The following is a 288,358-nucleotide window of genomic DNA, read 5'->3' as shown; positions in this document are numbered from 1 at the left end:
CCATCTCCGAGATGTCATCAACTGCTCCCTTAACTCCGCCACATTCCCAGAAAGCTGGAAACACACCGAACTCAGCGCCCTTCTGAAGAAACCCACAGCTGACCCCACCGAACTCAAAAACTACCGTCCCATCTCGCTCCTCCCATTCCCTGCCAAAGTCATTGAGAAAGCCATTAACAATCAGCTCGCCGCCTTCCTCGAAACGAACAAATCACTCGACTCCTCACAGTCTGGCTTCCGAGCCAAACACAGCACGAGACCGCCCTCATCGCAGCAACAGACGACATTCGAACACTACTGGACAACGGAGACACAGTCGCCCTTATCCTCCTTGACCTCTCTGCAGCCTTCGACACAGTCTGCCATAGCACCCTGATACAATGCCTCAGAAACATAGGAATTCAGGGAAAAGCATCGGACTGGATCATTTCGTTCCTCGCTGGAAGAACTCAGAGAGTCCGCCTCCCCCCTTTTAAGTCAGAGGCCACCGATGTCATCTGCGGCGTCCCGCAAGGATCATCTCTCAGCCCCACCCTCTTCAACGTCTACATGAGCCCCCTCGCAACGATTGCACGTCAACACAACCTCAATATCATCTCCTACGCTGATGACACTCAGTTGATCCTCTCACTCACCAAAGACCCAACAACCGCCAAAACCAACCTACAAGAAGGGATGAAAGAAGTAGCCGAGTGGATGAAGCACAGCCGTCTGAAACTGAACTCGGACAAAACGGAAGTCCTCATCTTAGGCTCATCCCCTTCTGCCTGGGACGACTCTTGGTGGCCAACGGCCCTAGGAAAAGCCCCCATACCGACGGACCATGCACGGAACCTGGGCATCATCCTGGACTCTTCACTCTTGATGACTAGACAAGCCAACGCCGTCTCATCTTCATGCTTCAACATCCTACGCATGCTCAAAAAAACATTTCACTGGATCCCCACCAAAACAAGAAAAACGGTCACTCACGCACTGGTTACAAGCCGTCTGGACTACGGAAACACCCTTTACGCCGGTACCACCGAGAAACTACAAAAAAAACTCCAACGCATCCAAAATGCTTCAGCCAGACTCATACTAGACATCCCCCGCACAGACCACATCTCCGCTCACCTGAAAGACCTTCACTGGCTCCCCGTCAACAAGAGAATAACGTTCCGTCTCCTCACCCACGCACACAAAGCCCTATACAAACTTGGACCTGATTGTCTCAACACGCGCCTTTCCTTTTACACCCCCACCCGCGAGCTGCGTTCGTCCAACCAAGCCCTCGCCGCTGTTCCGCGCATCCACAAAGCCACCATGGGAGGAAGATCCTTCTCCTACTTAGCAGCCAAGACCTGGAATTCCCTTCCCATCCACCTCCGCCTTACTCAGGATCACCTAGCCTTCAGAAAACAACTTAAAACATGGATATTCGATAAGTAAACCTCCCCCCCCTTCCTCAAGCGCCTTGAGACCCCATGGGTATGTAGTGCGCTATATAAATTCTGACTTGACTTGACTTGATTAAGTATCTGCAGGCAAATCACCCCCATGTGCTGAGACGTAGGTCGCCACGGGGTCAGCAGGTCGAAAAGGACCCCCCCTCGGATGCGGAATAAGTGACTACCTTACCTGGGAATATATCCTTATTTTGAGGCTGATACTGTGGAGAGGCTGCGGATAGCCTGTTGAATGTTTCTATGTATCCTTTACAAAATGTCTTTATTCATTAATGTATCTGACCATGCCAGCGAGGAAGAGGATCGTATAATATGTTCACATGTTTGTATAGTGCGGTACAGAATCCTGAACTGAACACTCCGGCTTATGCACTATAATACCCTATTAATATTTGCTCGCGCTGTTGCGAGTGTGGCTTGATCCCCCGGCATCTAGGTGCTGAGGTTTATGGCGGGCGGCTACCGGCCCCCCCTGTGTGATCCACGCTATTTGCCCTTTTTGAGGGACCCATGTATGGAAAGACTGTAACTATGTGGGTACTCACCTGTATTTTTCTTAGTTCTGGGCAGAAGATTTGGGGATTAGGCTTTGTCATGTTTGGGATGGCGAAGTGGGTGGGGGTTGGGGGTTGAGGTTTTGTTGTGGTTAGAACAGTCACTGCACGTTGTTGTCATATTACTACTTATGGATCCAGAAGCTTATGTAAACATTTGAAATGCACAAAGTATTTATATTTCGCATGGTGGATGTTTGGTGGCGATGGGTAAGCACTTGAAGTTAATGACATGGAAAGTTAGGGGACTCAACAGTCCCAAGAAAATCCATCAGGTCTTTGCATATTTAGATAGGCACCCTATAGACCTGGCGCTTCTGCAGGAAACACACTTGCTCCCTAGTAAAGCTAAAATACTTGGGTACAGATGGGCTGAACATTCCATATCGGCCACATACTCCTCCTATGCCCATGGGCTATCGATCCTTATACGTAAAGGGGTTCAGTTTCGGCTGGATCATACGGACATGGACCCGCAGGGCAGGTTCATTATCATCACAGGCACACTACGAGGTACCAGAGTAGGTGTTGTTAATGCGTATGGACCTAATGTGGATGAACCAGATTTTTACATGTCTCTATTTACTAAATTACGGGACCAACCACCAGTAGAATGGATCTGGGGTGGGGACCTGAATGTTGCCCTAAACCCCACTCTGGACCGATCCCATGATACTATTGAACACCACAAGCAAGCAGCGGACACCCTTCTTACTGGCATTGATGAATTTAACCTTCACGATGTCTGGAGGGAACGGCACCCCACCCTACGAGAAAGCACACACTCATCCACGGCACAAAACAGCTGGTCGAGGCTTGACTATTGGTTATTGACTGATCGGACATCCACTTGGGCTACTGACGTACTGCATCTCCCAAAAACGTTATCAGACCATAAACCAGTTGTTTTACCATTAGCTATCCCCACATATATACCACCTCCCTTTATGTGGCGCTTTAATGCTGCGGCGCTGATAGACCCTGTGTATAAAGAAACGCTACATACTGCCATAGAGGATTTTTTTGCTACTAACAGTAAATCTGTAGATAGCGCAGGCACTCTCTGGGAGGCCTTCAAAGCAACAATACGAGGAGTCTGTATTGGCACTACCACAGGGATATTGAAAGACATAAGTACGCAATTACAGAACTGTGAAAATGACATCCAAATGTTAGAGGCAGATTATGAATCCACACATGATGCAGCCAAATTGGGGGCAATATAAGAGGCGGTTACACGATTTTACGACCTAGCGGAGGAGGAAATGCGGTACACGTCCAAGCGTCACAGGGCGCGCAGACTGGGAGAGGGTGGTCGTCCAGGTCGCATATTGGCGCAGAAAATACGTACACACCACAGGACACACATAGTTACACAGATAGAGGATGATGAGGGGCAAATACATTATGACACCCCTGGGATTCTGGCTGCATTTGTTAAAACATATGGCGACTTTTACAACACACAGCCTCGGAACCTGAAATCTTACAATTTATTGAGGACATAGCGCTAGTATGGCTCTCAGATGCCCATCGCGAATACATGGCAATGCCCATAACGGAGGAGGAAATGCTTGCGGCCATTAAAGCCTTACCAAATGGGAAGGTGCCAGGACCCGATGGGTTCACTGGAGAATTCTACAAGGCCTGTGCAGAAGATATCATCCCCCATCTCCTCGAAATGTATGAAGAAGCCCACAATAACGGCACTCTCCCGCAAACATTAAGAGAGGCACTTATAGTGGCAATTCTAAAACCTGATAAGGATTCATCTAAGGCAGAGTCATACCGGCCCTTGTCATTAATCAACACGGACGTTAAAATATTGGCAAAAATCATCGCCACAAGATTACAGCCACTTATGTCCACGATTATTCTACCCGACCAATCGGGCTTCATTCCTGACAGGTCTACCGCGCATAATTTGCGCACGATCTTTGCCTTATTATACCAATTAAACCCAGATCTTAGAGCTGTGGCGGTGCTGTTAGACGCGGCCAAAGCCTTTAATTCGGTGGAGTGGCCCTACATGTTTGCAGTCTTAAGACGGATCGGTCTCCCCCTGCGAATGTTAACATGGATCAACCTCCTATACACGAATCCCAAAGCCCGCATTAAAGTAAATGGCTACATATCTGAGTCGATGCCCATTCAGTGGGGCACGCGACAGGGATGCCCGCTCTCTCCCTTACTCTTCTCGATAGCACTAGAACCACTTGCCTGTAAAATACGCCAAAAATACACCCATACCGCGCTTAGATTCCAACTACGGCCCATCAGTATTTCACTCTATGCTGACGACATGGTCCTATACATCCGGGACCCTGAGAATAACCTCTCCCCTGTGCTCCGCGAATACGTGAAATTTATTAGGCAGTCAGGTCTACATATAAACTAGAGTAAATCAGCTGTGATTCCCTTAACTGACAGCACTAGAGCTCCACAACTAGACTTTCCTCTTCTGTGGTAAGATGACCCAATTAAATATTTGGGGATATGGGTACATAGGGACGCAGAACTAGTAATCAGACCAAAATTATGGGACAGCAATTGACCGCATAGAAGCGCAGATACAGAGGTGGATAACACTCCCTTTGTCCCTTGCTGATCGTATCTCCTTGCTAAAAATGGTGATACTTCCGTAGTTATTGTATTCATTCATCAACATACCTATTACTCCCCCTGCGTCAGTCTTTGCCAGACTTCGTAAGGGGTTTGTAAAATTAATTTGGGCAGGGAAGCAAGCTAGGATCAGTCTTCGAACACTCACCCTACCTTATAGTGCAGGTGGATTCACGGTCCCAGATGCCTATCTCTACTATCTGTGCGCGCAAGCACATTTAGCATGCTACTGGCACCACCCAGTGTTGTATTTACCACACCTAGCGGTTGAAGATGGAGATGCTAATCCGATACCACTCACAAGCATCATGTCACATACTAGGCCTCACCTTACATTGCAGGAGATAAACACTGTACGCACCACGACCCAAACGTGGGAGCGGCTCAGTCAACTAGCACACAAGAACCCTATCTATGCTCCGAAACTCCCGTTAGCCTTTCACTCTAGTCTATCGGTCACGATGGAAAAGAATAATATGGCACTTCTGGAACAGGTAGGCATGTCAAAGCTCGGGGACCTATATCCGAATGGCACATTTATTACACATGATGATTTATCTATATAAGTAACCAAACGTTGCTCTTCCGCTTCCTATACCATAGAATAAGAGCTGCTGCCCGAGAGCTATACCCCTCCTTTCCCGATGAACCCCCTACCCTACACTCACTGCAATGACTGCTAACTTCACCTAATCATGCACACATCATATCCAAACTATACAGGCAGGTGCAAGAAGAGATAGGAGCTGACACAGTTCAGGCGCGAGACAAATGGTCCGCAATGCTGGAAGTGCCCCTCACAGAGGAAGATTGGACAGCTAGTTGCACACTGATCACGCTTCTTACTCCAAATGGGAACCTGCGTATTATTCATTATAAGTATATCCATCAAGTATATCACACTCCCCTCAAATTGTTCAAAATCAGACTACGAGATGATGCAAGGTGTAAGCGATGTGGGACAGATCGAGCAGACTTTGCGCATCTTGCTTAGTGTTGTGAAGGAGTGCAGCAGTACTGGATAGAAATCACCGCCCATCTGGCGAAAATGATGTCTTGTAACATCTCATGCACTCCTAGAGTGTGCTTGATTGGCCTTGATGTACCACTGAGGGCAAAAGGAAAGAAACTCATTTCCATACTACTATTGCTAGCGAAACGTAGACTTTCCATGCACTGGGATAGCAGACGTGCTCCAGCGCTTAAGGATTGGTTGGTTGACGCTGCTTATAGAGATAACTTTCTGATATATGCCAAGGAGCTGCCAACTATCTCTAAACCCTCAGACATATGGGAACCGCTATCTGAGTAATTACGTGGCAACCCGGATCTGACTAAAACGGTCTCTGACACCATGCTCTAACCCTAGATTTTAACATCTGTTATTATCGCCTGTTAAGATTTGATTCTTTTGTACTGTACATGCGATGCATTTATGATAATGTGCTAAGTCTGTGATTTGCATTTTGGATCTTACAGTGGAACTCTAGAATTTGTATGTTTAGTGCTTATGACTGATGTATGACCTGTTCTTCTTGATATTATGAGATAAAATTGATAAATAAAAAAAATTTAAAAAAAGAATTGGCTCTTCCCCTCATAACTACCATATGCAAACACATCAAAATATACAGCACATATCTCTGTATATAAGCATTTATCTGTTCTAAAGGTATGTAACTATATATGTGTATTGCTTTATATAAACTTGTAGAATACTTATGGTAATTCTTTTTATATATAGATATTCATTAGTTCTGCTCAATAAATGTACATATTACTGATAGTTACATTATTCTATGTTTTTAACATGTATATAAGTGACTGCATAAATAAGTACATATTTTTTCATAACTATGTATCTACAGTTACTTCACTATTGATCAAAAAAATATATTTAAATAAATAAAACTAATTTAAAATATAACAACACTTGAAAACCAGAGTTATTTTAATGCATCTTTAATCTACATATACTACATTTCTTTATGCATCTATATACCTTCCTTGTACCTATGGATCTATATCTTTATTACTTTTGGATCTATATATTTATTACTTTCACATATTTATTACTTTTCTTCTAATTCAGCATAACCAATGCACTACCCTATATTTCATCCTATACCGCTTTCAATATATCCTCTAGCTCAACTCTCTGACTCATCTCAAACTTCTTTCTTCTACTGTTTCCAATGCACTAGCCTATTTCTCACCTTATACCTTAAATCCATTACCTCCACTCTCTCATTCATCCCAAACCCCATACCACTACTATGATCCCCAAAATAACCCATCAAGATTCTTCCGTACTCCACCTCTCCTTGCATTATCTCATACCTCTTTTTACTATTCCGATCCCCCAAAACAAGCCTTTTTAAATCCTTCCTCTGACTCCTTCCCCTCCACCTCCCTTTTACTCATCCCCCTCCACCTCCCTTTTACTCATCCCAAGGATCCTCTTACTACTCTGAGCTCCAAAACCTTCAACAAAAAGAAACATTCTAAATCATTCCCTTATATCCTTCCACTATCCTTTTCAATCCAAACAACTGACTAACATGTCCCCCACTCAAATAATTTCATATTTCACTATACTAATTCACCACTAATCATTTATGGGTTCTGAAGTAGTGTGCTACTCTCCAAAAGAGCACTTCAACACCTCATCAGGGGTAGCAAGCGCTATATAATAGCAAACCTTTTACCTTTCTCTATCCCTCCACTATCCTTCTCAATCCAAATAACTGACTAACACATCCACCACTAAAATTACTTTCATATTTTCACTATACTAATTTACCACTAATCGTTTAAGGATTCCGGTTTAGTGTGACAAATTGATTGAATGGGACATCTTCAAGGTGACCATCAAAGGGCATTGCTTGGGGTTGAACTGCAATATCCGCATACAGCTGGATGGCGACATCACATATATTGAGGACAAGCTTCTGCAAATTGAGACATGCTCGGTAACTGATCCTGCAAATATCCATTGGTTAGCAGAGGTACGCCACAAACGTACCTCACTGCTGGAGTGGCTGTGATGTTTGAATTACACTGCACACTCATCTCGCACCCATGCAACTTCAGACCACACAATCCGACTACTGGCATTGCTGATACAGTAGGAGCAGCCTATTTAGCCGATACTTTTGCTGCATTCCTCTGTGGGGCACCTTCTCTACACTCAGCACAAAATACATGTGGAATTGAAAAATCACTACAAGTCACTCTATAAAACGATTATGGGTGCTGGTCAAAACAATCTGTCCCCTGCACCTGTCCACAATCTCATCTGAGCAGCAGGTGGACCTCAACGAGCCCTTTAGGCCCTTTGAGGGGCCATCAGGGCTCTAGCGACAGGTAAGACCCTAGGATCAGATGGCCTGCTGCAACTTCCTGCCTTCGTGTGTCCTTGCATGAGGCCTTGCTCATCTCCTTACCTAAACCTAACAGGGATCCCCCTGCTCTGGTTTCCTATCTACCCATGTCCTTGCTCAACACCGACAATAAAACACTGGCCAAAATCCTCGTGGACCACCTGGCGCCTTTTGCCCTGTATCTGGTCCACTCTTATGAGAACAGGTTTGTACTGGCCCATAATGCCTCATTAAATTTGTAATGCTTCTAGCGAGTGTCAACATATTCTGGACTTTGATGGCCACTTTCTGGGTGTCTGGTACTAGACCTCGAGTAGGTCTTCGATTCCTTAGAATGAGATTTCCTGTTTGCCACCTTGCCTCACTACGTTATTGGGTGTTTTTGTTATGCCTGATCCAACTCATTTATACTGTGAAGATGGCTAGAGTGAAGATAGGATCCTATATACCCAATCCCAACATGCAGAGGTGCCCTCCAAGGATGCCTGCAAAGCCTGTTACTCATTTCCTTAACCATAGAACCACTACCCGCGGCTATCTGGGCACATAGTGCAGACTGGGATATTCTGCTGGGTGACGAAACCGACTCAATTTCTCTGTACGCAGACAACCTTCTCCTGTTTATTTGCGGAATAAGCTCAGATCCTGACATATTGGCAGAGGGGCTCAACAACTTTCCTGCCCTCTCTAGTCTGTGGGTTAACTGGGCCAAATCGTGTTTGTTTCCATTTTGCCCTGCATGCCCCAAGCCCACCTTTGTCCTTAGTGGCGTTTTTGCTGCTTAGGGGTCAAACTATATCATGAGCAAGCTGACCTGTTAGAGGATAACTTCCGAAGGGCGACAACCGCCACCAGATTCCAGATGTCCTTCTGGCTCCCATTCCGACTGTCTGTCATGGGTCGCATAGTTCTTAACATGGTGGTCCTACCTTGGCTACTCTATTGTTTCACCAACTTGCCTCTGTATGTTACACCTCCCTTCTGCTCTTTTGAAGGTACCATGTAAGAGTTCATCTGGAACAACTCCCGCTGTAGGGTGGCACTAATGCAACTTTATTTACCCACAGACTGGGGCGGGCATGCAGTACCAAATATGGAACAAAATGATCTGGTGGCCAAATGGACGCCAGGATTAAAGTTATCAGACACTGCCATGCTAGCACTAGCCTGGTCACTCTCAGCTCTGCTCTGACTATTTCATCCTTGCACTCGCGGAAAGCCATCGGAGTCACTGCTTCTTGGAGTTGTGTATTGGTGCTACCACAGAATCCTGTACCTCACACGTTCCATGGTCCAATTTGCGGTGGTGTAACCCTTCTTGCACACCTAGAGGTTGTACCACCTCCCGGTCTGTGGAGATCTCCATCCGGCTAGGGTCTGGCCTGCACACCCTAGGGGACCTCTAATGCAATGGTACCATAATACCTTATGACAAGTTAGTAAAAGAAGAAGGTCTTCCTCTGGGCCAATTTCTATGGCATACTTCACTACTTACAGCACTAGGTGGCAAATGGGGAGACATGTCAAGGGGTATCTGACACACCTTACTGTCCAATATCTACATGTTATGGGGACAGATGGGCATCTCACAAGATAGTTTGCAGCCTCACTGCGCCAGCATATTGCGACACCGATCTTATCTCCGAGGTGACACTGGGAGGGAAATGTGGCCCGCACCTGCACAGATAAAGAATGGACTGCCATGCCAGAGAGCTCAAACTGAGTCCCTCGCAGCGCTTGCTTTTGTCTCATACAGTACTACATTGTCCAGAGGGCTTATCAGACCCCCAATAAGATAAACCGATACTTTCACCATACCGACTCCAACTGCGAGACACTGACCTCTTTCACATGTTATGGACCTGTCCACTTTTTGTCACTTACTGGCGAGGCATTATAATGCAATTGTATGACTGCGCGAGGCACACCGTGACACACACATGGGAAACGTGCATCTTAGGTCTCTTACGTAGAAGTAAAAGAGAAAGGGTCACATCCCGCTTTCTTGATCTGGGTATGCTGGTAGCTAAAACTCTAGGGCTGCGTAAGATCCCTATAGCTGCAAACTGGGAAACTGTAATACATGACTTTTAAAACAAGCCACAACCAGAGTCGTGTCACAAAAACACCACAGCGGGAGTAGGGGTAGTACATGTAGAGACCCGACCTCCCACAGCGTAACAAACGCGCAAGACGATTATCAATAGTTTCATGCTCACCTCACAATTAAGGTTTGTTGTGTTCGTTGATTGGGGATGTGTGTATGGTTAATACATTTGATGTACCAGAGGGGATGGGAAGAGCTAGGGAGACCTAAGTTGGGCCAGTTTGTTCCATTAGCTCCTTTTTTCCCCTTTTTGTTTTTCCCACTGTATTTTCTCCTTGCCTTGATGCCTTCCATTGTTGACGATCTTGAAAAGAGACTTCGCTTCTGCCAATGCTGCATGCTGCTGGCCCTGCAGTAGGACGTCCATGAGCGCTCAGGAGTGATCCCCATGCACTGAGACAGTCATGCCAACTGTCCTTTAGTTACGAACAAGGGCCTGCTCATTGTTACATGTGAAGCTACTGAGTACTACATATTTTAGGATATGATAATGCTTCCATGTGTTTTACATATGATGTTGATGTACACTTTGCATTGCAACTTGTCTGGACATGTGGACTCACTAACCCTGTTTATAATAGAACCATAATAAAACAAATTAAAGTAAAAAAAGGCAGTAGCCATGTTGAACTATGAGTAGGAAACTTCATCTCCTGACACCTATTTTACAGCTGTACATCTCTTAGAAGTCTTGTTTTATTGATAGCTGCACTATGGCAGATTTTTTGTTACTAGCATTGTGAAACCACACATTTCTAAGGTAGATTTCTGAGACAACCATATGGTATCTTTAAAGTCTCACCTATTTCAAAGGCATAACTACATATATGTAATAGACCTCAGACACCGCCAGCTCAGTACACTTGTAGACTTGTGGATACTCTGAAAGGAAGAAGGACTGCTGTGATGTTTTTAGGACGGCTACTCTGCTGGGCTCCTGCTCTGCTGACCTCCTGACCTCTTGCCTGGGATTAAGAAGGACTTGACCAGCATCTCTCCAACCCAGAACCAAAATGACTCAAAAGGCTTGTCTGCTTACCTCCTGTTCTGAAGTCTCGGGGACATCAAAGATTTCCAAACACCCTGCTACAGCTTGCACTCTGCCATCTTGGAGTCTTGCAATGCCAAGTGTTTATAATCCAGTCCTGGGCCCATGGAAGTGGGTAAACAATACTGCTCCAGTAGAAATCCATGCATTGATGTTGTTTTGCCCCTTGAAACCGGTGCATCTCCATAGACACCGACGCATCGCTGCGGCTCTGAGGAACGAGGACATCTCATCGCTCTTGGTGCGGCGCATCGCCTTATTCGGGGGCACATCTCCGACTTTGCACATCTCACAGCCGACAGATTGCCTACATCCCAAGGATTGACACCGTAGCATTGCCTCCTTTGCTTCTCGAATTTTGATGTTGAAGCAACAGGGTAATGTTTCAGCGGGCCAAGTCTGGTCCCTGTATCCGACCCATGCTCCACTACAGTTGGACTGAACTTTTGGATTTATCCCAGTCTAGTGCGACCAGTTTGCCCCAGTTGTCTCTTTATGCTGTTAAGCACCATACTTCAGTTTATTCTTTAGAAATTCACAACTCTGGTCCTACTTATTGGATTTTTGTTGTTTTGGTCCTGTTTTGTTCATTAAATTAAGCTCTGTTGTTCTAACCAGATGTGGTGTTTTTGTGTTGTGTCTTTGCTGTATTACTGTTTGAAGTGTTGCACACATTCTTTAAACATTGCCTCTTAAGTTACGCCTAAATGATCTGTGCAAAGCTACCAGAGGGTGAGCACAGCTTAATTTAGGGTGTGGTTCTCACTTAGCCAGGCTAGTATTGTGGTTCCTACTTGGTTAGGGTGCATACCTCTACCAACGAGAACTCAATTTACAACAATAGTTATGAAATCAAAAGTGGTACATCCTCTTCACCGTGTCAGAGCAGTACACCCTGAAAAACAAGCCCTTACGTGGAACAATAACAAGTTTAAACAAGTTTCCTTCACTCAATGCAGGCACATTAAAACAGGCGCACGGCTGTGCTCTGAAGCAACACATCCCTTCATGATATAGTCCAGGGATAATTATATTGCTTAGCACAACTCTCAATTCTGAGTGACTTAGTAACTTCCTCATACAGAATTCTGACTCTGAGCACACTGTAAGAGAACTACAGAGAGCTGGGCTAAAGGCTCATCAATATAGACAAGGGTGACAAGGGCCTGTGTCACCCTTACCCCTGCCATGAGGCAGGCATAAGGTTTTGATGCATTGGTGTCCTAGAAGTTGCTCAGCGAAATCTCATAGATCTCACTGCTTCATTCCTACGACCCTTTCTTGCTTGGGAACCCCCACCCTGCATACATTATATTATACCTAACGCAGGTATAATGTAGCGCAGGGATTTACAAAGTGACGCTTTGCCTAGATGCGTCACTTCATAATTATGACTCAACATGGCGCATTATTTACGCCGCCGCTGCATCACCAAAAGTGATGCAAAGGCGGAGCAAAAGTGACAAAGGCCTTCGTAAATAAGGCCCCTTGTATTTTTAATTAATGGATTCGATGGTTTTACATGACAATAATATGTATTTAATAAAAAATGAATACAAGAAGAAATGTCTTCCTTCATTTTCCAATTTTCTTCTAAAAGTTTAAGAAAGAAGTTAAATTCCTCAGTAACCACATCACAATTTACAGCCACGTTTTACTGTGCTATGCTGCCATCTACTGCTTTTATGTGGCCATGGCTGTCATTACCTTTAATTTTTCAAATTCAATTAGTTTTTTTTTTCTCCAAAATCGAGAATCCTCTGTTCAGAAATACTCTACGACAGAAGTGAGTGAGAGATCTGACAAATCTCAAGACCAATGTTCCTCCTAGGTAAAAATCACATACATTTTAACTCTATATAATATATTAACTTAATTAAAGTTGTGGGGGCATATTATCAAGACCAGCGTTAGAATCATCGCCACTTTAGCGGCAGGAAACTGCATGCAGTAAGTTATAGGCCCATCTGACAAGATTTGCCAGGGCTCTTGTAAATGTGCTCACTACCCCTGATTCCAGTTGTAGAGTGTAAACGGGTGTAGCTTGACTTTTAGTAGTAAGCATAAATAGGAGTTTTCTCTCTTTAAGGTTTAAAAAGCCTATCTTTTTATAGGAATGTATTCTAAGCCATATGTTAATATAGGGGTAATCTTTGTTCAATAAAAATGTCTCCTCCCAGTTAATAAATAAAACTTTTTGATAGCTCTAAAGTGGGCTACTATTTTTAATTCAGTCCACTGAAAATGCAAAACAGTGCCTGTAGATAAAAGGCTCAAACAAAATTGATGTTTTGGCCCTGCTAGGGCCTGCCCTGTCATCATTGGCAGTGTGTGCCAGTGGAGATGTCCCGGTGCTGCTAACATGCAAGGCTGCTGTCGGGAGGGGGAGTTCTGCAGACAGAGGGGGCTCTGCAGCCAGCCGGGGCTATATGTGAACTGCTACTAAAGTTACTGCACACTCACCTCTCCCACATTGGTCTGAAGTTACAGCACACAGATCTACAGTCTCTGAGTGGAGCTGTGCAGCCTGCCAGAGCTTTGTGTATATGGGCTGCATCACAAATTATCACACACTGACCTCCACGCTGAGGGCTGTAATTATTGCACCAGTCCTCCAGGGACCTATCTAAAGTTACCTCACAGAGAGCCTTATTTTAGACTGATTTGTAGAACTAGTGAAGATTTCCCAATATTCGAGGAAATGAATTGGTGGCAATTAACAAATAATATAGATATGGTTTCTTTGATGCCAACTTGTAAGTGGTTCAGAGGAATGATGTATGTGTGGACGAGTACATTTTTAGAGCGATTCAATTACAAATGGTATATATTCTGAGATAATTAAACTGCCTACAAAGCCTTCCAGTGTTTACCCTCTCATGTTCCAAGCAGACATTTTTATCTTTGTTTCAAATGTCTTCTGTTAATGGCTGCTGTTAGACTTGGCATCTTTTGGTGTGTTTCCCCTGACTTTTTGCTTTCTGGCCTCCCGGTTTTTACTCAGTTTTTGCTGGTTTAGTGTCTCTGCTCACTTACTCACTGCTGTTCAGTGTTAAAGGGCCAGTGCTCCTGTTGTAAATTGTTACTACGGATTGGTGTTTCCATGATTGGCTGGCTTGATTTACTAGTCAGTCCCTAGTACAGTGCACTGTGTGTGCCCAGGGCATGTAAATCAAATGCTGCTAGTGGACTTGCAAAAACAACAGTTGATGGACAGAATGCAGAACAACGTCATACATTCACCCCAGTACAGAGATCTGGGCCTAAATCCATCTTTTTTTGCACTCCACACCACCCCAGTTCAGACATGGCCATATGCAAATCAGCCTTGACCCTGTGCCTCATGGGAACAGTCCACCCGAACTGCCAAGCCATGTCTTTCCTGGACCGGAATCAAGCATCCTAGGACCAGTTTCTGGCTATCAGCTGTCTTCAGCCAGGATAGCTTGACTCCAGTGGTGTGGAGAGCATGGGACTCACGTCTGAGCATACCCATCCCACTCGGGGTGACAAATGCAAAAACAACAGTTGATGGACAGAATGCAGAACAATGTCATACATTCACCCCAGTACAGAGATCTGGGCCTAAATCCATCATTTTTTTGCACTCCACACCACCCCAGTTCAGACATGGCCATATGCAAATCAGCCGTGACCCTGTGCCTCATGGGAACAGTCCAGCCCGAACTGCCAAACCATGTCTTTCCTGGACCGGAATCAAGCATTCTAGGACCGGTTTCTGGCTATCAGCCGTCTTCAGCCAGGATAGCTTGACTCCAGGGGTGTGGAGAGCATGGGACTCACGTCTGAGCATACCCATCCCACTCGGGGTGACAAATGCAAAAACAACAGTTGATGGACAGAATGCAGAATAATGTCATACATTCACCCAGTACAGACATGTGGGCCTAAATCCATCGTTTTTTTGCACTCCACACCACCCCAGTTCAGACATGGCCATATGCAAATCAGCCTTGACCCTGTGCCTCATGGGAACAGTCCAGCCCGAACTGCCAAGCCATGTCTTCCCTGCACCGGAATCAAGCATCCTAGGACCGGTTTCTGGCTATCAGCCGTCTTCAGCCAGGATAGCTTGACTCCAGTGGCGGGGAGAGCACGGGACTCACGTCTGAGCATACCCATCCCACTCGGGGTGACAAATGCAAAAACAACAGGCCCAGATCTCTGTACTGGGCAGTTCGTCTGGACTGGTCCCATGAGGCACAGGGTCAAGACTGATTTGCATATGGCCATGTCTGAACTGGGGTGGCTTGGTGAGCAAAATAACGATGGTTTAAACCCAGATCTGTGACTGGGGGTGAATGTTTTGCCATTGTGCAACATTCTGTCCATTATCTTGCGTGTTTTGCTAGTGGACTTGCAGCACAGATTGTGCCACCCACACAAGTAGCCTGGAAATGTAACTCTGGCCTGACATTGCAGAGCCTGTGTGCAGTCTGGGACTGCCATGTCGACTTGGCAAGTGCTCCCACTTGCCAGGCACTAATCTTCCCTTTTCTTACATGTCACACCCCCCCTAAGTTAGGCCCAAGGTACCCCTGTCGGCAGGGTGCAGTGTATGGGAAAGGTAGGACATGCCGTGGTGTGTGTGGCATGTCCTGATAGTGAAATACTGACAATTTCTTTTTTCACTACTGCAAGGCTACCTGTTCCCATAGGACAGAATGGGGAGTTTGTTTATAATATCTTATAAACATAACTGGCCATGGGAACAAGGCAGAGAAATAAAGTTTAGTATGCGTGAACTCAGAATCTAAAGATGCATTTTTTAGTAAGGTGACTTTTACATTCTGTGTTTGAAAATACTACTTTTAGAAAGTAGGTATTTTCTCGCTCAGCCATCCAGTGTGCCTCTGCTAAGTTTGTGGATTGACTGTCTTGCTTTGGCATGACGGTGTGGTATCTTGCTTTCGTCCCTGTTGAGTCCTTTCTCTGTGTTCTATACTCTGCTGCTCAGCCAGTGTAAGTGGAGGGGAAGAGCAGTGACTCCAGAGAGTCTATATGGGTCAGGGATGGACTGAATACACCTGGGCTGCATTTAGAGTTGCGGGAGGAGATTTCCTTTCACTTGAATGGCCTGGTCTGCCTCTGACAATGCTGTCTCCACCTCCTGCCAGGAAGCTGCACATGAGAGGACAGAACTGGTTCTGGCTGGGCACAGACACTCTCTGCCTGAGAGGACAAATGATTGTAGGCTATAAAAACAGCGGCCCCAAACCCCTAAATTTTAGAACTCTTTTGGAACCAAGAAGACTGCCAAGAAAACGAGCTGCAGAAGCTGTGAGGAGGGACTACCACTTTGCTGTGTGCTTTGCTGTGTTGGCTTGCAGTAGCTGCTTCTGTCTCGGCAGTGAAAGGACTGGACTTGAACTTTCTGCAACTATCATTTTGTGAGTTTCTCCAAGGGCTTGAGGTAGAGCTTGCCCCTTGTTCGAGAATTCTCAGGAACAGCAAAGACTTCAAGTTCTTCTGCCCTCAGCACTGGGGACTGTGTGTTTTGTGCTGCAACAGAAGAAAAAGCAACCTGACACCATCTACTATGTTGCTGCCAACTTTGTGTCCTGAGGGCACCATCACAATGCTGCACTGCAACCCTTGTCTCACCGCCGATGCCACCATATGCTGCCACTGAGACCCTATTTGCACCCTGACCTGTGGGCACCGCACTCCGCACCACCTTGCTTCATGCCGTCTCGCTGGTATCTCCGGCGATGGTGCTTCATGCTGATATTGACACAGCTGCTTGCACCGTGGTTCGAGGGCACGGCTTGTAAGTTACACGATCCACCGCCTCGTCCCACATTGCAGTCTTGGCCTACCAACGCCGTCGCCATCGACTCCAGTTTGTCAGCCAATGAAAGCGCATCAGCAACGATGGCACCGCTGCTTGCACCATGACCTGACAGCACAGCGATGAGCACTGCTGCACTTCGCACCGCAGCATCCGACGCTTGCTGACGCCAGCGCCCCTGACTTTAACCGCGAGGAGTTCGATCTGCAACGTGTGTGACTTCAAGGACCTGACAACTCCTGCACCGACCTCCGGAACCGATCCCTGCGGACACGGTGCTTTCGGAGCTCAACATGAGGTCGCCGACGCCCTGCATTTCAAAAGTTACTGTTTTTCTGTTCTTTCCAATACTGTGACTTGCCCGCGACGCTGCGTCAGCCAGAACTGTTTGGAATTTGTTGTTCATGGTGCAGTGATAGCCTCAGATGGAGCTATCGATTTCAAGGAATTTTATTTCAAGTTCATTTTGATAACTGAACATTTCTAAGTCCTGTATTGTGGATTTTTATCGTTTTTAGTCTTGTCTTAAGGATATAAAAATATTGGCTATTTTTCTTAACTGTTGCGGTCTCCTTTTGTAGAGCTTACACTGTGTTACTGTTGGTTATGTGCAAATGCTTTACACACTGCCTTTAGATAAGCCTGACTGCTCGTGCCAAGCTACCAAGGGGGTGAGCAGGGGTTATTTTAGGAGTGTAACTCCCTTATCCTGACTAGAAGGAAGGGTCCCTACGTGGACACGGTACAAACCATTGCCAACTAGAGACGCCCATTTCTAACAGCTGCCTTGATGTGGCATCTACTTTTGATGTGTCTGTGTGCTAGAAGGAGGTCAGCTTTTCCTTGTAGACGTGATACTTCAAAGAGCAAATGCCTCACACCGAGACATGAAAGTGAGCACTGGCCTTGAGAGTGAGACTCTTATTGGTGACCAGGAAGGGAGCTGAATAGCTGCCCCTTATCGCTCACTTTTGGTGCCTGGTTTTGTGTTTGCACAATTGAATGCTCACAGACAGTGGCATTTAGTGTTTGCTCCCAGGGCAGCTCCACTTAGTTCGGTCTACCACTTTCAAATGTCACTAGCCGCCACTGGTAATTCATAGATTACACAGTTACAGTGAAACAGTATAATATCAGGATATATTTTTATGACATTCCGATTTGAACTAGTGCTTGTGGATGACATCAGTAAGGGTCCACTTCCAAGGCCCTCATTTATAGGGATTTGGCATTGGGAAGCACTGTAAGTCAGCTTGCTGCACTGTCCTACGCCAAAGTGAAAGGGCAGAAATGCACCATATTCAAGCAATACAATGCATTCCTATCCTTTCCCCCTGCGCTGGTGCTGTTTCAGCAGCCTAGCGCCAACACAGGCACCCTTTCACCATGGTGCAAGAGTACCTGTGTTATTGCCAAGATTTTTTCTGTGCATGAAGGGGCACCTTCTTGCACAGAAACAATCCTAAGAGGCATCTTCCACTTTCTTTGTGTGCTGCAGAATAGAGCAAAAATGAGAAAAAAATGAGAAGCAAAACAAATATTTCCCCTCGTTACACCTCACCTTGGGAGGCGTAAGGATATGACACTTCCCCAGGAAAACCCACTGCAACGCCCATGCAATAACTCTTGAGAGCAGAGTAATGCAGCTCAGTGATTTGTGCAGCCATTCCTTGACCCATATCTACGAGGCCATTCAAAACCATGCATAGTTGCTTTGCGTGGCCTCATACATATGATTTGGTAATCTGCGCTGCTGGAGTCTCACTTTTTGTAATGCTCAGGTGGCGCAGAGGGCTCATAAATAAAGCCCCCTAGATTCTGCCACAAAACCCTGGGGATTCTAAATTATTTTTACTTCACTACAAGAAATAAGATCAAAATGAAAAATACTGCTCCCCAAATTGAAAACACACATTGCTGACTATATCAGGAAGCCTAGAAGCATAGTAACCAAAGCAGACAATTTGAGCATTTCAAAAATACGAAATTCAAAGTTAGATTGTTTATTGTTTAAATTTAACTAAGGGCTTGAATGGATTTATAGAACCATATGCACAAACTTAAATTCAAGTAATAAACAATCTTATTTAAATATTTTTTCATTATCTGATTTTGCGTACTTTCATAATGTCAGTTTACCATAGTACACAACAGCCATATTTCTTGGTTTATACTGCCACCTACTGTACTTACATTCAAATAGCCAACTTTTTCCAGCAATCTTACTATTAGCACAGTGTTTTCCAACCTTGTCTCAAACAAGAGCATATAATGCTCACTGAAAATCATCCCGAGCTACTAATATTACTAGTGATGTACACATCTGACAAAATTACATTAGTTGCCTCCCTATGCAAGACTACCAGCCATGATTACCTCAGTGCAGGATTGCCAGAATTAATGTAAAAAGGGCTTAGTCAATTTGGAATGCCTCTACAATGGAAATAGATAAAATACACAGCAGCAATGTCCCCTGGTACCAAGGTATTAATATTAGTAATGTGTCCCAATGATGCATGATTTATCATCACATCTCTCCTTGAAATATATTTTGGAAACGATGGGTTTTGAAAATACACAGATTTTTTTTTGTATACATATATTAAATCTACCAAACAAAAGTTTCTGTTTTAGTAGGCTGAACTGCACACAGTTATAGCTACTTACGAGCTACTCGTTGGAGAAGCCTGCTTCAAAAGGTGTGTATCTTCTCACCAATGTTTACAGTTAATGTTGTTGGCAAGCATATATTTTCGTTAAAATTAAGATTGCAGCTTTCCAAGTTATTCAGTTATTCATTTTTCAGTATTCAGTGTGAAAACGGCCGCTAAAGCGGCGATAATTGCCTATCGCCCTGCTTGGTCATATGCCCCTACGTGTTATAAAAATGGCAGGTTTCTCATTCAAGCGGCCAATAAAGATCTGGAACGCTTCGACGAAATGTTCGAGGAGTAGACAGGGACAAAAACATACAACTAGCAATTTAGAGTCTTGTGAATATCTAGGCATGACCTTAAGATCAGCAGATAACCAGAACTGTAACTCCATGCACTATACCATCCCCTGGGTACTAAGACCAAATTCATCGACCAGTTGATAGAAATCATTACTACTAACTCTAATCTGCAGGGTGAACAGACATAATATCGACCTCAAAAATATCGACTGGACATAATATCGAGGTAAAAATATAGACTAGACAAAATATCGACCAGACATAATATAGACTACAAAAATATCGATTACTATCGATATTAATAGCCAAAATATCGAATCAAAAATATAGACTAGACATAATATCGACTAGATAGAATATAGACAACAAAAATATCGAAAATAAGGTAAGTGTTTTATAATTTGTAATAATTGTGTAATATAAATCTGTAGCGGGTTGTGGGTTTATAGGGGAATAGGGTGGGAAGTAATTTAAATATAATTAATTAAATCTGTAATATAATAGTAATTGTTAATTAATTATTAATTGTTAATTAATTAAAATATAATTGGTAATTAATAATAATTGATTAATTGATCAATAATTACATTTTCGTAAAATATTTTCTGTAGCGGGTTGTGGGTTTATAGGGGAATAGGGTGGCAAGTAATTTAAATATAATTAATTAAATCTGTAATATAATAGTAATTGTTAATTAATTATTAATTGTTAATTAATTAAAATATAATTGGTAATTAATAATAATTGATTAATTGATCAATAATTACATTTTCGTAAAATATTTTCTGTAGCGGGTTGTGGGTTTATAGGGGAATAGGGTGGGAAGTAATTTAAATATAATTAATTAAATCTGTAATATAATAGTAATTGTTATTTAATTATTAATTGTTAATTAATTAAAATATAATTGGTAATTAATAATAATTGATTAATTGATCAATAATTACATTTTCGTAAAATATTTTCTGTAGCGGGTTGTGGGTTTATAGGGGAATAGGGTGGGAAGTAATTTAAATTTAATTAATTAAATATGTAAATTAATAATAATTGTTAATTAATTATTATTTGGTAAATAATTAAAATATAATTGGTAATTATAAATATTTAAAGAATAAATAAATAATAATTAGTAAATTAATTTCTGTAGTGGGTTGTGAGTTTATAGGGGGATAGGGTGGGGAGTAATTTAATAATAACTAATTAAATATGTTAATTAATTAAATTTGTTAATTGATTAATAACTGACCATTAAATAAAAATTACTTTGTAAATAAAAGTAATTGGTTTTGGAAATTAAATTTAAGTTTTGGGTTTTTGGGTAAAGGGGTATTTTTAGGGTTCAGGGTCAGTTTTGGGTTTTTGGGTAAAGGGGTATTTTTAGGGTTCAGGGTCAGTTTTCAGTTTTTGGGGTAAAGGGGTATTTTTAGGGTTCAGGGTCAGTTTTCAGTTTTTGGGTAAAGGGTAATTTTTAGGGTTCAGGGTCAGTTTTCAGTTTTTGGGTAAAGGGGTATTTTTAGGGTTCAGGGTCAGTTTTCAGTTTTTGGGGTAAAGGGGTATTTTTAGGGTTCAGGGTCAGTTTTCAGTTTTTGAGTAAAGGGTTCAGGGTCAGTTTTCAGTTTTTGGGTAAAGGGGTATTTTTAGGGTTCAGGGTCAGTTTTCAGTTTTTGGGGTAAAGGGGTATTTTTAGGGTTCAGGGTCAGTTTTCAGTTTTTGGGTAAAGGGGTATTTTTAGGGTTCAGGGTCAGTTTTCAGTTTTTGGGGTAAAGGGGTATTTTTAGGGTTCAGGGTCAGTTTTCAGTTTTTGAGTAAAGGGGTATTTTTAGGGTTCAGGGTCAGTTTTCAGTTTTTGGGTAAAGGGGTATTTTTAGGGTTCAGGGTCAGTTTTCAGTTTTTGGGGTAAAGGGGTATTTTGAGGGTTCAGGGTCAGTTTTCAGTTTTTGGGTAAAGGGGTATTTTTAGGGTTCAGGGTCAGTTTTCAGTTTTTGGGTAAAGGGGTATTTTTAGGGTTCAGGGTCAGTTTTGGGTTTTTGGGGTACAGGGGTACTTTGTAAAAATAAAGTAAAATAAAGTAAAATTACATTTAAATTAAATTAATTAAATAAAATTAAATAAAATTAAATTATATTATAATAATTTTCATTAATTATATTAAAAAAATTATTATATACTTACCAATACTTACGTTGTAATGGTATGCGTTGTAAAGGTATACGCTAAAAATGTTATATATGTTTATTTAATAATATGTTTTTATATATATATATATGTTTTCTTTTTGGTGATATAATTTTTTGAATTATATTAATTATTTATTAATACTACATTTATTTAATAATTATTTCTAAGTTTATATTAAATATATTTATTACTATATTAGTTTTAACTTAATTTTAAAACATTTAAAAAAATCGATATTTTGACTGTCTATATTTTTGTAAGTCGATATTTTGGAGTCGATATTTTGGTACTTACCTGTTTGAAGATAGGGAGTCGATATTTTGTCTCTCGATATTTTTGACTCGATATTTTTGTATCTCGATTTTTGTGAGGTCGATATTATGTCAGTGATCCAATCTGCAGACAAGCGATATTTTTTTTAGGAGACTTCAACATTCATTGGGAGGATCATGATGACAATCAAATCACCCTGTTGAAAACCTTCCTGGATGGTCAATCCATAGTCCAAGGATGCCATCTCCCCACCCACAATAAAGTGTCCTTAACTAGATTGGATCATAGCTAAAGAGAAATCAATTAAGAACATTGTAATCACACCCTGCGACTGGTCGGACCACAACATAATTACATTCGAAATTCCTCTCAGAAAATCTAAATCGTCTACACAAGCTATTAAACCCAAAAAGTGGACTAGGGACACTAGAGGAATTAATATGGAAAACAGCTACAAGCTGCGAAATTGATCTGCAGCCACCCAAGAACATGATTGACGTCAACGACCTCACGCTGAATTATAACAAAACAATGTCCAGCATTATTGAGGACATAGCCCCGCTAAAACTGAAAAGGATCTCGGAGAAAGACAAAAATCCATGGTTCAATGGTGCCCTAAATGAAGAAAGAAGGTCACTGAGACTAGCAGAACGTAAATGGCGACAACACCCCTCTTCACCCCATCTAACCTTACTGAGAAAATCCAGGAAAGCGTATAATAAAAGCATTATTAAATCAAAAAAGAATTCTTCAGGAAAGAATTGGATAACGCAGTAAGTATACCTAGGAAACTCTTCGATCTACTTAAAGATCAACCAAACAAGGCGGCCAAAATGGCTCCAGTCATTTCCAAAACTAACTTAAATAGCAAAGATTTCTCGGTCTTCTTTTCAGACAAAGCTAACTCATTGAAGAGGGAACTCAAAAAAAGCTGCGGATGACATAGAAATGGAGAAGGGCTTGGGAGATAAGGTGCTGGATGAACAAGAATCACCCAAACCCAAAAAGAATGCCAGATGGTCAGATTTTATACAGGTCTGTGAATTAGACATTTCAAAGATCATGGTGACCTCGAAACCAAACAACCACTGTAACGATCCGTTACTGGCGAAATGCTGGTCCTCCATAAATCACCTGCTAATCCCATCTTGGACTAAGGTCATCAATGCCTCTTTGTCACAAGGTCAAATACCGGCATGTTTGAAAACAGGGAAAGTCATCCCTCTCCTAAAAAAACTGACTGAGAACCCCTTAGATCTGAACAATTTCAGACCGGTAACCAATATTCACATGTTGGCCAAAATTCTGGAAAAATGTGTCCAACAACAACTGAGCCTACACATCTCTGATTTCAAGCTTCTAAACGATTGCCAATCCGGTTTCCGCCCAAACCACAGTACGGAAACTGCGATTCTGCACATAGTTGATGACGCCTTACTGGCTCTTGACCAGAACAAAACATGCCTCCTAATCTTGCAGGACCTGTCGTCAGCTTTCGACACGGTGAACCATGCCTATATACTCGATCGACTAAAAAGCAGGATGGGATTTGAGGGTACAGTGCTAACCTGGTTCAGCTCCTTTCTGGAGAATAGATCGCAAAAAGTAATTGTCAACCAAACCCTTTCAAGCGCAAGGGTTAACACTATCTCCGGCACTTTTCAATCTTTATGTAGAACCTCTTATGGAAATACTACAAAAAGATAACATTGCGTTCCATATGTATGCTGATGACACTCAGCTGTACATCAAGGGCGCGTCGACTGATGATATAAAGACAATGAACCTAGCTCTAACGAGAACACTTCTATGGCTAACCAAGAACCACCTAAAGCTAAATCCTCAGTAAACTGAATTCCTACTGATTACTCCACAGAAAAGTAAAATAATGATTGCAGAATGATCCAACCTCATCACTGCTCTAAAGTGCACTCCGAAGATTGTTGAGTCAACTAAATCACTGGGTATCATTCTGGACAAAAACCTGAACATGTCAGCACATATCAACACAATGGCAAAAAACGCCAGGTTCCACTTAAGCTACTTACGAAAACTAAAACCTTTTAGAAATAAAGCAGACCTCAAAACAGCAGTCCAGGCATTGGTCATTTCAAGGATTGAAGATGGTTGTGCAACCTTAGCAGGACTCCCTAAGATCTCAACAGTCCCATTGAAAGCATGTCTTAATGCAGCCACAAGACTTATAGCGGGATCCAAAAAAATTCGACCAAATCTCCCCTCACTTGAAAGCTCTCAACTGGCTACCTTTTGAAGCACGAATCCAGTTCAAGCTGGCATGCATCACCCATAAAGCAATACACAACAAATCTCCAGTCTATCTCGCCCAGAAACTCACGCTTTCAGGAGGGACACGTTCCTCCAGGAGCAAAGCGGATCTACTACTGAAACCGGCACTTTTCCGTAGGAAAATAACTTATTACCGAGCATTCTCAGGGACAGCACCGAGAATTTGGAACGCCCTCCCCCCGATATGAGAAGAATTCCATCCATTGCAACACTCAAAAAGGAAGCAAAATTGTTTTATATGAGGACATTTCTTCCCTAATACCCTACAGATGAACTATTTATATGTCATGCTGCCTTGCTTTTCGAATGTTCACACAAGCAGCTCACTGTAGAATTTTTGACTTGTATATTCGTGTTTGCCTTATTGTGTTGTATAGTTCTAGAGGCTTTATGGTAATCTATCTGTTGAACACTATATATGTGGTTATACCTAAGCATGGGCGGATTTTGCGGATCCACGATTCACGAATTTGCGGATTCACGGATCGTGGATCCGCAAAATCCGCGGATTTTGCGGATCAGCGGATTTGGGGGCGGGGCTTCCTAGAGTGTGTGGGCGGGGACAAACGGACGGGGCTTCCATGCGAGCGCACATGCCTCTTGTGTGTATAAAAGGTCAGAGACCGATCAGAGCGGCAGATTAAGAGACAGAAGCTCCTGGTCACAGGAACAGCACGGGGATTGCGCTCGTGAAAGTCAAAGATGCAAATGCCTCTGGCCTGCATCACAGCGGATTTTCGATGGTATATTTGGGAAGAAGGCACACCTGCCCAGCCTCCACAACGCTCACGATTGATTTTGGGCTGATGAATGATTCACTGAATTTAAGCTTCAACAAGGGCACATGCTTTATTGATATCTGCAAGTGTTTCCTGTTGAGGTTTATTTTTTGTGCCAGGACCGTCGTGCCAGAATGAACCCTGCCCTTCATATTTATTCAAGAAGACACCACCGCCACATAATTTACGATGGTGCCGGCAAGCTGCCAGCGCCATCCTGCAAAAGGTTACTTAATTAGCTTCAACAGGAAGCTCCAACAGATAAAATAAAGCAGGCGCTCGAGCCCCTGCTGTATCTTATCTATTAGAGCTTCCTGTTGAAGCTAATTAAGTAACTATTTGAGGATGGCGCTGGCAGCTTGCCGGCGCCATCGTAAATTATGCTTTGAACTTTTGACCGCGGAATCCGCCGCTCGCGGATTGCGGATTTTCGGTAAATTCGCGAGAGTTCGCGGACCGCGAATTTACCGAAAATCCGCAAAATCCGCGATCGGAGCGGATTTTGCGCTCATGCTTAGTTATACCTTACGTAATTGTAAATGTCGCAAACCAGTAATGGCTCGTAATATGTAAGGGTCGGGTGTTTAAATGCTCCTGTAAAGTGCTCTGATACCCTGTACAGGGTCATGATCATGCTATAGAAAACACTATAAATAAATAAATAAATAAAATAAACATGTGGTGAAACCAGAAAAGCAGCGGCTGTGTGAGCCACACTGACTAAGCAAGTGACACCGCATGACCGACAGCAAGGCCGCAGCCAAAATACATGACATTGTGTACGAATCGGCATGGAGGTGGCCCAGTGTGGATCACATTCATAAAGGAGCAGGTCACATTCTGACACATCCATGTGCACCTACAACCCATGCCGTCCAATACAAACAGCAGACAAACAATGCACAAGACCACAAAATCTGTGCAAGAGCACAAATGCCCAAGTTGAAAACATCCGAGCCCCTGAAAAGCACGTGATTCAAAGGTACACCACCTCAAAGGGACAAAGGTCCACGAAATCAGAGCTGCAGGGTCAACTCCCTCACAATGCAGCACACATACATAGCAACCACAGAACATCACCAATGACGGCAATGTGGGACAAAGTGCAACACCTACACCACAGGATAGAGGACACAACAGGTTCCGCTTGTGCATAGTAATTGGCCACTCACATCTGGCATTGCCTGACACTGTGTGATGAAAATGTACGGGTACTGCTACACATCCGTCATACACTCGGAAAACCCACTGTCTGCTATAAAATAGAAAGCTCCACCAAAACAATGTGCATTGTCATGCAGTCTGCATGTAAACATCTGCAAAGCGACAACATGCATGGGAACCTCTGTTAACAGCTTTTCCACTTAACATTGCAGGGGGACAAACAACACTGACTGCAGAGCAGACCACAAATCCCATCAGTGATGATGAAGAACACAACCTGCAAATCTGTTCAGACACCCTCCAATGGCTAATGGACAGCCTCCGCACCCCACCCCCAGGAGCAGGGTTGCCCAGATGCCTTGAGGTGACTCCACCACTTGCAGAGACCACACAGCAGGAAACACACACCCCAACAGCTGTGTCCCAGGACCCCCACGAACACACTTGGAATTCCAACGCCGTGTGTTGGGTTGCCAGGTGGAGTTGGCTGATCAGCTGCTATGGGTTTCAAGCTCGTGGCAGCCAAACTCGATGCCATACATGGGTGTCTGAGTCCCATCAGAGACCACTTACAGTCCCTAACAGACACACATTGTCCGCAGCATGCTCCATGACAATCCTTGGCTGACATCGCTGGGGCCATCTCTCGGATACAAGAACTGTCTAGTCAGACAGGCACCAGCAATGACAGCATAGAGTTGGCACAGATGCGCAGGACAATTGAGACCATGGATCAGATGCAGGCTGGAAGTATGGCTGCCACGGCTGAACACCAGCGACAAGTAGCTGGGATATTCCATGCCTTGCAGTTCATCATCATACCATTGCTGCCACTGAGCCGGTCCCAGATGGCTGCAGGTGGAGCTGCGACACACTCCTCTCCGACCCCTGAACTGCCTGTGTCAGACAGTGATGTAGCCCTGTCACCATCGCACCCTAATGTGTCAGTGGCACCCAGTGATGCAGCCCTATTACCATCGCACCCTGATGTGTCAGTGGCACCCAGTGATACAGTCATTACCCAGCCACACACACAGGACACACCGGACACTGAGGAAGTATCATAGGACTGAGATGTGGATGGTAATCACTATGTGAGGAAGGAAGCAGTAGCATCCATCACCGCCATATGACCTGTCCCTGCCTGGTCCTGCCCTATGCATTATGCCCTGGGATAACACCTTCCACTAACTCCCAGAACACTCTGCGCCATACACCTGGACTCCGACATAGACTGGCATATCTTCACTGGTTGACAATAACACAGCAATCCTGTGAGCAATCCTGCAGCGGACTGCACTCTCCCACTTCCAAATCACTTACCAATCCCGAGAGGACTCTGGTTGGCCCACCACTAGGCTCCCATGTAATGTGGGCTTGGCATGACCATATACAGCTCCAGCTCCGGAATACAGCAGAATGTGAATAAAACATTTGAAATCACACAGATGTGTCATGACTATGTTCAGTCAAGTGTGAAAGTATGTATGTATGTATGGACAATGATTGCACAAGAAGGTGCACCCTTGTAAATGACATTAATGTGCATGTTGAACCCTGAGCCAGTAGGATGTCTGTGAAGGTGAGTACTAGCTGTGGCCTAGTTGCACACTAACAACAATCTCGCTACCCCCCAATGTAGGCACACGTCCATGTATTGAATAGGGCTGTGTGTAGGAATGACCAAATAGGTAGCAGGCCAGAAGTGGTGTCCTACATCACATGTGACAAAAGAAGTTCACTTCGCATACCTACTCACACACATCTGTGTGGACACATTCTGTTGTGATTCATAGCATTGCTCCACATGGTCAGAGGTTGGACACCATACTCACATTGCTGGAGACACGTAAGTGGACAGGCCTGCCAGCAACTATCCCAAACACATTGTTTGGCTCACAGAGGTGGAGCAGTCAAAAGGGACCCACCCCCATTGTATAGGTGTCACTCAGTCCCTCCCTGTGTAGGGACGATGCTCATTGTGGCACACGATTCGTACATCTAATCAACACTCATCACAGTTGGACAATAGTGAAGTTTTGGAGACTTTATTGGCATGTGCGTGTCTGTAGGGACAATGCAAGGGCCACAACATGCAGGGACATGCTTGAGACACTAACACGCGGCACAGGAACATGTTGTGGTACAAGACATGGCGGTGCAAAAATGTACACAAATCATTACAAATGGCAACGGTCTCAGCCCACCTTGCCTTGCTGGATGAATCATGTGACGTTTGGCATCTGCCCATTGCCCGTGTGAGGGGACACGTATCACAGCCCATGGGTCTGCATAGTGCTGTGCCACCGGACTGCGTTGACAGTCTGCTCTGCCGACAATGATCAAGTGGAAGGGTCCGACAAGGTCACATGTCGTGCTACATTGCCATGTGTGTACTCCCCCCAGCAGTATGTCCGATTTGGGAATGTTGCCAAAAGACGCTGTGCTGCTCCGACCATGGAAGTGCCTCACCTTGCACAGGTATGTGTACACACGCGTAGTTCCACGCACATGCATTCAGAGTCCAGACGAAGGCAGACATGTCCACTGTTGTGGTGGGATATGTGAGCATTCCCCACAATGCAACAAGGTGTTGGGACCTGTGCTGTGGATGACAATCCGATTTGGCTGCAGGAACATAGTTACTCATCCATGAATGCCAGCGCAGCTTCGTGAGCAATATGTTCCAATAGTACGTTGTTGTCTGGTTCAAGGAACACCAGTGTGACCCAATCGATTAACTGGTCCAGGCAGACGTACTAAGTCCATGCTATTTACCCAATCCGCAACACAGCCCAATAAGGTAGCGCCTTGATGGGGTCACTGCAAAGAGGAGTTGTGCAATCTCCTGTGCACAACTGCCAGCACATACGCCAAAGATTAGTGCATCCCATGCACGGGTATCCCGGTGACACTCCTGTTCGTGGGCCAACAGGGGGAGCACTGTCAGGTCATAATCCAATTCATCTACCGTTGCGTTGGATAGCAGACCTCCATGGGCCACTCGAAAGTGCTTGATCGACAGTGGAACCAGGGCTGGATGCAGGTGACATGGGCAAGACGGAAACTCAGACGGTAACTGATGCGCAACACTACTATTGGCAGTGATCCCAACAGATGCAGCATTTGTGCACTTTACAGTTCCACGTGTCAGAGGTTGTGCATGTGCCCAGGAATGCCTCCCATTGCGTTTGTTGGTCTTGTAGCACCGGCACTCCTCAGACCGGCGCCAGGTCTGTGGACGATATGCTGCAGCTCAGGGCAATGAGTCGTATGTGTGTGCAACGTTTGAACGTATGGATAGTTTTTGACCAATGTGTCAAGGGCATCCCTTGCAGGTGTAGGTCGTGCAGGGACAAGTGGGTTTGGGCACGTTGGTTTTTCATAAGCGCAGTTCGTGGTGTGGGAGTCGTCAGAGGCTGGTTTGATATCTCATGCAGGGTGTGCCAGACGCATTTAGGACCAAGGTCAGAGGGTCGGTTCACCTGACCTATCAAGGTGAGGCGTAATGAGTAGAAATATCTTTATTTCTTCTCTTTACTTCCTCTTTCTATAGAAATATGCCTCAAATAATAGTTTTTGTGCAGGAAGGTGCCCCAAACTGCACAAAACAATCCTACATACAACAACATCGGCACCCTTGCACCATGGTGCAAGGGGGCCTACATTGGCACTAGGCAGCACATTGTGCGCAAGCGCTGGGAAAGTATCATAGCTACGCTCCCCTTAGTCAGGACCAAACCAGTTGAATTCCGGGAAGCCCAAACCATCAGTATTTCAAATCTGTGCGTGAAACATGGATCGGATGAGCCGTGCCGCTCAAAAAGGGATGTTCTTTTTACATAATTTGTATTTAATAGAATTAGGAAGCAGGAGAACAGTCTCACAGTTGAGATAGGGATTCACACACACTGGCGACCACTTTTGAATTGGCCTTAAAACCATTCAAAGATGGCTGCAGCTTCTACGTGGGATGCGGTGGGCTAAGTGGCAGCCGGAGCCTGATAGCACTGCTTGTCCTTTAAAAAAAAAGAACAAGTATTGGCATAGCCAATAAGTCTTGCATTTGGGACCTTATAAGTGTTTAGTTATGCAGCACAATATCCTTAAATTCACCTTGGCAGAAGTTGGGGCAGCTATTGCCAGACTTGCTGCAGAAAAAGCCCCAGGGTTGGACAAACTCCCTGGTGACTTATTCACAAATGAACCCACTGTCTGGGCTTCCTACCTACAGGTTTTATTTAATGCAATTCTAGGAGGGATGCTGGTGCCTATTACTTGGCTGGGGGCGGAGATTGTTCCCATCTTTAAGAGGGGTTCACCCCTGCTCCCAGTCAACTATAGGCCCATCAGCTTAATTGACGTCCCCCAAAAGATTTTTGCTAGGCTGATCTTGGATCGCCTACTGGAATGGATGCTAGACCACTCAGTCCTGAGCCCTTATCAAGCTGGGTTCAGGAATAAAGTATCCACTATAGATCATGTATTTCGTCTTGCCATCTTATTTTGGAAAACCGTACAGTTGGAGGGTGGCAGCCTCTACACTGTATTCGTTGACCTACGAGCGGCTTTTGATCTTGTACCTCGTAGGAAACTTTGGTCCGTGCTTTCTGGCCTGGGGGTCCCGCAACATCTTCTGAGCATGGTTGTAAGATTACACACTGATAACTATGCTCAGGTCAGATGTGGCAGGGAGGGAACATTGTCCAATAGATTCCCAGTTGGCAGGGGGTAAGACAGGGCTGTGTGCTTGCACCGACCCTGTTTTGCCTCTACGTCAATGGGGTAATTGCCCACCTGAATGGGGTTGAAAACAACGATACCCCCAAACTTGGAGGCAGCAGGGTGCCGGCGATTATGTTCGCAGACGACACCCTGCTGCTGTCCAAGTCGCCAATGGGGATTCAGCGAGTTCTCAATGGTTTCGAGGCATTTTGTAAAGACCATGGCCTCGAGATCAATGCACTGAAGACAAAATATATGGTCTTCAACCCACCTTCTAAAACTCGCCCTAATCCGTATATTGGTGCTAACAGACTAGAGAGGGTTCGAACCTTTGAGTACTTGGGGATTACCCTAAATGAAAAGATGTCCTGGGTGCACCAACGGGAGAAATCACAATTAAAGCTGGCCCAAATAGCAGGCGGAATTATTAAGCTTGTTACTAAAAATAAATATCCTTCTAAGCCGGTCGGTCCCCCATTAGAGATCTACAGAGCACAGGCTAGGGGTGCGGTCATGTATGGAAGTGAACTCTGGGGCTACATGTGTAATCGCGATTTAGTAGCAATAGAGAATACATTTATTAGACAGCTTTTATCACTTCCCCTCAGCACCCCCCTGTTGCCAATGAGACCTGACTTGGGCTTGAGACCCCTCGATGAAGATATGAGACTACGGCCTTTAATATTCTGGCGCAGGATATGGTCGGTACCAGAGCTAGCTAACTATAGGCTAGAACTGCAGGAAATTCTTACTCTTCCAAATGTTGGGAAAATTCCCTGACTAAATTACATAAAGAAAGAACTAGGGGAATTAGGGTTATCCACCTTATGGTCTGACCCATTGTCATCATGCTCCAGGGTCACACGGAGGCAGCTTATCACTCAGTATCAGGAAAGCAAACTAGCCACAAACTTACAAAGAACAGGCCTAGGCACTCTAACGGTATCATTTTTAATAACTAAGGATATTTATAGGTTTGAAACTGTTTTAGATGTCATATTCCCAACTACTATCAGGAAACTGTATCTCCAATGGAGGTATGGCAGTTTGCCGATACGGGCCCATACTAGCAAATGGGCCGATTCTTCCCCGACCCATTGCCCAGGGTGTAAATTCGAACAGGCGAGGAGGAAATGGATTGCCCCAGTGTGTAAAAATCTGGGGTTCTCTCACTGCTTGCAAGCATATAGGGTTCTTAAGACCGACCTATCTGGGCATATAGTCTTTGCACTAGCTAAATATTTGGGGACAGTTTGGCATAAGAGAAGATATCTTTTAGTTGGGGATGTATGACAACTGTCAAATTATAAATTTATTATATCGACAATATTTGTATGTTTAAGGCTGGCTTCTATTTTTGTACATTGGTTTTATATGTTTTAATATTTTAATGTCTTATCACTAGCTGTTTCTGATGCAATGTTCTGTGTACCTTTTATGGCATATGTTGCCGAAATAAAGATCATGATGATGATAATATCCTTGGTGCAACAACATCAACTGTTGCATGGCTAAGCACTTATAAGGTCCCAAAAGCGACACCTAGTGGTTATGCCAAAGCTTGTTTCTCTGCTTGTGTATTTCAGGATGTTTCCTGTGTTTGCCTCACCCTTATAGTTCAGTTCTTATAGTTCAGGTGACAGCTACTTCCTGTCAGGCCACCATATTGGGTGGAGACTTTTTTTTATGGGTGAATGATGTGCCTGGAACACGGGGTACTCCTTGGTGACTGTGACAAGGAAGACAATGACTCGGAGTAATGAACATCACCCATAAGTAATAGAGTCATCATTATGTTATGCAAAATAGTGTTGCCATTTTTCTCTTAAATGTAGCCTGAACAGTCCTTTGAAGTACAATGTAAAAAGCAAACAAAAAAAAGCTTGCTCATCATGACAGGAGACCACATGCTTTGTGTGCTGCGGTGAGAGAAAGGAGGCGCTAGATGGCAGTAGACCCCATCTTTCAAAGAGAAAAACCCACTGCCTCACTTGCATTGTTGTATCGTGGAAGCTGGCAATGGATGCCGGTGTTCTGCTTTCCATACGGATAACATGGCAAATAAATTTCGACCAACGCTGCTCTGCTTTGCCGTGATAGTCTTTGTCTACTTCCCATATGCGGGTGAGTAATCTGAGTTTTTGAGCACCAAATTGAAGGAAGGTGCAACGTAATGCCAGGCTTTCCGCTGCCAATGCTTTTCTGTTTTTTTTTCTGGATGCCTAAAGGAGGGCGTGACGTCATATGCTTGTTTGTTAAGCTTACAAGGCGAGGATACTCTGTCCTCTGTATTATTTTCAAAGCAGGTGTTCACGTACGATATACCGTAAGAAATCCACTACTTGCGCCATGAAACACGTATTCAGACGCGCGCGTATGGTGGTTGCGTAGCCTTCGTGTTTTTTTAGATGAATTGTATTTAAACCGTTTACTGCCCCTTACGAGGCGTTGTTCTGCACTTTAGCAGGTTGCTTCGAAATACGTTGGCAATAAATTAAGGGACGCGCTTTCAGCTGAGAAAATATAATCAACTGTCTAATGTTTCAGGTACCTTTCAGCGATATGACATATACCTATCTATTGGTTCGAGCGGAAATCGGGATTTGTAAAAATGACTTAAACTCCTCATTTATTAACCCCTTAGAAGAAACACTAACATTGTAGACCTGCTTAGCAAAGGCACGGAAGCTCCTGTCCGCTATTTATGTTTCATAAATACAAAAATTGCCAAATGTACATTTACCTGAGAAATTAAGGGTCTCCACAGTTTCCTTCATTTTACCTGGGGCTATATGTGGGTATTAGTGTGTGCGTTACTTAAAGACTGGCCAGATCTGGAGCACGGACTTTTTGTGCAATGACGTCTTACCTGGAGAAAATCTCAACTGAAAGTTTGAAAATCTTTTCTACGTGAGTTATATGGTTTGTTGAACAATATGATCCAGATTTACTAATAGTTTGTGCTGACGCTCGTGAGAAAAACAGCCTTGATAAACGTTTGCATGCAATAGCTGTTTTGCACTGAAAGTTAGTGATTATGTAGTGCCAAGGCTGCTTTGCGCCAACCATTTTCAATTTGTGCAAAGGGGTGTGGCATAGCGGAACAGAGCAACTTCATGGGTTTTGGTGCAAAGCCGGATGTACTAAATTGGTGTGATCTGGTTTTGCTCCAAATCCTAATTTCTAGTGAATTCAGGTTCATGTGAGGGGTTAAGCTGTATATTGCCTGATTTACCTATGGGTGACACGTGTGTGTTGCACTAAAGCACATATCGTACACTTCTGACCCCTCTGCAGTTGTCTACACATTGAAATTTGTTAAGGAAACTAGTAGACCTATTCTATCTTTTGTTTACAAATTCTGGCTATTGCATATACCTTTGCATAGAGATACACAATTAATTTCTCTGGTATGGTCCCATGTTTCTTATCTAAAGATGAGTACTCCAGACATGAAGAATCAAGAGTCTGCTTTTCTGCTAATTGATTTAACAATTAATTGTTAATTGTTTGCACAATGTATTGGATAGAAACATGCAGAAGTCCTTTACCATTCTGGACAGTACAGGCATGGTGGATAGATTCACTGCTGAACCCCTGCACTTGTGGCATTCTTAGCTCTTTATGATGTCCACCAATTATAATACATGCAATGGAGAAGCCTCTGATGTTATAATCTATATCTCCAGCTCATAGAGGACTAAACCGTCTGTGAGGAAGAGACCGCCCCCACCCCTCCCCCCGCTCGCCATCAGTAAAGCCATTAAACCTGCAATAAATAGCCATCATCTATGAACTATACACCTAAATACTTCCGGGAAGAGCTCAATTATAGAGACTCGAAGGCCTCTCCTGAATTGAGAAGTACTGCCACACCCTGTTATTTCAGGATGAAGTTGGTGTATCACTCCAGTGATGGAACAAAGATTGGAGGTGCTTGCTCTGATAGAATATCGCATGCTTCCTCTTATCCCACCATTCCCGCCATTAAGGAGTTAAGTTGTTCATGATAGCTCAAGTTATAATTTTGCTCTCAATGTTATGAGAAAAAGGGGCCAGTAGAAAGACACAGCTTCCTGTCTTTTCCTGGTTTTAAAATGATCAAGGCTATTGCTTCCTGGTTGTTGGTTACAAAACACCATCATTGATGAACTCTTCAAAAATAGCTACCCGATCGGATATGATCAGACCTTTTAACTCTTTAGAGAATTATGGTATGAATCCATCAAACTTCAGAGACATTGCCCATGCCGGACTTTCTATTGCAGTGTGACTTCCTCCAATATAATGGGCTCTCCTAGTGACTGGTTACTGGTGTCAGCTATCAGTGCTGGGGTAAAACAATTTTAATATTGGATGAGCTATGTCATCAAAACCGTGTATGTAGATGTACAGAAATTAGTATAGTACTCGGCAGTTGCTTTTATAACTCTTCACCCATGTTGTGATGCCAGTCTGAGCACTGGAATGTTGGAAGAGCAAGGCCATTGTCTTTACTTGCAACTCAGCCTCCCCAAATCCGATTGCCCTGGCCTGACCAAGTAGTTTAGATTCCATATTCACAAGTTCTCAAAAAAATCTCCAATTTGATTGTGTTTTTCAGTTTTGCTATCTTTCTCTCTAGCTGATGTGGCTGAGCTACCTACCTGCTAAACATTTGTGGCTGTTTTTTAATCAAATACTATGTATGTAGATCTTGAAAGTCTACCATATCATGATCTTCTTCTACATCGATCCCTCAAAATTTCCCAATGGATCTGCACACCTTAGTCCTAAAGACTAAGTGCATCAAAGCCACAGTGGAAATCACCAGAATGTACCATGAAGGGAGCTCAAGTGTAGTTGAATCCAGGGCTGAGGGAAAGCTCTGAAAGTATCTTAGGAAGTGTATCAGCTTTGGCAACACTTGTAAAACACTTCTAGAAAGGAGTTAGTAGTTGGTGTGTGGCATAGTGACCTGAAACAAAAAATAATGAATCATAAGTCCTATTTGAAGTATGAATCCTGCCTATACCTCAATTCTGTACATAAAAGATCAGGGTAGTAGTGGCACAAAAGGGGCATTTATCACACCTCTTAATACTACAATAACTAGAGATATTCTTAAAATGTGGGAATCATAACACAACTATGCCCAATGTAAACAAGAAAACAGAAGTGCTACTACATTTCCGGCACCCTACTACCCAAGGTTGCAACGTTTATGTGTCCAACCATAAAGAGTAAATGAACTAAAAAGGCACTCAACAAGAGAGTCACAACACCCAACACAGTAGTGAATAATGGTTCACAAAACAAAACACATTATATAATTCTTGTAAGTTTTCAGTTGCAGAAAAACAATTTTTGCTCTTTTATCCAAAAGACATGGATAATTCCATATATGAATCTGTTTCCACAATTAACACAGTCCTCTTTTCATTTTAAATTGGTTTATTTTTGGAAAAAAACACAGCCTCCAGAAAGAACTCAGCCAACACGTGTTTAGTCAATCTTGACTTTTAAAAAGGCAAGTAAGTAGAAACGCAATCGATGTGATGTAGATTTTTCCAAAGCGTCGTCACACTAGAACCATTAGTAAAAAGGGTAGAGTTTCAAATGTGTATCGACTGTCATGGGAGCAAAATCGGGCTGCCTCTTGGGCGTTCTTAGCATTCTTGGGATCAGGTGGCATGGGTGCTTGTCATGGACTCATTTTCTGAAGCCTAAATTGGTGCCAGGTTGATTACACATGCCAAGTGCTGCTTATGGATACCGCTGTTCTTTGACTTCGAGTGTTGGTTTCCTGAGGGGCACCACAAATAGATACTGATCCTGAGATGACACACGGAGTGATTGTGTCTTAACGTAGAATGTGGAGTGCCCCGGGTGTACAACAGTGGATACACATTTGAAACTCTAGGAATCTTATGGATGGTTCTAGTGTGACGACCCTTTGGAAAAATCTACATCACATCAATTGCGTTTCTACCTACCTGCCTTGAAAAATATGTGGAAAAGGATTCATATCTAGATTTATCCATGTCATTTGGGTGATAGAGCAAAAATTGGTTTTCAGCAACTAAATTGGACGATACGGGTCTTTGGAATATATTGACACCTGAAGAATTAAAGCTTAAAAGAATGATATAATGTATTTTGTTTTGTAAACCATTATCCACTACTGTGTTGGGTGTTGTGACTTTGCATGTTCCCATAATTGTTTGGGTGTCCAAGAACTTTCCCATAAGTATTAAAAATCTGCCCTCTGCATCAACATGAATGTCTACAATGTTGTGGATTAAAACAGCAACTCCACTCGAGTGCATATGATAGGATGCAATTTACTGGTTAGAACCATACTTTGCTGTGAAAGTTTGATTATCTTAAAGAGACAGATGCATATCTTGCAGGTTGGCAACAGTCTCCCTATGTCATTTGAGGAATGTCAGACCATTCCTAATTTTCTTTTTATGTCAGTCCACTTACGTTCCAAATCATGATTTTCATTTCATTGGCCCTGATATCATTAGCCATTCACAATGCTAAATTTGATTGTACTACTGAACTGAATATTGAGGCCATGAATATTGTCGTACAAGAATATCGTGGATAAATTATCAAAACCCAAAATACCATACGGTAAGTGCATATAGAGGAAATCTAAATTTGCAATTCCTTGCTCCACATTAACATATGGTGAAGATAGAAATCTTCAAGGCAAATATACAGTGGCAACTGGTGATATCTGAAAGTGGTGGGGAGTAAAAGTTTGGTGTGACTTTCATGTATTGAGAGACGCGAACAAGCTTAATGGAAAAAATGTGGAGTCCAGGTTAGGTCCTCCTCTAGAGAAAACATTGAAAAAAGATAGGCAAATTGTGCATTTCAAACAAATCAATTTAGTGATAAAGCAAGGCTTATTAAGCAGTGGGAATGTATAGTTTTGAAATAGTAAACACATTAACAACTCCCCTATATCGTACTACATTAATATATTCAACTGTTACAGTAATATGAAAATTGTAAAACACGATAACTTCAGGCTTTTAAAGTGTGTGTTTGCCCTGTGTCTTCTATTGCATGCTGCATCAACTTTGTTAGAAAATGTTCTAACCAGGCTTCGGGAGGGACCCACAGCTGCTGAATGCAATCAGTTCTATAGAAATATGTGAAGTCAGGTCTTTAAGTGGGATGACAAATGTGTGGGCTCTCTAAAAGGGAACATGTAAAAGCAGTTTCTGTAATTCCCATAGTGTGCTACAGACAGGTATTTTGGTTCTCTCCGAGATGTAATGTCATCTAGCTATATAACACAACTACTGACCTACACCTAAAACCTGTCAGTATGATTAGCTTTGTCAATGGATGTTAGTTGTTTAGGATAAATGAGTAACAACAAGGATTTGTTATAAATATTTAACCTTGAACATTTTTCACTTCTGAAATTTCAATGGTATTGAGGCATGTGGAAGGAGTTTTGATCTTCAGTTATGTGGTCTTTATGTTAGATTTGTATGCCCTTTTTCTCTGCACATCTCGTCCATCTGCACATCCTTAACCACCTCTCTTTCCTCAATTGCACCGCCTTTTCACGCTTCCCTGAAAGGTCGTTCTCACATCTTCCTCACTTCACAACTTCCAAACATACACTGCACTCAGTCACATTTAAGCAATTTATTTCCTTTTGCTTTTGCCCTGTAAATATTGTGGCTTCTGTGCATCCTATTCACACACATTTCCACAGAATTGCAATTACGACTGGAAAACATGACCATCGTTCTCTATGCTTGTCAGAGAAGCCAACACACTGACATGCACTTTGCTTTGTCTTCAACGTTAGCCTTACAGCTCTCAATCAAAGCCCCTCATAAACACCTGGCATGGCTCAAAGTATGCACTGAAAGAAAACACAGTACAACAACATGATTAAATAGCTAACTCTTGAGGAAGGCAAGATTAAGTAAAATGTAAAATAAGAGAGGAACTAAATCACTGACATGCATTGCAATAATGTTTTTGTTTTAAAAAAATCTTTTTATTAACATTTTCTGTTATAAACATTGCTGCATTAACATTTGTATTCAGTTTTGTATACATTATACGGTAGGACAATAGGTGAACCATGTTTTTTAGTAGTTTAACCTGTACATTCTTTGGGTTTTCTTTTGCACCCTCAACATTGTTCATGTTGGTTTCTATTAGAATAGTATATATTTACCTTTGCATTAGTTAGTCACTTTCTTCTGACAGCGATTCCTCCCGTGGGGGGCAACAAATATTGCCCTGATAAGTATTCAATTTTCCCCACACCCGGGTCCATGTTTTTAGGGCCTCTCCTATGTAAGTATGCAGATTTTTCCGTTATCATTACATCTTACAGATCGTGCCACCACCTTCCAGTGGTGGGGGTCTGTCTGGCTACCCCCAATTGTACTATGTTTCTTTTCGCTGTTGCCATTCCTAGCACCACCTAAGCTTGAGCTGCGTGATTCAAGTCCGTTAGTTCCCAGATGTTAAGCAGACATCTTTTTGGTTCCGGTGTAATCGTTATCCCTGTTACCTGTGAAATTGCGTGATTGCTTTCCAGTATGTGGTCATTTCTACACATTGCCAGATTGTGTGCCAGAACGTGCCTGGTGCTCCGCACTGTCGGAGACAGAGTGGTGTATCTGTCTTGTCTAATTTGTGCAATAGTGTTCTAGTGTAGTACGTGCAGTGTAGGACCTTCAGTTGTATTAATTTCAATCTAGAGGGGATCGGTACTTCCTTGGTGGATGCCAGTGCTTCCTGCCATTCCGTCTCGTCTAGTTCCCCTAGATCAGTCTCCCATCTGATTTTGAGGACAGCTGTCGGGTCAGGCTGGTTGTTTATTATTTTTTATATGTTAGTGAAATAGCCCGTTCTGCCATCTGTTCAGTTGGCAGCCTATCTTCTAAGGGTGATGACTCTGGCAGTGTTGTGCCCTGTGGGATTAGTGTCACAAGTGCATGTCTAATCTATATATATCGGTAGGCTTCCGTCTTTGCAAGGCCATAGGTATTTTGTAACTGTGCGAACAAGATGACCTCGCCTTTCTTCCACAGGTCCCCCACTTTCGAGATGCCTACCAGGTCCTATTGCCTGAAACCATTAGTATTTGGTAGTTTGCCTAACTTTTTTGTGTCCCATAGCGGTGTTGCCTGCGTCGTGACTCCTTCCCATACCAATGCCTGTTGCTCTTCATGCCATATTTTAACTGTATGTGCTGTTGGTCCTGTCAGATTCTTTGTTCTAGCGTTAGTGTATAATTCTCTCATCATTCCATCCACTCCCAGGAGATGTCTATCCATGCGGTAGGCTGGTTCTTCCTGTGCTGCGTGTAACCATTGATTTAGCACCACTAATTGGGATGCCCAATAGTATGTTGTGATATGTGGGAGGGCAATGCCTCAATCATACCATCTTTTTACCAATTTATGCATATCGATACGGGTAGCCTTGCCGTCCCATAGTAACTTGTTCAGCTCATTGTTAATTGCTATGTAAGATGTCTGGGGAACCGGAAATGGAGTGTTTTGTAGAACATAGAGGAATCTTGGGAGCGCCATCATTTTAAAGAGGGTTGATCTGCCTAGTAGTGTGAGTGGTAGGGATTGCCAGTGTAGGACATCTCGGCAAAAGCGTGCCAGGGGTTGCATAAGATTTTCTTCTGTAAAGTGTGTATCCTGGTATGTTATATAGATTCTGAGATATTTGAACCATTTTTCAGCTATTTGTATGTCGTAATTGCGTGGGAGTCGCGGGGGATTGCCATTAAGTATAAAAATGAGTGACTTCTCCAAATTTATAGTGTAACCTAACACTCGTCTGTATGCCACACAAATATCTAGGAGGCAGTTCAGTGAACAGGAGGGCAAAGTCAAATATAGCAGCACATCATCAGCATCCAGCGAGATGCGATCTTCCTTCCCATAGCCCATTTGAGTCCACGGATTACTGGATCCTGTCTTATCCATGCCGCTAGAGGTTTTAGTACTATTGCAAATAGGAGCGGCGACAGCGGGCATCCTTGCCTTGTTCCCTTACCCAGAAGGAAGTTAGCAGAGATGCTGCCATTTGCTACCACCTGTGCCATGGGTTTTGTTAGGGGTGGGCGGAATTTGTGTAATCACGTTACGCAAATTTCCGCGAAATGGTAAAAAATCTCCGCGAACACGCAGAAATTCCGCGAACACGCAGAATTGCTTGTTTGTGATGCTTTTTTACTGTTCACAATCACTGTTTGCGTGCTCGGGGGGAAATATCTCGCGAACACGCATTTGAGAATGCGAACAAGCAAAAAATTTCGCGAAATTGCTGAATGCAAAATTTTGTGCAATTTCGCGTTCTCCGCGGACCGCAAAATTACCCAAATTCCGCGAGCGGAGCGGAATTTCCCTCCCAGGCCTAGTGTCATGTATTGCAGTTTAACAAAATTTAGGGCCGAAACCTAAATGGTGGTGAACAGCAAAAAGAAAGGGCCACTCGACCTTGTCGAATGCCATTTGTGCATCTAGAGACAGAATGATTGCGTCCTCCTCTATAGTTGATCTACGTGCCATAACATTATGTACCCTTCTCAGATTCAATGCTGTGTTGCGATGTTGCATAGATCCCATTTGATCCGGGTGAATCACCTTTTCTAAATATGGTTGCAGTCGCATTGCCAGCACTTTTGCCAATATCTTTGCTTCCGCATTTATGAGAGATATTGGTCTGCATGACATGCAGTGTTGGTTTACCCGGTTTATGTATTACAACTATCGTTGCCAGGCGCTGATCCATAGGAAGTTCTCCCTTCTCCAAACTATCCTCGTACATGTTAAGTAGGTGTGGCACAAGAACAGTAGCCGTTTGTTTATAGAATTGTACGGGAATTCTGTTAGGTCCTAGTGTTTTACCAGTATGTATGGCATGTATCACTTGTATCAGCTTCTCTTGTGTCAGATCTGCTTCTAATGATTAGGTTGCTGCTTGGCCAAGTGTTGGCCTTTTTATATCTTTTAAAAAGGTTACATTTTCTTCAACCGTAGTTGTGGCTAGTGGTGTGTATATATGCTCATAATGGGTCGCCAATGTATCTACTATTTGCTGGGGGTCCGAGGCCATGACGCCCTGCTGTGTTTGCAGTTGTGCTATCCACCTATTCGCCCTTTCCCTTTTATCTAGCCACGCTAGGAGTTTTCCTGCCTTATCACCCTGATTGTAAATCTTATGTCGCATGGCCGTAAGTCTGGATTTTGTCTCCTCCCATGTGAAGGTCTTATATTCCTGTTGAGCCAGATGGAGCCTATGTGTGGTATCCTCAGTAATATCTGTGGCGTGATCTGCCTCTGCCCTTGCTATCTGTTGCTCTAGCGTCTGATTCTGTTTTTGCTGCTGTTGTTTGTGATTCGTCACCAATGAGATGGCCTGGCCATGCAGAACCCTTTTGTATGCCTCCCATAGCGTTGTTGTTGTAGATACAGAGTGCTTGTTTTCTGCAAAATATTGCCTTGTAGTTGATGTCAGGCTTTCCCTGATCGTCTCTATTTAAAAAAAAAACTAGGGTACAGTGGGAAAATTCTGCGTCTCCCTAGGATGAAGGATGCATAGGTGATTAGTACTGTTGAGTGGTCTGATATACCCCTATGCAAATGTGTTATGTCTATTCCTCTCTCCATCCCCACTGCTAGTGAAAATATATAGTCTATTCTAGACAAACTATTGTGTGCCCCGGAATGAAAGGTATATTGACATTCTTGCGGGTATCTGGCCCTCCACATGTCTGTCAGTCCAATCACATTAACTAAATCCTTTAATTTGGGATTGGAGCTGCTGGAATCTCTGGGGCACTGTCTATCTATGGAAGCATCAATTGTAGTGTTAAACTTTTCTCCTATAATGAGTTCTCCCTGCGGAAGTGAGAGTAGGAATTTTCCTGGATCAGGGAGGGTTGAGTGGTGTAGGGCAGGTGGGACATGAACTGAGATTATATTATAAGGTTTCCCTTCCCATTGGCATGCAATCGCAGCAAACCTTCCCTGGTCGTCTGTCCAGGACATCTCTATTAGTAAGGGGCAATGTTTCTGTATCAAGATTCCAACTCCTCTGGCCCCTGAAGTGAATTCCGAGTGCACTACCATTTTGTAGCCCCATCTATTTAGAGCCTTACAAGTGGAGCCCATCAAGTGTGATTCTTGTATCAATGCTACTGCTGGTCCCTTTCTCTTGATATACTGAAGAACTAGACCACTTAATCTTGTCCCCCAACTCGTTTACATTTCATGACATCACCGCAAGGTGTGCGGATCGCCCCTTAGCATCTGGGGTTTCTGAGTCCTCGACTGTCATATATATCGTAGTCTTTAACGTTCAAGATAGCTATGTTATTGAGGGTGCAGATGTTGTGGAGTGTGTATGTCTTGTTTCTCATTCGTGTGTTTTCCTTTGCCTTGATGTGCGTCTGCACAAAACTAAACAAAAACCCCTTAAACTGTTTCCAGACCCCCTCCCCCCTCCCAGCTTCCCTGCCCGGCTGACTCCGAATTACCCACCACCCCAACTGAGCAGAGTGCTTAGTCCCCAGAGCTTTGCACTTGTGTAAGGGGGGGAGAGCCATGTACGATCATTCCTGACCACTCCCGTAATTCTGTATTATACCCACGGCTTTACATGTAATGTTCAGTGACTTTGTTACCTGTGTCTATTGCTATCTGCGTTATCAGTGCACCTGTTCTGCATGTTTGCTTCTTCTTTGTTTTTTTACCACTACCAATGGCGCTTTCAGTATCAGAGTCAATCTCTTCTATGGGGAGTGCTCCTTGTCTTGTTACATTGGCCTGATCGATTCAGTTTTAATCCGAGTCTCCAGTCGTGTTTCGTGTTGGTACTTTTGAACAGATTATGTTTTGCCACCCATTGTGACATGGTTGATTTTAATTGCTGAAGTAGGGACAACTTTGGTTGTCACCAGCTGAGAATATATGTAACTAGATTATTTGAGATAGGAATTTTTATGAGAAGTGTTTAAGAACTGTGTCCTTTTGTCATTTTTAATTATTGTGATGTTATCTTTTTTTGTGCTATATGTATGTTTATTAATTCCCCTCCTCTCTCTCTTTTTAAAAAAATTTTTATTAAAAATTGAGCAAACGAAGTAGATCTGTTTCTATTTTATTTTGATTATATATGATGTTTATGAATTTTTGTATTTTATGAATTTCCCTAGCCAGCTGTCCTATTTCAATTGTCTGTTTATACAAAGTCGTGTTGGTACTCTGCCAGTCACTCCTCTTTCTGATTTTTCCGATCCTATCGACCTCTTGGGGGATTGTCTATATCTCTGCCCTGATTTCCTGGGTCCTGTGGCCTTACGCCATACTTCTAACCAGTTTGTGGCTTCCTGCGATAATGTAAAGAACCAAGTCTTTCCTTCCGCCTCCACTCTCAGTTTTGCAGGAAAGAGAATTGCGTACTTAAGTTCTCTTTTTTGCAGTTCTTTTTTCACATCCATGAAATCACGTCTTTGCTTCGTTACTATCGCTGTTTAGTCTGGGTACATTATTATCTTGCTATTGTCCTCCTGTATGGGGGTTGGGATACTAGCTGCTTGTAGAATTGCGTCATGATCATGGAAATTGAATATCCGTGCCAGTATAGGCCTTGGTGGTGCTCCAGGCCAGGATCTCCCACCAGGCACTCTATGGGCGCGTTCCACCGAGAAGAATCTGGACAGTCCTCATGGTTGCAATTCGGTTTTAATGAGTTCTTCTACAAAGAGGTCGAGTGCTGGCCCCTTTACACTCTCGGGCAGTCCTACTAGGCGAATATTGTTGCGTCGAGAGCACCCTTCTTGATCGTCGAGTTTTGCCTCCATTTGTTTATGTGCTCTTTCCAGATTTTGACTTGTTGTTGTAAGGTCACTGTACCAGTGGATAGCTTTGCTGTCGTGGATTCCACCTCTGTTATTCTGGTACTGATGTTAGGAACGTCCTCTCGCAGCAAAGTGATGTCCGTTGATTTCGTGCCAATTGACATTTGCATCTGATTCAGGGAGAGCATTATATCCTGCAGGGTTATTTCTTTAGATTGTGTGGACTGAGATCCTTCTTTCCCCCCATTTGTGTCTCATGGGTAGGCGTTTTATCTCCTCGATATGCATATTTCTCTAATTTATTTAATTGCGTTGCAAGCAATAATGTTTTTAACACTCATTGTACATAAATCAATCCATGTTTTTGGTCTTAATGTTGTTAAGGGCATGAAGACAGGGCTAGTTTAATTATCATACCGCAGATAACTGTCTGCTTTAAGCACATATCTCTTGATTTGTGCTTGACTCTGTTATTTGGATCAACTTCACGAGGGAACAAAAACACTGACCTGCTTGTCTTTTGGATCAATTTAGCAGGGAAACAAATACAGCAGCTCCACTTGTAATGGGGCCAGCGACGTGCATCCAGGTCCTGAAATGTCTAAGTGGCGGAGATTAGCATGGCGAGGCATCTCAACACAATATACATATCAGAGGATTAGCATTCTAACACTTACCATTAGCAAGAAGAAGGCACCAAAATACGCACGCTTGCATACACTCCTATGTGTGATGAATTGGAAAGGGTGGGATCTATGCCTGTGAATGATGGACGGCTGTCCTCACACAGGGCTGGAGACTCCAATGCCCCAAACAATGATGCTGAGAGCGTCTTTTACCTATAGCGGAAACTGCCATTCACAACAATGGCAATGAAGGACTTTAGAACAGTAAGCCGTGCGTCATGTGTCACAGTTCAGAAAGTTGATTTACTGCCTGGCTTCTGTCTCCTGCTTCAGAGTGAGGTGGGACAGGCAGCCTAAAACAGACAGCCCAGACTCAAAAACATTGATTTGTTTAGAGATGTGATCCTTTCTCTAAATAAATTGATTTATTTAATATTTGTAAAGGAATGTATCGGAATTTCATGGGGGTGCAGTCCCAGAGCCCTAATGGAGAAATCGTCCCTGCATATATGGGGGTATGGAAAATCTATACATACCTTTAAATATTTTTGATTCGATATTTTGTCCTTGACATTCGCCTCCCTCAATATTTGGGCTTTGATAATAAGGGTGCACATCCTAAATTTAAGACAAAGGGCCTCCATCACAAACCTGATAGATATCGTGCCCACCTTATTGGATGTGCCAGAGTGTATAGTGCACTTGTAATAAAGCAGATGGCATATTTGTCATGTTTGTGACAAAGTAACACATTTGCCAAACCTTTAAATCAGACCCATATTCCTGTATACCAGAGGCCTTTTACACCCTCCTGCGGCCTCATATAAATCTTGATCCCTGGTATTAGCATTCTGTGTACAACTGTGCTGTGAAGTCAGGGAGTGTTTCTAACCACGTCTGACATTGATTCATATAATCATATAGTTCAAAGACAGGTGGCAGCGCTGTGCCCAGTGATATTGACTCCCAACCCAGGCATTTTAATTAATATAACAATAATCAATAATCAAAGTAGCAAGGCGGTGCTCAACGTAACCAGAGGTGCTATCCTACCTGAAGGCTCTGGGTGAGTCTCCTTCAAATTTCTATCATGTCATTCAGTGTTGCTTATGTTACGATTTTTTAGGTAGTCTCAACTTTATCCCCTGCCTAAGCTTTTCATTTGCCTTCACTACCTCCATGGACACGTGAGTTTATAAATTAGGGGCCTAATTTACAATAAATTGGCATAGAGCAGCGCTGTATGTCTTTTTGCTGCGCTGCCCTTCGTCAATTCGTAAGGGCAGGAATGCACCATATTTACAATATACTGTGCATTCCTGTCCTTTCTGTCTGCACCAGCACACAATTTAGTGCCTAGCCCCAACGCAGGCACCCTTGCATCACGGTGCAAGGGTGTCTGCATTGTTAGAAGGATTGTTTTTGCGCAGGAAGGGACACCTTCCTGCACAAAAACAATTAATTGAGACTTTTTTCTCTTTCTATGTGTGCTGCAAAATTCAGAGGAAGAGGAAAAAAGAGGAGGAATAAAGCTATTTATCCTTGTTATGCCTCCACTGTGGAGGTGTACAGTTTGGACGCATTCCCACATTTACAGATGGGGAATGTGCCAAAACCCATGGGCGTTGAATGGGGAAATCCTCCACAATGCCCATGGAATGTCCCCCCCAGATTCAGTCTAAGGTAACTCAGTTACTTGTGCTGCTTTGCCTTACACCATATCTACAAGGCCAGAAAAGCCACACAAAGTGGCTTTGAGTGGGCTTTATAGTTAAGAGTCTGCACTCTGGCATCAAAGACCAAATTGAAATCGCCCCCCAAAATAACAGGCATGTTTAGGTCAGAGAGACTAGATTTAAGACTTATCAGAAATTCTGGGAAGTCTTGGTTTGCCCGTAATATACTGCGCAGGCCAGTCGAGATCTATCTAAGACTAGGGATGCGGTCAACCATCTGCCCGAACAGTCAGTCTCATACTTCTCTACTCTAATCCCACTATTGGCTCAATTTATCATCGCCACTCCTCTAGTATTTCCCTTTTGGTTGGAGCAAAGAAGATCTTGAATCCATTTTTGATTTTTAAAAGCTAGCTTACAATCTTGCTACTCAAGATGAGTTTCTTCCAATAGACAGATATTGGCCTTAGTTTTACGTATCTATCATTGTCCTTACAAAAAAAAAATGCTTCATAATCTTATTGACCTTCATGGCTGTATGAGGAATCATTTTTTCTTTTATCACCCTCACCCCCCTCCACCTCCCATCACCTCCCATAGGAAACCCCCCCCTTAAGAGCTTTGGCGATCTTATTCGCACCTCTAGGGCCACGTTTATCCCTCCACATAAATCAAAAACGGAGCTCAAAAATATCATGAAAGACCATAATCTATTAGATGTATGGAGGATTAAAAATGGCAAAAGAAGGGACTATTCTTTTTTTAGTCATAGATATAGACACCACTCACGAATAGACTTCTTTTTGGTAGAGCAGAATCTACTTTCAGCGGTCGATTCCATATTATACATCCCAGCCCCGCTATCAGACCACTCAATGGTAGAAATAACGATTAAGCTTATACAGGGGGAGCAAGGAAGAAGATGGACCCTTGATAGAACAATACTCCAAAGAGATGATGTAAAAGATGATCTGGTCAAGCTGGTGGCTGAATACTTTGGGTTCAATAGTGGTACTGCACCCGACCAAATTGTTTGGGAGGCCTTTAAGACCTACCTGAGGGGGCTCCTAACCACCTTTACGATAAAGAGAAATAAGGCCAACAGAAAAGCTGATGAAGACTCTCTCCTTTCAATAAAACAAAAAGAACAGGAGTTACAGAGAGCCTCATTGAATCAGCAGACTAACTTGGCTAATATACAGAGGGAGATAGGTGGCCTAAAAGCCAAGTACCAGGTGAATTTAGACAAAGTAATTAAAGACAGGTGGGACGCTAGTAAATTACAAAACTTCTCCTACGGAGAAAAATGTGGACGCCTTCTTGCTTGGAAGACTAGGTCAGATAGAGTCAGAAATCAAATAAAAGGATTAAATCTACATGCTACGGGGGCCCTATTGTATGACAACGCTCAGATCTCTGAGGAATCTAAACTCTTTATGCAAGATCGCTATACAGAGAATAATGATTCCTCGTCTCAAGAAGCTCCAGACTGGCTTAAGCAGCTGGAGGTACCTCAGCTATCAGAGACAGATAGTGCCTTTTTGAGCTCAGCTATTAAAGAGGGAGAGGTATACAACCAGATAAAAAAGGAAAAGCAGCCGCCTTGATGGGCTCCCGGTTGAAATATATCAACTAGGTACCGACATAGTTGTTCCTATTCTTACGACTCTATTTAATAAAGTACACCTGACAGGAGAGATTACTCCACACACCTGGTCAGAAGCTACAGTCACCCTGATTTTGAAGCCCAATAAGGACCCTCTGGTCATCGAATCTTACAGGCCGATCTCGCTGCTAAATACAGATTATAAAATCTTTGTGGGGGTTTTGGTAGCGAGATTGGCCAGGGTTATTAAAACTGTGGTGCATGAGGATCAGAGGAGCTTCATGCCGGGTAGGCAATTGAACGAACTGACCTTTTAGGCCATCGCTGCTATAGATGTTGCTACCGACAAGAAACTCCCCCTGACTATTGTAGCCATTGATGCCGCTAAGGCATTTGACCAAGTTAATTGGTCTTATTTATGGGAGGCACTATCCAGATTTGGTATCCCCATACATTTTATAACATCAATTAAAGCACTCTACTCTAATCCCAAGGCAAACATTCTTGTCAATGGTCTCCTCACAGATTGGGTGAAAATATCACGTGGCACCAGGCAGGGTTGTCCTCTCTCTCTGTTATTGTTTAATTTGTACATTGAACCCTTTGTTATTCGGCTAAGATCAGATAGTCTGATTAAACCCTTTAATATTGCAGAATTGTCTTTAAATTTTGCTTTATATGCAGACGATCTTTTAATGTTTACTTCTAACCCAGATGAGGCAATCCCCCGACTTTTTGACCAGGCAGAAGCTTTTGGGGCTATTTCGGGCTATAAAATAAATAAAGAAAAGACGGAGATCATGCAGTGGAATCAGGAGGTGGTGCTTCCGGAGGTAAAATCACGCATGAGATATCTCGGAATATATCTGGTTCAAGACATCACAGAGTTATCTAAAATAAACTTAGATAGAATCTATACGGAGATATGTGGCCTCTTACAACGTTGGTCAGGTCTCCAGTTGAATATTTTTGGGAGAGTAAATTTAATCAAGACGCTCATCTTGCCCAAAATTACCTTTCTGTTCAACTCGATTCCACTAATGTTTAGCCCGAAAGATATAGCGAAAATACAGGGGAAAATTGGTTCCTTCATCTGGAATTCGAAGTGATCGAGAATATCCTGAAAGAAGTTGAGAAGAAAATTAAAATCAGGAGGCTTAGTTTTGCCAGATATACTTATTTATTGCCATTCCTTTCATTTTAAAAACTTTAGATTATTGGCAGATAGGGCTGACACATCATCTTTAGGCCGATTGTTTCAGGCATTATTGCATGGCATTCCGCAGGGGCATGAATACTTTTTTATTTAAGTTTGGCGACCCTAGGTTCTACAAGAAAGTGAGATTAAAGATCCTGGGTACGGCTCTAAAAAACTGGATATTTCTTAGAAGAAAGTTGGGAATTCCTTACTATACGTCCCAAGCTCCGATATGGGATTCTCCGGGAACACCCGAGTGCCTTAAAGATCAGTTATCACGTCCCCTCAGATGAGCAGGTATAATGTATTGGCGAGACGAGATCTACAAAACAACTCACAGCTTAATGACTGGGAATCCCTCTCTAGATTAACAGGGGGAACACTTACCAGGTTTAAATATTATCAGCTTTCAGCCTGGTGGGCCACTATACCATGGGTTTCCAATACTTCAAATCCAAAGTTCGATCTAGTAAATAGAAAGGGGGGATGGAAAAAAGAGATATCTTATTGGTACTGGGCTATGTTGGAGGCAGAGGGAGTGACAGAGTTAGAAATTCAAAAGTTGTGGTGTGGTGTTGTGGGCTTGGATCATAACCTGAAAGACCTGTGGGCAGACTCCTTTGTAATGTTAAACTCTGTAGTTAAGTCCGCCCCCCTCAAAAGGAATCACCTCTTTACTCTATACAGAGTATACCTATCACCGAAAAAACTATTCAAACTTAAGAGCCTAGAATATGCTTGCCCAAGATGCAAATTTCCTGCCGCTGATGATCTTCATATGTTCGCAGAATGCCCAATGCTCATAGAATACTGGTCTAAAATAGAAGAGTTCTTGGCTGAGGTACTGGGAATACGAATTGTGGTTACCCCAAGGACAATTCTGTTTGGGCTAGTCGCAGAATACCATCCGAATGACATGGTGGCTAAATTTATTTTTTATGTGATGATCTTAGCAAGACGGGAAATATGCAGATCCTGGAAGGACGTAAACCTCCCAACTTTTTCAGATTGCCTGAAATATGTCATCTATATCAGCGAATCGGATATGGCCTGCGATAGCACTAGCTATGATAAGATCTGGGCGGCCCTTGTGACATGGCGGAATAGATGAGGATATTCCAATGATTTCACCTGGGTACTGTTGGGTCTTTTTCTCCAATCCAATAAAGTGCTCCTCGGTTAAAGAGGATTGGAGTTGATTAAGCAAACAGTATAAGCTAGAGGGGTTTCCCCTTTCTCTCTCTCCTTAGGGCTGGGTACCGAAGGCGGAACATCTTAAATACAGGAGAGAGGGGGGGGGGATTCCCTATCTAGAATAACCATCTTTGGTGTATGAGGAATACAAAAAAAAAGAGTCTGCCCTCTGGGTTGCTGAAGCATCATAAAAAGCCATGCACCAGTGGTCCAAGAGACTTGTAAATAAGCCCCATAGTCACCAGTGCTTGACCACAACTGCTGGAGCTTTCACTTGTTCACTCAAATGAAAACAAAAGTAATGTGTTTCAGGAAACATAATAAACAAAAAATATGGAAAATTGGCTTGGCACAAATTGACAAAGTAGGAACCTATGAGCATATTGGTGTGAACATAGATTATAAAACAGCGCTTGCAAATTCAATCAAAGTGACAAAAAGCTGGAGTAGTAATCAACTCCATCAAAAGGTGGAGGAAAGGCAACTATTCAGACAATCAAAGTGTTCAACACAAAAATAACTTCATCACTGCTGTACGGATCACAATTTTTTATTTAAAAACTATTTTGGGCATGAACACCACATACATGCAAGCAATACAATCCTTGTTTAATCTTCGGTAGGCAACCTTTCATAGCATGCTATGTCTCAAACTTGATATTCCATCACTACACGCACTCCATATGGTTGTAATAAATAATGATGTCTGTGACTGCAGCAGGGCCAATGCAGACTCCATCAAGAAACTCATTTTGATCAAATAAATACTAACAAAGATACAAGGGGAAGTCTGAACCTTTTGACGTTAAAGGACTCAATGGAGGCACACATTCTACCCCTGCTAGTTACACTTGATGGTATGGCTAAGGATATTCAAAAGAAACAAATAAAGGACTCTCTATTGGCCAGCAGCGGTAAGGAATACTTTCTAGCATCACTGAAATACAGAGATGTAGATTTCGTTTTCAGATTCCTATGTCACTGTAAGATAACCATATATTACATCAATTTTGGAACTTGATGTAAAATAAAAAATGTAAGGTTTAGATTAATGTATATTTTATTTGACCAATTTGAAGGATCTTGGAGTATTTCCTGCCCTGGTTTATTGCGATATAGGCTGTGTGGATGTAAGCATGAGTCAATAGGATAATTAATTTATCTATGCCCTAAGCTCTTGGCCATTCAGGAGAAGTATTTAGGGGACTATTTTAGAGAATTTAACTTGATGACAATCGAAGAGGCTGTCAATCTTTGTTTTAATGCTCAAAGTAATTCCTATATCCGCAATCTTATGAAATTTCACAATCAATCTTATTTTTTATTTTAAACAATTTAGATACTGTTGATGTAAACAACTGTTTGGTCTTTATCATTAACTTACACTTGAATTTTTACAACAATGGGTGTTTTTTATAAAGGGAGTATTCGATCTTTTTACTTTCAGGATTTATTGCAATCAATGATTTATACATTGAGGTTATTACTCACAACTGCTGGATCAGTGAAGAAGTGTGTTTTCCATTTAGAATCCACTTTCTGCCTTGCATAGCATAACATAGTTTATGTAACTTCATGTTGTAATATTTCAGTATTCACCTATGTAAATAATATCTTAAAGTCCTGGACCAAAGCATTGATGACTGGGTAGATAGCTATGTTTGGCCCTCCCTTCAGCCTCCCTAAATTAAATAAAAAGACAAACTTTTTGTGTGTATTATTAATTGATGACTTTTTTTGGATTATAGATTCTGAAATGAAACATGTTCTGGAAATACACGCCGATGATCCAATTACAACTGGAGCACAGGCCACAGTTACTGCCACAGTAAGGGTTCTTGGTGGCAACTCTATTTCCATGGAGGGCCACAGGCCATATCACTTCCACTGGATTCATACACCCTTGGTTCTAACAGCAGAATATGAAAATACATCTAGCTCAGAGATTAAATTGCTTGCTAAATCTCCAGGAAACTACTCCATTTCAGTTTGGGTGACTCGCACAGGGTGCCATTCTTGCCCTCCCATTGCAAAAAACTTCACCCAAATACAGATAACAGGTAAGGCATTCATAAAATACATTATACTATTTGAAAGTGTGAGCTGTCATAGCATGCCATGTTTAATATGTCATTCTGATTGTAGATTTAGAGACAATTTTATAGTTTAGTAGGCCAGAGCTCCCATTCAACTAAATCTACATTTCTGATCCCTTACTTAGTTTGAGCTTATACAGGGATTCTGATGTCAGAGCTTCAACCTGCTCCACTGTCAGAAACCCTTGACACCACAGTGCTGCAATCTCTGGTTATCTCTGCCAAGTTGAAAACGAGGGAGGGAAAACAAACAATGGTCATCATGCACAGGAAGAAACCTGCCTTTTAGTCAAGGTCATTGCAAACGTCCACATTAGGAGTTATCTGTGGAAAATAAAACAATGCAAAGCAGGAAGAAAAGCAGAGAAGTGAAAGCGGCCCTGCAGGGAGGAGCTCAATATAATAACCAGGGGTGGCTCCTCTGCTAAAATGATAATAACTCGAGGTTATTATCATTTTATTTTTCCTTCCTGAGGTAGTTTTGTGGAGCTGGGCAGGGCTGGGCTGGGCAGCTCAGGGGGGAGGAGTGGTGGCACTCTTTAAGTGCCCATGACTGTTTGGCTAGCCATCTAGGGCCGGTCAAACAGTCATGCACACTGTGCATGTTCTCCACCCAGGCTGCATTACAGCCTGGTTAGAGAACATGCCCAGGCTCCCATTCCCTATCTCACATCGATCTTTGGCGCTCAGACCAATCACAACGCTGCATTGCACGGTTGTGATTGATTCAGTTGAGCCTGGGTGCCTCCTGCTCACACAAAAGCCAGAAAGAGGACGAGAGGATGGAGGAGAGGAGGTAGCCAGTCAGCCGGCCAGCCCCGGCCGACAGTTAAGTGTTTATTTTTTTGTGTGCGTTTTAAACCACCCTACCCCCTTCCCCCTCGCTACCTCACTGCTGCTTCATAGCAGCAGCTGCTACTGATAATAACAGTGTCCAGGCGGCCCAAGGAAGGAAAGCTGTAATGTGAGAGTGGGCGCATACAATTTAAGCTTCCCAACGGCTCAGAAGGAGAAAGCTGCATTCACTTCTCCTTGGTTTTCTTCGCCCATCGGGATGCTCCTTATGTACCACACCCGTTTTGGGATTTTCTTATTAAGTGCTTGACCCCATACTCCTGCAATTAGAACCCTGCTTCACTAAGAGGAGGAGTACCATTTCTGGGTTTTTGGTCCATCGCATATTTCTTCAGGTTCATCTCATATTCCTTCAGTACATACATAAGACCTGCTGTCGTTATGAATATCGGGATCATTTGTACATAACGGAGTCCTGATGATGAAACAGTCATTCGATAGGGAATGTAATGTCAACATGACTTATACACCCTTTCTTATATTACAGACTTATTGATAATGGGCAGTGCTATTCTTGCTTTTTAGATACTGACCTTTGATCATTGTTTGTCACATGTGTATATCACTGATGTTGAGAGAGCACCAAGCATGTTTGTTTCACCTACTTCATGGATGGATACTGGTTTTTATATTTGCTCTTATGAATAAATGACCATTTGGTTGACAATATTGTTGATAATTGTATGTTCAGGGGCCACTGTTATGAAATGCTCTTTTAACTGAAGATGAAGGTTTACTAGCCAAATTATATTACAATTACAATAGACTGTGTGCAAGGAATTGCAATAGACTGTGTAGCAGAATAATCAGATGCTGAAGTCCTCAGTGGTCAATGTTTTGGTAGCAAACAATGTGCTGTTTTAGATTGCCCCCGTCTTTTGGCTCGCAGCAATTTACTTTTTGATGCATCATATGGATTTTGCCTACGTTTTCCTGTTGCCAAAGAAAAATGGGACTACCTTCTCATATTTACTGATACCTCTGTGCTCTAGATGAACTTCTGAGCAATCCCTACCTTGTACTGCACCACTGACAAAAGTATGTGTGATTGGACTCTGGGACAAATTTATCATCAAGCCACACAGCACAGAAGCCACCTTTCTGCGCTGCATGACAGAGAAAGGGCAGGAATGTGACATATTTAACATATTACAGCACATTCCTGTGTTTTTCTAGTACTGACGCACAATGTGCTGCCTAGCGCCAATGTGGGTTCTGTGTAGGGTTACTGAGTATGCAGGAAAAAATGGCGCCTGGGCTGGTTGCGGTGTTTAGATAATAACAGAGATTCTAATAGTACGGTGGTGCTACAGGTCAGTGGAGACCCCTAAACCTCTGCAGGGAGTGACAAGAGCTCACCCAAAGAAATGAACAAAAGTCATGTGCACACGTTAGGTATAAAGTATGGACAAGACATTCATAGTAAGTGAACAAAAGCAGATAATGAGACAAGTTGGACAAGTCTGAGAAGTTTCTTTCAAGTGAAATGTATTTTAACCATCCTGATAGGAAGGAATGGTAACATCAAGGCAAACAACCAGCCGACACGTGTTTCGTCATGCGGGTGCTGTACCCGTGACTCTTCAGGGCTGGGGGTAAAAGAAATGTAGAAAACATGGTATAATATGGAATAATACACATGGCAATGATTCGTTGTAAGGTGATGATGCGCAGGGAAAAACACCTCAAGTGAGTGGTAACCCTATAATGTGGAAAGGAAACTAAAAAACACAGTAATAGTGACATCATACAAAATATGAGAGAAAAAAAACCCTAGTGAAGGATATTACACTAATGACTTGAAAAACCGAGAAAATGCCAGCAGTGGAGCTCTTGGCAGTACACTATAAATAGAAGCAGTCATCTTCTTTCTTGAATGAACGTACATTACGTAAATCAAAGGACAGATCAAATTGTGCGGTGACGCATGAGTGAAGTTAAACATCATAAATAACAGTCAGACATATTTGAACCATAATAAGGACGAAATGTGTACATACGTAAATACGGAAATTTTGGAAAATGACATTTCATGCGAGCGGATCATGACATTACTAGATTTCAAAGGTTTCAAATCCACCAAACTAAGGGGCACATTACGATCGCGGTTTTCCCGCATCCTCCGGGCCGGCGGAAGCCACCGCCGTCCCGGAGGATGTGGGAAAACCGCTGGGGAGGCACAAAAGACCCACCGCCAAATTAGGATGGCGGTGGGTCTCAAAATCGGTCCGCAGCTTTTCCGCCGCGGTCGCCTTCCGACCGCGGCGGAAAAGCTCTAACATGGCTGGCGGTGTCTATCAGACACCGCCAGCCATATTAGGATGGCGGAAAACAGATGCCTTTCTGCGGCGGATTCTCCTCCGTGGAAAGACATACGGTGATTTCTTTGGGGGCCCGTTGCGGGCCCCCAGGGTGATGGGGGGGGTGGGGGGTGCACATGGGGGGTACCTATGGTACCACCCTGCATTTGCGTGCACGAAGCGGCAGGCACCGCGCGGTGCCTGCCGCTTTGTGCATGCAAATGCTAAGCATGCATATTTAACCTTGCGGCGGGTGCTGCTTCAAGCAGCACCTGCCGCAATGTTAAATATTGAGGATGTGACCGCCAGGCTGGCGGTCACATCCTAATTGTACTGGAGGGACCGCCGCTGCCCCTGCGGACGGTCCCTCCTCCTCTAGGGTGGCGGACGGACGCAGGGTCGTCCGCCATCCTAATGAGCCCCTAAGTCTAAATCAATTTCTCAAACATACCACCTGAAAAAACGGTGTTCCCTGAGACAGGGCCAGATCTGTCATCTTTAAAACAGGGACACATGAAGCCACATATTTGGGCTCTAGAGGAATAGTCTATTGTTCGATGTCTCACCACATGCTGTATAAACAAGTCAAGTCAAGTCAAAGAAGTCTTTATTCGACATTTCATCATAAAAGACATGCTACACAACCAATAGTATATCATATTTACAGATAAAAGAATGTGAGCAATGCGTTAAAACGATAAATTAATATACATTTAAGAACAAGCTAAGAGTAGTATTAAATCACATACAACAAGACTTCATTAACACAATATAAATCCAATTGTATAAAACAGTTCCAAAAAAGACCATATCATTCAATGGCACAATAAACTACTGTTCTAGCTAGCAGTTTACGGGGCAATCGAAAGAGACTTGATCAGCCTTGCCCGTAGAATCCATGCCCAGCTCAGGAATTTTGCAACCCCAATTACAACCAGTGACGATGTATCTGTTTTTAAAATTCTACTGGCTGTTTTCGCTGAACGTGTGCCCAGTGTTCTACATACTGGGCGTAACCACTTTTGTCTTGGTGCGTGGTACAAAGGGCAGACAAAAAGAAAATGATCAACTGTTTCACCCAACCCTAAACACAGTGGTCAGTGACCAAACCCACCATGGCCCCAGGACTTAGTTAGGCCCCTGAGCGGCAGTGACCCTACTCTAAATTGATGGAATAACTTGCGGTCCATAGGTCTAGTAATAACATCCCAATAATTTTCCAGCTGGCAGGCATCCTTCACTAGCACAAAGGATGCCGTAAGAGAACCATCTGTCATTAGGGAATGCCTTTTACATACAATCCACTCCCAATAAAAGTTTCTCAACACTTTTTTGGGGGGAAAAGTAGCTGTGTCTGGATTAGACCACAGTTCCCCAACCCCATTTCATATAGGGTAGTTCTTAGGTCTCTCAACCAGCCAATCTTGTGGGAGCCCTGAAGATCCTTAACTTCCAAACACACTTTCGCATAAAGCGAAAGTTCTGGCATAATCCACAGGCGCCGCCAGAAGGCTATGGGTCTATATCTTGCTATATCCTCCACTGGTTGACACCCTAAATCATAAAGAAGGGGAATACGTGGTGTGGATTGCGGTAGTCCTACAGCCGCCCTGAGAAATTTATTTTGGGCCATTTTTAATGGGTCTAAATTGCTAAAGCCCCATAGCTCTGCACCATACAGTACTGAAGGTAAAATTTTTGAGCCATAAATCTTCATAAGTGGAGACATAGGCCTTGTATAGGAGCTTTAATATTCTTTAAGTAGGGCTCCACCAATTTGAGCATGTTTTAGGGCTAGAAGATCAATCTGCAGGATCCAGATAAGATTCTCTCTAAAGGTTACGCCGAGGTATGTAAATAGCGAGGTCTGTTCAAGGGTGGTTCCACCCATTGTTACCCTGGCTGTGATAGGGTTCTTCCAACGTAAAACCATAAACTTGGTTTTAGATACATTTACCTCTAACTCATGCTCGCGACAAAACAATTCAAACCTAGACAGGGCCAACTGTAGACCCTGTCTCGTCTTCAATATTAACAGCGTGTCGTCCGCGAACATGGGAATGGTATTTTCATCTCAGCCAGGGTGGGGGCGTCTGTAGGGTGATTAGAGAAGTCGTTTGTGACCCCATTAATAAATAAAGAAAAAAGGGTGGGGGCCAATACACACCCTTGTCTTACACCTTTTGCCACTGCAAATCTATCGGTCACCTCACCAGGTTTGCCCCAGCGTACTTGTGCGAATGTTTGGGCATGGAGATTCACCAGAAGCCTCACCAGTTCAGCTGGCATACCCAATTTCAATAAACATTCCCACAGCTTTGCCCTCGGGACGAGGTCGAAAGCGGACCTAAGATCCACGAAGGCCGCATATAATTTGCCCCCACCCAATAAGAATTGACTTCCAATAAAGCAACACAAACCGGAATGCTTGGTCAAGGGTGCCCACGTGGCTACGGAATCCCGCCTGCAGTGGTGTCAGAATATCAAATTCAGTAATCCATAACTGGATACATCCCAATACTAGGCGGGTAGTTATTTTTTGCACCACATCTATTAGGCTGATCGGCCGATAGTTGGACGGGACAGAACGATCGCCCTTCTTGTAAATCGGTAACATTTCTGCCCCGTACCAAGAATCGGGGACCTGCGCACCAGATGCTAGGGCATTAGCCAGAGTAGTAATATAAGGCACCCAGAGGTCCTGCTCCTGCAGAAAAAGGTCAGCAGGAATACAATCAGGGCCTGGTGCTTTCCCACTCGGAATGGATTTCATAATGTACTTTACCTCTGAGTGGGTAAAAATAAGCGGTTCATCAGATTTTGGGGGGGTAAAACTACCTCAGAATCATTATTTATCCTAAACTGTTTTTCAAAAAAGCTTACCCATTGCTGTTGGTCCACAAAAGAGGAACTTGGGCGATCATCTTGGCATTTGCCCCATTTAAGGAGGTGCCAGAACTGTTGCATATTTCTACCACCACATGCCTCTGTCAGGGCATTCCAGCGTTCTTCACCCCATTTTATTTTTGCATTTTTTTGTGCTTCTTTATAAGCAGCTGTACAGATTCAAATTAGACCGTGAGCTTTTGATTTAATTGCTAAAAACAATTCTCCTTGGGACTGCCTACACTTCTCATCATACCAGGTAGCAGTTCGCGGTGTGCTTTTCCTACCCCTATTAGAAATGTTCTTAGTGAACAACTTTTTAAGCCCTTGAAACAGCTCGCTATGTACACTGGGATTTTTGGTGTTAATCAAGTCCTGTGACCCACAATTCTTTAGTACTTCCAGAGTATGAGGAACTAGAAGTCTTATCTCTGTTCTGGCTACCTCGTCAACAGCGACCTTGGGCCACCTAACCCTTCTCAAATCGTTTTGTAAAAGTACCTGAGCTTGAACAGCATTAGAGTCATCACACGGGCCCCCAGGAAACTGTGATCCAATAGGGACAACACTAGCGGGTTGTGATCGCTTTCAGGTCTGGCCATAACTTCCATATCAACAACGGCGGACCACAGCTTCACGTCGATCAAAATGTAATCAATACGGCTACTGTGTCTGCCGTTGTTGAAGGTATGCCTACCCATCCTGTCAGATTTCACCCTGCCATTTGCTGCCCTTAACCCAAGGTTTAGGCACATTCCTTTGATGTGCATGGCAGATTGTGACCACTTTCTTATGGGTAACAATTCTAACTGGGGAATTCCCCACAACATATCTTCCGCCTCAGTAAGTATGCCGTCCTCATTACCCAGTGGCTCGAAACAAGTGTTGAGATCCCCCACCACAACCGTATACCCCTCATCCGATACTTTAGAAAGGAAGTCATCCAAAAGTATTAAGGTTGGGGGGCTTTGCCACCCTGGAGGCCCCTAGCATGAATATTAACAAGCAAAAAGTTAAGACCCTTGGTCGACCGAATCCTAATAATCAGTACATCTGGGCTATCTATTGTAATTTCCTCAACCATTACGCCTTCATACTGGCGGACCCATGTTGTCAGACCACCCACTGGGCGCCCTCTATGGCCTTTTAATGCTGGTTTATAAAAATGTAGGAAACCCGCACGAAATACAGGTGCAGTCGCCCAGGTTTCCTGAAAGGACCAGACATTGCCTTTATCTATAAATTCCACCCAATCGGGTATACACAGTCTGGACTCCAGCCCCGCTATATTCCAGCCTGCAATCTTAGTATAAACCATGGCCGGCGAGTGTTCATTTATAGTCGTTATCGGGCTGGATGATTTGACCGATGAGATGGAGCATATGTTAGCTACAGGGGGATACAAGTGGGAGTCGACAATAGACCCTGGGCTATAGGAAGGTGACAAGGACACTAAACCTTTCGCATCTATCATGTAACCCCTGTCAACCCCTGGCATAGATAAATTTCTAACAACACGATGTCAATCATTTTCATCGAGTGGAGACAGTGAAGCATATCTGCCATAAGTTATCAACAGTTGAATATTAAGCCAAGTGGCAGGACCCGGGGGCAGTGTACTATTAGTCCTAGTTCTCACATGTTGGATGGGTCGTACTTTGGGGTAAAAATCAGATAGTTCCCATGTTACTATGCAACCGTCACCAATTTGTGGTTGCCAACTTCTTAAAAATGGGATCACCCTGGTACTCTTAAAATCGACAATGACCAAATCTCCCGGTATATCCTTAGGCATGTGTCCAAGCCACCCAACCCTTCTAACATTTAAAATTCGCCCGTCAATGTTGGGGGGGAGTGGTCTGTTTTTACTAAGCCAAAAGGCAACTTTATTCTTTAGTTCTTGTTGGGTTTCTATTTTCCCGTAACTTAACTCTGGAACCCCAGAGAGGACGCACACAAAGGGGGCAGCCTCCGGGGGTAAATCAATTCTGGTATTGATTCTATTACTTTGCCCTTTATCAGGAATTTCTGGCTTTTTAGGGATAATGGGCATGATCTTTACGGGAGTAGTGTTTAATAGAGGAGTCAAACCCTTGAAATGGTTTGGATATTGTTCCTTTGGGTGATAGGTCTAGTAACCACAGATTGACTTGAATTGGGGTGTTTAACCACATTAGTTTTAGGCAAACTAGGTGATATATGGTCATCAATACAACTATTTTTGATCAATTTCTTAATTTCCACATTACTGGCATCAGTTACGTCCCTAATTTGTCCCACCATATCATTTAGTCTCTTGAGTCTTTCAACCACCGGCAAAATTAGGGACCTAACTAAGTCTTCAATCTGGAACAAAAGGGGGGATCGAGAAATAGAATAAGGCACATGCGGGCTTTGAATAATCCTCTCTGATCTCGGAGGCTTAGTAGGAACCTTGGGGGGGCTGAGATGCAATTTGGCTTGCTTAGCCAGCCTCCCCCTATGCTTGGCACCCTTGCGCTTCCTTTTTATAGCTGGGATCTGCTCGGCTGCTATGGAGTTAATATTACTATCATTAGGGGTGGAGCCTAATGTTCCAGGGAAACTTTCCTCAGGGGGATTTGGCATATCTAAAATAACAATTGAGTCCCCCTTGGTAGAGTTGGGGCTATCCATAGTGTTGGTAGAGGTCTGACCCAAATCCCCAGTGTTCCCAATGTCAGTAGTAGAGACATTAAGCTCATTAGCCTCCTGTGATGATGACATTCGCATAGAGTCAGAACGGCTTAATGATAGGCACTTATTGGGTAGAGCTTCTAATGATAACTCCTGTTCTGCTCTAGCAATTTCACGTTCTATGGCAGATGAAGCCCGGGTTAAATAATGGTCAATTGTCCCCTTTGGAGTCACAGTTTTGGAGATAACATTTTTGGGACCCCCTTCGCTGGCATATTGACAAAAATTACAAACGATGTTCCAGAAAAAGGTTAGTGCATTTGCTATATAGTAACAATAAACAATACCCCCCACAACAGTAGTAGCTACATAAAAAAAAACATATAATGCTTAGTCCTAAAGGAACACCAGCTCTGCCTACTCACTATAGAGCCCCAGTCTTTGTAAGCAGATGAAAGGGGGGTGCCCCAGCCCAGCCTCCTCCGGCCTCAGAGGGCCACAGAGGGCCCGCCCTTTGCCTGGCGCACTCCTGCGCGCTCCCGCGCAGCGCGAGCAGGTTGTTGATATAGGCGATGGAGAGTAGGCGGGGCCAGTCGTTGAAGATATCCTAGGTGTGCAGGCTCGCGCAGGGACTCCTGGAGGACTGAGTCGCCACGATGTTCCAGCAGCCTGCACACTCGCCCTCACAGTCCCGGGCTCAGCGGCCCCAAAAGTTATCACCGGCACCCACAACAGACCCCAGACGCGATGGGGCACCCGCGAAGCGGGTGCAGCGAGCTGCAGCGTCGGAGTCAACACAGGTAGGCACACAGGCAGGGTATCGTCTCTTCAGCAGTCAAAGCCCCAGCAGAAGCAAGCGGTGACCCAAGCAACGGTACACCGCAGATGAATTTATGCGCGTAGTGGAGAGTAGGCGGGCCAGTCGTTAAAGATATCCCAGGTGTGCAGGCTCGCGCAGGGACTCCTGGATGACTGAGTCCCCGCGATGTTCCAGCAGCCTGCACACTCGCCCTCATGGTCCCGGGCTCAGCGGCCCCAACAGCGATCACCGGCACCCACAAAAGACCCCAGATGCAACGCGGCACCCGCAAAGCGGGTGCGGCGAGCTGCAGCGTCGGAGTCAACACAGGTAGGCACACAGGCAGGGTATCGTCTCTTCAGCAGTCAAAGCCCCAGTAGAAGCAAGCGGTGACCCCAATTATCATTGGTATCAAGGATACTACACATGTGATATACGTAATCTGGATAGTATCAAACAATGCTACATTCACTATTCTCTCAATGTTTCATTTATATAGTCTAGCACTCTAAAATCGGCCTAGACCCATGCGGTAAAAAATATTACATACTAACACGTTTACTCTCATTGTAGCCTAATAGCGCATTCTAATAGCGGTCAACACAGTGTTGAGCCCCATAGTAACAGAATTATCAATCTATAGCATAAATGTGTGTAGGCTCCATTTTAAGTAAAAAGACAACAAGAATAGGAAAGAGAGACGGAATCAGAAGCGAGAAAAAGGGTTTAAGTGTAAAAATGTGACGCGGCGCAGTAAGGAAAAGGTACCTGTCAGTTGAATGAAAACAAGGGTTCTGTGGAGTGAGAGAGACATATAACAGAAGCAGTTAATCTATGACCACGGGCAAGTAGGGCTCTGACTCATCAAAGTGCACAAACCTAGCGCCAATGCAGGCACCCTTACACCATGGTTTTAGGGTGCCTACATTGTTAGCAGGAGTGTTTTTGTGCGTGAAGGACACCTTTTTGCACAAAACCAATCCCCTGAGGTATTTCCCTCTTTCTATGAGTGCTGCAGAATGCATCACACATAGAAAGAGGAAAACATTGTTACGCCCCCCTGGGAATGTTTGGCAGTTTTGACATATTTCGATTTCCACACCTCTTCGAGTTGATGAATCTTTGCCACAGTATAAGAATGGAGCACAACCCAACACATCTCTAAATAAACATTGTTTTCAACATTAGATGTTCAGTGAATAATGAGAGGTTTGGTGAAATTTTAAAAGTTACTTTTCTCTTTAAGACATTAGTCTGTATTGTTGTCTTTTTATTCAGATTGGTCAAATAAACTAATTTACAGAAATTTCGAGAATTTTTTTTTTCAAACAAGCAAACAATATAACAGTTTGTTCGATAAAGAATTAGTCCTTATCCTATTCTAAAAGACCTAATCTATCCTCAAAATAACCCATAAAGAGTTCCTTTTGGTAAAGAGCAAGTACAAAAACTATGAAAAAGTTCCAACTCCCCATAAAGAGTAGTTCTGGAAATGCAACTGAGTTCCCTAACAGCTGCAGTAGCAACTGTTAAAACAGGTAAAGGAATTAATCACACCAGTAGCTAATATCGGCATAAGATTGAAAGTCTCCTCATAAATCATAAGGAAAACAAAGAAATCACCGTTCACAGTAGCTTATGGCAATACAGGTTAGCACAGTAAAGTACTTAGAGACACGGTAGGGGTGCATAGAATGCCTTAACTCTCTAACTAGGAAGAGATAATATAAAGAAAACACAAAACATGGTGCAAAAACATTTCGTTATGTCATCTACAGCCAAGGAGGAAGGATGTTCTGATGGTCCATTGCCTTCTTCGATTCACACAGTAAGTGTCCATCTTGATATGAGGTTATTTGAAAGTGGCTAGAGCATATTACAAAAAGATACATCTAGGAAGTTTCTTGAGTACCTTTTGCAAGCCTACTCTGTTATCTGTTCAGTTTCTTTTTGTAACAATGGTCAGTTCTATGAAATGAAACATTAATGTCTATCAAGTCGTGGTTAGATCATGGAATTTAAACTTACAACAAGCATTTCTTTCATTAATATACTTGTTTATTATAAGCATATGGAGAGGAAACAATCTAGATATAATGAAGTCATATGGTGTGAGGATGGAAACAAATACATTTTACAGCAAACAGCACGTCACAAAGATGTCAAGTTCTACAGTTCAGGTATACCAGTAAATCATAATTTTTCAAAATGCCATTTATTTCTTAGGGAGAGGAAAGAAGGAAGAACTATTGAGGCCTAGCAGCCAAAGGAAGATAGAAATGGGAGCTTTCTGCAGAAATAAGCAGCATTTTAACTTTTTGCCCATTTAATAAAAGCACATTTTCTAGCCCTGTTTTGATAGGCCTTTTCTATGTTACTGTGAGAAACATTTCAGTTATTATAAGGTTACATTTGTGTAAAAATGTTCTACTTGCACAGAACGCAGAGAAACGCAACGCAGTGATTTGCAATTCTTTGCGTTGCTCTGGATTTATCAAGCCACTCAGGGACACGCAGGGTGGCCTGGCGTGACTTGACTAAAACAGCAATATCTTGTTATTCCTCCTATTTCCCCTAATGAAGACAGGACTTTTTGTCTTTTAAAATCTGCATAGTCCTAGTCAGATCTATGCAATATGGGCTTTATTAGGTTTGTCTCTGTGTTTGCCACACAGCACACAGCTACTGGTGTTTTTTTACACATGGGGAGAATAACCTTGATGATGGAGGGATAAGAAACCTGTGTGACTCACAGTAATTGAGGGAAAGATTCTCTCAGTCCAACCAGGCAACTAAATGTTGGGGCACCACAAAAACAACAGGGAGGGTTAAAGAACAAAAACAGCAAATGGCAGCAGTGAGAAAACACTCTTGCCAGGCAAATCCACCACTGTGGTGATCTTCATTTGAAGCAATTGATGTCTTGGTTAGCCCTTTCTTGCTCTCATGAAAAGGGTAGTTGAACATTTGTCTGTCTGTGGCTTTCTATACATGCAGGATTAGCAGACATAGCAGCACAGGCCAACAGAGCTTCAATAGGACCTTTAGACTTAGTCCTGTGTAGGAGGAAACTAAGAGCACTCAGTTACACCTTCTGGAAGCACCAGCAGTTGCAAGATCTTTGCAGCTCTTGATACAAGAGGTGTTCAAAAAGCAAGAGGGAATCCCCAGCGTCTGTATCCAAATTTAGACTATTGAGCAAGTCTCACAGTCATTCAGAGCCAGTGTCAATTTCACATTCAAAGGGTTTAGATGATCATGCTGGGTCTTAATTTACCACCTCAAAAAGGATGTTGCAAAGGTCCTTTCAGAATGCAGAGCTGGTTTTACTTTCCATGTTCAGATGAACACCATACATTGCCGGGGCTGCTCTGGTGGAGAATTTTTGGGTTTCATCCAAACATCACTTGAAAACAAAGAACAACAGTGGAAGATGAATTGGAGGCTAGGGTTGTTCTCTGTGTACTTCGTTCGTCTTCCATCTAGCAACCATCAATTTGACAAATGCAAATTTACTGAATAGCATCCATGAGAATCAGTCACTCCACATGTGATGCTAATAATGCTTGCAAACACATAATACATGCAAACAATAATACTAGATAGTGGGACTCTCATTTGTGCCAAGCTTCTGGACTTCATTTACAAGTGGAGTTGTATACTTATCTCACCTAGGTATGGATGTCTACCCAAAAACTGTCAAAATGCTGCAGCCAATCATGAACTGTGCAGAGAGGATTACATTGGAATGCCCATGTAGAATATAGCGTACAGAGACCATCTTATGGCCTCTTCCCTTAGAGTACAAGAAATGGTGTCTATGTGGAGCACCACCTTTGCAGTTTAAAGAACAATGCAAACTGTTGCCAAAAAGGAAAAATACAGGGTGACATTCAGATACAAAATGAAAATGCTACAGGTGGTACTGCAAAATTTTCCTTGACGCTTTTTATTACAATTGTTTGAGTAAACCGTACCTAAAATGCTTCTCACGCCATTTTTATACTCACCAGTTCCCGAGCCAAACCATGTCTCAGTGTTTTATTTAGGAGAGGATGGCATCTTTTGATTTGAGCAAAATACGCAGTGCTGGGCAAAATTGAAATTTCACAGAGAAAATGAGCAAACTTGCAGAATTTCACATTACATCTTCTGCATTCACAATCTACAGCACAGGTGTACCAACGGATGTGTTAAGAGAAGATAGGAGTACAATTATTCTTTTAACATCCGTAATACTTCGTTCTAGAAGAGTGAGAAGGCACAAGGGTCGCCTATTCTAAATGGTGGTTGGACCTTTAGAAAAAATGGATGCAAGAGCCGGACAACAGGGGAAATCACCCCCAGAACCTCACTTTTAGTGACGTTCTGAATGACGTTCTGGTGACGGTATCCCCTTCTCCTTATTTAGAAAGCATTGTTAAGCCACTTAACATGGCTTAACGCCGTCTTGTAAATAAGGACCCTTTTCACACTTCACTTAGTGTAAAAAAAAGGCTGCAATGAGTGTTGCAGTTGGTGTTCCACTGCAACACCCTTTGAGTTTTGACGCTGCCCTATATTTACAAGGCTGGGGCAGTGCCAAAACTAAGACCAGGGAATACCTGGTCTTAGACTGGCGCTACAAGGAGAAATCCTCGTATTTTGCTCTTTCTATGTATGCTGAATTCTGAAATCACCTTTAAAGTTTGTTTATGTGCAGGAAGGTGTTACTTCCTGAACATAAACTACCGCTTTTGCAGCGCAGACACCTATGCAACATGGCGCAAGTTTGCCTGGGCTGGCTCTAGGCAGCTTTATTAGCGCCAGCGCTAGGGGAAACACAGGGGTGTGTTGTATTGTTTGTATACAGGATAATTTGAGCACACTGTTTTATTTATAAGTATGCATCAATAACATATTTATTAAAATAATTCTCATTGCAGTATGTTTACAAATGTGTTGCATGTATCATACAAGAATATATAGTTATGCACAGTATTTGGCACGCTCTATTTCAGTTTTCTCCACATCAATGTCGATATAATTTTGTCTGCAGACTCTTTATTGGGGGAACTCAAAATCATACAAGAAAAGAATGTATTCACCCGGCACAGATTCCACCTAGCTACAGGAAAGCTGATTCAGATAGCATTCCTTCTTTATGACCCCAGCAGTTACCTGAAGTCTGCTTCCTTCTCTTATGGCTGGGACTTTGGAGATGGGTATGTAGTTCATCACTTCTTCCAAAAGGATGAGATTTCATGGTAATATTTGTTACTCTGTAAACAAGAATAATAGCAGTGTGTGGAATTTAATGTACACCAGATTGTTGTGCGAATCTGACATCATTTCCACTTTTTGACTGTAAAATGTATTTTTGTTCACAAAAATTACATTAGCATTGGCATGTGACCAGATACAGGGTCTGTTTATAAAAAACTAAGAAAGTCGAATTGAACTTCATTAAAATCATAACAAAATGTCATTATGAAAGGATAATAATCAAGGGAATAAAAGGACATTACCAATCCCTCGTAGAAGCAAATGTAAATGGATGTATGACATTACAATGCATGGAATTACTATGCATGCCTTTACCATGCATTTTTTGCAACACATGCCTTTATCACACATATGCCTTTACCTTGCATATCCATTTACCATGAAGATAAATATAGTTAAGGTAAGGCAATATATATAACTTCAAAATCGCTCCTTCTGACCAATACGGACCCGAGGGAGGTGACGCACACTGTGGCGGAGCACGCCGATAATCAAATCCAAAGTACCAACTCAGAGTGGGCGTAAAATCCGTTTCGCGGGCGAATTTGTGGATTTTTGACAATTTCGTGGTCCGCGAATCGCGCGAATTTGCCCAAAAATCCGCAAGTTGCGAATTATTTTGCTTGGTCGCGCTTGAAAAATACAATATCGCTCGCGCGGCGTTGACTTACCGTTATTCTGAGTCCGCCGAGTTGTTTTTCTCCCGGTTTGCGTGTGCTGCGCCATTTTAGATCTTGCTGCGTGATCGCGCGTGAGTTTTTCGACCGCAATTACGTCATCGCGGTTTGCCATCTTGCACGGCAAGAGTTTGACAACGCGAGTACGTCATAAGGGCCCGCGATCACGCATCACAGGAGTAAACAATGGCGAACACGTAGATGCGGCGCGCAGCTGACTTCCAGCGGGAGATTTGAACAGCTCGCGTTCCCGAAATTGCAAAAATTGCAATTCTGCACAAGAAATCCACCGCAGGCAGCATAAACCTTCTGAAAATGTTGATTTTGATCAGAATAACTCATCAGATTGACATTTGGCTGCACTTTTTGGTGCAAGGAGTCCATTTTGGGGGGGGGGGGAGGAAGGAAGTGCCCCAGAGTCTCCAACTTCCTGTTCCTGTCCAGCAGGCTCCTCTCAGTGCTTTTTCCATCTCCTGGTCACTTTTCATTTGGATCTGGAACTGGAAGGATTACTTTTTGTGGCTGCTGCTGGATATTTGTATTTGAGGACTGTTTGGACTTCACTTTTGGATTTGAGATTTTACAAGTAAGTTGGTGTTGTTTGTTTGGGGCAATGCAGTTGCTGCAACTACAATTTTAAAACTTTTTCACAACTGTAAAAAACCGATATTGTGGCCTGTGGGTAGCCACAGTATCCAGTAGGCCCAGGGTTAGTCACGGGTGCATGATACAACTGTTTCTGTGATTTTATTTTAACTTAATTCTCATTTATGTCATGGAATTTTAGCTGTTATATGTTGATTTTTTAAAAATTTTGGGGTGCCTGTAAAGCCTCACTATCCAGTAGGCCCAGGTGTAGTGAGTGGTGCATGGACCTAGTCTTTCTGGGGGGTGTCTTGAATTTAAACATCCTTGAGGGCATGGATGGCATTGGATTGTGGTGATGATTTTTGTGTGTTTTTCTAAATTTTGGGGTGTTGTTGGGGCCTGGCATGTGGGTGGGGGCCTTGAGGCCTGGTCCAGGCAGGGCCTGGCCATGTTGTGGGGGTCAAGGGGCCATTTTGAAGCCAGGCAGTGTGCTCAGGCCTGCACCCAGTTTGCTTCGCTTTCATCCATTTTATGCCCAGGGGTACTGAGTGGTGCATGGACCAAGTCTTTCTGTGGGGTGTCTTGAATTTAAACATCCTTGAGGGCATGGATGGCATTGGATTGTGGTGATTTTTGTGTGTTTTTCGACTTTTTGGGGTGTTGTTGGGGCCTGGCCATGTGGGTGGGGGCCTTGAGGCCTGGTCCAGGCAGGGCCTGGCAATGTGTTGGGGGTCAAGGGGCCATTTTGAAGCCAGACAGTGAGCTCAGGCCTGCACCCAGTTTGCTTTGCTTTCATCCATTTTATGCCCAGGGGTACTGAGTGGTGCATGGACCAAGTCTTTCTGTGGGTTGTCTTGAATTTAAACATCCTTGAGGGCATGGATGGCATTGGATTGTGGTGATTCTTGTGTGTTTTTCGACTTTTTGGGGTGTTGTTGGGGCCTGGCCATGTGGGTGGGGGCCTTGTGGCCTGGTCCAGGCAGGGCCTGGCCATGTGATGGGGGTCAAGGGGCCATTTTGAAGCCAGGCAGTGTTGTCAGGCCTTTACCTAGGTTGCTTTGCTTTCATCCATTTAATGCCCAGAAGTACTGAGTGGTGCATGGACCAAGTCTTCCTGTGTGGTGTCTTGAATTTAAACATCCTTGAGGGCATGGATGGCATTGGATTGTGGTGATTTTTGTGTGTTTTTTGACTTTTTGGGGTGTTGTTGGGGCCTGGCCATGTGGGTGGGGGCCTTGAGGCCTGGTCCAGGCAGGGCCTGGCCATGTGGTGGAGGTCAAGGGGCCATTTTGAAGCCAGGCAGTGAGCTCAGGCCTGCACCCAGTTTGCTTTGCTTTCATCCATTTTATGCCCAGGGGTAATGAGTGTTGCATGGAACAAGTCTTTCTGTGGGGTGTCTTGATTTTAAACACGATTGAGGGCATGGATGGCATTGGATTGTGGTGATTTTTGGTTTTTTTCCGACTTTTTGGGGTGTTGTTGGGGCCTGGCCATGTGGGTGGGGGCCTTGAGGCTGGTCCAGGCAGGACCTGGCCATATGGTGGGGGTCAAGGGGTCATTTTGAAGCCAGGCAGTGTGCTCAGGCCTGCACCCAGTTTGCTTTGCTTTCATGCATTTTATGCCCAGGGGTACTCAGTGGTGCATGGACCAAGTCTTTCTGTGGGGTGTCTTGAAATTAAACATCCTTGAGGGCACGGATGGCATTGGATTGTGGTGATTTTTGTGTTTTTTTCGACTTTTTGGGGTGTTGTTGGGGCCAGGCCATGTGGGTGGGGGCCTTGAGGCCTGGTCCAGGCAGGGCCTGGCCATGTGGTGGGGGTCAAGGGGCCATTTTGAAGCCAGGCAGTGTGCTCAGGCCTGCACCCAGTTTGCTTTGCTTTCATCCGTTTTATGCCCAGGGGTACTGAGTGGTGCATGGACCAAGTCTTTTTGTGGGGTGTCTTGAATTTAGACATCCTTGAGGGCATGGATGGCATTGTATTTTGGTGATTTTTGTGTGTTTTTTTACTTTTTGGGGTGTTGTTTTGGCCTGGCCATGTGGGTGGGGGCCTTGAGGCCTGGTCCAGGCAGGGCCTGACCATGTGGTGGGGGTCAAGGGGCCCATTTTGAAGCCAGGCAGTGAGCTCTGGCCTGCACCCAGTTTGCTTTGCTTTCATCTATTTTATGCCCAGGGGTAATGAGTGGTGCATGGACCAAGTCTTTCTGTGGGGTGTCTTGATTTTAAACACGATTGAGGGCATGGATGGCATTGGATTGTGGTGATTTTTGGGGTTTTTCCGACTTTTTGGGGTGTTGTTGGGGCCTGGCCATGTGGGTGGGGGCCATTTTGAGGCCTGGTTCAGGCAGGGCCTGGCCATGTGGTGGGGGTCAAGGGGCCATTTTGAAGCCAGGCAGTGGGCTCAGGCCTGCACCCAGTTTGCTTTGCTTTCATCCATTTTATGCCCAGGGGTACTGAGTGGTGCATGGACCAAGTCTTTCTGTGGGGTGTCTTGAATTTAGACATCCTTGAGGGCATGGATGGCATTGGATTGTGGTGATTTTTGTGTGTTTTTCAACTTCTTGGGGTGTTGTTGGGGCCTGGCCATGTGGGTGGGGGCCATTTTGAGGCCTGGTCCAGGCAGAGCCTGGCCATGTGGTGGGGGTCAAGGGGCCATTTTGAATCCAGGTAGTGTGCTCAGGCCAGCACCCAATTTGCTTTGCTTTCATCCATTTTATGCCCAGGGGTACTGAGTGGTGCATGGACCAAGTCTTTCTGTGGGGTGTCTTGAATTTAAACATCCTTGAGGGCATGGATGGCATTGGATTGTGGTGATTTGTGTTTGTTTTTTTACTTTTTGGGGTGTTGTTGGGGCCTGGCCATGTGGGTGGGGGCCTTGAGGCCTGGTCCAGGCAGGGCCTGGCCATGTGGTGGGGGTCAAGGGGCCATTTTGAAGCCAGGCAGTGTGCTCAGGCCTGCACCCAGTTTGCTTTGCTTTCATCCATGTTATGCCTAGGGGTACTCAGTGGTGCATGGACAGAGTCTTTCTGTGGGGTGTCTTGAATATAAACATCCTTGAGGGCACGGATGGCATTGGATTGTGGTGATTTTTGTGTGTTTGTCGACTTTTTGGGGTGTTGTTGGGCCTGGCCATGTGGATGGGGGCCTTGAGGCCTGGTCCAGGCATGGCCTGGCCATGTGGTGGGGGTCAAGGGGCCATTTTGAAGCCAGGCAGTGTGCTCAAGCCTGCACCCAGTTTGCTTTGCTTTCATCCGTTTTATGCCCAGGGGTACTGAGTGGTGCATGGACCAAGTCTTTTTGTGGGGTGTCTTGAATTTAGACATGCTTGAGGGCATGGATGGCATTGTATTTTGGTGATTTTTGTGTGTTTTTTTACTTTTTGGGGTGTTGTTGGGGCCTGGCCATGTGGGCGGGGGCCTTGAGGCCTGCTCCAGGCAGGGCCTGACCATGTGGTGGGGGTCAAGGGGCCATTTTGAAGCCTGGCAGTGAGCTCTGGCCTGCACCCAGTTTGCTTTGCTTTCATCTATTTTATGCCCAGGGGTAATGAGTGGTGCATGGACCAAGTCTTTCTGTGGGGTGTCTTGATTTTAAACACGATTGAGGGCATGGATGGCATTGGATTGTGGTGATTTTTGGGGTTTTTCCGACTTTTTGGGGTGTTGTTGGGGCCTGGCCATGTGGGTGGGGGCCATTTTGAGGCCTGGTTCAGGCAGGGCCTGGCCATGTGGTGGGGGTCAAGGGGGCATTTTGAAGCCAGGCAGTGGGCTCAGGCCTGCACCCAGTTTGCTTTGCTTTCATCCATTTTATGCCCAGGGGTACTGAGTGGTGCATGGACCAAGTCTTTCTGTGGGGTGTCTTGAATTTAGACATCCTTGAGGGCATGGATGGCATTGGATTGTGGTGATTTTTGTGTGTTTTTCAACTTCTTGGGGTGTTGTTGGGGCCTGGCCATGTGGGTGGGGGCCATTTTGAGGCCTGGTCCAGGCAGAGCCTGGCCATGTGGTGGGGGTCAAGGGGGCATTTTGAATCCAGGTAGTGTGCTCAGGCCAGCACCCAATTTGCTTTGCTTTCATCCATTTTATGCCCAGGGGTACTGAGTGGTGCATGGACCAAGTCTTTCTGTGGGGTGTCTTGAATTTAAACATCCTTGAGGGCATGGATGGCATTGGATTGTGGTGATTTGTGTTTGTTTTTTTACTTTTTGGGGTGTTGTTGGGGCCTGGCCATGTGGGTGGGGGCCTTGAGGCCTGGTCCAGGCAGGGCCTGGCCATGTGGTGGGGGTCAAGGGGCCATTTTGAAGCCAGGCAGTGTGCTCAGGCCTGCACCCAGTTTGCTTTGCTTTCATCCATTTTATGCCCAGGGGTACTGAGTGGTGCAAGGACCAAGTCTTTCTGTGGGGTGTCTTGATTTTAAACACCATTGAGGGCATGGATGGCATTGGATTGGGGTGATCTTTGTGTGTTTTTCGACTTTTTGGGGTGTTTAACTGATGTTCCTCTGGCTTCCATTGCTTTTAGGTGCACAAGAGAACCACCAGTGCCAGGAAGAAGTCCTGCAGCAGTGTGTGTAGCACGAGGTCACGTGACATCACGTGTGCCACAGACAAGACCACTCTGCAACTCTTGCAACTGCGGCCTGCTGTTCTGACATCTGAAGAAGATGGCCCCAAAGAAAGGTGGACATAGCGCCTCAGCGAAAAAAGGTGCCAGGGCCACTGCCAGTAAGAAGGAGCAGAAGAAGCAAGTGGCACCACTTACCAAGGAGACTGGTGTGCCCACCGACACCTTTTTGGGGAAAAAAAACTGCGCCTGCAGCAGCAGCGGTGTCCGCCGGGGACCAAGCTGGAAGCAGCACCTCCGCTTCATTGGGCTCAGTGCCACCACGCCAAGTTAGGCCCAAGCCCATGAGTGCCGCAAAGGCAGCCACTTTGGTTGTTCAATCATCATCGACCAGTGAAGTTGGCTCATCACAAGAAAGTACCATCCAATCAACGCCGGGTGTAACTCAGCTGACGAGTGTTCAACAACCACAGCCGCAACGATAACCACAAGTGCAACTAGTACAAGCGCAAGTACATGGGCAAGGAGAGGCGCAAGTACATGGGCAAGGAGAGGCGCAAGTACATGGGCAAGGAGAGGCGCAAATACATGGGCAAGGAGAGGCGCAAGTACATGGGCAAGGAGAGGTGCAAGTACATGGGCAAGGAGAGGCGCAAGTACATGGGCAAGGAGAGGCGCAAGTACATGGGCAAGGAGAGGCGCAAGTACATGGGCAAGGAGAGGCGCAAGTACATGGGCAAGGAGAGGCGCAAGTACATGCACAAGGAGAGGCGCAAGTAGAGGCGCATGGAGAGGCGCAACTAGAGGTGCATGGAGAGGTGCAACTAGAGGTTCATGGAGCAGCACAACTGCCTACAACGCTTGTTCCTCCAGAAGTAGGGGCACATCAGGAAATTGATATTCAAGTGGAGGTATCATCCGAGGAAGCCACTCCTCCTGAGGATGATCCATTGTCTTCCAGATCCCCAGCAAGTTAAAGGTCAAGGAGGGGTGCTACTTCTACTACTACAAGTTCTTCTTCAAGCCCCCTTCATTCTGATGACCTTGATCGTGATTGGAATCCAGCAATGCAGTCTGACAGTGAGGCACACCATGAGCCAACAAAGGTAGATAAGCCTAAATGGAAGGTTCCAGCAAGGCTTCGACTTATGGTTGATGACGATGAACAAGAAGTGGTGTCTTCTGCTGTGGATGAACAGTCTGACGATGACCCAGTCATCACAGACATCACTCCAGCCACAGCGGGCATGCAGCAGACAAACATTTTCACCCTATCTCGAATGGATGCTGAACGGGATGTGGGCGGTGTGGCACTGGTACCGCCACCAGCGCAGGTAACTACAACACCAAAACGACCTACAGCTTCCATATTTTCTCTTCAGAAGGGCCGTCAGGGACCTCCATCCAGCTCGACCTCCATTACCTCAAGTAGTGGTGCTGTAAGTGAACAACAGAAACAAATTCAGCCACGCCCATCCTCCACTTCATCTGGCATTGCAAGTCAAAGTAGCACCTCCACCACCAGCAGACATTTCCAGTCCCCAGTTTGGGACTTCTTTACTGTTAGCCAAAAGGCGGAAACCATGGTCATTTGTTCGATTTGTAAAGTATCAGTTAGTCGGTGTAAGCTTGGTACCAACTATGGTACCGGAGGCCAGAGAGGTCATCTCCAAAAACACCACACTATCCGGTGGGAGGCGCACCTAAGGAAGATCCGGGAAACCCAAAGTAGAACTGATCCAAATGTATCCATTGATATTGCATCTTATGCTGACGAGGGGCTGATTGTGCAGGAGGGAAGTCAAGAACCGACAGACATTTTTTCTGGTACACCCAGTACCTCTGGCAGCAGCACTGCAGTGGTAGCGCCCACACCCTCTACCCCTGCAACATGTATGAGGCACACTAAGAGTCTGGGACAGACACCAATGCAAAAAACTAAATCAATGAGCCTAACTGGTTTGAAGTCTGCATCATCATCATTATCATCACGTAAAACCGTCCAGCCCACCATTAGCAGCATGTTTTGGTTGGATGCGCCATTTGAACGCAACCACCCAACGGTACGTCTGTATAATGCAAAGCTGGCTAAAATGCTAGCGCTGGACCTTCTCCCTTTCTCTTTCGTGGAAGGGGTGGGTTTTCTTGAATTGGTGGCAACAGTCTGCCCTAAATGGAAGGTTCCTAGCCGGTGCTATTTTGCCAGGGTTGCTGTTCCAGCACTACATCAAGATGTGCTCGAGGTGATTGGCGCAGCTATTCTGAAGAGTGCTATTCACACTATCCACATGACAACAGACATGTGGACCAGTTGCCAAGCCCTTGATTACATGTGCATCACTGCACACTGGGTCTCTTTTGCAGGGGTCGCACAACAGTTAAAACCAGCAAGTGTTGACACGGAGAAAGTTTTTCAAGCTGCTCACAAACATGCAACAGTAGGCATGTTTGCCATGGAGCAATCTCACACTGCACGTAACCTTTTGGAGGAGTTTAACAGGAAGGTCTATGAATGGCTGCATCCAAGAAATTGCATAGTTGGTTATGTTTCCACGGATAATGGCAGTAATATAGTTAGGGCCATGACTGATGGTGGATATTTCAGAGTGCCGTGTTTGGCGCACAGTATTAACATCGTGGTGCAAGAATTCTTGAAAAAAGAAGAGTCAGTCATCAAATTACTGACCATCTGCCGAAGAATCTGCACACATTTCAGCCATTCTTTTAAGGCCCGGAAGCAGCTGAGGAGAATTCAACATGAACGTAAACTGCCAGTCAAAGGACTAATCCAGGAGGTGGCAACATGTTGGAACTCAACCTTTTACATGCTTGAGCGTCTGTCTGAGCAGTGGGGGGTAATAAATGAGTATGTCTATAAACTGGGTTGTACTCACAAAGAAATGAGGCTAGAGTTGGAGGAATGGAAGCTAATTGCAAGCCTGACAGACATGCTTCGTCCTTTTGAGGTCTTCACCCGTGAAGTCAGCAGGGAGGACTGTTCTTTGGGCAAAGCTATCCCATTGTTGGTCATGCTAGAGCACCAACTGAAGGTGTCTTCAACGTTCAGAGATCATGCTGAAAAGCAAGAAGCATATGGTTTGGCGGAGAAGTTATTAAGGCGCCTACTTCACAATGAAAGGCTTCAAAACATAAATACAGAACAACATTACATTTGTGCCACTATTCTGGACCCACGGTACAAAAAGGCAGTGGCCAGCAAAGCATTCATTCCTTTTGATGAAGCAGATGTTTCAAAGTACAAACATTGGCTCACTGTGTCAGCCACTCGGTTAGAAAAAGAGCGGATGAAATTGCACGGAGACAGCACAAGTATAACTGAATCAGCAGGCCATCCGGCGTCAAGTTCCACTTCTGAATCCGTGGCCGAAGGGAGTCACTTTCCCTCACAGCCGTTAACGACACCAGCAACCATGCCATCATCATCCTCACCTGCACCAGGCCCCAAAAAAATATTGTCGGAAGCGGATTAGCTAACTCAGCATGGGTTTTCTCGGTCCACTGCTGCAAAGGCCACAGATTTTACGCAAAGTGGAGCAACCCTGGAGAACCTTGAGTCGGTGGTGCAGGCCTATCTGGATGACCCAACAGAGGTCTGTCTTAATGAGAACCCATTGGTGTATTGGTATAGGAAAAGGTCTGGATGGCGACTGATCAGCAACCTGGCTCTAAATTATTTGTCTTGCACACTGGAGTGATTTTGGAATGAGGCCTAAATATTTCTAAGTGCCCGTTTTTGTATTTTTGCTTTTTGCCTGTTTGGGGGTCTTTGACTTTTTTCCGCCTGGGTCGACGGGTCTAGGGGCATTGCTGGAAAGGTCTAATACTGGATGAAAGTGGTTTGGACTAAATCCATGGTAAAAAAGTTTTTCCGTTTTTGCTCACTTGCCTGTATTTGGGGTGCTGTTTGGGGGGGTTCCTGGTGTTTGAGGGTGGGTTTTGGGGTCTGGGAGCACTGCTGACACAGTCTAATTTTGATTGCATTTGTTTTTCTGGAAATCCATGGTGGAAAAGGGGAGTTATGGCCTAGCTGCAGAGAGCGTTTGGACAGAATTGACAGAAGGCCGAAAATATTTGAAGTATGAGATTTTCCATTTTTGCTTTTTGACTCTTTGGGGGGGTTCTGCTTTTTTGCAGGTGGGTTGGCGGGTCCTGGGGCATTGCTGGGAAGGTCTAATACCGGAATCAAGTGGTTTGGACAAAATCCATGGTGACAGTTTTTTTCTGTTTTTGCTCACTTTCGTGTTTTCGGGGGCCTGCTTGGGGGGGTTCCTGGTGTTTGGGGGGGGGTTGGGGGGTCTTGGAGCAGCTCTGGGTATGGATAGTTTTGATTGCAAGAAAATCCATTTTGGCAAAGGGGAATTAGGGCCTAGCTGCAGAGCTCGCATGGAGTGATTTTGGAATGAGGCCAAAATAATTCAAAGTGCTCGTTTTTGTATTTTTGCTTTTTGCCTTTTTGGGGGTCTTCGACTTTTTTTCGCCTGGGTTGACGGGTCTGGGGGCATTACTGGGAAGGTCTAATACCGGATAACAGTGTTTTGGAGACAATCCATGCTGAAAAAGTTTTTCACTTTTCAGAGTTTTTGCTCACTTTCCTGTTTTCGGGGGCCTGCTTGGGGGGTTCCTGGTGTTTGGGGGGGTTGGGAGGTCTTGGAGCAACGCTGGGTATGGATAGTTTTGATTGCAAGTGGTTTGAAGAAAATCCATGGTGGCAAAGGGGAGTTAGGGCCTAGCTGCAGAGCTCGCATGGAGTGATTTTGGAATGAGGCCTAAATATTTCTAAGTGCTTGTTTTTGTAATTTTGCTTTTTGCCTGTTTGGGGGTCTTCGACTTTTTTTCGCCTGGGTTGACTGGTCTGGGGGCATTGCCGGGAAGGTCTAATACCGGATAAAAGTGTTTTGGAGACAATCCATGGTGAAACAGTTTTTCAGTTTTTGCTCACTTGCCTGTTTTTGGGGTGCTGTTTGGGGGGGTTCCTGGTGTTTGGAGGTGGGTTTTGGGGTCTGGGAGCACTACTGGCACAGTCTAATTTTGATTGCATTTGTTTTTCAGGAAATCCATGGTGGAAAAGGGGAGTTATGGCCTAGCTGCAGAGCGCGTTTGGACAGAATTGAAAGAAGGGCGAAAATATTAGAAGTATGAGATTTTCCTTTTTTGCTTTTTGCCTGGTTGGGGGGATCTGCATTTTTGCGGATGGGTTGGTGGGCCTTGGGGCATTGCTGGGAAGGTCTAATATCGGAATCAAGTGGTTTGGACAAAATCCATGGTGAAAAAGGGGGGTTAGGGCCTAGGGTTAGAGTTAGGGTTAGGATTAGGGTTCTGAAATCGCTGTTTCCACTTTACACATAGCTTGAGGGGAAAGATCTGCAAATTTCGCCCACACTTATTTATCCTTGAAAAGGAGACTCTGAGTACGCACTTTTGAAATGATGCTTGTATGTTTTGTAATACTGTCGACTCTGAAACTGAAAGTGTTATTTTTGCACTACACAGCGTACCTTATATTTTTTTCTCCGTGGTGTTTAAATTTCACTTCCTGTTTTCACATCAACAATTACAGGCCGGCTTTTACCCTGTGCAATGACAAAAAGGATGACCTCAGGCTTAGCGACCCGCAATTCAGCATCCACCAGGCAGTCAGTGGACAAGGTGTCTTCTAGTCCCCAACATTGATCGGCGGAGCGTCAGATGGAATGGAGGAGTACCGCAAAAGAGGAATGGCTGGATGCATGCAACTTCCCAAATTCAACAGGACAACTACAACAACATACAGTTACAGTATCCATCTTCATTTCAACTTATCTTTTAAATAATGTTATTGCTGTGAACTACTGTGAGTGTGACACTATGCATTTGTTTGCTTTCTGCTTTAATTCATCCCTCCAGCCATTGTATAATTTTTTCTTTGCTAATTTAATGTGCAAAGTGGTTCTTCTCTCTGAGGGCAGATAGGCAAGTGAAATTACGTAATTACTGCCGCCCTGTACTGTCACATTGTTGTTTCTTCATAGTACATTGAAGAAACTACTAGTTTACAAAAACCTATCCATTTAGAAAACAACTTCATGCATGCAGTAGTGCATGCACTTCCTTTATGTCCCTTAAAAGATTTATGAATAGCTTTGTATCCAAAGATTTGTTTATCTTCATTTGTTGTTTGTCCATGCTGTGTTTTTTTTTTCCTCTCTCCACAAAACTTTACCCACAACCCCCATTCCCATCCAAGTTTCAAACCCTAACTCTCTTCCCCCGAGCTGTTTGGTTTTCATTGAGGTGTGAGCAAATTACAACAATAATTCCACACACTTGCTGGGGAGGATAAGGTGCAGGCAACCTCCTCAACTCAATTTTAAGGCAGCTAGATGAATCCTAGGATATTGTAATTCTGGGTAAAAAAACAACGAGTATTGTAAAATAAATTCTAAATTTCATGCCCACCATCGATTGGATCCATCATCAACTTCATCCTCCTACATGTCAAGAAGACATGTTGTGTTACGCTGCTGTGTCACTGTTCTTGTTGTAGCCATAATCATCCCTGCAATTCTGTTTTCCCCATGCTTATCTTCAGCATTGCTTAGACTACTGTTCCTTCTAATACTCCTCTCATGCCACTCAATGTCTAAGTTTTTTTACTTTGTTTTTCATACGCTGCTACTGCTAGTGTGGTACCACTCCTTTTACTAACACCACAACAACGGAATTTCGGTCCGGGGTGGTGTAATCGCCATTTGCCATGCAGCCAGCGCTGTGCCTAGCTCTGTTCTCAAACACGAATCACAGGTAAGATAAGCATTTTGGGGAGGTAGAAAGATGGGCTAGGATGAGGAGGAGAGACTGATAGTAGTACAAGTAAAGTACTAGTAGGCAAATTGAATTCACTAACTCTGTTAGTGGCATTTTTGGAAGTTTTAGATAATTCATGCTGGTAATTTTGAAGAAAACCAAACGTGCCGTAACTCCCGCCCACCACCCCACAAAAGAAGATCAAAGCATACACTATGTTGAAGTATGTTAAATGAATAATGTATTTCCCCTAACAAAAATAAACTAGTCCCACCCCTCCCTAACCAAAACAATTGTCCATTTGAAGTAGTCCAAAAATAAATAATCCCCAACTCCCGATTCCCACCCCCCCAACTGTCTTTAAAAAAGGGGCAAGGGACACAGTCACTTCCGGCGGTGTTTGGGCAGGCGGTCCTTGCGAAGGTCCCGGAGCTGATTTTCAAGGTTGTCCACCTTGCGCTCTAGGTAGTCCACTCTCAAGCTTAGGCGGCGCATGCGTGCCTTCCAGGCTCTGAGGCGGCCAGCTGCTGATGGTCTTGCAGCTGAGCGGCGGCGGGGGCTGTCCGAGCCCTGCGGTGGGATGGAGGCTGCTGGCTGGACACGGTGGCAGTGCTGGAGGAGGTTGGTGACGTTCCCTTCTCGTTCTCCCGAGCCCACAGCCGGCAATATTCCACTTGAATGACCTCCATCTTCCGGGCCCTGGCCCGGACAGCCATCTCCCCTCTGGTGAGCTTTTTGTGATCATCTATATGAAGAAAGAAAGAAAAATAATGTAACCATTACTCTTTAACAATAACACAAAATAATTCAACAGAAAGTTGTCTCACAGTAACACTAGCAATTTGCAAGCACAGTATAACATTTTGGCATGTATCTCTCCGCCGTCTTTGTAGGCCAGTAACAGTGGGAGTTTCAGGAATTCTACCACCAGGCAGCTCTATGGACTCAATACATAGTCAGAGAGTACACCTGTTTTCTTCTTTTTTTGCTCTACTTTTGTGAAAGAAATTAATTACTTGTACGTGAACTTGTGGTAGCCAGCATAATGCCAGCTCAGTCAGCTTACACCCAAGAAAAAGAGACACAAGCCACGATGACACAGACTTGCATGCATTACTTTAAGCAGTATATGCAGGTGGGGATGGGAAGCTCTTACTTTTGTATAGGGGTGGCACTGGCCATACTCGGTTACATCAAGGGCTACTGCTCAATGTAATTTATATTTCGCACTGCCCCCCCAGGGCCTTCAGTACTACAAACAAAAATGAAGATTATTAATTTCTGATCATGTCTCCAGCCGATCACATGATCTTTTTGCTTATGTGATGCATGACTTTAGGTGCTTTATTCTGATAGATTGAGTGAACAACAGCGATAGTCCACCCATGATTAACACAGCAGAAAGAAAATTATGAACATAGGGAGTGAGTGTGGTAATCATAATTGCCGGAGGAAGGGACTTGATATAATTGTCAACTATACAATACATACACAATATATCCTGTGCTTGCAAAGTAAACTACTATACTGTTACTTTAGGCAAGGTAGAGTTTCAGAACAATCACAACTTGTAGTATTTGGATTTCCTCTGCTTTGCTATTCTGGCACGGACATACTGTTCGAACAAAGTAACACTCTTCATGCACTGAGCGTCTGCTCTACATACACCTCTGCTATGTATGAGGAAGAAGATACCATCCAGGCTTCCAAAGTAAATGTCTATCATTTTTCTTAATGTCTCAACTGTAACAACTTTACTTTTTCTCAACAACCAAATAACACCCTTTTCATTTCATTTGGTAAACCACCGTCTTCCTGACTTGCATTTGAGTTTCACCCAAATGATATATTGCAATGCACACCACACATGAATTTTCTGATTGACCCACACAGGCAGTCATTTTTTCTTTCTCCTCCAACCATCCTTGCTTCAAGCAGCCATGCATCTGATTCCTTCCTATCAGCCACCTCTGCCTGCATTCAAAAACACGTATCATTCTTTAGTCATAAATGTTACGACTCGCTAGTCCTTCCAGTGACCCTAAGTTCTTTCCCTTTTCCTTCATCACATCCCTCAAGTTCATCTGATATGACTTGGCTTCACGATAAAAGTTTCCCAGCTGATTTTAAGTCAAATAGAGGGGGCCATTGCTCACTCGAGAACTACCACTACTGTCTGACCGTACCATTGATTTAATTTTTGCGATTTAAATTTTAAGAATGTATTATATTGCCTGCAATGAGCTGTTATATGTATTTTTACATTTTCATTCTTGCACTATTTGAACACATGAATTTCCCGCTTTTGCCTTTATGATGACAATGTTACTTTATGTAAGGATTTACCCTTTCAAGATGGCCACCACAGGAATTTGCAACTTTGTGTGTGTATATAGTCCTTTTTCCATGTTGCGGCACGTGATTTTCAACAATGCTTTATTAATGTTCTCTTTTGTGCATTTTCATTTACGTGAACAAGGCTTCGCCTGTAAGCAGAAATGCATTGTAAATAAACACCCTTGAAACCTGTGGATTTTTCTTGTGTGGATTGTGTTGGTACTTTGGAAATATATATATATATATATATATATATATATATATATATATACATACATACATATATATGTATATTACCTACTGGCGGTCGCCAGTAGGTATATATAGTTAGGATTTTTTCTCTATGGGATTTTTGAAAATTCTATGTCTAATAACTTTGGCGTTTGTGGACGGAATTGGCTGAAATTTTCAGGAAAATGGCACATTTTGTTTCTGAGCAGCCCCTGAAAATTTGGGGGGGTTCGTCTAGGGGGGGTCGAGAAAAAAGGGGGTCCCAAAACGTGTTTTTAACATTGAGTTTTCCATAGGGCGGTTGGCCTCACTTTTAGCCCGAACGGCTGAATGGATTTGCACGAAACTTGGCAAAATTGTAGGGACTGGTAGCCTGATGTGCCTTTTGTAGGTCTCAATATATGTGCTACAGTGGATTTTGAGAAATTAACGTTTAAAAAAAGATATATATCTGTAACAGCGGACCGGGCAGCGCTCCAGTACGCGTACTTTTCGCGCAACGGAGCTTTGTGAAGCGAAGCTGATTGGTTCTCCGGCGTCTGTAAACATTCCAAACAGTCCGTAGCGGCCGCCATCTTGTCTCTCGGTAGGATCGAGAGACAAGAGGAGGCCAAAGCAAAGGGGCAAATGACCATAAGGGGGCATAGTAGATCCTCGCTGACCCCCTAGGTTTGATGTGGAGGTTTTAAAAGGGCCCCGTGGGGCAAAAAAAAAAATAATAATAATAATCGAACGGCTGAATGGATTTGCACGAAACTTGGTAAAATATTAGGGACTGGTAGCCCGATGTGCCTTTGCTAGGTCTCAATATGTGTGCTCCAGTGGATTTTGAGAAATTAACGTTCAAAAAAAGATATATATCTGTAACAGCGCTCCGCTTCGCGTATTTTTCGCGTTACGGAGCTTTGCGAAGCTGATTGGTTCTCCGGCGTCTGTCAACATTCCAAACAGTCCGTAGCGGCCGCCATCTTGTCTCTCGGTAGGATTGAGAGACAAGAGGAGGCCAAAGCGAAGGTGGAAATGACCATAAGGGGGCATAGTAGATCCTTCCTGACCTCTTAGGTTTGATGTACCATTTTGCCAAGTTTGGTGTAATTCCGTTCAGCCATTCAGGCTGTAGACGTATGTAAATGTCCTATGGAAAATTGCATGGGGAAAACACATTTGAAAGTGTTGAAATTTAGAACCAATTACAATGTTACTTTGGTTTTGTATTTGTGTGTGATGAAAGTTAATTGGTTATGTATATATGTCAAATGAGAGGAAACCACAGCCATTTTGTGATACTACTGTCTGAGGTACATTTGTGAGGAATTTTTGGTGGTGAATTTCTGGTGTTTGATTTACACAGTACTAACACTTCTCCTACTTTTAAAAAGGTGAGTTGTTAATTTGTAAGGGGAACTATGTTGTACACTTGAAGATAATTTGAAAAATGTTTTCTGTTATTTATTTGCAGTCCTTCTGTTATACTAAATACTTGATAAAGTTAGTTTTATATTATGTATTACTAAAAACGATAAATGAAAGTGATTATTTTTTTCTGCAATTTACAGCAAGCAATTTCAAAATAAAATGGCTCACAATGAAGAGACCGTGGCAATTTCTTTTGAATTGTCCACTACATTGATTGAAATTGAGAGCACCAATAATGAAATATTGTCACAAGGAGGAGATGACTTGTATGATTCCATTAGATTGATTGAAATGGACAGCACCAATAATGAAATATTGTCACAAGGAGATGACTTGAATGATTCCACTACATTGATTGAAATTGAGAGCACCAATAATGAAATATTGTCACAAGGAGGAGATGGCTTGTATGATTCCATTAGATTGATTGAAATGGACAGCACCAATAATGAAATATTGTCACAAGGAGGAGATGACTTGAATGATTCCACTACATTGATTGAAATTGAGAGCACCAATAATGAAATATTGTCACGAGGAGATGACTTGAATGATTCCACTACATTGATTGAAATTGACAGCACCAATAATGAAATATTGTCACAAGGAGGAGATGACTTGAATGATTTTTTTGATCAATCTGTTGATGGCGAATTTATCGAATGTTTGGAGACCATAGAGTTACAAGAATCATCATTGCAGACTTTTCATGAGGAAATTGCTGATGAGGACATGTTACTAGTTCTTTCAAATTTAGAAAATTCTGAAGAATAAATTTATATTTAGAAATCAAAAATTGTTTGAGACATTATTCATTTTTATTTTTAATTTATGAGGTTGTAGCGAAGTGATTGTAGTATAAAATGAGACTTATAGTATAGAGTGCAACATTTTTATGTTACATGGTAAGTTTACTCATATTTACTTCCCTTCTGCCACTATATTATCTCCAATGTGTATTTGACATCTCTTCTTCATCTCCGGCCTCCTTTCTCTCACTGTGTGTCTCCGATGCATCTTATCGCTGCTATTTTGTGTAATTACAGAAGAGAGTAAAATAAAATAGTTCGGAACGTGAAAAGGGGGCAAAGTAGAGTACCCCTCACCCCCTAGGCCTTTTTAGGCGGTCCCAAAAGGATCAGTTTCTGCTTTCCTGAGAGATTATGGTATGAGTTCCATATACCACAATAATTTGCATTACAACATGCAAGATATCTATCTCCTATTACCAACTTTGAGATATTCGCGCTAAGCGCGAATATCTCCAAAAAGTAACACCTGCCCTGAGCAGTTCTTAGCCATGTTATCCAATGGGAGGTGGATAACATGGCTAAGAGCATTAGCTCGGTAATGCATGAATATCGCTGACTTTTTAGCGATATTCATGCATTGCGGCCGTTTATTATCGCATTTGCGATAAACCTTGATAATAGCAAGGTTTATCTTCGATAATTTCTGACGATGCTTAGCGGTAAAAAATTCGTTGGTAAGCATCGTTAGCGATAAATATCGCTTAACTTTGGTAATATGCACCAACGTCTGTTAACGTTCGATTCGAAGGAAATGAGGAAGTGTTGAAAAACATTGTCTGCGCCATCTTGCCTTTTTTGAAATGCCACACTTTTGTCGTGCACGGCAGCCATTTTAGATGCCTTGACCAGACCCACTCTCTGCACGCTGTCGATTCGTAGCATGGCTCCCCACCCTCGCAAGCATCTTCCCCAGGCACTGGTCACCCCCGCTCTCTGTCTTATGCATCGGCAATAAACCTCCCCCCATCTGCGCTGCTCTTCCCTGAAAATCACACTCTGTGCCCGCCCGACACCTCCCTTTCGCCCTATTCACTACCGCACCCTCTGACACTCCTCTTCCTCTGTGTCCGATTGTCCAGGCTATCACCTAGCCCTGCAGATGTAGTTTATGGCCCCAGCTGTAAAGAATCACCCCTCTTCAAAGGAGTTATAGTAGATCAAGGCCCACACCCGATGAGATCCGTCACACCACACGTGTTCCTACTATCTGAAAACCATCCTGTATTGTGATTGGGGAGGGGACCGAGCCTGAAGCGGAAGATTCCAGGAATGACTCTTTGTACATCAAAGTTTTTACAATTATGTGTCACATTAAAAATATATAGCACTCCAACAAAGTAGTAGGAATATAAAACTTTAATAACATATAAATATATACAACAAAACAAAAACAGTAAAAACATTTAAACAACGAAGAGACCGTGGCAATTTCTTTTGAATTCCTGATGAGGACATGTTACTAGTTCTTTCAAATTATGAAAATTCAGAAGATGTTGCCTGGGGGTGGGTCGTCAGTAGCAGTCTGTTGTGCGAATAGTTCCAAGGCAGCAGAACGCGCTGAAATCTAGATGGCACGAAAGTGATGTCTAGTAAGTTGCCGCCCAGCAAATAACGGCGTGGGGCGCCGCTGGGGTGAGTGAGTCCAGTAGGCACCACAGCTATTCTTACCGGCATTGCAGAATTACTGCTGGGGACAATGCCTGTGCTGTAGCAGGGTCACAGCAGAAACAAAAAGGATTCTGTTGAAGATGTTGTTGGTTTTCAATTTGAATACAGTTCTGGTGTCAACTGCTATGCTAATGTAGTGGTTAATGTTTTGTTTTCTCTAGAAAATGTAAAAGAGGGGGAGGCAGTCCAAAGTTCCGTTAAAAGGGCAAAGGAAAGGATCGGTGGTTTGAACTATCAGTCAAAAAGGGGAGGGGGTGCAACAATTTTTCCTACCGGGTCACACTGTGCTTTCACCGGAACTGAGGTCTGCAGGATTCTAGTAATTCAAAGTGAGGCTGGCGCCAGCATGGGAGTGCCGACGTCCCGCGGATACAGTTTCGTCACTCCACGGGCGATCATGGCAGTCATTCCCCATCGGGGGTCGGAGACTCCCGCGGCTCCTCTAGAATCTTCAAGGTCGTGGAGGACTACGGTGGTGGAGTCAACCAGTGACCGGGCCATTTCTTTATGCTGGGCCCGCTCTTGCCAGGTCGACCGCCATTTTGAGAGTTCGGTAGCTACTGGCGATCGCGGGGTCAAATGAGCGGACGGGCTCCACCCTGCGGGGCGAGACGTTGCAGCATGGCCACAGTGGAAGAACCCTTTTCCGGGCGCCTGGAGCGCTGAGGGTGCAGCTGGGAAGCCTCCACCTGGGGAGGCGGGAGAGGCCTGTTCGCACCGTCTCTCCCTCCCAGTGCACCCCACGGCGTCTCGCTTGAGATTTGTTATGGCCGGACCAGGCGATGAGGACGAGGGGGGGGGGGGTCGGAGGCATGTGCAAGACATCCCCCCCCCAGTGTTGTCGCAGCCATTATTCAAGAAAGAAGAAGTGTCCCGTCCGTCTTCGGGCCGGGCTTCCGGTAGATGTCGGCCGGACGCCCCTGGCTCTGGCCCCATGAACGGGTTTCTTGGTTTATCGGCTGCAGCCGGATCCCGTCGGCCTCGGCCCCCCGACCGTTGGTGGCCGGACCGGAAGAGCATGTGGCGGGACTACCTGAAACTGTCAAGGGCCACCGCGGCCGGACTGGGAGAGAGAGGGGAGGGTCGAGGAGACATTCCCCCCCCCTGCAACTGTTCAGCGTTGTAAAGGCAATCCCCTGGCCGGGTCCCGCTGGCCTCGGCCTCTCCTCCGGCTACACCCTACGTTAGGATCTCCTGGCCGAGGCGTGGCAGCAGGACCCGCCTTATATGGGCTGCTCCCGGCTGGGCGTAGCCGCAACCCTGCCCCACCTTGGAAGTTTCCAGAGTGGGGGCGGATGTTCTACTGACTTGCATTTTCCCTAGTCTATCGATTTTTTGGGCGTGGCAGGCGGTGGGACAGCGAGGGGTGATTTGGTTTCTCTTACTGTTTTTCTGGTCTCTCACCACTGGCATATTTTAACGTTTTCTTGTTTCTAGGACATTAATAGGTTTTATCGTTACGTTATGTTATCGTTTCTTTGTTCGTTGTTTAATAAAAGTTCATGTTCATCAGTGGCCTACTGATTTTCGTTTTCCTATTCTTTTCTTTCCAGGTTGTTTCATGCTAAAGTTTCTGTTAACAGGATACAGTGATCACTTCGTTATTATTGCATATGTCCTTTTCACTAGGGGTGCTCTCTGGTCGGGCCAGATGACGTATCTCTAGTAAATGGTCCGGGTGAAACAGGTGCATCAATCAGTGGGGAGCAGATAGGCATGACAGATTACAATGGGGGAGAAAGGTCCGCATTACGTACCCTTTCACTATTTGCAAAGATTTTCCTACGTATATTTGCAAACAGGGAATACCTCCAAAAAGAACCAATTCCCAAACAGTCAATGTTTGGGGAAACAATCAATCAATGAGGAACGAAATAGGCACGACGTGTTAAAGTTTTGCGTTACCTACCCTTCACTATCTGCAAAGGGAGAGAGAATATTCCTATTCTTCCTCGTTTGCAGGCAGAGAAGATTCTTAAGAGAATCAACTTCGAACAATTCAATGCTCGATTCAAACAATCAACAAGGGGTACTGTGAACACAAATGAACGCCGCTTATGTACATACACATTGGTATTATCAACAGGTTGTTCCTAATGTTTCTATTTTAGGGAGGTCAAAAAGAGATCCCATTAGTGGCCTACTGATTTTGCTCGATTCCTTTTGTTTTTTTACACGATTTTTCGCTATCTGCAAAGACTAAACAGAGTATTGCGACTCTGTGCTTGTTTGTAAATAGAGAATGAACCAAAGAGAACAATCAATCAAATGGAGAGAGAAGCAGGCACGACGGATTACAACGGGGGCAAAGGCCTGCGTTAACTACCCTTCACTATCTGCAAAGAGAGAGTACTCCTAATAGAAATGAGGGGTGGGGGGGCAGCATTCAAAGCAGATCAGTGTGCATAAACACGAAAATGTTTTTACTTACCACGTACTTGACATTCGACAGCTTATGATATTTGCTATTAAAAAACCATTGAAATTCACTGAAAAAACCATAGGTTATAGACCATATATAGTTAGGAATTAGCATTTAAAAAACCTTATTTTACTCACACAAAACCATTGAAATTCCATATATAGTTAGTTGCACTAACTATATATCGCGCACCCGCAATCCACTGCTGATCATGTCACATATTACATCATTCATGACATGGTCAGTGACATCACTGATGACATCACTGATGACATCTCAAATGACATCACTGATGACATCACTGATGACATCTCATTTGACATCATTCTTGTGCTAATACGATAAACCTCTTCAGACTCTAATATAACCTTAGATACACTCAGTGTATACAGACACTCACACACTGCCACTCATCCATGGAGTTACTCACACACCCAGTCAGTCATGCAAAGAAACAATCTCACCTCCATTTCTTCAACTATACAGTTAAACACACCTTACTTATTGAAACATATACTAACACATATTTACTCTCTTATACAATCCCTGATACAAGTTCACAATGATCGATACAACCACTCACTCATTCAGTGGCTCTCATGCACAGTTATTTATATATGCCAACTCTCACATGTACTGTGTTTAACATATGTACTTACTATGACATGTAGCATTGAGATATCCATTCACTCATCAATACACTCATGCACACAGTCAACTGCCCATGTAGCTGTTTCCACATGCAGTCTTGAACTCATACACCTAGTGAATAAACTGCTCACACATCTATGCATAGAGTCACACACCTTCCAGCCACCCCCACACAAACTCAATCTCCCATAGAAATACTTGGGCAACCAATTAATAACACATATAGCCTCTCGTATAGCTAATGATCAACACATGCAGCAGTTTACATCACAACAGACATAATGATGCACAAATTAAGACAGTTTAGTCACTAACCCATGCATTCAGTGAGACACATTTAATCACTCACTCATACAGTCAGTCACGCACCTACTAAATCCTTCATCCAGACACTTATACATCCACTCATTCTTCAATATGTAAGACATATTTTAACTTTACAGAAACATACAGTCACTGGATGTTGTCATCAGTGATGTCATCAGTGATGTCATTTGAGATGTCATCAGTGATGTCATCAGTGATGTCACTGACCATGTCATGAATGATGTAATATGTGACATGATCAGCAGTGGATTGCGGGTGCGCGATATATAGTTAGTGCAACTAACTATATATGGAATTTCAATGGTTTTGTGTGAGTAAAATAAGGTTTTTTAAATGCTAATTCCTAACTATATATGGTCTATAACCTATGGTTTTTTCAGTGAATATATATATATATATATATATATATATATATATATATATATCTGCGCTTGCATTACAAGCCCAAGAGGAAGTAGCGGACAGCTTTGAGACGTGTAGGCTGAGGGGCAGAATCACGAGCCAAATGCAATGTTCATCGTGGCAATAAAGTGGTTTCACTTACCTGGGTGCGGAGTGCTCTTTTAAGCAGCAGGAGCGTTTTTTGGAGGATGTTGGTGCACGGATGCTTCTGGCCTTGGAAAGAGCACCACCCACATAAGGCGGATGCCCAAATCATGGAGACTGTGAAAGCATGCACTGTCCTGCTTCTATCGGTGCAACAGGGGCCAACTACTATATGAAGATTTCATTTTGTTCGGGGCGCAATGAAGTGCCTTAATTCAGGGGTATCGTACCGAACCTCGGAACCCCCCTTTTAAACATTGGTGCATTGCAGAACCCACTGCGGGTAAAAGTCATGGCAGAGAAAATCTACGAATCCCGAGATACTTACATGCTACTTTAGCCTTCATTAACTGCTACTAAGCGCTATGAATTATGGGATATGACTCAAAAACTGCCGTTTCTGTGCTGCATTACAAGCCCAAGAGGAAGAAGCGGACAGCTTTGAAACGCGTAGGCTGAGGGCCAGAATCACGAGCCAAATGCAATGTTCATCGTGGCAATAAAGTGGTTTCACTTACCCGGGTGCGGAGTGCTCTTTTAAGCAGCTGGAGCGTTTTTTGGAGGATACATATATATATATATATACTAGCGGTTTGAAAGCGATTGAACATTTCCTGAGCAAACGAGTTGTTGAATACAATCAACACAACAAAGTAATTATCAGTCTTATTGAATGGTGTCTTTACAATAACTTTTTTCTCTTTGGTAAAGATGTGTGGAAACAACTAAGGGGCGTGGTGATGGGATCCTGTTTCTCCCCCAGCTATGCGTGTTTACAAGTAGGTTGGTGGGAGGAACAGGTCCTCAACATCAAACATCGAGCATGGGTCAATGAAAAGGTTGTGAAATATTGACATTATATTGATGACGTCTTCATTCTTTGGCAAGGGGATGAGGAGGAAGCATTGACATTCTTGAAAGAGATAAATGACAACTCCCTCAACTTCACTTCTCACATCAGCAAACATGAGATAGAGTTTTTGGATGTAAAGGTGTATGTCACAAATGCCAGATTAGAAACAACACTCTTCAGAAAACCTACTGCTGGAAACACAACATTGCACGCCACTAGCCTTCACCTCAAACATACTATCAGTAGCATTCCCTATAGTGAGATCCTACGACTCAAAAGAATATGCAGTTCCACTAGCAATTTTGAGGAATGTGTAAAAGAGATGAAGGCTACACTCTAGGTTCGTGGATACTCGGATGCAATGTTGCATCAGGCCCTAACTAATCCAATTCACGACCAAGAGAAAGTCTTTTTCCGTTGAACCCTTCTAGCAATGATGAGACAGATACCAATTTGGCACCCCTCATTGAGGATAATGTTTGCCCTAGGTTAATTACTGCTTTCAGTAATGAGGAAAGTAAAATTAGGACCATCATCAAGAAGAATTGGTCAAATGCAGTATTAGGTTCTCAACTACCTAGCATGCCGCAGGTCACTTTTCGAAGAGCCAAAAGCATGGGGTCAGTCCTAGACAGAAGCAGCCCAGAGATGAGACAGAAAACTATGTGGCTGCAACTTGCGTCAGAGTTCCGGAAATGCTCTACATGTAGGGCTTGTAAATTTGGTACTAATAAATCTCACTATCAGATTCCTTTCGGTTCTACTGAAATTCCGATCACTGGTAGTTACAATTGCAAGACTGAATTTGCAGTTTATGTCCTGACGTGTACCTGTGGCCTTAATTACATAGGCTTTACAAAACTACAGGTACACGTCAGGATTTTGCAACATCTCAGAGCCATCCTGCATAGCGACCCTGCCTATCCGGTAGCACGGCACTTCAAAAAGAAACACAACAATGACGTAGCTTGCCTAACCTATTTTGTGGCTGGGTCCATTCCTAAATTGCGCAGAGGTGGCAATAGAGAGCAGCGGTTGAGGCAACTTAAGACAACTATGATCTTAGAATTCGACAGTAAATGGCCAAATGGTCTCAACAATACAGAGGACCTGTATAATTTTCTGTGAGTATTATGTCCCAGTTGCCGCCCTATATTGATTTTGACTTAAATCTTCGCTCTTTAATAGATGTATCCGACAGGAGTCTCAGTTTGTTCCTTTCCCTTATAGGTAGTCAGGTTCCCTGTTACCTATTACATGAAATATTACTCCATCAATCTCTTGTAAATATTATGAAATATCGTCCTCTCTTTTTTATACATTACACATGCGATGCGCACCATTTTTAGATATGATGAATTACTGTTTTTTATAATATGTTATTTATATGCTTTTAACAATTGATTTAGGCAATGACTGATTTTTATTGTTAACAATATTTATACATATTTATACAGATTTTTTTATCATACACTTTGCACTTTATAGTATATATTGCACTAAATTTTGCACAGTTTTTGACCATCAGGCAGAGGTGTTATTTAGTTAGATATAACAATTTTATGCACTTTATCATGATAATATCCTCCAGGTAATACTGTCCTTAGCTTCTAAATGGATGTATTAACAATGTATATTTATTAGATCTGCTACTCCCTTTATTTTGTAGGATTTATCCTGTTAGAACTTAGGGGCTCATTATGATCGCGGACGGACTTGAGTCCGTCCGCGACCATCGAGGAGGAGGGAACCTCCACATGACCTGCGGAGTTCCCTCCTGTCCAATTAGGATGTGACCGCCACCCTGGCGGTCACATCCTCTATTTTTAACATTGCGGCGGGTGCAGCTTCAAGCTGCACCCGCCGCAATGTTAAAAATGCTTACATTGCATTTGTATGCAGAAAGCGGCAGGCACCGCGCGGTGCCTGTAGATTACTGCATACAAATGCCCCCATGTGCACCCCCCACCCTCCCTTCACCCAGGGGACCCGCAACGGGCCCCCGCAGTGAAGCTCCGTTTCGTTTTCCACGGCGGAAAACCCGCCGTGGAAAAGCATTTCTTTTTGGGCATCCTAATATGGCTGGCGGTGTCTGAGAGACACCGCCACCATATTAGGGCTTTTCCGCCACGGTTGTAAGCCAACCGCGGCGGAAAAGCTGCGGACGTAAACCTGGACCCACCAGCCATTCTAATGTGGCGGTGGGTCTTTGGTGGGTCCGCTGCGGTTTTTCCATACCCTCCGGGCCGGCGGTGGCTTCCGCCGGCCCGGAGGATACGGAAAAACCGGTATCCTAATCTGCCCCTTAATTTGTATTTATTCAGATTTACCATTATTGGGATGATAGACAGTTTTTATGCATTTATGCTTATGTATATCCGTGTTTACATGAATGATTCCAAAAAGAAGCGGTTACTAAATTGTGTTTTTTAATTTTGCCTTTTTTAAATAGTTGTTATACATTTATGTATTTAGAAACTGCACTTTTGCACTATACAACTAATAACAAACCAAAAAAGCGAAATTGTACCTTTTGTGAACCACTACGGACAGTATTTCTATTATGTCTATAGTCACATGACCAGTGAAGTACCGAAAATTATATGATCCCCTCCCAACAATAATCATTACATTACCAAGTCCCCTTACCATTACCAATAAGCAGTCGGTCGGCAGTGTAGAAGGTTCAAGCGTTTATTAGACAAACACAAACTCTGCCAGAGGAGCTCCTTGCGACCTAACCCAAAAGGTCCGCCAAGAAGACTGCTGGCACATTGTCAGCACATCACATATATACAATTGCGTTGGCACCGGCATGGCCTAACATGGAAAAATACAAATTGGTACAAGCTAGTACAGTAATAGGAAAACCCATATAAGGCACACAAAGAGCTCCTGATTTCGCTCAGGCAGCAAGGTCAGACGGGTGACTCCCTTCTGTCTTCTCAGAGACAAACCACCCTGCACCCCTCCCGGAATGTGCTTATCGGCCCTTCCTCGGCTAACTACGACCTTGCCGAGCCTACCGAGCTGAAACAGCAGTTTCTGCAACAGTTGGTTTCTTTCCCAAGAGCAGGGCTTTAGAGCTAAGGGAGAATAAGGCCTGTGCATGTACGATATTAAAGAAGGCCATAATATGGTATTCATATAGCGTAACGTGGTGTGAAGCTAAGTGAAAGTAAATACCGTAAATACTAATTATGCATGTCTACAGTGTGAGTTTAGTGACACCATGCTAATCCTAACATATCGATTATCAATACTACGTGATCAGGAATCGATTCTGGTACCTCAAACCCTCCTTTTAGCGTGGTGGCGCTAAATGACAACAGACATCTACTCCTCGAATATTTCTTCACCGATGGCCATCATATCATGTACCTCTTTCTGCAGCATTTGGGCTTTAACAGCGATAGGGGATGGGACACACAGAGTGGTGATACGGGAAGCACAGTAAGAACAGCAGGCGGGACCACACTGCATCAAGACACAGCACGTAAAAATGATGGCAGCAGCTCCTCCTAAAATTAACATTAACTTCCATCCCCACGTGGCCAGAAGTCCCCAAAACCAACCTGACAATGACCAGGACCCATTGTCAACATGCATTTCAGAGGCAATGCGATGCAGCTTCTGGATGGCTAGATGGACGGAGGGGGCGGAGTCAGGAATATATACACAACAAGAACTGCCGATGACGCGGCATGCCCCACCCCGATCAGCTAAGATAACGTCTAGAACCATTCGATTTTGAAGCGCTACGAGCCGAGTAGCCTGAATTTCCACCATTAAGTTTGTTAAAATATCAGTAGTGATATTAATGACATTCTCCACTATTCTAGACAATCTCCTAATTTCCCTACTATTGAAAATAGGCCCCCAAAAGGGTAGTAGACCCTTGCTGAAATCCGTAAATTGCTGCAATGAAGTATCTGTCTGATCAACTTCAGTCATATCGAACTGTCTACGTGATCTGTGTAAAAGTGTACTACGGGAATGGCTCGAGGTCACCTCGGTGAAGCTTGCTACCGGTGTGCTTGTGATTGGAGCGGCTGTATTCCCATGATACGACCGCATCGGGTATAACTGATGCGTTTTATGATAGTTGGAGGGAGCCATATAAACAGGGGGAAACAGAAAGGACAGATAACAGCGTCCCCCCCAGTTTCGTGGTAGCCAAGTGTATGCATGTTCCCCACACACGAAGTACACATTGTGGGGAGTAATCAAAGGGGGGCTAATACGTTTTCGCAGTCGATAGGTATAATTGCAGATGCTATTCCCCATTTGTACCTTACCTATCCCTTGCACACAAAATCCTGCAGAAACATTCAAAATAGGGATGGGTACAGTGCGGTCTCTGGTAACATTTCGTTCGATGAAAATCTGAAAGTATCGAGTGGCATTAAAGTCTTTAAAATCATACAGTTCATCTTGTAACCAAGTTTTGTTCATTTCCGCTAAATACAGCTGTATACAACCTTGTGGGTCAATTATCACCTGATTCCCATGTCCTGTTCTATTATAAGCATAGTGCGTTCGAACATAATCAAGAATAATATTATGCTCATTGACATCAAGATCCCTAAAATGCTCACTCCCATGCCGGTATATCGCCAGAAACAGTTTGTACCATGCTTCACAACTACCTAGATAAGACAGAGGGCGGGAGAGAAATAGATCATGATTGCGCACCACAGTAGGCAGGAGTCCACAAACCCAACAATCCGTGGTGTTAGTAACATTGTGCGTCTGATGCAACATTTCTATGAATACATTTTTAGCATATTTTTGGCGATGTCTTTCTTTGTGGGGCGCTAGGGTAAACAGGAAATGTTCGGGAGGTGCGGCAGTAGTGGGCAAAAACTTTTGTAATGGGTATTTATGTTCTAGGTATACAAACAGACTCATGAACACAGCTACTATAACAGTTATAGTTACAACAAAAGCTATTTTGACCTTCGTGGTCCATGTGGAAAACATTGGCTCATAAAAAGGTATGCGTCTAGGCGCAATAGGAAACTCTTCTTCTAGGATTACACGACCAAAAGGGTACATTGCTAGCTAAAAGTCCAGAAATAGGCCTAGCAGTCCGACCTGCCAGAGGGTTTCTTCGTTCCTGCGTCCGTCAGAGTCTCACAGGCAGACTCGTATCCCTATTCCAAAGTAGAAGCCATATCTGTTTGAACAGAATCTTCTTTCTGAACAGAGCGCAATGATCAAAAGTTCCAGCTCTCAACGAGTTCAGTCCAGTGTCTTGCTCAGCGCCCAGACCTGTAGTCTAGCAAACCCTATCTTATGCAATGAAGTCCTTCCCTATCTCCTGACAATGTGGTCTGAGGCGCCGTGTGTCGGCCTTCTGGGCCGAAGATTGTATCGCTCACGACCCAACACTTCGGGGTCAGAAAAGAGCACTCCCGGGGCTTTCCGTACTTGTGATGTTTGGTCGTCTGGGGTACTTGCAACAGGATTTAGAGCCGTTGCCCGTTCACTCGCAACTTCAGTGGAGACCAAGTCATCTGATCTCGCCGATCCCTCCTGTGGCCCACGCTCTATTCCGCAGGCGTCAGAAAAGGGCACGAATGCATCAGCTCTTTCAGTTTCCTGTGTTAGAATTTCCCCTGGACGTGACCGCTCACCAGGGAGTGGAAGTGGTAGCCGTTTCAGATGCGAAACATGAATCCAGTGCTTACGGCCAACCACTCTTACAGCTGTCCGGGTGGCCAACAAAATCTGTCGTGGTTCAGACCATCTAGGAGCCAAGCTGGTGTCCCGCTCGAACCTTTTTATCAGTACCCACTGGCCGGGCTGCAAACGATGACCGGGGCCCTCTGGCAGTGGCTGCAGTACAGAAGCTACCTGCTGATGAACAGAACGAAGGTCTTTAGTCAAAGCATACAGGTAATCAATCAACATAGGATACTCAATATCTGCAAAAGAACGAGGTCGAGGTACCCCCCACACGTTAGCAGGCCTCCCAAACAGTATCTCATATGGAGAGAGACCCGAACGTGAGTGCGGGGTGACACGTAAAGACATAAGGGCTAGAGGTAAAGTGTCAGGCCAGTTCAACCCCGTGCTCTCCTTTATTTTTGCCATTTTCAATTTTAGAATGCCATTGTACTTCTCCACGAGCCCTGCTGATTGGGGGTGTCGGGCAGCATGAAACTTTTGTTGTATGTGTAAGCCCTCACAGATATGCCGCACAAGGGCCCCATGGAAATGTTGCCCGTTGTCCGACCAGATCAAGCGAGGCAATCCGAAGCGAGGCACAAACTCTTTCAGGAGAGCTTTTGCAGTTGCCAATGCTGTGTTCTCCTTAGTAGGGTATGCCTCAACCCATTTGCTAAATGCACAGACTACAACCAGTACATATTTGAGATTATTGACGCGGTCCATATGAATATAATCCATTTGGAGCACTTCAAAAGGCAATGCAGGTGGTGCGAAATTCCCGGCCAAAACAGTTTCTCCTTTTCCTGGATTATGCTGCAAGCAGACCATGCAATATTGGACCAAACGGACAGCCGTCCGTTGGATATTCGGATTATTCCAAACTGGATCTAAGAGCCCACAGATACCTTTTGCTCCTATGTGTGCTGGTCCGTGTGCCATTGTTACCACAGCCTGTACTAATGCATTGGGCAGTAGCCATCTTTGCTTTTCAGTCAAGTCGATCCAACAATTATTTTCATCCAATCTCCCTATTTCTTGTTCCCATTTCTCTAATTCCGTTGAGGTGGCTTCCTTCTGTAGTATTCTCACACTTTCCATAGTATTATCAAATAATCCACAGTCTCCCCCCACCCATCTAGTAGAGGAATGGACGTACATGGGTGACATCAGCGACTGAGCTGTCTGCTTGGCCACCTGGTCTGCAAAAGCATTGCCTTCTCCCACCTCATCCACAATCGCTTTGTGAGCACTACATTTGATGATAGCCACTTTCTTCGGGAGAGTGAGAGCATCCAACAACCTCAAAACCAGCTGTCCATTCTGTATTCTCTGACCGTGTGAAGTAAGGAAGCCCCTTTCTTTCCACAGCCGCCCAAAACTATGGGCTACGCCGAAGGCGTATTGGCTGTCCGTGTAGATGTTGACCTCTAGTCCCTCACTCAGCTCACAGGCTCGTAACAAGGCCATAAGTTCAGCGGCTTGGGCTGATCGGTGGGGTAGTCTGAGTGTTTCAACAACTGTTTTCAGGGTCGTGATCGCATATGCAGCTGTCGTTGTGCCATCTGTTAGTTTGAAACAGGAACCATCCACATATAGCTCTCCCTGGGGTTGATCTAAGGGTGTGTCTGTGAGGTCAATTCTACCCTTGGTCTCTTCCTCTGTGCGATATATGCAATCATGTAAATTAGTGTCCTGTTCACTCGTATGGAGTGGTAACAATGTGGCTGGGTTCAGTGTTGCGCATCGAGTAATCGTAATATGTGGTGCAAATAATGTCAGCTCATACCCAGTAAGGCGTGCACTCGTAAGATGCTGCGTTTTTGTTTTATTTAGCAAGGTGTCTACTGCATGCGGCACCATTACAGTCAAATTGGAATTTAAAACGAGTCCTTCTGACTGCCGGATGGCCACTGCTACTGCAGCCGTAGCCCTCAGACAGCTAGGAAGTGCTCTTGCAACATTATCCAATGTTGCTGATAAATAGGCGCACGGTCTTTGCTTACCTCCAAAGGCCTGCGTTAAAACAGATAATGAACAACCGTCGACCTCGTGTACATATAGTACAAAAGGTTTACGATAATCTGGAGTACCCAGAACAGGGGCAGAGCATAAAGCAGTTTTTAGAGAGTCAAAAGAGAGCTGACATTCATCCGTCCAGGGTAGGGGTTCATGCACATCTTTGGTAGTCAAATGCAACAAAGGTTTAGCCAGAAGTGAAAAATTAGGTATCCATTGGCGACAGTAAGATGTGATGCCAAGAAAAGCGCGGACTTCACGCTGCGTGCAAGGTACAGACATGTTAGAAATGGTAGCAATACGTTCAGGTGTTAGTCGTCTACCCTCCTTCGATAAGAGATGACCTAAGTAGGTCACCTCCTTTCGACAATACTGAAATTTAGATAAGGATACCTTGTTCCCCTTGACAGCCAAATGGTGCAACAATTTAACCGTAGCTTTTTTACATCCATCCTCTGTGTCAGATGCAATGAGTAAGTCATCTACATATTGCAAGAGGACATTGCCATCCGGCAATTCTAAGTCATCCAACAGAGCCTTTAGAGCCTGGCTATATATACTCGGACTTTCAGTGTAGCCTTGAGGAGCGCGACAGAAGCGGAAGCTGCGACCGGATATTGAAAATCCGAAGATCTGTCTGCTATCAGGGTGGATAGGAATGCTGAAGAAAGCATTTTTCAGGTCAATGACCGAAAAATACTGTGCAGTCGGAGGGATCATGGTGAGAATGGTAGTGATATCGGTCACCACAGGATACTGTGGTACCACAATTTTGTTAACGGCTCGCAAATCAATCACAAAACGATAGGCAGCACCCATCTCCCCTTGGTCATGGTTCCTTTTCAAAATCGGGAGGATCGGGCTATTGCAAATATTGGCGTTTGTTTCTTCTACAACCCCTTTGTCAATCAGTTCCTGGATGATGTGCAATAAAGCCCGTTCCCCCGCCGGTGCTATTTTGTACTGTGGGATGCGTGGTAGTTTTGCGCCTTGCTTCAACGTGATGTGAACTGGGGGTATGTCCAGTTTACCCACATCTGCGTCCCCTATCGCCCAAAGGGAGGTTGGGACGCCATCGAACTCCGGTGGGAGTCGTTCATTTTTCGTAAAACATTGTTTAACAGGTGTTACAGAGGGACGTATAGTTAAATAGACCCCATCCGCAGAACAATGTATAGTAGCATTCAATCTTTTCAGCATATCCAATCCCAACAGATTCTCTCCACAATTCGATGTCAATAAGAAAGGAGTGTCCATAGTGGCTGGACCAATCGTAAAGGGGATAGGTATAGAGATGGGGCTTACAACGGGGACTCCGGAAAAACCCACCGAAACATTGTTTTGCCCGGACAGAGCTGCCCCTGGAACCAATGATCGAGCAACGGAACTGTTCATTGCTCCTGTGTCAATTAGAACATTTTCAGATGTCCCCAACACTTCCCCTTTGATGTAGGGTCCCCTCTGATTGACCGGAATTGACACATGGCCCCCCCTCTGTCCCTGGCTATCCTATGCTGGGGCATATTCATCATCATCCCCTTCGGCATAGTCACCATGGTAGTATTGTCTGCGTTGGGGATTATCAAAATGATTCCTTTCTGACCTGCCTTGTTGATCGTCTCTGTGCTCGTCTCTGTGCATATCACCTCGGTCGGGGCCCCCTCGTCCTCTACCTCGTCTACGAATCGCTGCGTTCTGGGCGGCCAAGTATGGACACTGAGCCTTCCAGTGTCCCTCCTCTCTACAATAGGAACACTGGTTGATGCCTATAGACGGGGCTCCCCCTGAACCCCTGCCAGTCCCCGCCCCTCTCGTCATCGAGCCCCGACTACCCCTACCTCCTCCTTGCCCTCGAACCACTTGCTGTAACAAGACTCGAGTCTTCAAATCCTTAGCCCTTTTATCCACCTTATCCTTATTTTCATTTTCTCTATGCTCATAGTACTGGGCCATACTTAGGATTACCGACGGGGAAGAGGTAGTCCAGGTACTTTCTGCTGCCTCTAGTCGGGCTGAAATTTCCGGAGCCAGGTTCGTAACGAACCTGTTAACGAACAACCTTGTGCCCCCTTCTGTGGCCAAATCTTGCCCACTAAAATCAATGAAAACCTCTTCGAACCTGGTGAAGAAGTCAGACACACTTTCATCTTTCTTTTGTCTACACGCGGACAGCTTGTCCCAGTCAACTTTTCGGGGTGGTATCAGGGTATGCATGAAAGCTATTATTTTCACTGGAAGGGAAGTTATTTCTACTCTCGGTTTGTCCCCCGGTTTGCGATCCTGGTCCCAGCCCCTTAACTCCTCCCACGTGCCACCAAATTCAGCATGATTAGAATCGTGCACCTGTCGCCATATATCAACCGGTACTAGTAGTCCAAAAAACAATTCAACATCGGCTAAAGTCATTACAGCGGACGCAGCTGCTTCAGTCAATTCTTTGTAGTACGCAGTAGGATTCTTTCGGGGATCTGGCAGCTGTGATTTCAACGCCAGTACTTCACTTCTTTTCCATGGGGTATAAACCCACTGTTCCTGGAACCGAGCCGCCACCCCTTGTCGTATGATCGCCTGATTACCATCTCGTTGTTCGGGGATCTCGGGATGATAGACTGGATGTACTTCTCGCATAGGGTGCTGCGTAGTCCACTGTGGACTTTTCAAGAATAATCTGTCGCGATATTGTACCAAAGTGTCTATATTCTTAAATACTTCTTCCGGTGTTAGGCTAAATTTATGGGCCCAATCTCTGATAGTATACAGGATCTGGGGGGCTGTCCCGTCCCTAAAGTTTATTTCCCAAGACCCAATAAGCGAATTAGACATCTCGTATAGCACATGTTGTTGCATGACCGGCTCTAAATCCTTCACAGTACTCCATATGTCAATCAGGGTATACACTTCATTCCGTACCCACTTGATAGCCTGGTCTCCTAATGCTTCTTTTTCGCCATATTCTACAGATGCTCTAGTGAACAATCGCTTGCTATCTAGGCCCCCTACAGCTCCCCTCGGGGTCTGGTCAAACCCCCTGGGTGTAATACAAACTCGGGGGGAAGATATCTCCGGCATAGGGAGACTCAAGTGCGTCTGAGGGGATGTGATCAGTTGTGTAGACTCGGGGACAAGCGTAACCAAGGCCCCACCTTGAGGAGAGGAAACACCGTTATTTTGTTCATGGGTAACGGAGCCCCGTTCCTCGGGCGCAGATGCCCGCGGTCTAGCTTCTGGCTGGACAGGTATTGCAGGGTATATACGCTCCGGGGCATATGGTGGGGGAGGCCTTGCATTTAACAATTCCTCGATCTCATCTTCCGCCCCTTCTCTGGCTACATAACATTGGTCTACCTGAAGTTTAAATCGCCTATCTGCAATTTCGATATTTCGTTCTACCTTATTTTTATCATATGCGATAGCCTTCTGAGTGATAGTCTGTCCCTGCTCTATCTTCATTAATTTTTCAGATCGAATGCGTCGTCTCTTTGCTTCTTTCTGCCATTTGTTAAGGGTGTCGAACATCGACTGCCGGCTGCGTTTAATAAAAAGACGTTCTTGTAAATATGCCAGTTTTTTTTCATCGGAAGACCCGGTTTTTGGCCACTGTAATTCTATATTGTCCTTAGTGTATTTATGCCACAAAGAGTTAAAGATGAGGGGGCCAATACCATGCTTACAATACATATCGTGGCTAGGTGTCCCCTCTGGTGGGGTCGGCTGACTCTCGTCTAACCTCCCCTCGTCGCTACGGACACAACCAAAACACAATTTGCTAAGGCACGGCATATCGTATTATCTCGTTTCTGGCTGAAAAGGAATTTCTCCGTTAGTACAAATTCAACAAAATTAAATATCACGTTATCCTTGTGCTTTCATTCTCATGGCCATGACACCCATCATCCTCACATCCGTATTTTCCTTATACATCAGACAAACGTAAAACGTAACACATAAATTCCAGCAATTGTAATCAAAAAGTGGAGCCCGTCGGCTCCCACTTGTGGAGAACTCTTCTGCTAATTTATTCAAAAGGCTGCAAAAACACGTCCAACAACAGTCTCGTCCTCAGACTGCCTAAAGATAGTTACACAGGTTTTAAACCACAGACCGGTCTACAGGCCATCCGACAGCATTCATGGTTCACCTCCCGAACTGTTCTGGCTAAGCCCGCGTTTAAGCGCCGCTCCAGATTTGTCCGGGTGCTACCCAATCTCAACCATCGGCTTTCCCGAGAACAGTCCGGCCGAGCAGGAACCGCAGTTCCCCTAGGCGTATAATCCTTATCTTTAGTGTACCCAGAGCGTTCGCACGTGCAGTTCCACACTGCCCCCGTCGAACCTCCGACCAGATCCTCTCTGTGACAACTAATGCAAAGTCAGAGTTTCTCCGTGACCATGGGCCACCAAATGCTTAGATCCCGCTATCTAAACCTGCATATGCAGTTCAACATATAACGAGACACAACACTCCCCTGGTGCACGCAGGTTTGCCGGAACGTTCTTCACTGCCGACGTTTGCCCAGTATCAGCGCTGCAGGTTCTCGGGTTGCACCCGAAGGACTCCGGCGTGGGGTTACTAGCAGCTGAAGCCCTCCGGACCGGGAGGGCAGAGCAAAACCCCAATTTCTTATGCGTCTGGTCTGCAACTCTCCCGATCAAGAGGACCCCTTTCGATGTCGCCTGTGGCTACACAGGGACGACCCCAACGCGGAGTCCCGGCGGAGTCGCCAACTGAAGTACCGAAAATTATATGATCCCCTCCCAACAATAATCATTACATTACCAAGTCCCCTTACCATTACCAATAAGCAGTCGGTCGGCAGTGTAGAAGGTTCAAGCGTTTATTAGACAAACACAAACTCTGCCAGAGGAGCTCCTTGCGACCTAACCCAAAAGGTCCGCCAAGAAGACTGCTGGCACATTGTCAGCACATCACATATATACAATTGCGTTGGCACCGGCATGGCCTAACATGGAAAAATACAAATTGGTACAAGCTAGTACAGTAATAGGAAAACCCATATAAGGCACACAAAGAGCTCCTGATTTCGCTCAGGCAGCAAGGTCAGACGGGTGACTCCCTTCTGTCTTCTCAGAGACAAACCACCCTGCACCCCTCCCGGAATGTGCTTATCGGCCCTTCCTCGGCTAACTACGACCTTGCCGAGCCTACCGAGCTGAAACAGCAGTTTCTGCAACAGTTGGTTTCTTTCCCAAGAGCAGGGCTTTAGAGCTAAGGGAGAATAAGGCCTGTGCATGTACGATATTAAAGAAGGCCATAATATGGTATTCATATAGCGTAACGTGGTGTGAAGCTAAGTGAAAGTAAATACCGTAAATACTAATTATGCATGTCTACAGTGTGAGTTTAGTGACACCATGCTAATCCTAACATATCGATTATCAATACTACGTGATCAGGAATCGATTCTGGTACCTCACCAGGCAGGAGTTTTTTTGGGGTGTGCACTTTGTATTATATTATATGAACTAAAAAAAGAAGTAAATGTTCTGCATGTGATCAAGGGCTTTCGAGCCCGAAACGCGTCATTGCTGTTTACCTGTACCAGTAAAAGAATTGTTTGGTCAGATCCTCTGGTCCCTTCTCTCTGCTTCGCCGGTTCGTGGGGATTGGAGGTGGCTTTGGGAGTGTTTTCTGCATATATATATATATATATATATATATATATATATATATATATATATATATATATATATATATATATATATATATATATATATAATACACACACATGTAGAAATATATACATATGTCTCTATGTATATATATGTGTGTGTGTGTGTATATATATACACACAGATTTATATATATTTTCAAGCTAAACCCCACAAGGAAATAGCGGAGCACTCAGGGGATATAAGCGCAATGATTTACTACCACACCACTACCTTTTGGCATTCATACCCTTTTCAATGTGGGTAAGATTGAGAGCGTTACCACATGAGACTTTGAATCTACCAAAGTTCACTCCAATTGGATAGTAGGCCGCCAATGACAAGTTGACAAAGGAAACTGTTCTTTCGATGTGAATTACTTTCCACAGCATCTGCCATTGTGGTATATTAAACATGTCATTGTTAATCAAAGGTGCTTGTGTTCATAAATGACCTATCGTAGATGTTCATCCATAATGGTTATGAGCCTTCACATTGTTAGCCAGCTCAACATCATGGCCACTTTAGTCCAGAAGCGACATACCTGTTATTTGAGAAAGGCTGTACATTTGTCTGCTTTTCTTTTGATTTACGCTAGAATTCCGGAGGTGCCTGTTTTGTAACATACTGTTGGGTTTGTGCGTCACGACCCGATGCCTTGGTTACCAGCATTGGAGCATAAGCTATGGTGGGCATTCAAGTAGTGACGGCTGCGGCCACCGGAGGACGGTGCTGTGTATGATAATAAATCTTACCACTATATTTAGTGTGCGTCCTTTCACTGGTGACGAACCAGCACTGGGAGGATCCAGCGTGCAGAGGTTCACTTCAGAGCCTGCCGTGAGCTTTGCTTTGTTGGAGAGTGCGGGTGGTCTGGCAGGTGTCAATGTAGAACAGTGTGAGACTCACCTGAATAAACACTGCACCGTACTATCGGCATGTCGGCAGTAAGTAACCGCATGATCAAGTTTGGGAGGTGATGTGTCGGTGGAGAGCAGCAGTGTCTGATGTGTGCATCGCGCAGCAGAAGTTAACGTTACCGGCCGTGTGAGCTGTACCGCTAACCACTTTTCCTAACGTGGTAGGGGCGGCCATTTTGGGAGTTGCACATTTGCCTGTTGAGGACCAGTGACAGGCACACCCCTTATTTGCACTGGGTGAAAGTGTCTATGATGGCCATGTTTGAGTAGCAAAGGCTACTTTGAAGTACAAGCACAGGTTTTGTCAGTCGATGCCACCCAACCAATTTGAAGGAGCAAAGGGTACATAACTGCATAAGGAACAAATAGCAAGTGATTACCTTGAATTTAGGGCAAACCACTGCAGCAGTCATGGATAGAGTGCTTGTACCTCCACCATTTTTGGCATCCCCAGGTACACCTCCAATTTGTTTGGAGCAGTGGCTTGAGACTTTTGAATAGTATCTGGAAGTAATAGATGGTGAATCGCTTATGTTAAAGAAAAAGAAGGCATTGTTACTTTAACATCTCTGGACCGAAGGTAGGAACATACTTAATAATCTTCAGTTGGAAAGTGTGATGGTACACTTAGAATCTGGGGAAGATGATCAAAATGAAGTGATTGGTGAATATGCTTCTGTTATATATACATTACACAAAAGGTTCAACCCCAGGAAAAATGTGGTTTTGGAACATCATAAGTTTCTACAACGTGCGCATGCACCTGATGACCCCATGGATGACTTTGTCGTAGCATTGGGCAAGTTGGCAGTGACGTGCAATTATAGACAAATTAAAGATTAAATAATGAGGGAGCAGTAAATCGAGAAAAACAAATAAACGTAAGATTCAAGAAAGACTGTTGTCCACGGAAGATCTGAGTTTGGAAGCTGCGTAAACTATTGCTAGAAGCATTGAGCATTCTGAGCACTGCATGCTAGAGATGAGCAAAGGTGTTTCAGAGCAGGAAGTCAAAGTCATAAGTAAAGAATTCGTCAAGAGGGTCCGCAAACCCCCAATGGACAAAATCTTCTCAAGTGGGTATCGGGGTGGTGGCAGTCAACAAGGTGGCAAGACTGAGTTGTCATGTTTTAGGTGTGGTAGGTTGCAAATAAGCTTGTTCAAGAATTTCCCAGCTGCCAGTCAGATGTGTTTCAGGTGTAGAAAAAAGGGTAATTTTTCAAGAGCTTGCAGATCGTTTAGGAAGAGTTTTAGTGCCCCAGTGGTGAAGTCTATCGAAGGAGACACGTCTGAAGAGGATGACAATGTAATATTAATGTCTGACCAAATTGAGGATGTAGTTGCAAATCACGTGGGGGTGACATGCAATATGATTGAGAATACTTGGTATAATGCCTATCCTGAGGTGTTTACACTGCATAATTTTGAGTGATAAGGAAAAGGCAAGAGTGCACAAGGTGAGGTGTGTTTCCATACATTTGAGGGAGGAACTTAAGGTGGAGTTAAAGAAACCGTGTGACTTGTATGTCATTGAACTCATTGAGAGTTCAGAGTTGTTGGCCCTAGTTGTATTGGCTCGCAAATCAGATAAGTCCTTGCGTTTATGTGTGAATTTGTGTGATCCGAATTCAAATAACTATGTAGACTGCCAACTTCTCCCCAACATGAATGAGCTGTTGTCCAGTTTAAATGGAGCTCTAATATTTACAACACTTGATATGTCGGCAGCATATAATCAGATAGAATTGTGCGATGAGTTGAGACAATTAACCTCATTTGTGACCTCTGAAGGAGCATACTAATATAAGCGTATGCCGTTCAGACTTGCCTCTGCATCTTCAGTTTTCCAAAGGTTGATGAACAATTTGTTTGTTGATGCATCTGGTGTAGCATGTCTCCAGGACGATGTGTTGATTTATGGGAATACTGTGGATGAGCATGATGCAAGACTGGAGAGGGTGGTGGACATTTGAAGTGCTCAGGCTTAACCTTAAAGAAAGACAAGTGTAGGTTTTCATGTGATGTTGTGGATTATTTAGGTCACCATGTGTCTAGCAAAGGTGTTGAACCCAAGATGAAGATTTTGAGAGCAATTGAGCAAGCACCTGCACCTAGCAGTAGAGATCAGTGGCACAGTGTAATTTATGATAAACAAGTTTATGATTTGATTCATGTATTGATGTGCCTGTGCATCTTGTTTGGGGGCCTGTCGAGGCTCCCTGTTTTCCACAAATTAACCTACTTGCCAGGCCCGCATTTTCCCTTTTATTACATATAAGTCACCCATAAATAAGGCCCTAGACAGCCCTATGGGCAGGGTGCAGTGTATTTAAAGGGTAGGACATGTACTTTTGAGTTTTACATTTCCTAGTAATGAAAAACTGCAAAATTTGATTTTCACTGCTTCAAGGCCTGTTTACATTGAAAGTGCCTTAAACATCTTTGAAGGGTCATTTTCAATTGGGAACATATAGAATTGAGAGTTTGGTGTCTCTGGACCAACAATTTAAAATCACAGCTTATGGTGAAGTCGGATTTTAAATTGTAAGTCTGAAAATGCCACTTTTAGAAAGTTTACATTTTCTTACCTTAACCATTCGGTGACTTTGCCTGTCTCTGAATGTACATATGGGTTGGGTGATGGATGAGTTTTGTGCATTCCCTCTAGACAGTCACACAAAGGTGTAACATTTGAATCCTGATAGACCATCACTATGCTGATCGGCCTTCCTCAAGCAGATTAGGAAGGAGGAGCCGACCCTTGCACCTAATAGGTTGTGTCTGTCCCCACACAAATTGCTGCAAACCCTACTGTAGTGAGTCTGGAGCCAGGGCAGGAAAAGAAGGGACTTTGTTTTCTTCAAAGGCCTCCTTGAACTCTCCCCCACTTCACAGGCACATTTGGGGATACATGTTGGACCCTTGATAACCTCAAATCAGAGCTTTGCAGGAACCAAGTACATTTAGCCTGGAAGAAGAGCTGCTGTGCTGCAGGAGGGACTGCTACTTTGTTAACTGCTTTGCTGTGTCGAGCTGCTGTTTTCTGAGTGCTGTACTGTAGGAGGGACTGCCAATCTGCTACCTGCTCTGCTGTTTTGGCTTGCTGCCTGCTGCTTCTTGCCTGGGAGTGCAAAGGGCTGGACTTGCTGTAGTGTAGTTTCTATATTCCCAATAGGCTCTGCGCATTGGAATAATATAAACAGTAGTGTAGACGTAGGACTGAGGTCGACTAGGTCTTTACTGACTATATTAGACTTAATTCGTTTTGCCAGCTAGCTGAGAGGTCACTAGAAACTTTCTCGAATAAACAAGGAGGAGTTTAACTTCCCTGGATAGACAAGAAAGGATTAGCTTCTGACAACCATAAACATGACAACTTTGCTCCCTCAGAATAAGAGTGTATCTCTAGAGTCGTGTGAAAACAATAGACAACTATTTTACTCAGTCAATCATGCATACTTAGTTTCACCAGAGTGCAGAGAATAGAGAGACGGGCGTTTTCAATAAAAGGTGTTATTTATTGAGCAGACTTCTTTCTCATGCAAGAGAAATGAATTGCTACAATTGCAATACTTAGTATAAAGTAAAGTGCGTACAGTAAAAGAAGTATTATGAAATAATACTGTAAAAGCATTGATATGGTCTCTTAGCCATGTGATACTTTAAAATGGATAAAATATATACAAACATAAATACATTGACTAACGTACTCAACTGGTGCTTCTAAATACGCCTACCCCAGTGTACCTGACCTAAGCCTAATACGTGGGAAGGAGTAAGTAAGTAGCAGTTTAAGTTAAGTTGGTTTTGCCAAGAATCTGAATCAAGAATTCTCTTTAAGGGTTTAGTCAGCTCCGTACCTGGATAATAGAAAGCAGGAGGTCTGGTATCTCTTTCTGAGGACTCGATATCCCAGCAACCCGCAAGGGCGGCTGGAAACACCGGAGCTGGATTTCGCGGCTGGAGAAAAGACAGCATCTCTCTCAGTGCGTCAAAAGGGAGGGGCGGCGTCCTTGGGCTCTCGCATCAGCTGGGCTCTCGGGCAAGTAGATAGCCGCTCTGCTCCAAACCACCGTGTGTTTGCTTAAGGCAACGTTGGAATATTTATACCTGAGAGGTGCCGGGTTTGACGTAAGGTTGGACATAAGACGTCACCAAGAACTAACAGTTCTTTCGGACTCTAGGAGTTCTTGTGCAAATCAAAACAAGAGCAGGGGATTTCCCGGGCTGCTGGAGGCTTGGTTTTTTTAAAGAACGCGTTGTAATTTCTAGGAGTCTAGAGGAGTAGCCATGCTGTATTTGGACTGCATGGGTTGTTACTAAATATGTATATGATTTTTATGCCTTCATAAGGATATTATTTATTATAACCACATAAGGGCATAAATCAGGAATATCGAATTAGGGTCCTAGATAGAATTACAACACCCACTCCACGATCTAATGTCCCTCATGACTTAAAACTAAGCAATAGTAAACATATAATGGTGCTTGTGTTTTCCAGCCCACCCCAAAAAACATAATTTGCATTCAAAATGGTATATGGTAAAATACATGAAAATGAGTATTGGTACTGTACGCTTTTCAAGCAGTGGTATCATTCAGTTAAAAAAATTGCATATATATATCAGCTGAATGAATTGCGAAAATTTGCACATGAAATGGCTCTTAATACAGAAGAGAAGGTCGAGACCATTCCATCACATAATAATACAAAATGCTGTACATGTGCCAGAGGCTGAGGTAAAATATTGTCTCTAGAGTGCCAAAAATAGAAGCTGTTCTCTAAGAATAGTTTTACTTTAAGCAGAGTACATGTGCCAGAAAAAGGTAAATATTTTGGAATTGAGAAAAAAAATGTTTTCGCTCTCAAGGGGAAAAATAGTTCCAATTGTTTTCAATAGCTTTTGTTTATCAAAGCTGAAGGCCGAGTTCAGGGAATGCTGTGTGCTTGTTGCTTAAAAATTATTCTTTCTGTTCAGGGGAGAACATAATTTAAGACAGACTCGCAAAAAATTGGTCTACGACATCAGGTGAAAGTTCGACCAAATTTGAAAATGCCGAAACAGTGCAGTCGTGAGAATGATTGCTATCATCGATGTCAGCATCAGCAATGCTCACTGAAGGTTGTATCTGTGTGATGCTGCTCTCATCTCGTACTCCACTGCCACATACTCGTAGTGGTGAAGTCTCAACGAATGCCGTCATCAGAATAGGCAGCCGCTGGGGACAACACGATGCATGAGCCATTACAGGACCTAGCAAGGTATCTATATCCATTGGTACTGCTGATGGTAGTGTAAGACAGACGTCCAACACGCATTCTTCTCCGCATAGCATACATCGAAGCACAGGTAAGATGCAATTTTGCAAGATAGGTCTGAATTAAAGAAACCAGGTCATATTCAGATCTCTTAGCCGGGCTAATCCAAGGACTTTAGTTATGCGGTCCCGATGGCGTATAGCTAGGATCGTTTCTTCCATCGTTGCTGGAGTCTTGTCTGCGACTTGGCTTGCCATATCGGAGCAGAAGAATCAAAAATAAAATTCCTGCCACTAGTCCCAAGAGTAGAGGTAGGCCGCCAAAGACAGAATGGACAAAATTGGGGAAGATGCCCAGAACTGTTTCAAAGGGTGTTAACAGTCCTGAAAAAATTGTCTTAAATACATGTGCGATGCCACTGGTATCTGACATGTTTAGGATTTGGCTTAGCATTTCTACGAAATGCGCGGGGCAATTTGTTGATAAAAGGGTATGTATCTCTGCCGTTGTCCTTGCAACTTGCAGATCATACGTTTCCTTGGACGAGGTCAAAGGCACAGTTGTCTGTAAAAGAATAGACTTCATTCTGCTTAAAGTATCAATTCGAATAGAAGAGATATTCAAACGAGGCCATATTGCCGCCTCCATATCTGGAGTGCTGTTTGGATACAATACTTGCATACAGCAAGTGACCATGGAACTAACGCTTACGAGATAGGCTTTCCCTGGCATCATGCCACAACAGCTATGGTCATTTATTAGAATATAGCTCCCGTTAGAAAGCTGTCTAAAGAATGGCTCTATCTGTGTTGCAGGAGTGCCGTGCAGGTGACATGAAAGGTTATTAGAAGACCCTTCGCAGGCCCCATGCAAGTTAATACCTTGACAGAGAAGTGTACCGCTTAGTGATCTTTTACAATTTTTACCACTAAGAAATACCTCCTTTTTCATTTCACTGTAACATGTGTATGTATAAGGTAATTTCCATGTTGACTTGATGTACCCTTTACCCAACCTTTGATACTGGCCCGCTGGTATATACTCTTGGCAGTATTTAAATTGGAAAGTCGTTATCGGAATTGTAATTATTCCGTGTATTATCCATTCAATGACAGGTCTTTCTGACATTGTCAATGGTAATCTCTCAAGTTTTTCAATGCTCAGAATCGTATAGTCTGCTCCTTTTTGTGCCAAACTGATTTGTTTATCAGTAAGGTTAAAGATAGAGAATAATGACGTTGTGTTGGTATGTAGCCTGAACGCAGATTTTGCAACGTCCAGCCAAGCTGTACAATAGAACGTAATTGGGACTGACCATGTTGTAACATTAGTATGTCCTGCTCTATTATATCAATAGCAGATGATACGATACTGTCCAGTGAATATATTCTGGAGGACAGAGTCGTTAACCCATTGTCCACAACAGAAAGTGATTTTTCCAAATTAATACGATCAATTTCTCGTATTTTTTCTGCTGTTTCAATTTGCATTACTTTCCAAGCTTCGTTGTACGCAGCGTATATACCGGCCGCTATGAAACGTTTTTGACGCTGTTTGTGTGGTCCCAGAATGAAATCACGCAAGTCAGCACCGTCTTTAAGTAAAGTCAAGTGTTGCTTAATTTCAGCCAGTGTGGATTTCTGAAGCCATTCGAGGCATAGTTTCCCTACACTGTATGTTGTAACTATCCCTGGATGTTGTCTCTGGGAGTATCTAGGGTCTGGCCTGGTCATTTTGAACCCCTGTATTTTGTTCAGGAATCTATCTTGACAGTTATTTGTGTCTGTGGGCCAGATCAACCTTTTTTCCAATCAGGATGTGTTCTGTTTTGGTCTAAAATATGGGATACGTCTATTTCCACATCAGTAGTGCTATTACTATCAGGTATGGGCTTTGGAATAGACGGTTTGTTTAAGTCTTTAATCTTGGCTAGGCCAAGACAGGTAGTCTGTTGAATGGTGTCATTCAGAAATATTAATTGTTATGGGATCATGCAGGCTCTAAACAATGCTTCTAAACCTTGAACCTGCCATTCTTTTGTTCCCCAGATGGTTTTTCTTTCAATGTTTTTGTTCCAGAATTCAAATCCAAATGTAATCATTTTTTCATAAAATGTTTCAGAATAGATCAATTTAGTATTTGTCAACATTGCTTTCATTCCTGTCTTATTTAACATTTTAAAATAAAACGTTTCTGCATCACTTGTGTTAAACCCTGAGAAGTATGGGAATTTCTCATAAAATGTTTTTGAGCTGCTTTTAGGTGGAGTTGCACAATGGTCCCATTGGTTATTATTAAAAACATTTCTAGACTGTGCAGATTTATGCAAATAGTGATGACCAAAATGATTATAGCAGTACATTTCTTCATAATTTGATGAACCCTGTAAGTAATCATGTTCTGTGAACTTGGCTGACATTACTAAATCTGACATCATATGTTTAATATTTTCAAAGTCCCAATCATCAGAAAAAGTACTTGGTGTTACAAAGTCACTTAATGAAACCTTGAACTGATGTGGATATTTCAAGAGCTCAATCGGGCCAAAAATGTAAAAATCAGTTGTGTCCCATGCTACCCCACCGGGTATTTGATTGGCTGTGACGTTCACTGATGATAGTTCTCTTTTCTCGATGTGAGATGACTTGTGAGGCTTTAGGACCAAGTTGATGTTCTGACTTGCTGTGTCCATTGTACTGTATTTTCCTTCAATGAATTTTCCCAAACAAAGACCCATGATGAGCCAAAGTAGGAGGAAAAGTACACCTAACACAATCCAAAATTCAATTCATGGAGAAATCAGATAGGTTTCTTTGAGTTGATGAAAGAGTTCTGTTACTTTGTTTTTGAAAGTTTTTGTTGCTGGGGTTTCTTCATGTTCACTTGGATCATCAGAAAAGTCATCGAAATTGATGAAGTAGCCAGATGCAGTTCTGTCAATTGTTGAAATTGCTTCCGAATTTTCATTTGCTTTTCGATTTTTCTTTGTTTCATTAGCATAGTCTGAGGCTACATCGTTGTACACTGGTGTTTCTTGATGAACTGTTGCAATTGGGGTTTCAAGAGGCATAAGTTCCATGGCTTTGTTGCATAGTCCTTTTTTATTCACTGCAGGTTTATCGAATGTGATTAGTCTCTCAGTTTGAACCTCTTGTATTGTAGCAAATTTTGGTGTTCTGCTATTTCTTGGGAGTCCACTGGGCCTACTACTTATTATTGGCCACATGATTGTGGTTTTACCAGGTCGATGGATACAACTCGGTTCTCCTTTTTACCAGCAAGGGGCGGTAGTACAACTGATCTTGTTCCGCTGACAGCTAAGACAGGTATTGCTTTTCTGTAAGAAGGCCCAAATTCCTTCTTCACCGCGATCTTCTCTCTGACCAGATCCCCAATCTTTGGAATCCAGACAGGTCTTGCTGGGACAGGTGGTTTTTCTTCAGTGGCTGTTGGCTGTTGCTTTAACTTTATGTTGCTCAGGTTTCGCCTTGTTTCATTTAAGTCCTGTAAAACAGCTAAACGGTCTTTAATATCAAAGCATTTTTCTTCTACCACTGAAGTCTGACTATCAAGGTCCTGAATGTGCATTTTAGTACCGAACAATAGTTCGTACGGACTGCGACCTTTTAGAGAATTTCTTGGCACATTATTAAGACTACGTTGGACACTTGTTAAGTGTTGGACCCACCCATCACCCGAACCTAGTACCCTCGCCGTTATAGATTGCTTTATGTCCCGTTTTTTTCTTTCCACTACCGCATTTCCCTCAGGATGGAATGGACAGAGTACCGCAATGCAATGCCCATTCTGGTCATGGCCTCCTTATAAGCTCGAGAGCTAAAAGCAGGTCCTTGGTCAGAATGTAGCATGCCAATTGCGTATGTGCCGATAAAGACTCGCAAATCTTTTATAACAGTTCTGGCGTCAGCCGAGCGCTGGTGTCTACATTTTAAGTGAATCTAGTCTTAATTATAAATGGGACACATTTCTCTTACTGGATTTTTGCTTATAGTTAGCCTTATGCTTTCTAAAAGAAGGGTCCTGGCATTACTCTGGTCGGTTCGTGACTGCGATCTCTGTTGCAGTTTGGACAGCCCATTGCAAATTTGTGAAATTGCAGGCTCATCCCCGGCCACCAGTATTCTGACTGTAATTCTTTCAGAGATTCCTTGATCTCTCAGTGCCTTAGACCCAATCCCATGTGTGCGTCTGCTATTAAAAAGACTCTCCTGTTCGTGTTTTGAATTACTCTATCCCCCACTCCAGGGACTCGAGCAAAAGGAACAGAGTTTGCATCGATTATGTATGTATAATTGAGTGGATAGTTCACAGGTAATGCTGTACAGTCGCCTTTCAAAGACGTTTTTACCGCCAGCATCGTTTCCCCGTCTATATATTTATCTGAACGCTTTTTTGTGGCTACTGAAGCCGGTTGAGCTGCTTCCGCTGTGGCTCTGTGAGCCAATGAATTCCCTGCAACGTGAACGCCATCACGTTGATGACTCAGTGTATGTATCACGTGAGTCTTTTGTAACTCTTTCTGTAAAAGAACTACCTGTTCCCAAAGCTTTTTACGCTTTATTGTGGCACCTGTGTCATCGTTGTAATCATTTTGAACCCAGTTCTGCAAGTCATTATTGTAAGATTTGTAAGATTTGACGCAGTAATGCGAATCGCACACTATTAGTGTGGGGAATTTGCGATCGGCAATATCAAGCGCCATCTTAAATGCTAGTAGTTCAGTTCGTTGAGCCGAACAATCTTTATTGATTGAGTTATAGAGACAAGTGGTCTCAATTTTCCTTCGTGCCACCGGCATTTAACAACTGCGCACGCAGCACTGTAAGCTTGCTTACCCCCAACTGCGGGTTGTGCTGATCCGTCTATATATATTATACAGGCGTACTGTTTCAGAGGCAGAATTTCGATTGGCAGAGGATATTTTTCTTCATATTTTAGATTTTTTCGTTTTTTGATTTTCGGGTCAAAATAGTATTTCACATCTTCTGCAGCAAGAGAATTTTCCCATTGTATCCATTTTGGATCTAATGCCACAGTAGTCAAATTGCGTGGGCTTGTTAATGCCTCAAGGGCTGATTCTGCTGTTAAAACAGTTATTCTTCTGCCTTGGGCTTGAGCTCTTTCTTTTGCTACAGCAGTTTGAACCGCTATTAGAATTTTTTCAGTACAACTGAATTCCATTTCAGCTTGTGTGTACAAGTGTGATTTGTAAGCTATTGGTACCGTTTCTCCCTCATTAGAGATCAGGTACGTGAATCAGCATCTTCCTGGGATGACTCGGATTACAAGGTTGCGTATGTTTTCGCGAGTTTGTCATTTTGTTTAAGCTAACATGTCTGTTTGCAATGATCTTAAAATTTCTGTGTGTTTCTGAGTCCAATTGATTGGTTTGAAATCAGGTTGTATTAATTCATAGAGAGGTTTAACCCTCTCTGCATAATTTAGAATGTATGTTCTTCCGAAATTCAGGAAACCTAGTATTGATTGTAAGTTCTTCAGCGTTTTTGGTGCTTGGAGTACAGCGCACTTCTCTAAGAAGTTGCCTGCTTGGCTTTTGCCTTCACTTGATAATTCATATCCTAAAAATAGGACAGTTAGATGGGCAATTCGTGACTTTTTAAAGTTGAATTTGTAACCCTCAGCTGCAAACCCAAGTATTATGGTGTTTACTCTTTTCAAGTGAGTATCCAGGTCATCATCTGTGAGATAGATGCCATCGACATACGATAATGCTTCATCATCATATATTTGTAGTAACTCTGTTACTCCTGCAGAGAATAATCCTGGGCTATTCTTGAATCCCTGTGGGAGTCGACAGAAGTGTTTTTGCGACCCCATTATTGAGAACGCGGTCAAATACCTGCTCTCAGGTGCAATGTTTTGACAAAAGAATCCATTAGGGATGTCTAATGTCGTTTTGTATTTTTTGCGCACAATGTTATTCATTAGTGCTGCACTGTGTGAGTTTTGTACTGCAAATGTTTTGCAACATGAGTTAAGGTGTCTGTAGTCCAAAACTAGAAGATATGAATCGTCTGGCTTGGAGACAGGAACCAAAGGATTGTTCATTTGTGAGGTGCATGTTTCAATCAACCCTTGGTATTCAAGTTGATCTAAGTTCTCCCTGACTTGCTTTTTAGCTTCTTGTTTAATTGGGTACTGCCTTTGTGCAGTTGGTTGACATTTTAACTGGATTTTGTGAGGAGGAGAGTCCTCATTCCATCCTACAAGATTTTTATGAAATGCAGGAGCTTGAGCTACTGCCCATTTTCTTGCATATGTATATTTTCTATGAATTGGAATATGATTTGAGAAGGCAGGCATAATCATTTCTTCGCCATGAGGGCACTCCCTGACAAACTCTGGTGGCCAGTCTTTCTCAGCTAACAGGATGTCATAGCCTTTTGAAAGGTTATCCCAAAAGAGACCCCTTACTTTCCTAGTCTTGTCCCCCTCTATACGCAATGTTATCTTGTATATTTTATGAGGTCTGCTAACTCTGGTATCTGCAGTTTCCACCTAAATGTATTCATTCGTGTCCACTGTCTCCAGAAGATTAATCAAGATCTTGCGAGCTATGGTCACTTCTGCTGCACTGTCTAGCATTGTCTGGGCCCACTCTCCGTTTTTCAGTTGTGTCCTCAGTATCCTCGGCATGTTTAATTATTTTAATACTGGCTACCTTCTTTCTTGGAAAATGTAATTTTTTACTTTGATGAGCAGGTTCCTTGTCTTTGGACTTGACGTGCTCTTCTTTGTGTTCTGACCGTCCTCTTCTTTCCGATTTCTATGAGGAAGTCTGAAAAGATCGAGAGGGACGTGTATCAATATCTTGATATCTGTCAGGTTTTCTCAATTTATCCCTATCTCTAAGGTTGTATCTTTTCTCAGAGGGCTCCCTCTGGGGAGACTTGTCACCTCGGTCCGGAGATCTATCTCTCCGTTTAGGAGAACTTCCACTGGACTGGATAGTTTTTCTCTGGGAGTGTATTGTTTATTTCCATCCCAACTCTTTTTTGAAGTGTTTAGATTATTTTTAATAAATGTTTTTTCAGGATTTTCAAGTAGTTGGGGTTTTACTGGTTTCCCACCCAAACTATCTCCACCTAGTTCTTCATAGGATTTTTCTAGGATTCTGGCAAGTTCAAATGGTTGTTCTGCTATATCTGTTTCTTTCAATTTCTGGCGGATCGCCACAGATGCTGCTTCTCCTTTTATGTTGGCTAACAATAGAGCCGAGACCTGCTTGAAGTCTTTCAGTAATTTCATACCCAGAGTTAAAGCAGGTTCTGGACCGTATTAATTTTGAATCTGTCTTAGCACATCTGGTATTATCGCCATAGATGGAACACCATGTGTTTTTGTGTAAATTGAAGCAAAGACTGTGCCCCAAGTGTCACAGTCCTCCACATGTGGTGCGATCCCCATTGGAAGACAGATAGTCAGAATTCTGTGTTTCTCAGTAGGCGTAGTATCAGGAAATACTGCCTCTATTTCAGTTATTTTCTGAGCTAACCAGAATGGAATTTGTTCCCTTTTTGTAGGTACTTTACCAAGACATGATTGTATGTTCTGTGGTGTAATTTTGTTTGTGTTCCCCTGATGAGGGGTCAGTTGTGGAATGTTAATTGCTGGTTGGACCGTTGAAGTCCGCATTACATATTGGACTATTATCAATGTCTGGATGTGGTGTGTAGCTGGCTAGAACCGGCCACGTTGCTCCTGGTCTACCTAGTGGACCGAGCCTGGTGATATGATTTTGATGTTTTAGGGCGCCTTTAAACCAGAGCAGATGCTCTTGGTAATTTAGTGGGATTTCAACTTTCTCGAAAGGAGTGTATTCATCCGGAGGTTCCTCTATTTTGCAATAGTGGAATTCGTGAGTTACAGCGTTTGCTGCTGGAAAGTTTATCCATGAGTAGAATACCTCTGTCTGCCGATATTCATGGGCCTCTACCACGAATATGACTGTACCACCTCGTGATGTCAGTCCGTTTTCTATAAGTTTAATAGTTATAGTTTTCCTTACATTTACCGGAATGATTATAGCATTCGGGTCATTTTCTTGGAGACTTTTGTCATCCGCTAGAGTCGAGCTGCTATTCTAGCTGTCTCCCTTTCGTCTTCACTTTCTGTCATTTTTACCAACAGAAAGCTTTTTGTTGCAGATCAAGTTTCAAGGAAACAAAGATTAGGTGTACAATATTTTGGAACACTGTATCCTTCAACGTTGACTAAACCAAAAACTATACATAGGATTCTAATCCTACTAAGTTCCGGCGGATTTTAACCTTTTACCCACTCCCGACGTCTTTTGGAGTATTTACGGGAAAAAGAGTTCTGTGTGAAAAAGCACGACTGAGTTACTCTAGTGTCTTGCGTTAGATTATCGCCTTACCAAACGTTGGGCGCCATTTAGTGTAGTTCCTATATTCCCAATAGGCTCTGCGCATTGGAATAATATAAACAGTAGTGTAGACGTAGGACTGAGGTCGACTAGGTCTCTACTGACTATATTATTCTTAATTAGTTTTGCCAGCTAGCTCAGAGGTCACTAGAAACTTTCTCGAATAAACAAGGAGGAGTTTAACTTCCCTGGATAGACAAGAAGGGATTAGCTTCTGACAACCATAAACATGACAACTTTGCTCCCTCAGATTAAGAGTGTATCTCTAGAGTCGTGTGAAAACAATAGACAACTATTTTACTCAGTCAATCGTGCATACTTAGTTTCACCAGAGTGCAGAGAATAGAGAGACAGGCGTTTTCAATAAAAGGTGTTATTTATTGAGCAGTCTTCTTTCTCATGCAAGAGAAATGAATTGCTACAATTGCAATACTTAGTATAAAGTAAAGTGCGTACTGTAAAAGAAGTATTATGAAATAATACTGTAAAAGCATTGATATGGCCTCTTAGCCATATGATACTTTAAAATGGATAAAATATATACATACATAAATACATTGACTAACGTACTCAACTGGTGCTTCTAAATACGCCTTCCCCGGTGTACCTGACCTAAGCCTAATACGTGGGAAGGAGTAAGTAAGTAGCAGTTTTAGTTAAGTTGGTTTTGCCAAGAATCTGAATCAAGAATTCTCTTTAATGGTTTAGTCAGCTCCGTACCTGGGTAATAGAAAGCAGGAGGTCTGGTATCTCTTCCTCAGGACTCGATATCCCAGCAACCCGCAAGGGCGAATGGAAACACCGGAGCTGGATTTCTCGGCTGGAGAAAAGACAGCGTCTCTCTCAGTGCGTCAAAAGGGAGGGGCGGCGTCCGTGGGCTCTCGCATCAGCTGGGCTCTCGGGCAAGTGGATAGCCGCTCTGCTCCAAACCACCGTGTGTTTGCTTAAGGCAACGTTGGTATATTTATAGCTGAAAGGTGCCGGGTTTGACGTAAGGTTGGAAATAAGACGTCACCAAGAACTAACAGTTCTTTCGGACTCTAGGAGTTCTTGTGCAAATCAAAACAAGAGCAGGGGGATTTCCCGGGCTGCTGGAGGCTTGGTTTGTTTAAAGAATGCGTTGTACTTTCTAGGAGTCTAGAGGAGTAGCCATGCTGTATTTGGACTGCATGGGTTGTTACTATATATGGATATGATTTTTATGCCTTCATAAGGATATTATTTATTATAACCACATAAGGACATAAGTCTGGATTATCGAATTAGGGTCCTAGATAGAATTACAACACTGCTCTCTACATCCTTGGAACCAGGCTTCTCCAAGGGCTTGCTTGCTTGCCCCCTATTCTTGAAGTCTCCGGGGCATTAAAGTCTTCCTCCAACTCTGCTTCAGCTGATCAACTCTTCCAACTGTGAGTTCTCTCTTGCCTGAGTAGACAATCTAGTCCTGCATCTCAGAAATGGGCTCTGCAGCTGTCATCTACTTTAGAATCAACACAGTGATGCCTTTGCGCTGATTGGAACCGACCCAGTGCCGATTCGATTATAACACAGGTCCAACTTCGAGGCTCAACGATGACACAGCACTGATCCAGAGCCCTGACTGCAAGGTTTGATGATGCAGCTCCGATCCAATTGAGCCGTTGCGATGCTTGGCAATGATGCAGGACCCAACTGCGATGCTTGGCTTCGATGCATTGATCCGACTGCGTGAATCAGAACCTAGTCTTGCTCCATCCAAGTTACTTTTTCAGCAGGCCCTGCATGGGCCCTCTTGCCGGCCTGCCCTCCATCATGGTCGGCCTGAACTTTGGATTTACTACAGCCTGGTGAGCTCTCAAATAACTTTTTAGCGCTATTGACTTCTAAGCACTGTTTTTAGATTTCATGTTTAAAAATTCATATCTCGACTTCCACTTATTGGATTTTTGTCTTGTTGGCCTTGTTTTATTCAGATAAATATTTTCTATTGCTCTAAACTGTGGACTCTTTTTGTGGTGTTTTCACTGAGTTACTGTAACTTAAGTTTTGCACAAATATTTTACACATCGCCTCTTATGTTAAGTAACCATGGGCGGAAAACTCTGTTTCGCCCGCGGAGTGTGGGGAGATTTGCCTACTCGTGTTCCACGGAGAACGCGGAGTAGCCAAATCTCTGCACACTCCACGGTGGAGCGGAGTTTGCCAGCCCGTGCCTCCCACCCCCCCTATTAACAATTGATAAACAATGAAATAAAATTACTTTAAAGTAAATTTAAATTACTTAACTTGCCCGCGGCGTCCCTGGGCTGCCCTCCTCCTCTTCATGGTGGTTTCTGGGAAAAATGCGCATGCTCAGTTTTCCCAGAAACAACCATGGAGAGGAGGAGGGAAGCCCGGGGATGCCGCAGGCAAGGTAAGTGGTTTAAGTTTACTTTCAAGTTATGTTATTTCATTGTTTATCAATTGTTAATAGGGGGGTGGGAGGCGGGTGGCGTAGCAGAGCTACGCAGAGTTTCACGGAGTTTGTTTCCGACTCCGATGAACTCTGCGTAGCCCCGCTACGTACACTACGCCCAGGGTTAATGTTAAGCCTGACTTCACTGTGCCAAGCTCCAAGAGGGTGAGCACAGGTTAATTTAGAGAGTGTATCTAACATACCCTGACTGGGATTGTGGTTCCACTTGGACAGGGTGCAAACCTCTGCCCACTAGTGACCCAATGTCTAACAATGGCTTACTATGAGTAAAAATGGATTTCAACTCTCATTTTAATCCCTTGCATGCTCATGACAGCTCCCGGCCGTCATGCGTCACGGTGTGCGTGTGCACACGACGTCCGCGAGCCGTCCGAATCCCCCCCGCCGTTTATTTCTCCCATACAGAGCGGAAAATCAACCCGTGTCCAAGGGGTTAAACAGAAAATAAACCCAATACAAGCACAATATTTATTTCTTCCTAATGTTTTGCCAAGAGAAAAAGTATTGTTACATCAAAAACTAAGAAAAGTACTTGCAAAATATACGAAGTTTAAATAGACCGAAATCACACCTAAATGGCAAAAATGGCAAAAACGTCTGTTTATCAACATTTTGTTGATCTTCTACAAAATGATTTAAGAGTAAAGTCAGATTTTTCGCCAAATCCTTTTTATTGAACCTATATGATAGAGAGATTAAACAGCAGCATTTGGCTGTCAAAAACGGTGCTAAAGTACTGAATGATGTATCGCTACAAGTGTTGATTTGTCTGCACAGGGTTCTGAACTTCTGATTGATTGTAGTTTTCTCTCCATGTCACATACAGGTATCAGCTAATCACAGAGGAGCCTTCGGTCCACTATAACTATTCCACTCCCGGGGCCTATGCTTTTCATCTTACAGTCGTTGCAGAGATAGAGGCTTCCAGTCGTGAAAGTTATTTTGTGCAGAAAACTGGATATTTTTCGGCTGACCTGCAATTGTTGGGTAACCCATGTTCACTTGTACATACTGGGGCTGTTCGTATATTTTTATTTCATATCAGCGGCGGCCCCTCCACTATGGTGGAGGAGTTTCGACCCCCTGTTCCAGGAGTGTAAAAAATATATAAATAAAATGATAATAAACCAGGGTTTATTATCATTATGATTTGTTTCGTGGAGTCTTGGGGATGGGGCAGGGGGGGATAACAGGCCCCACAAGGACTGAAATGCATGGTTATCAGTGTGTATGGCGGTTCGGCCTGCCGTCTCTGGCCGGCCAAATCGTCATGCACACTGAAGCTCTCCAACCCAGCTGCGTTGCCTGGTTGGAGACAGCAAGCACAGGCTCCCAGTCTCCCTGGGAGTGAACATCATCGGTGCTCGGGCTGATCCTGAAGCTGCTCTCATGTTTGAAAACAGCTTCAGGATTGGCCGAGGGGGATTCTGGGAGCCTGTGCCCGCAGTGGAGCCACGAGAGGAGCAGAAAATAGGCGATGTGGCAAGCTGCAAGCGACGGGTAAGTTCTTCTTCTCCCCCTTTGACCGTTGTCATCTCTCCCCCCTACCCCACGTCCCCCACTCTCCTCCAACACCAGCAGCTACTGTTTCATATTGCATTTTTGAGATAGTGTGATTTCAAAGCAATAATATTCAAAGCATATGTTCGCATCAGTGTTGTATTGTCCTTTTAGGCAGTCTGCCAATTGACCCAATTTGTAAAGTTCAGTGCGCGGGCTGATTTTTGGTCACGTCATGGCACATAGGACCAAAAAAAAAAAAAAAACACCCACGCACTGGACCTTCAAACTGGCCCATCTGGCAGAAACTTAAAGCCAATATGTTATCCCCAGAAATACTCCATTGCATTGTGCGGCAGATCAATAACATTGGGTAGAATTCTGAAAGAATGTGAAGCACAAACACCAGAAGGTGATGTGCATTTACTACTATTTCTACTTTACTCTCTGTATTGTATTTTGTTTTAATGAAAACCTTTAACACACGTATTCATATCAAATGAACCAGTAATGGTTGATTGTCCTTTCTGCTCACCGTTGCATACTTTTCCTGACAAATTTGTTAAGCTCTGAGATGAGCGATTGCACAAGGTTTCTCCTTGTTTGCAAGCATTCAGTTCCACTGAGTATGTCACCATGTGGCTAATACATACTATCATTGAAAGAACGGCAAATAAAGACATTTACCGAATTTTATATTGCAATCATATTGATAATGAAATTAATATTCAGTTAGTTGAACGAAAAGAAACTGTGAAAAAAACATGTTTCAATATAACCTTCACACATACGTTTAAGCTTATGTTACATATAACATTTTATGGAAAAAATGAGAATGCATTTTTGTAATGTACTTGTAAAGTGCAACCAGCTATAAGTGTACATTTCCCCAATAATGTGCACCAATAACTGTATTACACAGGCTTGGGAAAGGGGATTGGAGTAAGAGTTTAACAAACACAACTTTGCTCAAAATGCGATTTCAGTGATCTCTTGGAGATGGCAGATTCTGGCACTCTTTATTTCTTGTGGAGAGAGATGTATAGTTGAAATGCTGAATCACTCCTACACACCTCCTATTCCCTGTAATTTTCCCAGAGCGTCACCTTTCCAACGCTCTGGGTGATTGTTGCATTTGTTTTACAAGAATGGGACTGAGAACAGAAGCTTGAACCTGCTTCTCATTGCCTGCCTCCTCACAAAGAATGCTTCCATTGTCGTCTCTATTAGTGTAAGCCTGACACATTGATCCTGTTTTATACACATTAATGCTTAGCAAGAAATTAAAGTTTTGCTCCTGCATACTTGTAGATGCACAAAAGTATGCACACATATGAATATGTGTATTTTGGAGCTGCACTGATTAGCAATATTTTGCTGGTCACTGTTCATGCAAGAACCCCGACAGACCTTATTAGTAAATGGGCTTCAAATGTATCATACACATCTCATAGGGCAATATCAATACGAGAGATACGATGGCAAGTAATAACGTTGTCAGAAAATGGGTAATTAATGTGGGAAGAAGCTACCTTTACCTACTTAATAAGCACACCCTGATTAGGTGTTAACACAGTTCTGAGCGAAACTTTGCTTAACCCTTGACAGATGTAGCGCAAGTAGCAAGAATTTCCCCAAAGAACCAACAATTTTAAATTGAATAAAAGAACAGAATAAAATTCATAGAACAATTTGGAAAAACGGAATGAGTAAAAGGGCACTTAAATAATCAAAAACATATAAGGGGAACCAGTGATATTTTTTGTTTAAGTTGTGTGGCATAAAGCTCCTAGTAAAGGTAAAGGGAAAATAAAAAAATGTTGGTTGTCTGCGACGTGGGAATGATTTCAGACCACAGTGACAAAGTGGAGGTCGGTTATTCCTAGTGGGTCTCCTTGGTCAAACGTTTTACTGTGGGACTTAGTTTACTTTTTGCAGTGGCGGCTGGGGACATTTGAAAGTGGTAAGGCAGAAAACAATTGTCATACTGCACTGTGGCGAGCAAGAAGGCCCGAACCACCTACAGGGAGGTGGGGGGGGGGGGGGGTTTAGAGGCGTTCTCCCCCCTAGAAAATTTAGAAAAAAGAGTGGGCAAATGGTGCATTTTCAAGCAAATTTGAGAAAGCAGGGGAAGTTGAGCAGCACTCCTGCTAGGCTTAATATTTAAATTCAACTTGTTCACAATCGCAGTACAGACATTTGCCTGGTTACCTTCTAGGACAGGAACAGCGATGGGCTTTGTGTCCTCGCACATATTATAAAACGTATTTTATTTACCTTAGCACACAATACTATATCGGACTGTTTGGACTTCGGGGCACTGTGTAGGAGGAAAGCACTGCATCCCTTTTGGCATAAATATTATCCTGATTTGCAGCCACCTTTTCATACTGTTAAAAAGTTGGAGAGACACATTTTCACAAGGTTAGAGTTTTTGGCGCATCTACAAATCAAATCTGGAACCTCCCATAATCCCAAACAAAAAGACAGCTTTCACCCATGAGCAATAAAACCGTACATCTCTGTAATATTGCACTTGTGAATATACCGCACTGTCAAACTGTGGTTGCTGGATAATGGAAATGTGCTATGCTACTGCACCATTTGCTAGAACAATATTTGTGCCAGTGTGCCCAAATGCCCCACCAACAACATACTGCACTCTTACTACACTCATGCTAAATGAGTGGGGCATGTACTATTACCTGAACCACTACAGCTTTATTGACTTTTTCACTTGGGCAGCGACACATGCTACAACCTACTTATTCTCTGGCAGCATGTAATGATTCTCTGTAGTGACGTTTTCTGTGCCTCCCTCTCACCCAGCGCGGGGACACGCCGAGATTGCGTAACCATGCGCTCTATAAGTGTCTTTATTATTATTATTATTATTATTATTATTATTATTATTATTATATTCAACACAATCAGCCAGCCACAGAACAAAGTCCAATACATTTTTTTGCCTCATTTTAATTATTATACATTTTACACTGCTCTGTGGCCGCCATGCTTAATGGATGCTAGTGCATGTCATCCTGAGTTCACATTTTCCTGAGCGCACTAATGTGTGCATGGGTTCCCAAGTGCTGGATGAATGCGCGTGCTCCTTGGTGTACTAGTGGGTACACTGTGTAGTGCACATATGTTTTTTACTGAGTGCACTTGTTCCTGAGCCTACAGAGCATGCTTGTGTTTTCGGGTGCTGGACGAGCGCACAATGATGCCTGACAGGTGCGTATGCGTGCAAGCAGTAACAGTTGTATCGAGAGCCTGTCAGGGACGTAATCTACCCAGGCTCTATTTCCTGTTCAGTTTTCACAAGTGGGTTAACTAGTAACGCACAGTGAATAATGCATCAATGTACAGTGAATGTAACCTTGTGTAAAATAACTGTTGCTCATATAAGAGCTCCAGTATATGAAACTGCAATATAATGATGCAAGCCCACTACAGTACCTTGGCCTTAGTGAACAATAAAAATGAATAGTACCCAAGAATTTTCTACATAACGATGCTGGCAGGTGTGGCACCCCTATCAGCTTGTGTTAAATAGAAATGAAATAGGTTACGTGCACTTATTTTGCTCTCCTTGATCGCCTGCTTGTTGGCCTTGGGCTAGCACTCACTGCACCCAAACGTGGCACTCTTCAGAGGCAGAGCTGCCGTGCTCGCCATCCTCGTCCAAATCTTCACCATGAATGAGCCACACCGTACCAGCCCAAAGTTCAAGGCACCGTAAACACAGCTTTTTGTCCACTGGAGATCCGTTTCAAGCCGCCATGTCTCCCTCCAAGGCATGCATGGTAGGAGGGAGGAGCTGCATGAGGACTGCGCCAGGGAGCGGAGGAGGCCTGGCAAACGTATGCCTCTCAGCCAATCCAGACGCTGCTCCAGCAGTGCCAGGATAGACTTGAGCAGGGGATACTTGCTACTCATTAGGAGACCGGGGGCTGCGGCGTGAAGCACCCTCCCTCTCCTAATGTGCACAGGCTAGTGCGCATATTCGGGCTGGTCGGAAAAATTACCATCCCAAAACCGAACATGCGCACTCTGTCTTGCTGCTGCGCTAGACCACGATCACCCCCTTGCTAAGACAACATGCATTGCAAGCAAGCCTTGCTTGCAATGCATGTTGCGACAGTCAAACTTGTTGTCAGTCAAACCCTGCTTCTGCCTGCCCCACCCCCTTCAGAGCGTCTGTCACTCCTCGTGGCCCGGTGACCGGCCGATCATTTGTGGAAGTTAAGTTAGTTTGCTCAGCCTGTGCCCTGATGCGACTCTGATGAATGATTCATCAGAGTCGCATCGGAATGTGGCCATGTGGCATTAGTGGGGCAATGCCCAAGCGCCCTAATGGACGCACGGCCACTGACTTTTTGACTTTCAGTCTTCCATTGGAGCAATGTTTGAGGCTGCAGTAGAGAAGGGTGCCTGTGGGGTTCGCACCAAAAGCTCCAAGTAGGATAAAAGCTAGTTCTCTAGATGTCAAGGCCACATTGTAGCTAATGCAGATTTGTCACTTTTTTGGTTCACTTTTTTCAGGTGCTTCTCATCTGGATTCAACATCCTGGTTCCACCGTCTTGGTCCAAGAGACTCTGTAGCTGCGGGTCCTCTACGATCTTCCATTGGCGTTAACAAGCGGTTCCGACACCTCTTCACTCCTATGCACCATGCCTCCATTTTCTTGCAGATGAGGCCCCATATCTCTAGAAGTTCAAATAATATGAAAACGGGTTCTATTACACTGGATATCCATCAAAACAGAACATCTACCAGGGGTGAGCAACAATCTAGAGAACAGCCTGAGTAGAACCAACCAACCAACCACGAGTGGGAGGTTGATCAACTGATTCTCGACTCCATATTTCAACAGTGGGGCAACCCAAACTTAGATTTCTTTACCTTTCAAGAGAATTGAAAATACCAGTTCTTTGCCAGAAAGGGTCGTGGGAAATCTATTTTCAATAAGATGTTCAGGGATATATGCTCACGCTTTTCCTCCGTACCTTCTCATTCCCAGACTTCTCATGAAAATAAAGAGAGAGCTGTGCCAGATGATAATAATTGATCCATGCTGGCTCCACCAGCAGTGGTTCACGGAGCACCTTCTGCTCTCCGAATATGAGCCCTTTCGCCTTACAGTAATGACAACACTGTTAACTATGAACAAGTCCTGCATCTGGATCCTCCTCCAATTGCATACATGGCTTCTAAATTAATCAAATTCAAGGATTTAGACATCCCCAGGGCGGCAGGGAATTATTATTGAATGCAAGAGATGAATCCACAAACAAAGCAAATAGATTGAAGTGGAAACGCTTCTGTTCATGGTGGCTACAAAACAATATCCACCCTATTGATTCATCACCAGAGCAATTTGTTCCCTACCTTCTCTCTCTTGCTAGAACAGGGTTGATTCATGCATATGTAAAAGTTCACCTGCTGCTATTTCTAGATACCGACTCTCTTCACTCTTGTTATCACTCTGTTCTACAAGAATCGTCAAAGAACTCATGAAAGGATTATTCAGAGTTCCTCCTCCAGAATGGCATCTGAATGTGGTTCTTACGCAGCTTATGAAGCTACAGTTCACACCTGTTCACAAGGCGAAACTGAAATTTCTCACTTGGAAGGTCTTATTATTACTGGCCCTCACTAACCCTCACTTAGACTAGGAAAATCAGCAAAATCCAGGCTTTTACTTCAACAGAACCCTATCTATGCTTTACTAAAGACTGTGGTCCTCATTTATGAGACGTGACGCATCACTGCGTGAAAACAGCGATGCGTCACTTCTCATAGCGCCCTCCTTGCGACATGATTGATGCGTCATAATTACTGTATGATGCATCATGTCGCAAGGAGTTACAGATACGTCAGTATTTCTGACGTATCTGTTTGGCGCAAAAGTGAGGCATTGCTGGAGTGTGTCATAAAAGTGACGCAACTCCAGCAATGTGTCCTTTCACATGGGGCAAGCCCCGTGTGAAAGGGCCTGTGTAAGTCTTACGCCTGCTGAGAGGCAGGCGTAAGATATTGACGCATTTGCGTCCTAGAAGTGGCGTAGTGAAATCTCATAGATTTCACTGCGTCACTTCTATGACCCTTTCTTGCGTCAATACGCCCCCCCTTGCATACATTATACCTGGCGCAGGTATAATGTGGCGCAGGGGTTTACAAAGGGATGCATCTACCTAGATGTGTCACTTTGTAAATATGGCGCAACAAGGCGCATTGTTTATGCCTCTGGTGCGTCACAAAAAGTGACGCACCGGTGGCGTAAAAATGACACACAGCCTCATAAATTAGGCCCTATGTTCTTCTCAGAAATAATCCAAAATGTATTGTCAAGGTTCCATCTAATTTCCATATCAATGAACCTGTTATACTTCGTATTTTTTTCCCAAATCCATCTACGCCAGCTGAAAGATCTCTACACACTCTAGACATCAAGCGATGTCTTACATTTTATTTGCAACGGAATAAACAAATTTGAAAGACTGACCAGTTGTTAGTAGCTTATGGGCCATCGAATCAAGGTACTTTAGTCACAGAGGCTACTATTGCAAGAAGGGTTGCTTTGACCATCCAATCCACTGTTAAGGCTGGCAAACTGCTCACAGTTAAGGCTAAAGCACATTCCATGAGAGAAGTGTCCACCTCTACTGCTCTGTTTGCCAGTTTATCAATGGAAAAGATCTGCCATGCTGCAATGTGGAAGAACACCCACACTTTCACACAGCACTTCTGCCTGGAATTGGAAACAGCTGTAGGACAGGCAGGCTTACATCATCTCTTCCAATAGGGTAAGGCTCTATTGATAGTGGTGTTTTTCTTTTTCTACATGTGCTATTTCATATCATGTTGTTGTATAATACTTCAGTTTATATATACAATAGTACCTACTGATATACCACAAAATTTTATTTACTGATCCAAGAGCATGGTTCTCCGCCTCCACTACACCAATCTATTATGTGCAGTGACACCCACTCCAACTACAGAGACCTCCACACACATAACACCTATGTTTTAGTGCTAAATGTGGGAACGGCGGTGGAGTGGCTGGGTTTAGGGAGGAGTTACGAGAGGTAAGGGGGGTTAGGGAGACGTTTAGGGAGGAATATGCACAAACCCATTCCTATTCACAAACTGCACTTCTAAAGTTACTATAGCAAAAAAGGGCCCAGGCTCAGACCTGGAGTAACTCCAAAACCACGGATATTGCAACACCCTCTCTTAGAAAATAATAGAAACATGGGCTTAAAATAACAACCCATGGCAAACAAAGTTAAAATAAACTAATTTAATTTTACTCCTTAAAATAAATATTAAGGTAGCTAAATGTTAAAAAATATAAAAATATATAAATAAAAAATAATTATTATTGTATTTTAAAATGTATTAATACATTTTGTAATAGAAAAATAACTGTAACTTTTAAACCCATTCAGTTAATTTAAATTAGTTCTATACATAATGCTTAACAATATTTATTAGAAAAAACTAAATATAAAAATATATAGATTTTTACTTTAGGTGGATTTAAAAAAGAAAACATAAAAAAAATTGAAATTTAATATTCTTAAATTAAATAACCATTTGATTCAAAATAAAATTAATAGTAATGCAGCATTTTTGTTCTAAAATCAAAATACCTACATAATATTATTTAAATTAATATTGTTCATAAACATTTTAACTATTTTTTTAATGTTAAATAATCATTTTTCATTCATTCATTCAAATAACTTTTTTATAATTCCCCTGCACTTTATTATAGGGAGATCTCCACCCTGGGGCAAGGATCTCCGCCTAGGTGTGAAAAGTTTCAAATAGTAACTGTAGACTCATAAATTCGCCTCAACTGCCTGAATTCACATGGTGGAGACATGTAAGCCTACACTTTGTAGTATGTACACTCATGAATGGTAACTAGTCAAATGTAGTACTGCAAGAATTTGGATTGTTTGTTGAAGGGCGGTGAGCCTCACTTCAAACACTAACCACAGTCCTTATCAGGGTAAACCACTAAAGCCACTATTAAATCTTTCCAGGGAATTTAGGCAGACCTTGACAGGTTGCTAGGCCGCAGAGCGAGCAATTATTTGAACAAGACTGGGAGAATATAGGAAAGATCTTGTTAAAAACATTTACAGCAAACCCAGCACGTCAAAGGACTCAAGGAACAAACCATGGTATAATATGCAGCTGCACGACTAGAAAAAAAAACAATTGCAAGGGAGGTGAGAATCAGGGCCGTAGCAGCAAGAATGGGAACAACCAAGGATAACGGTAAAATCACAGCAAATAGGAAGAATTACAAGGACAAATGTAGGGAGGCAAAAAAGGCTCACATTGAAAAGATCTGGGAGAAACTACTCTGGGCTAGCAAACTGCACAATAGTAGTGAATTTTGGGGAATAATAAACAATTTAACAATGGGAATAAGACAGCATAAAAATACAGGTATAGGCAAGGTAATATGGACACAACATATCCACAAACTGTACAATAATACACAAAATGATAAGAATACGAAGGTGAAAATTGATTTGGAAAACCCTTGGGTTCCCCCTATCAGGAAAGTGCGCAATGGGAAGGAGTTTCACAAGAACTTAACTCCTATGGCTCAAATATTTTAACCAATACTAAACAACTAAAAGAAGTAATAAAAAATCTAAAAAAGGAAGGACAAGCAGGGCCAAACAGCCTCCCAAATGCCCTATTTAAGCATGCACCCGATTTCTGGCCTGACTACCTCAATCCGCTTTTTAACCACCTATATTGTGAAAAAAAGACACCAAATTCCTGGAGAGGGAACATATTTCACCCAATCTATAAAAATGGAAGTCGTACTCAGCCAGAAAATTATAGGCTGATTGCGTTGCTCGATGTTGAAGCAAAACCTTTTTCTTCCTGCATCTTATTACAACTACAAGCATGGATGGAGGAAAAGAACATAATCCTGAAATTTCAAACAGGTTTTAGGCATGGGATGGGCACAATCACGAACTTGGCAGCTTTGTCAGTTCTGACAGAATAAGCCAACATTTAAAAATCTGGACTATTTGCATGCTACAATGATTTAAAATCCGCCTTCGAAAGAGTCCTACGAGATCGTCTCTGGGAAAAACTGAAAGTATGGGGATTACCACAGAAACTAATTGACACCATAGTAGCCCAACATAGTGAAACCTGGGCCAGGGTGAAGCTTGGAGATGGCGGTAGAGTGTCATCCAAGATAAACACAAATAACAGACTGAAACAGGGCTTGATTTAGGCATCAAGCCTATTCAATCTGAACCTCGCTGACCTAAACATCTATTTGTCTAAAGTAAACGGTCATCCACCTAAATTGGCAAATGAGCCAATACAGTATCTGCAATCTGTACCTCGCTGACCTAAACATCTATTTGTCTAAAGTAAACGGTCATCCACTTAAATTTTCAAATGAGCCAATACAGTATCTGCAATACGTAGATGAAATAGTGGTCCTGAGCCAAACTCCAAATGGGTTGCAAAGAGTCATTAATAATCTGATAACCTATTTTGACCAGCAAGGGTTGGAGTTAAATAAGGAGAAAACAAAGGTGGTGCGTTTAGCGGCTCCAAGCCAGGTAAATATAAATGGTTTGCAAAGAGCAAACAAATAGAGGAAACAGGCTCATTTAAATATATGAGCATTAATTTGGGATGATGTATGACTTTCAAAGATCAGAAAAGAGTAATAAGAGCAAAACCCCAATCACAAATGTTTGCATACCAACTGCTGCAAAAGAAATTGAGCTGCCCCTCCTATAGTCACCTGCTGAAAGTAATGACAGCACAATTATTACCTACTCTGGCATATGGATTAGAAATATGGCATGGTCGGGAAATTGAAATTTTAAATGAGCTCCAGGCTAAGGTGTATAAAGCAGTTTTTGCTTTCTTAAATAAACGTGTCCCAGACAGATCCATTTGGAATTTGGACTCCGGAACCAGAAATACCAGAGAATGAACACTTTTGTGAAACTGTGTTGGAAATTCCGTTCTTCGGAAACCGAATCCCTGAATAGTTTATGCTGGGCAAAAGTAAAGGCCCAGTTGGATCAGAAATCATCGAACAATTGGAGTGAATATATGAGAACAGTTTTGGCGGTGCTGGGAATACAAGAAGTATGGGACAGCAAAGTGGAAAGGGTAGCATTTAGCAGAGTGTGTAATGACATTGTGAAGAAACTGTCCATCCTTGAAGACAAAAAAAATTGGTCAAGCGATAACACACCTGGACGGTAATAAATTATTATTCACAACTAAACCTCAAGCTTACTTAGCAGCACATTTCCAATTAGAGCTAAAAGAGAGGTTTATTCGTTATCGCTTAGGAGAACATGATTCAAAGAACTTGTTACCAACTTGGAAAGGTAAACAGCAATACCCAAACTGTCGCTTATATGGATACCATAAAGAATCCATAAGCCACTTGATGTGCATGTGCCAAACAGTTAAAGACTCCTAAAACCGATTTTAAATGAACTAAATATTCATACCCACAGGCAAGCAGTAACCTGCTGGATGGAGGGCTCATCAAACATTTTAATTTGTTGATGGGTGAAGCTCCTCACACTAATTGGTAACCTCCTTCGAAAAGTGGACTCATAATAGCAAACATGGCCATAAATGGGATGGTAAACCTCATAAATACTGTAAATGTAATAATTATTTATTTTTAGGAACAATATTACTTTTAACGTTTGTATTTTGCAGATTTCATATATTTTATTGTGAGCTTTATGGTTATGAAAAACTAAATAAAGGACTTTTTGACTGACTGACAGGTTGCTGCTCAGCATCGGTTCCACAGAAGCACTGTATGTTCAGACTAAAAAACGTCTCTGGAAGTCACATCTCCTTCAGCGTAGCAAACCAACAAATTGAGGGTAGGCATCCTTTGAAGCTCAGGAAGGGGCTAGGCACAGCCCTCGGGCCATCCTATGAAGCTCAGGAAGGGGCTGGGATGAAGAAAGAAAACATTTCAGATCCAATCTTCCTTCTCAGACAGGAAGGCAGTCTTTCAAACAGCAAGGTAGTCCTCTTGCAGTTGAGACAGCATTATTTTGTTTCAGTTTCAGTTTATAAACTATATTTCGATTTAAGAAATCACAAAAGTTATCACAAAACAAACATATAAGCCAGATTGGACATAACATCATAACACTATATCAACACTTGTGTTGTGACGGAGGAATATAATAATCATCATTAAGACAATAAATAATTAATAAAACAATCTAAAACACACCTGTATTTGCGGCCAGGAAATAAAATGATAGCATTTCTCTTTAAAAGAGCATCAAATCAATTAATTAAAATACATAATACAACATAATAAAATGTCGGATTATAGGCAAATGAGGGATTTTACCTATGCCTTCCTTGAGTCCAATGAATCACCCACACCCCGCCCAAGAACTTAGCTGTAGCAATCGTAGTGGGGCCTTCTACTGATGTTTTAAATATTCTGAACGCCTCGCTGTACGCCCTGGTTTCCAGGGCTAAACAAATGGGTTTCAGCCAGCATCTCCTCGGCTTACTATAAGCCGGGCATGCAAAGAAGATGTGAGCCAATGATTCTACCCTGTCCGGGCAACATCAGAGGTGGACCACTTGGAAATAAAAACCTTGGTTGGTAATGATCCAACTCTGAATTGATGGAATAATTTTCGATCTCGTGGTGAAGTAATTAGATCCCAGTACCTTTCAAATTTTGGTTCATGTTTAATTTCAAGAAAGGTACTAGACAGGGTAGTACTAACATAAACCCTTAACCGTCTAAGATTTATCATATGCCAATATGCTGCCTTTAACTCTGTTTTACTTGGGAAGATACTTCCTGCTGTGGAGGTCCACAACCAACTCAACCCCAGCTCACAGACAATATTTCTAACACAACTAAACCACAGAATGTTCTTGTTTACATCCAGCTCCCTGACTTCTAACAACGCCAGGGCATAATTGGATAGCTCCGGGGTCACCCACAGTCTCCTCCAATATGCTACTAACCTATAATGTGCAACATCCCTTGTCGAATGACATCCCAGGTCCAAAAATAGAGGGACCAATGGGGTTGATTTCGGTAGGCCAATCAGTGATCTCAGGAATTTATTTTGGCCCACCACCAATGGTTCCAAATTTACATGGCCCCACAACTCGACACCATAAAGGATTGAAGCACCAATTTTTGAGTTATAGATCTGTAGAACCGTAGCTATAGGTTTAGTATAGGAACATCTATGCTCCTTAAGCAACACACCCGAGAGTTGGGCATGCCTCACCATTAGGCAGTCTATTTGCGGCTTACAGCTAAGTTTTCTGTCTATGTTTACCCCTAGGTATGAGAAAGTCTCCGCTTGCTCTAAGATACCATCCTGCTTTCTAACTTCACCGATGGCTTTATTGGAGTTCTGGAGGACCATAAACCTCGTTTTGTCAACATTGACAACAAGGTCATGATCCGCACAGAACTCCTCAAATCTAGATAGGGCACATTGTAGGCCCTGTCTTGTTTTGGAAAGAATGAGTGTCATCGGCAAACACTAGGAGAGGGATCTTTGTTCCTCCTAGACTTGGGGCATCCGTGGGTCAATTTTTGAAATATTCCAAGACCCCATTCATGTATATTGAAAATAAGGTGGGAGCCAATACGTACCCTTGCCTTACACCCTTCTCTACCGGGAACTTTACAGTGGTACTTCCTGCCATATCCCATCAAACTTGGGCATAATTATCCGTGTGCAATTTGACGACAAAAGCCAGGATTTTCAATGGCATTCCCAGCTTTAAGAGGCTATGCCACAGCTTGGAACGTGGAACTAGGTCAAAGGGAGACCTAAAGTCCACAAAGGCTGCATAAATTGAACCTTTCCCCAGGGTTACAGTGCACCAGTAAATAAGAATAAACCTTAAAACCTGGTCCACTGTACTAATACATTGTCGAAACCCTGCTTGTAGGTCGGACAGGATGTGGCAATCCTCCAACCAAGCCTGCATTCTGCCTAGAACCACCCTGGCTGATACCTTTTGAATACAATCTATCAGGCCTGTAATTCCCTGGTAGGGAGCGATCCCCCTTTTTGAAAATAGGAAGGATTACTGCACCTGCCCAGGAGCTAGGAATTGTCACTCCCTTGTCAATAGCATTCATTAGTAATTGGATGTATGTTGCCCATTAGTCCAGATCTTGAAGAAAAAGGTCTGCAGGAATGCAGTCAAGCCCGGAACTCTACCTTTGGGGACCTTGAGAAGAGCATTTTCTACCTATTTTTAGTAATACAAAGTGGAGGGGGAGAGGACGGCATTGCAAAGGTGACTTGGGCACCTGGGTCACTGGCAAACTGACCTTTGTAGTGGTGGGCCCACTGGTCTGGTTCCACATGAATCGTTGGTACGTTTCTCGGGTCCCCACTCCCCCACTTCACCAAGTGCCAGAACCTGGTCATGTCTCTCCCAGAACATGCATTAAATAATTCTGTCCAATGAGCCTCGTCCCAGTCCCTTTTTGCCTGAGTTTGTGTTGTCTTATAAGCCTGCCTCTTCTCTTTAATGGCAACCCGTTCTTTGCTTCTGATTGCGACTGCCAATGTTCTATAAGCCAGGCGACAGTTAGAGTTGTACCAAACTGCGGCCTTATGGGTGGATGATTCGGTGCCTTTTTTATTTTTCACTATAAAATCTTCTAAGTTGATTAAAAAGATGCTCATGTGCCTGACCAACTTCATCCATGTGAAGCCCTAATGCAGCATCTGCCTGTAGAGCAACCATGGTGTTGGCTACTAGGTTACTCATATCTAGCACCTTCTCAGGGTTGAGTGCAACCTTAGCCCAGTTTAGGCGTCTTGTATCGTTAGACAAATGACCTTCTACGAAATCTACAGATGGTGGCAACACATCAACATACTTTAATTCCAGATCCCGCATATAAACTAAAAGGGGATTATGATCACTTTCTAGCCGGGCTTCTACCACCACATCTAGCAATTGTGGCCAAAACTCCTTGTTTATAATAATGTAGTCAATACGACTAGAATGATGGCCACTATTATAAGTTGGCACCCCGACTTTATCAGATTTCATGCAACCATTTGCTGCTCTCAGCCCATGCTCCAGGCAGAAAACTTTTAATTGTAGTGCTGCACTAGTCCACTTTTTTATAGGAGGAAGTTCCAAAAGTGGAATCGCCCACTGGAGATCCTCCTCTAGACTAAAATTCATATCCTCACAACCAAGAGGTTCGTAAGTGCAATCAAAATCCCCGGCTATTAAAATGTTACTGTGACCTCTGTGATTCGTTAAAAAAGCATCAAGTTGAGCAACAATATTTGAGGCCTTTCCACCTTGCAGACCCCTGGAGTAGACATTGATGAGTAACACATCCGGGGAGTTACCCTGTGTCAACTTAACAATAAGAATATCCTGAGTGTCGATAGCGAACTTCTCTAACTTATATTCCTGATTCTGCCTAACCCACAATGTCATACCCCCTTCGGTCTACCCCGTGCACCCTGTACAGCCGGTTTTGAAAACTTAATATATCCCTGGCAAAATACCTGATCCACTGCCCAAGTCTCTTGAAAAAATATTTTATCTATGTCCTCAATAAATGAGGTCCATTCAGTGAAAGCTACTTTGCTTACAAGGCCCGCAATGATCCATGAGGCTATTTTTAAACCAGTGCTGGGCTCCGTGGTAACACAAATTTTTGTTCTGGAACCTTGTCCACAATTTGAGTTGTAAGATGCTGGAACTTTAACCATAGAATTAGGGGAGTAAACCGTATCATTTTCACGCACCGTATCAGTAGCAATTAAACCCAAATTCATAGGCAATAACTGCCATTGGGGTGCTTTGAAAGATTCCTCACCACTTCTACTAAAGCACATAGATTGGTGGCCCCCATCTTCTTCATCCATTACAGATATGGTCTTTTCAATTCGAACTGTGGGACCCAGTCAATCTATGTCCTCCAGATTCATGAAGGATTCAAATTCTTTTGTAAGTACCACAGGCCCAGGAGTGTTCTGATGAGTGTATTTGGAGGTCCAATATTTATATATGGTACACAACTTTGTGTGGGTGTATTCCTTTTCCTAACACCACATCTGGTTTTGGAACGTTCTTACCTTTCCCTTGTCAAGGCTACAAATTGTCCTGGGGTGACAAAAGGCAGAACAGGCCTGGTGTCAAATTCTTCTGTGTGTGCAGTAGGTAAAGCCCTTTGAGGTGTAAGTGCACTGGGCATATCCCCTCCCCAGTCATCCTGCCTGTATGACACATCCTGTCCAAACCTATTCCCCTCTTGTGTTACTGTCCAGAAATAGTAAGCAAACCCCAAAAGCAGAGCATTCACAGTCATGTTACCCAGGACACTTATTAAATGTAATAAAGTAACCCAGTGTTAGTTAATGGGAGAAATAGGACTTTCAACAGTGAACAACAACTTTAGGAGTTTTTCACTTCCAAGACACAAAAAAGTTAAGTACACATGTCCTTCTTTTACAATACAATGCACCCTGCAATAAGAACCTGTAGGGCCTACCTTAGGGGTGATGTATAAGTATTTAACAAGATTGTTTAGGCCTGGCAAAAGGTTCATTTTGCCAGGCCGAAATGCCAGTTTAAAACTGCACACACATGCTACAGTGGTAGGCTTTAGACTAGGGGTGGGCGAAACTAGCAGAGTTTTACTCTGCGGAATTCTGCAGAGCTATTTAAAAACTCCACAAGATTCCACAGAGTTCTGCAAATGGGTGGAATTTGGCATGTTGTGCTCATTTGTAGCGCTGGGAGCTTGTTCCGCATTGTAACATTTTCTTCTGGAGCTGCAACTTTCTCAATGTGAACATTCGTGACCTGCCGCGATAACCGACATTGAGAAATCTCACTGGGAGGCACTCTAGCACCCACAAATCGTGCTATGAGATGCAAATGAATACTGCAGGACCCCAAATAGCAATTTACAGACCCTGAGTATATGTAGTGCCATCTACTAGAGACTTAAAAGTAAATTAAATGAGCCAATTAGATGTAAGCCGATTTCACCATGTTTGAATAAGGTAGTACAAGCACTTTAGCAATGTTTAGCAGTGGAAATGTGCACACAGCCCTAAAGCAAAAAGAAACAAATTCAGCGTAACAGGAGGGTGAAGGCAGTATGTTTGGGGCAATACTGCACGAAGGATGTCAGGTATAACCATAATAAAATATCCGATTTTACCTTTAAGTTAGATTTGAAATGATCTTTATAATAAATCCTCGATTTATTTTGCTAGCTTCTTGAAAACTGTAACTAAGCATTGTATGTGGTTATAATGTGACACAGTGTTTTCCTATGGGAGGGGCAGCATTGCTATAGTGAAAAACAGCTTGGAGGTTTTTCACCACCAGGACATGTAAAATATTAACTTGTACATGTCCTTCTTTTAAATACCATGTACTCTGTCTTATTGTGTAATATGGCCTACCTTTTGGGTGACTTATGGATATTAAAAGACAAAGGTTTAGGCCTATTAAAAGAGTGATATTGACAGGTTGAATTTGCAGTTTAAAATCTCCACAGCCAGGCTGCAGTGGCAGGCCTTGACACATGATTTATAGAGATACTACAGTGGATATACAATGAGTGCTGTAACTCACTTGTAGCATTTAATTTACCGGTAGCACCATATGCTAGGGACTTATAAGTAAGTAAGGGGTGTGCCAATTTTATAATGTATATAAATGAGAGCATGAGCACTTTACCACTGTTTGGCAGTGGTAAAGTGTGCAGAGTTCTAAGGCCAACAAAAACAAATTCACCTACAGAAGGCAAGAATCTGGGGGAATATCATGCAAAAGATGGTAATTTCAAACATTTTGCTTATCACTAGTTGACTCCATCCCTCTGCCGGCTGATCAGTAAGCTGTGTATCTGCAATTTTATTGATTGCCTATTTTTGGAATGTGGGGACACCACCTTTCAGGACCAACCTATCATGGCAGTTGCTTCAGACATAGAGCTGTTTCTTCTTGAAGGTCATCACTGCTGCCCACCTCCTCTCTGAGTAATTCCCATGGTACAAGGCTGCATTCTGTGAAGACCCTGATTAGCGTACCAGTGCGCGATGCCTTTTCACTTCTTTGCAGAATCATAGCTGATAAAGTGCCTCACTTCGAAAATAAACTTCAGCCACTCCTATACTTAGCCAAGAGCACTCTGGCTGGGACATATACAACCATGCTTAAATTGGCAATAGTAAAATGCAAGTCTCAAAACAAAACATTGTGCTCTCCATACAACTGGTACTTGTTGAAAGAAGTCTTAATGACCATGGCAGCGTACAGCTATGTAGAGTTCCTCATGCCACGACCCTACCCAAAGGCTATCCCAGGCTCTACTTTAGGTAACGTAAGGATGTAGCATTAATGACCATGTCCCTCATATCTGCCACCTGTTATGGGCCTACAATTTGTAGTCAAAGTCAGAACCAAAGTCTTGATAAACTTGACCTCTTGAGCTGCCAGGCCTCAGTAGCTCCGTATAATGATAAGCAATGCTTTGTTGTTGCTTTCATTTGATGTGGCTAGGGGCATGAAGAGACAGCAATACCCTGATATTTCTCATGTTCTGAAAAATGTGGGACAAGTTATGATACCACCTTCATCACTCCACAACTTCCGGTTTTTTAAATAATTCAAATGAACAGGAACAGAATAATGCTGCTCACAGTATTTAAATCGATGTCAAATGGTCCAGGAATCCCCGAGGGGAGCCAATGGGTGCATACATAAATAGATAGCCAGGCTTGGTGAGAAAGGGGCGGTAGGAATTTGTCTGATGTACAGACAATTACGCTAAGAGCAGGGAGCAGCCAAGGTAGACAATCACATGAGGAGACAGCACTTGTTTGTGCATGTAAGGCTGTGCTTAGAGTAAAGAGGGCCCAGAAACAACTTCTGAGGAAACAGTGAATGGGTTCAAACATGTTTTATAAAAAAAAAAACTGACTGCAGAAACGTAGCAGGTAGTCTAGGAGATCTTGAACATTATGCATAATTTTTGACCAAATCAACTGACTAACCCACTACCCATATCAAAGATATAGTGAGTCTTAATTATGTATGGTATCATTTATATATGGGTTATTTTTACAGTCAAAACCTATGCACTGTCTTGCTGAAGGGGGATCATATATCATCCTGTGAGAAACTGTGAGAATGTAATTTTCTCTATAAATCTGATTTTCATCAGAGGATTTGTTGACAGTGAAATTCAAATAATCATGCTAAAGTGTAGTGCTAATTTTTATGCCCCAATCTAAACGTGAAAGAAATTGAACTACCACTGTTTTGTGAGGAATAACATATTATCCATCCCTCTCTAAATCAAGCCCAACATTTGATACAGATTGGCTGGAAAGAGGGGAAAGAAAGAAATAAAGAAAGATAGATAGAAAGATGTAGAAGCAGAAGAAGAAAGAAGAGGAAGGTGGATGGGCATCATGAGATCATAAGCAGGCAAGCCGGCTGTACAAAAAATGAGAACTGTGAATGTTAAGATAAGTGTACAAGACATGAAGATTAGTGGTGAGTCAGTTGGTGGCAATGCCTGTTTTGTCAAATAATAAGTGTTGGCACCCAAATCTGGACTCACAGAGGGCATCTGACCGAATACTGAGGCTGGGTAGTCTTGATCCACCTCATGCAACCTTAAAAGAGACACTCACAACACACCATTTTCCCTAATGCACATTTTTTTCAGCCTGTTTCTCTTTTTGTCGCTGTTTTTCTGCCTTTCTCTTCTTCCTGCTTTCCACCTTTAGTTTCTTTTTCTCTCTCTTGTTCTGGGCCAAAGTCTGATGTCAAAATATAAGATGCCCAAAAATGCCCAGCAACCACTGGCTCACATTAAGTACTGGTTAGTGGGTTTTGGGAAATTAAGGTGAATATTGATTGGTCAGTTTGGGAAGCAAGGCTAGAGGCCAATGAGGCAATTGCTAAGTCACTGTCTAAAACATTGTTAAAAGCGTTAAATATGGGTTCTTCATATTTTGTTGTCTTTTTAGGCTCATTGTGTCTGAGACACTGAAGTAAGATGTGAGGGTAAACTGGTGGGTTGGAGCAGTGACACGCTAAGGTGGACAGGCAACTGGTGAAGTATGTTGTGGAAATATGGGGGGATTGTCAAACTCTGTGCTTTGTGGATGTGTACTGGCAAGTTGCAAATGCAAGTTGCCTTCTGGCAGGCTATATGGTTGAAATAGTCAGAGGAGTGGAGATTAGGTAACTGGAGGAAGAAAGATAGTTTTTCATGAAGTGGGGTTGGGAGTGTGTTAAAAGGAGGTTGTCTGCTTTAGGAGGAATATGAATGGGTTTGGGAAGGGACAACACCCACCACACAAGAGTAAGCTGCTTGCAATCCTCAGTTGGTGGAGATATGTAACTTACACTTTTGTAGTGAACTTACACTCAGAGAGCCTGATTTTCTGAGTAAGTGTACTACTTTTCGGTATTTACAAGCTGTACTGTTGTTGTAACTTACACTTTTGTAGTATCTTACAATTTAGCAGCACTACATATGACCAATCACTGGTACTGTGCCTCCATTATTTTCTATGGGAGGGTGTTGCATTACCACTGTTTGGTCATGTATACTGCTGAACTTACCACTGTTGTATTTTCTAGTAGTAACTTAAACTAGAAATCTGTGAATACCGAAAAGTAGTAAACTTACTTAGAAGTGTAAACTTACTCAAAAGTGTAAGTTATCTTTGTGGAATCAGGTCTGCAGTTTATACATACCGAAAGTCGTCAACTTGCTACACAATGTAAACTTATTCAAAAGTGTCTGTTACCTTTGCGACCCAGGTTCTCAGTGTACTATAAATTCTTTGGAAGCAGAACCAACCTACCCACAAAAACTACTTGAGAGTGGTTTACTTGGCATTTAAACCCTGGATACAATTTTAAAAATTAATTACCAGTTAACAAAGTGGGATCAAATCATGTATCCTTATGGGAAAATGAATTTGCTACATCACTGACATCCCATAAAGTGCCGATGGAAACACTGGCAAATAATAGCAACCGATTACACTCTGGCAGGCTACCATTTCATTCGAAATTTTAGAATACACAGGCCCACTAACAAGTTACCGGCCCATTGGAATTATAGGTTGTGATGTTTTAAACAGAGGTTTTGGCTACTGAAAGCAGTTGAAAATTCCAAATGAAATGCCAGGCACAAATATGCAGTAGTCCGTACAGAAACATCAATTCCTCCATGCTATTCCCCAAAAACGTTTAATCCCCTTACTTGCCTGCCCCTGGAATGACCAGGGCCCCTAATAACTTTAATTTTTAGGGCCGAGAAGTATCGGGATTATTCTGGGCCACTCTTAATTAAGGCCACTGGACAGAAAACTTAGTGGTGAAAATTGGATTGTCACCTCGCTTGTATACATTGTGTATGAACGATGACTCAGCATGGTGAGGCAGACTTTGCCCTCTCATTCCTGTGTAATGCAATCACGAGGCCAATTGCATCATTTATCATCCAAATTCTAAGAGTAAAGGAATCTTGGGAAATTATAATGTGCACAAAGTTTCATTTTAATAACGTGTGTGGTGTCAAATGTTAAAATCCTTTCACTTACCGTAGAACTTTGCTTCTCAGATCCTGTGACGGGAATCCAAGTCAAAGGTTCCACGCAGGTCTTGGCAAGGAAAACATTCAGTCTCCTCCTGCATGTCATTGGCAGGTAAGAAATGGCAAAACCAACATTGTTTGTGTGCAAAGTGGACAGAGACTGGGAAAGGTTTCACGTTGTTGTCACAAGGTTCAAAGCAAGTCGGTGTAAATCACAGGGTCAACCCACAGGGAAATCCCATCTATAAAAAATCCAGTTGAAGAGCAGATATATTGTGACATAGTCCAGTGGCAGCTAGCAGCACTAGATAGTGGTGGGGTGGGCAAATGGGTGGTGCCTGGGTGACTGCATTATATATACACACATCAAATGAAAGAGCTGCCACTGAAACATTTCCTTAACAAGCATTTGCAATGCAACGGTCTCGCCTTTGCAAAAGTTAGAGCTATTGGCATTGTAAATGATAACATTTTTATTTATGTGTTGGTTTTTAAAACAGATAAATAAATGGCATTGTCATTTACAATGCTAATAGCTTAATCTGTCGCAAATGCGAGACCTATTGCATTGGCACCCACACACACACACAGAGCCACACACATACACACACAGCCCCACACACACAAACAGCCACACACACACACACACACACACAAAGAGCTACACACACACACACACACAAATAGCTACACACACACACACACACACACAAAGAGCCACACACACACAGAGTCACACACACACAGAGTCACACACACACACAGATCCACACACACACAGAGCCACACACACACTGCGGCAGTCACTCAGTCGGAGGAGAGGTTGGGGGTTCCGGGTGAGTGGCTGGCCACCGTTTAGGAGGCCAGCCAATGGAGAAGAGGGGAGGGGCTTTATCTCGCTTTCCCTTTTTTCTTTATCGTATGAAATCTCAGCAGCGAGACTGCGCATGCACAGCCATCGCAGGATGAGACCTAAAAAGGCACTCCATTAAAGGGAGAGGTTTTCAGAACACATCAAGATTAAAAGTGAATAAGAAGCTATAATCTGAGACGAAGTCATTACATTTCAGAGCGCTATTATTGGGGTGTTTATACAGGAGTTTGGCAAAAGTATAAAGTAAGTGTGTATTCACCAAAAGGGAGAGGTTATCAGAACACACCAAGAATAAAAGTGAATAAGAAGCTTTAATCTGAGACGGAGTCATTACATTTCAGAGCGCTATTATTGGGGTGTTTATACAGGAGTTTGGCAAAAGTATAAAGTAAGTGTTTATACACCAGACACGCACAGCTACCAACATCAGTGGTATTTCGGGCAGAGGTTTGTAACAGCAAAACATCGAGAAAGAAAGAATTTCCAGTTAACAAGTTCATGACAACATGTGGGTAAAGTACACGCAGGAGTGTTTTTTAATAACTGGCAGGGGCATAGCTGGTAAGTAAGATTGGGGTGAGGGGATGGATTTCAGATTTTACAACAATCATGCTGATATACCATTTTAAAATACAGTATACGACAAGCAGGGCCCACGATAGAGGATAAAGGGGCAGTGGAAAGGGAAACGACTGCGATATGATGGAGGTACTAAGTGAGAGAAAACAATATTATGTAAAAAAACCAACATTTTTAAGACTTTCAAAGCAGAAAGGGTGTTTGTCTGTGTTTATGTAACAATTCCTTGTAAAATCCGAACGACACCTAAGCATACCAGACTGAAAAAGTGTACCCAACCATTTTCCAGAAAATTTATTTATTAGGGGTGTAACTCTCCCAACTCCCCGAAGCTACGCCCCTGATAACTGGCGTCATAAACATAACAGATAAAGTTTTGAAGAAGAAAATGGTAATATACGAGTGAACGTAAATGACCAGCATCAAGGCTTGTTTCGTTAGGAAGTAACTCTGTTCACTGTGTCACTATTGCAGGTGTAGGGGTGAACAGCACCTTTGTGAGGAGATAATGGGGCAGCATTTACAAAACATATCCAAAGCGTGAACAACATCGACGCACGCTACTGTGCGCCTAGAGTGCGCGGACAGCCGCTGAGTAAACAGGTCAGTGCAGTGACTGCTCACGTGTTGAGCCGCTCACCGACAAGTGGTGGGTGGTAGCAGTCACAGGGTAGTGACGGCTCCCAGAAAGCACAGCAGGCCACTCTGCGGTGGAGTCCCTTTTTCAGGGCACCTAGGATGACAATGTTGCCCCCACTGCACCTTATAGCGCCGTCTGCAGCGGGGTGCCGCCCTCCTCCTGCTCCCTCTAGCGGCAGCGCTCTGGGAAGCTCCTGCGCACCTGCGCCCACAGCTCACGGTCCACCAGGGTCTTGTCCCGGCTGCGCTGCCGAGCCCAGTTGGAAATGCGCGTGCGGCAAAGCGGGCAGCACAGGCTGGCAAGTTCCGCGGTTCGCTGGAAGCACAGCAGGCACATGGATTGGCGGCATGGTCACCGGATGCAGCAGGATGTCCAGGCACATCAGGCACATGGTATTTTCTCAAGAGACGGGCTCCAGGCCACTCTCGAAAGCCTCCCCACAGCTAGCTGCGATGCTGCCGGGGCCCCCACGGGCGCTACTCACCGCCGCCATTTTACGACCCGCTCAACGGCCGGCAGACATCAGCAAGGCTTCTGCGCGCAGCTCTGCCCCCGTCATTAAACACGCACGAGGCGACATCCGGCCCTCTGAATGGGTTACAGAAAGCACAACGCTTGACACGCAGGTCACCCCACTTCACGCGAGCCAGCCTGAAGCAACATTTAAACACGCCAGCCTCCGTAGTGATCGGAATATTCCAATTAAAAACATGGGCGAGACCCCGTAGCCAAGCATGACGGCTAAACTAAAAGTAAATACAATGTTCAACTTCCATTTAACAACAAAAATTGAGCGGAAGGTTCCCCTGGTTTACTTAAACACAGGTTGGGGGAATTTGCTGCAATTAGAAACGGTAGACCTGTGATTTTCGTGAAAGACTCTGTTGAAGTCAAGAGTCCTAGCTAGAAAATACCAATATCAGCACAAAACCTATTCACATGTGGGTCCTTAAAATAATAGCCACTCTTGAACATGTAGAAAAACTAAATATCAAGCACTATCCCAAGTAAAACAATATATTTTGATTTAAAATAGACATCTATCGATAAACAGGTAAACAGGTAAACACACCAGAGGAATGAAAGTGTTAACAAAATTTATTAAAATACCTCCCACTAGGGGTTACACTCTAGATAAAAACGATAAAAATGAACACATAAAGAGGTCAAAGTATGAAAGGTCGACGCTGCGTTTCGGTGTGAGTTTCAAATATTTACACCTTCTTCAGGACACTTTGACAGTTTCTTAAGTAATCTAAAAGTTTAAAAACATCATTTTAGACACTATTATTTATAACACATTATCATGTTTCAAACATTTAAGTATACTAACTGGTGTATCTAGGGACATATCATTTTTTACTACCTGTTATTCTAGGGATGTGCTTTTGGAAAGACTATTTTCAGTTGCTTTGAATTAATAAACCACCATTATTTCTTTAACACATTAAGGTCTTAGGATGCCCTACTTTATAAGAAAATTCTGTACAAGCTAATCAAAATTTGTACCTGATGATATTCTCTTTTGGACATTGAGAGAGACTTCAAAATCAATAAGAGTCGTCTGTGCCTTCACTTTTGCTCAATGGCCTTAATGAAGGAATAAATATTGAGAATAATTTTTAGTTGACATTTTTATTCACTTCGCCCCTAATTCAACTTATTTTTATGCCATGCATATTACCTGATCTCAGTTATAATGCACGGTGAAGAACACCGGAGGAGCCACCGGATTTCTCAGAGTAAATATAGAAGATTGCCTCACGTCCTTTTTGCCTTTAGGATCAAACAGCTTTATTCACATTCAACGCTGTATTCTTTGGTTTATGATAAAACCTGTTAGGGTAAAGTTAACGTGTTGTAATAAACCACTGCAAACTTATGGATCACTCATGATATTTATATTTATTATCTACAGGGTCAAATAAGTTCAGTTTGATGTAGACAAATGCCCTGTTTTAAACTTCCTCCTAGCTCCGTGTTTTACTGGCTGCATTATGCAAAGTATTGACAAAAACACTTGGAAAGTTCCCCTTGATTGGGCCATTTACGGGACAAAATGCGATTCCGACATAGTCTGTTAGGCGCTGTTACTAACTTCCTGGGGTTTAACAGATATTAAATAAAGGACCGAATTTGATCGGCTGCCTCCGAAGCTAATTGCTAGCATCTACTCGCTCGCTTACCAGTTTCCTGTGAGTCGGCCTCCCTGCTCCTCCGTGTTCCGCGTCATCCGGGTAAATAATTCACCGGATGCCGGACTGGGTTAAGTACTCGCTCTTCCGAGATTAACCTGGAAGTGGACTTTTGGCATTAGGATTTTTTATCCAAGTTATTCCACGTTAATAAAATACGTTTCTATTTATGAACCAAAACTGGAAATAGAGGTTCACCTCTGTGTTCTTTATTATTTGCGCCGCGTTACAGTTTTTTATCGAGCAAACATGACCCGGAAGTACTACTCATGCGGGCGCGCTCGCATTTTTATGCTTTTTTATATTACTATTCGGCATCACAGGGACAAAACAGAAGTATACTAAATAAAATTCCTATTATGCTGAGCTTTATGTGTGTGTCTTGAGTCTACGATCGACACGCACCCACTTGCTACAAATTGACAGCCATTTTGGATTGGGTTAGTTTCAATTATCTTGTTTGTTTACACTGTGAGTTCCCCTTCGTGGTCTAAAGAATACGCATTTTTAAGACAAAAACAATCAGTAAGACCACGGTACAATGACCTACGTATTGTAGTGTTTGTGAAAACCCACTACCCAATGTTACATCAATGTTATACATTATATATACACACTTCTTCATATGGTACAGGTGTACACAACATACCAATATATAGTAAAACATTTAGGCGATCCAAGTATACCAAAGAATATACAAAAACAATTTACAACGCAAGTAGAACATGTTCATGAATCCAATGATATTTTAGATATCCAATATTGTTACTACGTACGTGGTCTGACTAAGTCTAGGGATTTTTTAGGAAATCTACAAAGGACATTTCATTAATCTGATCAAGACATTTACCATCGACATGTTCATAATATTAGGGTCTCCATAGCAGATACACTATGGATTTCATAGCCTTGACTAGAGCTGCCTTATTGTCAATGATAGGAAAATTTCTGTACCAGCGATGTTTGTCCTTACATAATGAGTTTTTCCCATTCCTCTCTATTGTTCAACCCTGTTCTGAATGTATTAAAAAGGGACATAAAGAATTGTTCTCTCCTCTTCCTTTTCATCTGGATATCTCCTCCTCTTAGGGTTTGCTGTATAACCTCTATGCCGCACCATTTTAGGTCCTCAATTTTGTGATTATGAGACAACCAGTGCTCAACTAGAGGCGCTGTTCTTTTTTTAGTTCTTATTGCTGATTTGTGTTCGGTTATCCTAGTTTTAATTTCTCTGGATGTTTCACCAATGTAAGCTTTGTTGCAGGGACACAGTATAAAATAAACTAAATTTTTGGTTCTACAGTTGATGAAGCTTTTTATTTTATGTCTAATACCATTGTGTTCAATTATATCTGTTTTCATTAAATTAGCACAATTAGTGCATATATTGCAACAGAAGTTACCCACAGGCAGGGTTTTTTTATCCATAGTGCGTTGATTTTCTAATCTATCATCCCTAAAGGTATGGACTAAACAGTTCCTCACTGTTTTATTTCTACGGAAACTGAGCATTGGTTTGGCAAGTTTTTCTCCATCGTTTTTACTCAATAATGACCAGTTTCTATTGATTATATTCTTTACTTTGTTACTGGCTGCACTAAAATTAGTCACAAATATCAGTCTGTCATTTGATTTATCTTTTTGTTCATGTTCTTTTGAGAATAAAGACTCCCTGTCGTAGTATTTGGCACGTTTGTATGCTCTTCTGATTAGATGTTTAGGGTATCCTCTTTCTTTAAGTTTATCCGATAGGATATCCGCATGTTTATTAAAATCTTGGATGTCTGTGCAGTTTCGTCTTATTCTTAAGAACTGGCCAAAAGGAATATTATCCTTTTGGCTCCTGGGGTGGTTGCTATTATAATGCAATAAAGTATTGCGGTCAGAGGGCTTTGAATACAGTTCCACTCCTAGACACCCATTTTTGGCTTTAATCCTGATGTCTAAAAATTCAATACTCTCTTTGTTGTGTTGAGAGGTGAAGTGGAGGTTCGTGTCACCAAGATTAAGCCAGCTAATGAAGTCATCCAGATCTTCTATGGTTCCAGTCCAGATGAAAAAAATATCATCGATGAACCTCGACCAACAAGTGATGTTTTCGAAATATGGAGCTGCGTCATTAAAGATGTGCTTGTTTTCAAACGCAGCCACATATAAGCAGGCCAGGCTGGGAGCACAGGTGGCTCCCATACTGGTGCCTTTGACCTGCTTATACAAATCATTTTTAAACAGAAAGATGTTGTTTTTCAAAATGATGGTCACACATTCGATTATAAATGACGCATGGCTATTAAGATCTCCTATACCATTATTGAGAAGACCCTCTAACATCTTGATCGTATCATCCTGAGGGATGTTAGTGTAGAGGGCTTCTATATCTAACGTCACTAGCCAGTGGTGTTGAATATCATAAGGATGACCTTCTACCTTATCTATAATGCCCGTTGTGTCCTTGATATAGGCCTGTTGGACGGTTACCAGGGGTTGTAAGAATTTGTCCATATATTTGCTGAGTGGCTCTGTTGCGGAATTGATACTAGAAACGATGGGCCGCATCGGTGGATCTGCTAGGTTTTTATGAACCTTTGGCAGTCCATAGAGTGCCGGGATTATTGGAGCTTTGTTTTTAAGGAATCTAAATTCATCCTCACATATTATTTCGTCGTCCTTAGCAAAATTTAGTAAATTGTTTACTTTAAGGATCAAAGCATTCCATTCGTTTCTATTTGATTTACAATAATGCTCAGTGTTGTTTAGGAGGAGCATCATTCTTCTATTGTAGTCTTCGGTGTTCATTAGAACTATGCTCCCTCCCTTGTCACCGGGTTTTATTGTTAGGCTTTTGTTATTTTCAAGGTCCCTAAGTGCCAGATTTTCAGCTTTGGTTAGATTATGGTTGCTAGCTATAGATTGTCCAAATAAGTCTGATATGTTACTTTCTACGACCTGTTCAAACAAATCGACTTGTTTGTTGACCATGTTAATTGTAGGGGTCCAATCTGATTTTGGTTTAAGGCCTGATTTGTTGACTGACCGAATTGGTTGTTCTTTGTTTTTAAAAAAATCATGTAACCTCACTTTCCTAAAGAAACCTCGAAGGTCTCTTTCTAGATTGAATTTATCTAGTCTTGTAGTTATAGCATATCCAAGGCCCTTTTCTAAAACTGATTTTTCATGTTGGGTTAGGACAAAATTTGATAAGTTAATAATTGCAGCTTTTTTATTTTTTAGTCCCATTTGGACTGACTCCTGGTTTTCATGTACGGCCTCTTTTGCTGTGGAGGTTGAGGGTAAAAATTTGCTCTCCCTCTGCCTCTCCCCCGGTTTTGAGTACCTCTTTGGGCTCGCTGGTCCAAAAAAGGCAGGGAGCTCTGGTTAGAAGGATTATCATTGCTATTAGTATTATCAGGGTTTGTTTCATTATCGGATTCGGCACTTGTATATGAGGAATCAGAAAAGGTCACTCTCTTTTTTGGATAGAATCTTTTTGGTTGTTGCCATTGATTACGGTTAAAATGTTCCTCTCTGGGTCTATCGAAGAAATCCTTCTGGGTGTAAGGATATACTACTTCTATATTATAAGTGGCCACATCTTTTCTGAATTTATTTGATTTTTTGTTAAGGAGATAATCCTTGTAGCCAGAGACATCCTTTTGGATATCTTCAAGTTTCTTCTAAGCATCATCCAATGCTGTATTCCCTTGTAGTTTAATTTCAAGTTCTTCAATTTCTTTTTTATCGATAATCAATATAGCAGTGGCTGTTTCAATAATAAGCAACATCCAATCTCTACTACATCGATTGGCAATAAGGGTCCAGTTCTCAATAAATTTAGCATGGCTGATAAAAATCCCAGGTTCTTTTTTCACCTGTAAGCCTTTTGGAATGATACCTTTCTTACAATAATCGATTAGAAAGTCTGCGTGTAATTCGGTTCTAACCAGTTTCTTTTTATTGTTCCAAAATTCACGCCATTGTTCCTCATCGGCATTTGATGTAGATATTGAGGAATAATTTTTAGAGGTACCATTTATTATTTTGTTGAATTCCTCTTCTGAAAAACCTTTTGTTTTTAAGGTGTCCATTGATTAACTTTAGGAAACACATCGAATTCTGATGTATATAATAATACTGCTATTAATCCTTCCCAGCTAACAAGCTGTACATATAAACAACAAAAATTGAGCGGAAGGTTCCCCTGGTTTACTTAAACACAGGTTGAGGGAATTTGCTGCAATTAGAAACGGTAGACCTGTGATTTTCGTGAAAGACTCTGGTGAAGTCAAGAGTCCTAGCTAGAAAATACCAATATCAGCAAAAAACCTATTCACATGTGGGTCCTTAAAATAATAGCCACTCTTGAACATGTAGAAAAACTAAATATCAAGCACTATCCCAAGTAAAACAATATATTTTGATTTAAAATAGACATCTATCGATAAACAGGTAAACAGGTAAACACACCAGAGGAATGAAAGTGTTAACAAAATGTATTAAAATACCTCCCACTAGGGGTTACACTCTAGATAAAAACGATAAAAATGAACACATAAAGAGGTCAAAGTATGAAAGGTCGACGCTGCGTTTCGGTGTGAGTTTCAAATATTTACACCTTCTTCAGGACGCTTTGACAGTTTCTTAAGTAATCTAAAAGTTTAAAAACATCATTTTAGACACTATTATTTATAACACATTATCATGTTTCAAACATTTAAGTATACTAACTGGTGTATCTAGGGACATATCATTTTTTACTACCTGTTATTCTAGGGATGTGCTTTTGGAAAGACTATTTTCAGTTGCTTTGAATTAATAAACCACCATTATTTCTTTAACACATTAAGGTCTTAGGATGCCCTACTTTATAAGAAAATTCTGTACAAGCTAATCAAAATTTGTACCTGATGATATTCTCTTTTGGACATTGAGAGAGACTTCAAAATCAATAAGAGTCGTCTGTGCCTACACTTTTGCTCAATGGCCTTAATGAAGGAATAAATATTGAGAATAATTTTTAGTTGACATTTTTATTCACTTCGCCCCTAATTCAACTTATTTTTATGCCATGCATATTACCTGATCTCAGTTATAATGCACGGTGAAGAACACCGGAGGAGCCACCGGATTTCTCAGAGTAAATATAGAAGATTGCCTCACGTCCTTTTTGCCTTTAGGATCAAACAGCTTTATTCACATTCAACGCTGTATTCTTTGGTTTATGATAAAACCTGTTAGGGTAAAGTTAACGTGTTGTAATAAACCACTGCAAACTTATGGATCACTCATGATATTTATATTTATTATCTACAGGGTCAAATAAGTTCAGTTTGATGTAGACAAATGCCCTGTTTTAAACTTCCTCCTAGCTCCGTGTTTTACTGGCTGCATTATGCAAAGTATTGACAAAAACACTTGGAAAGTTCCCCTTGATTGGGCCATTTACGGGACAAAATGCGATTCCGACATAGTCTGTTAGGCGCTGTTACTAACTTCCTGGGGTTTAACAGATATTAAATAAAGGACCGAATTTGATCGGCTGCCTCCGAAGCTAATTGCTAGCATCTACTCGCTCGCTTACCAGTTTCCTGTGAGTCGGCCTCCCTGCTCCTCCGTGTTCCGCGTCATCCGGGTAAATAATTCACCGGATGCCGGACTGGGTTAAGTACTCGCTCTTCCGAGATTAACCTGGAAGTGGACTTTTGGCATTAGGAGTTTTTTATCCAAGTTATTCCACGTTAATAAAATACGTTTCTATTTATGAACCAAAACTGGAAATAGAGGTTCACCTCTGTGTTCTTTATTATTTGCGCCGCGTTATGGGTTACAGAAAGCACAACGCTTGACACGCAGGTCACCCCACTTCACGCGAGCCAGCCTGAAGCAACATTTAAACACGCCAGCCTCCGTAGTGATCGGAATATTCCAATTAAAAACATGGGCGAGACCCCGTAGCCAAGCATGACGGCTAAACTAAAAGTAAATACAATGTTCTACTTCCATTTAATACAACGGTCGTTGGTGATTAATACTCAAATGCACAAAGGGAGGCGGGCTACACGGGCAGGGAGGCGAGGGCGGTTCCTGGGACCGGGGAGGGAGTGTTTATGATGGCAGACAGGCTCACAGAGGGCACAACTTCATCGATTTTCATTTCGCCATTGTCTGTAATCCCAGTCCTTTTCAGAGTGGGGAGAGTGTTTTTGACTGCTCCAGTCAATGGATAAGAGGGTAGAAAGAAAGTCAAAAACACCCCCCCCAATCCAAAAAGGACGGGGCTTAGATCGAAAAGAATGTCATTACTTGGACCTCTTCTCCAATGGCTGGGCGCCGTTTCAGAGGCCTGCCCATGGAGAAGAGGGGCGGGGCTTAACCTCGCTACTCCAAGTCATTAAATCTCGCCAGCGAGACTGCGCATGTGCGCAGCCTACGCTAGCCGAGACCTAATAAGGGATTTCTAATGTAGGCCAAGAGAGGGCGGTAAAGCTGGATGCTGGAGCCGAGAAAGTCAGTCAGTGGAAAGCTGACAAGGAAAGGGTGCCTGCTGCTTTGAGAGGTAGGGACGGGTCAATGGGGGCTTGCACTGTGAGAGGATGACAGAGGGAGAGAGCTGGAAATAAGAATGTGTCATGCGAGCCCATGCGGGGTACTGGTTTATCACGTATTGTTGAAGTGTGTTTGGAATATGACATAACACGCCAACCTGTGAGTGAGCCTTTATTCCGCTAGATCAGTTACTTGTTCCACGTCTGAGCAAGTATGGGAATACTGTTGAAATTACACCTGTTGCAGTGTGCATGGGGAACTATGTATGGTTCTAAGACACTTGTGTTTTGAATGGAGGGGCAATTCTAGAGTGTGTCTGCAGATTTCCCCAGTACATAGAAACATCTATAACCCCCTACTACCCCACTGCTCCAGCAGCGGATCCTGGAGGGAGTGCTGCCGGGCGGTGACACAGGGCAGGGGAGTGGCAGGGTTGGTGGGATAGTAAACTTCAGATTATGGCCTAACGGAGGTAAGTATACAAATAAATAAATAAAACAAATTTCAATGCGTGCGCAGCATCGCCAAATGCGATGCAGCGCGCGCAATGAAATACGTTTTATTTAACTATTTTTATACTTACTTCCGTTATCCATAATCCGGAGTTACTACGACCCACCCTGCCCCTCCCCCGCCCTGCATCCCCGCCCGGCAGCACTCCCTCCAGGAGCCGCTACTGCACTGCTCATCTTCAATACTCATGCACTTCTTAACCTCTCACTCTACACAGACCACACCTAAGGCATTGTTTCTGTCCAGTGTGTACCACCTGCCTCTCTGCAATCCCCTCTAAAATCAGTTACATTGACCTCACTGCCAAGAAAGATCAGCGAGTTTAGCACTCGCAACTAACATCAGATGTGTCTGATCACAGGTTTGAATTCTGGTGAGATCAACTCACCCTGCTATCCTCCCGAGATGGATGCATAGTGTTTGGTGATAGTATAGTGAACCTGCAAGGAGTGATGAATACCACATTGTACTGAGAGGTACGGATGAGGCTGTGAGGGGAGGAGAGCAGGTCAGCAAGTGAGTAACGATCGATGCGAAGAGAAGAAGTGTTCTGGGTGGAATGGGGGCTCGAACAATAAGAAGGGAAGAGCAAATGGCGAGGGTGCTGTAGAGGTCAGGAGTGTAGAAAAGAGAATGAGGAGGAAAGTCAGATGTAGGGTATGAGTAGGAGGCTATAGCTGAGAAGGGTGTTGGTAAAACACATACAGTGCAGCCCAGGTAGGATAGCAGCAGCCGGCATAGATCAGGGTGGAGGGGTGGGGGGAGCAGGGTTAATAATATAGAAAAATAAACGTACCTGATCTCCGCTCTCTTTTCATCGTCCTTCCACTCTGGCCTGAAGAAGGAAGGAAGCACCCAGCCTCCCCTGTGCTAATCATAACACTGCAATGCAGCATTGTGTATAGCCTGAGTGGCGTGATTCGGCGCTCAGCCAGGGAATGGGAGCCTGGGCATGCTCTCCACCAGAACATGCAAAGTGCGCATAAATGATTGAATGGACCAAGACGGCCAGCCAAACATAGATGCGCACTTTCAGAGTGCCCACCACTCCTCCACCTGCTCCTCTGTCACAAGAGCAGCCCCGCCCGCCCAAAAAGCTGCAGCAGCAGGAACAAATAAAATGATAATAACGTCAATTTAATATCATTTTATTTTTCCTTAATTTACACTGCTAAAAAGCAGTGAGGCGATGCTCCCCTGCCTTAGCGGAGGAGCCGCCACTGAAATAGTCATCAACGAGTTGTTACACCTTGGGGTGTCATCTTCAAGAACCTAATATCTTCAACCTGTAGTGCGACTGTGTGTGTATTTATTTATGAAACAATTTTTCCCTAGGGCGCAAAAGAAGGAAACACCTTTGTGTGAAGCAAAGATTAGTTAGTAACAGCAGATGTGTAGAAGTTCCAAAAAAGAAACAATAAATAAAAAAATCTTGCAAACATCTACCTCAGCTGAAATCAAACTTTCAGGACGTGCCAATGAACACATTAAAGTATTAAGTCCCATCCATTAGCAGTATATCTTAACGACACACTCTGCCAAAAAAGTTGAGGATGAAAAAAAAGAGGAATCATTTTCACTAGAAGTAGGCTAGAGGGAGATGTTCCTTTCGCAGCACAGAATATTAATTGAACATGTCCGGAATAGGGGGAGTTGTGAAGCTTATTTTTGTAAAAGAAATGTATTTTTCTAAAGTACGATGAAAAGAAATGCATGATTGGCTCAAAGGTCTACGGCAGTTGGACTTTTATTGTGAAAATTAGGACTTTCTGCGGTATTTTCCTCGAAAATGTAGTTCATGTTAATTCATTTCCATGGAAAGGCAAAGCACGTCATGTACTCATACTAAATGAGCACAAGATACCCACTCCACACGATTAAATCTGCTAAAAAAAGATAAGGATGGTTTGCACTTGCATACAAAATGCTTTCAAATTACCAACATCATTTAACACTTGTGTGAGTATACTGTGCAAGTGCATAGGTGAAGTGTTATAGTAGGAAAGCCCCATAAACTATAGATAGGCTATTCATCGAGAACACTACAAGACTAAGGGGATATTTACAATGAAGTGACGGAGTGTGGCGTTAGCCTTTCTGGCTTAACGCCGCACTCCGCCACTTCAGAAACGCAGGGCTGCATCAAATTTACAACAATATGGTGCAGCCCTGTGTTTCTTCCTGCGCTGGCGGTGAACTGCCAATGCAGACACCCATGCACCATAGGGCAAGGGTGTCTGCATTGAGGGGAAGATTGTTTATGTGCAGGAAGGTCTCCCTTCTTGCACATAAACAATCTTTAAATGATGTTTTGTAACTTTTATGTGTGCTGCTTAATGCAGAGCACATAGAAGTTGCAAAATGTCATTTATTTTTTATTGTTGATGTGCATGAAGGGACACCTTCCTGCACATAAACAATCAATGGCAATCTGCTGTTTCTATGTGTGCTGCACAACACAGCACACATAGAAACAGCAAAAACAAGGAGGAATAAAGCATTTCTCCACATTTTGCCTGTTTTAGACCAGGTTTTCCCTGGTCTTAATTTTGGCGCTGCCTCCTATTTACACCACCCTTGTAAATAGGGAGCAGCCCACCACAGCACCCATTGCCCTCTCCTTTCACGCTAAATACAGTGTGAAAGGGTGCCTTGTTTACAAGGCAGCGTTAAGCCACATTAGGTGGCTTAAGCTGCCTTGTAAATAAGGCTAAGCCCCTATCGCCATCAGAACATCACTGAATGTGACATTGTGGTGCTGATAGGGGCTTGTAAATATGCCCCTCAGTATGTGGAATAACTCAGCACACGTCTAGTACTTAAGCATTGTGAAATGTCAACATGCACTACTAACAATTAAGTAGTGCTATGCGATGAGTCCTAAGCAGAATGTAATACACACTAATGAGCAGAATTTCATATCAAGATCTTGGGAGAATTGAAAGTGCAGTGGTGAATGACACAATTTATTTTCTGAGTGCGTTGCTTTTTGACCAAAGGGTAGCCCTGTGCATTGAGGCTCTCTAGAGGGATGACACTTTTGAATCAACAATCACAGATTATCAATCTCTACGAAATACTTCTGCTAAAAGGGAAATATATTTCAGCACAGTGCAAACCTTCGTTTTAAACCTAAAATGATAGTATTACTGAAGACCTCATACTTCTATATTTTGATATGGGCTAAAACCAGTTACCGGCACCTTTGAAATTATGAGATCTCGTGGGAACACCAAGGGTCTCTTAATTTTCACCCAGAGGTTTCATCAGGCAATAGCAGCGAAAATCTCTGGGTGAAACGAGTAATTACTGGAGGAATATCTCCTAGAATCATCAATTTCCATTGTAATTCCTCATTTCTAATGTTTCAAAGTCAGTCAATAACTTTATTGGGCTTTTCACCATAAAAGTTAACATCATAACCAACACATCAATTCTAAATTTGTGATTTAAAATGACAGGTATAAATAAAAGTGTCTTATAAGATAATGTTGGACAAAAATAAAGGAATTAAAATGTAAACCATAAGGAAATACAATACAATGTAATACAATTTCCTAATTGTCAAGGAATTCCGAATACAATTTAAGACTGCAAAGGAAATCATTGAGGACTCTAATCTTTGTAAAATCTTAAGACATTCTTTGCAACTTTTAATGCCTTCTGATCGAAAAATCGAAGTAAAAGCAGGTATGCTGACTCATATAGCGTGCAGTAGAATATAAAGTGTATTGTGCTTTGAGCGGATGTATTGTCACACGTTCATTTTGGAAGTTTGGAAAACAATCTGCCCTGCTGTGGGAAAGTCACAAGAAAATGCAGAATGCTTAAATAAAGATGAGTGAGATACAGTCTCTGCTATGGTGAGCAGATCCAAGTTAAGTGCAATTCAATTCCTAGAGTGGTACTTAAGACATTATGATGTAATATTATCTTCATAAACTCTGACTGTAATTTTCTAACAATATACCTAAAACCAAAGAATAAGCTTCAAAAATGTACTTTAGAACTAACAGTAACAGATCCTGGGGTAGTAAAATATTCTGAGACTCCTGGGTCACTAAAGATATATTTCACATTATAGAGCCATGAAATCCTATCCATATTTTCAAGTTTATTGCAATCCCTCTGAACAAGCCTGGAAAAGGATTTCACAGGTGATTCTTAAGCCAAAGTAAAAAAGGGGAAATTTTTATGGTGTCCTCAATATAACTCAACCCTAGTTCATTAAGGCCAAATGTGGATTGCAGTGCTCTTAGGGACAGAAAGAAGCCTACTTAAAAAGCTATTTTCAATCCTCTGTTCTTATCTGCATTTATATATTGCCGTACTCCTGCCCTATAAGTGCACATTGGGATACTTTTGCATTTATATAATTGCAACATTACCTTCATAGGTTTATGGCCTCGTTTTGTATGTAGCAAAGCTAAAGATTGCCTCATTTGCATGTTCATGCGATTTTGATCTTTGATTTATTTGGAAGCCTCTTCTTATATCAGAGGCAACACCTAAATATTTAAAAGTATTCATCGTAATTAGTTATTTCCCATCTTCGGTGTGCACCTCAGTGCCTAATTTGTGCCGGTGCTTTCCGGTGCTAAGCACCGGCACTTATTTCTCAGGGCAGGGTCTATAGAATGCTTCCTTGCTAAAACGTTCCCTCTACCCTCAGCTTTTCTTTCCCAAACTGTTTCCTTCTCCTCTTCCTGACTTCCTTTTAACCTCTCGCTCTACCTCCTGTCACATATTCTGCCATCTCCCCAATCCCTTTCCTCCCCTCACCGCCTCCATTATTTTCTTATGCACCCTGATGATGCTTAATTTGGGCTCTACTCACAGTGGGGGTCAGCTAGCCACCTCACCTAAGAGACACCACCCTTTCCGGTTTATTTACAGTGTGTGCCTGAAATTTCCATGAACGCATCTATAGGTTTACAAACTTACTTTTCTCACAACAACCTGCAAATTAGATACGAGGCAAAACACTAAACCAATTTGTTGTAGCTTCTGACAAACAAGAGCGGAAAATTGGATGAAGTACAGGCTTGGGGCGGCCAGGGTACTGCAGAGAGTATTTTAAAAGCAATTGGCAACTGGAAACTAAAGCCCTGAAGCAGGGAAAGAGGCCTGTGATTAGGGGAAATAGATTATATCATTCATAGAGTGCCAAAACTCTAGGTGCAACGGGGAATAACACATGCCCTCAACCGGCACTTAATTCTCAAAACCAGCGCTTGTGACAGCTGCCACAAGGTGGAGCTGTCTGGCTAATTTGGAGGTGACCACACACTAGGTAATTCTTCATTCAATAAACATTAAAATGACTGTTACGTGCCACCCAAACCATTCTAATAGCTTTGGGGGCCTGAAATAGTCAGAATAGTCACACTTGTGAAAGTTTGATGTTTAGTACTTGTGTTGTTTCTATTGTTGGCAGCATAGCAGGGGCTATGTGTGTGGCAAGCTGCAGTGGCCTCCTGACGAGAGCCCCGGCACTTAATATTTTACAAATTAAGCACTGGTGCAACCTATCTTTTGTCTTTTTTGTGTCACTAATCCCTGCAAACAACTTAGACAAATTAACTTTCAAATCACTTTGCTTCATAAAATCATTAAAAGCATCTAATATGGTTTGTAAGGCATTTGATGTTCTGGCCAGAAGAACTGCATCGTCTGCATATAAAAGAATATGTATTGAGCATTTACCGGTCTGTGGCAAATCTTCCCCTTTGTTATTTTTTTAAATCATTTTTGTAAAGCGGAAACAAAAATGGAGCTCGTACGCATCTTGTCTAATTCCTCTATTAGAAGGTATTGGGGAAGAACACTCTCCACCTGGTGCATAGCATGCTTTTATTGTTGTGTCTTGGTACACACGTCTCAATAGGTCTACCAATGCAACTTGGACTCCCATGTTCTCCAGCAAAGAACATAGCTTTGTACGGTTGTGAAGCCATGTGCAGTGAGCCTCTCCTGGCTTTCACATACTTTTCCACCAACAGAGACAAGTGTAATGGCTGCTCTACTGTACCTCGGCAGGGTTGAAAACCATATTGTAGATCAGTTAAAATCTTTGTGTGTTCTCCCCAGACTTCAAGTCTGGATAAGATGATATGGCATAGTATTTTCATGATTAAATATATCAAGGAAATTGGTGGATAACAACTTGACAAGTTCATATGGCAATTAAAAAAAATCGGGACTAATATTGTCTCAAGCCAGGACACAGGCACTTTCTCCCTAATCGAAGCACGAAAGACATTTGTAAGCAGTGGGGCACAGAAAGTTATATTATGTTTAAAAACATCCACCGGAACACTGCACGGCCCTGGAGCTATACTTGCAACACTTTTGCTAATAGCATTTGTAACTTCAGTAGTTTCAATAGAATAACTTAACCTTTTAGCCTAGTCATCAGTAATCTTTAGTTGAACAGTCTCTTTTTTTTTAATTTCAATACTTTATATGAGGCAAATACTTTCTCAAAGTGTGCTACCCATAAATTTGCTGTTATTCAAACCTCGGGATACTATCTTCTGTGAAAAAGTGACGGTTTATGATTTCGAAGAACTTTCTGCAGTCTCTGGAGATTGCAGCAAATTCCAGGTCATCCCAGGCAGATCTTCTAATTTCTTGTTTCCTATAGTCAAGGGTTGACTTATATGTTTGTCTAGCTTTCCTGATAGCCGTAGGATCTTGGAGAGCTGAGCTGCATTAAGTACCATCTTAAACCATCTGTGTAGAGGGAAAGTTTTTGCTCAATTCCTCACAATAACATCTTTGACATGTTTTTACAAATAACTCTATAAATATCCAAAATAGACACAGGATTTGCTTCTACAGAAATATGTGTCTAATACCTTCTCCATTTCTTATAAATAAATCATTCATAAAATTTTCTGTGGTGACCTTATCCCATTTAATTCTCAAACCACTATTTTTGGCATAATCCATTTTTTATTCTTCCCAGTGTTTGACTTTCCTTAACATGTTTAGATCAAAAACAAGCAATAATGTGTTATGATCACTTATACACTTTGATGTAACTTTAAAATCCACAATCAGGGAGCACAGAGATGGAGATACTAAAATGTAATCAATAGTTGTGCCTTGACCAAAACCTGTTAAAGTTGGGAAGTGGACGTTTTCACCTGATGAAAAATTGCTGGCAAAAATCAAATTGTTCTTCATACGTAAACTATTTAGCACATCTCCATTTAGAGAGTACTTATTAAAGTGTGAAATATCCTCTTCACGCCCTTCTGCTATATGGCAAACAGGTTGGACATTAAAAAAACATTTTCAAATATTAAAATCCCTAACCCACACAATAAAAGTGCCAGCCTTACATTTGTCACAGATATTTGATAACAAATCATTCATGCAATCAATAATATTAGTAGACCGCTGGTCAAAAATATTATTATAATAGTTTATAAGAATTATATCTGAATAACAGGGCTAACATATAGGAAGTATGTGGTAACAGGCAGAGTTACACATCACATCATTCTTAAATTTGCTAATGCTCACTGACAACAATACCACCAATTCCCCCTTGGCCCATCAAATGAAAAAGGGATTGCCGGGTTGCAAAATATTTGAAAACAATTGTTGCACAATCCCTCTTATATCCAGGTTTTTTTACAGCAAATTACATCATAGGGCATCATCATCCCCCTCTAGGCTTCGTTCAATAATTTGGTGCATAGGCCAGCTATATTCCAAGAAATTCTTTTTAGACTTCCCTTCCCGGTGAAGTCCAATGATTTTACTGCAGGTAAACTTAAGATGACTGCATTATCCATTACTGGCAGATCCCTACAGGGACTTCCACTATCAGGAATACCAACATTAATTCTCTGAGGAATATGACCTCTGGGTTATTAGTAATGGAAAATCGGCATATCTAATTATATTGCTCTTATTGCAGCGTACTGTAATTGGCAAGCTATAAATAGCCATTTTAATATTAATTTCTGGACTTTTGAAGGTAGTAATGTTTGTTAAGGCAGTTTTTGAAAAATGCCAATTGGAATAACTCGATACTTCTTTCAGGAAGTGGGGAAATTTCCTCTCCTCCAAGACCCTGAGGATATTTTGCTGGTTCAAGATGTCAAAGGGACCTTCCGATCTGTAGCATAGACAAAAGTCAATTTCCAGCAAAGTATCTGACACCCTGGTTTGAGATCTTCTGGTATTTTTATGCTCCTGATGGTTATGTCTCAGAGTCTGCCTTTTGGTGCTTTTAAACCCCAAGGTATCCACATGTGTTTTACTGTTCATAACTGGGGAAGGCGCACTGTTAGTGCGTAAAATCTGCTCTTGTGGAGCTAAGTCCCTGCTCAGTGAAAAGGCATTATCTTTAATAGATGGAGGATTCACTACTGCCTTCAACTCCTGGGGGTGTTTAAGGACCTTTAATATTTCTGAAATGCCTTCCATTAATTTTGTTATCTCTTTCACCTCACCGTCCACTAATATGTGTATGGTTGGTGGTCCTACCATGTACACCTTGTCATTTCCTTTGTTTCCAAGGTTTTCAAATGTTGAAATTGTCTTGGGCCTGCTAATATTAATCTCTTCTGTGCTAGTGGAAATAGTTGCAACTTTTAATGATGAATTAGGAAGTTGAGTAATTGTACTTGGAATAGTGTTATTGTTTGTATTATTGTTTGTGATACTCCCAGCTTTGGCCACCCATGTTACTTTTTTAGAGTTGTTTTACTTATCTGCCTTAGTTGATGGTATTGCCTGCATATGTTTTTTATTTAGTGTTTTCTCAAATATTTCAAAAACGTTTTTGGGACTTGGCCTATTGATGAGCCTCTGTGACTGCTTTCTATGGGTATTTACATAATTTATTCATTTGCCATTTTCTGACATAGAGATGAAAATGCTATGAGTTTTCTTCCAGTACTAGATGATTAGTCAGATTAGTAGAAAAAGAGTGTTCTTCATGTCTCGTTATACCTATAATATTATGTTGCAGAACTGATAGTGTCCTGGCCAAGTCTTCTGTGAGATTAATTTTTGTTATCTTCCCAATATTGGATCTAAAGACCTCCAGCACAGCCAGTATGCCATGCTTATTACGAGAAATTTTGCTGATGGGTGTTTTACTAGAGCTTACGTCCTGTGTTGGGGGTGTTCCCCCTAATAATTATTTGCATTTATAAAGTAATAAACAGAGTGAGTCTATAATGTCATCAATATGGAGAAGTTCCTGAGTAGTTGCCACTGCCTCATCTGAGAGAATCCCATGCATTAAGCAATCACTGTAAGTTTCTTTCTGTGTCTTAAGAGATGAAAGAGTCTCTTTTAATAAATTAGTTAGATTGTAGTGGCGTACTGTTCAACTAAAGAATCTGCCATTTTTGTCAAAGTGTTACTAGTGGCACTCAAGGGAGCCAGGATTGGATAAGTCGGGCAAACCAAGGCATCTCCCTCCATTTCCATTGGGTTTGAAAGGTGCTCTGTAGCGGTAGATCCAAGAGGGATACCACAAAGTGCCTATTTGTGGGCCGGGCAATGTGCCCAGGATGGATTGCTCATATTGAGTCTGCTGCAAAGGTTTTAATAGGAGATTTCCTGCTGACCCTTATCTGGACAGGTCAAGATATTAATCAAATTCAGATCAGCAAGAGAATTGCCCATTAAGCCCATCCCATTTGTATCAAGGATAGGGGTAGATTGTCCTCCCAATTACTATTATCTACCTTATATGGATTCACCATATGAATCATCAGAGGGCCCAGATTGTGACTGTGAATGAAGAGGGTATTAATTTGGGCTGTGACAGTAATCTGATTTTTCAACAAAGTAATAATAGTATCTTTACTTACAGATGCAGCGTCAGGGAGAGTTAACATAGGCCTTACAGAAGAGGTGTGGTGCCGCAGCCAGGGCGACTGACGCTGGACGCTGGGGGGTCACGATTCCATCCCCGGCGGCAGGGGTCTGCCCAGCACCATACGACTCTTGGCAATTGCTCGCTTAATCTTACCAACGTCCCCCAGCGCCGAGATACCCCATCGGGGGTGATTTGTGCGCTTTACAAGTACTGGATTTGCATTTTACATTTTTACACAATATTGTAGCAAAATCAAGACATGATAGAACGGTGAAAATTCATGTTTGTTTCTGATCCCTTGCTAACCTCAAGTAGATAGTATCATCCTGCTCATTACAAATCATTTTGCAGTCCCCTAAATGCTCCAGAGGGGTCAGGACTGGGACCCTTGCTCAGTTTTGTCTCCTCATCTTCCTTTGTAAGCTTTAAACTTATATTATTTGGCACAAAACATTTCCAACCAGCACATAACAATCACGAATTCTCCTCACTTATCGTATTATGACTGCCTCTTCCATCCACAAGCTAGGGAGTGATTAGGTGGTTGCCCCTTCTTTGGATAGGTTTCACTTAGTGCCACACGCTCACCCAAGAGACCCCTTAATCCATTGGACACCGTTACTGCAGCTACCAGGAGACAGCTCCTCTGTAGCTGGATCACTCTGCTGCACACCCTTGACTCGCCCAGCTCCCCAAGAAAACAGGCCACAGTGTTGACCCCCGGTCACTGGCTGACATAAATAGAGGGAGGCTTGGAGTGAAGGTTATCCCAGTGATGGAACCTCAGGGTCTGCCTATTGTTGTGTCATTTATTATTCTCACTTATATCCTCTTCACTCAGCGTTATGGCAAATGATCAAATTACTGTTTTACGGCTGCTAGTTTGGCTGGAAGCAGCTGCTGTGAAGCAAAACTGGGAGGACAGGATGACGATGACTTTCCTGTATGTGTGAGTGAGTACGTGTCAGCTCAGGGATGGTGAAACAAATCACAGGGCCATAAAATGAAAATTAAAAGTTAAAACTAAATGTACACAGCACTCACCTCTCCCAGTGCAAGGGATTGCCACGACCCACAACCAGAGGAATCCAGAGAGAAAGATTCATATATGGAAGCATGAACTTTAAATCAATGCTAGTTCCAGAATTTCCAAACAATTCAACAAACGCAATAATCCAGCAGGATTATAAATTCCTTAATTCTCGATTTCTTTTCCCACTGATGTGAGCCTGTCCCGTTGGAGCTAGTCAGGGATTAACTAGTCATGATACTCCTTCGCTCCAGTACAACCCCCCTCCGAAGCACAGTGGAAGACCTCTGGCCAATATAGCACAAAAAAAGGCATCAGGCAGGAGGAGGTAAGAGGAAAGCCTCCTGATGAACCCACGAGGATTCAGACCAGGGCAAACGCTATAATATTGCTGCGATATGCCCACGGCCTCCTCAATCCACTAAGGCCCTTCAAAAGACCTTCAGAGTACACTGAGTAGTGGCCAGACACTCCACAGTGCACATGTCAATTTGGCTGGCTGTTCTTGCGAAGGTCGTGCAGTAGGAGATGGTCCCAGTAGACAATACTTTAGCAAGAGAATATAATACAAATATTCACAATACATAAAATAATGCAAACAATGAAAGACTGAACAGTGTTATTTAATCACACCGTCGTAATTACCAATGTATGCATAACAAATCTAGAATATATAAACATTGTGCCCAGAGGAAAAGAAGGGGGGTATTGGAATAAATAGGTGATTGTTGTGAGGATAAGGTGTCATGGACAGGCAAGAACTTGGTGAAATAAACTGGTTTGCATTAAACAACAGAATTGGGCATATTATTCTGCCACTATTACACATAGGTTAACATAACTAAAAATAGCCAAGCTACACATTAAGACACAGTCAAAAATCTCAGTTGTTTGTAAGCTGGCTTGAAAGGAAATGTCGACGTTTCGACCCCAAAGACTTGTAGGTAAATGGCCACCTTACATAGGGGTCTTCCTCAGGACTGTGAAGGGGGAGGGCACCTGCTCTCGCTCCCAAAACTGTATCCCACGAGGGTACTCTATCGCCCCTCAGTGGTCTAGACCGTATCGGGAAGGATTCGGGCCATACGTAGCAGAATCGCTTAGGCGCAGGCTGCTGTCACGATTTTTGGCGGGGGGAAGCATGACATGCGCTCTTTGGAGAAATGGGAAAAGACGGTAACGAAGTGAAATAGGAAAAAGGTTGGCAGTAAGGGCAAAAATAGGATGAGAGTAAATGTTAGATATAAATATTTGGTGAATGCCCAGAACAGCTTAAGGTCAAGCAGCAGGAGAAAGTGATAATGGAAGTATTATGCCCTTGGTAAAGTGTGGGTGCGGGGTTCTCCCACAAAATTTTAAAAAAGTAAAATCCCTAGAAAAAGAAACAATTGCAGATTATTTGTGACTAATTAATCTTGGAGTGATCAAAATTTCCATAAAAACACATAGAACCACATAGTGCACTGTAGTATATTAACAGAGTGTTTATCCTTTTAGGAACCTTAACAGGGGCAGAGCTAGCATTGGTGCAGCAGGTGTTTTACTACCTCAACAGCAGTCAAATTAACCATTTTTTTCCTTGCACCAGGCTGATGGCATCCTTGCTATGCAAGTGAACCTTAAAGGTCAGCATGTTAATGAGGAAACTCTCTGAATATGGTTCTTCTTAAGAATTTTAGTATTCATAGAGATCGGACTGCAGTGAGAGGGCTTGAGTTGGTACTCGTCAGGGCAATATGAATAAAGGCAGTTTGAAGTAATAATGTGGACCTGTCTTCTTCATACACATAGTCTGCCACTAATGATCTATTCTAGTGCAGTTGTTTCTCTAGGGTTGTCTCAATACAAGATCTTGGTATTTCCATCAAAGATCACAGACTGAGTCATCGCATGACGTGTTTTATTCAGGATTTTTTGGGTGTTGTGTTCTGGTGTATATTGCCCTTGTAGTTGTGTTCCCATTTAAATCCCATATTTCTTTGTGAACACACAGCCATATGAATGATGTTTAGGATCTTGACAAGAATTAGTAGGTTCAAGAATGTTTTCCAGAAGTTGCCTATTCTTTCGTATATCTGTGTTAGTTGATTATCATTGTAGTGTCTTCTGGAAGTCCTCACATCTTATGAAAGCTCTGAGGAATGCTCAAGACTCTCTTTAAGCTAACTGTGGGCAGAAACATGTTGGCACCACAGAGGTATGTAAGGGCCATGGTACCCAGTAACGTCCTATGTACATACTCTATTTGTAGTTTTACTCATACCTAGGGTACCACCTAATAAAGTATTTCTTTTGGTGTATTCCAAGGTATTTTTAGTTAGCAAAAATAGATCCCAGATAAATGTCCAGATAAATAATTTCTAAGAACTCCCTCAAAACAGTCCGCCTTGAGGTCGAGTCCGCCATGGTAGTATCATAATACTCAGGTGGGATAAGGTTACCTATGGTTACGTGAGTGAGTCCACCTCATCCAATTCTTGGAATTGCCCATGTTTTGTGTAGGTAGGTAGTATAGATAGACAAGAACTCTCAGAATATGTATTAATAATCCTAGTTGTACCTCTCTAACCAACTACCATGTCAATATGTGATGTGAGGTTCCGGAAGTCTTCGGACACACTGACAGTCCTAGTATACATCTCAGTGTTGCTATTAGTAATTTCACCAGGGAGTCCATATCTTTCTGTCTACTTTTAAGGACGTGCTCCAAGCTACGTTCAGCCAATATAACAGCTGTATTAAAATGTAGAACTGTTATGTTATGGGTTCTCTTCTAGAGGGCACAGCTCACTCAAGAGGGTATCCTGATGCTGAAAAGCAGGAGCAGCTTGCACCAAGACTAGGTGTCGAGCAGTGGCTTCAGTTTCTTGCAAAAATAAAGAACTGAGTAGGTGGCTCTGATGTGCGAGTGCGAGTAGGTGCGAGTAGGTGGTTCCAGGCTTTGGAAGCGAGGTAGTAGCAGGCCCAGCCGTCAGATCTGGTTCTGCACATAGGGGGGGGGGGGGGGTGTACGAGTAGGTGTCCGGCTAAGAGGAGGTGCAGGGTAGGTATGTGGAAGTTAAAGCGATTATTGAAAAATAAAATTCAGAATGCCATATTACTTTTTAAGCTAATGGCTTTTTCATTGCGTTAACCCGTAGTTCATCATCAAAATAATGACAACGTTTGAGTTTTGAAAGTCAAATAATAGTGCATTTCACTAGCCAAGCACCGCCTCAGAAAACACATATCTTCAGACTAAATCACCAGATCAGACATCTGCTTCCTGTATCACATGTTAAGTAGCGGAAGTGGAAGAAACGGCACGTCTCTGATGCAACTTTTAGAAAGTCCATCTTTGGGAAGTAAATATAGCCTCCTGAAAAATGCTGAGTTTCCATTTTTCGTTTATGGACTCTTCTCCGATGTGCACATGTTGCGGTCAGGCCCACTGGATTTATTTCACTTCTCCATCTAGTTACCCGTTTTATTGCGTTATTTTTACTCTTAGTAGCATTTGACCAGTGGCATCATCACCCACATGTGGCAGGTTTCTGTACAAGTAAATAAAACAATTTTATATAATTCTCACATTTTAAGTCTGACACACGTGTTGTGTCCTGCTGATGGGAGGTGATAGCCTTAGGGTCAACAACTGAGGGCCTTCACTTTGGGGCATCTAAGTCTAACTAGGCCTGACACGTGGCCCTAGAAATAACTTAGTCAGACTCTGGGAATAACTTGCTTGCTCTCCGTGCGCTCGTTCCAGAACTGCGTACGTGCGTGCGGGGCTTCTCTTTATTATACCAGGTCACATGACTTTAACACTGCACGCCCCTTGCGCCAGGGGCGGATCATATTCCCAGAACATAACATTCCTCCTAAAACAAGAAAAACCAACAACTTCAGCAACAATCTTGGTGGACAGTCTATTATAATGTTCTCATAGACTCCGAGTTCACTTTTCCAAAAATTACCACTACCAACGGGTAGAACATGTTAAAACATTGTGCTCAATACTGATGCATGAAACAGTCTTACGTGAGATAATCGCGTAGTCGGCAGGAAGGCGTCGGGTTTCTTCTCAACCTTTGATGCACGCCCCTCTGGCTTGAACAGTCTGTTTCTGGGGCGGCATTTGCCTCAGGCGCCTCCATGTCGGCCCCCTCCGGATCTGAAGCTCCCTCCTGGGCCTCAGCGCCGCCCCCCGCCTCTTTGATCACCGCCCTCGAAGTGTTACTCTGTGTGACCTCGAGACGAGGCGCCAGCTCCTGGCCTGGCAAGTCCTTGGCAGTTTCGGTTTCTGCAGGCAGCGTTGGGGGATCTGATGTTCTTGGTTCCCCATGGAAGTGTTTGAAGTGAGATACGTTTCGGGTTACTGTTTCTCGTCCTCGGACCACAGTGATACGGGTGCCTTTCACGCTGATTACTCGCCACGGTCCTTTTTCATAGTTCAGCCTGAACTTTCCACTGTTCACCCGGTTGCGAAGGAGTACCACATCCCCTCTGCTGAATTGTGTCACTGTTGCCCTTCTCTTCTGGCTAATCTTAGCAAAAGCAGTCTTTCGTTTGTGTGCAATCAGATCTTCATTCACAGTTTCCGGTGCCCAATGGGGATGGTGAGGAATAGAGTCAGGTATGATCCGTCCCATAAGGAGATGTGCCGGGGCTATCCCCGTGGTCGAGTGCGGGGTTTGCCGGTAACTGCGGAGAAACGTGAAGATAGCCATCTCCACGGACTGTCCTTTGTCATGGGCAATACGAATCACTTTATTCAAAGTTCTCATGAAGCGTTCAGCTTCCCCGTTAGCTTGAGGCCAGCGCGGTGTGATGCGTCGATGTCGAGTGCCCAGGGCTGACAGATAGGTGGCCAGATCCTGTCCTTGAAATGGGGGCCCATTGTCCGTGCGGAGCTCACGCATGGCCCCGTGAGTAGCAACAATCTTTTCTATTTTCGGGATGACACTCTCGGCACTGGTACTGGCTACTATCTCCACTTCGGGATACTTGGAATGGTCATCAATCATCACCAACGTGTACCTGCCATCCGGTAGACTGCCAAAATCCATGCTGACCCTCTCCCATGGCTGTTGTGGTCGAGGTTCCACTGCAATCGGAGCTTCCCGAGGGGCCTCTCCAGTCACTTGGCACGCAGCACACGTCCTCACCACGTTCTCTACCATGTCGTCCATCAGGGGAAACCACACCTTTGTTCGCAATCGTGCCTTGGTTTTAACTATTCCTTGGTGACCTACATGTGCCAGCTGTATTACTTGGTCAGTTAGGGCCGATGGTATCACTATGCGATGCCCTCGCAGAAGGCATCCTGCTTCATCCTCATTGAGTTCTTCCCGGACGTGATACAGGCTTTCCATTATTTTCTGAGCCTCGGGTGTGAGCACCTTCCATCCATCCTTGGCTCGATGCCAGTTGGCCGTGTGGAGAAGTTCTTTGGCCCTCTGGAGACAGGCATCTTGTGTCGTGGCGTTCACAATGTCACTGATGGAGAGGGGACGAGGGCATGATCGCGCCACCACCCATTTGACATAGGCCTCCGTCTCTTCAGCCTCCTCCATTTCTTCTGGCGTAGCTGGCCTGGGATGTCGAGATAGATAGTCCGCCGGGTTCCTGGCTCCTGGCTGATATTCAATGGTGCAGTTGTACTCCTGTAATTGGAGCAGCCATTTTTCTATGCGAGGCGGCGGTTTGGATGCGGTTCCCGCAAACAGAGACAGTAGTGGTTTGTGGTCAGTCACTACCGTGAATGGCTTGCCGTAGATGTAGATGAAAATGTCGGCACCCCCAATGAATGGCGATTGCTTCTTTCTTGATTTGCGAGTACCGTTGTTCAGTGTCTGTGAGGGATCTGCTCGCGAAGGCAACCGGTGTCCAGTCTATATCATCCCTTTTCTTTTGCATGAGGACCGCTCCCAATCCGGCAGGCCCAGCGTCTACTGCAATGAGCGTGATGTTTCGTGGGTCAAAGAAGGCAAGTGTGGTGTTGCTGGACAGAGAGTCTTTGATATCTCGGAATGCCTTTTCCTGCTCCGGTCCCCAGTTCCATGGAGTGGAGTCCTTGGTGAGGTCCCGTAGGGGAAGCGTGAGATTGGCCATCTCTGATGAACCGGCCACAATAATTGACCATGCCCAGGAAGCTCCGGACTTCGGTGACGGTCTTAGGGGGTGGCGCATCTTTAATGTCTTTTACTTTGTCAGGGTCTGGGTTGACACCGTCAGCTGAGAAAATGTATCCAAAAAATCCTATTCGGCTCCGCAGGAACTCACACTTTTCTCTGTGGAGCGTGAGTCCTGCCTCTCTGAGACTTCGAAGCACTTGAGTCAGCCTTTGATTATGTTCAGGAATGGTGCGGGCATGTATCATTATGTCATCACTGACATTTATCACTCCAGGTATTCCAGCAATTAACTCTTGGATGACATTCTGAAATACCTCCGCTGCACTGGAGATCCCGAAGCTGAGCCGAGTGTACCTTCGAAGGCCAATGTGGGTGGAAAAAGTGGTGATGTTGCGCGACTCCATATCCAACACCAACTGGTGATATCCTGATCGTAGGTCCAACTTCGAAAACCAGCAGGCGCCTGCCATCTCTCCGATAAGGTCATCGATAGTGGGAGTGATGTGACGCTCCCGTTTTATAGCGGCATTAGGAAGGCGCATATCCACGCAGATCCTGACCGCTCCAGGCTGTTTCGGTTTCCGGGTGACTACGATGGGCGAGACCCAGGGGGTGGGACCGGAGACTTTCTCGATGATGCCCGCGGCTTCCAATTTATGGAGTTCTTCTTCCACCAGCGGCCGGAGATGAAAAGCGATGCGACGGTGTCGCAGAGCCACCGGCTGCACTGTTGGATCAATGTGTAGGTGAATCTCCCGACCCTTGAACCTTCCAATGCCCTCAAAAAGGTCCGGGTATTCCATGAGGAGGTGTTGGACTGACTCCTCATGGAGTCCAAAGGCAAACGTCACCACGCCCAGGTCTTCAGCCGCCCTGCAGCTCAACAGCATGCCTTGGCCCTCTTCCGACACAAAGATGTTGGTTCTGATGGTCTTGTTCCCGTGGCGGATGATTGCTCTGAATTTTCCTCGAATCTTGAGAGGGGTGTCTTGTCCATACGCAAAGACGGTGATGGGGGTGGGGCTCAGCGCCGGAGGCATGGCCATGGTTCTGTAGAGTGAGACACTCATGAGGTTTATGGATGCGCCCGTGTCCACTACCGCTGTTAGGTCTTGGTCCGCCACCTGTATGGCGCATTGAGGTAGCGGCCTGGTGCGGCGGGCGGCAGTGCCGATCATGTGTACCTTGTGCACCGACCGTTCTTCTTCTTCATCGTCATCCATGTCACTGGGACTCTGTTCCCCTTCCGTTATGGCCTGCACAACGGGGCGTGGTTTGCGGAACTTTTTCGATCGGCACACCTTTTCAAAATGATTTTGCCTGCCACATCCCGAACACCTCTTGCCTCGCGCTGGGCATTCTGCCATCTGGTGTCGCGGACCTCCACAATAGCCACATGACTGTCCCGACGCTCCACCCGGGGTGGGCGGTCTCTTGTGCCACTTGGTGGGCGTGTGGGTCTGGATCTTGTTAACCGGTTCCACTTTGACCGATGCTTGCAAGGCAGCTTCCTTGTGCGCCGCCCTGGCCTTGGAAAGTTCCTTCGTGTGGCCGAGAGTTAAGATATCAGCGAGCGGCTTGCCAGACTCCTCCAGAATCCGTTCCCTCAGTTTGGCCGAGGCACAGCCCTGTATAATTTGCCCACGAATCTCTTCAGTGGTATCTTGAAAACCACACGTCACCGCCAACCTTTTAAGTCGTGTGTGATATGTGTCTAATGATTCCTCAGGCAGCTGACGCGCTTGTCGGAACACAAAACGTTCATAGTCTTGATTGGCCATAGGCTCAAAATGGGCATTGAGGGCATTGATCAACGTGTGATGTGTTTTGGGGGTCGCCTCTGTGAGGGTCCGAGCGATGGAGTGAATGTCCTTGCCCCCTAGATGTAACACCATGGCCCGTTTCTGTTCCTTGTGTGTTTTCGTAGCTTCGAAGAACACTAGGAGTCTGTCCACCCACTCCTTCCATTTCGGAGCGAGAGCTGAGGGCGCACCCTCCACCACAAACGGTTCGATGGGCAGAATCGTGGCCATCCTCCAGGAAGCGCCGGATCAGGCACCCGGCGCGACCTCCAGATGCGTGCGAAGACACAGGGCACCGCCCTGAGCAACGGGCTGAGCGGATTGAAGCGCGCTTCACGCACGGGCCGGGAGGCACAGTGCGGCGCTGGGGGTGAAACCACCAGAAAGAGAGTGTGTCAACAGGGCATACACACCGAGTCACACTGCAATCAGACGCCGGGTAGCACGGGTCACCTACCAGACTCCAAGGCTCGAAGTCGTCCCTCCAAACGCACCGTGTGGGGGTGGGGTACACCGCAAGGCACGAGCACCGCGAGCCAAAAAACGGGCTCGCAGCCGCCTCACGGGGCAAGAGGCAGGTACACCCACCCGGCGAGGATTCAGCAACCACCCTCGTCGCCAATTGTTGTGTCCTGCTGATGGGAGGTGATAGCCTTAGGGTCAACAACTGAGGGCCTTCACTTTGGGGCATCTAAGTCTAACTAGGCCTGACACGTGGCCCTAGAAATAACTGAGTCAGACTCTGGGAATAACTTGCTTGCTCTCCGTGCGCTCGTTCCAGAACTGCGTACGTGCGTGCGGGGCTTCTCTTTATTATACCAGGTCACATGACTTTAACACTGCACGCCCCTTGCGCCAGGGGCGGATCATATTCCCAGAACATAACAACACGGACAACGTCAGAAAATTAGCACCTTTATGGCAACATTTTATGCTCCGTGTTTTTCCGCTGGAAACAATTTTCTTAATGTGGATTGTTTATTTCTTTAACTATTTTGTTCTCTTCGCCTGCTTTTGATAATGGGATTAATTTCCGTTCATTTCTCCTACCCCTGTAATGTTTCTTTTTAGCATTGCGGTCCAGATGTTGCAATCAGTTCTTTTAAGACGGAAATGGACTAGAGGTGGAAAGCCAACAATTTTTCTTTTTTTGCAGAGTTATATAGCGCGAACTAGACCCGAACCGAATCAGGATCAGGTATCAGGACACACTTTCATTTTAGGCACGGGGGAGATTAAGTAATTTGCCCAGAATCACAGGAGGTTTTGGCGTCGTTACCGAGACTCGAACCCAGATCCCCAGGTCCGAGGTCGAGCGCCCTAGCCGTCAGCCGTCCCCAATGAATTAACAGAGGGAGCCAGGGCCAAGGGTTGGGTCTAAGCCCGAGCCTTGAAAATGTTTTGCATATAAATCATGCAACAAAGATTATGTTAGAATGTGATAACGTGTCTTCAGACTTCAAACAAGTGTATTTATTTAACACCTGGAAGTGTTTCACCTTAGAACATCAGATTATTTAAGTATTTATTAAAAGTGAGAGTTTGCTCTTAGTGGCTGCACTAAGGGGCATATTCACAAGCCCCTATCGCCACCACAACGCCACTTTTGGTGACGTTGTGATGGGGATACGGACCTCGCCTTATTCAAAAGGTAGTGTTAAGCCATTTAACGCGGCTTAACTCTGCCTTGTGAATAAGGCACCCTTTCACGCTTTATTTAGTGTGAAAGAGGTGTGCAGTGGGTATTGCTGTGGGCGTTCCACCGTAACATCCATTGATTTTTCACGATGGCAGCGTAAATAAGAGGCAGCGCCAAAATTAAGACCAGGAAAATCCTGGTCTTAAACAGGCGAAACGAAAAGAAAAGCTTTATTTCTCCTCGTTTTTGCTTTTTCCATGTGTGCTGCCTCTTGCATCACACATGGAAAAAGCAAATTACCATGGTTTGTGTATGTACAGGAAGGTGTCCCTTCCGGTACATAAATAAACCTTTTTTAAAAATGCCATTCTGTCACTTTCATGTGTGCTGCACAAAGCAGCACACATGAAAGTGAGAGAATTGCATTTAGGATTGTTTATGTGCAGGAAGTGACACCCTCCCACACATACACAATCCTCCCCTGCACACAGACACCCTTGCACTCTGGTGCAAGGGTGCCTGCGTTGGCGCGAAGTTGTTAAACTTAGCGCCATCGCAGGGGGAAACGCAGGGCCTGCACCATATCCTTGTGAATATTGTGCAACCTTGCGTTTCCACAGTGGAGGAGAGAGGCATTAAGCCAAGACGGCTATAGCCTCTCTCCACCACTTCCTTGTAAATATTCCCCTAAGAGTCCAGTCAGATATCACATATGGAGCCACATATAACCTATTAAATCAAACACACTGTTTTTGATGATGTGATGGCAGGACTTCGCCTCCTTCTGTGGGATGGTTCAGTGGGCTTTGGACAAAATCAATTTGCCCTTAATTGTGTCTGGCGGCCACCACTCACCAAGCTCCGGTTTTTCCAGGTTGTGGCAATCAGAGTAAAACCCCTAAGAGGGGAGAGAATCACAGCTGTTGCAAGTCCACCTTCCACTGTCCGAGTGCCAGGCACATATGCCCTACCTTGTAGCTAAACGATGGTCGTTTGTGATATAAGGGTGTGATCCAGCGAGTCTAGATGGACTTTACCATGCAATAAAGGAAGATAAATCAATAATCAAACGAAAAAATGATACTTAATTGAATTACTATTTGCGTTTGGATCACTGACATACTATCCATTACACTAATATCATGATACAAAAATATTGCATTGAAAATATTGATTACAAAAATAACATTTTTTTATACTTATAACCGCTTAACCGTAACGCGAATTCCGCCGCGTTGCAGCGGTTTTAATGAGTGGGAGGTGCCACGTTGGCCAACGGACGTGCACAGCACTACGGAGGTAGTGCTCGTGACGGCTGTTGGCCAACAGGAGCACTTCAGGGGCTAATGATAAACTCAAAAATATCAACAACAAAAAAAGTGCTTCACACTAATATTGTTACCGTGTTTATTTATGGTGTTTTCATTTACTATTACAAAAAGCAGAAATATATAAAATATGTATATATAAATATATATATATATATATATATATATATATATATATATATATATATATATATATATATATATATATATATATGAATATATGTGTGTGTATATATTACCTACTGGCGGTCGCCAGTAGGTAGTTATAGTTAGGACCTATTTTCCATAGGAAGTCCGCAACATTCTATTTGGAAAAACTTTCCGCCGGTTGACGGTTGGCGGTCCGCTTCTATCCTGAAAGTCTTGGGGTGATTCATCAAGCGGGGGCTGAGAAAAAGGGGTGTCCCAAAGCGCGTTTTCTCCATGCAATTTCCCATAGAACCTTTAGCCGCAGCTACAGCCCGAACTGCTGAATGGAATTACACCAAATTTGGCAAAGAGGTAGTCCTTAGTTCAGACTCGTGCCTTTTGCTTGAATGGTGTATATCCGTTCAGTAGTTCCTGAGAAAATGACATTTAAAAGTACATATATATCTACCGCCTCGGAGTGTCTGCGTACCCTAAGTGCAGCCTAAGTGCACCCTGCCGTGCACGAGCTGTATTCTAATTGGCTGTCAACACTCCAAATCAGGAAGTGTTGGCAGCCATCTTGTGCCCCAAACAAACCCCAAAAACAACCTCGCAAAATGCGAAAAGACGGCAGGGTAGAAACACCTTGACCCCCTAGGCCTGCTCAGGGGGTCCCACAAGGACCCCCAAGGCCCAAAAATGTTTAGTTTTTTTTTAAAACTGGAGGATGCGCGCAGGATCCGCGCATCCTGCTGATAAACAAAAATTAATTTGTATTTAGCCCCCAGGGGGCTAGAATCCCAGGGCCAATTGATTATATGTAAAGGGGACCCAGAGGGGCCCCCAGCCCCATGGACCGCCACCACCAGGGCGTATTAAAATTGGGTGGGGGGGCTCTCAGGCCCCTCAGGCCCCCCAGGGCAACAAAGAATTGAGTGTGGGGCGGGCTCTCAGGCCCTCTCAGCCCCGGGGACCACCACCCCGGGGCTTCTAACAAATGTAGAAGAGGGGCCGCACGGCCCCCTTCCTGGAGCCTTGTACAGGCCCTGGGGACCGCCACCCCCCAGGGCTGGCTCCTGCAGTGTCCCGGGGTGCCCACCCGTAAAGATATTCACTCACCCAAACAACTGATATAACAAGTAGTCTTAACCTCATATATCCACTGAATCAACTATTCACAGATCTTTGAGCAGTCACACACCCCTCACTGAACCACACACACATTCACTCTCTCATACAAATACTCAGTTAACTAATCAATAACTAATATAGACTTTCACGTAGCTACTAACCAACTGGTGCAGCATTTTACAGAACTGACAAAGTAATACAGATATTCACACAGTTTAGTCACTATCCAATATGTTTAGTGAGATACTATAAATTAGTCAAGTAAACAGTCAATCACACTGCTACTAAATCCTCCATCCAGATATTTATATATCCATTCATTCTTCAATGGAGATTGCTATATATATAATACATATTTAAATAATGAACCAAACTGCATTCACCGGATGATGTCATCAGTGCTGTCAATTGAGATGTCATCAGTGATGTCACTGACCATGTCATAAATGATGTAATATGTGACATCATCAGCAGTGGATTGCAGGCGCGAGAGTTACAGTTAGTACAACTAACTATAACAGAGGAATTTCAATGGTTTTGTACGAGTGAAATGTCCAGCTAACTATAACACCCCTAAAACCTATGTTTTTTTCAGTGAATTTCTAAGGTTTTTTAAATGCTAATTCCTAACTATACCATGTCTGAAACCTATGGTTTTTTCAGTGAATATATATATGTGCATATATATCACCAATGAGCCCCAGAGCTCCAATAGGGCACACTACGCTCTCCCCCACGATCTGGTATTTCTGCCTTGCTGATGCACGAAAACCTCGGTCTCAAAATGCTGCTTCCTAGTCCGACGCGTTTCAATGCTGTTCCGCCTCTTCCTCATGGACTGTGCACAGAGGGACACAACACTTCACCATTGTTAGTTTCCACCCCTTTATTGATAGAAACACCGCCCTTAGTGGGCGTGGCACTGTAAACACCACCCAGCTGCATGCTGGTCGCTGCGGTCCAAACAAGGTGAGTACGATCATTTCCTTAAGTAGGTTCGGTCCCCCTGTCTTGATTACACATAATTAATAGTCTTAAGTAGGCATGAGACAGTCCAGGTTTTTGCGCTGTTTTCACCTGGGAGAGCGTACTTCACAGAAGGGAAGCCGTTTCCCCTCCGAAGCTTTTCCAGTCCTGCACTCCACTTCTAGTGCAGAATGGGAATGGTGCTCCTATTCACGGCCAGGGGTAGCCGTGCAAAGTACATGAATCAAAAAGGAGCCCCTGAGCTCCAATAGGGCACACTACACTCTCCCCCACCATCCGGTGTTTCTGGGTTGCTGATGCTCGAAAACCACGGTCTCAAAATGCTGCTTCCTAGTTCGACGCGTTTCAAGGCTGTTCCGACCCTTCCTCATGGTCATGATCGTACTCACCTTAGTGGGGGAGAGCGTAGTGTGCCCTATTGGAGCTCAGGGGCTCATTGTTGATTTATATATATATATATATATATTACAGCTCCAGGTTCACAGGATATTTAATCCAAAAGAATGCTGCACACGCAGGGGTGGTTCCAAACAAGAATCTTTAATGTTGGAACACTCACAGCAACAAGACGCGTTTCGCCATCGGGCTTTGTCAAATTGTGCAGAGAGCCGAGGCGCCGGTCAGCTTAAAAAAACGTCATTCTCAAATCATAAGCAAAGAAGGACTAGCTTGTAACATACTACAGTGGCCGCCATACTTGAACGGTCATAATGTGTTTCAAAGTGAAGAGACAATCATGTAATGCATAGTTATACACATGTAAATACATAAATCCAGCATAGCGATTAAATATAAACATCGCATTTAAGCAACTATAAGTCCCGAATTAAGCCCTGAATGGGCTCGTGCATGTGAACATTCCACAGCCGTAAAGTATCACCAATATCCAACTACAATAGTGAGAAAGGTGAAAGACATAATCATACGTATAGCTGGATGTATGACGTTACAACGCATACTTTTACTCCGCATACCATTACAACGCGGTATTTACAACGAATACCGTTACAACGCATAGCGCTTTGGGGTGCTGGATAGTGGTAAGTATAATTTACTATTCTAACTCCAGTCCCCGTGGACCCTAGGGAAGGTGTTGGATAGTAAATTAAACTTACCTCTTATCCTAGAGCGCCCCCCAGCGCAATGCGTTGTAATGTCATGCGTTGTAATGCCCGCGTTGTAATGGTAGTGCGGAGTAAAAGTTGCGTCGTAACGGGTGTATACCGTATAGCTATATAAGCATTACAATTATTTACAAATTTATGCCAATCTTGTTAAACGACCATGATGCGAGTCAATACATAAAAATGCACACTGCAAACGATAAAGCCTTATATAGGCGGGACCAGAGACTTCACTTTAAGCACAAGTATTGTCCTGCTTAGTAGAATGGCGATAATAAATATAAATAGAAATTCATATTATAAAAGGAATGGTTATAAAAATAATTGAGAAATTATTTTGCAAAGTTCAAAGTTTCAGGAATAAGGATGATTTCAACAATCTGTATATCGATACCATGCAATCAAATTAAATCATAGATCATCCCAGGTGTACTGATAACTCCTCGTGCATGTTCAATCCATGCGGAATTTTGCATTGCAGGTCAATTATATACCTGGATTCCAGACGACGTAATTTAAGAAGGCGATCCCCCCCTCTGATATTTGCAGGTACACTATCGAGACACATGTAAACCAACAGATCCCTGTTGCTGTTATGCTTTTTCTCGAAGTGCCTGGCTACAGGGTAGGAGGCATCCTTATTAGCAATCGCGCGCATGTGCTCTAAAATTCTAAGTTTCACAGCATTGGTCGTACTACCTATGTATTTTAGGCCACATGGACATACAAGGCAATATATGGCATAAGGTGTTGAACAAGTGAGAAACTTAGTAATGCGTTTCGGGATTGCCAGGCCAGGTATTTTATATGTAAGCGTCCGCTTACTATATTTGCATGCCTTGCACTTCCCACAAGGATAAAAACCGTTAAGAACAGGCATCTTAGGAGTTAAGACTTGGGGCTGGAAATGACTGGAGACTAGATGGTCTCTAAGAGATCTAGCCTTTTTATAGGTGACTAGGGGATTAGGGGGCAGATCTGCCTTGATGATGTTATCAGTCAATAGGATATTCCAGTTCTTTCTAAATATCTTCTTGATTTGTCCAGCATTATCAGAATAAGTTGTGATGAGGCGGAACGTGCCATTACTGGTTTTGGGAGATTTTTTTGGCATTAAAAGATCTTGTCGCCTCAACTTCTTGACTCGCTCATATGCATTAGTCAAGATACCTTCACTGTAGCCCCTTACCCTAAATCTCTGTAAGCTGGATTTGGCTGCTTTCTCGTAGTCACACTCATTAGAGTTATTCCTTCTCAACCTGAGCAATTCTCCGTAGGGAATGCTCGCGATAAGAGGACGTGGATGACTACTGGTCGCGAAAAGGGTGGAATTTCCAGCTGTCTCCTTCCTGTAGAGTTTGGTTTGCAATCTACCATCATCATCAATATATATTGTGAGATCAAGGTAGTTCACGGATGTCTGGCTAATTTGTCCTGAAAATCTGAGATTCACATGATTGTTATTTAGAGCATCAACAAAATTGCCCGCTGTTTCTATGGGATTCTCTAGGATGATGAATAAATCGTCTATATAACGATGCCATCCTACAATTTTGTTATTCCATTCTTGATTCTCACTACCCCAGGCTACTTGCTCCTCCCACCATCCCACGAAGAGATTCGCAAAGCTGGGGGCGGAGCAAGCACCCATTGCAACGCCAGACAGCTGTCTGTATAGCTGCTTGCCAAATAGGAAAATGTTGTTATTGAGTAGTGAGAATCAAGAATGGAATAACAAAATTGTAGGATGGCATCGTTATATAGACGATTTATTCATCATCCTAGAGAATCCCATAGAAACAGCGGGCAATGATGGTAGATTGCAAACCAAACTCTACAGGAAGGAGACAGCTGGAAATTCCACCCTTTTCGCGACCAGTAGTCATCCACGTCCTCTTATCGCGAGCATTCCCTACGGAGAATTGCTCAGGTTGAGAAGGAATAACTCTAATGAGTGTGACTACGAGAAAGCAGCCAAATCCAGCTTACAGAGATTTAGGGTAAGGGGCTACAGTGAAGGTATCTTGACTAATGCATATGAGCGAGTCAAGAAGTTGAGGCGACAAGATCTTTTAATGCCAAAAAAATCTCCCAAAACCAGTAATGGCACGTTCCGCCTCATCACAACTTATTCTGATAATGCTGGACAAATCAAGAAGATATTTAGAAAGAACTGGAATATCCTATTGACTGATAACATCATCAAGGCAGATCTGCCCCCTAATCCCCTAGTCACCTATAAAAAGGCTAGATCTCTTAGAGACCATCTAGTCTCCAGTCATTTCCAGCCCCAAGTCTTAACTCCTAAGATGCCTGTTCTTAACGGTTTTTATCCTTGTGGGAAGTGCAAGGCATGCAAATATAGTAAGCGGACGCTTACATATAAAATACCTGGCCTGGCAATCCCGAAACGCATTACTAAGTTTCTCACTTGTTCAACACCTTATGCCATATATTGCCTTGTATGTCCATGTGGCCTAAAATACATAGGTAGTACGACCAATGCTGTGAAACTTAGAATTTTAGAGCACATGCGCGCGATTGCTAATAAGGATGCCTCCTACCCTGTAGCCAGGCACTTCGAGAAAAAGCATAACAGCAACAGGGATCTGTTGGTTTACATGTGTCTCGATAGTGTACCTGCAAATATCAGAGGGGGGGATCGCCTTCTTAAATTACGTCGTCTGGAATCCAGGTATATAATTGACCTGCAATGCAAAATTCCGCATGGATTGAACATGCACGAGGAGTTATCAGTACACCTGGGATGATCTATGATTTAATTTGATTGCATGGTATCGATATACAGATTGTTGAAATCATCCTTATTCCTGAAACTTTGAACTTTGCAAAATAATTTCTCAATTATTTTTATAACCATTCCTTTTATAATATGAATTTCTATTTATATTTATTATCGCCATTCTACTAAGCAGGACAATACTTGTGCTTAAAGTGAAGTCTCTGGTCCCGCCTATATAAGGCTTTATCGTTTGCAGTGTGCATTTTTATGTATTGACTCGCATCATGGTCGTTTAACAAGATTGGCATAAATTTGTAAATAATTGTAATGCTTATATAGCTATACGTATGATTATGTCTTTCACCTTTCTCACTATTGTAGTTGGATATTGGTGATACTTTACGGCTGTGGAATGTTCACATGCACGAGCCCATTCAGGGCTTAATTCGGGACTTATAGTTGCTTAAATGCGATGTTTATATTTAATCGCTATGCTGGATTTATGTATTTACATGTGTATAACTATGCATTACATGATTGTCTCTTCACTTTGAAACACATTATGACCGTTCAAGTATGGCGGCCACTGTAGTATGTTACAAGCTAGTCCTTCTTTGCTTATGATTTGAGAATGACGTTTTTTTAAGCTGACCGGCGCCTCGGCTCTCTGCACAATTTGACAAAGCCCGATGGCGAAACGCGTCTTGTTGCTGTGAGTGTTCCAACATTAAAGATTCTTGTTTGGAACCACCCCTGCGTGTGCAGCATTCTTTTGGATTAAATATCCTGTGAACCTGGAGCTGTAATACGTACGCGGGCACACCCCCGCTTTGTGTGCACCCGCTCGAGAGTGCGGCTGGTTGGTGTTTTGGAGCTGGTATATATATATATATATATATATATATATATATATATATATATATATATATAGTCGGAGAAACTCAATATATTTATATGAGAGTTGCCTCCAAACGAGAAAGGCTACACAAGGCAGGTTCAATTCATTTATTCTGGGGATGATAAAAGCGCATAGCCTTGCTCTCCTCGCACATGTAACACAGCCAGACACGTTTCAGGCATACTCCCACCCTTGTTTCCTGGCCTGAAGGAAAAACAGCAGCTGAGGTGAACTATGGACATAATTAAATATGCTGCCTCAGTGGGCTTAAGCACAGTGAATCTCGGTCCTTGTAGTTCACCCTTCCAATAATACCCCAAATGGGTGCCACAGTACCTTCCAATGTTTATGTTCACCCCAGTAGGTGTGCTGGGAGCAGCCCAGGTCAAAGCCTTGTCATGAAACATCCTCAGAAAGGGCCCGTCATTCTCACAACACCTCTTTGTCTCTGGCGTTGTAGTCCTGCTGATTGAGCAGAGGGGCTTTCTCGTAGCTAAGGCAGGCCGCTAAACAACCCAAAAAAAGAGAGTTGCCTCCAAATGAGAAAGCCACACACTGCAAGTTCAATCCATTTATTCTGGGGATGACAGAAGCACATATCCCGGCGCTCCTCGCACATATAGCGAGCCCGTCTGCGCCCGTCCGCGGCCGCCCGGGGCCTGGGCCATGTCATTCTGCCCAATTCATCACCTCCTACGCTCCCGGGGACTTAACTGCTCTACATTCACTCCGACCATTGGACACAACCAGCTCCTCATGTCTGCGCCATCTAGGTATTTATCAAGCCCGCAGCTCCTTTCCTGAATTACAGACTATTCCGTCCCTCCTCACCTCTGAACCCATAGTCCTTCCCCCACCTCCCAATCCCTCGCCTGCTCAGACATCCGCTAACGTGGAATTAGCAATTATTTATCTTAATACTCGATCACTAGTCAGTCACCAACTCGACATCTTCCACCTCCTGGACTCAGACCGACCTGACGTCCTTCTCCTAACCGAGACCTGGTTGAATGAGGACTCGTCTCCTGACATCTTGGCTGCCATTCCTCCGGGGTATTACATACTCCAAGTCAATCGGCCTGCTGACAAACCAGGAGGCGGCGTAGCCGCCATTATCAAACTTCCCCTCAGGTTCACTTCCCTCTCTTTACTCACCATTCCTCAGGTGGACTGCCAAGTTATTAGATTTGATTCCTCTGTATCCCCTTTAATCTGTGTCCTGGTATACCGTCCCCCCCAACCCATGCCCAATTTCTCTTCTCACTTTGGTGACTTGCTTTCCCAGCTCACAATTAATAACTCTAAACTTCTGGTCCTGGGTGATTTTAACTACTGGCCGTCAGACGCCCATGAAAGCCCGCAATGTCTGGCTTTTACTGACTTATTAACTGGACTCAATGGTCTTCAACACGTTCATTCACCCACTCACTTCAAGGGCCATATTTTAGATCAGGTGTGGACCTATAATCTCGATATTAAGTCACTCATGATCACACCTTGTCACTGGTCAGACCATCACCTAATTTCCTTCCTCCTCCTGGTCCCTCCCCCGCCCCCTCACAGTCGAGGCACTAGCCTCTTGGCTAGAAACTGGAACAAAGCAGACCTTGACTTATTCCTTACCTCTCTAACTTCGTCAGCTCCGCCCAGCTCTGGTTCTATCGATTCCCAAGCAGCTGCACTCGTTAATTGGCTAGAATCCGCCAGTGACAAGGTCGCCCCCCTCAAGCTAATTAGAACCAAGCGCCCTCACGACGCACATCGCTGGTTCTCTGACAACCTTAAATCTTTAAAACTCGGTCTCCGCCAAGCCGAGCGTCACTGGCGTAGAAGTTATGATCCCTTAGAAAAACCACCTTTTCTAAAATTACTGGGAGAATATAAACGAGCAATCTCTGCCACCAAAACCACCTATTTTTCCACCAAAATCCTCAACTCTGCGCAAAAATCAAAAGACATCTTCGCCATTGTAGAAGAACTCTCACATCCAGATAGGGTGACCATCAAACCCCTTCCATCTCAGGCACTCTGCGATTCCCTCAATTGCTTCTTCATTGAAAAAATTAGCAAAATCAAAAATAGTATCTCTTCCATACCCCTGACTATACCCCTCACTGAGGCTGCTCCCTCCACCAACTCTTACTCTCTGACTCAGTTCCCCCCCCTATCAGAAGACGTTTTCATCGCCCTGCTTAACAAAGTTTCCTCTGGCTCCCCCACAGACTGCTGCCCCACCGCAATTCTCCAGGCCGCTTTCTCAGCCTGCCCCACTTCTCCTCTGGCCCTCCTGAACAGTTCTCTCCTGCTCGGAGAGGTCCCCAGCCATTTTAAGAACGCAGAGGTAGTTCCCATTCTAAAGAAACCCACTGCCGACCCTACGGTCATGGGCAACTTCCGCCCCATCTCCCTTTTACCCTACCTAAGCAAGGTACTCGAGACGTACGTAACTAGTATCCTCAGTTCTTTTATTGAGGACTCCAACTTCTTGGACCCCCAGCAGGCCGGGTTCAGACCCGCCCATTCGACAGAGGCGGTCATTCTCTCTGTAATGGAGGAACTCCGCAGAGGCGCTGACTCTAACACCCACCAAGCCCTGATTCTTCTGGACCTGTCGGCGGCCTTTGACACGGTCGACCACACCATCTTGGTCGACCGTGTCAAAGAGGCTGGTATCGGAGGGACGGCCCTTGACTGGGTCCGCTCATTTCTGACGAACCGCCACCAATCTGTTCGACTCTCTCATTTTTCGGCTGACAGGATGAAACTCACCTGCGGTGTGCCACAGGGTTCGTCTCTGTCCCCACTTCTTTTTAATTTGTACCTCACCCCCTTGATCCGCTCCCTCCGGGGAAGGAATGTCACTGCATTTAACTATGCAGATGACATTCAGCTCATCTTCAATCTTGACTCCTCGCAGGATGCGGCTCAGGACTTCCAGTCTACCCTCTGTCATATCAGCAATTGGATGGGCACTCACCATCTCAAACTTAATCCCGACAAGACGGAGCTTGTTCTTGTCGGAGGCCCATCCAACCCCTGGAACTCCACTTTCTGGCCCCCTGCCCTTGGCCCCTCCCCCCGCCCTGCTGACAAGGTCAAAAGCTTGGGGGTCTACATTTCTCATGATCTCTCCATGCAACATCAGGTCAGTGCTACAGTGTCTTCCTGCTTCCACCAGCTCAGAAAAATTCGCAAAATTGCCCATTTTCTGACCACCGAAGCCCTTACCCTGACGTTGCTGGCATTAGTCATCTCTCGGATTGACTATGCCAATGCCTTGTACGCAGGTATCCCGCAATACCAAATCAAAAGACTTCAGATGATACAGAATCAGGCAGCACGCCTCATCTACCACCAACCCAAACATCACCACGTCCGTCCTTTACTTAGTGCCCTGCACTGGCTTCCTGTATCAGAGCGTTGTCAATTCAAACTAGGCTGCTTGACTCACAAATCCCTGGCCGGCATCGGCCCCTCTTTCATCTCGTCGCTTCTGCACTCGTACGTCCCTTCCAGACTCCTTCGATCCTCCCACCATGCTCTCCTTCAGACGCCCAGGTTCAGACGCAAAAAGCACGGAGGCCTCAGATTTTCTTTTCTGGCCCCCTCATTCTGGAACTCTCTCCCCCCGGAACTTAGACTTTCCCCCCTCTTACCCTCACTTCAGGTCTCTCCTAACGACTCACCTCTTCCGCGGTGCTTACACATAAGCTCCCTTGCTCCCTTGCCCTTCTTTCTATGTCTCCTTCTGATTTAATGAACAGCGCCAAGAAACCGACCGGTGTATGTTGCGCTTTATAAATTTTTTTTACATTACATTACATATAACACAGCCAGATGCGTTTCAGGCATCCTATTGCCCTTGTTCACTGGCTAGAAGGAAAAATAGCAGCTGAGGTGAACTACACGCATAATTAAATATCCCACCCCAGTGGGCATACGCTCAGTGAATCTTGGTGCTTGTAGTATATAATTATATATCTAAATGAAACATTAAAAATATTTAAACACAATTCCAAAACATTAAACTAAATGACTAAATTAATTAAATATATAGAAACAATACAATTAAAAACATGTATCAAGCATATTACAACTATTTAAAAAAATCTATATACAAACACATGTTGTACAATTAAACAAACAAATAATACTATTTTTAACAATTTAAAAATAATTATTTCATTATGAAAATAAAAAAATACACTATTCCCACTCCGGTTTGTGCATCAGTAGGGAGAGTGTTAGAATTGGAAGGGGTAACATGTACTATCCCCCCAGTCATTGGAACAGTAGAAAACGTGTTGGACTTCGGAGGGGTTGAATTTACTATTCTGGCTCCAGTCTGTGCAACTGTAGGGAAAGCATTGGACTTCAAATGGGTTACATTTACTTTTCCCACACCACTCTGTGCAACAGAAGGGAAAGTGTTGCACTTCGGATAGGTAACATTTACTATTCCAACTCCAGTTTCTGCAACAGTAGCTAAAGATTTGGACTTCAGAGAACATTTCTTATTCCACCTCCAGTTTGTGCAACAGTTGGGAAACTATTGGACTTCGGAAGCGATAGATTTACTATTACTACTGCAGTCTGTGCAACAGTAGGGAAAGTCCTTCACTACAAACACATAACATATTTTAATAACCTTATTAGTTGACCAGAAATATACTACTCTTAATATAAAATGTATATATATCAAATTAAAAACACAACTAAACAATTTACATGATTATTAAAAATGTTAAACATTAATTAATTCACACTCTCTACCCCTACAAACCCAACAACCTGCACCTAAATGAACTCTTAAAATATAGAATATGTACAACAAATGCATAATTAGAAAACAATGTAATAAAATATTAATAAATGAATGATTAATTATTAATAAATCATTACTCAGTTAACTTCCCATCCTATATCCCTACAAACCAAACAACCCACAACAAAAAGAATGACTTAAAAATATAATAATTACACTATTTACATAATTATTGGTAAATTAAATCATTAAAAATAAACTAAAAATCTATTAATAATTATACACACTCAATTACTTTCCCACCCTGTACCCCTATAAACCTCACAACCTGCTACAACACTATAAATTACTAGTAATATTTAATTATAAACAACTTTAAATTGCAAATTATATTTAAAAATATTGCCAACAATTATACAAACACTATTTAACATCTAAAATTATTGTATGAACTAAAACACAAAAAGATAATTTAAAAACGATATTTATAACAACTATATTATTGAAAACAATATTATAAACACAGATATTCTTGAAAATGATATTACTTACCCCAAAAATCGATATTCTTGTCAATGATATTTCTGCATCACAATATTTATGTCACAATATTAAAAACTCGACATTTGTGTATCTCCATATTAATAGGTCGATATTTTGTCCAAATACCCTGGGTTTATTGTTACCAATGCTTGCACTGATTAAGTTGGTATTGGCATGCTGATCTTACTTAAAATTCTGGGACATTTGACACTGTCGATCCTCAGATTTTAATTCAGTTATACAGTGCATTAGTGATCATCCTCTTGTATAGACACATTAATATTTTTTTAATAAATCACAAGCATTAGATTTTGAAGCTTCCGCCTTTATATATACACTCCGCTATTGTGACCTCCCTCAATGTTCAACTTTTTTCTATTTGTTTAACTTATTTCCCAGATGTCTGATCTATCTAGTTTACCTGCTTCATGGGTTTGCTCTCAATATACTTATTATAGAGAACAGTGGTCCCTGGTATTTGGAGGATCAGAAGAATAATAGACATACACTAAATAGTAAGTATGTCCTTTGTCCAGCCGGACAGGAGTTTATTTTGCAGGTATAGGCAATAACACATGGATTTTTCAAAATGACAAGTGGGCACGACCCGTGACCCACAGCGAACAAGACAAAACAACGAATGTTTTAGAAAAAGGCGAACAAGGCGGTCTGTATACTTGTGCTCAGTGAACAGACTTGATTCACTTTCTTAATCACCATTGCACAAATCATTGTTGGACATTTCTACTGCATATGGTGCTAATTTGACGATGACTTTTCGATACCGAAACTATATACTGGGCATCATCTTCAGGACATGAGAGTATATCATGTTTGTCTTGAAATCATAATAACATTATGCCTTTTAAAACTATCAGGCTAATGTCGCATTGGTGCGTCTGTAGTAGGGACAGGATTTTCAAATCCAATTAGGTTCAGGATTATGTTAGTGCGTCCGTATTCGGGAAGTACAATTCCAATTATGAGCCTGGTGGTGCGAGTGATATTATGCTGTCTGCCGGGTTTCAAGGAGCGGGATGCTCATTCTGGTGCCGGTAGCCAAGCGGGGATCCCCGCCCGCCGACCGCCGTGGATGCCATCGAGCAACCGGCATACAACGAGACGCGATCGGGCCTGGTCTCGTATGGAGGTGCGATCTTGCTTGGCTACCAGCACCAGAATGAGCATCCTGCTCCTTGAAACCCGGCAGACAGCGTAATATCACTCGCATCACCGGGCTCATAATTGGAATTGTACTTCCTGAATACGGATGCACTAACATAATCCTGAACCTAATTGGATTTGAAAATCCTGTCCCTACTACAGACGCACCAATGTGACATTAGCCTGATAGTTTTAAAAGGCATAATGTTATTATGATTTCAAGACAAACATGATATACGCTCATGTCCTGAAGATGATGCCCTGTTTTTAGTTTCGGCATCGATACGTCGTTGACAAATTAGCACCATATGCAGTAGAAATGTCCAACAATGATTTGTGCAATGGTGATTAAGAAATTGAATCAAGTCTGTTCACTGAGCACAAGTATACAGACCGCCTTGTTCGCCTTTTTCTAAAACTTTCGTTGTTTTGTCTTGTTCACTGTGGGTCACTGGTCGTGCCCACTTGTCATTTTGAAAAATCCATGTGTTATTGCCTATACCTGCAAAATAAACTCCTGTCCGGCTGGACAAAGGACATACAGCCTGATTCATGTACGGGCCGTTCTGCGTGGCCCTAATAGCGAATCATAGCGACTCGCTATTGAGGACACGCAAAACGGTATTCCTGTAGGAATTGCTAAATAAATAGCGATTCCTACATGTTCTCTATTTGCGAGTAGAAATTTCCTACTCGCAAAAAAAGGAATAACTCCCCATTCATTCCTATGGGCCAAAAGGCCCATAGGAATGAATGGGGAGTATCCCTTATTTGCGAGTAGCAATTTACTACTCGCAAATAAGATAGCGATTTTAAGGGTGCCAGGGGTGTCCAAAGGACACCCTGTAGCACCCCTTAAATGCAAATTGAAACAGGTGTTGCGCACTCACATGTCCAAAGGACATGTGTGTGTGCAACATGCAACTTAGAAAAATGCTTTTAAAAGCATTTTTCTAAGTTTTTGCTATTTACCGAGAGGTCTGACCTCTCGGTAAATAGCGGCCCAAATTTGCAAAATCGCAATTTTTGAAAGTGTCATGAATAGCATTTAAGGAATCTCTAATAGAGATTCCTTAAATGCTAATCCTCGCATATTAGCTAATTCTTCATTAGCGATTTTTGCATTTGGGATTGTGAATCCCAAATGCCAAAATTGCACTCGCAAAAGGCAAGATTCTGAGAATCTTGCCCTTTGCGAGTGCAATTTAGCTTCATGAATCAGGCTGTAACTTACTATTTAGTGTATGTCTATTATTCTTCTGATCCTCCAAATACCAGGGACCAATGTTCTCTCTAATAAGTTACCGCCCAAGGTCCTTAGTGCATTACCTTTGGGTTCCCTTGTCTTCCTGTAACTCAATACGAATACAGCTGATTTGAAGACCTTGTTCTATATTCATTTTGAAATAGACATTTGCAGTCTCACAGCCTTCTAATCACAAAATAAACAGACTTTACAACTACAACAGTGTAATGCTATTTGAAAACCCATTTTTCAACTCAGAAAAGTCTTTCTGGCTCCCAGAAATGGGGTTGTAAATGATTATGAATCGTAAATAGGAGACTCATGAAAGGGACACCACCTCCTATTTTGGGGGCACAATGATTTATATCAGTGATTTGCAACCTCGGTTCCATTGATCAGATACAGACACTTGCCTTGAAGAGGTGTCTGATTTTCAAAGCTGAAGCTATCCCTGTGAGACAGGTTCTATTTGGGAATTGTGTTGGGTGGTTTTGGTAGCAACACCCAGTGATTTATGGGACCATTGCTCCAGTGTCCTTCAAGGATGTCAATATGTTTATAAAGCAGCACCTGTCCATTTAAGCAACAATAGCTGCTCTAAAACAATGTTAACATATTGCAAATGTAAACTCAGAGAGGAAGGTTTACTGTCCCTCACAAGCTTACCTTGGTTCTCAACCAATCATGGAAGGTCACAAAATGAATTGAACTTTTGTGACCCTCAATGAATACACATTGTATGATGCAGCAGATTAGAACTTGCTTGGTAGGCAACAAGAAGCCAGTGCATAATAGGCATCCTCTATTGTGACTTTCCAATGATACCCCAGGGTCTAAATTCTGGATGCTGTTCACTAATGGATGAGTAGAAGTTTAAAACTTGGACAATCTAAAATGTTCTTACACACCCAGGATGGCCAATTACACTGATATCAGTGTTTGTGCCCTTAGTTGATGGGCTCATGCCCTGCCCCTACTCCACAGAGAAGGAACATGCGTACCGTACTGTTTGCTTGCTTCTCAGGTGCATGGGTGTTGATTCACCATAATGCCATGGGTAGTGACATCACATACCCTTGTTCCTCAGTGACATCCCCATAAAGTGATATCATATGGCCCCTGACCCTGATTGTTTCCAGGAAGGCATGACCCAACATCACCACAAATGAGGATGTGTGTTTGTTAGTGTTAGGCATGGCATCCTTGGTGTGATTTCCACTGACTTGTTTGCTTGCTGACCTCCTTATTTGCGAACTTAATTTTTGCTGGCTTTAGGATTCTGGGCACTTTACTACTGTTGACCAATGTTAAAGTGCATGTGCTCTGTCTAGGAAACATGGTAACATTGGCTTATCCACAATTGGCATATTTAGTTTACTTATAAGTTCCTAGTACAGTGTACCACATGTGCCCAGGGCCTGTAATTTAAATGCTACTAGTGGGCCTACTGTATTGATTATGCCACCCACTTCAGTAGCCCTTTGTCTCAGGCCTGCCATTGCAGGGCTTGGTAGTGCAGTTTTAAACTGCCAATGCAACTTGCCAGGTCCAAACCTTCCTTTCTAATAAATCTAAGTCATCCCTAAGGTAGGCAAGAGACAGCCCATTGGGCAGGGTGCAGTGTATTCAAAAAGTTGTACATGTACTTTTAAGTTTTATATGTCCAGGTTTGAAAAAGTCTTACATTCCTATTTTACTACGCCCATAGTTTAACATTGGGATTACCTTATTACATTTTATACGTGTAATTTCCAATTGGGTAAAGATAGATTAATCAGGTTTGGTGTCTCTGGGCTCCGAATTCAAAAGTACAACTTATGGCACTGTTGGATTTCAAGTTGTAAGTCTGAAAATGCCACTTTTAGAAAGTTTAGCAGGGAACAAGGGTTCCTGTGGACAATAAACAAGTAATAAACAATAATAAACAGCAAAATTGCAATAATTAAAGGCAATGAGATGTCAGAAAGAGAAAAACCATATATCACACATTTTTCATGAAGTCAATTTTTTTATATATAAATGTGTATTCACATTATTTTAAATCCAGTGCATGCCATCCCAAGTGAAAGTAGAACCTATATTTCAAGGTTGTGAGTGTGACATAAAACAAGGTTTCAAGGAAATACACAAAGACGACCATCATGTTATTATACAATGAGTACTCGTAGCCTCCTAATGCAATAATAGCGGCTAGGATCCCTCCACTGTTAGGTCGTGAAGAGACCCTATATTGGCAGTTGGGTTGAAACATCGTCGACAACCTAAAGTGAACCATTTACTAGCCCCTATTATTGTACTAGGAGGCTACGGGGAGCCTACGAGTCAGTGGCGGATTGTCCTCGAGGGCTTCGGGGCTCCGCCCCCTTTACTTTTAGCCCCAGGGCAGGACAAAATAAAATGATTTTGTTTTCATATATAACAGTTTGTTTTTTTAATTAAATAAAACATGCACACATTTTGCCTACTGGCTGAGGGGTGGATGCACCCTGCCCCCCACCTCGCTTGCTTCCATGGCAGACCGGGATACATTCCTTAAATTGATGCCCTGGGCATGCCTGAGGCCTGTGAGGTCATTAGCTCGGCAAAGAAGTAATCTTGTGGACCAGTCTCCACCTCCTGATGCTGCATGGATAAAATGAGTCCCAGGCATTTTACACTGAAGCCCTGTATTTCTAGGACTTCCTGTCAATCAGGCAGTGGAGACTGGAGAGCATGATTACCCCATACCTCACCCTTTCCCAGCGTGTCACAGAGTGGGATGGGCCTCATTCTGTGATGTGTTAGAAAAGGGTGGATTTAAGGCTGAAGGCAGCCGGAAAGCTAAAGAATCGAGTCTGCGCAGTTTGTCTTCTTGAATTTTGAAGACACACTTCGCAGAATCGAAGAGTCTGCTTTCCGCACTGCACTTATTTCAGGATGGAATTTCACTCGAAATGACTTGCCTCGCTTGAACCTTCGCTCCAGTGAGTGGACCAGCAGCGAAATAGAAAAAAACCTTTGCAGCTGCCAGCTGGGGAAAATGAGTAAGTAACTCGCTCGTGCCGGGCCTTTTTGATGGAGGTACTGCAAGAAATTCGAGCAACGTTCCCGGCCTCATGAAAATGTGTAATTGCTTTGTATTTGGCTGTTGGGCACACGGTTTCCTGATGTGATGGTTTTTAGTCATTGTACTTTGACCATGTGACCGGCCGGAGACCTCAGCCTGCAGTCGCTTCCTGCTTCACTGATGAAAGACATTTACAAAGAGTGAAACATTCCCATGTAAATAGAGAAACTTCCCCATAAGCCAGCGTGTCTCTGCTCTGATCGGACAGTAGGACTGGGGCAGTCAGTCACAGATCAGTTTCAGAGGTAAAGACACGAACATGTCAGGCACAGCCTGTCGTGTGAATGACTGTTCTCTTCATGAGGTGAATGTGACATGGCTGTTGTCGCATTCCCTGCCCCTTGCTAGAATTGAGTCTGTGACAGACTCTTCCCCCACCCTTCTGGATTTGTGACTCACTGTTCAATGGGGAGCCTGACACATGACTGACTTTTCCCTCAGTGTATTGGATGTTAAGGTGGGGGGAATGACTGACTCTTCCCCACTGGCTGATATTTATTTGAAGAGTGTTATATAGCGCTGGCTAGACCGGGAGGTTTCAGAGTGCTTTACATGAGGAATCACGAGTTACAAAATTACATTCATTACTGGAGCCTAAAATACTAATAGGAAAAGACTGTTACACAGTAACATGAGTTCTAAAGGAAAACATAACAAAGACAAAACTTCTGAAGGGGTGTATAGGGGGAGAAGTAAAAAAGGGATTGGAAATACGATCGGATCAGGCAGACCCGCGAGGGGGAAAATGTTTCAGAGAAACCCAAAGTCAAAAGAGAAAGTCAGACAAACTGTCAGGGGACCAGCATTCACCACATCCAGTGTGGTGGTGACCTGAAGGGGGGTCAAAATGATGAAACAGACAGTCCAGCGACATGGGGAACAGTCCAGTGGTTGACTTTGTCAAGATGGAGTATCCTGGTTACGGGTACAGAAAAGAAACACAAAATGGTGGGAGGCAGAAAAAACAATTCTAACAACCACAAAGGGGGTTAACTCCACGGAGTAGGATTAGGAAGGGGGGTAGTCACAGGATTGGGGAGGTTGAACGCCGATCTCAAACGGGTAGTCAATGTGAGCTCGCTGGGGGCTGCAGGGGCTGCCGTTTCGTCGTTCTGCAAAGCTACAGACGTCAGCTCAGGTGCCTATGCATAAACACCGGGAGAGGGAGGCAGCAGCTGGAATCCAGCGGGGGGAGGGGCTGCTTCCCCAGCCTCGAGGAGGGTAACAGGCTCAGGGGCATATGTTTTCAGAACCGCTGAACTGTTTCCGCTGCAAGACTCACGCGTCCCAGTCGCCGATCTGGAAGGTGAAGGAGGAAGTCAGGCAGCTGCAGGCAAACCAAGAAAGGCATGAAACATCTGGAGGGGCAAAACCCAGCCCATCACCTCCACAGCCACCGAGGAAACTCCACCAGAACACCAGCCGTGCAAAGTTTGTCCCATCCTCAGTAGATCCTCGATGATTTGTTGGAAAGAGGGGGAGACACAGCGGAGAGCCGAAGAAAAACTGTGCCCAATGTCCGGCTGGGTAGGTGACAGCCGAAGGGGGTGATCAACGGCCAGTCTCTCCTGTAGCCGCAACAGCAGCTCCACTGGGCATCGGCCATGTTTGATTCGGGACGAATATTCATTGTTCTTGAGAGGTTACGAGTAGAATCGCAGGAATCGGAGAGTCGAAGGACCGTTGTCCATTAGAACCCCAGGTGAGTGAAAAGATCTGATGAGGGGGTATATTCAAGGGGGTTATCGCCAAAAGGAAATCCCTGGCCAGGGAAGATATGTGACCAACTCTGCAAAAGGTTAAGGAGACACCACATTTCAAGGGGAGGAGGTGGTTAGAAGCACATCGGCAAGCTTGGAGAGGCTTGCTTTTGAGAGTCAAAACACAAACTGAGGTTTCCGAAGATGTAACTCAGACAACAAATGTCATTAAAAAAACATGCGAAAGACTTTGGGAATGAAAATAAAATGTATATTTATAATCAGCATTTCGCAGTGTCTCAATTAAGCACATACGATTTTACCACTGAATTTAGTGATATTTATTTAAAGAAATTAAAACAAAAAATAACAGTCAAGAATACTCCCATTGTTCAGGGACATCTTAAGGATTTTTGGGGATCTGGCCAAACGTATTTTAGGGGCCCCTTTTCAGAACACCTTTGAATTTCTGATCCAGTTTCAGCTCTTTCATGCACTGTACGGGCAGGTCACTGACAGGGCACAGTCACACTGGTGCACATTCTAAATATGTTAACATCTAATATTTATGGATAGTGACGTGTGTTTTCCGTATTGTAACACACCAGCAGCTCACTAATATTACTGCAAATAATCTTTGTGACATATGAATATGTGAGGTCCTGTTTTGATCTAAAAAAACTTTTTTATGGATGTTGCATGAAAAATAAACACAACATTTCTCTACAAAAAGTCTGTAACAGACTTTCAAACATCACTCACATTAAAAATAAATTAAAGGAAAACAGCATTTGAAACAATCCCTTAAAGAATTATTCAAAGTAATTAGGGCAAGACTCTACAGAACAGAGCTGGCTCTATCAGGGCCCCACTGAAAGCTGGGGCCCTGGGCCAGAGCCCACTATGTCCATGTATCAAAACCTCTCCACCATTGCCTGACAAAGTTGCAGAGAATTACCCAATGTTTTGGAGAGTTACCCAATGTGTCCATCTGTCGTGTTCTCTGTACAGCGCAAATAAATATGAAATATGACCCAAGATTATTGTATATCAGCCAAACTCAAGCCATGTTTGTGGAGCACAGATCCTATCCTGATCCACATGAATGGGCTCTCAACCTGGTACATGTCTCGTATTGTATCCATGGTGCATTCCTGCCTGTCCTCTAAAGTTGTTGCGTGACTCGTAGTTACTGGTAACCAGACTTAGTTCACTTCCCTCTCCCTGCATGCCTACCGTGCTGCTCCTTAGAAGCCCTCTCCCACTGGAATGCTTGTAAAGCCAAGTGCTGTGTTTGACATTGAATTATCATAATTTGAAGGGCAGTTATTTGCATCTAACTGAACATTAACTGTTTCCAGAAGGCAAGGTGTGACCTGCCCAAAGAGAACACTTGAACAAAGGCTGGGGCATTGCAACGTCCTTTTGGTTTTTGCAGGCCGTGCAACACTGGATAATTCCTGCTTTTGGGTGACTACGAAGGCTGCTGCAGGCAGAAGACATTCAGTGTGCATAACTGTCTTTCTCTTATTTATGTTTTCTCATGATGAAATGCTCTACATAGGATATCAAACGTCCAAACAATTTTATTTGAGCCCAGATTTTCTATCATTTTGCTGCAGGGATTTAGGCTTAATAACTAATGCTTACACAGACACTAGAGAAACCTCCCATCTATTCATCTTCCTTAAGGTGTTGTTTTAATTACAGCTGCCTCATTACTGTTAATGCTAACGCGCACCGCCCTGATGTGAAGGCAAACACAGTGACGCAGTTGGGAGGTGAGAAAATATGAGAAAAGTGTGATTCATGAAGATTTTAACTAAACAACATCTTAGGGAGCCACTGTGTAGGCAAATGCAGCCATTGATACAGCACTGAATTCCAATGCGCTGGCTTTACAGATGCTCTGATATTCAGCACTCAGTGCATGTGAAACATGCAAGTGCGACTTCACTAGAAGAACTGCATGACAATTGGGAAATTGTGCAGTCCGCAGAGTGCACGAGAGTCGTATTTAGATAGTTTATAGATAGTTTAGAGTATTTTTTAGGAGGCGTTAAAATAGTGACAAAATGTTTTCACCTACCGAAATGTAAGGGCAGAGTTGGTGCTCCAGTTTTCTTACTCAGTGAGTGGGTCAACATTTTAAAATAGAAATCACTACTTGGATTTTTTAAATAAATATGATGTTGTACTTAATTTTTGTGCAGCTATAATTATTTTGTAGTGCCTTGGTGTTATGTATGCCCTGTATATATATGTTTGTCTACATATGTATATAGTCGTGTATTCGTTTTTTCACTCTTCTTCCCCTCGTTCAGGGCTTCCCCAAATGAATTTGGAACATATTATTCTGTGTCGCTCTAAACACTTTAAAAAAATTGCCTTGCCTATCGCTTTAAGCGCTATGTATATGCTGTTTCAGGGTATTGTTCAAGGTCCTTTATTTTTGAATCCTCACACTTGTGTTGGTGCCCCACCCTGAAGCATGCACCAAAGTCTGTAACTGCCATGCCCAGGTGCTCATATCTGAGAGAGAGAGGACGCAGTGCTTATGGCCATTTCTTTCTTTCTTTTTTTGTAGTTTTATGTAGCATAAACTCTCCCTCACACAGATGCTCTTTGTTTCACTCCCTCACACAACTCCCCGTGGCTCTCTCATTCAGAATGTTGTAGTGAAGTCACTGTTGCCCTTTTTTTTAAATGGCCTTTGTTGCATGAAAACAGAAAATTAATTTAAGGAAATAGTGTCATCATATTGATGTATAGCACTGCACAGTCAATTAATGTATTTATTGTACAGTTAAAACCATTACACATGTATCAATGTATTCAAAAGTTAATATAGGCAAATGATAACTTCAGCATATGAAAAGATTGTCCTCTATAGCTCATACAATTTGGCAATTTCTTAAATGATAAATATTTAATTGTATTGTTTTATTAACCTTCCTGCTTCCTCAAATTTGCTTGAAAATTTACCATTTATCCACTCTTGTTTCAAAATGTTCTCAGGGGGAGAACCCTATAAACCACTTGTAGTGTGTTTGTGCTCGCTCGCTATGCTCGCTCACCACAGTGCAGTACGGCAATCATTTTACGCCTCACCACTTTCAAATGGCACCAGCCGGTATTGCTAAGAGCACTCATTGTATATTAACACGATGGTCGTCTTTGCATATTTTTTTGAAACCTTGTTTTATGTCACAACCTTGAAATGTATGTTCCACTTTCACTTGGGATACCATGCACTGGATTTAAGATAATGTGAATACGCATTTTTATAAACAACTTGACTTCATGAAAAATTTGTGATATATGTTTTTTCTCTTTCTGACATCTTGCGTTTGATTATTGTGATTGTGCGGTTATTATTGTTTATTACTTGTTGATTGTCCACAGGACCCATTGTTCCCTGCTAAACTAAAAGTACCCTGGTTTCCTGTGAGTAGGGTGTCCCTTGTGTCCTCATACACGACTTTTAGAAAATTGGCATTTTCTATCCTTAACTATTCTGTGCCTCTGCCTGTCTCTGAATACATGTCTGGGGTGGATGACAGCTGGGCATAGTGCATTCTTTTTAGACAGTCACACACAAAGAGATCTGAGGTGGGCCTGATGGGCCGTTCCTATCCTGATGGGCCATTAGCATCCTCATGTGTCATCCAGGGCAGGATGGGAGGGAGAAGCTGACTCTAGCACCTGAATAGGACTGTGTCTGTCCCTACACAAAGAGCTGCATGCCCCCTTTAATGACCCTGGAGACAGGGCAGGTAAGGCAGGGACCCTGTGCACTTCAAAGGTATAAGTATTGGACCCCTGACACCACCAACTCAGTACATTTCCTGACCTGTGGACACTGCCAAGAAGAAGGACTGCTGTGTTGCTGAAAGGACTGTCACTCTACTGGACTCTGCTGGACTCCTTTTCTTCTGTGCCTGTCCTATTGCCTGCTGCCTTCATAGCCTGGTAGTGAGAAGGACTCAATCTGCATCTCTACAGCCCCAGAACAAAGTGACTTCAAGTGCTTGCTGGCCAGCATCCTGTTCTGCAGTCTCAGGGACATCAAAGACTTCTTTCAACCCTGCTACAACCTCTGGACTGTCAGCTGTGAGTCCTGCCTGCCAAGTAATGTCAAACCAGTCCTTGGCCCTTCTGGCTGTTTCTGCAAGAATCCAAGCTGTGCTGCCTTTGCGCCGGATGAAACCGGCTGGCGAGGATCTCACAGCACCAAAAGCGACACTTGCCGACAATACATTGCCTTCATCACCAGGGGTTTGATGCCAACACCCCTCGAACTACGTGACTCAGAACTGATGCATCGCCTACAATTATTTGGATCGATGCTGATACATCTCTTCCGACGGCTCCTTGCAACTGCTCCTTGATATTGACGCTTCCTCCATAACTGTACTGTTTGCAACAGGCTCTGCGTGGCTCCTGCATCTACCCCATGCTCCATCGTGGTCATCGTGACTTTTCTGGTTTGACCTGGTCCAGCCTGACCAGATAGCCCCAGTTTGTGCTTTATGACTCTAAGCACTATATTTCAAGATATTCTTTACAAATTCATGACTCCAGTTCTACTCTTTGGATTTTTGTCCTTTTTGGTCTTATGTTTATTAAATCAAGCTCTAGTATTCTAACCTGGTGTGGATTATTTTTGTGTAGTGTTTTCCCTATTTTACTGTATTAAGTTTTCCACACATATATTACAGGTTACCTCTCAAGTTAAGCCTGACTGCTCCGCGCCAAGCTACCAAGGGTTGAACACAGGTTAATTTAGGGTGTGTATCTGAAGGATTGTGGTTTCTGCTTGGACAGGGTGCATACCTCTGCCAACCAGAAACCCAGGGCCTCATTTACAACAATGTGATTTAAGGCAGCACTGCACACCACTTTGCTGCGATGCCCTGTGTAAAAAAAGCAAAAAGGTCAGGAATATGCCGTATCTATGAGATATGGTGCATTCCTGTCCTCCTACACTGCACTGTTGCACAAATGGCTGCACAGGGCCAACACAGGCACCCATTCATCATGGCGTAAGGGTGCCTGCATTGCAATCAGGATGTTTTTGTGCAGGAAGGGACATCTTCCTTCACAAAAACAACTGTTACCCTACTGCTATAGAAGCACAGGGTTTTTACGCAATCTCAGATTTACGCTATGTTGTAAATCTGGGAATATCAAAAGTCACCAGCGTTGAGTGGGAACACCCGTGGCAATGCCAATCGCATGCCTCCCCGAGGCAATGTGAGATAACGCTCGACTTGCACTGCATTGCCTTACACCATATCTACGAGGCCATGAAAAGCTACTCAGGGTGGGTTTCCGTGGCCTTGTAGATACAGGTCTGAACTGTGCACCTCTGGCGGCGCACTGGGCTTGTAAACAAGCATCCCAATTTCTAACAGATAGTATCACAAAGTTACGCTATGTACTGGTTTGCATCATTGTGTCTTAAGAGGGCATTCCATGGATGGTGCTTGGTGACCCCTAAATGACACCCATGCTTAGGTGGTAGCTTTATTTAATACTTGGTTTTTTTTTCATCTGAGAGTTCTTAACCAGGAAAATCTTCATCAGAGGACCTACATGTTTAACTTAAAAAATGTGAATGACTTCAAACAACTTAATACGAATTCAATATCTAAACATTTATTAACTACCCCAGATTTAGATGCGATAAATGGAATGCCAGAACCTTCAGTGTCCGAGGATCTAAACTGAAATTGGTTATATCTGTTCTGTAAGAAATTGGTTTATTAGCTAAATGACAAACACAATCATTGGAAGGATGAACCTCAAAAGTCACTAAGGGGCTGATTAGGATGGTCCATCCGCCACCCGATTGGGAATGGGACCGTCCGACAGGCTGTTGGCTGCACCCACAGAGGCATTACAAAGCAAATGCCATCACGGCGATTGCAATGCCTATGTTTTGCATTGCAGCGGGTGCTGCTGGATGCAGCACCCGCCGCAATGCAAAATCCTGCACTACATGGCAGGAACCATGCGGTGCCTGCCACATGATACAGGGATATGTAGGGGGCATCATAGGTGCCCCCATAAATCCACAGCACAGGGCCAGGAGAGAAGGAGGGCCCGCTATGGGCCCTCAAATTTCCTTTCCGTCTGCTTGGTCATGGCGGGTTAACCTCCGCTGACAGATAGGTGTAAAGGGACATAGTAATCCGTACAGTGGTGCCTGGGGGGCACTACCACTATTGTAAGGAATACAAACCCCTCTGCCGCACCTGCGGGCTCAAGGAGCCCATTGGATGCGTTGCGGTCCGTCTTTCTGACTGCAACCATCCGCCCGCTAATGTAATATGGCAGACGGATTACATGGTCACGATAGTGGTGGGACTGCCACTGCCGTCCTGTCGGTGGGGGTCTCACATTCATCGTAATCGGGCCCTTACTTCTGGTAACTTGGCACAAAAGCAGTCAGGCTTGATTTAGAGGCAACTTGTTAAGCATTTCTGCAGCACATAAGCAGTAATAAAGTGAAAACACTGCCCAAGAAAAATCCCAAACCAATTACGAAAAATGGAATACATTTTAATAAATAAAATGACAACAAGACTATCTAAAATCCAAGGAGAAGAACTGGAGATATGAGTTTTTGATTAATTTTAAAAACTAGTGCCAAAAGATGCAAAGCTCCAGCTATGGGTATCTGGTCACACATGATTGATACACAGTAAAAGTTCATACCAACCACCAGAGAGCGCAGTCCGGGTAAAGATCCGAGTTCTGCTTCCTGCAAGTTGTAGCTTATGCCTTTGATGTGAGGTGTACTCAGTGTTGCTTTGTGAGTGTTCATGTTGCTCCTGCATAAGATCCAATGAAGCCCTCGTGTAGGAGCTGCATAGCTCTGAGGGGCTCAGCGTCACCCTGCACTGGATCCTGAGCGGCTTTCAGATGAATTCTGCATGGTGTGGCTCCGTAAGGTTTTGCATCACTCAGCTTCTGATCAGGAGAAGCCACCGGTTTGGAGCTGCGCAGCTTTGTTAGGATCTGTGTCGCTTTGTGTTGGATCTGATGCTAACCAAGGGACCAGTACTGGGAGAGCACCTCTTGGAGATCAGGACTCACTCTGGCAGAGGCCAGCAGTAGAGCCTAGTCAGGTCCCAGCAGGTCCAGTGGGTGCTGGACAGTTGAGAAGTTACAGGGCAGGCCACTGGAAGCATTTGGTGTCCCTGTCGCTTAGACAGGAGATCAGCCAAATGGCCCTTGGAGTCTTTCTGGGTAGCCTGGGTTCAAGGCTAGCAGGCCCAACTCTTTCTTCTTCAGGCAGCATGGCAGTTCTTCAAACAGCAGGGCAGGCCTTCCGGCAGCAGGGCACTCCTTCTTATAACTTTTCCATAGGTCCAGAAATGTTCTGCCGAGAGGTTATGAAGATGCCACATTTATCCCTGGTGCCAATCTTTGTGTGGGGAATTCCTAGACCTACCCCCCAAAACTGGTTTCCCTGGGTTTTGCGATCCAAACTGTCTGGAGTGACAAAGGCAAGGGCTGGCCTGGTGTCAGGTTCCTTTGTGTGTGCAACAGTTAGGGCCCATTGAAGTGCAAACAGGGCAGGGTACAACTCCTCCCCAACCATCCTGTCAGGAAGACTCTCTCTCCTTACACCCAGGCTCCCTTTGTCTCAATGTCTGAAAGCAGTACACAGCCCACAACAGCAAAGCCACTCACAGTCATGTGATGCAGGACACAGTCCTGTCAAGTATCACGCATCGAGTGTGACACTAACGCATTTCAGTGTGGTGCTCCGCATCACCGCACTGAAATGCATTGTCACGCATTTGAGGCCACTCTCTCTGCTGTCATACGTAGCGCTAAAACTGCACTACTGGCCACTAGACGCTGCTATCTTGCGAATGCGCGCCAGACATCACTTGCAGGCCGGGGCGCGCATTTTCAGCAGCACCGTCACAGCAGTGACTGAGGCTGCTACAATGTATCTAAAAACCCTAGTGCATTCCCGCCCAGCGCGGCGCCAGTCACAGCCTGACGTCAGGTGCCGGGCAGTACGTATGTTACGTTCTGATGCCACCCTTTGGCGCAAGCGGGGGTCGTGGCTGCGTAGGCAGACGTGTGGTAAATAAATTGGCAGATCTGCTTGCACCACAGCGCTGAAATTTTAAAACGGACATGATTGCATCGCGCAAATGGGAGCCAAAACACATGAACTACGACGGATGCTGGAGCCCGGATAAGCAGTCACAGCACGGACCGGTGTGCAGCTGCTGAAAGAGTATCCAACTGGAAAAGAGTGAAATGAGACTTCCGGCACGCGTCTGATTATACCAGGCAGAAAGTTTTAATTTTGCTACCAAAGGTGTGGCGGGTTCCTAACTATCGGAACTACTGCCAACTAGAGCGGAACACTCCTTAAGAGAGGAGACTGACCTGCCTGTGACCCTCGATCTCAAAGGCTCAAGAAACGTGGCAGCTCAAGATGTGTTAACAAAGCTGCTGGCCGAAGCACTCAGCTTTGAGCCCCCCAGGCACCTGTGGAATGGCAGCAGGAAGGTTAGTCACCGCTGTGCCCTGTTTTAATTTGACATTTTTATTATTCCTAAACATTAATGCACACACAAGAAATTTGGGAGCCAGTGCTTTTAATCCCATTTTGTAAAGTGACATGGATGAATAGCATTGACAACATGCTGGCTCTCTTAAAATAAGTGATTTACCTTGTAACACTACGTCGTGAAACAACTCATTTGTGTGCGACTCAGAGTTACTAGACTTCATAAAATTACTTAGGCAGCTCAACTGTGCAGCTGGCTGAGGGGCTGGCAGGTAGCAGTGCGCCAACCAGGGCAGACGGGACTAATTTGGGGTATTAATGAATTGAGAGAGTATAATATTAATACACTACATCAGCGCTGCCCGCTGTGAGTTATGTGACTTGACTTTGTGTGCCTCAGCTGAGGCTTGCCCAATGAATGCCCAGTGCCTGTCAGTGTTCGCGAGTCAGATGACTTTATTGATTTAGTATTACCTTTTTGTATTTAACTGCGCATATCTGCAAATGTGCACAGAACTTTAATAAAATACTTCCTCGAAAATACTTTTTTAATATCCTGATTGCACATTTGTTTAACAGTACTGATCTGGTTACAAGGGCATTAGTGTAGTGCACCTCCATTTCTGGTTCTTTGGAGCAGTTTAAAAATCATCTTGTAGTTTCTTGTTGCTCAGACGGCTGTAATTTCTGATAGTTATATGTGTGCCTAGTTTTCTTCATTGCTTGATTTTGATTGCGAGAAAGTGTCACTCATAGTTGTTCAAATGTCACTCATAATTATAATGAAATCATGAAAATGTCACACATAACAATCTGAAACCTTGACAGCTATGAGGACACAGGCAAGAAGCCACAGCGGGTTTGGGCATTGGGCAGAAAAATGGGAACTTTCTAAAAAAAGAAATTTTTAAATTGTACTTTTAAATACGACTTCACCATTAAAGATGATTTTAAATTAATAATCACTTGAGACTAAACAGCATATCTCTATCTGCTCCCAGTCTGAAGCTAGCACTTATTATGTGTAATATGATAACCCATTGTTAATCGATGTGAGAGATAGTCTTATAACAGTGAAAAACAACTTTGGGAGTTTTTCACTGTAAGGACATTTAAAACATAAACCCATGTGTCCTATTTTTTTTAAAAAACATGTACCCTGCCCTATGAGGCTTTTAGGCCTACCTTGTGGTAGCTATATATATATTAACAAGGAAGGCTTAGGCCTAACCAACAGTTTACTTTGCTAGGTCAAAAGAACAGTTTAAAACAGCACTACAGGCTGCAGTGGCAGGCCTGAGACATGTTATGTTTTAAAAGGCTACTTTAATGGTACACAATGAGCATAGCTGTCAAGGTTTCAGATTGTTATGTGTGACATTTTCATGATTTCATTATAATTATGAGTGACATTTGAACGACTATGAGTGACACTTTCTCGCAATCAAAATCAAGCAATGAAGAAAACTAGGCACACATATAACTATCAGAAATTACAGCCGTCTGAGCAACAAGAAACTACAAGATGATTTTTAAACTGCTCCAAAGAACCAGAAATGGAGGTGCCACTACACTAATGCCCTTGTAACCAGATCAGTACTGTTAAACAAATGTGCAATCAGGATATTAAAAAAGTATTTTCGAGGAAGTATTTTATTAAAGTTCTGTGCACATTTGCAGATATGCGCAGTTAAATACAAAAAGGTAATACTAAATCAATAAAGTCATCTGACTCGCGAACACTGACAGGCACTGGGCATTCATTGGGCAAGCCTCAGCTGAGGCACACAAAGTCAAGTCACATAACTCACAGCGGGCAGCACTGATGTAGTGTATTAATATTATACTCTCTCAATTCATTAATACCCCAAATTAGTCCCGTCTGCCCTGGTTGGCGCACTGCTACCTGCCAGCCCCTCAGCCAGCTGCACAGTTGAGCTGCCTAAGTAATTTTATGAAGTCTAGTAACTCTGAGTCGCACACAAATGAGTTGTTTCACGACGTAGTGTTACAAGGTAAATCACTTATTTTAAGAGAGCCAGCATGTTGTCAATGCTATTCATCCATGTCACTTTACAAAATGGGATTAAAAGCACTGGCTCCCAAATTTCTTGTGTGTGCATTAATGTTTAGGAATAATAAAAATGTCAAATTAAAACAGGGCACAGCGGTGACTAACCTTCCTGCTGCCATTCCACAGGTGCCTGGGGGGCTCAAAGCTGAGTGCTTCGGCCAGCAGCTTTGTTAACACATCTTGAGCTGCCACGTTTCTTGAGCCTTTGAGATCGAGGGTCACAGGCAGGTCAGTCTCCTCTCTTAAGGAGTGTTCCGCTCTAGTTGGCAGTAGTTCCGATAGTTAGGAACCCGCCACACCTTTGGTAGCAAAATTAAAACTTTCTGCCTGGTATAATCAGACGCGCGCCGGAAGTCTCATTTCACTCTTTTCCAGTTGGATACTCTTTCAGCAGCTGCACATCGGTCCGTGCTGTGACTGCTTATCCGGGCTCCAGCATCCGTCGTAGTTCATGTGTTTTGGCTCCCATTTGCGCGATGCAATCATGTCCGTTTTAAAATTTCAGCGCTGTGGTGCAAGCAGATCTGCCAATTTATTTACCACACGTCTGCCTACGCAGCCACGACCCCCGCTTGCGCCAAAAGGTGGCATCAGAACGTAACATACGTACTGCCCGGCCCCTGACGTCAGGCTGTGACTGGCGCCGCGCTGGGCGGGAATGCACTAGGGTTTTTAGATACATTGTAGCAGCCTCAGTCACTGCTGTGACGGTGCTGCTGAAAATGCGCGCCCCGGCCTGCAAGTGACGTCTGGCGCGCATTCGCAAGCTAGCAGCGTCTAGTGGCCAGTAGTGCAGTTTTAGCGCTATGTATGACAGCAGAGAGAGTGGCATCAAATGCGTGACAATGCATTTCAGTGCGGTGACGCGGAGCACCACACTGAAATGCGTTAGTGTCACACTCGATGCGTGATACTTGACAGGACTGAATGAGTCTGCACTCCACTAGTAGCATTTCATTTACAGGCCCTGTGTACATAAAGTACCATTTACTAATGACGTACAAATAACTTAAATGTAACAATCAGGTGTAGGCCAATTTTATCATGTTTTAAGGCGCAAGCACAAGCACTTCAGCCCTGGTAGCAACGGTAAAGTGCAAAGTGTCGTAAAGCCAGCAAAACGTATTCAGTAAGGGAGGGAAGAGGGAGGCAAGAATCCGGGATGACTGCATTTAAACATTTTCACATGCTCTTTGAAGTGTATAGTGTCTGATTTAGTGAATGCATTCAGAAATGAGTTGTTTCTTACTAAATCATTTTTTTGCTTTAAATTTCAGCCCGCCATTATCATTATGCTGGTTATTGAAATTAGAATGTGTTCCTGCAGAAGGAGACGACTGCCACCTGCTGGCTTTAAACGCCACTGATTACACTTTGTCTTACAAATTTAACTACGAGGGTGAATATTGTTTAAGTGTGAGAGCTCAGAATGACATCAGCATGCTGCAGACCTACTATAATATCACAGTAAAATCTGCAGGTGAGTGTAAGCGTTTTTACATGATAATAAGTGACTGACATGCAAAAAAAATGAAAGAGCAGCGCGCGCAGAACAATCAAAACCACCTATTTGCTCAGAGTGTTCTTACAACATTCCAGGGAGTCACTGGCACTTTCTTTTTTGTAAGCATGTATGGGTAGATTCATGTTTTATAATCACGTTAGTTTTACATTTTCATTGTATTTTTCTACCTAACAAATGTGTAATACTAAAGTCATGAGGTCACTTTTGTCTGTTATCACAGCAATGACATCAGAACAATGTGGTTATTCGTGCTTGTATTTACTTTAGGAGACAGCTTGTGGTGCTTATTGAAAACGTATTAAACCGAGAAAATTAAGAACACTATACATTTGAGCTACGTGTGAACAAAATATATGTAAACAGATGAGACAATTCCATGCTCTTGTTTACTTTTTTAATGTTGTGTCGGTTATTAGTATAAACATGGAAACACCTATAAAAATCATCTTGGCCCACACCTCCGAAATTGGATAGGGTGGATGTGTGGTAAAAAGTAACACCTACCCTTGGGCAATGCAGTGGCGACCAGTGGCGGCTGGTGACTTTTGAAAGTGGTGAGGCGTAAAAGTTAGTGATGAGTGGGATTCTCCCCCTGAGAAAAGAATGGGTAAATTATGCATTTTCAAGCATATTTGGGAAAGCAAGAAGGTTAATTAAGCAATTATGAAAGTGTAATTATGATATCAATAATGCTCACTAACATTACTGCAAATAATCTCTGTGACGCCCTTCCATTTCTCATACGTGAGATCCTGTTTAGATCTCAAAAAATATATATTTTTTTATGGCTGTTACATAAAGCAAACACATTTCTCTTCAACATATCTAGAATAGAGCCTCACACATCACCTACATTCAAAATAAATTAAAGGAAAACGTATTTAAATCTATTTGTTTAAGAAGAATTCAATGTCTCCAGGGCAAGAATCTCTGCAGAAAAGAGCTGGCTCTATAAGGAGGCCCCTGAAATTCTGGGCTGCTGGCCAGAGCTGAGTCCACTTTGTTCATGCCTTAAAACATCTCTGACCAGGCCCTGTGATTTTGTTTGTCCGGACAAATGACTTGCATTTTATTGCTTGTATTTGGAAGCCCGAGCTTTCATCTAACCACTTTACATAGGCTGCAAGCCATTTTTTAGGCCATAAACGAACACTGCACACATGCATTAATTGTCACTGGTGAAGCACAGGATCGGGAAGCACTGGAGAGGAAAATGTAATTGAATACATTGCACCAAAAGGCATGGGTATGGCTGTGAGTATCTTATATAATAGATATCAGGCTGCATCAAACATCAAGCTTGCTTGTGACGTGTTTCATGACAAGCTACAGGACTCTGACTAGGGCCTCAACCTATGCATTGTCATAATCATTCTCAGGTGCTCTTTGCAAACAGACATGCATCCTACAGTTCCAGGGACATTATTATGTGTTGTCATTACACTCACAGAGATGAAGTGGGACAGCCAAAGAAGGAAATCCCATGCAAGGGAGCTACAGTTCGTTTTCATAGTGTAATACAGTAATAGCATTACCAATGGCCTGTGTTCTCAGGCATTAATAATTAATCAACACATCATTAGCATTAATGACATCCATTCTGAGTTCATGTGCTTGGAGGTGACATAAAATCTGTACGGATGGGATTTATTTGCGCACTTTACCGGCCTTTGATGTGTGAATCATGGCAGGACTTCACCAGGCACTGGCACAATGCATAGGCTGAAAAAGGCCATTCGACCGTAGTACCGTTTACCAGATTGTTTCATTTTAGGCAGCTGGGTTACTGAGAATTTAACAAAAATAAGCACTAACTTGAATGAATGAAAAACATGTTTATTCAAATTTCTTAGTTGCACACAACTTCATGAAAAGCGGATTATTTCATTAAAAAAACGTTATGGTAACATTTGTGCTATTGGCAAGGTGGGCATGTGACCAAACAGATTACCAGTAGTCAGCGTAGTACACAGCAACTTACAGGGGGTGCGTAGCGGTGCAGTGTGAAGGAACAGAGGACTATCCCCTAGATTCACCATTGTCCCGTTTTGCGAGTCCTTAATAGTGATTATTAAGGAATCGCTATTAAAGACTTGCAAAACGGGATTCATGTAGAAATCGCAAAAAAAATTGCGATTCCTACTGCCTCCTTATTTGCGATTAGCAAATTGCTAATCGCAAATAAGGAATAACTCCCCATTCATTCCTATGGGCCTAAAGGCTCGTAGGAATGAATGGGGAGTCATTCCTTATTTGCGATTAGCAATTTGCTAATCACAAATAAGAATGCGATTTCAAGGGTGCCAGGGGTGTCCAAAGAACACCCTGTAGCACCCCTGAAATGAAAATGTAGACTGATGTTGCGCACACACATGTCCATACAACTTAGAAAAATGCACTAAAGTATTGCAATATTATCGAAGTCTCAGCAGTTATCTTTGGTTCCTAATAAAACCAGGCCTGATCTTGCCTCTCTGTATCAGATCCAAAATCATAGTCTAATAGCATCATGAGCCGAGCAATGCGTGAAGCGCAGCAGGAGTTTGCTGCGCACCGCTTGAGTGTAAAATTTAAAGGCCGTTAGTTAGACGCAGCGATCGGCAGCAGAAATAAAAAAATGTATATCAGTGACTGTTGCAGAAATTAATTTAACCAATTTTCTTTAAGGCCGAGACTGCTGCTTTCACCACAGTTCACCACTACACTAACACCAGCCTCAGTCGCGGCTCGCATAATTCACGGGAGGGGTGGGGGGTTCGCACGGGGGAAGTGGTGAACCAGAGGGTGGCAGTGGTGAACCAGAGGGTGACATGGGTGAACCAGAGGGTGGCAGTGGTTATGTTATGTTATGTTACATACATTTGTATCGCGCACAGCTGCCCCAGCTAAGGGGCGTCCTGGCGCATGTCAGGTAGTATGCAACACCTACAGGGAAACACAACAGATAAAGAAACAGATAGCAGGTTTATTAAAACAAAAAGGTTTTTAAAGCTTTACGAAAAGCTAAAAGGTCATCTAGTAACCGCCACTCTACCGGAAGGGAGTTCCAGAGCTGGGCCGCTCTGACCCGGAAGGATCGGCCACCAGCCCAACACAACCTGTATCGAGGGACCACAGTAAGTGCGTGGCCCAAAGATCTCAAGGACCGGGTAGGCACATACCAGGACAAAAGGTCCGCAAGGATTTGAGGACCCTCTCCCCTCAAAATCTTGAACGCCAGACACAGCACTTTAAACTGGATTCTGGCTCTGACAGGCAGCCAATGCAGTGATCTCAATGTGCCGGAGACGGAACTTGTACGGGGTAAGCCAACTATGGCTCTCGCTGCGGCGTTCTGAACGCGCTGGAGGCGGGTAACCTCAGCCAGATTGGAGCCTACCAGGAGAGAGCTTGCATAGTCCAGGCGAGATAACACAGTAGCCTGGACTATCAGCTGCCTGGTGCGATGGTCAAAGAACTTCAAAATGGGACGCAGCGACCGTAAGATGCCAAAGCAACAGGCCGCGGTTTTCTTTGAGTGGACCACAAAAGAAAGAGCAGGGTCCATCCATACTCCCAAGTTCTTTAATTCAGTGACCGGAAGAGGGGCAGGCCCCAGCTCCGCAGGCAACCACCTGTCCCCCCATAGGTCCGCCCTCCTACTGACGATCATGATCTCCGTCTTCTTAGCGTTGAGCTGGAGACAGTTGTTCTTCATCCAGCTCGCCACCGCCCTGAGTCCACTCTGAAACATGGGGGCGTCCCGGTCCGGATCCCAGCTGATGGAAACCGCTAGCTGAGTATCATCAGCATATGAGACCATAGTCATGTCCCATTGCTTGACGACCTCAGCCAGCGGTCTCACGTATAGATTGAACAACGTGGGACTCAGCGAGGAGCCTTGCGGCATCCCCTGTCTCAGAGGATGGAATTGGGACTGGAACGGTAGCACAGCAACGCTAAAGAAACGATCGTCAAGGAAGGACCGGAACCACTGGAGTGCAGGACCACCCAGCCCACTCTCCTCCAGGCGATGCAACAGGATGGGATGAGAGACAGTATCAAATGCGGCGCTCAGATCTAATAAAACGAGCGCCGCAGTCTGCCCCGCATCCATCACCGTGCGAAGATGTTCAGCCATGGAGAGAAGGGCGGTCTCCGTGCTGTGGCCAGCACGGAACCCGTTCTGGGTGGGGTCCAAGATGTTAGCATGGATAAGGTGGGCCGAAAGAGCTTTGTTGACATGGGCCTCTAACACTTTGGTCGGCCAAGGAAGCAGGGAAATAGGCCGATAGTTTTCAGGTTTGTCTGGGTCCAAAGAAGGTTTCTTTAAGATGGGAGAAACCACCGCCCGCTTCCAGCTAGCGGGTACCGTGCCGGACTCCAACGAGATGTTGATCAAGGAGTGTATCACGGCCCGACCCACAAACGACTGATCTCTAAAGAGAGTGGAGCTGAGCGGATCAGCGGGGGACCCAGACTTAACCTGCTGCGCCAGGAGGTCAAACCCTGCAGATGTCAACGGGGGCAATTCGTGCAAAACGGTATCTCCATAGATGTTAATCGGAGACTCAACTGGAGGCCCTATACAAGGGAACGTCTTATAGATGTTTTCGACCTTTTCCCGAAAAAACAGAGCAAGGGCCTCACAGTGAGTAGTGGAGCCAGTTGTCGGGGCGCCAGTTTGTTTTGCTAAAAGATCCTTCATTAGTTTGAAGATGGTTTTGGAAGGGTTGGAGCTGTTGCAAACTTCAGCAGTATAATAAGCTGCCCGAGCTTGGCAAACAGCCCGATGGTAGATTTTGACGGAAGCGAGATAAATAGCTTTTTTCCCAATATCGTACGCCTTCCGCCAAGCCCTCTCTGCACGCCTACAGCTACGCTTGAGTGTACGTAAGGCGCCATCGTACCATGGGCTTGCATCCCTCGAGCTGGTTTTGCAAGCGGTGATTGGAATAAGGGCATCCAGCGCCTTGGAAATCCAAGCGCAGAACCCATCGTATCCTGTATCAACCGTAGTAGAAGGTTCCAATGGCTCCGCAGCGAGGACACGATGTAAGTCTTCCAGCCGTAATTTACTCCAATGCCGCCTCGCAACCAACTTTGCAGGGGGGGTGGTGATCCTACCCGGCAAGGGGGTACAGATGGCAACCAAAGAATGGTCTGTCCAGCCAAGGGGTGAGACGGCGGTAACAGAAGCATCTACCAAATTAGTGAAGAAAGGATCTAAAATGTGGCCACCGGTATGAGTAGACTGTCGAACCAGTTGTGCAAGCTGAAGGGCCTCCAAATCCGCAAGAATACCAGATACTGAAGGGATGTTAGGTTTATCGAAATGTAAGTTAAGGTCACCCAAGATAGAGAAATTGGGACAACCTACCGCCAAGGAGCTAACCACATCGGGGAAGGCAGCTCTAAACGCCACTTCGCTCCCAGGGGGACGAAAAAACCACCATCCCAGAGAGTGAAAAATGTGGGGTGACAAGAATCTTGAACACCGCACTTTCACACCCCGCAATGGTCAAACCCGACCAGCTACAAGTAAAGCTGGATCGAATAGCAAGAGCAATGCCCCCTCCCCTCGTAGATCGATTAAGGGTAAAGACAATAAAGTCAGGGGGGAATGCCAGGTTGATAATAGCCGCATCATCATCCTTCAGCCACGTCTCTGTAATGGCCACGATGTCCGGGGCCTCATCCTGTAACAGGTCAAACACGGCCTGATGATGCAACACCAGAGACCTGCCATTGAGACTGAAGATGCGGAGGGCATGCTCAGGGCGATTGCTCCGAGGAGCAGCCGCCGGGTTTGGATGTCGGATTGAAGTGGGAGAATCCAAAGTCCACCTGAAGCAAGCGCAATGATAGGGACCAGCTAAAGGGTGTATAAGGGGAAGACGACAACTTACGGTCAGGAGTCCGATATCCCGCAGGGTATCACTGGAGTACACCAACATGGCTGAACAAGAGGGCCCGCTCTCCCAACCAGCAGAGTCTAGCCTGAGCCCTGCGCGTCCCTAGCGCGGATGGGCGCAGACGGGCAGGACTCTGGCACGACTCCGGCCACGCGAGGACGCGCCCGCTGCGCGATCCCGCTGCGCTGGGAAGGAGCTTCAAATAGGCGTCCCTCGCCGGCACCTGCGCACTGAGCGCACGTAGGGAGTGGCTCCTGCTGAGCCGGTCAACCCGCTCCAAGATCGCGACGCCACAACTTCCCCCCACAGAGACCCCGGACCCGCCCAAGCGGCGGTGCTCAACGATTAGAGTGCAGGTAGGAGGGCAATTAAAAGCAGGGTAAAACAAACCAAAATAACAGAGATACAAAACGGGACTAATTAAAAACAATTGCGGAGCAAAGCGCGAAGCGCTTCCAGCATCAGAAGTTAAAAGCAAATATAGAATAAGGCGCGTAGCGCTTCCAGCAGCAATGCGCTACCTGACATGAGAGCCTCGCAGGGGAACTCGCCTCAAATAGGCGTCCCTCGCCGGCACCTGCGCACTGAGCGCACGTAGGGAGTGGCTCCTGCTGAGCCGGTCAACCCGCTCCAAGATGGCGACGCCACAACTTCCCCCCACAGAGACCCCGGACCCGCCCAAGCGGCGGTGCTCAACGATTAGAGTGCAGGTAGGAGGGCAATTAAAAGCAGGGTAAAACAAACCAAAATAACAGAGATACAAAACGGGACTAATTAAAAACAATTGCGGAGCAAAGCGCGAAGCGCTTCCAGCATCAGAAGTTAAAAGCAAATATAGAATAAGGCGCGTAGCGCTTCCAGCAGCAATGCGCTACCTGACATGAGAGCCTCGCAGGGGAACTCGCCTCAAATAGGCGTCCCTCGCCGGCACCTGCGCACTGAGCGCACGTAGGGAGTGGCTCCTGCTGAGCCGGTCAACCCGCTCCAAGATGGCGACGCCACAACTTCCCCCCACAGAGACCCCGGACCCGCCCAAGCGGCGGTGCTCAACGATTAGAGTGCAGGTAGGAGGGCAATTAAAAGCAGGGTAAAACAAACCAAAATAACAGAGATACAAAACAGGACTAATTAAAAACAATTGCGGAGCAAAGCGCGAAGCGCTTCCAGCATCAGAAGTTAAAAGCAAATATAGAATAAGGCGCGTAGCGCTTCCAGCAGCAATGCGCTACCTGACATGAGAGCCTCGCAGGGGAACTCGCCTCAAATAGGCGTCCCTTGCCGGCACCCTGCGCACTGAGTGCACGTAGGGAGTGGCTCCTGCTGAGCCGGTCAACCCGCTCCAAGATGGCGACGCCACAACTTCCCCCCACAGAGACCCCGGACCCGCCCAAGCGGCGGTGCTCAACGATTAGAGTGCAGGTAGGAGGGCAATTAAAAGCAGGGTAAAACAAACCAAAATAACAGAGATACAAAACGGGACTAATTAAAAACAATTGAGGAGCAAAGTGCGAAGCGCTTCCAGCATCAGAAGTTAAAAGCAAATATAGAATAAGGCGCGTAGCGCTTCCAGCAGCAATGCGCTACCTCTGTGAACCAGAGGGTGACAGTGCTGAGCCAGAGGGTGGCAGTGCTGAACCAGAGGGTGGCAGGGGTGAACCAGAGGGTGGCAGGGGTGAACCAGAGGGTGGCAGTGATGAACCAGATGGTGGCAGGGGTGAACCAGAGGGTGGCAGTGGTGAACCAGAGGGTGGCATGGGTGAACCAGAGAGTGGCAGTGCTGAACCAGAGGGTGGCAGTGGTGAACCAGAGGGTGGCCGGGGTGAACTAGAGGGTGGCAGTGGTGAACCAGAGGTGCTGTGATGAACCAGAGGGTGGCAGTCGTGAACCAGAGGGTGGCAGTGGTGAACCAGAGGGTGACAGTGCTGAACCAGAGGATGGGATCCCGCAGGGGGTTTGAAAAAATATATGAAAAACGTACCTTACTTTTACTTGTCTTGCGCAACCTCCGTTCCTGGCTGAGTGACAGTCCTGCCGGGGTTTTCTGAAACTGAAAGGAAGTGTGCATCCTCCCTCTCCTCCCCTCCCCTCCCCTACCCTAAGCCAATCACAATACTGCAATGGCAGCATTGTGATTGGCATTGAGTCCCAGACGGCACCCAGCCGGGCACCAGTAGGGAGGCCATTTTCTCTATGTAGGCTGCAAGCCACTCCTCCTTGACCTGCCCACATTCCCGCCCACAAACAGTCAATCCCTCCCACCCGCCCCCAACCAGGCATACCCCTGACGTCTGCTTTCTCGCAGCGCGAGAAGCAGAACATAAAATGGTATTTCAAATACCATTTTATTACGCCCGAATGGAGCAGCTGCCACTGGTGGCGATAAAGGTAGCTCAGCCCCTACTGCCCCCTCCACGCAAAATTGGTGCAAGGTCAAGGCCGGACTGGGAACCACAACCGGCCCTGGCATAGTACCGCCGAGCTCTTTGCCGGGGCCGGTTTTCGATCAATTTTGTTACAAGGCCAATTTTGCATCTATGCTGCAAAAACGGCCCTGTAACGAAAACGCCCCTCAGGGGCCCAAAACCGGCCCCTACCCTTGCGGCGCACCGGGGGATTGCCCGGTGCCCGCAACGGCCAGTCCAGGCCTGTGCAAGATGGGTGGGGGTGCGGAGCACACATTACCTTTGTCCTTGGATACAATGGAGGGGGTGCATAGTTAACATGTAAATGGCAGCATGTTTTAGAATCTGTCTAGCAGTACGTGAACATTGGGATAGAGTTAAAAAATACTTTAAACAACCAGCAATCCGACAAACTTCATCTTCGTCCAAGGGAGGGGTGTGTAAAATAGTAAAACCTACCTATGGAAAAGTCCAGTTGTAGAAAATGTCAAACCCCAAACTTGTGCAAAGTGGGCTGGTTGAAAACATCAAATGTCTTCCGCACACCCACCATCGTATTCCGCCAGACACCTACCAATATAAACGCATCACCCGCTAAGATGCCAACACACCCACCATCAACGTTTACTCCAATTCTTTTACTCCGCGGACCTTCACCCCGCATACCATTACTCCGCGAGGTCTTTGACCTCGCATACCATCACTCCGCATTTTTCCACAACGCGTGTGCATTCACCACGCATGCCTTTACATCGATTTTTGTTGTAAAGGCATGTACGGTAAATGCAGTTGCGTTGTGAAAACAAACTGGATGGAACCAGGAGGAGAGTGGAACCACGACGAGAGAGAGGTAAGGTTTTTTCTATTTTTTTGGGTGTGTGGGGTTGTGCTGGGGTAGTGATTGTGTTGTGTAGTGTAGTGTTGTGGTGGTTGTGTAGTGTAGGGTCGTGCTGGAGGTAGTGTTATAGGTTTTAGGGTAGTGTTGTAGTGTTTGTGTAGTGTAGGGTCATGCTGGGGGTAGTGTTTTAGGCTTTAGGGTAGTGTTGTAGTGTTTGTGTAGTGTAGGGTCATGCTGGGGGTAGTGTATTAGGCTTTAGGGTAGTTTTGTAGTGTTTGTGTAGTGTAGGGTCGTGCTAGGGGTAGTGTATTGGGGTTTAGGGTAGTGGTGTAGTGTTTGTGTAGTGTAGGGTCATGCTGGGGGTAGTGTTTTAAGGTTTAGGGTAGTGTTGTAGTGTTTGTGTAGGGAAGAAAAGTGCTTTATGGTAGTGTTGGGGGGTCGTGCTGGGTAGTGTAAATGTAGGAAAAGGACTGTGTGTCGAGGGTGGGTAGTGCAGGGGTACTACATTAGGGTGTAGGGTAGGGTAGGGTACTCTCACTTACCTTTAAAACTTTTACAATTAGTATACCTTCAACATGCATGCCTTTGCGTTGTAAAGGCATGCGTGGTAAATGTATATTCGTTGTAAAAGTTTGCGGTGTGTTAATTTACGGAGTGATAGTATTTGAGGAATAATTTTTGCGGATTGATGGTATGCGGGGTGTTTGTATGCAGAAAGACGTCACATATTCGTTGTAACGTGCTATATTCAAAAGTGGCACCAACAAAATTTGTGAATTGAGTGTAACCCTAGTAAAAAATATATATGCCTTTTGAACGGTAAGGCAGATGAGCTCAGGGAAAATGTAATGCATATCTCATTACTACAATAAAGGTAATAGGTCAAATTAATTTTAATACACTGCTGATCCTTTCAGCTACAACCACCTATACATTTTTTAATCATTTTGATATCAAAAAGTAACCAATGTAATGCTACATTACATTTTATATGGCTGGAGATATGTTCACCAGTGGGGGCTACTAGAACAACATGCAGGGGCAAATGTACTATTTTTTCATACAGCCCACAGCTGCAACCAAAGTTGCCCTGCTGCTTGAATGAAATGGAGAGAACAGGACAGCGCCATATCATATCTACTAAGACATGGCATTGTTGCTGTCTCCCCTTCTTTGGCTCTCAATAGGCTGCCTGGCATCACTCACACAACTTTGCACCCAAAATATCCAAATCCAGAAATGAATTTTATGCCAGTTAATCAAAACCATTGCATAAAACATTAAAAGAAAATGATAAACATGCATGTTATAAGGAAGTTATACACCCAAGGAAAATTAATTTCCTTCAAATATTGCCTGGCTTTTTTCTACCCATTTCATGAATTTACAAAGCGAGCACTCAAGTGGATGTTCACAACTGAATTCAGGCTACTACTGCGTGCATGCATGAGTGGAGAGACATCAGGTTAAACAGTTGTATTACCACACTCTTCTCAGTGTTGCCGAAGAGGGACTGGTTCACAAAATGTGCTCTCTTTCCTTGAAGTAACTGCACAGTCCACATTGCTGCAGGATGCTGAGTTCACACCATTTTGGCATTCAAGGGTTGGAAGTCCTCCCAGGTTATATAACAAAATGTATGCTTTGTAGTTTTTCCTGGGGGTGTAGGTCAGGTTTCTCATTGCGAGTGGTCGAGTATGCATGCGACCGCTCGCGATGAGAAACTACCAGTCCGCATTGATAAAGCTGCTGCTCGAGTAAAAATCTACTCGAGCGGCAGAAAACTACAGCTTGCACTGAGCAAGATGCCTTTTTCAATGATTGAATGTGGGTTGCACCGCCACTAGATGTGAGGGTGTCTCCTAGGCACTGTGATGTATTCCTATAGGTACTGTATCGATTCCCCTATTCCTGACCCTGGTCTGGTTAATAATTAACTAGCAGCCATCTAACGGTGCAAAAACCGTTATCTGATTAAGCCACACCACGGCACAGAAGCACGTTATCTGATTAGGTCATAACGCATGCCATCTAATTAGACAAGCGATATTCCTCCAGCCCCTGATAAGGCATACGGAGTTCTCAAAACAAATCAAACCTACAGCGACCTGGGAAATTCCCATAACCATTGTTTTGATTTCACCGAGAACTTCAGCAAAAGAATGTGCGAACGAGCCCGTTCATGTGACATCCTTATTGACGTATATATGTCCATCCTTACGTCAATCTCGGCACCTTTCATGTATAAATATTACCGACATTGCCTTAAGCAAACACATGCGGTGGTGACGAGATCGGAGCAGCGAGACGTGCTGAGGAGCCCAGCAGAGAGCAAAGCCCACAGGCGCTGCCCCGCCTTCCCGACGCGCTGAGAACGAGACGCTGCCTTTCTCCTGCTGAGAAATCCAGCTCCGGCGCTTCCAAGCAGCCCTCGCAGGCAGCTGGAATATCAAGACCCGGGATAAGAGATACCAGCCCTCCATCATTCTAGATCTCAGGTACAGAACTGAATAACCCCTTGCAGAGAATTCTCGAATCAGTCCCCTGGCAAACAAACTTAACTTAAACTGCTACTTATCTACTCCCGCCCACGTATTAGGCTTAGGTCAGGTACACTGGGGTAGGCGTGGTTAGAAGCACCAGTTGAGTACGATTAGTCAAATGTATATATGTATGTATATATTTTATCCATTTTAAAGTATCATATGGCTCAGAAACCATATCAATGCTTTTACAGTATTATTTTATAATTCTGTCTTTACTGTATGCACTTTACTTAACTACAAGTATTGCAATAATAGCGATTCATTTCTCTTGTATGAGAAAAGAGACTGATCAATAAATAACATCTTTTATTGAACACGCCCGTCTCTTCCTTTTCTCTACAATCTGGTGAAACTAAGAATGCACTGAACTGACTGAGTAAAATAAGTTGTCTTTTGTTTTCACACGACTCTAGAGATACACTCTTGATTAGGGGAGAGCAAAGTTGTCATGTTCTATGGTTGTCAGAAACTAAATCCCTTCTTGTCTATCCAGGGAGGTTAAAATCCTCCTTGCCTATTCGAGAAAGTTTCTAGTGAACTCTGAGCTAGCTGACACAAACACAAACACAAAACTTTAAGTCTAATATCGTCGGTAGAAGACCTAGTTAACCTCTGCCCTAGGTCTATACTATTGAAGATATTATTCCAATGCGCAGAGCCTATTGGGATAATAGGAACTACACTACATGGCGCCCAAACGTTTGGATAGGCGATAAAACTAACGCAAGACATTAGAGTAACTCAGTCGTGCTTTTTCACACAGAACCCCTTTTTTTCCCATAATACTCCAAAGACGTCTGGAGTGGGTGAAAGGTCATATCCGCCAAACCTCGCAGGAGGAGACTCCTATGTATGGTTCTTGGTTAATTCAACGTTGAAGGATACGCTGTTCCAAAATATTGTGCATCTAATCTTTGTTTCCATAGAAACCTGATCTGCAAACAAACAGAATAACCTTCCTGTCAGTAAAATGACAGAAAGTGAAGAAGAAAGGGAGACAGTTAGACTAGCAGCTGAACTCCTAGTAGCAGACAATACTCTGCTGGAAAATGACCCAGATGCAATACTCATCCCGGTCAACATAAGGAAATCTATAACCCTAAAACTTATAGAAAATGGACTGACACCAAGAGGTGGTACAGTCATATTCGTAATTGAGGCACACGAATATCAGCAGACAGAGGTATTCTATTCATGGATAAACTTTCCAGCAGCAAACGCTGTAACAAAGGACTTCCTCTATTACAAAATAGAGGAACCTCCTAGTGAGTACACTCCTTTCGAGGAAGTGGAAATACCACTCAAATTCCAAGAGCACCTGCTCTTGTTTCATGGCGCCCTAAAACATAATAATCACATCACCAGGCTCGGTCCACTAGGTAGACCAGGAGCAACGTGGCCGGTCCTAGCCGGATATACACCACATCCAGACATTGAAGAAATGCCTGCACCAGAGCTTTTAGCACAGCTAAAACAATTAATAAAAATACATAGACAATTAGTCCAATATGTAATGCGGACTTCAACAATACAACCAGCTATTCCACAGCTGACCAATCATCAGGGGAACACAAATAAAATTACACCTCAGAACATACAGTCCTGTCTAGGTAAAGTACCCGCAAAACGGGAACAAATTCCTTTCTGGCTAGCACAAAAAATCACTCAAATAGAGGCGGTGTTTCCAGATACCACCCCTGTTGAGAAACATAGTATTCTGACTATCTGTCTCCCAATGGGAATCGCACCACATGTGGAGGACTGTGACACTTGGGGAACAGTCTTTGCCTCCATTTACACAAAAACACATGGTGTACCATCCATGTCAGTAATACCAGATGTGCTAAAACAGATTCAAGATGAATACGGTCCAGAACCCGCTTTAACTCTCGGTATGAAACTACTGAAAGATTTCAAGCAGGTCTCTGCAATATTATTAGCCAACATAAAGGGAGAAGCAGCAAATGTGGCGATTCGCCAGAGGTTAAAAGAGACAAATATAGCAGACCAACCATCTGAAATTGCCAGAATCATAGAAAAATCCTATGAAGAACTAGGAAGAGATAGTTTGGGTGGAATACCAGTGAAACCCCAACTAGTTGAAAGTCCTGAAAAGGTATTTATAAAAAATAATTTAAACAATCAAAAAAAGAGCTGGGATGGAAATAAACAATCCAATCGCAAAGAAAAAAGATTCCAGTCCAGAGGAAGGTCTCCTCGGCGGAGAGAAAGATCTCCTGATCAAGGATGCAAGTCTCCCCAAAGGGAGCCCTCTGTAAAAAAATACAACCTTAGAAATAGGGAAAATATAAAAAAAACCTGATAGATATCAAGATATTGATACACGTCCCTCTCAATCTTTTCAGACTTCCTCGCAGAAATCGGAAAGAAGAGGACGATCAGAACACAGGGAAGAGCACGTCAAGTCCAAAGACAAAGAACCTGCTCATCTGAATAAAAAATTACAATTTCCAAAAAAGAAGGTAGCCAGTATTAAAGTAATCAACAATGCAGAGAATACTGAGGACACAGCTGAAAAACGGAGAATGGGCTCAGACAATGCTAGACAGCGCAGCAGAAGTGAGCATAGCTCGCAAAGTCCTTATGAATCATCTGGAGACAGTGGACACGAATGAATACATTCAGGTGGAAACTGCAGATACCAGAGTTAGCAAACCTCATAAAATATATGAAATAACATTGCGTATAGAAGGGGATAAGACTAGAAAAATAAGGGGTCTATTTTGGGATAATCTCTCCAAGGGCTATGACATCCTTCTAGCTGAACGAGACTGGCCTCCAGAGTTTGTCAGGGAGTGCCCACATGGCGAAGAAATAATTATGCCTGCCTTCTCAAACCATATTCCAATTCATAAAAAATATACACTTGCAAGAAAGTGGGCAGTAGCTCAAGCCCCTGCCTTATATAAAAATCATGTGGGATGGGATGAGGACTCTCCTCCTCACAAAATCCAGTTAAAATCACAACCTACTGCACAGAGGCAGTACCCGATTAAGCAAGAAGCTAAAAAACAGGTAAAAGAGATCCTAGATCAACTTGAATACCAGGGGGTGATTGAAACTTGCACCTCACAAATGAACAACCCTTTGTTTCCTGTCTCCAAGCCAGACAATTCATATCGTCTTGTTTTGGACTACAGACACCTTAACTCATGTTGCAAAACATTTGCGGTACAAAACTCGCATAGTGCTGCACTAATGAATAACATAGTGCACAAAAAATACAAAACAACCATAGACATTTCTAATGGATTCTTTTGTCAAAATATAGCACCAGAGAGCAGATATTTGACAGCGTTCTCAATAAATGGCACGCAAAAAAAATTCTGTCGTTTGCCCCAGGGGTTCAAAAACCGCCCAGGATTATTCTCAGCGAGAGTAAAAAAATTACTACAAACATATGATGACGAGGCATTATCTTATGTCGACGACATCTATCTAACAGACGATGACTTGGATACTCACTTGAAGAGAGTGAACACCATAATACTTGGGTTCGCAGCAGAGGGTTACAAATTCAACTTTAAAAAGTCAAGAATTGCCCATCTAACAGTCCTGTTTTTAGGATATGAACTATCAAGTGAAGGCAAAAGCCTGGCCGACAATTTCCTAGAGAAATGTGCTGTAATCCAAGCACCTAGAACACTGAAAAACTTACAATCAATTCTAGGCTTCCTAAACTTCGGAAGAACTTACATTATAAATTATGCAGAGAGAATTAAACCTCTCTATGATCTAATAAAACCAGATTTTAAAAGAATCAATTGGACTCAAAAACACACAGAAATTTTGAGATCTTTACAAACAGATATGTTAGTTAAAACAAAACTACAAACACGTGACAACACACGCAACCTTGTGATTCGAGTCATCCCAGGAAGATGCGGATTCACATACCTGACCTCTAATGAGGGAGAGAAGGTACCAACAGCATACAAATCACATTTGTACACAGAAGCTGAAAAAAGGTTCAGCATTAAAGAAAATATGGTTCAAGCGGTTCAAACAGCTGTAGCAAAAGAAAAATACCAAGCAGACGGTAGACAGGTTACAGTCAGAACAGCAGAATCAGCTTTTGAGGCATTAACAACACCATGTAATTTACCGACAACTGCACTAAATCCAGAATGGATACAATGGGTAAATTCTGTTGCTACAGACAAAGTAAAATACTATTTTGACCCAGAAATGAAAGAATTAAAATATCTAGAATATGAGAGAGAATACCCTCTGCCAATCGACATTCTGCCTTTACGACAGTACGCCTGTGTAATATATACAGACGGGCATGCTCAACCCTCAGTTTGGGGAGAGCTGGCTTACAACGCCACATGCGAAATTGTAAAAGAAGTGTGGCGCGGAGGTAAATTAAGACCTCTACTTACAAAAACACACTCAGTGGAAAATAATTCAGAACAACAAACTGAAATAATTTCGTTAAAAATGGCGCTAGATAATGCCGATCGCGAATTCCCGACACTTATTGTGTGCGATTCGTATTACTGCGTCAAATCATACAATAACGATTTGCAGAAATGGATTCAAAACGGTTACAAAGATGACACAGGTGCCACAATAAAGCAGAAAGCACTTTGGGAACAATTAGTTCTTTTAAAGAAAGAACTACCAAAAACTCACGTGATACATTCACTGAGTCATCAGCATGATGGCGTTCACGTTGCAGGGAATTCATTGGCTGAGACAGCCACAGCGGGAGCAACTAAACCGGCTTCCGTAGCTACAAAAAAGCGTACAGTAAAACACATTGACGGTGAAACTGTGCTGGCGGTGAAAACGTCATCAAAAGGCGACTGCTCGGCGCTACCGATCAATTATCCACTCAATTATACATACATAATCGATGCAAACTCAGTCCCTTTTGCTCGAATCCCTGGAGTGGGGGATAGAGTAATTCCAAACACGGACAGGAGAGGCTTGTTAATAGCAGACGCACATATGGGTGAGGGTCTCAGACACCTTAAGCAAAAAGATTCTCTGGAAGAATTACAATCAGTGTACTGGTGGCCAGGCATGAGCCTGCATCATCACATTTTTGTAAAAAACTGCCCAGACTGCAATAGAGATCGCAGTGGCGAGCGAGGAGGACTATTGCCATGGCACTTCGCTCTAGAAAAACAACAACAATAAGAATGTACCCATCACGAAAAAGCGTTATATTAACATAAGAAGACTAATTTTCACTTATGATGTAGACCCCAGCGCTCGGCTGACGCCTGGACTGTTATACAAGGATTTGCAGGTCTATAATGGCATATACGCTAGGAGCATGCTACGTTTTGAATAATGTGTTCCCTTTAGCCCTCAGGCTTAAAGAGAAGCATGACCAAATGAGCATAGCATAGCGGGACTCTTCTCACTTCCTTCCTGAGGGATACGGGATGGTGTAAAGAAAAAACCAAGACATAAAGCAATCTATAACGGAAAAGGTATTAGGTTCGGGTGCTGGGTGGGTCAAACATTTAATAAGTGTCCAACGTAGTCTAAATAACCTGCCAAGGAATTCTCTGAAAGGGTTCAGTCCGTACGAACTATTGTTCGGGACTAGAATGATGATCCAAGATCTTGATAGTCAGACTTCAGTGGTTAAAGACAAAAGCTTTGATATCAAAGATCGTTTGGCTATTTTACAGGACTTAAATGAAACAAGAAAAGACCTGAGCAACATAAAGTTGAAACAACAGCCAACAACCACTGAAGAGAAACCACCTGTCCCAGCAAGGCCTGTCTGGATTCCAAAAGTCGGGGATCTAGTCAGAGAGAAGATCGCGGTAAAGAAGGAATTTGGGCCTTCTTACAGAAAAGCAGTTCCTGTCTTGTCTGTCAACGGGACAAGATCAGTAGTACTACCGCCCCTTGCTGGTAAAAAGGAGAACCGAGTTGTGTCGATCGACCTGGTTAAACCACAATCATGTGGCCGATAACAAACAGTAGGCCAAGTGGACTCCCAAGAAGTAGCAGAACACCAATGTTTGCTACGAATACAGAGGCTCAAACTGGAAGACTGATCACATTTGGAAAAACTACAGTGAATCAACAAGGACTATGCAACAAAGCAATGGAACTTGAACCTCTTAAAACCCAAATTAAAACTTTTCATCAAGAAACAACAACCTATGATGATGTAACTGCAGACTTTGCTAATGAAACAAAGCAAAATCCAAAAACAATTAGAACAATTGACAGAACAGCATCCGGCTACTTCATCAACTTCGATGATTCATCTGAAGACCTGAGTGAAGCAAAGAAACAGCCATCAACAAAAACTTTTAAAGACAAAGCTAAGGAACTTCTTCAACAGCTGAAAGAAACCTATCTGATTTCTCCATGGATTGAATTTTGGGTGGCCTTAGGTGCATTTATCCTCATTCTTTGGCTCATCATGGTACTATGCTTGGGACATTTCATTGAAGGAAAATATGCTAAAATGGACATAGCAAGCCAGAAAATCAACTTGGTCCTTAAACCACACACATCTTCACACATCGAGAAAAGATAACTTTCTTCAGTGAACTTCACAGCCAATCCTATACCAGGCGGTGTAGCATGGGACAAAACTGATTATGAAATCTATGGTCCGGTTGAAATCCTGAAGTATCCACACCAATTCAAGATCTCATTGAGTGACTTTGTAAAACCGAGCTCATTTGCTGATGATTGGGACTTTGAAAGTATTAATGATATGATGTCTGATCTTGTGATGTCTGCTAAATTTACAGAACATGATTATTTGCAGGGTTCCTCTAATTATGATCAGATGTTCTGCTATAACCACTATGGTAACCATTATCTACATAAATCTGCTCAACCTAGAAATGTTTTAAATTATAACCAATGGGAACATTGTGCTACTCCTCCAAAAGACAGCTCAAAAACATTTTATGATAAATATTCATACTTTTCAGGGTTTAACACAAGTAATCCAGAAACATTTTATTTCAAATTGACAAATAAGACAGGTATGAAGACCATGCTTACAAACACAAAATTGATATATTCCGACTCATTCTTTGAACAAATGAATACATTTGGGTTTGATTTCTGGAACAATAATATTGAAGCAAAAACTGTTTGTGGTACAAGAGATTGGCAAGTACAAGGTATAGAATCATTGTTTAGAGCCTGCATGATCCCAGAACAAATTATATTCTTGAATGACACTATTCAACAAACTACCTGTCTTGGCTTAGCAAAAATCAAAGATTTGAACAAACCGTCTATTCCAAAGCCAACAGTGAACAGTAATAGCTCTATAGATGATGAGATAGACGTAAACCATATATTAAACCAAAACAGAACACATCCTGAATGGAAAAAATGGTTGATCTGGCCCACAGATACAAATAACTGTCAAGACAGATTCCTGAACAAAATACAGGGGTTCACATTGACTAGGCCAGACCCTAGATATTCCCAAAGACAACATCCAGGGATAGTAACCACCTACAGCGTGGGCAAGCTCTGCCTTCAATGGCTACAAACGTCCACACTGGCTGAAATTAAGCAACACCTAACTTTACTTACAGAAGGTGCTGACTTGCGTGATTTCATTATGGGACCACGCAAACAGCGTCAAAAACGTTTCATAGCGGCCTCTATATATGCAGCTTTTAACGAAGTTTGGAAAGTAACTCAAATTGAGACAGCAGAAAAAATACGGGAAATTGACCGTATTAATTTGGAAAAATCACTTTCTGTGGTGGACAATGGGTTAATGACTCTGTCCTCCAGAATATATTCTCTGGACAGCATTGTGTCTTCAGCAATCGATATAATATCGCAAGACTTACTGATGTTACAACACGGTCAGTCCCAATTGCGTTCTATTGTACAGCTTGGCTGGACGTTACAAAATCTGCGTTCTGGCTATGTGCCTTGGCGTTTAATCAACACAACGTCATTATTTAATATCTTTAACCTTACTGATAAACAAATCAGTTTGGCACAGAAGGGTGCTGACTATACAATTCTGAGCATTGAAAAACTTGAGAGATTACCATTCACAATGTCAGAACGACCTGTCATTGAATGGATTATACATGGAATAATAAATATTCCGATAACTACTTTCCAGTTTCAATTCTGCCAAAAATATATACAGGCAGGCCAGTATGAAAAGTTGGGTAAAGGATACATCAAGTCAATATGGAACTTGCCCTATACACACGAATGTGTCAGTAATAAAGGCCAGAAAGTGTTTCTCAGTGGCGATAATTGTGCAAGATCACTAAGTGGTACACTTCTGTGTCAGGGTATTAGCTTGCATGGAGCCTGTGAAGGGACTTCAAATAACCTTTCATGTTATCAGCTAGGCACACCTGCAACACGAATAGAACCATTCTTTAGGAGACTCTCGAACGGGAGTTACATTCTAATAGTAGATCGCAGATGTTGTAGTTTGCTGCCCGGAAAACCTTATCTCATAACCGTGACTAGGAAGGTCATGTGCTGTGAACGAGTTTTGTTCCCGAACGATTCTCCAGACAGGGAGGCAAGGTTATGGCCCGATTTGAAAATTGCTTCTATTCGAATAGATACTTTAAGCAGAATGAAGACTGTGCTCCTACAGACGCCGACCAGGCTCACGTCATCAAAAGAAACGTATGATCTCCAAGTTGCAAGGACAACAGAAGAGATTCATTCATTATTATCAACTAATTCCCCCATACATTTCGCAGAAATACTGAACGAAATCTTAAATATTTCTGATACCACTGGTGTCTCCAGTGTATTTAAAGCAGTGTTTTCGGGTGCTTTAACTCCATTCAAAGCCATCCTGGGTACTTTTCCAGACTTTGTCCATTCCATTTTTGGCGGACTTCCACTCCTTTTGGGACTAGTAGCGGGTATTCTATTTTTGATCCTGTTATTTCGCTATGGCAAACCATGTCACAGACAAAACACCTGCGACAAGGGAAGAAATGATCCTAGCCATTGGCTACCGGGACCGGGTAACTAAAATCCTTGGACTATCCCGGCTTAGAGACCTGAACATGACTTGGTCTCTTTCATTTAGACCAATGTGGCAAAGTTGTGTTATGCCTGTATTAAGGTGCTTGCTATGCGGCGAAGAATGCGTGTTGGACACCTGTCTGGCACTACAATCGGATGTGCCAATGGACGCAGATACCTTGTTGGGTCCGGTAACGGCTCATGCATTGTGCTGTCCCCAGCGGCTACCAATCCTGATGACGGCATTCGTGGAGACTTCACCAGTACGATTGAGGGGTAGTGAAGTACAAGATGAAAGCAGCATCGATCAGGTACGACCTTCAGTCAGCTATGCTGATCAAAACATCAATGGAGGCAATCATGCTCAGGCTCATGAATGCATGGTAACAACCTTTTCCGAATTAGTGGAACTTACGCAAGAAGCTGTTGACAGTTTTTTCAACAGTCTAAATGATATGATGTTTTCACCAGAGCAGCAGGAATAACTTTGAGCAAACTAGAACTCGGAGTTCCCTACATCCTGAATTTGGCCTTCAACTTTTAAAAAAAAGCGATATGAAAAATGTTCTCATCAGTTTGTTCAGACTGCAAGAACCTTTTTTCCCCAATTCCAAAATATTTACGATTTTTTGGGACACTTATCTTCTGCTTAAAGTAGACATTATTCTTAGAGAACTAAATTTCTATTTTAGGTAGTCACGAGACATTCGCTATCCTCTAGCACTATTATACATAACTTTATGATTGTGATGAAATGGTCTCGCACTTTTTTTCTGTATTAAGAGCCATTTAGAAATATGCGTTATATGTTTAGCATTATTAGACTGCTTGTGCATATAGTACACGTGATAGTACATGTGATTATGTTTCAAAATTTTCAGGATACATATGAATGTATTTTGGGGTGGTACGATATACACAAACGCTACTGGTTTCACTATGCCTAGATTTGTAAATATGGACATAGTCTACGTGGAGTGGGTGTGATGTATTCCTATAGGTACTGTATCGATTCCCCTATTCCTGACCCTGGTCTGGTTAATAATTAACTAGCAGCCATCTAACGGTGCAAAAACCGTTATCTGATTAAGCCACACCACGGCACAGAAGCGCGTTATCTGATTAGGTCATAACGCATGCCATCTAATTAGACAAGCGATATTCCTCCAGCCCCTGATAAGGCATACGGAGTTCTCAAAACAAATCAAACCTACAGCGACCTGGGAAATTCCCATAACCATTGTTTTGATTTCACCGAGAACTTCAGCAAAAGAATGTGCGAACGAGCCCGTTCATATGACATCCTTATTGACGTATATATGTCCATCCTTACATCAATCTCGGCACCTTTCAGGTATAAATATTACCGACATTGCCTTAAGCAAACACATGCGGTGGTGACGAGATCGGAGCAGCGAGACGTGCTGAGGAGCCCAGCAGAGAGCGAAGCCCACAGGCGCTGCCCCGCCTTCCTGACGCGCTGAGAACGAGACGCTGCCTTTCTCCTGCTGAGAAATCCAGCTCCGGTGCTTCCAAGCAGCCCTCGCAGGCAGCTGGAATATCAAGACCCGGGATAAGAGATACCAGCCCTCCATCATTCTAGATCTCAGGTACAGAAGAAGGGTTAAGTCTATATTTAAGATATATAGATGACATATTCATCCTGTGGAAAGGAGCTAAGGAAAAACTAATTGAAAGCATCAGGATCCTCAATGAAGTAGATGAACGTATACAATTCACTTCTGAAATTGATGCCAACACTATCAATTACCTGGATGTGACCATCACCAATAAGGCTTATAAATTGGAAACTACTCTATTTATCAAAAAAACGGACCGCAATAACCTGTTAGCCTACCAGAGCTTCCACCCAACTCCCCTTAAGCACCACTTGCCTTATTCACAACTCCTGCGAGTTAATAAAATAGTTTCAGACCCGCAGGAATGCATGAAGCAATCGCAAAAAATGGTACAGCGATTCAGAGACAGAGGATATCCAGAATCAGTGTTGACAGTAGCTATGAAAAGAGTCCAAACGAAAGAAAGAAAAACACTGTTAACAGCAAAAAAGGTAATTAAAGAACCCAAAATTACTTGCGTCAGTAAATTTTCCACAGTCAGCCACCAGTTTAAGACCATCATTAAAAAACATTGGCCTTTACTACAGACAGAACCTGATTTCAATACCATATTTGTAGACCTACCAATTTTTGCATTCAACAGGGCAAAAAACTTGGGAGAAATCATCAAACAAACACCAAACAAGGACATCACGAAAAAATACAAGGGCACCATTCCATGCAGAAATTGCAATAATTGTAACAATATAATGGAAGGCAAAAGCATCACCCACCCGATGAAGGGCAATAAAATCAACTTATACGTAAACGCAACTTGTGACACTACAAATGTCATATATATGATTAAATGCCCATGTGGCAAAGCTTATATCGGACAGACGGAACGTAAGTTGAAAGTTAGACTTAATGAACATAAAAGCAATATAAGAACAAAAGCTTTGAAATCAGTGGTAGCTACCCATTTTGTTGAAGCAAACCATCAAATCAACAAAATAAAAACCTGTGTACTTGAAGTGGTGGAGAAATCAGAGGACAGAGATAGCAAGAAAGCATTGCTAAGACGTGAGAACCACAGGATATATTACCTGCAGACCCTGACACCAAATGGGATGAACGAACGAACAGAATTTAATTGCTACTTATGAAAAATGACTCCTTTTGGACACACGACTATATTATTGAGTGCTGGACAATCTCTGACAAATTATGTATCAATGTTTATTTTTGTATGTATTGTTTAATACATGATGATAAGCTCTAGCGAGTTATTAACGAATCCTGTCAATTGCTTTGATTTTACATAATATAATGTAACAAACATACCATACCTTTATACATCCGATCTTTTATTAATAACACTTATACATACGATTATCTACCACATTTAATTTTAATGGAGCAGTAGCGATTTACCCGTAACTTTTATCCATCTGTTTAGACCCCACACAATTTAAACACGCATGCGTTGTATGCTTTCACCCTTTTTTAACTACATCTCTGGACAATAAAAGCACACGCGAGGCTCCTTTAAACCATCAACAAGCAGCCGCATTTGTACACCACACCCCCTATATACGTCACACGCCAACAAAACCGCGTGGTTAGACATGGCGATAGCTTCAATAGAAGAGGGAACCTAGTATACGAGTCACAGTAAGGATGAGAGCTATACTTTGTTAGCTACACTTTTGAGTGGTGATAGCGAGATGCTTTGAAACTTTAAACAGAGTAAGCGCGTAAATTGTTACATGACACACTAGATGTATCTGATATAATTTCCATTCACATCAGCTCATTTTAATAGAGTAAGTTGAGCGAAGCAAAATTGTTTGAATAAATGTTAAAGGGTTATTCGTAGAGATTGGATTCAAACAGTATGTTCTATTTGACTTTGAACAACACACAGCGCATTTTTATGTTTTGTTTAAAGAGCGCCTTTATATTATGGGAATCAAGACAGTCTTGCATATTAAGATTTTTGCATATGTTCGGTTATTAGATTGGTACAACGTGACGATTATTAACCCGGCGAACAATGCATGGTATGTATATATGTCTGTTAAAGAACGTTTTTACATCATGAATATTAAGGCAGTTTGAACATCATGAATTTTGCTTATGTTTATATATTTATACATTTGTTAGGTACAATGTGATGAGTATAAAGAGGAGGCCCTATTAGTTACAGTTATATCATCTATTCTTTTTAGACTTCCCCGATGAAGGCTTAGTGCCGAAATGCATTGGAAGGATTGATGTGATTTACGATGATGCAAATGAAGATGTGAAAATATACGAAAATTTATTAAATCTGATTTCAAGTATGAATAAAATACTTTGGAAACAAAACTTTGAATATTTTGAAAAAAACTTTATTGAATAACGTGTAGCTGGACACAGCTCTTACGTCAGTGCCTAGGAGACACCCTCACATCTAGTGGCGGTGCAACCCACATTGATTTATCTATACTCCTGAGCGGGGAGTAATCCTGGAGCACGACTCACAGCCTTTATTTTTGATTTAACTCAGCAGTGCACAGTCGGCATTTCAAAGTTCATTTTTCAATGATTGCACAGTGCCGGATGCTTGTCCGCACTTTGCAATCATTGAAAACGGCATCTTGCATAGTGCTAACAGGGTACTACGCAGTTCGCGTAGTGCTATGCGTAGCTTGCGTAGTGCGAAGTGCACTTCGCGTAGCTATGCGTAGCGCTACTTCACAAACTACGCCCAGCACTGCCCACTATTTACTAGGGCGGCAAAAATAGGAGGCAGCTCCAAAATTAAGACCAGGGAAAACCTGGTCTTAACATGGCAAGACAAGGAGAAATCCTTTATTTCTCTTTGTTTTTGCTGTTTCGATGTGTGGTGTATTGTGCAGCACACACTGAAACATAAAAATGCCATGAATGATTGTTTATGTGCAGGAAGGGATACGTTTCAAATCTCCATTTGTGATTGTTTCTATGCAGGAAGGGACACCTACCTGCACATAAACAATCATTCCCTCCACACAGGCATCCTTGCACTATGATGCAAGGGTGCTTGCGTCTGTGCTAGGCAGCCTAATTTAGCGCCAGCTCTAGGGAAAACGCAGGGATGTGTTGTATCTTTGTAAATACGGCTTATCCCTGCGTTTTGGGAATGGTAGACCATGGCGTTAGCATTTTGTGCTTAACGCCATGCTCCATCATTCCATTGTAAACATGCCCCGTAGCTTTTTCAAAGTGCTGAATCCCAGGCCCAGCATGTTCGTGGAGAGCCCTAGATTACCCTAATTTGGATGACCAATAGACACATGAAACAAAGCAATTACTCGGGGGATGCTGTTTAAATGCTTGTTCAAAAATGCCATCTGTTCTTTATTGTTCCCCACATCTACAAACAAAGTGCTGGTCCCACGACCCTTTCTTAAAACACTAACAGGTTTCCCTTTTGTCTGTGCACAGCTGTTTATCCGACACTCTTTGTTCTGCCCTGTGCTGCTGTGATTCTGATGATCCTGTGCTTCATTGGAGCTATGATGTTCAGAAGCAGCCAGAGACATCACAGGCTTCATGTGGAGGTATTTTTCTTAATTATATTTACAGCCTGTTAGTAATGATTAAAAGAAAAACTTTTCTTGTAGATATGGCTTGAATGATTGTTAAGTTTGTGCTTTGATGTTCCTTATCTACAGATACGTTTATATTTAGCATACCTGAGAATCAGAGTAGTATAATAATGACACTGTTCTTTGTAACATGGCCAAAGTATTAGTTGGGCAACCACAAGGAGATGATGGATGAAGCAGTGACTCTTTTCAGACACTCACCCCCAGTCACAGATCTAGGTTGAATCCATCATCATTCTTTAGCTCACTTCGCCACCCCGGTTCAGACCCAGCAACATGTGCAATCAGTTTTGACCCATCTGCCTAATGGGAACAGTCCAGCCCTAACTGCCAAGCCAGGTCTTCCCTGGACCAGAAACACGCATCCTGGGACTGGTTTCAGAGTACCACCCCTCATCAGCCAGACTAGCTTGAATCCATTGGCAAAGTGAGCATTTCTATTTTGGACACTAGGGTACGTTTTGGGCTAAAAGAACAGCACATATTTATGCGTAATGTGGGCCACAGCCTCTTGCATTCTGTTTGTTCATGTTGTTCCCATTGCAGAAATAGGGCGGTAGATTTATCATGGTATTGTGATGCCCTAGTGTCGTTCATGGTGTTGCAAGGACAACGCAATACCTAAGTTAGATTTACCAAGTAACGGAAGGCCACCTTGCGTTGCTTAGTAAATCTGGTGTAAAGCAAGGCAGCGCAAGACCGAGCTTTGCGTTACTCTGCCCTGGGAAGAAATTCCATGCGTGGAGCGTGCTTGTTCCCAAGCACCCACACATGGATTTTTGCGCATTCCCAGATTTACCAATACTGCTGAACCTGGAAAGTCGTCAAAATGCTGCCCCTTCCCAGGGGAGCTCAGCAATGAGAAATATCTTTATTTCTCCACATTGTTTCCTCATTCTGCAGTACACTTAGAGGAAAAAGCATCAGAAGATTGATTTAGTGGAGGAACGTGTCTCTTCCTGCACAAAAACAATCCCGGCTGCATACGCAGGCAGAAAACAGGGAAGATTCATGGCGCATTCCTACCCTCTCCCTTTCATGCAAAGCAGAGCAGCAAAGACAAGGGGGGGCCAATCGGCCCCCACGCAAGCATGGCGGGCCTGGCCCCTCCCACACCCCGTCCCTTTCGGGGTCGCTTGCCCCGCGCCCTCGCCCCGGAAGTAGTTGTGCGCTTCCGGGGCGAGGGGGCGGGGCCGCGGCGGCGAAAGGGTTAAAAGCCTGGGGAGCGCGGGAAGCGGCCTCTTTGTGCCCGCGCTCCCAGGCTCGCTCCTCGCCCCACCGTGGGGCTGTGTAATTTTCTCCCAATTTTTGTTACAGGGTGCCTTTGTTTGAGGATGGCGGTGATTTCGGGAGTTCCAGGCAACGAGGAGCGTTGTTTCGTGGCGGAGCGGGAGAATCTGCCGTGACCGGAGATCGAGCGAGCTATTGGGCCACCAGCGGCCCGTTATGTCTTTTCTTATTTGTTCCCTCTGCAGGTCTGCGGTCTCGTACCAGGTGAGCAGGCAGAGTCGACGAGGATCGTGGTCTCTGGAAGGAGCGGACAAGGGCGAAACAGAGGAGCCATCCGGAGGTCCGAGGCATGGTGGACAGCCTTTCAGCAACGCTGGAACAGCGTTCGTCGCGGCCACCCATCGTTTTACCCAACGGAAGGCTGCAGTGCACAGGGGCGGTGGAGATAGGTAAATTTACCTAGGTAGTGCGTTGCCCGTTGGGAGCGATTTGCCGCTAGATTAGAGTGCGGTGCTCATATTCCCAGGGTTGTGTGTTGTGGTGCTCATATTCCCATGGTTGTGTGGTGTTTATACCGATGTGGAGCACAATTTTAATTTGCGCTATGATTAAGGATGTTTTGCGCTATGTATTGGGCGCTCATTGAGAAACGAAGAATACGCACTTTTATGTGCTCCGTTTTAACAAAGAGGTTGTCGTCTGTCGCCATGCTAGTCTAGGGAAATAAATAAAGAAAGTTAAAATGGAGGTAACTGAGGATCTTTCCCGGACTAGGACAATACGGTTTAGTTTACATTTTCCCAGAAAACGTTGTTGCCAAGGTACGCTTAGTCAAAAAGGGCTGCATGTTCTTCGTACATCAAGAAAAACTCAATTTAAGGAACATTTAAATGGACATTCTTAATTAACACTCTAAATTGCAACATTAAAAAGTGAGATCAAAAGTGAATGGCTTTAGAGTGGTTTGAAACGCGAGCGATTGTCGAGCTGCCGCATGCGTTATTGTCCAAGCTAATTGTTGTTGCACCGGGTTACACGCGAAGCTAAGCAGGGACAGCTAGGGCACAAGGTGGATGGGAGACTAAAGAAGGTTTCTTTGAAGGACAACGTTTTAATTTTGTTTCTTTTTCGTATAAACAAAGGTTTAGATTCTAATGTAAATAGTGAATGCTCCCCAATTTTACAACAGGCGATATGGAAAGTGCTTTTATACTAGTTAACTGTTTGGGTGCATTTTATGATTTGCAATTTAAAGAGGTATATACCCTGTTGTGTGTGTGTGTCACGTAATTTAACGTACGCTTTTGTAATCTGTTCTCAGGTACTATTCTCATTCATGTATAAATGTTGTTCCTATCGTGAAGCGTTATGAAGCTTTCGGGTAAAGTCCGCGCTATATATGTAAGGGCATAAATAAATACATTACGATTCCACGTGCAATGTGGCCCGGGTGGGATCGCAATAGGGTAGACAGCTGGATGAGAAGCAGATAATTTAGATGGGGGGTATTACCACATCGATAGGTTTCCCCTTCCATTGCTCATAGGCCAATAACGTCACCATTCGCACAATACAGCGAGAATATATAGTTAGTCTAAAGCACATCTTTTCATATGCGTGATGTCAGTCCCTGGCAGGAGTATGAGATATGAACTCCTAATTTGTCTATAGTATTACTCACTCTGGAAACTGTCCCTGGCGTTAATGATGCCAGCCTGGATTTGTGGCTCATTACACTGCGTTTATGATTGTTTAAACCGAATCGTCTCTGCAAGGGCCAGGTGCGCCTCACAAACATCATTTCCATGCGCAGGCAGAACTGTTGGGCAGAGGTGAACGAAAATACAGTTTCTTTACAGTACTGAGCTTCGTGATTTCAATGGTGCAACAGGTGCAGTGACACAGGGGCCAAAAAGTTCAACAAAAAAAAAAACTCTGTTTAAACACCGAATAGTACTATGTTTTGGTACTAAACAGGCAGTTACGAGTACTGGGTCTAGGGACAGGGTGTGTCTTTATGTCTAGATGCATATGTGTAGTATATATGTGTGTGCACACGTGCATGTAGGGGGAGAGGAATGTAGATTGCATGGACGCAAGTCTGGAATAGGGTTTCTGTTAGGCATATATGAAGCTATATCTAGCTGCCTGCGCTACCATCTAGTGGTCAAGTTTAAAAGTGCGGAATCATTGGTATTTTCAGGATGGTCCGACGAGATAGAGGGAGGGGTAGCTAGCATGAGTAAGGGGGGCTTTCTGCACATGGGGATGCCCGAATGTGCGCTAATGATGGTGTTTACATTACTTAAACGGTTGGTTGGATAAATACCATTTAATTTTTAGGCTATTGGTAAAAATGGAAATATAGCAATGAGATTTCATTGAGTGAGGTGAGCGCAAGACACACCGAGAATAATTGTCGCAGGCGCCGGGCTGGGTCTCAGCACAGGCAGTTTAAACTGGTCGCTCTGTTTTGAGCCCTATCACAGGTGCCCTGTTTTCCCAGACTGTAGGGACAGCAAGAACTTCGATGTTACGTTTTTTAAAATTACGTGAGCCAAACATCCGGGTTTAGGATGGTGTGCTGCCTTAAATGGTGTTTTAGCTGTTTCTACTATTGCATCCAGATATATGATACAACAACAAGTAACATCATACCACAAGGTTTTCAAAGGTTGTTAGCTGGTGAAGGCTCATAGGCAAGGACGTCATGCCATAACTTCTCCACTAACGAGAAGTGAGCACCCATACGGGCAACGAGTCCCTGGGTTTGTTTTTTCTTTCTTCATCTACTAGCTGGGACGGGCCCAGAGCTCAGGATGGCTCTTGTATTCATAGTCGAATGTGGCTCATCCCTAGGGTGGGTGCGTCATATGGTTATCTCATGAACATCCAACTCTTCTCTTCTGAACCTTATGCATTACTGAATGCAACGAATATCAGGTGATTAGGACTTCCAGGGCTTGGCCACTGGGACCGAAAAGGGAGTCCTCAAGTGGATTCTTTAGTGATTCTTGAGTGAGAATCTGGGGTGTGGCCACTCTTGTGGTCGGCATGGCTTACATTTTGTTTGTAGTGTTCCTCCTTTTCCTGGAGAGGATTTGTAAGGGGGTTCAGAAGGCCTTTAAACATTGATCTAGCCAGACCAGGGAGCCAAATTATGTGAGCATAGTGCGAGAGAGTTGACTGACATTATAGGGGGCGCACTGCACCAGTCTAGGCGACCCTTATTGACGGTAGGTTAAAGACAACATTATTAGAAAGCTATCCTAGTGGTAGCTGTGGAGAGCAGCCGTCAGGCTCAGGCGGCTAGGGAGGTAAAGCAGCTGGTTTTACCAGTACAAAAAATTCTCACGAGTGAGGAAATTAAAGTAATACCACACCAGGTGGTTATAGATATAGATATAGGTATTTATTCTAAACACTTTCCTCGGGTCCCTTTAGGAGGCTACGAGGCAAAGAACCCTGTTTTGTCTGAATTACTTACAGTTGGTGTATAGTGGTACTCCTTTGCATTGAGATGCTCTGGAGATGGTGCTACATGCTTTAAACATTGACCTAGCCAGATCTAGGAAATGTGTAGCACAAGTTACCAGGCACAGTGCGATTTACGCCTGGTTACAGTGGTAGAAAACATTTGACGCCCCGGACCAAGGTAATGCTACTTACCAACGGTAACATGGTAAAGTGGCTACGTAAGGGATATATCTATCGGAATATTGACAAGGCTAGTTCTGGGTCCCCTGTGTGCACTTGCGTGTTTACTTAACAGCATGTGGCACTTAATTCTTCCCCCCCTGTTTTTATTGCCTAAGTAAGTCAGCCGTACCAAATGTCAGCCAGGAAGTTGCCATTCCATAGTATGCCTGTTAGTTTCAAGCAATTTTCTCAGAGGACACATAGCACGCAAAGGACTCACTATAGTAGGGTGGATCTAAAGAGGAAGGTCGTGACAATGCCTAAATCCCATCTTTGATACTGCTGGTGCTCTTATATGGGCACGAGGGTCGGACAGATTTGCATATGACCAGGGCTGAACTGGGGGAGGCAGAATGAGTTAATGAACGGTAACACATTAAACACCCTGATCTGTTGATACTAATGTTGCGTCATGATTTACAATAGGTGGCGGTATACTATGAATGGATGGAAAAATCATGTGTTGCAGCCGGAGGGCCACCTGTTACGTGCAACTTGTTAAAGGAATGATGCTCAGTTTGGTATCATAAAAATAATATATATAGGTTATGGTAGCCCCTTAGTTATATTACGCGTTACCACTGTCAGCCACGGTCGAAGCCAACAGTCAGGCGCGAGGGGTTCGATACTTGGAATACGTATATCTCATCAAGTTGTGATTGGGTGGGTGGTAATCCAAACAGATTGTTCCTTTTAAACTGATATCCTAATGATCCTTAAGGAGTCATGAGGGCGCTATGGTATTCGCTGGGGACTCCAGGCTTTGTGTCACTGCACTGCACACTGGCTAGTATTGGTTAACGAAGGCCATTCTACAGGGCACTCTTCATAACACTAATCCAGTCACGCTACAGGGGACACAGACTGAGGCTATGCTCAACACTTAGTCGGAAGTGTTTAAGAGTATGCATCTGACGCTAATTGTATCTCAAACGTAGCAAGTGATGGCAATATAAGATTAGCACGTGTACAGCAGTTATCGCCAGAAACACTAATGGTTTGTGTTTATCTTTTCCATTTATGTATGGCCGGGTCCATGGTGGATATCTGGAGTGCTCCACATCACAACAGCTGCTGCTGGTGGACAGCCCAAGGGATGCTTACGTCAGGTAGAGGATGGCAAGCAACAACGCAAGTGTGATGGGCGAGCGATCAAAAGACGCAGGAGATGCCAACACAGAGTTGATTGTTTTGGTGTGTAAATCCTTAATTGGGCTGGCGACAGTAATGTAGCAGGATGTTGCTTCACAACAATGGCAGTATTTGCCTTAACAGGAAATTGTATACCTACAGTAACGGCGCCTGTGCACGCAGGGCCACCAGTGTCAGCATGGTATATGCATAGATCACCAATTGGTATTGACAACAGTAGAGATGGAACAGTACACAAGGGTGTGCATTCCTGGCCTCGGCAACCCCGGGAATGATAGGCCTATGCAACGCCTCATTTCCCCTGTCCAGGAAGCAGGGACTTCCAGAGTAAAAGTAGTACCATACACTTAACACTTTCCAGAGCGTAGTGGCTAGGTGTGGATGGTTAGCAAACTGTACAGTATGCCAGTGGGAGGGGTAGAAGGATAGTACCAGGATACCCCCGGTCACGGCCAGGGATCCTCGATAGGCGTGCCCCCACACCCTCATGCATTACAGGACATGGGGTAACGATGATAAGACTCAGACTGCACCATAAGGGGGCAATTTTTCCCCAGGCTGCACGTACAAGGGGGGGGACTATGCGAGTGCACGGAGTCACTCGGTGATGAATCACTCGATAAAGAGGATCAACACTTGGTTTGAGAAATTAGTTCAGACACCTTAATTGCCAGTCGGCTGATAATGAAGAGGGGACAATTATTGGAGGGGTTGTCTCTACTCACAGGGTGGGGGGGTCCAGTTGACAGTCAAGGAATGTCCTAAGGATAGGGAACATATTAGCAGGGGTAGAGGGTTTCTTGATTAGGAGGATATGACCTTTCAATGTAGGCGGTTGGGGGGGGCCAGATAGTCGGTCAACTACCTGGCCTGTGGCGGTAAGGTCATTAATCGGTGAGCAGCATTTTAAGGTCCTTACGGGGGGGCGGACCCATTCACGAAAGGGGCCGCCCGCGGGAGGGGCCATTGGTCTCTCTCAGAACTTCAGGGGCAGGATATGATATCCCGTTTTTTAAAGGGTGCGGGGGAGGGAGTTACGCTTTCCTCAGGCTGGTAGCCACCCCTCACAACACTATGACGTCACTAAGGTGCGCGAGTGTCTGGGCCCTCCTGTTATGGTTAAATGGAGTTCAGGGAGCGCACGTGGGCGAAACGTGCCCTGGGTTGCGCATGCGCATCTCGAACATGAGAGCGCAGCTGTAAAAGGATCTGACACCGGTTGACGACCTTGCCGTACGACTTTATTATTAGAATGCAGTTTAATTTTCAGGATGTTTAGATTCGGTTAGGAAACACGCTGTACTAGATATTTGTTAAGGTTAGCCCATCATACCATGTCGAAACGGATGTAATCTAATGTTCTGGAATGTGCATTTTAATAATTGTCAGAAATGTTTAATTTATTAAAGTTTTGATTTGTTTTTATATTTTAATAAATACGGCCAGGGGGGGGGCCCTGTACCCCCTGACTTCCAAAGACCCCCATGTGTTGACTGGTTGAATTGGGTAATTCAGTCAGTGTGTTAAGGGGGGAGGTGGCCGGCAGTCCAAGACCATGTTAGTTTTGCTGCGTTGCGTAAAAGAAAGATAAATCTGGCCCAGGCTTTTTACCCGAACGCAATCCCAATTATGCAAATGGTGTAAAGGCGTATTGGCTGGCTTTTCACTTAGTAAATATAGCACAAAATACCAGAAATCATGCAAAACTACACCTTCATAGGCCTCCAAGGCCATTTTTTGTGTAGATATTGTGCAAATATGGAACAGAGTTGGAATTCCTGACACAGGAATAAGGTGCAGGAAAGGGGAGACAGTATTCACAAGAAAACATTGAAGGCTAAAGTGTGATATATAGAAAGAAAAGAACCCTCTTGATTAGGAGTGCTACTAGTTTGAGCAGGATCGCAATTACGAGAGGTTAGATGTTTAGACACTTGGGGGCAGATTTATGATAACTGGTGCATCCCCAGGGATGCGCCAGTTATTTTGCGCCGCTGCTCCGCCACCCATGGTGCGCCGCATTTACAATGTGGCGCACCATGGGGCAAAAACGGCACAGATGCGTGACGCATCTGTGCCGTAAAGGTGGCGCATTGCTGGAGTTGCGTCGCAAGCGCGATGCAGCTCCAGCAAGGCTCGGGGGTGCCCCATCTTTACAATGCTGCATCAAGACCTACGCCTGCTTCAAGCAGGCGCAGGGTTTTGACGCAGCATTGGCCTGAAAGTGACTGAGTGAAATCTTATAGATTTCATTTAGCCACTTTTGCGAGGCACACCTGCCCCGGAATGCCCACCCTGCGGCGGAACGCCCACAAGTGGCGCAGGGCTTTACAACGTGACGCATCTGCCTAGATGCGTCACGTTGTAAATGGGTCATAGGAATGCGCCACGTTTACGCCGCAGTTGCGTGACGCAAACGTGGCGCATTCCCATCATAACTCTGCCCCTCGTTAACTTGTGGGATAAAGACCGCACCTTCAGGTTTCCCCCCCAATACATTTCAGCAGGTGAAGCTAGCTGGTGTGTAACCGTGGAAGAGGCCCGATGAATGCTATGACATGTTATGCGCCCTTATAAACGATTTACCTTGTAAAAAAAAGTGATATTCCTTGCACACAATAAATTCAATTTCTCGCATATTGAGATTAATTTAGTTCATAAATTTCTTCTACGCCCGTGCAGCTCTCGTATTTGAGCTCATACATACATAGGTAGCGATTTCTACAGAACAAAATGCGTGATATGCTGAAGACCACTAGATGGCGCTCATTATGCACATCCTCTACCTCAGATGTAATGTGTCCAAATTATTTGTTTCTGGATAAGTGAAAACAATGTAAAGACTTTGGAGAAACAATAATTTATGTTACGTATCCCCGGCATCCACGGTACGAATCATTCCGTATGAGTGTTGCTACTTGCTAGCTGAATGTATTTGCCCCAAAAGTCAGGTGAATGGTAACCCATCATTTGCTTTGAAGAGAACTAGCGATTGACATGCAATCACCATTTCGCTAAACATTATCACCTTCAAAGTTCCAAGATCTAATCTATTCTTTAAGAAAAACAGATCAGTCGATTATAAAAATGATTCGATTTCTGACAAACACAAATTGATTTTTTAAACCAAATAATTTCTAAGGAAAAAAGAATAAAAGAATCATGCCCTCCCAAAAAATAATTGTTTAATGTTTTATGTGAAAATAATGTTTGTGATAACGAAATAGGAATTTATCATAAACCTCATCTAATTACCAGTGAGAGATCAGCAGTCTTTCTGAAATGTCATCTCGTATACAACAAAATGCAATAAAAAAAAAATAATGTTTTTGAGCGCTATTCCACAGTCACTGTCTAACTTTATTGTAGTTTTGTTGAGCAAAGGGATCGGACTGGCTTATATGGCAATCTGGCAGTGCTAGACGGGCTAGTCTCACAGATCAGAGGCGTTTTGGTATTTTTTGTTTGGCTGTTTGTTTGTGCATGTTTAATGGCCTTGTGGTACGATGTTTTTTACTGTTGATTTCCCTGATATTTTTTTATACTACCACTAACAGTGCCTATAGCAAGCACATATTCATGCAGTAGACCCTAATTTGTAAATATGGGCCACTTTTTAAGCTACCTGAGTTGCTAATGAGGGCCACTTTCATTTTGGAGCCTGGGTTTATTTCCTGTCCAGTTCCACCCTGATCAGTACACTTAAGGTACACCAAGGTTGATACATTGTTTCCACCGGACATGCTCTCTGCAGTGCAGGTCAGAAGCATGTTGGATGAGGGCAGGGTTGGACTAGACTATAGGGCAATCTGGCAGTGCCCAGAGGGCTAGACCGACAGGTCAGTGTGTGGGCTAGTTTTTTGGCAATTTATGGTCCCGTTTTATGGTCTGGTGGCCCGGTTTTTACTGCTGATTGTTGCGGAACGTGCTTTGCCCCCATGCCACTCCTGAAAAAGACATTTACTTGGCTTCCTTCCATCTCGAGGAAAACCTTAGTTCAAGCCTTAATTACAAGTCGTCTCGACTAAGGAAATGCTTTACTTGCTGGTGCTAATGAACCCTTAATTATCTAAATTGTAGGTGGTACAGAATACAGCAGCCAGACTGGTGTGTTAGCTTTTGTCTGGCTCTCCCTCTGCTCCAATACTACAGTCTCTGCACTGGTTACCTATAAGGAAAAGACTCATCTTTAAGATGTGCTGTCTTACCTATAAAACCCCGAACTGCAAGGCTCCAACCAACCTACAAAGTAGAGCCAGCTACTGTCACCGAACTAGATTGTTGAGATCTACAAATCTACGCTATACCAAGAGATCATAACATAACAGTGATTTACCTAATTGTAAAGTTCAATGCCTGCAGCAAGCACAAATGCATGCAGTCTCCCATACCTTGTAAAATACCTATAAAGTATGTCTGTATAAGTTCAAACCTACCCTGAGTTGCAAATGAGGGCCTCTGAGTCGCTGATGGGGCCCATCTTGATATGGTGCCCCAGGCTATTTTCTGGGATGGGCATAGTTAACATAATTGCCGCTAGCCTAATTTTGCATAATTACCACTAAATTATGGGTAAGTAGTCAAATGATGGTAGAAGCGTAGTCCAGCAGAAAATTAGCAGAAAATTCACGCTTGTGTCCAAAAGGGACCAGAAGATGCATTTTGCGTAAAAACAAAACCATGAAATGCACCAGGACATGAACAGCAGCAGCCGCTCGTGCTCTTTAAGTTTGTTGTTCCTGTCCTCCTGCAGTAGAATGTTTGCCCCAAATTACTCAATTCTTTGAGCAGGCATAATTTGTGATTTCTCCCAGGCATGGTATTTTCTGTCCCAGTCCGACCCTTCATGGGGGCATAGCAGATGTAGAGATACTGTTGAGCAGGGTGGACACTCATCAATGCTCTGATATATCCCACCAATCAACTATGCTGTATTTAGTGTTATCATGCACATAGCTAGTAAAGTTTGTTATATGTGCACTTATGTGTGAGTGTCAACGTTTCACTTGAGGAAGTGGTGCGGATTAACACCCCACGCCGGACGCACTGCATTTGCGTGCATAACAAAGATGCCAAAAAGTATTCACGTTCATCACAAATGTTTATTTCTGTTTGAATAATTCCATGTATTAGGTTATCCATGGTTTGTAGATCACTTGTTGGACTCACTATGTTCACATTTGAACTCCTTAATGCTGTAGACATGCCATAACAAGCCTTATTCTATAGCACGGAACATTACATAGGTACTCCTCGATTAAATCATTTCCGTCACCCAATGCATTTCGTGCCTTTCTTGGCACTTCGTCAGGGGTTCACTGCAGTTTTAAAAAACATGACTATTAGGTTATTTCTCAAGCTGATTTTTGTTTATCAAGTCATACAACCAATAAACCTTGCTCCTTTCTAGTCTGTTCCCAAAGTACTCTTACCTTTAGCAATACCCGAAACATTCTGAACTTCACTCCCTAGCCAATGCGGTAACCACCCTCCCTGGTGCTGCTTTCTTCAAAATCAGTTCCACAAGCCCATACTTCGGGTGTTCTAATGGCTGCTTCCTTTCGTTTCCAAACTCGTACTAAATGTTACCCTCCCACCTTCATTTAATTATAACTTCCTATGTTGTATTCCCGCCTTCTCGTGCCTTTCCAGTTCATCTCCCTTCCACAGTAATCAGACTACAAAGCCCATAATACACTATTATTGTTCTTTAACCCCTTGGCCGCTTCGGTAATTCCGCCGCGGCGCTGGGGGGGGGAGTCACGCGGTGCCGCCATGCTTGTGACGGAACCACTCCGTCACAAGCCACGGCGTGCTGTTCTTATGACGGAGTGGTTCCGTCACGGCTCCGCCCACTCACTAATTCGCCCGGCACAGGCGGAGAATCAGACCGCGTGGGCGGAGCGGCCGCGGCATGACGGAACCACTCCGTCATGAGCACAGCCCGCCCTTGGCTCGTGATGGAGTGGTTCCGTCACAAGCATGGAAGGGGTTAAGAAAGCTGGTGTGTCCTCAGTAATCAGACTACAAAGCCCATAATACACTATTATTGTTCTTTAAGAAAGCTGATGTGGACACAGTGCGTTCAACATGTGATCTACAAACCATGGACAACCTAATACATGGAATTATTCAAACAGAAATACTTATTTGTGATGAACTTGAATAATTTTTGGCATCTTTGTTATGCACGCAAATGCAGTGCGTCCGGCGTGGGATGTTAATCCGCCCCACTTCTTCCAGTGATTCTTCAATTACGTGGTCGGGCAGTCCACGGTTCCGGGGCAGTACGCTAAACAATGAAAAATATGAACGATCTATGAAACATGAAGGAATTGGTGTGCACTCAGTCACCATTTTTGTTAGTATCAACGTTTGCCACTTCCCTGTCTATTTTCTCCTTGTAATACGTGGGCCTCGTGGGGAAGGATTGGGTGGTGGAACGGAGACACCTTCTGACTCAATCCAAGTTTATAATTAGTTTTTGGAGAAGTGTAGCTACAGGGTACTAGCAACACAAAGGAACGAAAAGGAGGAAGCCGCAATGCTGGGGCATGGCAGAACGCACTTAATAGCCTTAGGTCCCCTTTTTAGCAGACTCTGCTGGGAGCAGCATGTTAGGCATCTAGCATTGTGTGTGCCTGCAGGAAGAGATGTAAGCGAGAGACAGATGAATAGAAAAAGGAGCGAAGCCTGGGCCTGAGAAGCTTCAATGGATACAGGCTCCTGACCCAAGGCAGCTTTGCCTGAGAGCCCAAAAATGTGTAGGAAACATCAATAGATTTCACCCATACGTCACTTGGTTCCTAGCAGCAATGCTCTGCTACTTCACAGGAGGAGCGTTTGAAAAAAGAAGCTATTCCACTGGGTTAGAAACACCCAAAATCAAGAAAGCAAAGTTATGTTCCCCTAAAGCCTTAATGCATTTAAAGTGATAGAAAATTGAATACCATGACATGCAGAGCTGTTTTGTGTAGTGTTTGGCTGACTGCCATTGTGATTACTTTTCCAGGTGGGATTATAGATTATGGAGCAATTTTCCATCAACAGTATAGGAGTCCTTGACTTTTTACACTGACAAATGCACTTTCTTTCAAATCACATCCGACGCTTTGCATGCTTTACATTCAGTTTGGCCATGCAAAAAGACCCTTTTGTTTGTTGTCTTTTTCCCATCATGGCCCAATTACGAGTCAGACATAGCGGAATCCAATGCCTAATTTGAGCTGGAGGGGACCATAGGCACTCCTTTGTGAGGAAAGGCACTTATTTTTTGCCATCAGTCATTTTCCGAGAGCACGAGAGTGAAAAACTCACAGAGGGGAACGAAGAAGGAAAAGAAAGATGGAAAATCTGTCACCAAGGGAGACATCAGAAACTTGACAGACTGAGATAATGGGCAGGGAGTGTCTGGCGGTGTGTTAAACGGGCCCTGCTCTCTCTAAGGACTAAGCAGCTTGGTATACTGAGTGCAGACGTGTATTAGTGACGGCTCCGGGCGTCTGTGCAGCGCTTTGTGACCTGGCTCTTTATTATTTTGCAAATTAAGCACTGGTAGCATTTGCAGGGTAATTATGTCTCAGCCTGGTCACAACTGACCTGATGTTCCCACACAATTTTTTCCTGGTGCAGGAAATCTGGTGGTGATTTTACCAGCTGGAAAAAAATATTTTGTAAATTTGCAGGATAATTTGACAGAAGTCTTCCGCGCACATCCAGCCTGGCCCCCTCCCGACCCCCCCATGGTTGCCCCTGATACCCTCCTCTCTGCTGGCCCTTCACCCTGCATCCTTGCCCACAGCAATGTCACCACACACATTTACCACCTGCACTATGCAGGTTGTATATCGGGAGCAGAGAAGGGTCTATTAGTCTGTCTGGAATTGGGATCTGCATGGATTTTTACCTGGTCAAACTGTATGTGTATGTTATACCCCATTCTAGGTAGAATAACTCGGAATCTAGGTACAGGGATACCAGTTGGAAACATTATTTTCGACCATGTGGTATTTGTGCACCTAAATCCAGCCATCTGGACACTACAAGGAAAACTCCTCATACCCTTCTATCTCGCTAGCTCTATTTGTCCTGCCTCCCTCTTCACTGGTTTCTTATCTTCTCTTCTAGTTCTGTTGCTTCATCACCACCGTACAGAAGGCTCCATTCCAGAATGGCTGCCACAGTCATCATTTTTGCTTAAAAAAAGCCCCCCAAAAAACTCTTCTTTTGACTTTTTTGTTTTATTACTAAAATCAACATCTGTCATCCAGCCCTATCAAGTGCTACACATCTGGATTAGACTCCTGCGTACACAAATGTTTGTCTCATTATCGCAATTTTCCAAACCAATCTCACATATCAGCTGAGCAAAGATGAAACATATTCTTTTAATCTCTCCCTACCTCAAACAATGGGCACTGCCCTCTCGGTACGTGAAGCCGGCTAGCCGCTTTCAGGATCATATCCAAAAATTGTAGATTCTCCTTTGCAAGCGTCTAACCTTCCCCCAACCCAGGCAGTGTATTGTGGGTACCTGCTCACTCGGTGAACATTATGTTCACCCTGCACAGGAGCAGTGACGTTGTTCTGGTCAAGCTGTATCTGCTCATGATCACTGCCTGTTCAGGTCACTCAGTGGGATCTTGACTCCAAGACTGTATCACACCGCGCACTGCAGCAGTCGAGGTGAGCCAATTCAGATTGTGACTGTAAGCAATTTTCTACCCCAAAAGTAATATTCCTGGAGTGGCCTGACCACTTAGCTTGTGTCCATATACCGCTTGCACCGCTCTGAGCATTAAGAGGCCAATTTCCATGCCTCCTATTTTCCTATTTTGTTGCCTCTCACTTTGCAGTCGAGCAGACCTGCAGAATGTCTTTTCCTGGGTGGCCGCCATATTCCTCTACCAACGCTCCTTTGCTGCCAGACTGCAGACCTAATTATGGCCAGTCCTAGCACACCCCAAATGAGAAGCTAATTGTCAAGAAGACCAGATGGAGAATTGGGCTGATCTGACAGGGAGCTCACTGAGAAAAATTATCCTGCTCTGTATTCCTGGCAAATGCAAAAAGAACAATTAATGGACAGAATGCAGAGCAATGGCATACATTCACCCCAGTACAGAGATCTGGGCCTAAATCCATCGTTTTTTTGCTCACCATTCCATTCCTGGGAGTCTGGGCAGTAAATTCATAATAAGAAATAATGGTCTCACAGAGAGAGCTTTCAGCCTAAGCTCCCTTGGTAAGACATATTTGAGGGATCACATACACATTAAGTTGTGTGTACATCAATACAATTCTTTACTTAGATACACAGGTAAACAACAGAACAATAGGTGCTCCTAAATCCTTTGCAGTGCAAGTGAATTGTGACTAAAGTGGCTACTGAGTCGCATGTGGTAATTACAAAGATTAATATACTGCTGGCTGGTAATGCACTTTTTGGTAGCACAGACCTCTTAAGTAAAATATACTCCATAATTACTGGCAGACAGCAATGCAATACGTCAATGTTTCAACCTCCTCTAAAAACTTCACTGGGGTTTTCATCAGGACAAATAAAATTGGTAACAACCTATTGTAGATTGAGTCAAAGGATCATCTGCTAAAAACTCATATGCTAAGTGCTTTAGAAAGGACACTAGTTGAAAAATTCAGTCACCCTACCCTAATAATGAGTCCATAAACCCACTGACTCTCAGAATTTTGAAGTAACTCTATGGAGAAAGAATCAGTTATCATAGAGAGCTGCAAAACTCCAATTGTATTTTCATAGAATACCTTTCATGTGAAGTACCAAGTGTGTGCATAAAACCAACCAGCACATAAATATGTCTCAAAAAGTTACAAATAACATAACAGAGCACTGTGATATACCAGCCTATAGCGGACACCACAAACATCCAGCTTAAGAATAGGGAAACAGTCTAGAAGACCTTAATGAAGAAGCCCAGAGCCCAAAAAAAGCCGAAAATTACCCAATGAAGATAAAAACAACCACAACCACATAAAGACAAAAAAGCAGCTTACCAACTGGATATAATATATATTCCCCTAAATGGGCTACACCGTCTATTGATCAGTGTGATGACCACCATCTGGCTGCAGAGAGCTTCTAACTTCCAACAAGTACATCAGGATTGTAGTTTAGCTTGGACTAAAAGAGTATCAGTGAAGTGCTCTGATTTTTGGACAAGAGTTCCCAAATATGGATGGAAATCTCAAAGACGGGCACATCCATCCTGGTCAGTGTCCTGTGTTGTTTTGTCAATTGCAGTACTGTTTAGTCCAGGTGATCCACTCGCATTGCTCACCAACTAAATTCCTGATTTTCTCTTTTTTTTGGGTGGAGAAGAAGATCAAGGATTGTAAACTATAGAAAGTAAACATGGCTCCTAGAGACTCTCTCTTCATGACTCGATAGATAAGGAGCATCAATGGCAGTGCCAGGGATACTAAGCAGATGCTCCTGTCGGGTACCTGTTTAACATCTATGGAAGCATTCTTTCAAACTGTTTTGGTGTGACTTCTCTGTGGCTGTGCTCTCTCAATCCATGTTCTCATCAGCTAAAATGTTGTTGCGCTTCCTTTGTATTTATCCTCAAGCAGTTAGCATGGTATGATCAGCACAGATAACCCAACCCCAATGCATAAAAACATTCCAGTTCATGTAAGATCAGAAACCAGTGTAGAGGATCCCTTCTCAGGAAGTGGGTTTGTTATTATGTCTGCCTTTAAAACTGCTAGGTATATATATATATATATATATATATATATATATATATATATATACCTATATATATATATATATATATATATATATATATATATATATATATACCTAGCAGTTTTAAAGGCAGACATAATAACAAACCCACTTCCTGAGAAGGGATCCTCTACACTGGTTTCTGATCTTACATGAACTGGAATGTTTTTATGCATTGGGGTTGGGTTATCTGTGCTGATCATACCATGCTAATATATATATATATATATATATATATATATATATATATATATATATATATATATATATATATATATATATATATATATATATATATATATATATATATATATAATGTTTCCAAGTCTTCCCCGATGTAGCCTTTTACCTTTTCATACCGGAGCGGTGTTTTTCTATGGACTTTGCGCACCTGCCCGTGGCCTGAAAGAGGCCCCGTTCTCCAAAGTGGCCGGAGTAGTGCTGGCATCAGTTGATGCAGCTTGTTTTCGAACCAAGGTATTGGAGCAACCCCTACCCGCCTAAAGTGTGTGTCAAGCCAGGGATTGCTGCCAGGTGCAGCTCGTGACTTCACGTGGAGTCAAATACAGTGTTAGTTTTACTCGCAGCCTGGCTGACATTCCCACAAGGGGCTAGAATGTCAAAGGGGACTTGAGAAAACCTGAGGACTTCAATTTTCACCCGGATTTTTCATTTGAATTTACAGCGCCTTTGCCCTGAATAGTTCCTTCCCCATGCAAATCCACCGTGAACAATGCCTTATTGGAATTGTAGTGAAGTTTGGGCTGCAGTGGCAGTGCGACCATGTGACTTGGGATTACTATACTCCCTCCAATGGGGTTCCTGCAGGATACTTAAAGGCGTAGGTGATCTACATCCTGGTAGCAGTGGCATCTGACGAAGGCTACTAATGCCGAAATGCATTATGCCAAACGCTGTCTGAATACAAGGTTTCCAAGTCTTCCCCGAAGTGGTGTTTTATTTTATATACCAATCAAAAGTCCTAATTTTCTCAAAGCACTTGCACTTTATATATAAAATAAAGAACCTGGGGCCAGATGTAGGTCGCCAATTACCGGTCGGTAACGGCCGATTTCGGCCGTTACCGACCGGTAATTGGTTTTCGAGATGTAGGGGCAAATATTTTACAGATTCTGTAAATTTACCGAAACAGTAAGTTTACCGAATCTGTAAAATACCGAATCGGTAATTTTACCGATTCTGTAAAACCCAGATGTAGGTTGCACTGTTGACAGTGCTACAGGCCTTCAGAATTCGGTATTTTACCACCCAACCCAATTGGGTGGTAAAATACCGAATACAGGTGTGCATGCACATCTGTGCATGCACACCTGTGCCATGTGACACACAGACATGCCCTTAGGGCATGTCTGTGTGTCACATGGCACACATGCCTTGTTTTGGGGTGCTAGAGGGTGTCAAAGTGACACACGCTGCACCCTTGCTGAAATCGGTATTTACCGAATCTGTAAATACCGATTCGGTAATGCCCATTGATTCCTATGGGCTTCAATGCCCATAGGAATCAATGGGCATTACCGAATCGGTATTTACAGAATCGGTAAATACCGAATCTTAACGATTTGGTATTTACCGAATCAGAAATACCTACATCTCGCCCCCTCTATTTTACCACCTCTTAAATACCGATTCGGTATGAATCGGTATTTAAGAGGTGGTAAATTAAAATTAAAAAACCACAAAATACACCTAAGTCTCTTATATATATGCAAAAGTGAAGTGAAGCTAAGGAAAAGCCTTAATTACCCTCTCAACTCCCAATAGGTGTTATGACACAGGGGAAGGCATCCCTTAAGGATAAGACCCCTCGCTCACCCGAAGGTGACATGCTTCATCATATGGGGCCTCCTTACCAATGGAGAAAACCTAGTCACCACTGGGAGCTGCTACTTCTGGGATCTTAAGGAAGGAGCTCAGAGATGTTTTCAGGGTTATATGGAGTAGGATGGTAATCCCATATGTGTGCTGTAAGGGTTAAGTGAGGTAGATTGCAGCGCTGTATTTAAGGACGGGTGTGAATTAAAACTGCCTAGATAGAACACAATTAAACTGTATTCCTGTGTACTAGCTGACAGGATTAAAAATGTAACAGCACAGTGGTATGGATTTAAACCACTGTTAGTGATCGGTCAACATATTTCAGCCTCTTGATCTAATTTTAGTATCGGGCTTTCGTCAGGACCAGGTATTATTACAATGCTGCTGCAAATTTAGTGCAAAAACATGAAATTTTGAAAATAAATTTTATATCACCAGTATTCCTGCTCAATAATTTTGCTTGTGTCAGGTCATACCCTGGATATCTGCAAAGAAATTGACAAAGTGCATTTGTCTAGGATTAGGAGAAGGGGTGTAAGGACGGGCAAATCAACAGCAACTCTTTATAGTTTAGTTCTTAGTTAAAAGGTCTCCATACTACTAGGATATGGTACTCATTAACTATGTCACTTTTTACTCCTGTCATATATATATTGTATAATGAACTTACCCACAAAAGTTGGATAGCTCTGCCTCACCTCTACCAGACAAGTTGCTCAGGAGGGAGGCCCCGCTCTGCGGACACAATCGACACTCAGTGATTACTAACCACTCTGTCTTAATCTCTCATATAACTACATTCAAAACTATTTAGGGGGATATCTACACCCAGGGTCATAAAAAAGTGGAGTCTGTGCATGCATTCAGGGTGGGATTCATAGTAAGGTTAGATCAGGGTCACAGTGTACCTGGATGTTAAAAGCAGTATCTAAATCTTGGCTTTTAGTGACTAGGCATCATGTGCTACAACAAGGACTGACAGTTCTACCAATATTTGTTTAAATCATATGATGGAGGTACTCAAGTTATACTACAGTCAGAGTCTATGTTCTACAATCCAACATACATTTAGACATGCTAGTATCCTTAGCAAAAACTCACCTGTCCGTCGGTACCTCGGCGTGGGGTAGAGCTAACCCCAGGAGGTACCGAACGGCAGGACCGCCTGTGTTAAATACTGTTGAATACAAGTGCTTACAGCAGATTCCCGGCGCCGGGTCCTCGCTAATATAGTCGTCCAAGGCAAGGCCTGCGTGTAATACTCAAAATGGGCATTCGCGAAGAAAAAATACTACTTTCCTGCGCTTCGCACTCGACGATCTCTTACATCTTGCCTTAGTGTTTTTGCGCATGTGTTGTAGACATAATACTTCCTTGCTGCCAGTGCGTACTCGAAACTCCCTTACATCATGCCTAAATATTTATATTTTTGTTTTTGCGCATGTGTTGTATTCAGCCGCATTTCGTCAGATTCCACAACACATTCTCTATGTGGTAGCGCGTATATGTGATACTTAACCGAGTAGTTCTAAGATGTGTTTTAGATATCTTGACTACCCTGCATACAAACGAGAGATTTCTACAGTTATTGCGCATGTGTTGTATACAGCCGCATTTCGTCAGGTTTCACAAGATATTCTCTATGTGGTAGCGCGTATGTGTGATATTTAACCGAGTAGTTCACACATGCGCGTATCTGAATTCTGTTTTTAGATATCTAGACTGCCCAACATAAAAACGAGTGATTTCTACAGTTGTCAATATACTGTGGTGACCAGTATATGTTTGTTCATATATAGCAAAGTAAACATGTACCAAGTTAAGGGAGGTAGTGGTTATTTAGTGGTTATTTAGCTAGGGCATATTTAATGACATGTCTCTCCTCTTTCCAAGTCGACAGATGTCATGTCAAGAGGTACAGTTCAAGCAGGCATTCTTCTCATCCTACTTGCTTCTGTCTCTATTCATACGTTCCAACTTGGCCTAGGCCCTGCACAGGTATAAATGCTACCTATTAGCAAATGCTTACTATTAGTAAATCTGGGTCCACGGTATTTCATCATTAAGACCTATGGTGTCTGTTCTCAATCTATATACCCACTGCTGTTCTTTACGAAATAGTAGTCTAGAGGGATCCGTCAAGTGGGGTGGAATCCACGGTTTTTCTAGTACCACCTATTTAAGGTCAGTGTCAGTATGACCCTTATCAAGAAAGTGATTGGTCAATTTTGTAGAGCGTTTACCACATCTAATGGTACTCTTATGTTCTTGTATTCGTGTTTTTATTCTCCTAGTGGTCATGCCCACATATCGGAGTTGGCATGGACACCAAATCAAGTATATTAGGCCTTCGCTATTACAGTTAGTATGTTTTTCCAAACTCCAAGGGCGTGTCGTGCCAATGTCCAGCTCTACAGTTTTTTCCGTTTGTGGGCAAACAGAACATGTCCCACAGGGATAATGACCTACTACTGGGGGCAGGTTCCACAGAGTCATTTGTGTACTTGGATTGCTGACTTGTTGTGGTCGTGTGTGGACACGTTTGTCTCTCAGATTAGCACTGCGCTTGTATGCGAACAGTGGTCGAGAGAGTTAGTTGTTTGCTGAATAACTTGAGTACCTCCATCATCTGATTTAAACAAATATTGGTAGAACTGTCAGTCCTTGTTGTAGCACATGATGCCTAGTCACTAAAAGCCAAGATTTAGATACTGCTTTTAACATCCAGATACACTGTGACCCTGATCTAACCTTAAAATTTCATGTTTTTTCACTAAATTTGCAGCAGCATTGTAATAATACCTGGTCCTGACGAAAGCCCGATACTAAAATTAGATCAAGAGGCTGAAACATGTTGACCAATCACTAACAGTGGTTTAAATCTATACCACTGTGCTGTTACATTTTTAATCCTGTCAGCTAGTACACAGGAATAAAGTTTAATTGTGTTCTATCTAGGCAGTTTTAATTCACACCCGTCCTTAAATACAGCGCTGCAATCTACCTCACTTAACCCTTACAGCACACATATGGGATTACCATCCTACTCCATATAACCCTGAAAACATCTCTGAGCTCCTTCCTTAAGATCCCTGAAGTAGCAGCTCCCAGTGGTGACTAGGTTTTCTCCACTGGTAAGGAGGCCCCATATGATGAAGCATGTCACCTTCGGGTGAGTGAGGGGTCTTATCCTTAAGGGATGCCTTCCCCTGTGTCATAACACCTATTGGGAGTTGAGAGGGTAATTAAGGCTTTTCCTTAGCTTCACTTCCCTTTTGCATATATATAAGAGACTTAGGTGTATTTTGTGGTTTTTGAGTATTTGATAGGGAGCATACACCTTTAGTCTACAAATATTCCCTTTAGACCCCCAATCCACGGTAGTGTTTGAAAGGTAAATTAAAATTACCTACATCTGGCCCCTGGTTCCTTTAAGTCAGGATAACATTGGGGATCCGATGTTATCATTTGGTCTCACTCTCTGGTCCAATACAACTGTGTAAATATACTTAAATAGTTAGTAATCAATGAAGGAATACATGGATTATAATCTACTGCTGCTATCCTTCATGATTCAAACAATTTTAACCGTGCACTATTTTGCACTATTTTGCACATTATTTATTAGAGTCATTGGTTTTTTATACAGGCATCAAATTACCTTGTGATTGTATTTCAATCTGAGGGAACTGTAATTTATCTTGTGTTTATTTATTGCAAATGTTGCAAAAAAAGCTACATTGAATATAATGTATACTACGATATTCTGTAGTTCGAACATATGTAGTATTTTTTCCATATCAGTTCAACTTGTATGCTGTATCTTGTGATCTGCAAATGATTGACAGTATATTTAAACCGATGCCTAAGCGACTCACTGTGTCATGTGATCAAGCGCTCTTGGTAGCGCGAAACGCGTCATGGCGACTTACTGCACCGAATGAAATTCTTCTGCACCGATTCTGTGGTCCGTATCCGCTTCTTTGCCTGGAAATTCACTTTCTTCAGGAGATCGGAGTTCTTTGGATATTTAAAAAGCCGGCGCAAGTCTCTCTCAGGCTTCTACGGACCCCCTCTCGTCAACGGCACTTGGAGAGACACGTTTCCCGCCAAAGGAAAACTTCAAGGTGTTCAGGAAGGAGCAGTGCTGTGGAACCCCCAACTACCGCAGAGAAATCACGGAGCCTGAAGAGGACCGGGACGCGACTGATTTGGAGGAAGCAGTCAATCCTGTTGCCTGTCAAGGTACGTGTTCAAAAGCGGAATTAAAGGGGTGAGAGGTGTGTGGGCCATAAGAGATCCGGGAACTGACTGCAGTAGCTCGGAGATTGAAGGCTAGAGTGATATAATACAGTGCAATGTCGTCTGACACAGTGAAAGAACGTGAATCAGCAGCGCTATTAATGTTCAAAGAGGCCAGAGTGGAACCAAACAAAGATAATAATACTAACACCAAAGCCAAAGAAACTAACACAACATTAAAGGACAAGTTCAGATTACTAGAGAAGAAAAGTCGTGCAGAGCAAAGCAAATGGTGGGAATCACGCTCTTTGAAAATGTACTTGGGTGTAGAAAGAGTTCCTCGTGGACTTCGTATCCTCCTTGCACCAAGCTATGAGGCACCAAATCCCTTAATGAGTGGGCAGAGTGCAATTTGGACTCCTCCAAACGCCTAATGCAAATTCTGATAAAGTATGCTGATATTGATAGGACTTTACTATTGGAGGAAATTGCTAAAATAAATGAAGAAATTGATGCAATTGACCAAGAGGAAGAAAAGCAAAAACTACGTCAGAAAATGTCTGTGAGGCTGAAAAAGGAGGAAGACGAAATAAAAGAACGCAAAACCTACAAGTTTTTTCACGACAAAATAGACTATGAAGTGGGCCAGATATTTACGTTCTCCCAAAAATATGAAGTGCTTAGAGCCAATAAGAACACCAACAAAGTAGCAACAACAAAAACAAAGGGGGCTAGAACAGATACAATCTCGTCAGGCACCTCACAATCAGAACTGAGTTCAGTCCCGGACAGTGATTCAGACCGGGAGGGTCATGCTCGAGAAACAATACCTAAGCGCACCTTGGAAGAGGAATTGTCTTTTTTGTGCGAGGACAGAAGGCAAACCCTCCGCCCCCGGATACAAAAAACAAATTATGGCCAAACAAAAACTGGAGACGGGGACAGAGGCGGAAGGCCAAACGAAACCGGAGCAACTCGCAAAAAGAGAGGGGGATGGAGAAAAGGAAAATAATTTCCCCCCCCCCCAAGAGCCAAACAAAACCATTGTAAACTTATTGGATGTGGAACTTAGCAACAGAGAAATGGAAATATTGAGCTTGGGTTTAACATACTGCCCTACAAACAACTTTAACTATGTGAATACTAGACTGGACATTTTCAAATGTACGCGGAAATTGAAATTGAAAAAGTTCTATGCTTTGAACAAAAACCTAAACGATCAAATACCATCTAGGGTGAATGAGAGTTCAAACAGCACAGACAACACCCAAACCACGGAAACACTCATTAAGGAGATACAAGAGTTGTGGGATGCGGGTTCCATTGAGAATAATTATGGATTACAAACAAGCCAGACAACTATATCTAATATGGATACCAGCTCACCATCACCTCAAATGACTTGCCCCCTAACTGGATTTAGACTAAAATCAACTTTTAATCCAGTTATGCTAAAAGATTCGATTGATCTTTTTCACGATCAAGTGACAAATCAACTCAAGGAACTCAACATCAACACCAATAGAGCCAAATCTAAATATGACAAATAGAAGGCTGATTACAATACTTTGATATCCAAACTAAAGAAAAATAACAACAAAGTTATAATTCGGGCATAAGACAAAGGTGGTAACATCGTTTTAATGCACAGGGACATGTACACTAAGGAAGCCCACAATCACCTGAACGATGAATTGTGCTACACAAGATGTACTGGGACTGAGTTAAAAACAATGTACTCCAACTTCAATAAGAAATTATCAAGTTGGAAAACAGAGGGTCTCATTACTGGACAAGAATACAAATTTCTTAAAAATAGTTTTCCTGTAGTACCAACAATATACTGTTTACCTAAACTACACAATGACTTGAGAAATCCCCCGGGCCGGCCCATCATCTTGGCAAGAAAAGGCTGCCTTGAACATACGTCCCAATATGTGGATTTCTTTCTTCAAAATCATGTAAAAGCTCTTCCATCATACGTGAGTGATACTAGCGGCTTCCTACGTAAAATAAAGGACATTAACTGGGAAGCAAATTTCTTACTGATAGCTTTAAATGTCAGCTCATTGTATACCAGCATTGTTCATTCAGATGGTCTAAGAGCACTTGATTCTTATCTGGAAAAGTCCTTGGGAAATATGCCAAAACATAAGCATATGTTATTGGAAATGGTGGATTTTTGTCTGAACAATAATGTTTTTATGTTTAATAATCTTCTTTATAGACAGCTACGCGGTGTTGCCATGGGGGCCAGCTTCTCCCCCAGCTACGCATGTCTTCACATGGGTTGGTGGGAGGAGCTGGTCCTCATGACGGAACACGCAGAGACAATGACTACCAAGGTCAAAACAGGGCTACGTTTCATAGATGATCTATTTATAATATGGGACGGGAGCTTGGAGTCAGCAGAGGAATTTGTACAGGCAATTAATGTTAACAATCTTATTTTGCATTTTACTGCCAATATAAGCTCCACAGCAGTGACCTTTTTAGATACAGAGGTTTTTGTTGAACATAGCAAAATTGAGACAAAGCTCCATAGAAAATCAACTGCAGGAAACTCAACACTCCATGCCAATAGTTCACATGTAGAACATTTGGTTAGCAGTATTCCTTACGGGGAAATGTTAAGGTTAAAACGCATTCACAGTAAGGAATACGACCTAATAATAGCCCAAGAAGAAAGCAAAAAGAGGTTCAAAGAAAGGGGCTACTCAGACAAAACAATCTATGCTGCTATTTCCAAATCAACGCAAAAAAACAGGTTAGAGCTATTAGGCATAGGAGACAATATCAACAATACAGTTACTGAAAACACTGAGACCAATAGGAAATTTAGGATCATTGTCCAATACAGTAAGCAACACAAGAAAATTGATTCCATCATCAAAAAGAACTGGCCTTTAGTTTTAAGTGATCCCATAATAGGTGCAGAATTACGAAAAAGACCGTCGATAACCTACAGCAGAGGACAGTTAATGAAAGATGAGCTAGTAAAAACTATCCCAGAAGTTATTGTGTAATCAAGCTGGCTACAAACACACACAGGCTTTTTTAGCTGCAAATCATGTAAAGCCTGCCAACAAGGTGAAAACAGAACCACTTATTTTTCACCCTTTGATCTAAAAGAACATAAAATTGGCAGATTGCTCACATGTAAAACCGAATAAGCAGTTTATGTCCTGTCTTGCCCGTGCAATCTGTTATATGTAGGGAGCACTAAGCTCCAAGTCCACAAAAGAATTCTACAACACCTTAGAGCAATAAATAATCAGGACAACACATATCCAGTTGCGAGACATTTTAAAGCCAAGCATGACTCAAAAAGCCGTGAATTGAAATACTTTGTCATTGACTATGTCCCTGCAAGTAGGAGAGGCGGAAATAAAGAAGAGAAATTACGCCGCCTTGAGACCAGATATATTCTGGAATTAAATACAAAACAGCCGTCAGGTCTCAACATTACAGACGATTTGTTTACTTGTCTTTAACATACTAGCCAATGTAAACAACAAATTAGGTGTATTCTGCTACTCTATTGGGATCCCCGATAGTTTTAGATTTTTTTGTATGTACTATTTTTATATGATAAGATAATAATAACAATAACTTTTACATGAAAATAATTTTTAGCTATCATCTAACCATTTTTAAGGTTTTAATTTTATGGCTTATCTATTATTCATTGTAAAATCGTTATATACAGTAGATTGTGCATACGGTGGTCTCTTTAGATATAACCTTGACAGAGAGGGGACCCTTTCGTATCATCCATTAAAAAACTAAGTATATATCATCAATAAGCACTATGATTCCCCTTTTTATTTAATTACGGTATTTACACCGGTATACCAATCAAAAGTCCTAATTTGCTCAAAGCACTTGCACTTTATATATAAAATAAAGAACCTGGTTCCTTTAAGTCAGGATAACATTGGGGCTCCGATGTTATCATTTGGTCTCACTCTCTGGTCCAATACAACTGTGTAAATATACTTAAACAGTTAGTAATCAATGAAGGAATACATAGATTATAATCTACTGCTGCTATCCTTCATGATTCAAACAATTTTAACCTAGCAATATTTTGCACATTATTTATTAGAGTCATTGGTTTTTTATACAGGCATCACATTACATTGTGATTGTATTTCAATCCGAGGGAACTGTATTTTAGCTTGTGTTTATTTATTGCAAATGTTGCAAAAAAAGCTAAATTGAATATAATATATAATACGATATTCTATAGTTCCAACATATGTAGTATTTCTTCCATATCAGTTCAACTTGTATGCTGTATCTTGTGATCTGCAAGCGATTGACAGTATATTTAAACCAATGCCTAAGCGACTCACTGTGTCATGTGATCAATCGCTCTTTTGGTAGCGCGAAACGCGTCATGGCGACTTAGTGCACCGAATAAAATTCACCTGCACCGATTCTGTGGTCCATATCCGCTTCTGTGCCTGAAAATTTGCTTTCTTCAGGAGATCGGAGTTCTTTGGATATATATATAGAGGCCCCATCCTGCAAGCTGGCTGAGGTACAACTGGTTTCTGCTCCTGCAGTGTTTTGTACTCCAAGGTATTGCATTTACCTCAGCCCACCTCTACGAGTGAGCAATGCAAGGGCTGCTGTATTCACAGTTAGTGACTTCACGATGAGCAGGACACACTGTTCTCCTGTTCACGGCCCGGCGGACACTTATTTCACTGAGGTTGGGATGCTAAGGGGACTCAGGGAAGCAGCTCCTATGGATGTCAAGGCCATTTTAAACCGGACACTCTGCGTCCAGCCCTGCGCCGCAAGTTTACATCTGGACTGAATTCGATTCCACCCCCACATATTATCAGTGACAGCAAGGTGATTTCTGGGAGTTGTGGTTTCTACATTACTCCCACGGCTATTTTGTTCATGTGATGGGGAGGTGCCATAGCTCCCGCCCATGGGAGTGTGCAGGACTAATAAGGACTCAGGTGGGGCAGCACCTTGATTTCACAGCGGCATCCGACGAAGGCTCAAGGGAGCCGAAATGCATCATGCCACATGCTGTTCCATTAAAGCGGCTCCAATGAATTCCCCTGTATGGCCTCTACCTTTCATGATTGGAGGGGTTTTGGGCATATTTTCACGTCGGCCAGAGGCGTGTTTAGAGGCCCCATCCTGCAAGTTGGCTGAGGTGCAACTGTTTTCTGCTCCTGCAGTGTTTTGTATTCCAAGGTATTGGATTTACCTCAGCCCACATCTACGAGTGAGCAATGCAAGGGCTGCTGTGTTCACAGTTCGTGACTTCACGATGAGCAGGAAACACTGTTCTCCTGTTCACGGCCCGGCGGACACTCATTTCACTGAGGTTGGGATGTTAAGGGGACTCAGGGAAGCAGCTGCTATGGATGTCAAGGCTATTTTAAACCGGACACTCTGCGTCCAGCCCTGCGCACATCTGGACTGAATTCGATTCCACCCCCACACATTATCAGTGACAGCAGGTGATTTCTGGGAGTTGTGGTTTCTACATTACTCCCGCGGATATTTTAGTCATGTGATGGGGAGGTGCCATAGCATTAGAAAAAATATATACATTTTCTGTTAAGGCAGGCATGTTAACTTCACAATGCCTGTCACATAATCTGTGCAATCAACTAGAGAGAAAGGGTCAGGAGGACACTCTTAAACCCCTCAATAACAATAGTAAACATCAACAAAAGAGTGGCCGCATCAATAAAGAAAGACTAGATCAAGGAGTAATGACAGTTCATACCACCAAGACAAGTAGGAGAAACACGTAGGGGTAGGTCAGTTGAACATGCAACGTGAAAAGAAAAGAACCCTCAGGCACCCACAAATGTCGGTAGCCATTATCTTCATTGGGTTCTTTTTTTGTAAAAGGAAAAAGTTCCAAAGTGTGATAAAGGTTGTGAGTTTAAAAAGAGCATGGACTACTCCTCGACCAAAACTTTATTGCGAGGGTAGTTCTAGCTCTGTTAAAACCAGTGAGAAGATAGCGGACTATATGTGGTTAGGTTAATTTGAACCTGCAAGTCCTATACAAAATTAATAAGAAAGGTCGACATGTTTCTGCTAGTGAGCCAGTAGTCAGCTCAGCTTTCATCAGGACCAAGAAAAAGGAGTTACATCCTCACTCCATGGATGACACACACTAAGGTGTCAACACCATATGGAGTGGGCAGAGACAGATATACAACCTTAGCTGTGCCAAAGTGCACAGATGTTGTCTCCTACGGCCTCTCCAAATCGTGAGAGGCAGATGGATCTGCAAAACATAAACACAAGCATCGCAAAAGGTTTATAAGCAGCATCCCTTTTGATAAAAAATGAGCAATGTTAGTTATTGACAAAATCGTTTTGTTCAACTTCGGAACCCTCCCCTAACCCAACCCTCATTTAGAAAGCTAGAAGGAGTAGCAGACATTTTCTCACTTCCTGATTGCATGGCACATAGTTTGGTGTCATGAAAACTGTTCAATATTTAGCAGTCTACCCGGCATGTCTTATCGCCATAAAAACGGCTATACCATGGAGTTTCATAATGCATTGTAAATGGAACCCCGTGTATGCCACAAAAAACTTGTTAAAAAGTGCAAGTCCCATTACTATACTCAACAAATGCGAGAACAATTACACAGAAAGAATGAATAATTAACACCGAATTACTCACAATCTGAAGATAAAGGTAGCGCCCCTTGGGCTAGTGGCAGGGGGAAAACCTTCACGTCCGGGCCCTCTGCGTGAAACAAAAAACAGGAGAGACCGTTCGCTACTTGTTTCATGAACACGCAGCCAAAAAAGTAAAGTAACGTAGGGACAGGTAGCTGCATGGATAATACATGTAATCTTTACACTTACTAGCTCCTGGACGACCGCCCGCCTTCGGACCTACTTTGTCCACATCCACTGCCCGGATCGACGAGATTGTAACCCGGAAGCGGAAGTTAATGTAGAATTCTGAGGTAGACGCGACCCCAATCACGTGACTCCGTGATTCGCCGTCACGTCTTCCTGTTGTTCTTTTTCTGTTCTTAAAGCCGCAGTAACGTTAATATCAGGGGCTCGTGTGTGATATCAGCGTATTAACATGCATATGTCTGTGTTCAGTTCTGATTGGTAACGCAGGGAAAAAGGCAGACGCCATGCTATCAATATTAAGTTTGAATTAAGCCTGAATTAAGCCAATTACAGAAATAATACAAGAGAGATCTAAAATAGTCAGCAACCCTAGATTCAGGGGACCCTGTAAATATTTTATCCCACTATGAAAACAGTCTAGGGGAATCAGGAATCAAAAGAAATCATAAAGGAAGGCCACTATCTATATACCGGTATCTACACATAAATACATATATACACACTCCCATCCGGAAGGGTAATATTGCTGAATTTCATGTATGTATATATGTGTGTATAGGGGTCTAAGGGCAGAGGGAAGCTTAAGCTGGTATCTAAACTTCACCTACTTACGCATCACTGACCCCCACTGGATATCGTCATTTAATCCTTGTAAATGTGTAGATAAGCGATAAATCCATCTTTGCTCTTTTTCAAAGATGTTGCCCTCGTTTCTCTGGTCCAATTGTTCTATCACTGTCCACCTGATATCATCAGGACAGTGACCCTGCTCAAGAAAGTGAGCTGTAAGTTTGGTTGTATTTCTGCCACATCTCACATTACTTCGGTGTTCACCAATGCGTGTCTTTATCTTCCTTGTGGTCATCCCCACATACCTGAGGTGGCAGGGGCAAGTAATCAGGTAGATGACGTTACTTGAATTACAGTTTGTGTGGCCCCTGATGTGCCATATTTTACCTTCCTCCAAGTTGAGAGTTTTCGCTGTCGAGGTCAGGTGACAGACACTACATCCACCGCAAGGGAAGTGACCTGTCACGGGGGTTAGACCCCAAGCATTTAGGAGAGTTTGATCATTGGAGAGTTGGACTGTTCTGGGGCGTGTGTGAACAAGTGCATCCTGCAAACTCCTCTCCCGTTTATAGGAGAAGAGAGGTTTATGCCATGCACGACCTCCACTGTTCAGAATGCGCCAATGTTTGCCTATGCAGCGGCTCACAGCATTGGAAATAGTGCTGTAGGTCGTTACGCAGGTAAGTGGAGTCTCCTCATTGGCATCTTTGATATGATCCCCCAAGAGGGCCTCTCTATTGTTATTCCTTGCTCTTTTCCAACTTTTGCGAAGTATTCCCTTTGGATAGCCTCTATTCAGTAGCTTGCTCGTAAGATCTTCTGCCTGTTTGTTGAAATCTCCAGCTTTACTACAATTTCTACGAATGCGTAGATACTGCCCAAAAGGTAAATTTTCCCGCAGTGGGCGAGGATGGAAGCTTGAAAAATGGAGCAAGTTGTTTTTGCTCGTTGGCTTATAATAGGTTTTGCTGGTGAGATGATCATTTTCCCTGGTTAGAGTCACATCAAGAAAAACTATGGACAGAGGATCATAATGATGGATAAAACGTAAGTGGGGGTCACACGTATTGACCCAGTCAAAAAAGGAAAGGAGACATTCCTCTGACCCCTTCCAAATTAGAAGCACATCATCAATGTACCTCTGCCACAGGATAACATTGAGAGTGTATGGGTTGGTTGATGCCAGAATGTGGGTCTTCTCAAAATTGTACACATATAGCCCTGCAATGCTAGGAGCAAAAGTGCTGCCCATAGATGTCCCCGTCTTCTGCAGATAGATGGTGTCTTCATATTGGAAAAAATTGCGTTTCAGGGCTAAGGTGGCACATTCGATGACAAAGGTTCTGGAGGTGATGTAGTTCCAACCTGTCTGTTCCAGGGCAGCTGCCAGGACTTTGAGTGTAGCGTCCTGTGGGATGCACGTGTATAAACTTTCGATGTCTAATGAGACCAAGAAGCATGGCTCTTCTGGCAGCTTCACAGTCAAAAGCATAGCCAGAAGGCTCTTTGTGTCCTTGATGTAGGTGCTGGTGGATTGCACCAACGGTTTAAAAAAAAAAATCACAATATTTAGAGAGTGGCTCCAAAAGTGAGCCAATCCCGGACACAATGGGCCTCCCTGGTGGTGGAACCCGATTTTTATGGCTTTTAGGGAGTGTGTAAAAATACGGGATTTTTTCATCAGAACTAGTGAGGAAGTCAGCTTCCTGTTTGCTGATACAACCATCTCTCTCGGCTGTCATGACCAGTTCAATAATTTCATCTTTCAAAAAAGGAGTGGGATCTTGTTGGAGGATGGTATAGCTGGTAGCGTCATTCAATAATCGTCTACATTCATAGTCGTAGGCAGAGGAGTCCTGGATGACTATACCACCCCCCTTGTCTGCACTCTTGATGACAATTTCTTTATTCGTCTGGAGTGATTGAATAGCTTTGTACTCCTCAGCTTTTAAGTTCTTAAAAGGAGTGGGTTCAGTTAGAGATTCCACTTCAAAAAGTACAGCTTGCTCGAAAGCTAAAATTTCAGCAGGTACTAGATGTGTTGGGGGTGTAAAAGAAGATTTCTTCTTAAAATTAGTGTCACTAACTGTGACCTCTCTCTCGGTTTTGTTTTGTTGTTCAAAGAAGCTTTTCAACCTGAGTTTTCTAAAGAAATCGCTAAGTTCGCATTTCAATTTAAAGCGATCAAGGCGTGGTGTAGGTATGAAACCTAGTCCTTTTTCTAAGACGGCCGTCTCTTCGGGTCTCAAAGTAACCTTGGACAAATTAGTTATTAAAGTTAGATGTTGCTGGGTCCCGCTCTCTGGTCTTGGGTTTTGCTCCGCGTGTTGTCCCCCACGGATTTTGTTGTACCCCAGTGGACTTGGTTCCCTCCTCTCCTCTTGCCCCTGCCCCTCCGACCAAACCCTAAAAAAGGCTGCGGATACATGTCCTGTTGGAAAAATTGGGGAGGTGGGGCAAAATGGGGATTCCAACCAAATTGGGGTGGGAAAGGTGGTTGATTAAAGGGGTTTGGTTGGTACATACCCTGCCCTTGTTGTTGATACGGGGCCCATGGGGGGTGTTATAATTTTGTCTACCCGACCCCTTCCTCGCTGTTTATTGCCTCTGCTACCAGCACTAGAGTTACTGGAGTCAGAGTCATCTGATGTAGGAGTATTTCGGTCTGGTTGGGAGTATTCAGAACTGGCATACGGATAAGTCTTGTCGTATGACCATTTTTTGAGATCTTTCTGGAATTTCGAAACCTTAGATTGTGCTAGATTTTCTTTATATTCATTAATTTCTTTGTTAAACTCTTCAAGTTTCTTTTTAAACCCAGTGATTGTAGTCTTGATGTGGGTTTCAGTGGCCTGGATTTCTATAAGAAGAGCTTCCGACAAACGCATTGCCGTTTTTATGATCAGGATAGCCCAATCATGTGTGCAATGCCAGGCGATCTGGGCCCACTCTTTCCTGAACACACTATCCTCTAGAAATATCCGAGGTGCATTAGTGACCAAAAGCCCCTTGGGGGCCATTTTGTTGGTCAAATACTCTTTCATCATGGTCCCGTGTAGGATGGCCCTGATCCGACTTTTCTTCTGCTCACCCAATTTGTCCCAGTCAGAAGTCTGTGATATGACTTGGGCCATAAGGGGATCAGCAAAGAGGGTAGGGTCATTTAGTATGGCGTCTGCCTCTTCCCTAGAATAGGATAAGCCTGAAGCTTCCATTATGGAGATATGGACAATGCACTTTTTTAACAATAAGGAAAATATATATAAGTATTTCTTAATATATTTATGAGCTAAAATTAGAATAAATCCCTCGCAGCTGCACGCTGCTAAATCAATGCAATCAACTAGAGAGAAAGGGTCAGGAGGACACTCTTAAACCCCTCAATAACAATAGTAAACATCAACAAAAGAGTGGCCGCATCAATAAAGAAAGACTAGATCAAGGAGTAATGACAGTTCATACCACCAAGACAAGTAGGAGAAACACGTAGGGGTAGGTCAGTTGAACATGCAACGTGAAAAGAAAAGAACCCTCAGGCACCCACAAATGTCGGTAGCCATTATCTTCATTGGGTTCTTTTTTTGTAAAAGGAAAAAGTTCCAAAGTGTGATAAAGGTTGTGAGTTTAAAAAGAGCATGGACTACTCCTCAACCAAAACTTTATTGTGAGGGTAGTTCTAGCTCTGTTAAAACCAGTGAGAAGATAGCGGACTATATGTGGTTAGGTTAATTTGAACCTGCAAGTCCTATACAAAATTAATAAGAAAGGTCGACGTGTTTCTGCTAGTGAGCCAGTAGTCAGCTCAGCTTTCATCAGGACCAAGAAAAAGGAGTTACATCCTCACTCCATGGATGACACACACTAAGGTGTCAACACCATATGGAGTGGGCAGAGACAGATATACAACCTTAGCTGTGCCAAAGTGCACAGATGTTGTCTCCTACGGCCTCTCCAAATCGTGAGAGGCAGATGGATCTGCAAAACATAAACACAAGCATCGCAAAAGGTTTATAAGCAGCATCCCTTTTGATAAAAAATGAGCAATGTTAGTTATTGACAAAATCGTTTTGTTCAACTTCGGAACCCTCCACTAACCGAATCCTCATTTAGAAAGCTAGAAGGAGTAGCAGACATTTTCTCACTTCCTGATTGCATGGCACATAGTTTGGTGTCATGAAAACTGTTCAATATTTAGCAGTCTACCCGGCATGTCTTATCGCCATAAAAACGGCTATACCATGGAGTTTCATAATGCATTGTAAATGGAACCCCGTGTATGCCACAAAAAACTTGTTAAAAAGTGCAAGTCCCATTACTATACTCAACAAATGCGAGAACAATTACACAGAAAGAATGAATAATTAACACCGAATTACTCACAATCTGAAGATAAAGGTAGCGCCCCTTGGGCTAGTGGCAGGGGGAAAACCTTCACGTCCGGGCCCTCTGCGTGAAACAAAAAACAGGAGAGACCGTTCGCTACTTGTTTCATGAACACGCAGCCAAAAAACGTAAAGCCTACGACTATGAATGTAGACGATTATTGAATGACGCTACCAGCTATACCATCCTCCAACAAGATCCCACTCCTTTTTTGAAAGATGAAATTATTGAACTGGTCATGACAGCCGAGAGAGATGGTTGTATCAGCAAACAGGAAGCTGACTTCCTCACTAGTTCTGATGAAAAACTCCCTAAAACCCATAAAAATCGGGTTCCACCACCAGGGAGGCCCATTGTGTCCGGGATTGGCTCACTTTTGGAGCCACTCTCTAAATATTGTGATTTCTTTTTTAAACCGTTGGTGCAATCCACCAGCACCTACATCAAGGACACAAAGAGCCTTCTGGCCATGCTTTTGACTGTGAAGCTGCCAGAAGAGCCATGCTTCTTGGTCTCATTAGACATCGAAAGTTTATACACGTGCATCCCACAGGACGCTACACTCAAAGTCCTGGCAGATGCCCTGGAACAGACAGATTGGAACTACACCACCTCCAGAACCTTTGTCATCGAATGTTCCACCTTAGCCCTGAAACGCAATTTTTTCCAATATGAAGACACCATCTATCTGCAGAAGACGGGGACATCTATGGGCAGCACTTTTGTCCTAGCATTGCAGGGCTATATGTGTACAATTTTGAGAAGACCCACATTCTGGCATCAACCAACCCATACACTCTCAATGTTATCCTGTGGCAGAGGTACATTGATGATGTGCTTCTAATTTGGAAGGGGTCAGAGGAAAGTCTCCTTTCCTTTTTTGACTGGGTCAATACGTGTGACCCCCTCTTACGTTTTACCCATCATTATGATCCTCTGTCCATAGTTTTTCTTGATGTGACTCTAACCAGGGAAAATGATCATCTCACCAGCAAAACCTATTATAAGCCAACGAGCAAAAACAACTTGCTCCATTTTTCAAGCTTCCATCCTCGCCCACTGCGGGAAAATGTACCTTTTGGGCAGTATCTACGCATTCGTAGAAATTGTAGTAAAGCTGGAGATTTCAACAAACAGGCAGAAGATCTTACGAGCAAGCTACTGAATAGAGGCTATCCAAAGGGAATACTTCGCAAAAGTTGGAAAAGAGCGAGGAATAACAATAGAGAGGCCCTCTTGGAGGATCATATCAAAGATGCCAATGAGGAGACTCCACTTACCTGCGTAACGACCTACTGCACTATTTCCAATGCTGTGAGCCGCTGCATAGGCAAACATTGGCGCATTCTGAACAGTGGAGGTCGTGCATGGCATAAACCTCTCTTCTCCTATAAACGGGAGAGGAGTTTGCAGGATGCACTTGTTCACACACACCCCAGAACAGTCCAACTCTCCAATGATCAAACTCTCCTAAATGCTTGGGGTCTAACCCCCGTGACAGGTCACTTCCCTTGCGGTGGATGTAGTGTCTGTCACCTGACCTCGACAGCGAAAACTCTCAACTTGGAGGAAGGTAAAATATGGCACATCAGGGGCCACACGAACTGTAATTCAAGTAACGTCATCTACCTGATTACTTGCCCCTGCCACCTCAGGTATGTGGGGATGACCACAAGGAAGATAAAGACACGCATTGGTGAACACCGAAGTAATGTGAGATGTGGCAGAAATACAACCAAACTTACAGCTCACTTTCTTGAGCAGGGTCACTGTCCTGATGATATCAGGTGGACAGTGATAGAACAATTGGACCAGAGAAACGAGGGCAACATCTTTGAAAAAGAGCAAAGATGAATTTATCGCTTATCTACACATTTACAAGGATTAAATGACGATATCCAGTGGGGGTCAGTGATGCGTAAGTAGGTGAAGTTTAGATACCAGCTTAAGCTTCCCTCTGCCCTTAGACCCCTATACACACATATATACATACATGAAATTCAGCAATATTACCCTTCCGGATGGGAGTGTGTATATATGTATTTATGTGTAGATACCGGTATATAGATAGTGGCCTTCCTTTATGATTTCTTTTGATTCCTGATTCCCCTAGACTGTTTTCATAGTGGGATAAAATATTTACAGGGTCCCCTGAATCTAGGGTTGCTGACTATTTTAGATCTCTCTTGTATTATTTCTGTAATTGGCTTAATTCAGGCTTAATTCAAACTTAATATTGATAGCATGGCGTCTGCCTTTTTCCCTGCGTTACCAATCAGAATTGAATACAGACATATGCATGTTAATACGCTGATATCACACACGAGCCCCTGATATTAACGTTACTGCGGCTTTAAGAACAGAAAAAGAACAACAGGAAGACGTAACGGCGAATCACGGAGTCACGTGATTGGGGTCGCGTCTACCTCAGAATTCTACACTTCCGCTTCCGGGTTACAATCTCGTCGATCCGGGCAGTGGATGTGGACAAAGTAGGTCCGAAGGCGGGCGGTCGTCCAGGAGCTAGTAAGTGTAAAGATTACATATATTATCCATGCAGCTACCTGTCCCTACGTTACTTTACGTTTTTTGGCTGCGTGTTCATGAAACAAGTAGCGAACGGTCTCTCCTGTTTTTTGTTTCACGCAGAGGGCCCGGACGTGAAGGTTTTCCCCCTGCCACTAGCCCAAGGGGCGCTACCTTTATCTTCAGATTGTGAGTAATTCGGTGTTAATTATTCATTCTTTCTGTGTAATTGTTCTCGCATTTGTTGAGTATAGTAATGGGACTTGCACTTTTTAACAAGTTTTTTGTGGCATACACGGGGTTCCATTTGCAATGCATTATGAAACTCCATGGTATAGCCGTTTTTATGGCGATAAGACATGCCGGGTAGACTGCTAAATATTGAACAGTTTTCATGACACCAAACTATGTGCCATGCAATCAGGAAGTGAGAAAATGTCTGCTACTCCTTCTAGCTTTCTAAATGAGGGTTCGGTTAGGGGAGGGTTCCGAAGTTGAACAAAACGATTTTGTCAATAACTAACATTGCTCATTTTTTATCAAAAGGGATGCTGCTTATAAACCTTTTGTGATGCTTGTGTTTATGTTTTGCAGATCCATCTGCCTCTCACGATTTGGAGAGGCCGTGGGAGACAACATCTGTGCACTTTGGCACAGCTAAGGTTGTATATCTGTCTCTGCCCACTCCATATGGTGTTGACACCTTAGTGTGTGTCATCCATGGAGTGAGGATGTAACTCCTTTTTCTTGGTCCTGATGAAAGCTGAGCTGACTACTGGCTCACTAGCAGAAACATGTCGACCTTTCTTATTAATTTTGTATAGGACTTGCAGGTTCAAATTAACCTAACCACAAATAGTCCGCTATCTTCTCACTGGTTTTAACAGAGCTAGAACTACCCTCGCAATAAAGTTTTGGTCGAGGAGTAGTCCATGCTCTTTTTAAACTCACAACCTTTATCACACTTTGGAACTTTTTCCTTTTACAAAAAAAGAACCCAATGAAGATAATGGCTACCGACATTTGTGGGTGCCTGAGGGTTCTTTTCTTTTCACGTTGCATGTTCAACTGACCTACCCCTACGTGTCACATAATCTGTTCATAAAATTAAACTGTTTATATGAAAAAATTAAATAAGTGAGTTACAGGATAACAACATATGTGCATATTATATAACCATGCATTCAATGGAATACATACCAGGCGGGCGCATATACTGAATATGAGAGGCATTTTTCAGCTATGTATAGATCCATTGGATTACTGTATACGATTTTTAAATGTCATGCGTCATCCTGTGTACCAATAATACTGATTTCCCTTCTTAGTTAGAAGAAAGAGGATTTTCTATTGTTGCTATGAGTCATTTTACAAAATCAGTTTTTTATATATCTGGGGTTTTACAATTTAGCATTTGTAAGCATATTTACATATCTAATATCTATTGTCTTGTTTACATTTTCAAATGCATAAGGTTTTTGCACAAACGTTTAATAACTCATGCTGCTATTAGTAACTTTTCAGTTACCATGCACTTGAACTTTGACTTTTTGATGTCATTTCCTGTGTGTATCACTTTAAATGTCGTTCTGACTATGAGCAATGTGTCATGTGATCAAGACACGCGTGGGGGTCGAAAGGCGTAATGGCGGACTTGCTGGGCAAGAAATACATTTCAATTGATTGGCACAAAGAACTTTGGGTCCGCTCTTCGTCCTTTTCTCTGCGAGAGGCAGTTGTTGGTGGCGAACTTTGTTCATATAATATATATATATATATATATATATATATATATATATATATATATATATATATATTCAACAAACCTCTCTACAGGAGAAAGGGAATGAGTCGCAAACTCCATCCGGTGTTTGAAATATTTATTTCCTTTTTAAAACTGCACCTTCTTTTCGCTAATGCAATTTGGTCACCACTGTGACCTTCGTCAGAGATGAGGCGCCGCAGGTTCAGGCAATAACAGCTCACCCACACGACCATGAATTTCGTGGTGCTTCCATTTTTTAACCCTCTGTTGGGCGCCGCATTTCAGCGAACTTTGTTCATATAATATATATATATATATATATATATATATATATATATAAATATATATATATATATATATATATATATATATATATATATATATATATATATATATATATATATATATATATTTATATATAAGCACGGAGGTGCTCGAAAAGCGTCGCAGCAGAGCGGGAAATAAATAAATACCTTCTGCCTCCTACATTGTGGTCCGCCTTCTTCATTTTCCCAGGAGTGGATGAGTGGAGAAATTGCTGTTTGGGATATATATATATATATATATATATATATATATATATATATATATATATATATATATATATATATATTTTTAGTCAACTCGATTTTGGTGAAAAAGCACTTTTAGCCACTCTCGGCGGCGGACCGGGACGGGGTCGCCACTCCCCCGCAGTATCCAGTGACTTTCGCTCCACTCTTCCCAAGAAACGAAATCCAGGCCAACAATCCTTGGTTTTAACGTGCGTTTATTAGCAGCTCACTCGACGCGTTTCGGGGAACAAGTCCCCTTTTTCACCAGGGAACTTGTTCCCCGAAACACGTCGAGTGAGCTGCTAATAAACGCACATTAAAACCAAGGATTGTTGGCCTGGATTTCGTTTCTTGGGAAGAGTGGAGCGAAAGTCACTGGATATATATATATATATATGTATATATATATATATTCTCGAGCCACACTGATCATTGGTATGTTGTTTAATCGGCAGATAGAAGACGCGTTTCGACCACAGGCGTGGTCTTAATCACATGACTCCCGGCAGGGTCAAGGAGTTTTTAAAGGGTGCTACAATTGACGTCACACATGATGCTATAGTTAATGACTGATTTTGTAGCACAAATACGATTTACCAACTGACAGTAATTGTGATTACATCAGCCTCCCGCATTATGATTTGCGATGCCAACATTATCTTTGAAATTTATTTACATTGCTAGTACGTATGTGTGTTCACAACGGCAATCTCCATAAAGTTACATTCAATTGACACAACTTTACCATTTGTTGGATCCACAGACGGAGTAACAGTGCATTAGGTTATATACATTATATGCTGTTCATCATGCCTGAAACATGCTGTTGTTTCAATGATTGGATGTTTTGCATACGTGTCAAATCATCGATATATATATTGAATCATCACAAATTTGTTTTTAAGAAGTGCATCCATCTCAGCTCCCTCCTGGAAAGTTTCAGGGTAATCCGTCAAGTGGCGGTTGAGAAAAAATTTGAGTCCCGGAACCCAATTTCCATAGAAGAATTGTACAGGGATACCGTGAATGTGGCTAAACTGACTCACACCAAATTTGGCGGAAAGCAATATCTTAGTCCACAGTCCCGCAATTACTTAACTTGAAATAATAAATTGATTTGATTGGCGTAGAGGGCTTTTTTACCATCTGCTGCCTTACTCTCATGGGAGAATTGGTAAATTAATTTTAAATGTTGACGCTTGTAAAATTAAATTGATGTACTGCATGTATACACAAAAATACGACAATAGTGTTAACTCATATATTGGTAATGAAGAACATGCACCTGACTTGCAGTCTGTAAAATTGCAAGAAATGTAAGATATAAATGTTCGCAATGGATCCACCCGATATAATAAAAACCAATAAAGTCTGTTTAAAAAAAAAATATTGATAAAATTACCGATGACCAACTGAACTGACAAAAATTACAAGAACACTTTACTTTATCCTTTGTTTTTCTACAATTAATATATGTATAAAGATACACTCGGAGAACGACCACTGTTTTTCGCAGCTTTTGTAAAAAAAAAAACACACACAAAAACGTACCAAATGTAAGATGTAAAGAAACAAATATCCATATCTACAATGATTTTTTTGTTATTTACAGCAAAATCATTCAAAATACAGAGTCTTAGCTCTTCAATTATGTCCAATTTTACCTTGCTAAATTCTACTTCTTTCAATATCAAAACTTTTCCACACTAGTACTTGATTGATTTCACACTTCACTGCGCACCCAATTACTAGCTAGTCTATTTGCACCACTTTCAAAACATACATTTTCCTCCACCACATCACCATTCTGCCATGATTGATCCAGGCGACTCAGTTCGGATTGATGATTTTAATCAAGTGTGACCTGAACAATCTATCAATTCAGTGAAGCAAGTAGAAAATCCTTCATTCTCATTTGTTCAAGCCACTTCCTGGGAGTGGTTGAGCAGGGCGTTTTTAGGGTAAACCCAGTGAAGTATTGATGGCAATGCTTGACCAAACAGAAATACACTTTGCAGGTTTGATCTTTGACATTTAACAGCAGTGTGACCCAGTTTATTTTTCATCAAAATGTTTTCAGGTAAAATCTTTTAAATGCCCAGTTCATCAGAGAAACTGACAGCCTTCCTAGTCATATAACCGAGGCAGGTGCAGTTATTCCTAAGAAATATCAAGGGAAACCTTCACCACCAGTTCTATCTTCTCCGAATCTCCAACCAGGTTTTCTCCTCTATTTTGTCCCAAATTCCACGTGCATGACAGTAAAGACTTCTGCATGGATTTTTACTGGCAGATAAGAGATGAAAGTGCTGGAAGTTAACCTTTTTCCCATTTTCTGATAATGGTGTGGATTTATTTTTTTCTATCAGCTGATGGATTGCTTATATGCTGAAAATGTGGATGTGATTGTGCTTTCAAACCAAAGGTTATGGAATTAAGGGGCATATGTACAAGGGAATGCAGAAGAGTGTCCTTAAGCACAAAGGGCCAGATGTACAACCATTTTGTGTGGTCACAAACGGGAAATCGGCTTGTTTGTGAACTCAAATAGATCTGGCCCATTTACAAACCCTATTTTGCAAGTCGGTAACCTATTATCAACTCGAGTCGGTAACCTCCTATCGACTCACAAAATAGGGTTTGCGACACGCTATTAGGAATAGGCTTGACAAGGGCGTCCCATTCTAATAGCGACTCGCACTTCAATGTACAATTGGTTTGTAACCACGATTGCGGTCGCAAAACACTTGCAGTCTACCACCTACTTCAAGTAGGTGGTAAACCACTCGTAAACGGGAAGGGGCCCCCCTTACCTTTTGTGAATGCCATTGAAAAATTAAACAGTAACATTTCATGTTTCTTTGTTTAAATGCATCCTGTTTTCCTTTAAGGAAAACGGACTGCATTTAATTTTTATTAAAACCGCTTTATTTAAAAAGCAGTCACAGACATGGTTGTCTGCTGACCCCAGGGGCCACCATCCCTGGGAGTGTTAGCCATTCTGAAAGGGGTCACAAATTGCACCTGCCTCATGAATATTAATGAGGCAGGCAATTTGTGACCCCATTAGAATGGGAAAAAGTGTCTGAAACACTGTTGTGCCTTCCTCCTGTATGAGCCATATTTACAAAGATACAGCACAATCCTGCGTTTTTCCCAGCGCTGGTGCTAAATTAAGCTGCCTAGCTCCAACACAGACACCCTTGCAGCATAGTGCAAGGGTGCTTACGTTGAGGGAATGAATATTTATGTGCAGGAAGGTGTGCCTTCCTGCACATAATCCAGAATTCCGAATTGAAACTCCTATGTGTGTTGTATTGTGCAGCACACATAGAAGTTGCAAATCGTCATTTCTTTAATGATTGTTTATGTTCAGGAAGGCACACCTTGCAGCACACATAGAAACAGCAAAAACAAGGAGAAATAAAGCATTTCTCCTCATTTCGCCGTGTTAAGGCCAGGTTTTTCCTGGTCTTAATTTTGGCGCCGGCTCTGTTCACGCCACCCTTGTAAATAGGGGGCAGAGTCAAAATCAATGGTTGTTTTGGGTGGAACGCCCACCGCAATACCCATTGGCCATCCTTTCACGAGTGAAAAGGGCCTTATTTACAAGTTGACGTTAAGCCACGTTATATAGTTCAGATATTGTATTTGTGTTGCACAGTACAGCACACATCCAATGTTTAAACTGGTTTGAAAAATACTTCCAGTACAAATCCCATGCTGCACATCAAATACACACCTTTGCACCATAGTGCAAAGCTGTGTACATGGAACTAGGCAGCCTGTTTGTGTACCCGCACAGGGGAAGAGAGCAGCAGCAGGCCATAGTTTGCGAATATTTCTCTGACTTGAGCTTTCCCTCTGGCGAAAAGAGTTGCTGCGTTGCGATTTGTCACGCTATAGTTGCCTAAATCTGCCTCTTGGTTTTTTGGTCCACTCACAGTAAGCAGTGCTAAAATGTTTTGCCAGTTAGATATAGTGTACAGATGTATTCAACTAAATAAATCTGTGTTGGGTAAACAAGCATTTATAAATCTGCTCTGGGCAAATGCCGCTTGGCGCTTGGTTCCAGAAGTTGAGTAGTATGCCTCTGTATCACCCCTGATACATATTTTCCTAAAGATGTCATTAAATGAATCAAACGCTCTGTAGCTAGTGTTTCATTTGCTTTGAGCATATTTTTATGCTTAAACATTCTCTAATCGAAAGGATAATAACCTCCATACTAATACCATTGTTGATAAACTCAAGCAGGAAACCTTACATTTACTATTTTCAACTCTGTTTTGACCCTCTAGGTGGCAGACTTTGATTTTTCACCATCCTCAGAGAAGAATCCATCCCTTCAAGGACCAGGAGGGATCCAAGTCAATAACTCTTGCACCCTTCAACCAAGTGAAGGAGACAAGCAAAAGACTAGAGAAAAACATCCACTACTAAAGTCACTGTACAAAGCTAGAAGTTACATGCTCTAGGAAGGAGTCTGGTGCGCATGTGCTAATTAAACCAGAACATGGCTAGTGACGTCAAGGGTGCACAGACATGAAGGCAAATTGGGAGAGGAAATTGGTTCTCGGTTGCAGGCGCAAAGTGCTGAGAAAATGGATTCTGTGTGACTGACGGATGACCAGTGAAGATGCAGTGAAGATGCAGAAGCTGTTCCCCTGCTTCAAAGAAGGTTTAAATGCTGGGGTGTGCTACAGCCCCTTTTGGTATTCTTCTTGATTGGCCTTTGAAGACCAAGGACCCTTTGTTGAACTGATTATGTGTCGTCCTGTTTTCCATAAACTACCATATTGCAGAACTAATAATGTTAGGACTGGGGTATCAAATGGGCCTGTGGTACTCAATAGGGGTGTTCGGAATTTGCGTAATCGCGTTAGGCAAATCTCCGCGAAACGGTAAAAAATCTCAGCGAACACGCAGAAATTCCGCGAACACGCGGAAGTGCTTGTTTGTGATGCTTTTTTCCTGTTCGCAATCGCTGTTTGCATGCTTGGGGGAAATATCTCACAAACACGCAATTTGAGAACGTGAACAAGCAAAAAATTTCGCGAAGTCGCGGAACGCAGAATTTTGGGCAATTTCGTTTTTTCCACGGAACTTGAAATTACCCAAATTCCGCGAAGGGAACGGAATTTACCGCCCCGGCTTAGTACTCAATGTACATCCTGCGGGCCTCTAACGCACCAGCAGACCTTTCCTCGCCACCGCAGACCTCCCCTTAGGAACAAGCAGCAGAAAAGCCAAGATGCTTGAGTTCCATTTTTTTCCTGTTAACCAAGCGAGTTTTTATTTTTATTTTGGGGCTTTTTTTCTATTGTCACTTCCGCTTATTTTATGACCAGGGTTGCCCTGCTAACAGAGCAAGCTAAAATCACTGTACCAACAAAACCCAGAATCTGGAAAAAATAAAACAAATGCCTTGAGACCCTCACGGGTGAGTAGTGCGCTTTACAAATGTACTGATTGATTGATTGATAGGATACATTTCTTCACGCTCTTCTGGTTATGTGCTTTATTGCTACAGCTACTTCAGATTGTACTGCCCAATAAATGTGATGTACATATCTTAAATAAAAAGATAATGAAAGTTAAATTAATATCCGGAAATGCATTTTTCTGGTAGGTAAGTAAAGTTTGATCGCTACCAAAGATGCCACATTTCCCAGATCCAGGCATAATGTACTGCTTCAATCCAGGCTTTTTATAATTCTTGGATTTATAGCCCTCTTTTTTAATGGAATACACAAGATTAAACCGGGACTGGGCCAGCACATCATACATGATGTACTTGTGTGGGCCACTTGGAAGGGCTACTACAGACTTTAGATGTCTATGTGTGTGTAACTGTAGGGTCACTGACTTCAATCCTGATTGATGTACTGGGAACATGCAATGGGTATTTATAGTGCTATTGGGTCCCATACTTAAATAGGATAACACAGCATAACATAGGCTACAAAATGTTCAAAATGTTTAGGCCGCCTGCCGCCGCTCAGGGTCACAGAGCACCCGCACTCATAGGGCACCCTGGGGCGCATGAACCAATTATTGAGGAGGAAGACATAGAAGCCCACAGCGACTGAGAGCCACAGAATGAGAAAGGCCCTGCTTCGTCAGCTGCAATGCCAAGGTCCTGCATCAGACCAGGAAAGTGCATAAAAGACCAATTGAAGATTTTGCCTTACCTGCAGAGAAACTGTTTGCACTGCCCACAGCTTCTATGGATCCCCACCTAAATAATTACATGGGGTTCTGTCTGCCTTATCCCTTTAAGCCACTGATTGCCCAAAACAAACAGCAGAGCGCCAACCTCTTCCCATACCTAGTGATGAGGCATTCGCTCACCGATTACATGAGTCCCACACACCTTTTACCTCATTCTCCAGGGAGGGGAACACTTGAGTTTTGCTGTTACGTTTGAAATTCGCCCACCTCTTGCTCGATGACTCACCCGCTGGACACCCTACTCCAACTGTGATAGACGGTCCTACCCTCCAGGAGAGAGCCAATGGCAGCCACCCATTGCTCTCATTCTTACCACAACTGCACATGTTAGTACATGGTTAAACTACTAAGCCTTAACGTCTGAGGCCTTAATACCCAGAAAAGTGCTTAGTACTTCTCTCTATGCTTCAAGAATCTAACTGTGACATCTGCCTTATACAAGAAACTCACCTCCTTAAAGTTGACTGTAAAAACATGCAGTCCTGCTGATTCGATCACCAGTACTTTTCTTCCGGTCCGAGGAAATGGGCAGGAGTAGTGATCCTACTGGCTATGCATTTCTAGGTTCAGGTCCTCCAGACACAGGCAGACTCCTCTCGCTGTGACTTTCAGTGAATACACACACACTTAGACTTGCTAACATTTATGCCCTGAACGATCACCAGGAGGACTTCATCCTGGACGCCATGGGCTGGGCGCTTGCCACCCCTGACGTGGACAACCTCATTGGGGATGACTTCAATCTGGTCCCTGACATACTTCTTGATTGATTAGCACAAAGCGAGGGGTATACAGGGGCATTCACATTGGCAGGCCTTCATTGACAGGGGGAAATGGGCCTGGTGGATGTGTGGCAGATACGCAATCCAGCCGTGAAAGACCACATTTTTTCAGCCTATCAAACGTATGCCAGGATAGACTATTTTTTGACATTTCTCTGTCTCACTGCAAGCACCACACAGGTGGACATAGGCTAAGCTGGCATTTCTTATCACTCCCCCATTTAGATTGCACTGAACATCTCCGGGCCAAGACTGCCTCCTCGCCCATGGCGACTTACTCACAAACTGCTGACCTACGAATTGACTTTATAGGAAATTAGAGACACCATTAGCACTTTACTAAGCTCAAATGACACACCAGACATCCCCATCTCCCTGCTCTGGGATACTATACAGACAGTTCTGAGAGGCATCTTCATAGCTATCACTGCTAGACTTAGAAAGGACAGAAAAGACAAGTGAAACAAACTGGAAAGTCAGGTGAGGGTGCTGGAGGAGGCCCACAAGCAATCTGGCTCCCATAGAGTGAGGCGCCAACTCACGCTAGCCTGAAAGCGGGGCCAAAGGATATATCAGGATGCGCATATAGTCGGGTAATTTGAGGATTTTTATGCTACATTATACTCGGCGGAAGCTCTCAGACATGAGGTTCCTGTAGCATACTTTCCTCAAGTGCATACAGAGTGCATACCAGTGGAAGACACTTTTCAGCTGAATAACAACCTTGGGAAAGATGAGGTGCTTGCAGCCATAATACAGCTCCAACTGGGGAAAGCAGCCCGCCATTTTTTTAAAACATTTGCCACGCAACTGGCTCATATCCTTGCCCACCTTTATAACTCTTTTAGTAATGCAGAAATACTCAGAGACAGAAGGAGTGAGGCCCTCATCACAATGATCCCTAAGCTGGGGTAAGGATCCCTCCCTCTGCATCCTCATATCACCCTATCTCATTACTTAATGTAGATGTTAGGATCTTCGCCAGCATACTTGCAGCCCACTTAGCTCCCTACATGCAGGGTTTGGTAGATCCAGGCCAAGACAGGTTTATCCCAGAGAGAGTTTGCAGCAATAAAGCGCCTTCTTTTTAAAAAAACAAGTTTTATTTAGCCCGAACTTGACCCGAATCGGGTATCAGAGAGCTTTACATTGCACCAGTTCCGAAACATGACGACACATTCATTTTTTTTAATTAGGCAAGGGAAAATTAAGTGATTTGCCCAGAATCACAGGATGTTCAGACTCAAACCCTGTTCCCCAGATTTGAGATCAACTGTCCTAGCCATAAGGCCAACTCCTCTTCCAACTCCCAACTCCTCTACCTTCTGCATCTCATTGATAAAACATGCCAGTCCTGGATACCAGTGCTTTTATTATCGGTCGATGCTGTTAAGGCTTTTGATCTGTGTCCTGGCTCTTTCTTCAGCCTGTGCTGGCTAAGGCAGTGCTGGAAATTGGTCTATGGAGCTTAATATGGTGTAGCTATACGGGCCCCACCGTCACAGTGAGGGTTAACGAACGGATATCATGACCTTTTTGCATACCGCGGAGATGCGGCAGGGATGCCCCCTCTCTCTACTCCTATTTGCTACTTCTATGGAGCCATTAGTGGAGACTATTCATAGAGAAATTGTTGCTTGAACATGAAATGCCTTGAAAAAAACAAGAGACAAAAGTTGTTTGGTAAAACAGGATCAGTAAGTTTAATTAAACAATGTGGCCGGGAGCACAGCCACAGGCATAGGATCTGAGGAGTATCTCAATTTACAAACGGTCTAACATAGACATTTATACAGTTCCTCAAATCCAATAAAATAGATCTGGCAATTGTTTTTTGGTAAGGAATGTGAATATCTGTCTTTGGAGCAAGGAGCAATAAAATAATGTATTGGATAAGATATTCAGGTAGGCCTTGACCTTGCATGGACACAATGTGGCCAGTGGGTAATGTATCCAGCAGTCCGGTATGAGTAGCATGAGATCACTGCATGTACTGTGTGTGCTCTGTCCTGTTTGGCTAGTGTTGTGAATTTCATCTGGCATCTGACTTTACAGTATTTTGGGAACATGCACACCCCTCCAGCCATGTGTGCTTTATTGGGCCAATCTCCCTGGGCCATTGTGGTGTTGCTGCGCCTATCTCTGGGATTGATCTGGGATTTACAGTTTGCGCATTTGTTTTATAGCTATGTGCCACTCCACCTGTGAACTGTCAATCAGTGACCTCGGGCCTAAGTCTCAGGGCCTGCCTAACTATGTATTTCTGAGACAGGGTTGACATAGAGTTCACAATGGGCATATTCATCAATAAAGATGACATTTAGGGGTATATTAACAAGCCTCTATCGCAACCACCATGTCACTTTTAGTGAAGTGCTGGTGGCGATAGGGGATTTGCCTTATTTACAAGACACCCTTTCACGCTATACTTAGCGTGAAAGTGGAGGACAATGGGTATTCCGATGGGCGTTCCACCGCAACACCAGTTGATTTTGATGCTACCCCCCCTATTTACAAGGGTGCCGTAAATAGGAGGCAGTGCCAAAATTAAGACCAGGGAAAACCTGGTCTTAAACAGGTGAAATGAGGAGAAATGCTTTATTTTTCCTTGTTTTTGCTGTTTCTCTGAGTGCTGCGTTGTACAGCACACATGAAAACAGCAAAACGCCATTGATTGTTTTTGTGCAGGAAGGTGTCCCTCCCTGCACATAACCACAAAAAATGACATTTTGCAAGTTCTATGTATGCTGCATTAAGCAGCACACATTAAGGTTACAAAATGCCATTTAAGGATCGTTAGTGCCGGAAGGGACACCTTCCTGCACATAAACAATCTTCTCCTCAATGCTGTCACCCTTGCACTATGGTGCAAGGGTGCCTGCGTTGACACTAGGCTGCTGAATTTAGCGCCAGCACAGGAGGAAACATTCATGTATAAAAATTAAGGGGCATATTTACTACAAAATGGTGGAGCATGGTGTTAGCCTCCTTTGCCTAAGGATGCACTCTGCCACTTCTGAAACACAGGGCTGCACCATATTTACAACAATATGGTGCAGACATGTGAGTCTGCGTCAAGTAAGGGATGAGCTGAGTGTAGGCAAACTCTCTGCACTGCCAGTGTATATCCATCAGCATGGAGGTGCCCCATGGCATACCTGGAATGTGCAGGAGTGTGCTACAGTTTTCATTGATGCCCATTGAAAGAGTTCCTTTAAAAAAAAAAAAAAAAAATCGTCACTAAGAAAAACCAGCCATTACAAAGTTACCATCACTTTTTTCCAGCATTCCCCCCTCCATCCACCCACACACCGTTTAGTCACATCGTATTTAAATCAAAAACATGAGAGCATACTGCAAAAGAACGAAGAAGGAGAGAAAAGAAAAGGAAAGAAGGAATAGAAAAGAAATACAAAGAAAAAAGAGAAAAGGAAAAAAAAACGGAATATACTTTACATCCTAAAATAAACAAAAACAATCTAGTTTTAGCGTTCCGCTAGGTTCAGGAAAGGAGTAGTGAGTCTTTGGTAGAGGTGCCATTTTCTATCAGTTAATTCTGCCAATTTACCCGCTAGTAGTTTCATCCGGTGCCCCCTCTATCCAGTTAGACAGTTGTTCCCACACCAGCAGCCCAGTTTTTCTGGCTTGCTTGCCTTTTTTCCCATAGATGGCTGTCTCAAGTTTGCAGGTAGCTAGCAGCCTAGCTTGCCATTGTCCAAATGAAGGGGGATCCAGACTTTTCCAGTAGGCCAGATGGTCATTGCTACAAAGATGAAAGGTCCCCCAGTCTGGTTCGAGTCATCCAGCCCAAGTGTGATGATTGTAGGTGTTAGTTGTATGCCCTGTCCCAAAACCACCCTGATAAAGTGCTGTATTTGTTCTAGAAGTGGACTAAGATTCGGGCAGGTGGCGAACATATGTACTTGGTCAGCTGAGAATGCATGACATCTGGGACAGAGAATTCCACTACCCGATCCCCACTTTTCTATTTTGTTGGGCTTTATATATAGGAAGAATCCTGTTTTATAGAATTGGGCCTGCAGTTTAGTTGATAATAAATATTTATGGGATAACTTCAGGGCTTTGTGAAAGAGGTTCTGGTTATTATTGAGTTTGGTTTGCCACTTTGCATCAATTTTTCCCAGGTCATCCAGCATTTTAGTGTTCATATCGGTATATATCATTCCGATTTGAGGTGTCATCCCTTCCTGTAGTCTATCAATAATGTCTACTTTTACAAATCCGGCTAGGCCCCCTGTTTTGCGTGTTAAGAAGTCCCTGATAGCATGATAGTGGAAGATCTGATTCCCCACAATCGAGAACTGCGAACTGAGTTCCGCAAAGGTCCGTACCCCCTCTGTTGTTATCAGATCCCCCAATGTCTTGACTCCTGAACTATACCATCTCTGGAGATATGTGTTGCCAAATATTAGTGGGAGCATTGGGTTATTTGTTAGTGGTGTGTAATAGTTCAGTCTGCCCAGGCCGAATACTTTTCGGAAGTTGGTAAAGACCCGATATGCATTCCTAAGAGTCTTAAACCGAACACGTTTGTAGTACCCAAACTCCAGGTGTCTCCATAAACATCCCTTGCTGTTTTCCCCCAGTTAGACCGTATATGGGGAGGGTAATCCTGAATAGATCGTTCCACTAGTCTCATGCAATAAACCTGAGCTGTACTGTAAGACGGTTGCCCAATAATACAATTTAAGGTTTGGCAGTGCCCAGCCTCTTCTCTCTTTGGGTAAAGATAGCAGTTTATAGGACCTCCTTTTATTTGAGTAAGCCCATATGAATCGGCAAAAAATGTGTTCAAATAGATGCAGGATTGAGTTATTAAATTCCAGGGGGATCGTACGAAAGTAATATAATAGTTTCGGGAAGTAGGTCATTTTTATTACGTTGCAGCGTCCAATTATAGTCAAATGCAGGTTATCAATTTATTTGAGTGCTTTTTTTATGTCCATAGACAGTGGGTTCAAATTTTTCTCCACAATTTGCTCTAGGTTAGCCATAATGTTTACTCCTAAATACTTAGCCTGGGGTACTACCCGCCTGTCTACCCAGACTATGTTTTCATTTAAAATTATCTGTGTCTTAGTTTTGTTTAGGGCATATCCAGATATTTTCCCAAATGACTGGGCTTCCTTTTCTAAGGCTTCTATGGATTTCTTAGGGTCTGGGGTCACAATAGCTAAATCATCAGCATAAGCCATGATTTTCGTACTCATACCATGTCTGATGTCTGCTGGTATCTCTATGTTCGCCTCTATTTTGCAGATGAGCGGATTAATAAACAGGGCAAAGAGTAGAGGGGAGCATGGGCATCCCTGTCTGGTCCCTCGTGAAATTTCTATTGCGTCCGTAAGTTTACCATTTACCATAATTCTGGCCCTAGGGGTTCTATACAATGCCTGGACTGCCTGCAACATATTAGGGCCAAAACCCGCCCTCTTCATAACCTCCCATAGGAAGTGCCTGGAGACCCGATCGAATGCCTTCTCGGCATCTAGCAATATTAAGGCGATCGGGTCTCCTGCTATCTTAGCAGCGTCGAACAGCATAATTGCTCTTCGCACATGTTCTGTAGTACCTTTTTCAGGGATAAAGCCATGTTGCCATTTGGAAACTAAGTCCTGTATGTTTTGGTTAATTCTGCTGGACAATATTTTAGACATTTTTTTTGAATCCGTATTGATCAGGGTTATTGGCCTGTATGATGACATTTCGAGTGGGTTTTTGTCTTTTTTTGGAAAGATCACTATCTTCGCCAGGGACAAAGAGGAAGGAGGATGGGCACCACCAAATATAGAAAGGACGACTGCAGTAAAAATGTATTTAATGTTCCCTATAAATGTTTTGTAGAACTCGGCTGGGATGCAATCCAAGCCGGTTGCTTTGCCGTCCGGCAGGGTCTTTATTGCATTGTCTATTTCTTCCCAGGAGGGGGGATGTTCCATTAGCTCTTGCCTTTCAGGGCTGAGTCTGATCATTGGTGAAGGATCTAAATATTCCGCAATGTCAATGCTCCTGTCCTCTAGGGGCCTATCGTATGTCTCGGAATATTGGTTGAATAATACCCTTCGAAGGCCTTACGTATTTTCCCCGGATCTTTGGTAACCCCCCCCCCCCCAGTCCCTATAGTTATTGCCATTATAGTGTGTATGGTTGATTGCTGCCTGATGGCTAGTGCTAGATGGTGTCCTATTTGTCCCCACATTCGTAA

At 43.3% G+C, this 288,358-nt stretch overlaps 1 protein-coding gene across 1 annotated transcript; it reads left to right on the top strand.

Moving 5' to 3' along the window:
- The first annotated feature begins 52,370 nt into the window (after positions 1 to 52,370).
- On the top strand, positions 52,371 to 280,037 carry TMEM130 (transmembrane protein 130). Its single transcript, XM_078662700.1, has 8 exons — positions 52,371 to 52,425; positions 53,260 to 53,571; positions 68,141 to 68,306; positions 123,513 to 123,673; positions 144,889 to 144,973; positions 209,406 to 209,608; positions 235,355 to 235,470; positions 279,418 to 280,037. The coding sequence occupies exons 1-8, from the start codon at positions 52,371 to 52,373 to the stop codon at positions 279,592 to 279,594; spliced, it is 1,275 nt and encodes a 424-aa protein (XP_078518826.1). The 3' UTR covers positions 279,595 to 280,037.
- Positions 280,038 to 288,358: the final 8,321 nt, after the last annotated feature.

Source organism: Lissotriton helveticus, chromosome 10 (assembly GCF_964261635.1).
Source record: "Lissotriton helveticus chromosome 10, aLisHel1.1, whole genome shotgun sequence".
NCBI classification, from domain to species: domain Eukaryota; kingdom Metazoa; phylum Chordata; class Amphibia; order Caudata; family Salamandridae; genus Lissotriton; species Lissotriton helveticus.
Note: the sequence above shows the minus strand (reverse complement) of the source record. Positions and strands in the feature narration are given on the sequence as shown.

Bases quoted from the DNA above. Each gene is read 5' to 3' on its own strand.
- TMEM130 (XM_078662700.1), top strand. From the start codon at position 52,371: ATGGCTAAGGATATTCAAAAGAAACAAATAAAGGACTCTCTATTGGCC. The intron at 68,307-123,512 runs GTATGTAGTTCA...TGTCACATACAG, and splicing joins GGCTGGGACTTTGGAGATGG to GTATCAGCTAATCACAGAGG. The intron at 235,471-279,417 runs GTATTTTTCTTA...TTGACCCTCTAG, and splicing joins ATCACAGGCTTCATGTGGAG to GTGGCAGACTTTGATTTTTC.